Raw genomic sequence first — 223,225 nt, 5'->3', positions numbered from 1 at the left:
TTAACGAGAATTATTTGGTTTTTATATTCTCTTCAATTTCATCTTACGGTATGACTGTATTCTTAACGGTGTTTACCTCTCACAGAGAAGCCTCAGTGCTTCCAGCATTTTCACTCACAGCCAATTTAAATTACATATTCTTGAGATCCACCGCATAAAGTGAATGAAACGCTTCAGCGACTATGTCAACAGAAGCAACAAACGTCACCTATGGGGAAAACACAATGCCGTTATTATTCCACGGCATTTTCCTCGAAAACAGACAATTCCCAGCGTTATACTGACAGTCTGTTCTCCGACGAAGAGAAGAGTTGACTGTATCAAATGCTTGGCACACTTATGAGAAAACAGAAAAGCAAATTCAAAGTAGCATCTCATCAGATACACCATAGAGATGACTTGTTTTATTTTTTTGTATTCCTTTAACAATATAAGTCTTGTTCGGAAATGGTGTGTGTCGCTCTTTTATAACCATCAGGTGGAAGAAAGTCTTTTAGATCTGCGGACAATGCAGCATCTGCTGTGCCGACAGAGACCCTTTCAGGGCGGGTAGACAGTCGGGCCATTGTCGGGCCTTCGCTCCTCGCTCTGTACAATGCTTCTTAATCTCATCTTTGGCAGGGTAGCTATACACAAAATTAGAGTCGACTTCGAAATGCTCGGATCATTTCTAAACCTGCATCTGAAGTTTAACTATGATGTTAGACTCTCCAGACTGTGGTACAACAAGATATATCCTTATAAATCATACCCCTTAATACCGAAAAAATATTATTTGTTTATTGATATTTACGTGTAACGCGCGTTTTGAAGCATACCGCAAATAAAACGGAGTTTGAGAGGTGTCAGAGTTATTGTGCGTCACGTATTCAAGCTTACCTGGATTATGAAAGATTACAGAACTGACATTATACATGAAAAATGTACATCTCATTTGATTACCTAAGGATTAAAACTAACATGTTTTGCATTAATGAGGTAAGAAAAGTTTCAGTTACTTTCATATTCTCGTATTCCGTGTTGTTATTCGATGGCTATCGCCTCATATATCAATGAGTTTAACAACAGTGTATGTTAATTTAATATGCAAAGTATTGTACCATAAATTGTTCCTTGCGTCTTTTTAATATGATATACACATTATGTTATAATCGTGTTTATTGCATCTTAGTTTTTTTTTTTTTTCCCACAGTGCGTTAAATTATTGTAAAGCATAACGTGAGATTTAAAACAGGTCGCAAATGAAGCGTAATTTGAAACGTGTTATCATTGTGCATCACCTATCCAAGCTTAGTTGAATCGTAAAATATTATAAAATTCCTGCTACAAAGACACAGAAAATGTTACAATTTAGCTATCTAAGGAGTTTGTGGTTTTTCTCACATGTAACGTGGACAGGAACCAGTTTCCCTTTAAAAATCTCCACGAAATCATCTCTTCTTAAAGGCAGATAACATTCGAGTTGCTTTGCCATAATCAATTAACCTAACCCACCCTTAACCTTGAAAAGTAAGGAGATAGCTTTTGCAGCGATGTTGACCGTTATGCTATTCTTTCGTCCAGCACTGAGAAATACTTTATTCAATGTTTGCCTTTCGCCAGCCGAGTTACTCACGCAAACAAGTTAGAACTCGACCAACACTTGTTAGCCACTTGCGCTTGTAAATCTCCAAAGTTAAATTACTATTGAATTTTAATCCTCGTTTTATGTTATCTTAAATCCCACAAGCTGCGTTGATCAACTTGTGAATGCAAGTCTTACATTGTTAGTTCAATGTTTTAAATGAAAAGATTACCTTCTTCTGCCCCTTTATTACTATATTTCTGAGTCAACTACAGATACAGAAGTTGCCTCAACAGTCTCAGTACAGACCAAGCAATCAAATAAAAGAGTGGATCTGTAATAATTAGGTCTTTCAGTGGAACCCTGTCTTTATCTGTAATATGAAAATAAAATACATACAAACACAAGATGTGGCTATTCAAAATTAAAAAAACACACAATAAAATAAGCATGACATTACTATTCAAAATGTAGTTAATAAATAAATATGTAAACAAAGAAAAACAGATACATAACAATACTAAAATGCATAAGAAGCAAACTGTAAATAAATAAATGCAAATATATAATTCGCAACACTATTAAAACTGTATTGGATTAAAATTCATTTTATTGAATTGCTTTTTGAATTTTCTTTTAGTGCATTGACTATTATAACGATTCAGTTTGTGTGGCCCCATCAAATATAATTTTTTAAACGAAATTTACATACCTATTTTCCGCGGCTCTTTTAATCCTATCCTTCCCCACTCCCCTCTAAAAAAGGGTAATTTCATTCTGGGTGTTCCATTTCTAAAACGCAGTCTTTAAATTTAATTTACATCCTAATGATGCATACGTTTAACAGATCCAGCTGCTAAAAATATTAATTTTTTTGTTCATGTTTTTAAAATATTTCGGTTTGCAATTTAACGAGCGAGAAGAAATCTCCGCTTCCTTTACCTATAAAAATTTTACGAGGTCTGAAACATTGTATCGCTATTTAGTTCCAGATGTATAGCAGTTATTGTTTTATTTTGACGACTAGGTAGGTCTGAATTGAATTTTTTCAAAACGAACTAGTTAGCTTTATAACACTTTGTGTAATGCTAAGCATCCCCGGAAGCTAAAATTAAACTGACATTTTTCATTTATCTAAAAACGAATTAAATTTATAAATAAGCGGCTGTGCACAAAACATAAAATTTAAAGTAAAAAATAACACATTAATTAATTTCAATTATATGACTCGACAAACCGCCTTGCTTACGTGTATAGACAGATGCTATATCTGTGAATAGTTGGTGGGATCATTGTTGAGTATCCGGGCTGACTATCCATTATCGGTGAGTGAGTGATGGGAGAACGCGGGCAGCATCTTTCTACCGTATAGTTACTAACCTGCCGCGTCCATCTTAAACTTTATTAAACATTATTGTATGAACACATATAGTGATTGAAATATACTGCAGTTGGCATTTGTATACATATAGCTGTTGTATAGTGAAATAGGTAGATACAAGATTGTGCAATGGTATACAATACTGTTAATATTATATACCATTATATACCATTGGTTGTAGTCTAATAAATATTTGATAAAATACTTGCAGTGAGTCTACAATTCGAATTTGAGTGCAACACAGTTGGTATGATATAATTTTCGTACAATACTTTAGAGCTAGTTTATAATGGTAATTTGGTTTAATGTTTGTTACATGTTTGGTAAATACGCACAGTTACATATAAATAGCATAAAATATATGCGGTTTGTCTGCTTTTCACTTTTAATACAGAACATTTGGTTTAATACATTTTATACATAGAATACAGTTGATATAATAAAATACATTTGATACAATATAATTTTGATACAATACTAACAATTTATGGTACAGTATATTTTTGCAGTACAATTTTAGTATAAAACAATTTTGATAGTACTTACAACATAAGAATATTAACCATATATTATTACTAAACATTAATTAATATTAAACTTTTGAGTATAAACTATATATTTATGTATCTATGTATAGTTATTTAGATATTTATGTACAATATCATAGTAATATGACATGTTTGTAACAATTACATTTTGGTTATATATAATAGACATTAATATTTTTTATATAAGTTTCACACAGTCACATAACAATCTCGTGTAAAAGTCACGTAATAGTGAGATACTTATGTCTGTCATATAATGTTATATATGCCTTTTATGTAATCATTTCTTGATTGCAAAATGTCACATGATGTCACAGAATCACATCACAAAATTATTTCGTATCACGAATTGTCACATGGTCACATAACAGTCTTGTGTTTAAATCACGTAATAGTGGCATGGTCGTAATACGTTAATACATTATTATACAAAGGCACATAGGAATTTGTAATTAAATCACATAATGCTGAAATAGTTACGATTCATTCATATATTTCATACACTGTTATGTTTATGTCATAAAAAATGTCACGTAGTCATATAATAGTCTCATGAGTTTTCAATACTGACATACTGATGATATATTCGAAATATTGAAACTTTAATCATTGTCATAGACCTAAGTCAAATAATATGCATATTCATAATACTAGCGATATGTCATAAGTTATAATCAAATTTCTACTGCTTCAAGTAATATCGGAATTGGATGCTGAGCGTCAACAAACATCAGCATAACGACTGTAGAATAATGCTGGCTTTATCAGCTGATGCTTTAGAAGAATGCCCATTCTGAACGCACAGCCAACAGTCCCCAATTAAAGGGGGATGACACGTCACAAAGCTATGCAATTCACCTGGCTTGACAGTTCGGATACTAGACACTTAATGACTATACGTAACTGATCAGATCTGTTACGTATCTCGTTTACAGATCCAGTTACAGATCTTTGTTTCGAGCAGAAGCAAAGATCTGTAAGTGGAGAAAACTCCTAAAATCCATTAACCGCATATTTGAAAAAACACTTTTTTCAGACTACATATGAGCTCTATAATGATCCATAATGGCTCAACATCAGCTCCGTAATGGAACAGAAATTTTTTAACTGGCATTCAATGAGACCATTGGAACATCTGCAAACATCTGAGCCGCATGTGCAAATATTTGATTACATCCTGCATTCATTCTAATGGATGTCCTCTTCTAACAATGTGCAATCAGGAGAGTCTAAAAATGTTTATAATGTATTTTTTCCCTCCTTTCTGCATGCCTTCGTGGTGGAACTGGAAACCCACGAGACGCGTAGTTCCAACGGGTAGTAGACTGTCCGGAGCTCGAATTCCGGGGAGGGCATTCGTGGTGTAACGAGAAGCATGTCCGAAGCGTGCTTAAGAGGTCCGAAGTTCGAATCCCGACGAGGGCAGCTTCCTGACATCGGAAAATTCTATAACAACTCTATAACGGCGCCCGAACTAAACAGGTGAAGGACAGTAATTTGTCACCTCCAGTATTTGGTGATATGGTCCCCTCATATCCAGTCGCCCTTTAAAAGAGGGAGGGTGTAAGGTATTTTCTCCCTCCTTTCCGCATGCCTTCGTCGTGCGACTGGAACCATATTAGACTCGAATTTGGAAAGTCCGGAGTCCTGATGCCGGGAAGAGCATTGCGGATTTCTTCCATTTCGTAAGATCAAAAAAATTCTAATGCCTCTGTAGAGTTATTGATAGTATTAGAGCAACAGTCATCTCCGTTTAGAGTATTGCTATAGTTACTTAACTCCTTAGATCCCAACGTCATCGAACAGCTCTAGAATGCTATGGAATGCGCTCTGGAGTAGAGGAAGTCTACATCACAGAATACAGCCAAATTATGGATAATTGCTCAACATATATAGCGCTTATTGCATACAGAATATTCCCTTACATTTCTGAAATTCATATTTGTTCAGTTCTTTACTCCGTTGAAGGACTTGCCAAGTTGAAGTATAAATTATTTTGGAATTTTGGGTACACTTATTTAATGATTCGAATAAATATTTAAATTACTTTTACAGATAATAAAAGCTATTTCTATACCATACATTATATAGTACTTCTGTACGGAACAATATCTTGCGTGATCTTTTTTTCTTAAGGAAGGTAATCCATCTTGAAAAATTTCAAAATCTTTGATTTCCAAAGCATATAAGATATTTATAAGCGTATAAATATATAAGGTATTTCGTCTTCTGCTGTATTAAATGAAATCAAATTTGTTTAAGTTATGTCAAAATTGTAAATTTAAAATCATACAACGTATAAAAGATATTAAAATATTTCATCGTAATTTACTTCTGCGTTTATTATAGAACATTTGCCCCCCCCGGAAAAAAATTATCTATAACATCATAATACGATATAGACTAAGGTAGACTTCAAATTTCAGTGCAAATATTTAAGATATTTTATTCAAGGAGAGAGTTTTAGATTAGTCTACACATTTAAAATTCATAAAATTTAAACATACGCGTCTTGCTCACAAGTGACCAGGATGTCTAAATGCCAGAATAGAGATAGTCTTTCTCAATGAAAGCAAATTTTATATTGCATTGGCTCATGATCATAATAAAACATTGATAAAACATGCTTTCATGGTATAAAATTAATCTTTCAAATACATGGAAAATGTGTTATTGTTTTCAATTAGCGATAAAACCCGGCCATTAAATATAAAGATGAAAAAATTATTATCTTCAGTATGATAAAGTACGATGTGTTATAAATAAAAAGAATGTTTCAAATAGTATAACATTTATTGCAAAATACTAAAAGTGCAGATGAAATCATTATTCTACTGGTACTTTTTAACAATAAGCGTCATTACTCGTATATAGCGTAAATGGGATCAGTAAGATAACATTACTAATACCTATAATATCTCAATTTCGAACCTCTAATTTTACTTCCTCTGCATACTGTTATGTGCGTCCGTGATAAAATCGAATGGTTATGATGAAATCTTGCAGTAATGTACAGATTTCAGTACTCTTTACACATTTCTTTTCTTTTTACTTCTTTGTACAGAGTAAAGGAAGCTTTTTGCGTCGTTTGATTTTCTGCGTCGGTTCACTTTTCAGACTGTTGTCACTAAATATTATCGCCATGTATTATATATTTAAAGAAACTAAGTAATGAAGAACCTGCATGATTGCATGAATGTTTCTAGCGTTGTAGAAAAACAGCGGTAGCTAGAGCCATCAAATTTTGAATAACATAATTCTCCATTCGAATATCAGCACTTGGGAGCCCGAATTTGGAGTTTATTTTATTATCTATTTCATATTTTGTAAAGTTTTAACGAATTTTTGATTAAAAAACTCAACTATTTCAAAGCGAGCAGTGGCAACACTGTATGTAAAAAAAAAAAAAAAAAAAAATATTTCCAGCGAGCGAGACTGTCTATAGGAAATTCTAAATATAATATTTTGTGATATTACTTTTGAATTGAATTTTATGTAGTTTAAGCGCGAAGAACATGGTGTTTAACCAATAAAGGTAACACGCAATACAAACGCCCCTTCCGGCGTAATATAAAATCTGAAAACTTTCAGATTTTATTTCATTTATTTATTTATTAGCACTAGAACTGCTATTAGTCTAAAACTTCATTTTTTTTTTGTCTATATCACTTTTTAAATGCTGTTATTAAATGGTATCGCCATGTATTGTTAATTAAAAATTAATACAGCGATTATAAAAAAATATTGGACAGCACAAATAAAAGGATATTGCCACCAAATATTATCATCATGTGTTACTTTTAAATAAATAATGAAGGGAATATATAAAAAATTAAAGTAAAAAGTGGGGCTACTTTTAACACTTTATAGAAAATTCTAAAGATTATCCGATATAAAATATTTTTAGCTTTCCCACACCAGTTTGTTGCCATTTAGCAAAGCGTAAGACATTTAATGTTTCTTTTAAAATTAATCTGTCCCCGTTATTGATTAATAAACTAAATTTACGATTTTAAAAGCAATAAATACAGTTCTTTATCTCTTTTATTAATTATTAGCTGGTCTCGTGATATGAGTTAAAAGGACAGAAAACGGTGTGTCAGCAGAAGCGAGCTTGAAAGCAGATAGATAAATTGTGAGCTCAATGAGAGCATAAAATACCTCAACAAACCCTCTGATGCAACATTAAAAACATTAAAATCTGAATACTTCTAGATTTTTTTAAACTTTATTTTTTTAATACGATCTCTGTGTGTGTTTTTTTTTTTTTTTTTTTTTTTTACTTATATTCGGGAAAGTTTTATACTTGTTATGAAAAGATAAAATTATAAAAAATTTACTGAGACAGTTAATTTCAAAATTTGGAAACGAGCGAAATAAATTTTATATCAAATTAATTTATTATCGAAAACGAGGTGCAGAAAAAACTAAGGTTTTTAACAGTGAAATTTATTTCAAACTGAGTTTTAAGTTTCTTGCAACAGTAAAAATATAGCTTATGAGTTCGCAACAATATCTATTACTTTCATTTGCGAAGGGAAGATAAATATTTGAATAGTTTTTTTAAGCTTTTTCAATTAAAAAAACTTTTTAATGGTAAGATCGTTTCTCAGGCATCAGGTTCTAATTAGAAATTTTCAGATTGTAATTCACTTGTTCTTTGTTTTAAAACTTCTTGAAAGGGGATTTTTAAACTTTTAAATTTAATCATCTGTCAAAATTATATGTTAGGTTATATTGTCAAATTTAATAAGTAAAAATTAAATGCTTATAAAAATATTTTTTCAATCGTATCAAGTATACATTTAAAAATAATAACGCATTTAATTGAAACTAAGAAATTTTGCTATATTTATGCTCTAAAATTTGGTAGGGTCTCATAAAGGAATATTTTGATAAATGAAGCTGCAGTATAAGAGAAAGAGTTTACTTATTATACTATATATGCTAATTATGCCGTTTAAATGTACTAAATACTTAGGTAATTTTCTTACATATAAAGTGCATAATTATCCCTAATTATAATAGCCATAGCTATCTTAGAAATTTTAGGTTAGGTATGCATTCTCTTTGGTCATTGTTATGCCTATAAACAAATAGATAACACTGTTAGCGGAGGGTACTGTTAGCGGAGGGAGGGACCCTCCGCTAACAGTGTTATCTATTTCAGTGTTATCTGACCATAATAAGCACTAGCAAAGAAACCACTAGCAAAACACTAGCACTAGCACAAAGAAACCACTAGCAAAGAAACGCACTACAAAACTGAAATTTGCATTAAAAAATAGAACACTATGGAATATGCAAATGACATGCTTAAGATACCTGTAACAGGTCATTTCTACCCCGTGTAAGAAGAGGAAATTCATACCAGCAAATCTCAGAATTCGATTACTGGAAGATCCTAACCTATTGTGACTATGGATTATGATACTGCTTATTTGCTTTTCGCGTTAGTTAAGCTCCAATGATTGTTATGACAATTCAAATCAAATGACTCCAGGAAGACCACACAGAACAATGTGCGAGATGTCAACTGTGCCCGGTCTTTAATTCCTCAGACGACAGATATTTTATCAGCATTGCTGTTAGGAACCGTATAGAGGCATAACATACCTAGGTCAGGAAACTGGATGCGTTGAACAGCACAGTACGGTGTGAGGAAATTTGCAACTTCACCGGATTGTCAGCAAAGCGACCTTTTTTTTCCCCCCTTTGACCCTACAGCCTAGCAATCATCACCTAGAACAGTGGGCTGAATGAAACAGATGGGAGGATTTTTTTTTTTTTTTTTTGTCAGATTTCGCTTTTACAACTGCATGATGGCTATATCTTGTATTGATGGTATAGGGTGCCACTGGGTACATATCCCGTTGACGTTTAGTCCTAATATTCGGCAACTTAATCATTCATTGTTACATTATTTACTGAGGTTTAATGCCCATGACTGTGCCATAATTTCAAGATCTCCCATATTCTTTAACAGGGCAGGGCGAGACCATTTGTTGTGTACGTTGGCTTATGTTTTCCCAATATACAGGGCGTTTGATACCTATCTTAGTCAATGCATTCTCCTCCAACTGAAAACGTCCTGTCAGTGGCTGCAGAAAGATTGACAGAACATCCACCAGCCAATATGATGGATAAACTTCCAGATACAATTGAAGCCACGTGGATTGAAATGGCCGTAACTGCCATTCAAAATCAACTCGAATCCATATTTAGCCGTATATCAACTGCTATTACTGCCAGAAGTGGAAGCCCTGTGTATTGATTTCTACGGATTCTTTGCTTCAAATTTTAATCATTTCATCCTATTGTACATGCTGGCCATTAAAATTGTTAAAAAGAAAAGTAAATAGCATAATCTTATTTATTGTATATACACAGATACTCAAATGATTAAATTAGCAGGTAGTTTGGACTACACAGTGTGCCGGATTCCGTATGCCGAACTGCCATCTCTGGCAGCAGTAATGGCTGTAATCCTGTTGGGAAGCCAGTCCCAATCGAACTGAGCGTAGATTACAGATACCGGCTTCCTTCCATGTGGTTTCAACTTTATGCCTCAGATCATTAATCTATCCACCACTCGCCAGTAGTGACTAAGGACTAAGGACTAAGGACTGACTAAGGAAGTTATAAGGACCACCGCAACTATGATTTGCCGTGCTGGCAGTTCGTCGTTCATCGCACTGCCAATACGGAAATTTGTCGTCCTGCACACAAGCCAAATTCCTGACTCAGGGTGCGTGACGTGGTTGTACGGCATGTCTATCCTCTCAAGTGGACAAGACAACATGTCTATCATCTCAAGCGTTAATGGCCAAGGGGCTGCTGAGACTTTGCATGGCGTTCAGTCATGGCTCTTCTGAACCCATATATTCTATATTCGCCTGACTGTCATGGGATTCCGAGCAACGAGAGCAGTAATGTCGCAAAATAATAAACCGCTGTCTCGATAGGCCATGATTCTGCGTGGTCCACGCAGAATCATGCTCGAAGAAATTTCTCCTTTTTACGAGGCATAGCACAATCTTTACACTAGGGATTTGTATTTATTTTAACTAGTAATTTAAAGTTTTATTTTAAACTTTCCTATAAGCCTTCATTAGCCTAATTGTCAGTGCCAGAATAGTTAATTGTTGTAGTGCGCGTGAACGAATGCAAATTTTCTACTTTGAAAGAAGTAGTTAAAAACCGAGTTTCGGTAGGAGAGAGTTAGGCTTTAGCCGCCGTCTCTGCTGTAGGTACGTTTGCTTATGGCTGGTTCAAGTGGCTTAATTGCATTTATCTGATGCCAATAGCTTCGAAGGGGTTTAAGTTACCGGACCTCCCTGAACCCTGTAGTCTAGGTCTATCGTTTGTTAATATCTTCAAATTTTAGTTTAATTGCGTTATTTTCAGTTACCACCCAAGCAGAGGCGAAGTTTGTTAACGTATAGTTGACGCATTGTAAATTTTCAAAAGATTTAATAAAGGGTATTTTAACCCATCTCTTGTGTAGTTTCCTGCTACTCCAGTTTCAGATAGAAGTTCACCCACCTGGACTCTATAACAAAAACAACCAACGTTCGAATGTGATACGTGGATGAGAAATCCGTTGTGCAATCTTCCCACTATACACAATGTAGATGGTGTTGCTCATATTTGCTTTGCGCACACGTACTAAAATGCTAATTATTTGTATATCCGGGCATGTGGTATCTTTCATGTAAATATATGTTTGCTGCATTCCGCCTTCATGCCATAGCAATTTTAATGACCAGTAGTGTATTTGTAAAATAAAAAATAATTCTGCTAATTGCTCTTGTAATTTTTTTAAAGAAAATTTGGAGTAGAATTGCATTTAAATTTGATGCTTGCATTTCTGATAATTCAGTGGTTTTCAGTTATCGCTTTTTCTTTATAACTATCTGTCAGACTGGAAACTCAAATGTAACATTTTAGCAATTTGAATAACTTGTGTTGTTGTTTTTGCTAATACTCACTTGTCTGACCTAAAGTCAGCCCAAGCCCACGAAATTTCCCAGGGCAAGGAGCGCAAATTTCCGCCTGTCTTTGGCAACAGCCTTGAGCACTATACAAGTGACAGTGTAATTTAGCTTAGTTCCGCCCCCAGTTTTTAATGTAAGGCACCCCGAGGGTCTCCCACCTCTCTTTCCATAACACCAACCTCTCGAGAGAACTTTCGGCTCGCTGCGTATTTAGAGTGCCCCCATGCCGCGCAGTCACTATAACAAACATTTATGCTTTCTCCGGGATTCGAACCGGGCTCATGGAAGTCAATGACGCTAACCACTGTATCGTTGGGGGGGGGCATGGATAACTTGTATTTTTTAGAATGAATTTTGAAGATTTTAATGCTATTTATAATTTTTATTTAAATGCTGTTCATGCATTTTTCTACATTTGAATACAGCATATTATACACCGTCTCCAGAAAAGTCTTTAGCCGGACTTTAGTTTTTTAAACAGATATTTACAGTTACATAAGTGTTTTCAAAGACGCCATATTCATGTTTTAGCAGTTCCAAATTAAATACGATAAATAAATTATTTAATTTAAGACAAAATTTCGAATCTAACATTCTATGGATCCTCCCTATCCTTATACTTATAATTAAGGAAATTTTATGCTCATTATAAAAAATAGGACACATTTTGCAAAACTACAAAAAAAACTTGACGGAGATATTCAATCACAAAATTTTCGATTTTTGGCATCATTTTCAACTTACCTTGCAGAGGGGTCGGTTAATAAATAAAGCAGAGTTAATTACGAAGTTGATTATTTTTTTCTTTAAATACTGCTCATGGATATTCTTTTGTGATTTATTAGTGTGTAGTAAATCATTCCTTAATTTATAATTTTGATCCAAATTACTCTAATAATTTTGTTCTCCCGGTGTCTAATACTTAAAATAATTTTTCCCAAATAACCCAGCTCTTGAGGATCATTCTTGAATTTATAGTTTTGTTTCAAATGGTATGCCGAAAGAAGTTTAGAGAATTAATTTATGAGCTTTCATATGCAAAAAAATACTATTCCATTTTTGTTACTTTACAATCATAATTTCATAATGATAATGAAAAATTCATCAAACTAGGTACTGTTGCGTACATACTGGTTTTTAATGGATTGAATGAACACAGAACCGATGACAGCTTGAGAGAATTTATTTTCCCCAAAGAAACATTTTACAGTTCCGAAACTTTCCACAGAAGCTCTCGTACAGCTCTTCTCTGCATCAATCAATAGTTACACTTCAAACGTCTAAAAACGTTAAACACAATCCAATGCAAAGCGCATCTAAAAGGCGAAGCTCTCACACATATCTCAATACACCGAAGCCAGCTGAACAAACAACTGAGGGCTGATGCTCTGTACGGTCTTCTACAGCTTTACTCCCGGCGGCCGAGAAATCTTTAGTACCTGCCATTTCTCGAAATTACTGGAAGACATACACGGTTAAAGTTACAGATAAGAGCCAGATACGGCGATATGTACATATAGGGATCAATTACAGTTATTCAGTTACAGAACCAATTATAATCATACAAGGACCTGACCAAAATGCCGCCAAATGGTCGCCAAGTCTGGCGACTTTTGAAGACTTCTTGCCAAATTTGCCAACAAAAATTAGTCACGGAGACCATCGCCAGCTTGGTTATGTTTCGCCAATTTAACGAGATAACTCATTTACCTGTATATTAGATAGACTTGTCCTTGTAATCTTATTTTCTCGGCAGAGCTTCGTCTCCTCAGACTTTTCATATTACGTTACACAAAAGATATTACAGTTTCATATGTAATTTTACTAAAATTATTTACATATATACAAAAATCGTAGTAACATATTTTTAAATTATGCAAATAATGTTGCGAGTTAACTACATGCCAATACTAAAGACCGCCAGTCTTTACTAGAACACGAATTTTATAACACTTACTGAACATGATCCTTTTGAGAAATCTTATATTGTTTAATACTCTTCGTGGTAATGAAACTTATTACGAGAAAAAGTCAAAACAAGAATCCTCCTTATTTAGCCTATTAACATCAGAAACAACTTTTTAAACTGATATTTTATTTTAAGATACTTAGTAATGCAAACATTTCGCTCTTCAATTTCTGTACAGCCTGTGAATATGATTTCCAATCTTAAAATGAAATATCTCAGTCAATTTTTATAGTACAGGAATCAGTGTAGATACACGAAGAACGTATACAAATTTTGATTTCGTAACTTTTTTTAATTAAAATTTTTAAATTAAAATTTTTAAATTAAAAAATGCCAAAGCACAAATATTTGGATCACTTAAAGCATTTTTGTAACGGAAAGTAGATCTACGACCAGTAGATGTGAAAATAAAAATCAATTTGGTTCGGTTTACTCAATTTAATTAAAGCAAAACACTCGAAGGCTATCTGCCTAATAGGAGGGATGCCTTCGCGGAGGATTATCTAAGACTAAAGGTCGGTACGGACAATTCTTTTTTTGTTAATGCGCATTTGATCTTGTGAGATAAGTAATTGATAATAAAAACGTAAACAAAGATTATATGCATTGAAAGGTATGTCAACTCAAAAGATTTGTAATGATATTCTTATTTATATTAAGTTCATGAAAAATAAAAATGAAGATTGGACGAGCAGTGATCATTTGCTGGATAAACAAAGTTTTTATGTCTTGTTTCATTACATATGGAAAATAAAATTACGATTTGTATTATTTTGTCTGAAAATATATTTCTACTGGGAGGAATAAAAATTACGCATACATGCAGACGGAGTGAGAAAATAATTCATTATTGTTTTACCATTGCAGTGTCTTGAAAAATCTTCATTTCAAAAGATTAATTTATTAGTAGTAATCTAAATGCGGAGTTTATCCTAAAAATTGCCACTTTTTTATACTTATTGGTGCAAATAGTTGGAGATTTTCTGAATAAAATATACTAGGAATTTTGATATTAGGAACATTTTACGCAGTATCTCAAAATGTTTTAGATCTTTTGGATTTTTTCAGTTACGTTACCATGCTTTCATCTTTGACTCGACTTGGCAGATATTCCAGTTGAGAAATTCACACTTCTAATGTATTTACTTTATTTTCTATGCAGCATCTCAACTAATTATTTCACGAACTGCTTCTGTTCAATTACACACATCTTTAACTCGTCTTTCCAAATTCAATTAGTATGCTATTAATTAACGCTATTGATTATAGAGTGCTTAATTAATAACTAACTAATTACCTGCAATTAATTAGTGCCAATACCGGTTTAAATTATCTAATAATGAATTTTATTAATGTAATTTAAAGCCCATTTATTTTGAAATACATTGAATTTTATTTACTAAATAAATATTTATTTTTTAATATTGGCAACATTACCTCTATTAAGCAAAAATATTTCTGGCTCCACATATTATTCTCTTCCGCAGAGAACTGTTTGGTTTGCTTATTATCTAAATTTTTAAATGGGAAATTGCTTTAAAATTGTGCAAAATGTGCATTGGCAATGTCAATTTCATTTAATAAAGAGTTTTAATTGAAAGACGTCAAATGAGAGAAATTCGGTTATTTTTATTAAAATTTTATTTAAAATATAATTAATTTAAAAAAATAAAATAAAAACTAAGTCTTTAGAATTATCTATCATTTCGGATACTGTAGAGTTTCAAGGCACAAACATCGTTTAATGAAAACTGTCACTGTTTCAGTTTGTCAGTATGTAAACATTTTTCAATCGGGAAGAGCACCCACATCTCCATTCCAAAGATGCGTGCGTTCCTCAGCACGAGAGTGGAATCGCTTCGTACCCTACCGTCCCCATTCCCTCCACCGAACAAGAAAATCGTAACTAATAGTCCGGACTATGAATATTTATAACTGTGCTTGGGTTCCGGGTCCGAAACTTCGCCAAACATTAATGCCGAATTAATGGTGCCCCGACAAAGAGAGGCGTTTGTCGGCGAACGGCGGGGCGCCCGACGCAGAAGTAGCGGCCGGCCTCTGCCGCGGGAGGTAGGGAGGACCTCGGCATGAGGTTGGCCGCCTCCCCCGGCCCAGCAGTAGGCCGATGTCGGACAAGGGCCTCGCAGTCGGTTAAGGTCGGTGATTGCTATTTTTGTGAAGCAAGAGCGTGTTTTAAGAGAAAGAAATGAGAACTTGTTGCTGCATTTTTTTTTTTTTTTTGAATGTGTTCTTGTCTCCAATAAATAAGTAAGTAAAATAATAATAATGACGAAATATTTTATGGCTGTACTTTGCTGTTTCGCTACGAACTTGTTTTTTTAAGCGAACAAAAATGAGTAAGAGATTTAATTATAAAAAAATATGCTAATATTCTGGAATTCCCGATTATGCTTGTATTAATTCAGGAACTTCTAGAAAATATGGGAACTCAAAAATTAGGATTAATGCACTGATACCATAAAAATTAACCTCTACAGAGATTTTATATTAGGGATTATTATTTGAGGAGACGCGTGCTTAGAAGGTTCGAATCCCGGCGAGCGCATTGCGGATTTCTTCAACTTCCTGAAATCAAAAAATTCTAAAACGAGACTACAATGGCGCCCGAACTAAAAAGTTGGATGATAATTTGTCACCTTTAGTGTTTGTCGAAGGGGGAGTATGTAAGGTATTTTCTCCCTCCTTTCAGCATGGCCTCGTTGTGTGAATGCAAGCATACTAGATGCGTATTTGGAAGGTCCGGAGTTAAAAATCTCGGCGAGGGCATTGCCTATTTCTTCTGTTTTATGACATCGAAAAATCCAACGACTCTACAGAGTTATTGATAACGTTAGGGGACCAGTCATATGAGTTTAAAGTATTGCTGTATTTACTTCAACACTTAGATTCCAACGTCATTGAACAGCTCTAGAATCTTTCCAATGCGCTCTAGAGTAGAGAAATCGTCCATCTCATAATACAAAAAAATTGTGGACAACTGCTCAACATGTATAGTGTTTATCGCTTGCAGAATATTTCCTTACATTTCTTGAATTCATACTTGTGCAGTTCTATACTCCGGTAAAGGACTTACCAAGCTGAAGTATCAATCATTTTGGCATTTCAGGGTTCACCTATTTAATGATATGAATCAATATTTACACTAATATTATAGATAATAAAAGACGTTTCTACGCCATACATTATGTACGTCTATAGAGAACAATAGAAATGCGTAAACTCGTCTTCTTAAGGGAGGTAATCCATCTTGAATGTTATTTACAATATAAGATAAAGGTATATCGTCTTCTGCTGTCTTAAATGAAGTCAAATTTATTTCAGTTATTTAAAAAATGTAAATATAAAATCGTACAATGTAGTAAAGTACTTAAGATATTTCATAGTATTTTATTTCTGCGTTTATTATAGAACATCTGACCCCCCCCCCTCAAGAGAAAAAAGAAATTTACCTATAGCATCATAATACCGTATAGACTAAGGTAGACTTCAGATTTCAGTACAAATATTTAAGATATTTTACTCATGGAGAGAGTTTTAGATTAGTCTACACATTCAAAATTCGTGAAATTCAAACATACGCTGTCTTGCTCACAAGTGACCGGATGGGTAAATGGCAGAATAGGAAAAGTTCTTCGTAATGAAAGTAAATTTTATATTACATTGGCTCATGATCATAATAAAACATTTATCAATGTGCTTTCATGGTATAAAATTAATCTTTCGAATATATAGAATATGCGTTATTGTTTTCAATTAGCGATAAAACCTGGCCATTAAATATAAAGATGAAAAAATTATTATCTTCAGTATGATAAAGTACGATGTGTTATAAATAAAAGGAATGTTTCAAATAGTATAAAATAACATTTATTGCAAAATACTAAAAGTGCAGATGAAATCATTATTCTACCTATACTTTTTAAAAATAAGTGTTATTACTCGTATATAAGCTTAAATGGGAACAGTAAGATACATTACTAATACCTATATTATTTCAATTTCGAACCTCTAATTCTACTTCTTGTGCATACTATTCTGTGCAGATTAAAAGGAAGTACTGTAATTGCGAAAAATTTCGAGTGTCATATTTCAACGGAAACATCAATTTTGACTGTCGCGAAGCAGGACTATTAGTCTCAAGACGGCATTCTGCGTCTTTTCACTTTCTGCGTTGGTTCACTTTTAAAATTCTTGCCACCAAATATTATCGTCATGTATTATATATTTAAAAAAATAAATAATAAAGAACCTATAGGAATGCATGAATGTTTCTAGCGTTGTGAAAAAACAACGGTACCTAGAACCATCAAATTTTGAATAAGTCCGAAATTGGAATTTGTTTTATTATCTATTTCATATTTTGTAAAATTTTAACGAATTTTTGATTAAAAAACTCAACTATTTCAAAGCGAGAAGTGGCAACGCTGTATGTAAAAAAATCATTTTTATCTCCAGCGAGCGAGACTGTCTATAGGAAATTCTAAATATAAGCTGTTTTTAAATATTTTGTGATATTACTTTTGAATTGAATTTTATGTAGTTTAAGCGCGAAGAACATGGTGTTTAATCAGTAAAGGTAACACGCAATACAAACGCCCCTTCCGACGTAATATAAAATCTGAAAACTTTCAGATTTTATTTTATTTATTTATTTATTAGCACTAGAAGTGCTATTAGTCTCAAATCTCACTTTTTTTTTGTCCATATCACTTTTTAAATGTTGTTATTAAATGTTATCGCCATGTATTGTTAATTAAAAATTAATGCAGCTATTATAAAAAAATATTTGACAGCACAAATAAAAGGACATTGCCAACAAATATTATCATCATGTGTTTCTTTTAAATAAATAATGAAGGGAATATATAAAAAATTAAAGTAAAAAGTGGGGCTACTTTTAACACTTTATGGAAAATTCTAAAGATTATCCGATATAAAATATTTTTAACTTCTCTACACCAGTTTGTTGCCATTTAGCAAAGAGTAAGACATTTAATGTTTCTTTTAAAATTAATCTGTCTCCGTTATTGATTAATAAACTAAATTTACGATTTTAAAAGCAATAAATGCAGTTCTTTATCTCTTTTATTAATTATTATCTGGTCTCGTGATATGAGTTAAAAGGACAAAAAACGTTGTGTCAGCAGAAGCGAGCTTGAAAGCAGATAGATAAATTGTGAGCTCAATGAGAGCATAAAATACCTCAACAAACCCTCTGATGCGACATTAAAATCTGAATACTTTTAGATTTTTTTAAGCTTTATTTTTTGTATTTATTTACTTATTTCGGAGGGAAAGAGCCTCAGTTTGACCTCAGAAACAAAGAAGTTTTATTAATAACGTTTAACCATACTACTAGAGAGATGGGTAAAAATGATATGTAATGATGATAATTATACGAAATAATAATAATTTTATTTTTTATTTTCTCCTCTTTTCGTTTTGAATAAATAATAGGTAAAACGTTTGCACATACCAAATAAATAAAAGATTTAATAGATCATCAACTGATGAAACCGTCTGTTTATCTCGGACGCGATGTTATCGAAGTTGAAAAGAGTAAGACTTCATCGAGGTATTAATCAAATCATACGAAAAGCATTGAATTAAAATATAACGCTTCTTCCTGTTCTGGGCACCAGAGACTTACATAACAGACTGGGATTTAAACGTGAATGGAATCAAAAAATTGTTACAAACCACGCATAAACCGTACCAGCATAAATGCACCAAAAGAACCGACATATATGAGGGGAGGGTAAAGCGTGAAGAAGAGAAGGAAGAGATTTAATGCAGTATATATATATATTTCTCTAGGCGTTGATGTCTGCTGCTTGCTTAAAAAAAAAAAAAAAAAAAAGAAAGAAAGAAAGAAAGAAAGAATTCAGAAAAGAAGCGAAGAGACGGTTTGAGGAGAACGCCAAAACATGACATAGACTCATGCTGACGGATGGGGTAATTTTTCCCTGCCTCGCGTATAACTTGAAATCTGTTTTTCTTCTGGGGATGAGACGTACCGAAATTTTGACCGCAAAATGGGTGACTGCAAATTGCTTTTAGAAGTTGTTCGAGGGATCAAAGCTCAGCAGTAAATTTTGGCACAGAAAACACAAAAACAGGACAAAAAAGTTATAATTTATCTAGCAGTATGCTCAGAAGATTCTACATACGATCTAAATATTTGGGTAACAAAAACTGAATAGATACTTCTTACTATTGAAACTAAATTAGTAGGAACTAAGTGCGCAATATATGTCTTTATAAAAATCTCTTAAATATTATAGTAATGTTAGAAATATTCATTAAAATATCAGTTGGATGTATTACAAACTGAGGTATTTTAATTTGTATCAAATAGGCATATCACTAAAGAATTAAAAAATAGAGATTTCAGTTATCAAGGAATACGTTTATAGATTATAATATTTCAGTTTGTTAAGTAAGTATAGACTGGTTAAATTCTAAACTGAATTAAAAATCTTATGTTACTCTGAGAACTAACTATGGCCTAAGCCGCTTGACGGTTTAATTAAAGACCTTATTTCTCGAACAGAAGCAGTACTGGTTTGGACGACTGGTGTGCTGGGTAGCTGCATGGTGGATGGCGACTGTAATGCATGGTAGCGCAACGTTATGCATACTCTCTTCATTACGTTTCTAACGTCAAAAACCGGAAAGAAAGCATTATAAACATCACGTATTTCTGATATTCGTATTTATTTTTCAGACCTTTGAGGGTATGGTCATCTTAGAGAAAGGAAATCTAATACCGATATTTGTTATGATCTCAGGAATACTATTCACCTTCAGATGCAGTCGTCTCAGAAAAATGGTCACACGAGAAGGCTCACTATAAAAATTAAACTTCAGTCTCATAACTGAGGGTAAAGACTTCGAGAGGGAGCAACAGTTGTGTTTCAATAAATAAATAAACAAATAAAAAAAAATTAAAAATATAAAATGTCATACAAATACTTTGCTTCCACTAAATAAAAATAACAATTATTGTAGCCAAGAATTGAAACTAAACTTTTAAAACCCTAGACTGATGTTTTTATTCAGAATCACATGACTCTACGCGGATATTACTTTTTTATTCTCTTGCAAAATTAAACTGTGTAGTTTAATTAAGTTATATCAACGCATGAACGGGAAAACTGTGCAATACGCAACGAGCGTGCTTCTAGTTACTCCAGAAAGACATGCAGAATGGAGGGAGAAAATACCTTATACACTTCCCCTTTTAAACAGTGACTGGGGATTCAGGAACCCAACCGCCAAATCCTGATAGTTATCATCTACCACCTTTTCAATTCAAGCGCCAATGCACAGTTTTTTCGAATTTTTGGATGTTAGGAAACTGAAGAAATCGCAGTGTCCTCGCTGTGATTCGAACTACGGATATCCCGAATACACGTCGAGCGTGCTTCCAGTTACACAACGAAGGCATGCTAAGAGAAGAGAGAAAATACCTTATATCTTCATACTGAATTACATTACTTACAATACATTTTAAGAGTAAAGCGAATAAAACAAGGTATGTGTTGTTTTGTGATCCTCTTTTAGCATTGCGATTGTAATAATTCTTCATTTCCTCAGCTAAAAATAAATAAATAAATCTGTCTGAGCAGTTATCTTTTCAGTGTTCAGCATTCCAGAAATCTATTGTACTTGAAGTCCGGCAGTATGAAAGGTTTTGTATGATATCTTATCGATTTCAGGCAGCGCTGTAAGATACACAGCAGCAGCATTGGGTCGATTGTTATTTCGGAGCAAAAAACACTATTTCTTGAGCAAATTCAGACTTCTGTCTCACGGCTTTACGCAAATAGCTTCTCAGAACGATTCATAATTGGCAATGTGTACACACGCAACCGTAGTGAATGACCTGCCAAAACGTGTTTCATTGATCATTCACAAGTTACCATCTTCGACGTGCCTTCAACCATTAAAATACAGATCTAAGATTAAATGCGTATCATTAAGTGCATGCTGTAATAATTCAAGCACTTCATTAGAAATCACATGTCTATAGAATTATTTATAAAAATGTCTTCTTCTTCCACCCCGACAAAACATACAAAGTTCTCACTTTTCTACTCACTGAGAACAAATGTCATGATTGTCTCTACTGAAGAATCAGGCGCTCTGATGTAGAACTTCGTCAAAACCCCGCTACAGGATTGCCAACTTTGAAAACGGCAAAAAAATATACATATATGTAAAATAAAAATTATGTAAATCAAAATTCTAACTTAAATTTGTAACAATCCCTTAACTCTTCATTTTAATTTAGGTATTTGTCCTTTCTCTTCTAAAAGAAGTAATTGTTGTAAAACAATTTTCTGGACTGCATCATTTCGGAGTTAATCCGCATCATTTGACTTTTATATGATGCTCTGACGAAGATAACTTACATAAACATTCAGCCAATACAATTTTGCAGTGTTATTAATTATTATCCAATGAAAATGAAATCGAAGTCGAAACTAATCCACTCTGAGCTAAGATTTTCTCCTAAACACGTCATACTTTGCTTCTGATCCGCGGCCAAGCTAGACTGCTGCTCTCTTCTTACTGCAATGTTCTGGAACAGGCACGATTAGTGTGCCAAGTTTATATGCGCCCCAAAATATTCAACTTTAAAGTAAAAGGAATATTATTTTAATCTACTAAGACTGCTTCTTATTACATCTACATGACTGCGTCTCATTAAACCCGCCACCGCTGCTAAGTTTGTACTTCATTACAGATCTTCTGTGTACGTTTTAACATCTTTCTGGGCCATCGCCGATTTTTCATTTTGTTACACGCACACATACATATACACACACACACACACACATATATATGTAGGATGAGGTTAGGATTAAAATAGAGGAGGGCAGTGACATTTTTAAAGGTATTTAATGATGAAAGAATAAACATGATTATGGTATTATTTACAGTGTGAAAGGAAGTAGGGTAAAAAGTTCTTCATCATGAAACAGAATCACATTGTCAATCAATGTTCTCGAGCGGCATGGTTCAGCTCCATCCAACGCCACATTCTCACATCATCGGAATGCCAGTCAGTCCATTTCCTCACGCAGCTTGAAGAAGTATCTCGCTGCTGTCGCTGTTGCCAGATTTAGGAAAAGGCGGACGAGTTATAGGAACGAATTACCACACATATATATATATGCGTGATGATTTGTCTGTAAATAATTTGATGCTAGAAGATAGCATTAAACTGTTGCGTAGATGGAATATTGGACCTTGCAGACAAACGCGCCAGTTTCGACACATAATATATTCCTGGATATTCATGATACATATCTTCAGTCACACATCATTTACGGATGCGATAAGAACCCGTACAATTTTACACAACTTATCTCATTTTTAAACAATAGACAATACCACGAAGCAAGGAGACACGCGCCAGCAGGCCAAGAGGTAGAAAAAGTAAGTGCGTAAATTCAGCAGCTGGAGTATTTTAAGAGTTGGTCCTCTTTGCTTAAATTTTCAACAGTGATCGGATAACAGCCATCATATCGCATTTGATATAACGCGGATTAATTTTCAGATTAAGCAATTAGTTTTAAGACAGAAGGAAACGTAGCCAAATTAAAAGGACTATTGGTAAATTAAAGTGAATAATTTTCTTTTATCTGTTATGTCTTACACGCACACGCGCACACACACATATATATTTATACAGCTCTTTAGTAATAAACAAAGTTTTAAAAAATTCCCACTTACCTTAAAAAGAATTTCTCTAGCAACTGTTTAATGTTTTCCCCTAAAAATTTAGTTTTGGTTAATCAGCAAGGTGAAGGTAAGTATGACAACTTCGCAATTTTTGCAACTCCCAAATTCTGTTTTTGCAGCAATGGTGATAGTTAAATCTACTCTAAGAACTCATTTTTTAGTCTCTATGCTTCATAAAGGTCCAGTTCACAATTATATAAATTTATCATGAATATCTGATTTTTCTACTACTACATTACCAAGTATTTCATACTTTAAGGAGTTGGTAATCCCTGCTAGTATTGAAGCAATCTCTTTCATCATTTATTATAAGGAAAAAGCGATAAAATCTGAATTTTGTGCGTTAATTTTTTAATCGGATTGAAAAAAATGAGCAGAATCATTTCTGACAAATAGATATTACAGAGTTTGATGTGCAGCCTCTGTATTGAGGTGGTAGCATCTTAGATGTATTGACTAGTGTTTAAGGTAGAACCCATCACATTTGTATCCCTGTGTATACGAGTGCTTTAATATGTATCAATTTTTAATTTGAAGGGAAAGTTACCTTCATAAATGTGCCAGCACACCAGTTTTTAACTTAAAAAAAAGACAGCTTCATTGGAGTTGCTGAACACTTTTATATAGATCAATTCTTAACCTGAAAAAAGCAGCCGTCATAAAGATGCCAAATACGTTTAGTATCAGTTTTAAATTAAACAAAATCAATTTTGGTAGAAATGCCGCCGAACACATTTATCAAGATCGGTTGGTTTTTAGCTTTAAAATTCAACCTTCATGAAAGCACCGAATGGCCTGTACATAAACAGGCTTTTGTTTGCTTTATTTAACTAGAATTTAATTTTCATAGATCTACCGAATAACTTAAAAACATTAAGTTTAAAAAATTTTAAGAGACATCCTTACGAAGAATGTTTTGGTTTTTTCTTATGAAGGTTGTTTTCTTTTGACTATCTTTCTTAAAGTGTTCGGTAACTCTATAAAACTGATTTTCATAAAGATATCGGCACCTTTCGCTAAAATACTGATGTGAAGATATGCCCCGGCGAATAAGATATCGGCTTTTTTACGACAGGTCACCGCTATGAAGGCGTTCGGTTTAGAACATCTTCAGAAATCGGAAAGAAGATAAGCTTTATATCTATGAAGATTTATGCTTCAAATTTCATTCGTTTCAGTAAGAATGATAGTAATAACTTAGATATGAAGCTTTAAATAGGATGATAGCATATACGATCAAATTGTTTTGCCTTTTTCTAGTTTTTTGAATCAGAAATTTTAATGCAGCACTGCTGAGAATATGTTTTGCGTTATTCTTTAGAAATAGAAGCATAAGCGTCCTTTCTTGATGAGATTTAAGATTTTATATTCATGTCATCTGCATGTTCTGCAATACAAAACAACAAGAAATAATGTGACAAGTTACCACAGACTAATTGCTTTTGTCGACGGAAATTAACGACTTGATGAGCCCTTACATCAAGTTTGCGGCACAAGAATTTTTATCTCCAGAATCATGCGCCAAGTGCGTCGAAAGAGACGTGTGCTCAAAATTTATTGTAATACCTTTCTTGAAAGAGACAGAACAGACAGCACAGAAAGGGAAAAAAAAAACAGTGTGCAGAAAGAAGAAACATCCAGCCACTACCACCACAGACGCTGTCGCCCAAGAACATGGAATGGATGATTCTTCCAAACGACAGTCGCATCTTCGCGTTCCAACCGGCGAATCTCTGGAGCGTGAATTCTCCATCCTCGCCGTGGAAGCGTTCTTGCGTCCCCTCAACCACAGCTTAAACGTTCTCAAAAGATACCGCCATGAAAAAAAGAATGCCAGAGTGCGTCCCCTTCGCTTTCGCCAGGACACACAGCGAAGAGCCTTGTTCTTGTAAATACCCGCCTTGTTGCAGGGATTCATTCTAATAAGGGCGAACAGCGAACTTGTTCATCTCCCCAGGCCATTCATCAAGGCGAATCCACGTGACGCGACGGACATCTCATCACACATCTATCTACCTGAGTCCGCGATGACAGCGAGGTTTTCTCTTCTGTTCTCTAGGAAAAGTCCTTGCCTTGCACATTTCCAAAATCATTTAGGCCGAGACCCGCGGCAAAGGGCTAATTATGGGAGTTTCCGGGTTATCCCTTTCAAAAGCAGATCTGTATAAGAATCCGTTCAGTTTTATTATTAGATTTCGACTTCAAACCATAACAGAGTGCCACCCAGAATATTAGCCTCGTTAACAGGATGTCTAGTGCTTCTTCTAAAGAACTGTTTATCAGGAGTGTGGAGAGGGCGACCAGACGATTCTGCACCAGGTACATAACAAATGGACTTCTCAAACACTTTTTATTGAAATTAATAATGATGCAAATGTTCATGAAATTATCACTCGGATACATTAGAAATCAAATGCATTTTTAATTAAAGCAATTAAATATTATTATTATCGTTAAAATTAGTATTATTAAAATAAAATGAAAATGAAGATAACTGTCAAAGCCATCACTAGCAAGTTACGGACTGAAGGTCACCGGTATCTTTTGGAGCAGAAAAATGCTAAAATGTGCGCTAATTATTAAGTTTATATAACAATTACAGACAGACTGAATTTTTTTAAAAAGTAAATTAGAGATCTTATGCTTTGTCAAATGATAAAATTCTTGAAAAGTGACTATTGCAAGATTGGAGGGGGAGGATGTTTCCTGTAATAGTAATAAGCTGCTATGTTTCCCATAGTAGTAACTTTTGCCAAGCCGAGGAGAGGATAATTGTATGATAATGTAACGTAGCATAACATTTGGAAAACTTTAGAAAGCTTCTACTAAGGAAGTTTTTAGCATAAATTTACGCATTATCTATCAGCAGCAGCATACTATCATGTTTTTTTAATCTTTATATATATGAGAAAAAATCTTTATATAAATGAGAACAATAATACCTATTTTAGGCATTAAAATATGGTAAAAAAATCAAAAATAATAATAAAAAAAAAAGTAAAATAAAGTAAAATAAAGAAAAAAATTAGTAAAATAAAGTAAAATAAAGAAAAAAACTAGTAAAATAAAGAGTTTATAAGGTATTTTTCCACCTTCTTAGCACAGCTTCGTGGTGTAGTGGTCAGCACACATATTCGAGAGGTCCGTAGCTCGAGGTCCCGGCGAAGGCACTGCTTATTTTTCCTCTCTCCTATACTTTCAAAAAGTACCTAATGTCTCTACGCTTCATACACTTCGTTAAAGATCAGGTACATTTTCTTTAAATTATCTACTTTTCAGTATTCCAAAAATTGATTTCATTCCCAACATTGATTACATTTTTCCTTCTTTTGTTGAAATTCTGAAAAGTTAAGAATTGAAAAATTCATTAACTCGCTTGTTTATTTAAAAGCTAATTTATAATTAATGTATCCAGTATCATGGAAGTAAAAAGCAAATCCTTCAGTTATCAAATAATTTTTAGATTAGTTTTGTGATAAGAGTAATCTTTATGTACACATGAAATTATTTTAATAGTATTTACTTTTTTTAAATTTATATGAAATTGTCCTACAGTATAATGACTTTTTTTAAAACACTTTCTACATTTTTAACAATAATAATTTAGGTATTTCATCCTTTTTAGATCGAAGAAGAAAGCATGAAAGTTTATTATTTTTTCAGATAAACTTCTAGAAGGACAAATCTTTCCTTATAAGGTATTTCTCCCCCTTACCTAGCTTGCCTTCGTGGTGTAACGGTAGCACGCTGGGCCGGTATTCTAGAGGTCCGTGGTTCGATTCCCGGCGAAAGCGGTTGCATATTTTTCATCTTTTCTGCTTCCAATTAACCTAATGACTCTACATCCTTAAATATTCCTCAAATCTGCATTTTGCATCATGCAGACTGGGGGGGGCGACGAGAGTATTCTAAATTTAACTCTAAATTCAAAACCCGTAGGCGGAATAGAACAATACATATTTTATACATAAAATTAACGGAAATTCAATCTTAGATTAATGCTAATTAATCTTAAATAATGAAAAGCAAACGGGACGATTCTGTACTGAAGTCTTTTATTAATTGCAGGTATGCTACAGACGCTAATAAAAATAACTAGTTTTATGCATCAAATTAAATAAGTTTTAAAATACGACAGCTATGTATTATTAGAAAAAGTAAAATAAATATTTAACTTTTTAAGAAGTGTATTTTCACCTTTTAAATTATTCAGTTAAGTCATTATTAATAGATGGCTTAAATTTTGAAGATAAATTTTTAAAAAGTTTGAAAGCTTTCAGATTTAATATTACGACCAAAGAGGCATTTTTTTTTATTTACATATACGTATACATTTCGAGAGCATTTCGGCTAACGGTATACTTTGGGCGAAAAATATTTAAAAACAGCTATCTTTAGATTTTCCGATAGACAGTTTCGTACGCTGGAGATAAAAATATTTTATTCCGCACAATGTTTTGCTTTGAAATCACTGTGTTTCTTAATAAAAAGTTTGTTAAACTTTGTTAAACTAGAAAATATTAAATATATAATAAAACATATTAGAAATTCAAGATTCGGGCTTCTAGGTCTCCATATTCGGTTGGAAGACCAAGTTATTCAAAATTTGATGGCACTAGGCATCGTTGTTTTTTCACGATGCGAGAAACATACACACGTTTATGCGGATTCTTCATTATTTAATTTTTTAAAAATAATACAGGACGATAATATGTGGTTGCAAAAATTTGAAAAGTGATACAGCCGTTTACAGTGATTCGACGCAAAATGCCGTTTCGAGACCAATACCCCTTCTGGGCTAAAAACTTATGATTTGATAATAGCCATAATTACAACTACTTAATAAAATTACGGAAGTTGCGAAATTGTTTGGATTTTCCCAAGTTCAAATTCAGATCATTTTCTCACTTATCAGTAAGATTTGTTGTTTATTCTTACAGATTTCATCCCCGAATTTAATTTTTGGGGAATTTATAACATATCTTGTTACTCTGGGTTGTCACATATCGGTCGAACTGAGCGAGCATTAAAATTTCATATCAAGGAGCACACACCTTACATACGAAAAAGAGAAACAAAATATAGCTAATCCTGATTGGGCATGATCTGGTTTCACGAATCTAGTTCTGTGAAAATTACCCATAAAACTTCTTTGTTTAGTGATTAAATTTCACTCATTAGGTAAAATTAGGTTATTTTGAATGGTGCAAAGCTACGGAGAGGAGGGATTCTACTTTCGTAAAGGGCTTTCTAAAGGAAAATGGCTCATATTCACATTGCACATGGGGAAATCTACGAAATTAACCATGCAGCCAGATCGTTCGCTTGGGATCGAATCCAAACCCGGGTCGAATTACCAATGTTAAACAGTCTTAACCACTTGGACGCTGGCTGGGTGGATTTCATTAAAGCCTTTCACAGCCACAAAGACGTATCTTCTTCTTGACCTTCTTTCCAATCCAGTTCTTCCGCACTCTTTGAATACTTAAATATCTTATATTTTCCCCTTTCATTACTATTTTCCTCAACAGGTTTTTATCTTCATGCATTTTTTTAAGTATATAATGACTGTTGCTTCTCCCCCTTTTACAAAACATTTTGCTCTTGAAAAAAGCAACCTGTGTTTTAGCTGTCTAGAAATTCGTAGTTTTATACAAAATCTGCTCCAACTTAGTGTTGCTTTTTTTTGTGCCTATTTTTAAGTTATATATTGATATGTTTGTCTTCCATTTTGATAAATTAATGATCTTATGATTATGCACAATCTGGGTGGTTGATTGATGCATGGTAATGTAACGCAACGTAATATAGTGCAGTGATAAACGCTCAATTTGTGAAGTTTACGTCACTTAAATTTTTAGGAACTTTTCATCTTAAGACATAAATCAAGATTCTTGTTTCTTCCACTTTAACATTGCTTTTCGTTTAATGAGGAGCGTAATAGGATGGGAGGGCTTGGAAGGTGAGGCCCATCCACCTTTGCGCAATAGTCCAAAAGTTTAGCTAGATACCTTTTCAAGGTAAAAAAAACAGTATATGATAAAAACAGTACCTTGCTCTAGTTTAAGGAAAATTCGGTCATATCTGTTGCTCGAATGTCTAGTATGTAATATCAGAGGGTGTAAAAAAAAAGAGTTAAAAAAGTATGAAAATTGGCTCTTTATCCGAATTTCAGAAAGCTCGGTTTTCATCATTCTGCACTACTCTATGCATCAATGATAGACGAATCATTAGAGTTTAAACAACAGCAAATTACTTTGTACATAAAAGGATTGCAATATTTGTTTGGATAAAGCGAAATACGCCTTAAACTTCCTATCTTGATTGGGGGCGAATACAGGATGTTAGAGATAAGAATTTTCCAGAAAAACCCTAAAAAATAAACACTTTTTAAACAATCTGAAGCGACGCGGTTGATTAGTTAGTTACACAAATTGCAGATTTTCCGATTCCTTTGATGTAGTCTCGTGCCGACTTAATAGAGGGGCATTCAGGAAGCTGCGTAAATAAAAGATGTTTTGATTCGCGTAGTGGCCATTATTAAAACGGCCGAAAACTGCGTTTTTTTCCCTCTTCCACAGCAGTGGAGTGATAAGCCGTAAGTGTGTCCGATGACAGATATGCTAAGACGAAGGATTTTGCAATACTTCAAAGAGTTTTGGCTTATTTTCTTTTTTGATGTGCTTCCTGTAATTTTGTCACTAGAAACTTTTAAATATTTTTGGCACATGCATCCTGTTAGAGGATAAATACTATTCAAAGGTTGTTTATTAGTTTTGTTTTGCCCTTTGATAAAGCATGGCGAATTTTAAAAAATGTATTTTCATATACTCATTGAAGGTAAACAATCAAAACTCTTCTCTGCTTTCTAATGTTGCAGTAAAAAATTGTAAAAATTAAACAAACAACGCTCCAAGCTAAAATAAAACCAAACAATACAGTACCGTGCATAAGCGTATGCCGACAGAAACATCCGTTACTTATTACAACAGCTGTTCCCAGTCTGTGCTCCGTGGAACTCAAGAGCTCCGCGTACACTTTCTAGAGTGTTCCGCGGTCCCTCAAGGAAATTTAAACATATAAAAATTGATGAAATTAAATAATAAAAAAAGTAGAATCAAAATTTAAGAAAAAATAATTAAAAAAAAAAAAAAAACTGAAAGGTTTTAGATTTTAAATTACGTCCAAAGGAGCGTTTTTTTTTAAAGTTTTGTGTGTTACCTTTATATATTAAAGACCATGTTCCTTGCACTTAAACCATAAAATTCAGTTCAAAAGCAATGTCGCAAAATAATTTTAAAATGAGCATATCTTTAGAATTTTCGATGCACATTTCCGCACGCTGGAGATAAAAAAGAGTTTTCCCTCCCCCCCTCGTATAGTGTTCCTATTTGCTCGCTTTTAAATCACTGAGTTTATTAATAAAAAATTCGTTAACGTTTTACAAAATATGAAATAGATAATAAAACAAATTCCAATTTTTAAATTTGGGCTTTCGGATGCTCGTATTCGCAGTAGGATTACGCCATTCAAAATTGGATGGCTCTAGGTACCGTTGTTTTATCACAATGAGAGAAACATACATACATTTATGCAGATTCTTCATTATTTAATTTCTTCAAATATAATACAGGGCGATAGTATTTGGTAGCAACGATTTAAAAAGTCATACAGCCTTTTAAAGTTTTCAATGCAAAATCGCAAAACGAAAACAACAGTCCTTCAGGGACAAAGCCCCTTTGGACTAAAAGCTCGAGATTAGATTTTGAACGAGAATGTCTTCAGTCTAACAAAAGAAGCAAAGCGCTGCGTTGTGTGCTAGAGCAGACGCGTTACATTTGCGCTGTTTATAATAAAGCATACACATTACCTCTCTTCACGCTTCAAATATTAGAAATGGCCATTCATTGGTGATAGTTGCCAGTTACGCGAGAATTCGCAGGACGATGTTTGATCTGATTTTTCTTTATTTCTCATGGGTAGATGAAGTACAGTTTTGTACTTTTTACTATATATTAAGCATCTTGTAAGTAGTAATAAAATTTGAATTATAGAGGTTAAAATTAACAGTTTTAAAACGTTTCTCATGAATAGAGACACTTCTCCCCCCCAAAGGTAAAAAATATGTCTTTTTAGTTTCCGAGTTAGTTAAGAACTTTTGTCTGCATGATGATGATAAACATTTATCAAAGAGATAGGGCGTTAAAATTTTTTCATCATACTGCTGAACGTTTTATTATTGTACAGTAAAGTATTGAAATTTTACTTAGACAAGAAAAATTAGAAAAATTTTTAATTATAATGGGAGGATATGATCATAATTTATGATCTATTTAGATCATAATTCTTACAAATAAGTATTCCACGGATCTATAGCCAGTGATTCAGCTGTGTATATTTAGATCTATTGTACCCTTTCATTTATTTATGACCCTGACAGCGGTAATTACAATTAGGTAAAAGAGACTGTAGACCTTTAATAACAGAAGTCGATAAAAAATCATAACAAATTCTTTGGAACGGAAAAAAGTAGAGTAGGCAGAAGAATCAAACATCTGCATATCAATATTCTACATTACGACACATCGATTTCTGACAGTTATCATTTAATCTTTTCAGTGATTGAACATAAAGTATGTAGCTCTGTCACTATCTGTATAATTATGCCTTATTTGTGGAGCAAAAATAAGAGTTTACTTCTGTTGACAGAATGGTAAACAAAGATATTACATAGCTGTGTGAAGATGGTTTTCTGATAAGTATTAAAACAAAATACAGAAGCCACTTAAATGCAGAATCAAACATTCGCCTGCAGTTATCATCAATTGAACCTAAAATAAGATAACTATGCTAAAAATTGCAATACACGTATCTCATTAAACGCTTACATGTCATTTTATGTTATGTCTTAATATAGGCTTACTACAGTGTGTTCTAATTAGTAAAATCAAATTTAAATCGTTTCGTGTAATGAATAATAAAAACTTTGAATAATAAACTATGATGGCGTATGCGTTTTAATTGAGTTAAATGTATGGTTATAACTGAAATAGTATACTTTGTATACATCTTTTTGACTGTTCTTACCAATAATATGTTGAACCCAAATGGTTTGATTTATTGACCTTTGGAATAACATTTCTGTATGGCAAAGTTTTGACAGTACCAATAATTTGATTCTACATAACAAATGGTTATTTGTGATAGTTTATAACAAACTGAGATATTATGGTACATTTCAAAGTCTTTTAAAGAATTTCATTGTATGGATATTATGTAATTGTTTAACTAGCTGTTTACATATTCCTATAATTTGTATTGTCTTTTCCTTCCGTAATATTACTCCTAAACACTAATAACTTGTAAGACAGAAAGTAGGGAAAGTAGGCCTACGGGGCTCCGCCATAAAAATTAATTCTAAAAACGGCGTCGCGAATCAAAACGTTTGGGAACCGCTACATTACAGTAAAGCTGAAAATATTCACAAAAATTATCAATTAAACGTGGTTAAATCATCCAATTAACACGATGATAGGGCAACCTGCCGCCATAGTCTTGGTCCTGAATTCAGATCTCAGAGGCATGGATGTCTTTGCGACATGGGGAACTTAGAATACTACTGAGCCGAAATGTCCTCTTGAGAAGTTGTTGTAGGAGAAGAGCAGTAGGAGACCCTCGGATCAGTTTCCCCAGGTGTTCTTCTTCAAAACGTAGGCGGAGCTCACAAAATTATACTGTCGCCCAATGACATCCCCGAGGCCTTTGCCAGTGTCAAGGAAACTCCACAATAAAGCTCGTGGACCTGATCTAGTTGAACTTCAGATCAAGAAGATAAATAAAAACAATAACAACAATGCGCTTTTGTTTAGACGTATTATTAAAAAGAAATGACTTCAATCGATAGGTCGCTGGTGGGGGGGGGTGAAATGAATTGCGATAGGTTTTTTTTTTTTTTAAATATAATTAACTGAAAGTCCGCGATGTTCGTCAATACCCTTGGTCATCGCTGAGAAATGAATTCACAGTCTCCGATTTGAGGCAGTGCGGTTTTTCATGTAGTAGGAAAGCGCGTATAATGATAAATGCGGGAAAATATATGGTAAAGCTTCAAAACATTTTGAAAGACTACGCTAAGGAGGCTTTTAATGTATAGATGGGGGGAAGGATATTTCATTCCTTTAATTCTTACATGAAATTTAATTTTGCGTCTTTACAGCGGAGCGGAGGTTAAATGAAGTGCTTGAACATTTTGATTAATGTGTTTTTGCATTGATACGTGTATAGTATATGTATAGTAGACATGTATTTTTGTATTGATGTGATTCAGTATTCCATAATCGATATAAATTACCCTCAATTAAAGAATTCATTAAAATTTAACGATGTAATTACTTATTTCCAATCTTTGTCAGTCTCTGGAGAATTTTCTACCGACGCCTACGCTTAAATGATCTAATTAAATTTCCTATAGAACACCTTCGACATATATATGAGATTGTGTTATATAGGTCGGTGTTTAAACAGTGAAGTCAAAATGGAAACACTCTTATAAATAAGCTGCTTTTAAGAAACGTTTTGACATTATAACGTCTTTAGAAGAGTGGTTCCTAAATATTATACATTAACTTTACGTTACGCTTTGCTGAGCTATCATAAATTTGCCACCCACACGACTTGGTTTCGATTGCCATTATGAGGAATTTAAAAATTTTAACTATTTCTACGCTACCTCTCTCATAACTAGTGTAAAGTTGTCATTAGATTTTTCATTGATTCTTCTAACTGTAATTACTTATAAAACTGAGCTATTCTGGAAGCAATAAATCCACTTCTTAATAATTTAGATAGTCATTTAATTATGAGTGGTATCATATCAAAAACTACGGATCATCATTACGTTGCATTTTGTTAGCATAGGTTACTAATGCCATTGTAAGAAACATTAAACCTCTATTATGTCTCCTACATAAACTGGAAATGGCCAAGCTGTAAAAATATTTCTGTTGGATGTGACATAAAATGCTAATTTACATTTCAGACTTTGTCTTTTTTAAAAAGAGAGATATTTAAAAAGCAACAAGCGTACTTATGGAGTACAAGCAACAAGCGTACTTAATTCATATGGAGCTTTAATTTTATTTTTATGTTAATACCTGTTTTGGGTGCAATTTAAAATATGTCTAATTTACAGCAAATGCAATTAATAATTTTATGAGCATTTGCAATGTAAATGCAAGTAATAAAACATATTGTAACACTTTACACAGAATCAATTGATTCTTATACATGCATACTGATCATATATCACTCCAGAGGTAGGTTTGGATTAGCTAATTAATAACGGGTAGTCCAGCAGTATTAAAAGCCATATTTTACTGCTGTGTAAACTAAGACACAAGATTAAGGATTTACTTCTTTTGCATTTGTTCTGAATACAGACAGATTTCAATTTTATTATTTCCTTCGCAGTCAATCACATTTTCCTGCTAGTTAAATTAATATGCAAAACTGATAAAGACTTGTTTTTGCCTTAATTGTAAAATGTTTAGTAATACGCTAACGTCCAAACTTACGATGAAAGATGAAGGGCATGTCTAAAGGATAAAAGCTCATCACGCGTCAAAGGCAAGTAAACAAACTGCAGTTCTATGCAAATAGTATAGTTTTGTCAAACACCTAATAAAATATTTGAAAAAATGTGAAAAACCATGACCCATATTTTAAATATGAGAAAATAGCATGATGAAATGTTTCTTTATGTGAAGAAGTGGAGAACAAGAATTTGTGTGAGAATATACGCACAGAAAGACGCACCATTTGTGGAGACTTTCCACACCTTTTGGTGCCTTAAACTACGTTGTAACTTCAGTTATTAAATTAGCTTCGAACTGCTTGTCATCACATCTAAGGGCTGATCTTAAAAGTAATGTGTAAAGACTGGTAGAGTAGTACTACTTCTTAATGACCAGTACACGAGATAAGAAAGTTTAAAAGTAACATAAACATTATCAACGATAATTTGTGGGGTAGTGTAACTAAAAGCAGGAAACAAACTCCATGATTTCTCATCAAATTAAATAACAGATACTCACTGGAATATTAAGTGAATGCATGATTCCAACAGATAAGGAAAGCAACTTTCTAACGCAAACACAAACTAAAAGCAAGCTAACTTTCTAACGCTTACCGAACTCCACCAAAACTTCAGTTTATTTCAGTTTTCTACTTTTATTATTGAAGCCATTTTTCGCGTATATTTCTTACATATCTTTGCTTAAGATTAAACTAAACATTATTTCAGTCTTCAAAGCATCGATAAATCGAAAAATATTTTTCTGATAGAGCTCATTTGTAATGCGGTATAATTTTTCGATTTTTAGAAACATTTTTAAAACATTGCTGACACACAGTCAACGGTTATTGCAAGGCTTCTAAAAATAACAGAGTTTTAAATCAAAATTGTCACAGCTAAATTCATATGAATAGAATGTAATCTTACACCTAAAAAAGCTGACCTAACCGGTTTCGTTGCTATATGGATTAAACAATAATCTTACGCTAAGAGGCAGAGATTATGTACCTTTATTACCTTTCCCCGTGTCTGGACTCAAAAGAATAATAAAAAATACATATTTAAAATGTGTCTAATTATGTGATTCAATTGATCATACTAAAAATTAAAAATGATTTTTTCTAAACCTGTGCCAACACTTTTGGTTACGTATGATTTAAAATAAAAGCATACGGTGCCTGTAAAAGGTATTCATGGGTTCATCAACAGGCGCAAAAGAAGTCAGATTATTAAAATGGCATATTAAGAACTATTAAAATCAATTTACTCAAATTTCTCTTTGATAAGTTTGATTTAAAAGCTGTTATTATTAGCTGTGCAGAGATTTTAATATTACAGATCATGCTAGTCATACACTATTACATTTTCTCGTATCATGCACTTTAGCATTTTCTAATAAAAATGCAACTACTGGCACTTCTATTAATTAAAATTAAGTACAAAATACAAACTTAGGTTGGGATTCATTTGAATGAAAACCTCGTTTTTCCCAAGTTATAAAATTTTTCATTGCCATATTTCTTTTCCAATCTGACTTACATAACTTGTCTAAAACAACATTTTCAAATTCCTTCAAAAATGGTGACAGAAATGCCGAATGTACTTATAAGTTTAAATGTTGTTTAAGAAGTATAATGTTCGACAAATATTATCCATTACCAGTAAATCGCAACTACAGGAAAAGATAGAAGACGTTAAATCAAAGTATTATAATTAAAATTACATCATTAAATTTTTTATATAATTACATTACATATTTTTCACTTTTTAAACACATCGAAGATATATAATGTTCCCACGTTTAGTCGTAGACGTTTAGACGTTTAGTCTAAAGTTTTAAAGACGTTTAGACGTTAAGTCTTCACGTAGACGTTTAGTCTAAATTCATATTCATCTAATATCCTACAAAACGTTTTGCTATTCCACTTGGGTCATGTTTATCGAAGATCTCTACTAATAAAACATTTAAACTTCAACCAGCCCTTTTGGACGATCCTTAAAATATGAAATCTTTCAGACGTTTTTTAAATTAAATTTTTATTTTATTTTTATTTATGGTATATGTATATCTCTGATTGCCTTCTTCATGAGTTAAATAAACGCTGAGCAAGGAAATTCTCAATTAAGTCTAGGACAACAGATCTATTAAGAAACTAGCTTAAATATACATGCTTCTTTCATGAGGGTGGTTTAAGCGGATCATTTTCATCTCAGATATCGTCTCTCTCACAAACGAATTTTTATGGTCCACAATTAACTTCAGAACAAAGACAACCGTCTTCCTCTGATGACGGACAGATGCTATCTTCCTACTGAACCACATCCAGGGACAAATTCGGGGATTTCTTCTTCGTCCAGCCTCGCGGCATCGCAAAAAGCCGTCCGAACAGGCAGAAGCAACATCGAGAGCGTGGAAATTTGTCAGAAGGGTCTTCCATTTCACGGTCCCGATCGCGAGAGCCTTCCTCTCTGCCTCGGTATGAGGAGGGGCCCTTGTCGGTCGGGCCCTTTCATCTCGCGGTCATGCTCAGCTTGGCCTAATCTGCTAATGATCTAAATATAGAGTTACGCATCCTTCCGTATGCATCGTCCATGATGCGCCAAGACAAACAAACGTCTAAAAAATTACTCGAATGTGCACTCATTTCGTGAGAAAAACGATAAAAGGTGGTAGATATTGCTTAAGACAGTTTTTTTTTCTGAAGAACTGACATATATTAGAAGTGTCTTTAGCGCAGAGGCTTCCAAACATTTAGAAACGTTTGTATTGTGTTAGATTATCAGTGCTATCTGATAAGCATTAGCATAGTGCGAAACATAAGATCATTAATCTACCTTTTCCACGATGACCAGATAAAAGTCCACTGCAGGGAAGAGCACACGATCAAAGCCCACAAAAATAACTCCACTGCGATAATTGCCCACGCGACAAACATCCACACAGACGAAAGCATACATAGATAAAAGCCAACATTAATTAAAAGTCCATGTTGATGAAAACCTACATGAATAAAAGGAAACAAATTTTTTATGAATATAAAATGTATTTATGTTTGTTATTAAACAGAATATTTAAGTCTGATTTTTGATGTCTACTTTATTTATTTAGAAAGGAAAACAAGATTTTCTGCTATATGACTAAATGGTTAGTTATAACCTTTCGACGATAAATCTGATTAATTAGACCTTGTTTATGTTTAATATATACATCTAAGAACTTTTCGATGATAATTTATAACCTATTTATAACCTAACTAAATGTTCAATTTTGATCCTAATTTTTAAATTTCCCAAAGAACTCTTCTCTTCTTTTAAAGTAACTCTTTTTTGATTCTAATTTTATGACCATTATATAACTTTATATTTTTTCAGATAAAAATCTTTTTAGAATATTAAACTATTTACAAATTTGTATGAATTCCTTTAAGCACGACTATTTTTCGAAATTTTTTTGAAATTACATATATACTTTGAGTCTTTGAAAATTTGATATAAAAAGTTGTTTTCCAAGCATACTGTTCAGCTAAATATAGTTTCAATTTCTCGAAACACCAGTATGAGACTTGGATAAATTTGGTACATAGTTAGGGCAAGGTTGCTATCCATAAGCCACTTTTACAAAATGATCCTTAAAATCGTCAAATTTAGCAATTTTACAGTTTTGCACACTTTAATGTATCTATTACTTTCCATGCTAAACATATCTAAGGACAGACTTTGTAATTATGAAACGTTTCAGTAAATATTAGAAAAATAAAAATAGATGCCACTGGCCCAATGAAGGAAACCGGCCGCCTTCATTGAGCTGGGAGTTTCTATGAATGGGCCAGTAGCTATTTTTCTTTTAATATACAGTATCATCTTAATACAAATCAATAAAATGTTTAAAACTATTTTGAGCATGATTCGTAAATTTAAAATGCTGGTTAGAAGCTAATACAGGCCACTGAAAATACATTGAAACATACAAATAGCTTCGCATTATTCACAAGGAAACCAGAGTTTAGTTTAGTCTTTATAATCATAAAATAAGCCTAATGCGAAAATCTACGAAATAACATTGAATTTCTTTTATTAGAAACAGTTTAATGAAAATGAGAATTTGAGGGTAATTTGTAGTTAGACTAGTAAAAAAGAACAATAACTATAACTTGAAAACTTTCAAATAGCATAAAATAATTATTAAACCTACTATTAATATTAGGCTATAAATCTTACACAAACTACTGCATCAATTATTCGTTCTTGATGAGTTCAGTTGCATTTTTTGCAATAATACATTTTGATCCCCTTTCTACACCAGCACTTCTCATGAACTCACACTTTACAAGATAGACACTAAATCATGTCTTCCTTGAAGTCATCACGACAGATAACATAGAACCATTAATCCTCGTTGGAACTGATAGGACTATTTACTGAGAGCAATGAAAGTTTAGTCTTTACTGTCTTCTCCGGTCCAGAAGTTTGGGGTCGTCTTTTCACAGCTTTGGCCCCGATTTTATAAGGTTAACATCAAAATCAGAGATGTACGATAAAATAGTACAAAGCTACTATCAGATCTTAGCGTATATCATAAATTCAATGTCTGGCTTCTGTTTGCTAAACTGTTTTAAAGTCTATAACAAGTGTGCATTGTTGATAGTTCTTCCTGAGAACAACAGTAAGAATTACGCTACCCTACCATTGAACTTGTTATTTTTCTGATTTAATTCCTACACTATGCATGCTCCTTACATTATTTATTGTGCAGATACAATTTTAAAACTACAAACAGGTATAAATTACAAAATTAATGAAAATCATTACCATAATTTCAATCAAATATTCATTTTACACAGGAATTAGGGATACACCGGTTCAGATTAAAATTTAATTAATGGCTTTTAATTATTTTTATAACAAAGAAAATGAGATCCTGTGATGTAGCCGTTCCTCAATAGACACAAATGCCGGCTAGCTTTAAAAGGATTTATTAACAGAGCACACAGGAACGGTTACAAACAAAAGAAATATACATAAAAAATGAAACATATACCAAATGGAACATCAAACATTGAGAATAACATAACATAGTAAGCTATCATCATGGCGGCTGGAGGTCGACTTACGTTTTTTCATATCGCCACGAGATGGCGTTTAAATAAAATAGTTCGGTTACAGTTCATGAGTTCATGGCGTGAATAAAATAGTTCAATTACACTTAAATAGGTCTGTTACAATCCTTATCTAATTATAAATTTAATTACTCCTGGGAGTTTTTTTACTGAATCAGATATAGTGACATTTTATTCTTAATCTTGAAAGAGTTACAAAATATTAGCCATAGTTGGGCCACCAGCCCATTCATAACAACGTAGGCTGGCTCACTGAAGGCAACTAGCAGTCGTTATGTTATACGTCCGTGCTTTCGGTTATAACAAAGCAAATAACCGTTTTTAATACAGACAAATAACGCTGACTGAACACAGTTTTAAATATTATGAGTAACAACTAAAACACTATTAATATCTTACTGATACCTATATTTTCTTTACAGAAAGAAGAAAAGTAAAAAAATCTTATTTTCTTCTTAACGCAAACTTGTATGAGCGTGAATCAACTCCCAATCAAGATAACGGTTTTCAAGCTTCATGTACTAGCATATTAAACAATCAATAGGTAGCGCCTGCTATCATTAACTAGAAAATAATGAAGATGGCTCAATGAAGGAACCGACACATCGATAGCAACCTTACCCTAAAAGCGTAATATGAGTTAGGTTATGAGTATTTCATTATACCGTTTATTTTTCTTTTAAAAATTGTTAAAATTAGCAGCAAATTATATATAAACAGATAAGTCAAATATTAAAGAAAATTATATCATGAAAAGCATGCAAGTGTAATTATGATTGAAGTTATAAAGGTTGGGTTCTTTTAATTTGGGCAAAGCGTACGAGAGCTATCTGTCTGAGGAGGCATTCCTTCGTAGGGATTTTCTAAGGGAAACTGGCTCATATTTGCGCTACGCAATGGAAAATCCCTGAAATCCAAGCATACAACCAGCCCGTTCGCCTGGGCTAAAACCCAGGTCGAACTACCGCTATGCAGCGGTTTTAACTATTGGTGAGGCCTAAAATTATAAAGAAATGCTAGTGTATACTTTGAAAACTTCTGGGGCTTACTCTCATTTCAAATTTCATATAATGTTGTCAACAGTTCTAACATTATTTATAAGCGAAAACAAACTGTTACTCATAGATATCTTAAAAGTAACTAGAAATAATAAAATTGTGATTTTCGCGCTTCAAACAAGAGCATACTTATTACTGCTTGGGTACTTGTTATAAATATGAAATTTCTCTACTTGAGTTAGTAATTTAAAAGAAAATACTTATTAAATCTTTGCACATAAGCTTAAAAAGATCTGCCCTTTAATTCATAATTTAATTATTAAAGGGCACAATTACATCTGAATCATTAACAATAACCTTTCAATAATAAACGTTATTAACAAATTAAACATTCATGAAATAAACTGCTACGATTTTGAAAACCTTTATGCATTTTTTACCTCTTGAAGATATTTCCGACAGTCTGCTAGAAATTCCAAAATTATTTCGAATTATTACTCAATAGTTAGTATTGAAAACTGAAAAACTTTCTTTCAATGTACGTTATTCGACAACTTTATTAAGCTACATAATAATATTTTTTTACAGCTAAGAGGAATTCCCATGGACAGTATCTGCTCAACATAGATTTATAATTTATTTCTGTTTACTCAAGAGCATAAATTTCAGCTAAGATCAAAAGGACCAGAATTAAAACTCTTTGCCAATACCTAAGGTACACTCCGAAGGGGAGTGAGACAGTTCTATATCTCTCGTTCTACTGGGCCGATTGACGAAATTCAAATTGTGTTTTTCATGTCCCGAAAGCGCGACTTGGGATATGTATTAGATTTACATATAACATTGTTCTAATATAGGTAATTTGACACAAAATCCGACTTTTTCTGAAATGACATGCCCTTTTTTTTTCCATATTCCGATTCTAGGACTCAAATTATGTCAAATAGCCAAGTTTTGTAAAAATCGCAGGAGTAGTTTTTGAAAAATTAGCTCTTAAAATTTTAGCACCTCAATGTTAATTCAATTTGATATATATATATTTATTAATATTTCTTTTTTTATTAAACTTATTTGATTCTTCCTTTGATATTTCGAAATTTAGGTTCATTCCAAATAAGAATTCACCTGTTTTTCATGATTTATTTTTTAAATAATTTTTCGAAAAACATTTTGAATTATAAATTTTTACAAAATATTTTTCTATAAAATTTTTACCATCATCTTAAAGTAAATGTATTTCTAAGCATACCTGCAAAAAATTACAGTTTTTTATTCAAAATTTCCGAAGATATACGTGAATTTATATATTGGCGTGTTTTGAAATTTGGCATATATGTTGAAAGCGATAATAACATCAAATGTGGTTTAGGCACTTTGTTAAAATTGTGTGAAAGTAGAAACGATGTGACTTTTTTACCGCTCACCCACAATGTAAAAAATCTAGGAACGCTGTGACTTTTTTTCGCTCCTGCACAATGGAAGGAAAAGGAAAATAGATTGCCATATACAGTGTCTCACAAAAGTGATGGGACACTTCTGCTTTACAAAAGGAAACTGTAATAAAATAAATTAAATAAACATGTAAAAATTTTTTGTAGGTGTGTTTCATACTTAAATTTAGTAACAATTATTACAGAACATACATTTTCTCAAAATATTAAAATATTAATTTAATAAAAATACAATTGTTTAGAACGGAGCAAAAAATGGCTCACATAAGTGATGGGACACCATTAGATACTACTACGTACTACAATAAAAATATTTTTGGGGGTTTTTATTTTTACTTAAAAGCAATTGGCAATAATTTATAAAATCGTCTTCAGTATTTCTCTCCAGCTATTTTTGGAATTTTTGTGTTTTTTAGCTCTGTGCAACCATGAATACTAAACGAAAATAAACTTTTATTTTGAAAATTCGAAATTCGAAAATTAGTTATTAATTTGCATACTGAACGTGGAAAATCTATTAGAGAAACTGCTGAAACAGTTAACTTGAGTCATTCAATAGTTTTCAATATCATTAAAGGATATAAAAAGAATCATATGATTCAGGATAAAAGATGACCTGGCCGACCATCGAAGCTACCCAATGGAATAAAGCGAATTATCGTTCGAAATATTAAAAAAAAAAATCCAAGAATGAGTGCTCCTAAAGTTGCTGCTGATTTACAAGCATTATATGGAGTAATTGTTAATCCTGAAACTATTGGAAGAGTAATTCGATCTGCTGAATATCACCATAGAGCAGCCAGGAAAAAATTCTTCGTAAGTGAAAAGAATAGAAAACTCAGACTGGCTTTCGCAAACTCCAACATAAATAAGAATTCTGATTACTGGAATGAAGTTATATTTGCTGATGAGAGTAAATTTAATATATTTGGTTCTGACGGTAGAATCTTGGTGTGGAGAAAACTCAGGGAAGAATTTCGCAAACAGAACTTGGTGTCAACAGTACAACAGTAAAACATGGTGGAGGAGGAGTTGGTATGGGGGTGTATGTCGTCCGCTGGAGTTGGTAATCTTGTTTATATTGACAGTATAATGGATCAGTACAAGTATATTGACATTTTAAATCAAAATTTGAAATCTTCAGCACGAAAATTGAACCTTCATAACGATTTTAAATTCTACCAGAACAATGACCCCAAGCACACTGCTTTGAATGTTGGACTCAGACTGCTGTATAGCTGTCCTGAAATAATAAAAACACCACCACAATCTCCAGACTTAAATCCCATAGAGAATATTTGGCAAGAATTGGAATCAAGAATTCGCAAACACACCATTTCTTCAAAACAACAATTAAAATTGGTGCTTCAAGAAGAATGGGGTAAAATCACTCCAGAAATCACAAAAAAATTAGTCGAATCGATCCCAAGAAGATTAAATCATGTTTTAAAAGTAAAAGGAAATCCAACAAAATATTAAAACCTTTTAAAAAGTAAAATTTTTGGATAAATATTTGATGGAAAAGTAAGTGTCCCATCACTTATGTGAGCCATTTTTTGCTCCGTTCTAAACAATTGTATTTTTATTAAATTAATATTTTAATATTTTGAGAAAATGTATGTTATGTAATAATTGTTACTAAATTTAAGTATGAAACACACCCACAAAACATTTTTACATGTTTTTTAATTTATTTTACTACAGTTTCCTTTTGTAAAGCACAAGTGTTCCATCACTTTTGTGAGACACTGTATTAAGGAGTTCGCCAAGAGAATTATTCTTGGCGCAAACTGAAAAAAAATTCGCCAAGATAAATTTTTTAATTTCTACTTAAATTTCGCACCAGATTTTACAAAATTTAATATTTAAGCATAAATTGAGTCGTAGAATTGAAATATGGAAAAAATCAGTATGTTATTTAAAAAAAAGTCCGATTTTGTGTCAAAATACCTATGTTACAACAATGCTATATATATATATATATATATATATATATATCTTAAGTCGCGCTTTCGAGACATGAAAAACTCAATTTGAATTTCGTCAATCGGCCCAGTAGAACGGGAGATATAGAACTGTTCCTTTCTTTTTTTTCTCGCAATGTGCCTGGTATTATTACCTTCAATAATAATAAGGGGGATAGAGAGACTAAAATGTACCCTAGCATTCTCAAACTTAATTCTACTAATACTAATCAACATGTTATAGACTATCTTGACTTGCAAATTATCGATCATCACACCATTAAAATTTTTCACGAAAAAAGAGAGTTTAAGTTCACTACTATTAAGATAATTTATTGAAACACCAATATTTCCAAAAAAGTAATAGGAGATACCTTTATCTGTCAAATTAAGAGGGATGGAAACATTTGTACAGGCATTCAAGATATTAAGTGAAATCTCTTTACTAATTAGCACACTCAAGGATAACCAAGTTCCTTCCGAATTTGTTAATTTTTATCTAATAAAGGCAATAATTAATTTCAAATTTTAATTTTTTAGTGTAGGGGACATGAAGGCTATATCCGAAGCCTTTAATAAGAGAGTAAAATCGGATGGTTTAGACTTGAATATTTGTACAAATGTAAAATAGTACGATATATAAATATATGATATTCTTTTTCTGGCATCTAAGCTTTAATTAACCAAGAGCCATTTTATTTTCTTAAGTCGCAATTACAGCTCGTTTTGTGTAAAGACTTTTGTCTTTTTCTCTATCTTATTTTCTGTTTCGTGACTTTTAGCTAGAATTTTTAGATATAAATTTACTTGCTTATTTGATTTAATAGATAGTCGCCATGCCCAGCCACTTCCATTTTTCACCTCCCTGATATTACTGTTCTCTTAACATTGGCAACTGAAAACAAATACGTTTGTCCTTGGAACTAAAAGAAAAAAAAAAAAAATTCATTTTTAGTTACCAAGTACGGTTGCTGAGTTGATTATAGCTTTTAAATTTACTCAAGCCTAATTTATTATTTTACATATGACAATTTCATTTAATTGATATAAGGTATATTCCTTTTGTTTACATTTGCATTTTCATGTTTTGTTTACACATTTTTAGATGTTTTGATCTCATTATTGATTTGATACTTCCGTATTTTTCAAAAGAGTTCATAATAACATTTTTTTTCATTTTATATCAATGTTCCAATAATTTCGAAATTGATTTACATCGTAAATCCAACTGCGTGGATGATAGCGTAACGTAATGATCTTTTACGTAATGGTCCAAATTGTAAAGATTTTGATAAAAGCGTTTCTATGATTAATAAAATTATCTAACTTGTTTTAGAATAAATATATATTCGGCATACAGAATACGGCAGTCGGAGATTTAAGAATATTCGGATTGGCTGCAGTTGCAGTTATTCTAGTAATATGTATTTTTTTTTTTTTTTTTTTTCCATTTTGCAAAACTAATGTTTGAAATGCAGGGAATTGGATCAACAGAAACAAATTTTCTAAGCTGCAACTCATAGCTTTGACAGACTGAACGTCTTTCATTCGAAAGAGAGTCGATAAAGATATTTCCGAAATAAATAACGAGGATGAAAGATGAAATGCAAATGGCGGTCATAAAAACAGAGGGACTGATAAAATAAAACACGGGACACAGCCAACTGTATTCTGTCACCGGAAGTTGTCCAACGTCATATCCCTTAAGCAATTAAGCATTTGTTATATGCTTGAAAAGAAAATAATTGGATAGTGTTTTCTTGCCTCCTTTAATGCCTTCCTTATAAAGGACGTCAGAAGGAGGTATATGTGCTTCACTGACGTACTACTGCGATAAAAAAAAAAAAAAAAAAGTATCGGAAATGATTCCACAAAGCACATGATTTCGCTTTCTTTGCCAATATGCGTAAAAGTTTCCGATTGCAGTATAGTCTTTTTTCGTTTTTTATTATTTCAGTATATAATTTGCGTATTTTTTATTTGAGTGCGATTGCAGCGCATTCAATGTCAATATTTTTTTCCTAATAATCGAAATATATTTTTAGATCATTTTCTTGAAATCTGTTCAGTATTTGTGGCGAATTTTCTTTAATTGCATCAGTGGACTCAAAAGGATAATCGTGAAATGGTTATTTAATAATGATATTAATACAAGTAGTTAATGTTGCTAACGCTTATTGTTAATCTAAATTTATATCCTAATTTCATTCAATATTTTAATTGCTTATAGCCAGATATTCAAATTATCTGCTATAAGCTGCTTATAGTTTGGCTCTACAAACTTAAAATACTGAGGTTCCTTGTAAAGTTGGGGAATATGGTACAGGATCGATTTAACATACAGAATCTCTGCTGCGCAGCATCGCATGTGCAACTCAGAAAATGGTTTCCATCGTACTCCCGTGTCAATAATATACAGGTACCCTAAAAGAACAGTAATTTAACCCAATTCTTATTTTCTTGATTGTGCTGGTTATCAGCTTTATTTGCGCTACCGGGTAGCTTCGATTGTAAGCCACTATCGACCCTTCGTAATATCGATCCTATGTTGGTGTCAATTCCATGCAATGTGAGAAGACAGTAAAGCTGACAAATAGGCAAGAATTCTCTTACTCTTTATCACATCAATACCAAAACTTCTTTTTTTTTATCTTGTCGATTGCATGCTGATAATTTGTATCCATCGTATGGACTGACGATCCTGCTCCTCTGTCAATTCAAATCATATTGACGATATGAAGTGTTTGTGGTTTCAATCCTGTGTTGTGTCCATTCTACACATTGTCGATCGTATGAAGGCAATGTCGAGGCGGTTTATTAGAAGAGCATGATTAGTGTAATATCGCTGAAAAAAAAATTAGATTTATCATTAATAGGAAAGTACAGTTATTTAATTAAATTAATTTACAAGATATTGCAGTAGTGAGTGGAAACCCGGAAGACACATTTCCAAAATGAAACTTTAACTATTATATGGAGGAATAAAGAATGGTGGAAAACCCAGAAAAAGGCAGAATCGTGTTTAGTCCAAATCCATCTCTTTCTGGGTCTGCCACTTCGAAGATAAGGCATTAGAACAGATCGCTTCGAAGCTGTAATAATCCAAATGCCTCATTCTGAAGATTATCTGTGAATGGCCTGATAGCGCATACACATCCAAAAGAGTTTCCGAAAGATCTCCGCACCCAATCATCTCTGCTTTTTTTCCGACCGTAAACCGGGAATAATAAAACAATAACCACAGCGGCATCATATCACTGGCAAAGAGAAAAATATCTTCTCGGAAGCGGCGTAATATTTTCACATGGAGTTACTACACCAACACCGGACTTCATCAACGATGGGAAGATGGTCGTAAAAAAATAAAGGGAAAAAAAATTAAAAAGTGGGAGAAAGAAATTCTTCAGCAAATAAACACCTTTTGGCTGCGAGGCCGAGGAAGCAGCCTTCGGCAAACATCAAAGGGTTCCTCCATCCCTTTCAGGGTTGCCCAGGGGGTTCGGAGAGAGGGAACGACGTGATGGAGATGCGCCGACGCGTGGCGCGCAGATGGGATGCTGGAAAGGGATGGGATTGCTTGGGCGGGATGCGGTGCTTTACGCACGGCCGCATCACGTGGTCTGCATGTGTGACTCCTTGTGCGCTTCTCAGAGAAAGATGCTATTACTCAAAATTTTGGTAAATGAATACCGCTTTACAGTTCAAATGTTCCTAAGATTGACATTTTATTAAGTTATTGCATTTAGAATTTTGTATTTGCGCAGGCCTCCACTACTTGTTAGTACTGATGCAAAAAAATAAACTCCTTTGCAACTTAGAAGTTAAACAAAAATATGGCTGAGAAAACAAAAACATGAATCATTAAATCCTTGCCCTTATTGTCTTTAATATCTATAGCTGAAAAGTTTCTTCTAGATCTTACTGTTTACTTTAAAATCGTAGCTTCCGTAAAGAGATATTGTTGCCAGGCGATGATGCATAAAGATCTTGTTTTCATTTTCGTAATACAAAAATACATTGCACAATAAAGGCTTAGTTAATCATATAAAAAGTCAATATAACTGGAATTTTCAGCAATATTTCGCAAGAAGCTTTCTTATCTTCCTAAATTCTCTATGATAAGTATCTTGCAAAATTTCTAACTTTACAACTTCTGCACTGAGTTTCTACAACCAGAATTAAACTGAATGATCATGATAAAATATTTTATCAAAATACAGATTGCAGTTACCTCTATTTATTCCACTTCCAATTAAATAGCGGCAGAAGAACCGGATTACGAATTAAATGGGAGTGTTTTTTAAAATCAATTAATAATATTTTTTAAATAGGAGTGTTTTATTAATTAAGTATTTTTATTGCAAACTGGTGGAAAAACTGCTACCGGTAACCGTCAGCGTAAAACAAAACTATTTACGAAATATGTCCAAAGAAAAAGAGAAATGCCTAAGCAGTACTAGAAGAGGATTGTATACTAAATATTTTTATCCGCAACAGTACGTAATTTACTTATAGAGAAATCGGACAACAAGGAGATCGGACTGTACAGTAAAAAGCGAAAAATTCTAATCGACTTTTTTTAACACAAATTTGAACTCAGTGGCATTGTTTAAATTCTTTTCTAAATATTGTTCTTTAATGACATTTAAAATTTAAATTTATTCGCTTCTAAAGTTAAAATATATTTTTTCGTTCTAAAGCTCAAAATATACTTTTTTCCTTCAAAACAAAGAGAGCACACAAACGTAAATAACTATTCGTTATTTACAGTTGTGAGCTGTTTTTGTTTTGAAGACTGATTTAATTTACGTTAACTAAATGAAATTGTCTTTCAGACTAAACCCCTGGAATATACAGGAGAATGGTTAACAATATTTTTCTGTTACTCATAATTCGAGTTATTCGTTTTGCCTGTATTTTTTAGTGCTGTGTATTAACAGTAATTTAGAACGGGATTAGACTATATTTCTTCTCCTTTTTGCTCAAATATAAATATCTTTCTTTTTATTTTTTATTATTTTACTTCCTTGTTCGAAGTAAAGGAAGTATTGCGAAAAATTTCGGGAATCATATTTCAAGGAAAATATCTATTTTGACCGCTCTCGAATCCATTTGAACGATATTTTTGCATGACATCTGTACGTACGGACGTAATAAAGGACTCTTTTCTCCCATAACGGATTGTAAAATGGATTTAAAATAAATTCAGAAGATAATTTTTTTCGTGACATCTGTACGTATGTATGTATCTCGCATAACTCAAAAATGAGTAGCCATAGAACATTGAAGTTTCGTACATGGGACTGCTAGAACATGTAGTTACGCACTTCCCTTTTTTGTTGCAATCGGCAGCAAACATCTTAATTGTCCTTCATCTTTGCAACTATAACCTCGTCAACAGTCCCTTCTATTTTTCAGAAATTTCATCTAAATCGAAAAGTATCTTCAATCTTTCACATTTTTGGAAAAGTTCATTTCACCTTTAAAATAACATTAACTGAAATAAAAGTCATTATTAGGTGAAAAATCACAGTTCGGTTATCAGTTGTATCACTCCTGGTTAAAACCTCATAATCAGTATTATTTTATTACATCTTCTGCTTGAGTCCATAGTTTTATGTATTCAGTGCATGTAATTGTTTCTGTGGGTCCTTCATGATGTCCTTCTTTTACAACATCATTACATCTTCTTTTACAACATCATTACATCTTCTTTTACAACATCGGGAGTCATTATTCTTTATTTTGACAATCTTAGGCGAGCCGAAATACTTTGATTTTATCTTAAGGTTTGGTCCAAATTGCGTTCTTTCGATTGCTACTAAATCGTTAATTTTATAACATTTTGGAGAACGTCTTCGAAGGTTATATGTGTTATACGTTTTCTTATTTCGTTCTTGCACTTTAAATATTTGTTTCTTCGCGTCTTTTCCAAGTTCTTCTTGTTTTAGCAAATAATCTCTTCTCCATAATTTTTCTCATGCGATCCTTTTCAAAAGGTAGCTTTTCTTGCATTTTCAGTTTAACATGTTGAACTTCTTTTTCTTTCTCAGATAGGATTTTATCTTCGGTTCTCATCTGAAATTTTGCAGCTCCTACCTCATTCTTTGCTTCTGATAGTTGTTTTTGTAACATTTCTACAGTCAGTTCTGATACAGAAAGCTTTCTTTCCAAAGATCTAACTTGTTCTTCAGGAGCATCCAAACCCTTTCTTAAAATAGATTTTTCTTGTTTTAATTGTTCTTTACCTATAATTGGTAAACGTCTGGGTATCAGAAAAATAGGTTGGTCATCTTTTAAAATCCTATGCGTTTCAATATTAGTAGTTTTATCTTTGGCTTGTCTTACTTTGCGTGTTTCAGACATACCAGAATCCAGTTCTTTAGCTGGAAGTTTATCTTGCTGTTTACTCTTTTTTACTGTAAATATTTCTGTTGCAAAAGCGTTATATTCAACTAGTTTCTCAGATTCTGAATTCTTTCTTTTTCTAGAACTTTTTGGTCCTGAAGTGGGTTTTTTGGAATCATTAATTTTTCTATTACTCTCTTTGATTTCCTGAACTTTCTTATGTGGATTTTTCTTCTTCCTTTAGGAATGGAATTCTTCCCTTCCTCTACGTTTTGCAGTTTTCCTTTTCTATATTTAACATCATATTTTTCTTCCTGAGACTCCTCTTCCATTAATTCAACAGCATCTGTTTCCTCTATTGGGTTATCAGTTCTATTAGAAATATGACTTTCAATTGAGCGTTTTAATTCAGAGATATGCGCTTTATTAATATCCGAACAATTGGCTAACTCATTTTTTAATCAACACTTATATACATTAAATTCGATTCAGTTTCATCTTCTATTACTTTCATAGATATCCCGCTGTTGTTTATAATAATTTCCATTTGTGAAAGCAATTCATTTCCAATAACGGCATTTTCTTTCATTGTTCCCTGAGGCACAACATAAATATTTGATTTAATTTCATAATCATCAATTCATATGGAACCTTTAAAATAGCCAATAGGTTTTACTTTATTGTTACCAAAGCCTATTAGAATCAAATCGGAAGAATTAAAATTAGGTGAACCAGTTATTTTATAAATATTTTCCGATACTATATTTATATCACTTCCTGTATCAATCAGAGCTTTTACTTCTACATTATCTATCGATACAGTTTTATGCATATCATTCAACTGTTTCTTTACAAATATATGGTTCACTCTGGCAAGATCATTTATATTCGTCTTATTTTTTTTTTTTACATTTTGCGGCTACCTGTCCAAATAAATTACAACGAAAACATTTTTTTCCTTGCTCTTATTTTTGCAGAAATTCTCCACGTGACCAAGATTTCCGCAGTTATAGCAACGAATATTTGTTTTTGTTTTACTATCAAAATGGTTGCTTCTGGTTTTAGAATTAGGCTTAACGGATTTATTTTTATCATTATCAAATTTAATTTTTTCATATATCTTAAGTTTTTCTTGAAATTCTGCCAAAGTTTTACAACCATAAAGAATAGCTTTATTAAATGTAGAATCATTTATATCATTAATAACATATTCCATTAAAGCAGCGTTTTCAATATTACCTTTAGAACACATATTTTTACCCTGCTAAAAATGCCCCGTAGAAACCCATAAAATTTTTTTACGGGGAATTGGCCTACGGGTAGGCCAAATCCCCGTAAAAACCCACAGACAGAAACCCGTACAACTGTACGGGTACCCGTAGGCCAAATCCCCGTAAAAACCCATAGAAAGAAACCCGTACGGCTGTGCGGGTACCCGTAGGCCAAATCCCCGTAAAAATCCATAGAAAGAAACCCGTACGGTTGTACGGGTACCCGTAGGCCAAATACCCGTAAAAACCCATAAAAAGAAACCTGTACGTTTGTACGGGTACCCATAGGCCGAATACCCGTAAAAACCCATAGGAAAAAACCTGCACGGCTGTATAGGTACCTGTAGGCGAAATACCCGTAAAAAACCTGTAAACGGAAACCCGTACGACTGTACGGTTACGAGTAGGCCAAATCTCTGTAGATCTGTAGGCACTATAAACAAAATCCCAGTAAAAACCCATAGCCAAAAATCAAAACTTTATATGCATATCCATTGGCCAAATTTCCATTAAAAAAATGAATATTCCGTAGGTCTATGCCTTGTAAAAACCAGTAAACAAAAGCATGTACACCTATACAGGCATCCATACGCCAAATCCTATAAAAACCACTACACAAAAATCCACAGACCAATAAAGATACCTTTTGGAAAAATCGCTGCACAAAACCCATAAACAGAACCAATAGCATTATACCATAGTGGAGTATCCATACATAGAATCGTACATAGAATGGGTATCCATATACAGAATCCCTATAAAAAACAATACACAAAAATAGAACTGTAAATCAAATTTCCATAAAAACATAAACCAGCAGAAGTACATAATTAGCACTGATGAAATGTACAAAACTAAATTGCGGAGAAAGCATGTAAAGTAATTTTAAATAAAACTCAATGCGAATAAATAAAAATTTTTAAATATCTAGAAGCCTACGAGCCCGTCTTTCTTAATGCACGTCAATATCTATAAACATATTACAAAATATTTGTATAAATTCTCTTTACAAAATTTTAAACTACCTTTATATAATTCTGAAAATAAAATGAATAGAAAGATAATAACCAAAGTCATGATTCACAACCATCGAATGATATACGTACATATATATATATGTAAGAAAAATAAGGAATATGCAAAAGATTAAATAAGCAGCGTAAAATTAATTTTCCTTCTCTATTCTAAAAACAGTAATCTTTCTGCACTGCATCATTTGGAGATTAATTCATGTCATATGACTCTTACATAATTTGATGTTGTGAAAGAAACTAAAACTCAAACAGCCAATAGTAATTTTACAGCAGTATTAACTATCAAAGACGAGTAAAAATGCATCGAGAACCAAAATTAACTCGGTCTGAATTAAGATTTCACCCTTAACGTAACGCATTTGCTTTTAACGCTTTGTATTAGCTGGATTGCAGTCTGTCTGCTCCTTGTTTCTTACTACACATTTATCAAAAATGTTAATTTTTGGAATAGGCATAAATAATGTGTCAACTTGTTTGTGGCTGCAACATATTTGCTGAAAGAAAAGTTGAATTAAATCTACCTCGACTGCCAAATTTCTTATTCATTGTGGATTGGAGTTTCAACATCTCTAAGCCATCAAAATTCTTGCTGTTCATTACGGATTCAGCTGCTTGTATTCGACTACAGAATCTATTACATATAATTACTATACAAATATATATAATATCATTTCATTTGATTGTTTCGAATCATTACTTTGACTGTATATATATTATTGATTTCATTATAAATATATACATATAGTACTGTACCTCACTGCATATATTTGTATTTCAGTTCTTTAATTGGGAAATTAAACAATTGTATTTAATCACATCAGCTTGTTTAACAATTTGATACCTAATGTGAAATGTATTGCCAAAGGATGGTACTTTCTAGCATCTGCTTAAATTTTAAGTTACCTACAATGCACTAAACCAAATTAAAAAAACAAAACTAGAAGAAACCCAAATTTTCAGGAAGAGAAACATTATTAACAAGCAAGCAAAAAGAATACGGGACTTGCAAATTAGAAACTTAACATAGAGTTCAAATTTAGCATACTTGCTATCCCCTTAAAGATCGCTTACCGATGATAGTAACACCCTGTAGCTTATTATGACATGCATACACATAGATGTTTTGCGTGGAAGAAAGGATGAATCCAAGAATATAATGTAGTGAAGAAATAATAATATACAAACACTGTGTCGACCCCTTATTACAATACTTTGAATGTTACCTGTATCTCTCAAAAGATAAATGAAACATGAAGATAACATATAATAAATTTAATAGTACCCAAAATACAATAAATTATATTGTAACAAAATGAATTTTAAAAAATTTACAAGTTTCAACAAATACCAATTCTCAACGCACAGTTCGGGAATTAAGAAAATATCTCATAGCGTATAATGTTTTATTCCGTATCTCACTTTTAGTGCTATATAATCTTCCACAGATTTTATATAAATAAAATCTATAACATAATGGGTATTTATAGTATATGTAGTTCTTGATGTAAAAAAGATAAACTTTCGTACTCTAAAAATTCCATCTATGTGAACTAGTATGAATATACTCATATACACATAATTAAACTAAATAACTAATTTAATGAAACTAAATTCCTATAGAAAAATGGGGAAAGTGTAGAATCGCCCACTGCTTGGCGTGTTTTTAAGAATTGCACATAATCGGTATCCATGTACACATCGACCTATTTTCACTTAAAAAAAATCTCACTCTTTTAAAAAAATTGCACAAAAATGCCATTGTGCACTCCTTTGACTTTATTCATGTACACATCAACATATTTTCACTTTAAAAGTCAAAAGAAAATTGACAAAAATCCAATTCCTTTTACTTTTGTACAAAGTGCCAAATAAATAAGTGGGCGATTCTGCACTTTACCCGAAAAAATATATAAAAATACTATTTACCTATATATATTAATAATTTATTATTACACAACATTTTTCATATATCATCTCAAGGGAACATAAATTTAATTAAAGCGATGCATTATTGGAATAAATTTGAGTCAGTGTTTTAGGTGCAAGTTATTTAGATTTCTATTGTAGAAAGAATACTTAAAATAATGTATAGAAATATTATTTTGAACCATAAAAATTCTCAATAGTAAAATTTAAAGTACTGAAAAGGTAGCTATTGTTTTTGACAGTAGATTATATAATATAAAAATACCTCATGCTGAGCATTTTCTGAAATTACAATGCCAAATGAAATTGATATAGTGCAGTATTTAGCAATAATAACTTTTTGTAAACAAATGTGGCTATATTCGCTTAATTGTAATGACAGTAATTTTAACTGCATTTGTATAAGGTTGTACAGAAGATTTATTTATATGGGTTTTCATCCGCAGAGAACAACCGGATTCCCTGTGGAAGTGATTCCGAAAATAATGTTTAAATATTACTCTAACTATATTTGAAAGCAATGCTATAACAGTGCCCTTATAAGACTCATGATCCGAAAAGCTTTGGTTTTAAATGTCTCGTAAAAACTTTCAATTACTTCTGCAAAATTCATACCCACGTAAAAATTACTACACCGAAGTCAATTGATTATACAGCAAAACGTTCCTAAAACAATCAACTCCACAATTCGAGATAATGCGAGTTTCCTGTAGCCTGACAAAACTATGAATGATTTTTAAGTCCTGTTATTTAATTATTGTCCTGACAAATGTGCCATTATCAGAGGTTGTCATTTAAGAAAATAACCACTATATGAGGTTTCAACTAAATGTAATTTTTTTCAAATAAATAATTCACTTTTTGTACTTACTCCCAAGACTAGTACATTTAATATTACACGTGCATAGCTTTAGTGGTATATTCATAGTCAGTGCTGGTATTTTATTATTTATTACTAATTTCTAAACAGTAAAACATAGTAAAATTTGTAATATAGTAAATCCTAGTAAATAATATACTGCATTACTACAACTACGAAGAAAATAACACCACCCTCACACAACAATAACTAGAGCGGCGCCATATTGCTTGTTTGGGAAACTTCTGAGAGTGGGGGAGGGAGGGGGAATTTTTTTGTTCACGTCAGCGTTAACAGGGAGAAAAGTTTTGCGATTGTGAATGAACTTGTTCGCGTTAAAGAGATGTTGGTTGATACCGGTGTTTATTTGTAATATCAGAAATGTAAGTGCTTATGTGTGTGTATTCAGAGAACCAACTCGTAGCAAAAACCCTAAGACGACCGCCTCTGAAAGAAACCAGTATTTCTGAAAACATAAGTATACTTTGGTATTGAATATTCCCTCTGTAAGGCGACCATTCACAAAGAAAATTCTGCAAATGTGTCTGGTCGCCTTAGAGAGATTCATTCCGTAGATGCAATCTCCCTAAGAGGACCACATCTAAAAGATAAACGTATCTCTGAGAACGTGAGTATCTATTGGTATTGAGCATCACCTCTCTAAGGCGACCACTTGCAAAGATGAATTTTTATTTGCGGCTGGTCGCCTTGGAGAGACCTCGTTGTGTGTGGTGTATATGATTACTGTTATTGTTTCCGAAAAAAAATTTAAATAAAAAAATAGCATATTTAGTAAAAACCCTCGGCACAGCTTTAGTATAGCCCACCCGGAATTTTAAACAAAAAAAATATCGCCAAGAGCGGCGATAAATGATATGATCTGGTAACCCATACTATTCGCCAAACGCAATGTAAACAAGAGGATGGAATTACGGTTACAGCTAATTTAGTAGTCAGTTACATTTATTCAATTTCAATACAAATTACCGACATATCCGTTTACTCAAAGTTTAATGCACGTGCCCTGTATTCTTACTTTTCCGTTATAGATTTGTCTTAAAATTTGTCTCACGCTGCGTTGCAGGAGGAAATACAACATTTTAAATTAGAATTCTACTAAAATTAATATCTAAATACATAATTCGTAACACTGTTATTGGCGATTGTTTAACGCTCAGGTACCATAAATACTATTTTGTATATATATATATTTTTTTTGGCTACTTGAGGTGATATTTTTGCGTTTAGTTATTGCTTGCTCTAAAACTGCTGTTAGTGATGTTGTAATTAAGTATCAGGAGATTATAAAGGAAAATTTAAGGTGGGAGCTTTCAAACAAGCGTAAAATTTTGGGAACAGATATTTTATGTATGAATTAACAATAGAGTATAAACTTTTTAGAGGATTTTTGATGGATTGTCGATTAATGAAGGATAACATTTTCTGTGAAAAATTAAGATACCATGCTGGTTAGTTAGTCAGAAAAAGTCATCGAAAGGTAGTATTTGCAAGAAATGTACGTCTGAGAAATCAATTTGGCTAGGATCTTGATTCGCCTGTAGTAAGCTCAATTTTTCTAGAAACTTTTTTTTTTTTTTTTCCAACGCGAATTAATGGAGTTGCTTATGCGAGAATTTCTGCAATTCTCCGATTTCTTTTAAGTGAAAGCAGATTTCTTAGTATATGAGCAATGCAGAGTTTATTCAATTTCGGATTTTTAAGTGAAAAGAGATCGCTATATACATGGGCTAAGCCAATGCAGTGCGCAATGCAGAGGATGTGCGCGGTGCCTAGTTTGTGCAATTCCATGATTTTTTTTAAGTGAAAATAGATCGATGTGTACATGGGCAAAGCCATTGTAGTGCGTGGTGCCTAGTTTGTGCAATTCTAGAATGTTTTTTAAGTGAAAATAAATCGATGTGTACATGGGCAAAGCCAATGTAGTGCGCAATGCCGAGGTTGTGCGCGGTGCCTAGTTTGTGAAATTATAGGATTTTTTTAAGTGAAAATAGATCGATGTGTACATGGGCAGAGCCAAGTGCGCAATGCCGAGGTTGTGCAATTCTCTGATATTTTTAAGATGGAAAAAGATGGATGTGTACATGGACACCGAGCTTTGATGTTTTTCGAGTGAATACGGATCGTTGTGTATAAAGGAAAACGAAATAATGTATGATGACGAGCTGTAATGTAACGTATTTTATATGCAATGTTTAACATATCGTTTGCGTATTTTAAATTTGTATTGTTGTTTTAATTGTGAATTATATTTAAGACGTCATTTTTCATTTAAATTTTATTTTTAATTTTTTGGTTTTGATATGTTTATAATGCTTTCCGACTTACGATATATATCGATAGCCCGACGATGTACTCAACAGTAGCAAAACTGTAAACTTTGACCCTATAAGTAACTTTTACCTCATTATTATATTACGGTAGTGTTTGCAATCGTAATCGCACTTGATAATATGAGTTCTTTGATAATACAGTGTCTCGCAAAAGTGATGGGCACTTGTGCTTTACAAAAGGAAACTGTAATAAAATAAATTAAAAAAACATGTAAAAATTTTTTGTGGGTGTGTTTCATACTTCAATTTAGTAACAATTATTACATAACATACATTTTCTCAAAATATTAATTTAATAAAAATACAATTGTTTAGAACGGAGCAAAAAATGGTTCACATAAGTGATGGGACACCATTAGATACTACTACGTACTATGCAACAAAAATCGTCTGAAGTAAGCAATAAAAATATTTTTTGGGGTTTTTATTTTTACTCAAAAGCAATTGGCAATAATTTATAAAATAGTCTGCAGTATTTCTCTCCAGTTTGTTTTGGAATTTTTGTGTTTTTTATCTCTGTGAAGCCATGAATGCTAAACGAAAAGAAACTTTAAATTCGAAAATATAAGTTAGTTATATAGTTATTAATTTGCATATTGAACGTGGAAATTCTATTAGAAAAACTGCTGAAACAGTTAACCTGAGTCATTCAACAGTTTTCAGTATCATTAAACGATATAAAAAGAATCATATGATTCAAGATAAAAGAAGACCTGGTCGACCATCAAAGCTATCCAATGGAATAAAGCGAATTATCGTTCGAAATATTTAAAAAAATCCAAGAATGAGTGCTCCTAAAGTTGCTGCTGATTTACAAGCATTATATGGAGTAATTATTAATCCTGAGACTATTGGAAGAGTAATTCGATCTGCTGGATATCACGGTAGAGCAGCCAGGAAAAAATTCTTCGTGAGTGAAAAGAATAGAAACCTCAGACTGGCTTTCGCAAAATCCAGCATAAATAATAATTCTGATTACTGGAATGAATCCTGATCTGATTACTGGAATTCTGATTAATGTTCCGGTCGAAGGAGCACTAAATTGTCTTGAAACTAGGCTTCGGGAATTTCACTTCACACATACTGAAATTAATGAGTTGGTTTCGCTTACTAAAGTTTCTCTAAGTCAAACCCACTTTGTTTTCCAAAATGCATATTTTCGTCAAGTTGAAGGATTGGCTATGGGTAATCCTCTCAGTCCGGTACTTGCTGACATTTATATGCACTATTTTGAGATGAAATTATTTGATAAATTATCTTTTCGTCTTTGGATTCGGTATGTTGACGACACTTTCGCACTTTTTGACGGTTATAAAGAGGATTTATCCGAGATTCTATCTATTCTGAATTCAATTGATCCAGCCATCCAATTCACTTTTGAAATTGAATCCAACAATTCCCTCCCCTTCCTCGATATTCTTATAATCCGCAATGAAACCGATTTTAGCACCACTGTGTACCGTAAACCTTTTGCAGTTTGTTTACCACCCCATGCCAAGTCATGCCACCCTGTTAAGCAAAAAATGGCTTCTTTTTACTATTATGTTTTCCGCGCGCTAAAAGTTTGTTCCTCTGAATCTTTGCTTACCAATGAACTTAATTATTTGAGAGCAGTTGCGATTGACCGTGGATTTTCTCCCGTGATTATTGATAAAGCCGTCAAAAAATTTTCAGATTTCCATCAAAGAAGATATTCCACTGTTAGAAATAATATTAATGACCTTTACGTGCTTCCATTTTATCCTTCTGTTAGCTATAAAATTGCACGGATTCTCCAGAAATTCAATTTTCAAGCCTGTTTCTCCCCTATTAATAAAATTCACCCTTCGATTCTAAAAGATTGCATTTCTGTCTTGAATTCTTGGGGATATATTGGCCAAACAAAAAGAGCGTTGAAGTTTCGTATCAAGGAACATGAATCTTATGTCAGAAAAGGCGAAATTAACAAGTCTTCAATAGCGTATCATAGTTGGACATTTAACCATAATTTTGACTTTGGGTCTGCAAAAATTATCCAAAAGGCTTCTTCCACAGGTGAATTGGATTTTCTTGAGGTTTTTCACATTCACAAAGATTTAGGGGGTTTAGTTAATGATTTGAAGTCCAATCCAGTCCTTCCTAATGCCTTTAAAATTCTACTATCTTAATTCAATTATTTTTGCCGATAGATGGCGTTACCTTCTCGCACTTGGTACTACCAGAGGGTATAAAAATCCGTTCAGTGGTTGCTTTCCATTATTTGAAGTTCAGATTTTGAGCGTAATGTGCATTTGCCCCTCGCTCCCTATTTTAACTTCGCTAATATTTCTTTATGCTTGATCAGACAGCCTGGCTCAGTAAAAGTAGGCGGCCAGTGCAACTCTGATTAAAAATCTAGTTATAACCACGTGCAGTGCTGATAAGCACCACGTGTTTCTGTGATTTCTATTTTCTTCTTTCTATGTATTTCTTTCTTCTGATGAGGAGGGACCTTTAGCTGCCCTCGAAATCGATTGAGTGTTTCATTATATCTACGCTAAATATAAGGTTGTTTTTTACGATTTTGATTACTGGAATGAAGTTATATTTGCTGATGAGAGTAAATTTAATATATTTGATTCTGACGGTAGAATCTTGATGTGGATAAAACCCAAGGAAGAATTTCGCAAACACACCATTTCTTCAAAACAACAATTAAAATCGGTGCGTCAAGAAGAATGGGGTAAAATCACTCCAGAAATCGCAAAAAAATTAGTCGAATCCATCCCAAGAAGATTAAATCATGTTTTAAAAGTAAAAGGAAATCCAACAAAATATTAAAACCTTTTATAACGTAAAATTTTTGGATAAATATTCGATGGAAAAGTAAAGTGTCCCATCACTTATGTGAGCCATTTTTTGCTCCGTTGTAAACAATTGTATTTTTATTAAATTGATATTCTAATATTTTGAGAAAATGTATGTTATGTAATAATTGTTACTAAATTTAAGTATGAAACACACCCACAAAAAAGTTTTTTAAAAAATTTATTTTACTACAGTTTCCTTTTGTAAAGCACAAGTGTTCCATCACTTTTGTGAGACACTGTATGTGTGTGTGTATGTGAAGCATTGCTTAGTGTTCCTAATTTGTAGTATTTATTTTCTTATAATATTTTCTTTCATTGCGAGAAATTAAATTTTTTATTTATTTATGTGTAGAATTCTAATATGCCTGCTTACAGAGAATATAATGTGATTTGGGAATTTAAGAACCTGTTTTTCATTAATGTACTAGAAAATAATGAAAATTGTCTACTTACTGGTATATAAGGGATTATGTTGTTACGTAGCAAAACGTTAATTTGTAAATATGATAAAAATTGATATGTTCGAGAGTATTAATTAAAAAAAACTTTTTTTATTTGTATAAATGCTAAAGCTTAAAAATATTTGAAAATACTGAAGCTGTATGAGAGACTGCGACGTTCTCTATCGTTGTAATAATTGGTAGAATTCGCTTACTGTATCATGATAATTTTAAATATAAACAATTTATTATACTTATTTTCAGTTACGCCTAAGCTCAGAAATGTAAATTTAAAGAATTTGATGTTAATTTACAATAATAAACAATTCATTATTTTTTTTAAAGAGAATATAGAAATTACGAGTAGCATGGAGAATACATTGTGACGTCACACCAAATTATTTATTAAAGGTGAAATAGCTAAAGGTTTCCGGTATTGTTTTTAAAATTACATCCTTTTAACCTTAATCATTTTTATTAATCATTTCTTAATATTTCTTTCTCTTAAAATCGTGTATAATAGTCGTAAACTTATTTCTATTATCCACGATTTCTGGTGAAATCAAGATGGCCGCCATTTTTTGAAACACGGAGTTTCGTCGAAAATCTGGATGGCAACCATTTTTCAAAACAACGTATTTCATGTGCTTTGGCGCCAACCCAAATTCGCCAAACTTTGAGGGTGGGCTATACTAAAGCTGTTCCAAACCCTCTCTAAAACGACCACCTGCGTTTACAGGTTACTCTGGTGGTCTTAAAGAGATCATATTTTCATTCTGTTAATTTTATTGTTTACAAGAAGTATATTAACGTCAGATAAAAAAATAGCACAAACCCATATAACCAACAGAAGATTTATTATTATATTGATAACAGTAAGAAAACCAGCAAAAGTCAATATAAACCTATACAAACCAGTACAAAGTTCTGCCATTGAATGTTGGTTGTATGGGTGTCAATTGATACCAGTAAGAAAAACACACAGAGATCAATAGAAACCAGTAAAAGTCAATAGAGACCATCAAAAATTCTATAGGTACCAGTAGAAAGTTTTACTGGTTTCTATGGTCATTTTGAAACCAGTAAAAAAAACCCACAGAGACCAACAGAAACCAGTAAAAGTCAATAAAAACCCATAAAAAGTTTTACTGGTTTCTATGGGGCATTTTTAGTAGGGTAATTACCAAAAATATTCATATAGGGATTCTTTTTCCTGCATTTTACGTTTTGATAATAATTCGTGTAACTGAGCAGAGTTATACTGAACACTATATTCATTTACTAATAAAGCCTTCAGTGCATTCCACGAATTAATTTTCGTTTCACTTTCAATAAATAATTTTGCTTTACCAGTTAAAGATCTTTTGGCGAATATCAGTTTCTGTAATTCATTTAGTTTCAACAAATTAGATACATCCTCGAAGTTTTCAATAAATTTGTCAACAGAATTATACGGATTACAATCAAATTTAGAAATCAAGCTTTCAATATCATTAAAATTTATATACATATTTGAAAACTGTGAAAACGGAAATTGAACTGACGACTTACTAATATTTTGTTTTACCTCATGATCTTCATCAATAACAGTAAAAGAAGAGTCGTTGAAAATTCGAGCAGTTGATGCATCGATTTCACTATTAACAGAAGTAGTCCTTTTTTCATCCAATATTGCTTCATATTCCTCTATTTTGTGTTTGTAATTTGACCCCGATTCTGACACCAATTTTGTGGGTTGTTTAGTTTTGAAATCACAATTCATATTCAAACAAAACATATTTAATAAAATATTAATACATCTATAATATAGTTCCTCTATTAATACAATATCTATAACATCTTACATCTATTAATACAATATCTATATCATCTTACATCTATTAATACAATATCTATATCATCTTACATCTATTAATACATCTATATCATCTTACATCTCCTCTCATAAAACAAAGTGGCGAGAGTTCTATCAATTTCACTCGTGCAGTCAACAGCTAAAATTTAGACAGCGCGCGAGGAAAAATATTAAACTTTGGATTTAAAATCCCACACATATATATATTGTTGCGTGCGTACGGGTTCGTTATGAAATGAATGCACAAGTCCGATGAAAAATGAACAAAAATTTATTATTATCACAACAAAAATGCTTAAATTTTCTCAAATTATCATGCAGTATTACAATATCTCACAGTAGTTATCTTTTAACTACTCAAATATCCAATAGAACGTAATTCAAAACAGCTAAAGAACGCTAATCCGCGAATTCGCTACAATCAACAAGAGCAGTTTTCTAAACAACAACAAACTAAGCAAGCAACTAACTACAAACTGAGATGTTTTTCTCCTTTTATAAGATTTTAAAATCACGCGCTAGAATTTTCCAGTACTTTCTCGAAATCAAACAGAGATATTTATTTATTTAATGCACGCGCTCTTGTATTTTCAATTTTCCGGCTTAGCTTTCTTTTAATATTCGTCACGAGCTGCACTGCGCGAGAAATAAAACCATTTAATTTATAATTGAACTAACATTAGCTTTTTAAATACCAAATTCGTAACATTGCCCCCTTTCCAAGGACTGCACGTCCCGGGCAGTACAATCCCTGGACAGGAAGCTAAACTTACAACTGTGGCATAAATGCATTAATAAGCACTACATTACAATAATAAACAACATGAACTATAAATGCAATAAATTAAACAAATCAAATGCTATCAAATACAAATCAAATACTAAATGCAAATCAAATACTAAATACAAATCAAATCAAATACACATTTAAAAATAAAATGGACCATGGTCTTATAATATTTACAATTATTTACATTATGTACTATGGTCATAGTAATGAGCTAACCTGTCGTAATGAACGACTTTAGGTTTAGAGTTCGAAGACTTACGAATCCGAACCACGACGTCATTCAGCCTGTTTAGGACTGTGTACGGGCCATCCCAAGGTGACTGTAATTTCGGACAAAATCCTTTCCGTCGAGTCGGATTCCACAACCACACCTTGTCTCCTTCGTGGAATTGATGCTCAGTAGCTCTTGTGTCGTATCGGGTCTTCATCTTCTCCGTCGCCAAGTTGACTGGCTCTCGTGCAAAGTTGTGCATCACTTCAAACCGGGCCTGGAGATCTTGAATATATTCCTCAGACGAAGAAGGATCATCCGGAGGGCGGCCAAACAGTAGATCACAAGGCAGACGAAGATCACGACCGAAGAGCATCTGTGATGGAGAATAGCCGGTAGTCTCGTGGACAGCACTGCGGTAGCCCATTAAAAAGAGTGGTAATTTCTTGTCCCAGTCCTGTTGGTTTCTGGAAACCACTAATGAGAGGTTATTAAGGATGGTTAGATTGAACCTCTCTACCATGCCGTCCGACTGGGGATGCAACGGAGTCGTTTGAGTTTTGTCAATGCCGAGTAGTTTGCATAGTTCTTTGATTACTGCCGAGGCAAAATTCCTTCCCTGATCAGAATGTAACTGAAGAGACACTCCAAACCTGGAAATCCAGTGCTGTATCATTACCTCAGCTACTGTGACAGCCTCCTGATCAGGAATAGGATAAGCTTCAGGTCACTTGGTGAAGTAATCAATGACAACGAGTATGTATTTGTTGAAATCAGCAGTTCGTGGCAGAGGTCCCAGGATGTCAAAGGCGATACGTTCAAAAGGCGCCCCTATGTTGGAACGTTGCAGCTTGCCTCGGCTGCGTCTCCTCGGTCCTTTCCGACCTACACAGGCATCGCAAGATCGGCACCATTTTTGCACGTCATCCTTTGCATTATTCCAGTAAAAGCGCTCACGAACTCTCTGCAAGGTCTTCATTATTCCAAAGTGACCTCCTGTAGGGCTGCTATGTAATTCTTTAAGGACATCAGGAATTCGGGATCTTGGAAGTATAAGTTGCCATCGGAACGTCTTCCCATCATCCGATTCGAATTTCCGGTATAAGACGCCGTTTCAAATGTGAAGTGAATCCCAGAGTGCCCAGTATTGTTTTGTTGTAGGACTACAGATAGAAATGTCCTGCCAAGTAGGTTTTCTGTTTGATGACTCCATTAAATCAATTATGGGTTTAATGTCGCGGTCTTTCAGCTGGTCTTTCCTGACTTCATCATCACTCCACGGTTCTCGATCAGCCGATGTTGATGTTGTAATTTGTCTTGCGACCGGAGTCAGCTGCTCGTATTTCGCTTCCACCCTGGAACAATATCGGCAGCTTTCTTGGCAAGGTCTTCTAGACAGGGCGTCGGCGTTTCCGTGTGATGATCCCTTACGATGTCGGATAGTGATGTCATATTCTTGGAGTCTCTGTATCCACCTGGCTATTTGACCCTCAGGATTCTTGAAATTTAAAAGCCAGGTCAATGATGCATGATCGGTGCGGAGCAGGAATTTTCTGCCGTATAGATAGTGATGGAACTGTTCTACAGCTTTAACTATGGCGAGCAACTCTTTCCTGGTGACACAATAATTCCTCTCCGGTTTAGACAGGCACTTGCTCCAGTACGCCACTACACGTTCTTGGCCGTCTATTTCTTGGGACAAAACAGCACCAACACTTTCATTGCTCGCGTCGGTGTCGAGAATAAATGGTCGGTCGAGCTGAGGATACGTCAGGATTGGAGCAGATGTTAAAGCCTCCTTTAAGTTGTTAAATGCATCCTCGCATTCTTTTGTCCACAAGAACTTTTGGTTGCTCTCTGTCAGCTTGTGAAGGGGTCTTGCGATGGAAGAAAAGTCCTTCACGAATCTCCTATAGTAGGTGCAAAGCCCTAGGAAGCTTCTCAGCTGATGGACATTTTCGGGACGTTTCCAGGATTTAACCGCTGATACCTTTTCAGGATCCGTGCGCACACCTTCTGCAGAGATGACATGTCCCAGGTAAGTCACTTCCTTTCGGAACAATTTGCATTTAGCGGGACTCAGCTTCAGATTGGCTTCTTTCAGTTTCTGAAGCACCTTCCTAAGATTTTCTAAATGTTCTTCAAAACTCTTTCCGACGATGATGATGTCGTCCAGGTATATCAGGCAGGCTTCGTAGGAAAGGCCTTTTAAAACAGTCTCCATAAGACGTTCGAATGTTGCCGGCGCATTACACAGTCCAAACGGCATCACCTTGAATTGCCAAAGCCCTTGTCCCGTAGTAAATGTCGTCTTTTCTCGGTGTTCAGGGTGTATTTTTACCTGCCAATATCCACTCTTTAAATCAAGTGTTGAGAACCACTTGCTTCTAGAAAGAGTGTCTAGAATGTCGTCAATTCTAGGAAGAGGGTAACTGTCTTTTTTCGTAACCTCATTCAACCGGCGATAGTCGACGCAAAATCTTGTTGAGCCGTCTTTCTTTCTGACTAGGACGATGGGAGATGCCCATGGACTTACTGAAGGCTCGATGACATCGCCTTCTTCCATATCTTTTAACAGTCTTTGCACCTCTTCCTGTTTAGCAAACGGTAGACGTCTTGGATGTTGCTTGATCGGGGAATGATCACCGGTATCTATTCTATGTTGTATCAAACTAGTTCGACCCACGTCAGAAGACGAGCGGGAGAAAACAACTTGAAGATCTTTAACGACGCGATCGGCAACATTCTTCTCTTTATCGTTTAATTGCGCATTCTGAAGTAACTCTGATGTAATGCTTTCTGAAGACACGGATTCTTGGATGTTACTCTTTCTTTCAACGGTGGTTACTGGAGTACATGTTGCAACCACTTCAGCTTTCTTAATAACTCTCGCCTTCTCAGTTACATTGGCGACTCTCACCGGGATAACCGTTCTGGATAGGTCGACAAGTGTTGAGGCTATCAGTACTCCTTTTGGGCTATTAACTGTATACAGTTATCGGGATATTCTATGATACCGTAGCGGAAATTTCTATTTTCGGCTATGGATCCAGGAAGTAAAAACTCGGTTCTCGCGGGTATTGTGATATCATCTTGAGCTATAATTTTGTGGATAGATTTCACTCCATCATTAATTCCGAATAGGGCTATGTCCTCAGATGTAGAACGCAATTCGTTATTTTTAAAGTCCAAGGAAAAATTGTATTTCCTTAGAAAGTCCAATCCGAGTATGCAAGAATCAGTGATCTCTGCTACATATGCCGTGTGATGGTAAGCGGCACTTCCAAACGTGATGTTAACGTTTATTTTTCCATCGATGTCGATCTTCTCACCGGACACAGTCTGGAGGGTAACGCAGGGCGGCGTCCAGATAAGTTTGTTTCCCAGTTGTTGAGCCAAATCTTTTCGGATGATGGTAACGTTGGCTCTTGTATCTATCGTCATATTGCAGGGAACTCCATTAATATGTCCTATTATAAAAAGTCCATTACTGCCGCCTCTCACTGCAGAAATCTGAAACGCTTTAAACTGGGGCTTTTCATTATCTGGGAACCTCCGCCCCGCGAGATGGCCACTAATTAGTTTCCCTGCTGTTTGTTAGGAGCGGTCTTAACATCCGTACCCTGGGGTGTTCTGCAATTTCGTCGTATGTGTCCTTCAGCGCCGCAGTTCCAGCACTTAACGGTTGTTTTTTTTTTCACCAATATTCCGTCTCAAGGCGTTCAGTTGTCTAGTTAAATCGTCTAGACGAGCGGTGACGTGATCCCCTGGCTCCTGGACATGAGCAGCTCTGACTGGGTGGCGGTCTCGACGAGTGGCTTGCTGGGCTGCCTCGAATTTCATGGCGTACACTAAAGCGCTTTTCAGATCTTTAACATCCGCCATTCGCAGTGCTTTCTGTATTTCAGGGTCCTGAATGCCATCGATGAAATATTGCAGCGACAGGATTTCCCTCGTTTCTCTCGGGCACTCCGTAAAGGCGAGGTGGGACAGCCTTTCAACATCCGTGGCGAGCTCCTGAAGTGTTTCGGTGGGCTTCTGTTGACGGGATTTTAGTTGAAGCCTGCTGTTGTCTTTTAAACACTTCTCTCCAAAGCGCAGCTCCAATGCGCCGGATAGAGCTTCAAAGTCTAGTCTCTGGTTTTCGGGAAGAGTCTGCAGGATATCCGCTGCGTCTGCTCTCAAAGAAGCGGCAAGATGACAGGCTTTAGCTTGAGAATTCCATCCATTCGCATCCGCAACTATAGAAAACTGGGTCTTATACACTTTCCAGGATGTCTTCCCATCATATGTGGATAGCTTTAGAGATGGACGAGCAGGCATCGGTAAGAATTTAAAATCATCACTCCTGCTCCCTGCCGTCGCTACGAATTTCTTTAAAGTATCCATTTCTTTGGAAACTGCAGAAACTCTCTCATCAATCTATTGTTCGATTTGCTCTTGGACGGTAGAAACTCTTTCTTCAATTTGCTGCTCCACTGCAGAAACTCTTTCCTGAATTTTTCCAACTTTGCCTTGAACTGTGTCTATTCTGCCTTCCATAGCCTCGAATTTAGTTTCTATTATAAAGGCAATTTCTCTTTTCATTTCGTCTTGACCTGCTTCAATCTTTTCTTGTACAGCTTTTATGTCTTCTTTAAAAGTTACTTGACCAGCTTCCAAATTTTCGTGAACGGATTCCTGTCCCGATTTCATTTCTGCTTTAACGGATCTAATCTCTGCTTTAACAGAGTCTTTCATCTCTTCTTTAAATGATGCTTGGCCAGCTTCCATCTTTTCTTGGAATGCAGCAAAAGCACTAATGAGCTGTATCAATTGTTCTTCCATCGCTCTTGTTATTGGCATTCAAATCCCACTTCTGACACCAAAAATTGTTGCGTGCGTACGGGTTCGTTATGAAATGAATGCACAAGTCCGATGAAAAATGAACAAAAATTTATTATTATCACAACAAAAATGCTTAAATTTTCTCAAATTATCATGCAGTATTACAATATCTCACAGTAGTTATCTTTTAACTACTCAAATATCCAATAGAACGTAATTCAAAACAGCTAAAGAACGCTAATCCGCGAATTCGCTACAATCAACAAGAGCAGTTTTCTAAACAACAACAAACTAAGCAAGCAACTAACTACAAACTCGAAATCGAAATCGAGTCAATGGCTAGGCGGCAATTAGTAGCCAACCGCTACTTTAACCGTCTCTGTTGGTAAATTGCCCTAAGGCGTTGGTACTTAAGTTTTTAATTAAGGCGATTTACGCCGCGCCAACTAGGCGAAACTTGTCAAATTTTGTGAAATGTAGGTGAGTAAGGGAGCCGCGTGACAGGCAGGAGCCTGTCACGCGGGTGGTCACCAGCTTACGCGTACAATGAGAAATATTGGAAATATTAATAATTATCAAGTTTTGAAACAGGTTATCTAGATTGGAATAATTAAACTAATATCACGATCTAAATGAAGACAAATGGCACAACTAAGTGCAACAGATTAGCTAAACAAAATATTCAAATTCATCCTTTCTGTAAAACACGGATTGGACAGTGGTAGTCACGTGGGAGTCACCCTCCCGTGAACTGTCCACAGCCCAATGCATCTTGAAATAGTAGATATCACAATTCAGTGAAGTCTTGGTCTGAGAAATTAAACACTAAAGTTCTTATACAACACTGAGGCACATGAGTTACTGTAACTATACACTATGTACATATAGGGACGGCGGTATTTGAGCGAAGTGGCAAATGGTGAAAAACATTTTACACTAGCAATAAATAATCAGAGCTTTGAAGATCCAGGTACACGGATCATGTCCATAAGTCCACAATATTACAAAGTCTCTGATATAACAATAAGAAGATTACGAAAATGACAAATATAAGATCAGTGCTTTGAAGATCCAGGTACACGGATCATGTCCATAAGTCTATAAAGTTTCAAAGACACTGGTAAAATGACACAATGAAGATAAAATAAAGATAATAGTACTATGTACAATATATACACATTTCACCATTTGCTGTTATGGAAGATGCCTCTTGGGCGCTTTGCTGCAATTTCTATAGTAGGATCATAATTTATCAGATTACGGATATGTTCGTAATGAGAAAGTTCTATTTTAGCATAGAAATTGTGGCTCGTGGTGAGAATTTGATCATCTATGGGTCTTATTTTTAGTTCTTTATGTATCTGCAGGTTACGTACGAACCATGGGGAGTCAACAATTTGTCTGAGTATTTTGTTCTGAAAGACCTGTAGTTTGTGTCTATAAGTCTTGTACACAGTGGCCCAGATAGGCACTGCATAAAGTAGGGTGGGTCTTATTAAGCTGGTATAGATCTTCTTCTTGAGACTGATATTTAATTTAGCATTTCTTCTTATTAAAGGGTAAAGAGACATTTTAGCAGCGGTGGCTTTGCGCAAGGCATACTCCGTGTGTTCTTTGAATAACAGCTGTGAGTCGAAGACCACTCCTAGATACTTGGTACTTGAAACAATTGCTAGGGCTTGATCATTAATTTTTATATTTACATTTACAGGAGTGAACTTCCGATGACGTCTGAAAAGGAGAATTTGGCTCTTTGACGGATTTACTTTTAATTTCCATGAATCATAATAGTGTGCTATGATATTTACTGCGCTTTCAAGTTTATCTACAGCGAGCTGAGGTTTTAGCGACTTGGTTAAAATTGCTGTGTCGTCGGCATATTTCACTACTTTTGCATTCAAAGGAACCGGCATATCATTCGTGTAGATATTAAACAGAAGCGGTCCCAGAACGCTTCCTTGAGCCACTCCGCTTTTAATTCTTTTTCTTGAAGAGAGAGAGTCATTAATTTTTACCTGAAAGGTCCTGTTTTTAAGATAACTTTTCATGAGCTTAATAAAACTGATGGGCAGATGAACAAGGTGCAGCTTGTAGAGGAGACCCTCATGCCACACCTTGTCAAATGCTTTTTCTAGGTCTAGAAAGCAGCTGGCGATTGTGTTCTTTTTTGCGAAGGAGTCTGCAATAAATTCTGTAACGTTCAGTAGTTGGTGCACGGTACTATGACCGGCTCTAAAACCAAACTGCTCTTTACATATAATTTCCTTATCCTCTAGATGTCGAGTTAATCTCTTTTGGAGCACACGCTCAAATACCTTTCCCAAACTGGGGAGAAGGCTGATCGGACGGTAGGAGTTTAAGTTCTTTGGGTTTTTCCCCGGCTTGACAAACGTAATTATCTGCGCGTGCTTCCACTGTTGCGGAAAGTAATTGAGCCTCATACAAGCATTGACTATGTTTGTAATGAGGACTATGTAGGTTCCTGGGAGAGCTTTGAGAACCGTATTGGTGATGCTATCGTAGCCGGGAGCTTTCCTGGACTTTAAGTTGCTAATTATATTACTTATTTCTGCTGGAGAAGTTGGGTTGAAGTGATTATTACAATTTCTGTCAGCTAGGTGGTTAATGAAATTATCAACTTCTTCATCTGTCTCATCATTATTAGAGGCATGATTGGTGAACGTCTTTTCTAGATGCTGCGCAAGGGCTTCAGCCATGTCATGTTCAGAATAAGCAATTCCACTACTGGTGTGGAGAGGACCAATATTTCTGTTATTAGTATTCCTTAAGGAATTTCCAATACGCCAGACTGTATTCGGAGAGAAATCCATGGAGTCTAAGAAATCGTCCCAACAATTTGATCTGTACTCTAGGAGGAGGGTCTTGATGTTCCTAATTTTTCTGTTCAGATTTCTTTTAACAGTGGGATCGCCTGTTCTTCGCCAGATTTTTGCTGTGCGGTTTTTGTCTTTTATTTTCTCAATGATGTGGTCGGGGAGCTTATCTTTCTTATAATCTTTGAATTTGGTGGAATCATCAAGGGCTTTCTTAATTTTACTCTTGATCTTAGTGATATTGTACTCAATGTCTACAATATCGGCAAGAGCCGGGTGTGCAGGTAATTGTTCTAGAGAATTATTAAATTTCTGCCAGTTTATAATTTTCTTTAAAGGCAAGGTCTTCTCAAAGCCATGGAAGTAAATTTAACAGGGAGATGGTCAGAGGTTAATTGATTAATCACCTTTAGGAAAGGGATTTGCTGGATATTTTTTGTAATAACAATGTCGAGAACATCCGAGCTGCCTGTATGATGATACCTGGTAGGTTCCGTTGGTCCAAAAATTCTAAGGTCATTCGTAAGAGCATAGTTGTAAAGTTTGTTGCCATTTGTGTTATTTCTTTGAGAATTCCAGCTATGATGTTTAGAATTCAGGTCCCCTGCTATAATAACAGGGTGAGTGATATTGTTAAAAATTTGCAAGTCATTGTTGGTGAGAATGTTTCTGGGGGGATTATAAGCCGAGATGATGACAATCGGCTCATTTGTCCGCGAATGCACAACGATCGCAGTGGTTTCAATGCTGCTGCTATTGGGAATATTAAACTCGTTGGCGTGCAGATGCCTTTTAATTAATATCATAGTACCGCCGCCCCTGTTATGGTCTCTGTCCGTCCTGAATGCGTTGTAACCATTGATCTTGAACTTATCATTAGGTCTGAGCCAAGTTCCATTCACTAGAAACACATCAATATTATGGTGAGTAAGGAAGTTTGCAACTTCAACGTTCTTGTGGCGAATACCGTTGGCGTTAGTTCTTCCATAATGTCCTCGGGTTTGGTGTGAACAGATAATTTTTTGATTACAACTCTTATCGGTTTATCCTGAGGGAGAGGAAAGGTATGGTAAGGAATTTCCTTTTCGTCTAGGTATCTCGTGACTTCACGATACTCAGTGTCCGATTTAACTTTAATGTGGATATCACCACCTTTCTGTACACATTCCATGGATATGGTAAATTGCTTAATATTATCTCTGAGGGCTTTCCAGTCCGTGACATCTGAAATGATAATCGGCGGAATTCTGTTAGCCTTTTTGTTGGGCGTAATGAAATCACCTTCATTATTAGTACTGTCTTCTTGTGAGTTTAGCGAACTAACATTTGTAGTGTCCATTTTATCATCTATTTTTAATGAAGCGTATTTATTTTTGGTTGACGTCATTGAACCGTTGCTGCTTTCACTAAGTGTGCGTTTGTGGTATTTTTTGGGTGTAATCCATTTTTCATTATAATTATTTATTTTGCTTATTTCCTGAATAACATTTGAAACTGGTTTGGGTTGCTTTGTAGTTTGATTAGATGTCGAATCATTGCTAGTATTAACTAACGGGATGCTACCGCAGATATTTTGCACTGAATCTCCTGCAGCTTGTTTAATCGCTACACACTTCTCAAGCTCTGCATAGGTTTTTTGGAGCCATTGCTCCATTTCTGGGGTGATTTTCCGTAAGCCATTTCTAAGCGTGTTAAACGCTAAGTTAAACTCAGACATAATCTGCCTACAATCCTCAATCGTGCCATGTTTAAGAATATTCTCAACAATATCGCGCTTATTAAGGATTGCTAAATCAATTTATCTCATCCATATTTACTAAGTCAAGCTATCCTATCGATGTACAAGACAATGTCCATAATGAAAGCGTAGAAATCAAAAATATACTCACGAACTTGTCCAGATGAGCTACTCCAAGTACACCTCTCGAAAGAGACCAACGAAAAACACTTACTATTTATAAATAAATTTCCTTCACTTCCTAAATTTTAGAATCACACTCGTAGAGCAAAATAATAATACGAACTCAAACAACATTCGTATCAACTCAAATTCGACTCTAACTACGTAACTACAAACTGAGATGTTTTCCTCCTTTTATAAGATTTTAAAATCACGCGCTAGAATTTTCCAGTACTTTCTCGAAATCAAACAGAGATATTTATTTATTTAATGCACGCGCTCTTGTATTTTCAATTTTCCGGCTTAGCTTTCTTTTAATATTCGTCACGCGCTGCACTGCGTGAGAAATAAAACCATTTAATTTATAATTTAACTAACATTAGCTTTTTAAATACCAAATTCGTAACAATATATATACAAAAAGAAACAATTGTATGTTAAACATTAAAAACAAAATAAAAACTCGCAAATAACTTCAAAAATTAAAATGCGAAAGAGAAAATATACAAATTATAAAAATATAAAAATTAATCTCCTTTTACTGAAACTTCAATTCAAAACTCACCAAGGAATAATAAATTAAAGCTTCATAAAAGTCGATTAATATGTTTCGAAAACATATTTCGTTCTCCTAGTTGATTTGGAATCAAAAACCGTAAAAAGATCAATTAAATTTTCATTCATTTAAGACAATAAAATTCGCATGAAACCGAAAAATCGAATCTCAAATCTACTAGAACTTTCCCTATACGCTTTTGAAGCACTAGGTAAAAAGAATAAAACATAACATTATGCCAAATTGACGCCTCAAAAAAAAAAAAAAAAAAAAAAAAAAAAAAAAAAAAAAACTTTATATTATGCAATTTAATCATTAAAAAAAATTGGTCTAAACCATCATATGCAAATCCGAAATTCAAACGCAATTACAAATAAAGAGCAAACAAATATACTTTAAACCAAATTGTCATTTAAACAACATTCAAAATTTCAAAAATCGATTATGCTAAACTAAACTTTTAATACCAAGAAAACTAAAAACTTTACATAGAGATTTGTTTAAATAATAAAATTAAATCTGAGCCTAATCATTAAAATCTGATAACCTATAGGAAACAACAGAAAAAAAAAAAAAAAAAAAGAAAGAAAAAAGAAAAAAGAAAAAAAAAAAAAAAAAAAAAGGAAAACACTCGCAATATTACTGAAAACTTAGGACGACCTTCTAAGCGAAAATTTACGGAATTCTTCAGGTGAACAAACTGTGTTCCTTGTAGAATTCAAATCTGCTCTGGAGAAACAAAAAAACTGTAGTTCTTGGAAAAAGAATGCGATAAGGTTCAAAGTGTCTAATTGTAGAACTAAGTATTTTAACATGTGTTCAAAATTTCCTATCCTGTTAAACTTTGTGTGCGTGGCTGCCAAGTGTTGGGTGCGGTTTGTAAAAATTATTCCCTGCAAGGCATGTAATCGTCACCTCATAAATAGCGGCGTAAGAAACTTCTAAAAGATGCTGTCCTCTGCAAAATCTTAAAACTCGAACACAAAACTGGCTCAAAGTTGAGGAAAAGGAAAAATATAGGTTATAAAAGATAAAAGTCTTCTCGCAATCGGGGAACAATACGTCTTTGAAACTAACCGCCAAATTTTTACTTCCTTGTACGAAGTAAAAAGGAAGTATTGTAATCGCGAAAAGTTTCAGGCAGCATATTTCAACGAAAATATCCATTTTGACCGCTATCGAATGCAATTTAACGATGTTTTTGCGTGATATCTGTACGTAAGGACAGAATAAAATACTCTTTTCCTTCAAAAAAATTATAAAACTGCTTTAAAATTAATTCTGAAGAGAATTTTTCGTGGCGTCTGTACGAACGTATGTACGTACGTGCATACGTACGTATCTCGCATAACTCAAAAACGAGTAGCCTCAGAACGTTGAAATTTTGTATATAGGACTGCTATAACATGTAGACATGTGCACCTCGTATTTTGGTTGCAATCGGCCGCACCAAACGTATATAAATATATTTATATATATATCCACTCTGTTACCCGGCTCAGTGATTTCAGTTTCTTTATCCTTATATGTTTGTAAATTGTACATTTTTTGCTCTAAAAATGATTGTATTATGTTGATTTTATCTTCCGGTTAAGGTTTTTATGCCTTTAGTAAATCTGTATGCAATATTTTTAGAATTATCAACAATTTTAAAGTTGTTTAAGTGCCGCTAAGCCTTTTTTTTTATGGCGGCCATTGATTGTTTACATTTGAAACAGGAGACTAGTGGATTTGTTGCCAATCTAGAGAAACTTAGCTTCGCAGCAACAAAGATAACGCATTCATTTATTATTGCCAATTAAATCATGCTTAATTCTTTCTGGAATTTTTTCGAAGAAATAAGTGTTTGAGATTTACTTCGTAATTTTTAATATAGATATTTTGAGTTTTTATGTATTTTTGCCTTCTCGCGAAGTGAGAACTGAATTAATTAAATGAGAAATACTCAATCGTCTGTGAAAAACTGTTTCTTTTTTGTTTTGTTTGCTTAATTTCTTTTATACATCATTCTAGTTTATTATAGTATTTGAATAGAACATGTGGCAACGATTAGATAATTCTATTCTTTAAATGATATAAATTTTGTGCATTATGAGTTATAATATGAACGAAATATATAAGTTAACTCTTATATAATTATTGGATTATATAACAGTTAACTTAGTTTCCGTTATATAATTATTATATAAGTTAACTGTTACATAATTATTAATACTGTTAAGTGAATCTAGCGCCGGAGTGTCGCTATGGTAAACAAATACTAGAGTGAATTTTAAAGAATGCATTTATTCTATTGTGGTTTATGCGCTGTCGGCGAAGTAGATTTAATTCAATCCAATAAGTTTAAATGAAATGCAAGAAAAAATGGGTATAATTTAATATTCCGTACAAGGAAGTCATGTGATGTACACATCAGATTTTTTTAGTAGAAGCAAGATGTGCCAGTTATTAAATTTACGAAATAGTAGAAAGATAGTATTAATAGTAATTAAAAGAGAAAACAAATAAGATCTTTGTACATATTTATATTAAATGTCTTATCTTAGTCATCCAACTATTACCTCTGATTAAGGTTTAAGTAATAATTATCATATCACATAATAGTTCAACATAATAAATATAATAGTTTTAGAGTAGGGAAATCAAAATCTCGTCTTTTTGTCGTAAATGTTAATATCTTTAAAACTGACAATTTGCAAATCTAGGAAATTAATATATCTCCTTGTTGAAAGTTAATTTTATTGAATTTCAAACATGAAGGATAAATGTGATCGTATTCTATTTGATTGAAGTTGTTGATTGCAATAATATCATCCATGTATCTGTAAATGTCAGAGTAATATGAACATTGTACTTGAGATAACGGTTGTTGGAAAGGAAATTCCTTGGTGAAAAGATACAAATTTCAAATCTCAGAACTAGTGCACTGTAAAAAAAAAGTTCGCAACTTTACAGGCAAAAGTTTTGTAAAGTTACAGAAATCAAAAAGTTACAGAAGAATTTCCTGTAATGGTAACAGGTTGAAAGCAAACTGTAGCGGTAACAGCAGATTTGCTTGTAATATTACAGATAATGTTTCAGTAGCCGCGCGGAAGAATCACGTGACTGACTGGAAATTAGCCAATCAGGAGAAAAGTGTTTGAAAGCTAGTTGCAGAAAAAAACATGGCTGAATGCATGTTGGTTGTATAGCGCAGGTAAGTAAGAAAATGTTTACAATTACTACTTGAAATATTTTTTGTTCATTTTATGCAGATTATTCTCATGCACTTTGCACTGTTATATGTAGTGAGTAAGTATTTAAACGTTTAAGCTTTGCGATTAATTAATATCAGTGTTCGTAATGTCTAATGAGTTGAAAGAGTGCAAAATATTTATTCCAAATGCAGATCTAATAATAGTATTTTGTCATTGTGCATCCGATAAATTACGCCTTCAACTGCCCTTATTATTATTTAAAACTAATTATTCCAAAATTTAATCACTGTTTGTGGTATATAATTGAAATGGTAATGTGGTTGTTGAAAACAAAACTAATCATTTTAGCGTTCTTTTCCAATCGTCTGACCAAAGAACGTTTGACATCTTTTTCCCGGCAGGCCTTGCGAGAAACGTTTATATAAACATTTAGAATTCTGAATGTAATGTATATATTTTTTTGCTTACTAGGTTTAGTTTATTCTTTTTCTAGGATTATCTAATTAGTTATACCTGGTTTATAATTCAGTCTAATATGTTTATGTACGAGTGTGTTATGAAGTAAAATTACAAAAACTTGAACAACGCGGTCGAGAATCTCGTTTATTCTCGTTATTATCTCGTTTATTATTATTATTAGTGTAATAATATTTTTTTCAGTGGTATTAATTTCTTACGAAAATATTATAATTCCAAAATGAAGTAATTATATTGATTAAAAATATGCCGTATCATACTTTTCGTAATGTTTTGTTTTACTAACTAGATGCAACTTAATTATTCCATATATTTTAATATACCAATATCAACAGGGGAAAAATGGAAATGACCTAAAATATTTTTCTAACAATTCGTTAAACTAATTATAAAACAAAACTAAAATTTTGTGCATTATTTCCAAAAATATCATTTCATTAATATTTTATAAATGACAACATATATTATATTGTATATATAACTACCATTGCATACTTATAAGTTTTTAAACATTTAATGTAGAATTTATGTTGATTTTATTTTGCCCAGTTTTAATACAGTTTTGAAGTATGATAGTCTTGTTACTAGGATAGCATGAATCTGCTAATACAAGTTTAATACATTTCTTGACAAATGTTTCTCTTATTCATGTAATATAATATATAAATCATAAAATAAGTTTTCTTAAAAATAAATTATTATTGTTTATTGGAATTTAAAACAATTCTGTATCTGTATGTTGTATTAAAAATAAAATAATAATGAATTTTTAATGAAGCATTGATTTTAGCATTAACAATATATATATATATATATACATGAATAAATGGAAATGCAAGCTACTTTTCCTTACAAAACCGCCTATGAATATATACTTTCCTTTAGGCTGATAGCCTTTGCATGCTTTGCCATATTCTATCAACCCAAATGATGCAAATATGCAGAAAATTTTACTTTCTTTGAAAGTTAATACCGGAAATAAAATTCAGTGCATTTGTAAACTAAATTAGTTCTCTTATAGCTTGGCATTTAATTGCCCAATGATTTACTAGTCCAAACTAAGGCAGAATTCAGATATCGTTCAAATAAAAGAAAATTAATAAGGTCTGTTTTTTAGACCTATATATGAAGATTTATTTTTTTTAATATTATTTTAAGTCAATAATTATTATTATTGACTTAAAATAATATTATCGTATTGCGTTGCATATTCCACCCCACCCAGCTTTAGAACCAGATTCTGAAAATTAAAAAAAATATTTACATAATTTTCCCCCTTTTAATGCATTCAGAAAATGAATATTCCAAGATTTTAAAATGGATTTATCAACATAATGATTGTTTTCGTCATACTAACAAAGGCAAACTTTTGCACACTTAAGGCCCCGTTGAATCTTTCTCTTCTAACTGTTGAATATTATGTCAGCCTAATACAAACAATGATCTATGATAGTGAAAGCAAATACCAACTGCCATTCACTGTGCAATTTTGCCATATCAGCTGAATGTTCACCCTAGCAAGCATCGGACCACAACCTTCTCTAATTATTTATGTATGATCTGAGGCCTAAGGATTTGCAAGAACAACAATGAGAATGACAGAAGTTCAAATTATAAAGAAGAAATGAGATAACTTATTAGATGTTGCAATTAGGTGTATTCTTATTGAAATAGAGGTTTCTTTTAAATAAATAATATTGTGATAGTAGTAGTTTATCCATGATTACTTTTCATTTGTTATATTCCTACTGTGACTGTGTCCTTTGGAAATTAAATTATTCGTTTAATTTTTCCCTCTTAATTTTCGGAAGATAAAATTAGTAAAAATAAGTGGGAATATGGCATCAAGAGCATTAGATATCCCCATTTTCTTGAAGCTGTTCACTATTATTGTTTCATCAATGATAGGCCATGCATCCAAAATCCACTAGCAAATCAGTTAGTAAGATGAAAATGACCACTATGCGGACAAAACATTTAGGGTAACTTGTTTTGTGAGCGCCTTAAGGAAGACAAACATTACCTAAATCTTTAAAACATATTCAGAATCCTGTGCTAAAAGAAAGCTAGGGGGAAAATGTTGTCCGAGTCCCAGTGATTCCTTTGGACGAATATGTAATATTGTTTTAGAAATTTAAGGTAATAAATATAATATTTTTCGAATGCTAAAACAGTTCGAGAAATTTATTCAAGTTCTGAATTCTGAATATAAGTATACTGCATATTATATTTAATAACTATGGTGGCTTCATTTATGAAAATATTTGAATATTGGCTGTTTTTGTACAATGAACCTTCTCTAAGCTACGTGATTCCTGAAAATTTTGATCTTTAAATGATAGTGGGCATCCTAGCGAAATTATGTTTACTAATTAGTTATTTTATGAGGGATGCTGATTAAATTTAAAAAGTGATTGACTGAGGTAGCTTGTCGTAATGAGACGGTTCACTGTAATCCAATTTTTTAAAGAATTTAAGCTGTTCTTAATTAATTAAGATATTATAAAGAAATATGATTAAAAGTGTTATATAAGCACATGTTTAAAACATCTATTAAAATAATTTTTATAAGCTTTTTAAGAGCATGATTATGATTTTAAAAGAAATGTTTTTTTCTTTATTTAGGAGACATGGTTTACAAAGAGGAGAAAAACCATTCATTTTTTCCAAGCAGTCGAAACGAATTTTTATGAAATGTTTATTAAATTATGTTATTTTTTAATTAATTCTTTTTTTCAGGTTTTATGTAAAGTTTATGAATTAAGTAATAAATTATTTTTACTTCTGTATTTTAATTAGCATATTATTTGCTTCATAGTGTTTCACAATAAAATTATAAATTCAATAAACTTCTTAATTAAGATGCTGTAATACAGAGAGAGCATAAAGTTTGTTTTCTGTTGTCACATGTTTATTTCACAATTTTGTATGCGAATCTCGAAATTTATAATATCTAGGAATACTTTTTTAGTATCACTTTCGAAATGGTAAATATTAAGCTTAGATTTATTACATATTATGTTTGTAAAAAATTATAGGTAAAATTAAAATGCATTAAATTTTAAGCTAAACTGAAGTATTAATTTTAGAAATAAATTTCTTAAAGGCATAATTGTATTAAGAATTTTAAGGGAAACAAAGCTTTAAAAATTAAGGTTAGTTGGCAAAGTTTTATGCTTAGTCAAAAAGCATGACATTAGGTTTTTAATGAAAGGCTTCTATCTGTTAATGCAAAGGAAATTATTTGTAGGTAAGTAAAAAGGTTATGCATTATTTCAAACAATAGCAGACTGTTGACAAACACTGAGTGCAGATAAGAATAAAAAAATTAGTTAGACGTTGTAATTCAAGCGTATGAACAAAATTTGAATTCCTTGTAGTAACAAAATGAAGTTCATTGCTATGTTGAATTCTTTAATTTACTGAAAATGTCATTTTTTAGAAGGAGAGAATATATTTTTGAAATATGAAGAACAGCTGTTCTGAGTTCTTCGTAGAAATATTTCACAAAATGTCTTTTACTGTAATAATAGGATCATATCAACATGCAACACGTTTACTCATATAAGTTAAATCTAAAGCAACATGTGTCTATTTTAGCTAAAATTACTAAAAAGAAAGTTCTAGAACATATCTTATTAACTGACACTAACATGCAAATAAAACATACTATTTTTTTCAGCTATTTTACAGGGCAAATATAAGGAGTAGTATATCAATTTGAACTTTTAAATTAATCGAAATGATAATATGAAAGGCCTTTCAATAATATCAGACATAAGTTTCTCTTCATAAAACAAAAATGCTCTGCAACAGACTAATGTTACTTTTTGAAAAAAGAACATTGCTGTTGAAAGCACATCTTTTAAATTAATGCTATTCTGAGGTCAAACTGACTAATTTAAAAAGCCAAACTATTATGCTTCACTTGCATATATCTGTATAATGATATACACATGAAGATATTGTTTTACTCAAAACATCTTGATTTCAATATATTTTATTATAATAAGCATCCTTTTAGACAAAAAAAATCTACTACTTTTATAAACATATCCTTTAGTATTATCAATGAAAAATATATTCTACACACATAATTACTTAATGGGATATTAGAAGGAAATAATCTGAAACCTTTACAGATACAACCATTGGAATTTTACGTAAGAAAAGTATCTTCTACTCACATAATAACTTGCTATGATAATACAAGTAAATAACCTGTAACGGTTACAGATATATCTGTTGAGATTTTACATGAGAAAAACATGTTCTTTCTACATAATTATTTGCTGTAATATTACACGCAAATAATCTGTAACCATTACAGATATATCGTTTGAGATTTTACATGAGAAAAACATGTTCTTTCTACATAATTATTTGCTGTAATATTACACGCAAATAATCTGTAACCATTACAGATATATCGTTTGGGAATTTACATGAGAAAAATATGTTCTACTTACATAACTATATGCTGTGATATTACAAGAAAAAGATCTGTAACCATTACAGGCAAAACTCTTGTAATGTTACAAAGAAAACACCTGTTTCTGTTACTCAAATAACCCATGGCATCCAAGTTTCCATGAGTTTTCTTAGTAACTTTACAGATTTTTTTTTACAGTGTGCTTTAGTTCCCATCGGGATGCTGTTTATTTGTTTAAAAAAGCATTATTAAATGTAATGTAGTTATTAAAAAGAATACTTTTTAAATAACTGCCATTCTTTGGAAATAACAGTAATAATTTGTGGAAATAAATCTGTTGGCGTTAGAAGACCATCAAAGACTTTTTGTAAAAGAACAGCCTTGTGTAAATTCTCAGAGTCGTAACAGAAAATATTTTCAATCTTTAAAGTGGGAAGTGCTTCTAGTGTCGGTTCATTATTACTTATTATCCAGTTGAAATTGTGGTCTTGCATCTGTGTATCTTTAATAAAGTAGAGAACTTTTTAAACTATTTTAGTAAAACGGTATCTATTTCTTTCATGTAATTTCTGGTCCCGTTAGCTATGAATCGAAATTTGACTTGTGTTTTGTGAAATTTAGGCGATGCATAAAGGTTGGAAAATCTCTTGTAAAATTTATTCGCAGTTATTTTAGTCTTCGATGAATTGCAGTGAAACGTCTTTGCAGGATATTCGCCGTAGTTTTAATTTTATGCTTAGGTAACTGCGCTATGGAGTTCTTTTTTAATCATATTATAGTAGAAAGCCTTTCAAAAAATACTAAAGTTGTTACTGGCTTTGTCTGTTTTCGTAATGGTCAAAAGATGCCTTAAAATTTTAACTTTTTTGTATAAATCTTGCTTATTAAGTGTGCTATTTAGTGCGTGTACTTTAATACGTCTTTTGAAGTCGCTGAGCATTTCTTCTTTCCATTCTAGGTGAGTCGTAGTGGGTAAGTTAGTTTTGTAGCTGGAAAATACTATGAAAGATTCTAGATTGTTTTTCGAATTTTTGGATGCATAATGTTTTTGCTAATTTTGAAAGTGGATCAAAATTTGGTGCTGAGATTCATTAATTGTCTTAAATTTCTATCTAATATTATTTCTAAAATTCCTGTTATAATATGTTGGTGATGTTGATCTTCGTAAAAGCAGTATTCTGGGAGCTTGCAATTTCAAGTATCTGGAGCATCATCGATCTCATGGTGGTTAATTATTAAGCTACCTAGTGTTCTTTCATATCGATAGCTAGGTATTGCCTGTACTTTTTCTGGAAACAGATGTTAGTGTAGTTTAAAGATCCTATTAATTTTTAATCAATCATAAACGGGATGCTTGAAGTGGATAGTACAGAAATGTTTATTTTCAAAAGATTTGTTGCCGTGTAGTTTGTATTTACAAAAGTCTATTATAATGTCTTTTGGTATATAAGTTGTTTCTCCCGCCTTCTTAGCGAGCCTTCATGGTGTAGTGGTCTGCACGCTCAGCGCGTAATTGAGAGGTCCGCGGTTCGATTCCCGGCGAAAGCGTTGCTAATGTTTCATCTGTCCGACCTCAAAATTACCTAATGTCTCTACAAGTAATTGGAGGCCTTCATATTTAAATTGAAAGTGGTATAGCTCTTGCTTAAAGATTTTGTATTTGAAGGTGTGGAGTAAATTGATAATACTTTTGATGAAGAAATGCTGTTGAAAGAAATTTTGTAATCAATTTTTCAAAATCTTAAAGTTAAAAAATGTCTTTTGCTTCTATCTCCTCCTCTTCTTCCTCTTACTGTTTTGGTACAGAATCTTCCAAATTGACTATAAACTGAATTGTCTTTACCTCTTAAATTATTCTGTAAATAAGAATTTACGCCGTAAGGGTAAAATATTTTATTTTGTAATACGTAAATGGATTCCTTAAAAAGTCTTATTTTGGTGTTATATCCAAAACAGAAATACTAATTTGCTCGAAATCGTGCAGCTGAAAATGTGACGAGTTCACTTTTTATTCTTACATGTTGGTAAATAGGGCATATTGTGCTCTAAAAGTTATTGAACTATGTTTGTCTTATGTTGCGGTTAAAGTTTTTATGTCTTTAAGTAATATGCATGCAGTAGTTGTAAGTGAGGCTAAGCCTAAAGAAGACTCCATTTGTTTACATTTGAAACTCTTAGCACAATAGTCACTTAAGTCAGTTGTTGCAATAACTTCAGTGTCTTTTTTTCCAGTGGAACCAAAAGTTTAATTTCAATTTTGTGCACCGAAAAATCTGCCTTCTTGCCCACTGGCTGAATTGCCTTTTTTTTCGTAGAAACTCTAATTTTAATTGTAAAATTTATTTAACCGTTTTTAATTGTATTTGGTGTTTTATGTTTTTATTTATTTATTTATTTATTTTTTATTTATTTAACAATTTTTAATGAAGATTTTTTGAGATTTATGCATTTTTGCCTTGCCGTGAATTGAGAATAGAATTAATTGAATGAGAAATATATCTAATGAAATTCGTGGAAACATGTTTAAATGAAGTGCAGCAACAATGTGTATAATTTAATAGACCTTACAAAGAAGTCTTGTGGAGTCAACGTCAGATCTTTTACGCTTATATGTTCGTAATTTGGGCATTTTTTTGCTTTAAAAGGTATTGAAGTATGTTTCTCTTATGTTCTGGTCAAGGTTTTTATGCCTTTAGTTAATCTGCATGCAATAGTTGTAGAATTATCAACAGTTTAAAAGTTTAAGTGACGCCAGATCTAGCATGCCGACTATTTGTTTATATTTGAAACTGTTAGCAGTATAGTGAATTAAGCCATTAGGTTCATCAATTGAAGTGTCTTTATGCCCAATAAATCTTGGTTTTCCGAAAATTTTGTCTTGGAAGAAAGGAAGAATTGCTTATTTCTACCTAGAAACTCCAATTAGAAAAAAAAAAGTTATTGTTTTAGCTGTATTTGCTGTTTATGGCGAATTTTTTTAAAATTGTTTAAACTGTATTTGGTGTTTTAAGTTATGTTGCATTTTACAATGTTTATGTATTTTTGCCTTGTCGCGAAATGAGAACTGAACTGATGGTGTGAGAAATATATCTCTAATTAAATTTGGGGAAATAAATGAAGTGCAACAAAAAATATGTGTAATTTAAGAAACCGTACGAGAAAGTCATGTGGCGTTCACATCAGATTTTTTTTTTTATTTTGATGTTTTTCTACTCATACCCTATTATATTTAAAAAAAAAAAAAAAAAAAAAAGATAGAAACAAATGCAGCTTTTAAAACTGAAATTCATTTCGAGTTGAATTTGTATTTTATTAAATAATAATGATCCTATTTCATGAACTGGGAATGGTAGACACTATTTTTACACGGAAAAGAAAACAAAATAGTCAGGGTTTTTTTCTTTTTTTTTTTTTTCTTTTTTTCCACGATGTATGTGTCTGTGTATTAAAAATCTGATGTGTACACCACATGACTTCCTTGTACGGAATATTAAATTATACGCATTTTTTCCTGCATTTTATTTAAACTTATTGGATTGAATTAAATCTACTTCGCCGACAGCGCATAAATCACAATAGAATAAATGCATTCTTTAAAATTCACTATATTTGTTTAGCATAGCGACACTGGCGCTAGGTTCGCTTAATATTTCGTTCATATTATAACTCAGAATGCACAAGATTTATATCATTTGAGGAATTGTCTAATTGTTGCCATATGTTATGTTCAAATACTATAATAAAGCTAGAACGATGTATAAAAGAAATTAAGCAAACAAAACAAAAAAGAAACACTTTTTCACAGACGATTCAGTATTTCTCATGCAATTCATTCAGTTCTCACTTCGCGACAAGGCAAAAATACATAAAAACTCAAAATATCTGTATTAAAAATTACAAAGTAAATCTTAAAACACTAACTTCATCGAAAAAATTCCAGAAAGAATTAAGCATGATTTAATTCGCAATAATAAATGAATGCGTTATCTTTGTTGTTGCGTAGCTTAGTCTCTCTAGATTGGCAACAAATCTACTATTCGGCTGTTTCAAATGTAAACAAATATTTCCGCCATGTTATTTAAAACTTAACCGCACTTAAACAGCTTTTAAATTGCTGATAATTGTACAAATATTGCTTCCAGATTTACGAAAGGCATAAAAACCTTAACCGGAAGATAACAACATAGTTCAATCATTTTTAAAGCAATAAATGTACAATTTACAAACATATAAGAGTAAAGAAACTGAGATCACTGAGCCGAAACAGAGTGGATATATATATAAATATATTTATATACGTTTGGTGCGGCCGATTGCAACCAAAATACGAGGTGCACATCTGTATGTTAAAGCAGTCCTATATACAAAATTTCAACGTTCTGAGGCTCCTCGTTTTTGAGTTATGCGAGATACGTACGCACGTACGTACATACGTTCGTACAGCCGCCACGAAAAATTCTCTTCAGAATTTATTTTAAAGCAGTTTTATAATTTTTTTGGAGGAAAAGAGTATTTTATTCTGTCCTTATGTACAGATATCACGCAAAAACATCATTAAATTGCATTCGGTAGAGGTCAAAATGGATATTTTCGTTGAAATATGCTGCCTGAAACTATTCGCGATTACAATACTTCCTTTTTACTTCGTACAAGGAAGTAAAAAGTAACGGTAAAATTTTCTTCGAAGCGTAAGATTGTAACCTGAAGTTTTCAAACTTGCATATCATACTTTCTGTTCCGAAATTAAATGATGTGACCCAATTTTGGAAATATAAAAGTGCTTTATTAAAACATACATATTTATATTTATGACTTTCAACTATTTACAGCTACTTTTATATACAGCGGAATGCACTTAAATACATTACTTATTTGCAGCGAAATGCATTTTCACTTAAAGGTGGCTTTTTATCAAATAGAAGTACTCTGCAGAAAAGCAAGTTTCATACGGAAAAATACAAAAATAGAAGTAATTAAATTTTTTTTACTTATACAGTAAAACGTCTGTAACTGGGTCTCTGTCACCAGAACTCTCTGTTAATCGAAGCGCCAATCAATTTAAAGAAATCGTTTGAAAAATACAGTAAAACTAGAAAGGTAATGCGACATTCAGAAACCGAATTCAGTCAATTTGTCAGTGACTGATCTTTTGGAATTTGCTATCCGTAATGGGTCATTTAACGGATTTCATAATGAGCATTATGATAAAAAATGTGGTTTACATGTGTTAACATTGAAACAATACTAGATGGCAGTTAATTGGTAGACATGTGTCAAAGAATTAAGGGATAACGTTTCGGAATAGATTAATATGAAAAATAGCAAACCAAATTTTCGAGTTTTGACTGACAATGAAATCATTCGCTGCACAATTCCGGAGAAATATAAAATTTGTAGTGATCCTGAAGACGGTGAATACTATAAAAGTTAGATAATACTGGAATCTTAGTTTTGATTTATTTTGGTTATGACAAAGCACAAGGCCAGGTTAAAGAAACTATTCTTTAGGGGTGTATGACTTCGTAGACATTTCAAGAAAAATTGAATCATATATATTGTTGCGTTCTACGGGTTCGTGAATTTGGAGCGATTGGTGACAACACTTTATGAAGAATCAAAACACAATTCTTTCGCCAGTATTACACAGGACAGTTCCAAAGACAGGTTTTTAAGTCGTCAACATCGGTTTAAACTAAGACAAACACGCTGAAACAGTCAGCAACACAGCCTTTACGCTGTGTTGCTGATTGTTAGGTTAAGACAGCATCACGGCAAAGCACTAAAGTACAGCTCCCGACTCGGTTCGGTAGCTCTGGAACTAATTTCTGAGCTCAAGGCACAACTACTGAACTCAACATATTCTTAAGATACTCCTCACCATGTACTACTGCTCAGCGTGCAGGCAGGTATTTATAGCTTTTGATCTGCCTTCGAGAACATTCTCAGAAAAACCGGTAAGAATTCTTTCTAGAATGTTCTCGCTCTGTCAATGGCATATCGTCAATTTTGTCTCCAAATGAACAACCCTGCCTTTCCTTGCCACTTTCTGGCAACACTAACCCCGCTTTGCTGGGAAGCTATTTTACCGCAGGTGGGCATTTCTTAACAATATGTTGCATACTGGAAAAATCATGAAAACTTCAATTCAGCCAGCTCGTCCGACGGGATTTGAACTTGGTTGAACTACCAGTGTTCGGCTCTCTCTGCCACTAATAGGCGCTAAAATATTAAGCTAAGTTCTTTAATATTTAAAGCAATGTCCTGATTACCCATAACTGGCATCATCATGCATAAGTTAGTAGCTGATAGACTTATTAGACGTATACGAGTATCAGAAAAAAATTTAACGTACTTTTCCAGTAAATAAATAAATAAATAACTCATAAAAATTAGTATAAGGAACTTAACTAAACTTCAAAATTTGCATAAATTTTTATGGAGTTTATTCATTTAATTTTTTTCATGAACATTTGTTCCACGAAATGAAATCTTATATGGACAATTTGTTAACTGAAGGTCAGGTCAGGTTCATTGATTAAGACAAAGCAACGCGAGGACTATCTGGCTATGTGGAGGGATACCTTCGTGGAGGACTTTCTAAGGAAAATTGGCTTATATCCACGTTATAAATAAGGACGAATCACAGCTCCTTCGCTGGGATTCGAACGATTAGCGCTCGGCCGTTGATGGGTTTTAATTGAAGGAAATAAATTTTATAATTTTATCTAGCATTAAAAGAGTTGTTAATGTATTAATAATTGTGCTTATACACTTGAGTTTTTGATTGTCCGAGGCAGTTATGATACTAATTACCTCGGATAAACTAGATTTTACAGAAGCTGTTTTCTTCCTTTTCAAATATTAGTTTGGATGTAATAGGATGCAGTCTAATGTTTATCTGTGAGAAATAGAATGCTGTTACTTTTCAGTCCCTTTCGAATTTGGGGTATTAATTTTCACGTCTGATGGAATGGCTTCAACACTGTTTTGAATATCTGTATTTCAAAAAACAATAAAAAATAAACCAAACAAAAAGTCTCTGATAAACTTAGCTATTTAATTAATTCCAAATATATCTGGAACGGAAGTGGCGAGTACTCTATCATAAATTAAACAGGTTTGAAGTTATCTAATATATTAATGAAATGTAAAATAAAATTTTTTTTTAAATATCTTAATATTTTGAAGCATTACTCTACATCACATCTACGTTAAATTACAATAACTTGTATTTATCTTGCCCAAGCTTTGACAAATGCTGCCATTTGGCAATCAGTGAGATTTTTTTTTTCAGATTTAATTAGTCTGTTTGTGCTTAACAAACTGATTCGTTAAAATTAACAAAAGCATTTATTGATAATTAATAGCGTCGTAATACACCGATCACCAACGACCTTAATGGCCAACTTCGGTTTAATTTTTGATAACATTAATTGATATAATTTTTCACATATTTGTTTTATTGTATGTCTGACCGATAACTATTATGAGCATTAATAGCAATTGCAGTGAATAAAGGATGTTTCAGTGATCTAGATATCACGTAGTGCCTAGCACAGATTCGTTAATTTTTGTTTATTCTTATTAATCATATTCTCCCTCTCCCCAGAAAGAAACTAACTTTTTTTTTTTTTTTTTTTTTTTTTTTTTTTTTTTTTTTACGCTGAGAAACTGCTTAGGATGCCAAAATATTTTTTGTACAACCTTGCGAAAAATAATTTCTTATTAGTTTATCAGTTTGGGTTGATGCATTCAGCAATCCATGACTAACGCCATCTGGTGGACACTTCTGTGCCATAAAACGCAAAACACCTGCCTATGTTTACATTTTGAAGTCTCGTGCACCACCACGAAAGCGAGGAATGTCCCATAAAAGAATGAATTATCGTCACACGTGGTACGATAAATCTGCGCTCCTTTTTTATGGACATTTTTCGAAGACTTCTCCTTTCCCCATCGCTGGAGGATGATCCACCCACTACAGCGAAAAGAAAGTTTCAGCGTTTCCTCACTTTTTTCTCGACAGGAAACTTTTTCGTACTTTCTCAACCGATAAAGAAATTTCTGCATATAAATTGTAACAGCAGCCGTTGAAGAGAAGTAGCGGTTATTTGACGTGCAGTGTTGATTTGTAAAGCCAAAATAGCGAACTTGACAGTGCCGTTTTAAGTAGATATTACAATAACTTCGATTTAATTGCGATAAATAAGTTCAGTAACATTTCTGCCTAGTTAAAAAACTGCCAGATTACAGACAGATTTAGAAAAATCTTTAAATTATCAAATGATAGTACTTCATACACCGAAAAGAATTCTAGTTTTAAAATTTCCTGCGTCTGTTTGGATCTCAAGTTACAAAACAAAGGAATATCTAAGTCAAACGCATAGTTCCATTTGAATAAAAGTCAAAATATACTCTATTTACTCGCGTATTTTTACTCTTTAGCGCTTTAATAATTTAATTAATTTTATCGCTTGAACACACGAAGGGGAAAAATGCGAGGTATGTGCGATTTCTGAAGAGACGGCTTAAATAATAAATATAGTCCATTAAAAAGCACACATAAAGACCGCACTAATATTGTCTATTATATCACGTATTTTAAAGAACCTATGAATTTTAATAATACTCTTTTTACTTACTAAAAATAATTTCCTGTTTCTGCATATGTTTTATATTGTTAAGATAAATCAGAAGTTTCCAAACTATATGCTGAAAAAACTAGAGGGAAAAATCCGTCAGAGGAAGAAACATGAGAGTTAAAAGGATATATGCTGTCATTAAACCTGAAACGAAAACAGTCAAAGTTTTTCCTAAAAAGGAGACAGTTTTTCTAACTATAATCAAAAGAAAACAAACTTTACTAAAATATCCTCAGTTGTCTCTCAGTTAATGTAAGATAGCAAATACGTGCATCGTTATAAAATGGTATTAATATTCATCTGAAATATTAAGCTGCTTGTTTCGAACTCGAAAGTTTCAGTCGCTGAAGCTTTTGGAATTTTTTATTGCCATTGGCAGTCACTAACCCTGTGTTTGGGGGTGTTAAATGTTAAAGATTTTCCCTTTCAAATCTATTAGTATAAAAATAATTGTGGCACGACTGGTCACATACTAGAGTTTTTTTTATAACTCCCTAAAAATGAAACAGAATGTTTAAAAAATGGTATGGTTAAAAATAGATTAAAATGCATTATAAAATAATAATGTGCTTAAATTTTGTTGCTTCTAAAAATTCCGTCTTAATTTATCAGGAAAGATGCACTACTTTTGCATTATGTGATCATTATATTAGCATGTTCTAAAAATTGACTATTTCAGTTTTTGCTTGGGGGATAGAAACTAGTCGTTTGTTTCTACATTTTCGTAAGAAAAAATAAAATAATTATACCTTTTGCCTGATTGAATAATTAATTAGAAAGATAGTCAGAGAAATAGCACAATTATATCTTAGCCTAAAATGTGAGAAACTGAAATCCAGCAACTACAGAACAACACCCACACCCACACAGGGTTACATGGAAAAATTGTAGAAGCAATATTTGTAGAAATAAAAGAAAGCTGTAAAATTCGCTAGGTTGCCTGGACTCATGAGGATTAGTAGACCAAGAAGACAAGTTATATCAAAAAGACAAAAATTCTTCAGATGAAACAAAAGTGGGTAATAACATCAAAGGAATATTTCAGCATAATCAAAGAAAAGAGAAGAAAGGAGACGCTTAAGCTAATGTAAAATAGGGCCGAAAAAGCATTATGTAAAATTTAAGAAAAAAATATTTAAGATAAAACTGGCAATTGAATCGGAAGATGCAAAAAGGGACTATGTGACTAAAGACAAATTTTTACAGGAACAACAAAAAATTGTCGCATTTCTCATAAGAATATCAGAACGCGTTTGATAAACGCTAAATTGAATGGATCCTTAGTTACGTCGATCTCATTATATACTGAAGGCTACTGTTCCAAAATGTATTGAAGTTAAAAATAATAAAATTCAGTTGCAGTTACCCCTGAATTACATTGTATCTGAAGCAAACTTTGTAGTTTCTCATAATCAAATTATACTTCTTAACGCCATATTCTTTTTGAATGAGAAAAGTGTGTAACGATAATGTCTCGAGTTTAAGAAAGGTATCTCTTATTTTTAATCACAGTCTCCTAAATATAAGACTCAGTACTTTCCTTATCACATATCAAAATTACTATTTTCAAAATGCTGATTGATGCGCATATTCTAAGAATATCAAATAACACATATTACACTGGAATAGTCCTTCATATACTCAAATTACAACAAGAGATTTGAGAAGTGTCTAACTTTCAGATTCTATGGATTTACACATATAGAATACATTCAACATGATATCATGAAATTTTTCAAACCATCTGTTAAAGGTTTGTTGAAAATCTGTTTTACTTATGAAATAACTTTATAGCATTTGTTGTAAAATAATGTTAAGAATTCTAGAAAAAATTATTTTTAAGAGATTAACTTAGGGGCTACTGAACAATGCCGATTTATTAATGGAAGATCTTACCTTCGGTTGATTGGGAATAATTCCTATTTACATCGGATACATTTTTTATTAAAACTAACATAAACACCCCTACTGGTGGTAAAAAAAAGAAAAAGCAACTATACGTAATTACGTAATTAGTTTTATGGAAACTTGTAGATTATAATAGGTTTTTCGAAGCAGAGCACAAGAAAAATCCGCAACGCTCTCACCGGAATTTGAATTCTGCATTCTTCTAGTTAGCAGCCGGATGGGCTTTAGTCTGTTTTTTAAAACAGGCAATTTAAGGCCGTTTCCATTCTCCCCTATTCGCGATTGTAAATGTGTATCGTCATCACCTTACATCACTTAATTTTCTCCACCTAATTTAAGATTTTTGTTCAAATCAGCCTTCATTCATGGGCTTTTCATGAAACGAAACACACTTAACGGTAGTGTAGTGACGAAAAGAAATAAGGCGATTCGAATCATCTGCTGCAGTTATCGTTCCTAAACTTACCAGGCAAGTTGGGGGCGGCGGAATTTTATTTTGAATTTTCTACTTTTAGTAAAAGGCTATAACAGTTGTACAACGAAAACATGCAGCGGGGAAGACGAAAATTCCTTGCATTTATTTCCCCTTAAAGAGCGACAGGGGAGAGAGGAGATCCAGGTAGCCAAATGCAGATGATGGCAAATTTTCGTCTGCCACATTTTAGACTGATGCCACTTGTGAAATTATTGTTTTTTACAGCCAGTACGCAGCGAAAAATCTGCGATGCTCTCGTGTGGATTCGATTTCTTGATGTGCTGTCACTTCACACCACAAAGGCGTACAACCAGAAAGGCCCAAATCCTCATTAAGTACTAATTTCAATAGAAGAAATAAGAGGTACGGAATATAAGAATTAGATGATTCTGTATATAACTGTTGAGTACATAATGTGCGTCATTAGAAACATCTTTCAGTAACAATAATTCTGTAAATGCTAATGAAAATGAACAGTTGGATAAATAAGATGTGTTTAAAATTGTGTGAGTTGCATTGCCAAAAAAAGCACTGCCAAAAAATATTTAAATTATTATGAAAAGCTTTAACTGCTTTTATTCGTTCAACTGACTACAGTAAAGCACGCGAGGATAATCTACCTATAACAGACAGAATGCCTTCATGATCAGACTGTTACATGGGCGAAAATATTTACTTTTCCAATGGATTGTAATTAACCGTAACTGAGTTCACATAGTAGTGACGTTTTATACAATTAGGGGAGTATTTTTATCGCAATGCGAATTTTAGAGAATTTTCTAAGATTTTGTGAATACCAAATTTTTCCGCAGATGTTGAATTTCAGAGTCTTTATTTTGACTTCTTTTAACTTATATTAGATTTGTTAGGTTTCCTCCCCTCCCCTTAATTTCTATAACTTTTATTCGTCTCCCCTCAAGAGTTTCCACAAAAATGCATTCCAAAGTAAATCCTATTCGAAAATCCCAAACTAGGAAGGTTGAATAATTTTTTACTGGATTTCTAGAATATGAGAAAAAGTCGTTTTTCGACGATATATTGAAATCGCCCTGCGTTGCCTTTCAGTGTCAACAGACTCATTGTACTGAATAATCGTTTTTTCAATACATTCTGTTTATTGAGACCTAGCGTTACGTTCAGTAGGTATAATAAATGAAAACGTCATCCAGTTAAAAGATAATCTTGGTCTAAAATAACGGTACAGTGCCAGTTTATGACTAGTTTATAACTCTAAATTTCAATAAAAAGTGAGCAAAATAATTTTTGTTTCACTGCATACTAGTTAATTGTTTCCTAACAGATATCTCGCCCATCCCCAAAATATTAATATAAACCTTCTGGACTGCCTAGTCTTCACGACCGCCTCGCGAATTTTTCCTAATTTTCTCGAGATGAAATTGTTACTTTTCTCACAATTTAATCTTGATGAAATTTGAACTTCTATCGAAATCAGATTATTACGGTGCTTAGCTGTTGTTAGTCTGCAAGTCAAGGTCAAAGCCATGGCGCCGCCCGCATATCTCTTCCTCAAAAAGCTAAACCGAGATCATCCTCGTCAGGCCCAGTGTTGTCATTCTGTGGCTAGTAAGAAAAAAAAAAAAAAAAAACGGAGTGGAGTTTGTGTCCAAATAAGAGCATGATTTATATGTGTAGCAGATAAAAAGAAGTGCCATCGCGTGGCTAGTCGTAGAATGTTAAGTGGAGTACTGATCTTAAGCACCAGCGCACGATTGTAAGCCCAGAAGAGGATATGCGACACAGAAGACTTACAAGATAAGGAAGAGGAGTGTATCTTGAGGGAATATGCGCAGGATTCGATTGGCTGAGAACCCTGAGATATATTGAAAAACTTATAGAAGGCAATTAATTAATCCATCACATAATGAAAGCCAAATGAAGTCTCATCAAGCGAATTTATTTCATAATAAATATAATTCATCCATCAATCAGGTTTAAATTTGAATGAATTCAATCAATCAATCTTAATTCGAACAGTGCGACCAACTTGCATAAAGGTGCCGGCACCTTTATGCATTATGAAGGAGTTCCGATCTAAAATCTGTCGAACAACACACACTTGCTATAGTGCTTTTAGCATTCCTAGAAGCTTTAGTAAAATGCTTGTTTTGGTATCTGTTATTAGACAAATCATCTAGTCATACTGAACAGCTCGAATTATCTCTCAGTTTTGACCCCTTTACTTACTTAGTTACAGTGAGCTGCGGATTCGGAGAATGAGAAATCTGACAAAAATGAAGATTGTGGCATGAAAAGGATTTGCTTCTGATTGAAGAATTTGAAGTTTTTCTCCTCGAATTATAGAATCATTAGATTTTTAAGAGCCGAAAAACATAAAGAATCAACTTTCAATCTCCCAAACTGTTAGCTTGGCAGGCTTCCTGTTGCACAACGAAGGCACACGGCAACTAAGGAAAACGTTCCTTACATTCTTCCCCATTTAAAGAGTGACCGAGGAGGAAAAGATCCAGCCACCAAATCCAGGTGGTGATGAATTATAGTCCACCTGGATTTGGTTTACATTTTACTTCGGGTGTACACTTATACGATTTTTTGGAGGCAGGAAATAGGAAAAATCAGTGATGCCCTCACCCGAATTCAGACTCCGGACCTCCCAACTTCTAGTCGCACGTTTTTTCCATTTACATTTAGAAAGGAGAAGATTTCTTCCAAAATGCTCTTTGGTCAAAGCATGGAATTTTGCCGAAGGTTCGCAAAATGCTTAATTTCACTTTCACCACAACGAAAACTGCATTGCATCGGACAATAGTCACTTCGTACTTCTATTCTGTTTAGAATACATTAACATCGCCTGACATGAATTATCCCCGAATCTTTAAAATTGATGAGTGTTATAAATTACACTAGAGCAGTGATCGCCAATCTGTCGATCGCGATCGACTAGTAGCTCGCGATCGACGGTTTGGCGATGAGCGAGCTACTGGTAGCTCGCGTGGACATCTTCGTAGATCGAGTTAACTATCTTCGGTAGCATAAACTTGATTCCTCCGCTGAGCTGATGCTGACAAGCAGACACTACTGCAGTGGAATTGGAACTGATTGATTTTCAAAATGATTTATCTGTAAAATTGATTTCTTCAAGCTCTGAAAATATTTGGCCTCTTGTTCCTTGAGAAAAATACCCAGTTTTGGTCCAGTTTATGTCTCAAAGCGAAGGCAATTTCAGCTGTATATATCTGTGTGAGACTTCTTTTTCCAGTAGGAAATTTATTAAAAATAAGCACATAAACAGACTCACTGATGAACACATGGACAACTGTATTCGAATGGCAGCAACTACCTACTCTTCCAACATTAAAAAACTTGTTGATGAGAAAAAAATAAAAAAATGTGTTGATGAGAAAAAGAAAGAGTTCCATCCTCCTCATTAATGTTAATCAGTCTGATAAAAAAAGTCTGTTATTACATTTATTATTTACTATACACTTTAATTTCTTTCTTATTTTCAATTCAATTTCAATTTTTTTGTTATATACAGTTTAATTAAAATTGATTTCAAATTTACAAGAAATGTAAGTTTATAAGCAATAAACAAATACAACATTTTCTAAAAAGAAGTTGGTAGTTCTTTTGGGTAGCTCACCGTAGAATTTAAAAACGGTGTGGTAGCTCAGAAACTTCATAAGCTTGGCGACCACTGCAGTAGAGGATAAGTTCATAAAGTTAATGAAATCAATACATTAAATTTTATTTAATGTCTAACATTTCTTTGAGCTATATTCTTACGAGGGGGGAAATAGCAAGCTATCTGTTCTGTGTAAGATATATAGTATATAAACACATATTTAGAAACATATCTTTGTTAACTACAATAAGTCTGCAAATGCTCATAAAAATCATCATCAGTGTAATGAATTGAGTGTATTTAAAATTATATCGGTTAGGTTGATTATTGAAACAAAATTAAATCACGAGTCAGGATCAAGGGCATTGGTAGCTGGTGTAGGATGACGCAGTAAATTTAACTAAATCCCTTGAAAATAAAATTAAATTGAACATCCCCGGCGACTTTCAAGGCCGGTGTTCATTTGTGTCTCGCAGGCTGACAGTCAGTAGCAAGCAACGTATAAGAAATAAATAACAGGTGTGGAGTAAAGCAGAAAATTTAGCCAAAATTTAAATTTAAATAAAAGAACTAAAAGGAGAAGGACAGTAGCGCCTATCAGCCTAGTTTTTCACTAGTCATCTATTATGCTAAGCTATTAGTGACTGGCGGTGAAGTCATATATCGCGTGCGCGGAATGATGCAGTAAATTTATATTGATTAAAGTAAATTAAAACCGAGGCCGCTCATAGGTTACTTTCAATGCGATTGTTCATGGTAATTCATGGGTGGACAGCCATCGGTTTGGGACAGTGCATGATTTGTTGTAGTAGTAACACTCACCAATCAGCACTTATCATAGTGGTTGATGAGTACTGATTACATTACTGACAACATAATGTAGCATAACCTTAAAGTAAAATTCGAAAAACTTCGGAAAGATTTCGCTGAAAATGTTCTAATTTCAGAAAGCCAATAAGTTCATAAAAAAACTGCTCATCAGCTATGTCTAAGAGAAAATAGACAACAAACGATTCTGTAACTAAGAAGAAGATCATTTTTTTATTAATTGCAGTTAATTTTCCAAGTGTTCACAAAATTATCAATTGTATGTTACTTAATTTAACTGCATTTTAAATTCTATATATTCGATACATTATTAAGAAACTAAACAGTTTTATACCTAGCTGCATTAAACAGTTTTATACCTAGCTGCATAACATATTGATTCAGTAACATCTTTTCTTTTTTTAGAGCAGTATTGTAATGGTTCATACAAGTTAGCAGTTGCTCAATATTTCAATAAACTAAGATAAATTTCTGAAATATAACTATTTAAACTGTTTATGGATTTTTTTAGATTTTTTATTTATTTATTTATTTAACTTTACAGCAAGGTACTCTTTTTTTTTTAAATTACAGAATGACAGTTTTTTTTAATTACATTTGAAAGAAAAACTAAAGACCGATGTATCGAGACTAATTAGAAAATAAATTAAACCATATATATGCCACAACGTTTGGAAATGGCATCGAAAATGTCCGAAAGATTTTGTTAAAGATATTCTTTTCTCACAATCAAAACTTGTGGATATGAGCTGTTGTCCAGATGATAATTTCCTTGATGTTTTGCAGCAAAAAGCAAAATCTTTCTTAGAAGCATTTGAACATTTTTTACGGTCCCTCAGTCGTAAAGGAGAGCGATTTAATCCGTTTTCCCGGAAATATTTCAAGAGTTGCTCCAAGGAAACCACCGAGCGTTGATGGCATTTCATCCAATATCCTCTCTCTGTTAGGAGATTTTTTTCTTTTTTCTTTTTCTTTTTTTTTTTTTTTTCTTTTTTTTTTTTTTTTTTATGATGTTCAGCTGTATTTCATGAGAAAAAAGATCCCGTTCTCTCCCTTCCCGTCTTCAGTGTTTTCATTCGAATATTTTTTAACATTCTGAGACTGAAGTCCAAATGGTGGGGTTTTAGTGTCTATTGCAGGTAAACAAAGTATCATGTATCCTCATGTGTTAGGAAAGTCCTATAGGATGTTTGATTGCATTCTGTGTCTTCGGGAAACGTGTTTCCTTAGACACGAATCATAAACAACTAGCTGCACCCGTGAAAATAATTAAAAAAAAAAAAAAAAACTGCGCATAAGGTGCGTCTAAAAAATTTTAGGACTAATTAGTTTTGAACAATGAGCCTATTAAATGATAAACTGACATCATTTATTGCTATAACACCTCAAATTGCCTTTCTGAAACATCGTCTGCTTACGGACAAAAATTTCTATATTGCTAATCATTTTGCTTTAGTCCAATAATCATCTACTATCGTGAAGTCAATGAGCAATGAGCAGTGATAAAGGTTCATTTGTAAAGCTGGAAAAACGGAACCATCTGAAATATTGTGTCTTAAATATTGTGTCGTAAAAAACTGATTAGGATTTTTAGTTACAAAGAATAAAGCCATGTTTTATTAGAAAATGTTTTAATATTTCTCTAGAGATGGGACATTCAAATATTTGAATTCCGCAAATCCCGGAGAAAAATTCGAGATCGGAAAATTCTAATCTTCTCCCTAATTTTATCATTCCTATCCTAACTTAAAAAGTGTAAAAGTGTAAAGTATGCATATATCCTAGTAATGGTAGTAGGTATGCAGGATTAAATATTAACATGATGCAATATTTTTCATTGCTGCCATCGGGTTTGTGACGGACGCGATGATGATCCAAGTGGACCCAAGAGTAATCGCCTTTCGCTATTTCAAACCAGTGATAATATCGAAGAAGTTAAACAACTATAGTTGAAAAATCGTCATTTATCGCTTCAAACGATTGATGAGTTTAATATCAGTAAAGGCATTACTCATAAAAGTGGTGTTTGAGATCTTCAAAAGAGAAAAATTTGTTCTCGTTTTATCCCTCACGCATTGATTGCAGACAGAAAAAAGATATAAGACCGAATTTCTACACGTCATGATCTCATCCAAATGGTAGATTCATCTGATCTTTTTTAATAAATTACGACTGGAAAAGGAATTGAATGTAATACTGAGACAAAAATGGCAACAACCTTGTTTGATCGGGAAGGTTCGCCATTGTTGCTTCTGATTTCTAATGCGGTTTTAATCTTACTTTTGTTTCATTCTGTTTTCAGTTTCACCAAGTATCCTTGTCATCCATTTTCAGGATGGAGAGTAGTAGTTATGAAAAATATGGCAGCAATATGAAAATGGCGCCTAGTAAGAAATGCAAGAATTTTGGCTTCAACGATTGGAGCTCATTTAGATTTAGACATTTTTATCGGCAATACAAAGACATCATAAATGTTGCACGTTAGAAACCATATTAGTCACCCCCCTAAAAACATATAAGCATGGATTACACTGATATAATATCAATGAACATTTTCAGGGATTTCAGTGTAACCAAGAGGTTTTATGGTTGAAGACAGGCAGACGGTCTTATCAAAAATATTTTGGCATCGAGAAGTGAGCAAAATTTTGTTGATAGGCTGTAACCTATTAAATCAAGTAACGCTGACTCTTTTACGAATGATATGCTTCCAGCCGTCAGCAAAGAGGACAGAAGTACTTAAATCATTCTTTTATATCCTTTAGTTGAAAATTCTCTTAATTAAAAATTGAGTAATATCCAAGGTCCAATTAAGAAAGTCTAAGATCCTAGGCACAACCTTCTCAGGCAGCATGCCTCCGAAATTATTCTTATATCCTTTGGTAAGCAAACGTATACATAGTACGCTTATATGTCTAAAAAATATACTTATATTTCCTGAATCGTGCTGCCTTTGAAAGGCCTTCAACTTTCACCTTCCTTATTTTCATGAGCAAAAAACAGGGTCTTTAAAAATTACAAGATGATTTTAAAACCCCTCAAAATCTAGGATCCTAAATCTGACCTCGTGAGCCTAGGCGTAATTAAGTCTTGTTAATATCTCTTATTTCATGATAGTCATGACTATCCCATATTCATATGAATGGAAGTTAGTCACTCGATTTCTGAGTTACATTGAATTACAGAGTGTTAAATAAAAAGGAGTGACTGAGACTCATATTTTCAACCAGGTTAAATTATCTTCTCAACAAATGCTAAACATCCTTCGTAAACACAAAAAGCGAGAGCAAAATTGGACAGATGATGACGCCCCAGTAATTACGATCGCAATAAATTGCACCTTAATCTGCTTGTCGAATCCTAAAAGGAATGAACGGCGTTAATAGAATGAACAAGAATCCTATTTCAAAACCCGGAGATCGGGGAAAGGGGATTTTTTTTTTTTCCTCTAAAATAAAAGACGGCTTCTTTGTTGATAAATGAATTCTTTGTTTCGACATTCTGTGGAAAGTGTCCAAGCAGGCAAAGTAGAGAAGAAATCCGTCGGCAGAGGGCGCTCGCGCACGAAACCCATCTGTCAACATGGCGTACGCGGAACTGCAATAAATCGTGCACACAACGTTAAGAGTACAAAACCACGACAGAAAATGCTGTTAGATATGCCTGCCTCGAATACAAGATGCACTTTGTGGCGAAGAATCAACAGAGCGTACTTTTGCTTAATGAATTTACGATGACAGATATTTACGAGGCTAACAAAATATTAAGTTAAGAATGCCTTTAAACTGAAAGAAAACGCTTAGCATCGCTTGTTTGAAACCATTCTGAAATGTCTAGGTACACATTTTAAATGGGTAATTTATATTTAATGAAAAGGCAAGAAGCTCCGTGAATTGAATCGTAAAAAACTGATTAGGATTTTTAGTTACAAAGAATAAAGCCATGTTTTATTAGAAAATGTTTTAATATTTCTCTAGAGATGGGACATTCAAATATTTGAATTCCGCAAATCCCGGAGAAAAATTCGAGATCGGAAAATTCTAATCTTCTCCCTAATTTTATCATTCCTATCCTAACTTAAAAAGTGTAAAAGTGTAAAGTATGCATATATCCTAGTAATGGTAGTTTAACTGGCCCACCTTTCGGAAAAGTAGTAGAAATGTATCAAATCATGTGATAAATCTGGTTGGTTAACATGTTTTCAAGTCCGACTGAAGTAATGTAATTTTATGTGAGAATAAATATCTTAAAATGTTCTATGGGAACTGAGATTTTGAAAATATTTTTAGATTTTTGAAGCTGCTTCGTAACATGTAAAGTCTTCAAACTTTTATGACATGTCGTTATTATTCACAAATTTTCATGAAAGGTGAAAAAATATTGGATTTTTTCTTGAAAGTTTTAGTATCATTCAGTAAACACCTGCAGTTAAACTCGCATGGCACTCCCTAATTAATGCGAAATGGTATATATTCTTTGAAAAAGAATTGGAATATATTTTAAGAATCTACGAAATAGTGAAATGTTTGGTATGAAATGATAAAAATCTTACATGAAGTTCAGTATATTTTCGCTCTCATTATTGAATATCTCTTCCTAAATTCTGAAATAGTGATGTTTCTACTGTTATTATTTTCAATGTTTCTTATTTTATAAATTAGATTACTCGGTAAATGTGGCAAATTTAGGAAAACATTAAAATACTTTTCCTCATTGGTTAAAACAATCTGTTGTTGATAAACCTACTAACAGGAATTTGGCTAAAGTTTTGAAAACTATATGGGGTAATGTGATTTTGTATAAACATTTTGGAGTGCTATTTTATTTTGAACAGTGTTTAAAGCTATAAAACGATTCATCTTCGAAATTTTACTTTTGCAATATGTTTACAAGTGTTCCCGAAAACAGGTGACTTGAATAGACACCTGAAATCTCATGAAAGGAGCTACAAATGTAGTAAATGTCCTAAGAAATTTAGTGAACTTGGTCATTTGGAACGTCATGAAGCTTCCCATCTTAAAAGATGTACTGAATTTTTGGAAGTTTTTACAAGTCAGAGGGATTTTAGGAGACATGTAAATTTATAAAGTTACTTTTAAGTGTAAATCCTGCTCAAAGGTATTTGGTGAACTTGATAATTTAAAACAGCATGAAGTTTCCCATCTTAAAAATTGTATTGAATGTTCGGAAGTTTTACAAGCCAAAGGAATTTAAGAAGAGTAGAAATTGCACTCAATGTTCACGAGCTTTTAAAAGAAAAAGCGATCTTTTACATCATGTTCGAGTGGAGCATGGCCTAACGCGAACTTTAGAAAAACGAAGAAATGCTGACCCTGTCAATGCATGTACAGGCGCTAAAATCACAAGTCTCAAGGATATGTTCGTTACTGAGTCGATTTTCTATAATACAGAGAATGATCATGTCTGTCCTAGATGTGTTTCTCGAGTATATCAAATCGCAACTTGTAGAAAAATTGAGTGACGATATAGCAACATATCGGTGTCTGAAATGATATGCAGTTGTTACTGTTAAAATGAGTCGTGAGTGTGAAAATGGGGAAACTGAATACATTTACCCACATTTCCGTAGCAACTGTTTGCAGTTACTTAAAGCGCATGATATAGGAAGAGTAATTACTGAAGCTTTCGAAAAAATTAAAAAGAGCTATGATGAGTTTATTGAAAATGGCTCAGGATGGATTCTGGAAAAAGTTATTAAATGTGAACTAAATATGGTCAGATACGGAGCCTTTTCTTAGAATAGTTAATTATTCACGAGTAGTAACTTGAAAATCAAAAAGTAAAGTAAAATATATGCATGTATCGAATGATGATCTTACATTGGTTAATGTAAATAACTGATGATACATGTATTAAGATAGTGAATGCTGACTTTTATGCAGTCTGAAGCATTACTAAAAATATCAATCATAAATCTTTGAATGAATTTTATGTGATCTACTTGTGAATTTAATAGCATTTAGTAAGTTTTCCAAAGTAAAAGACTAATCCTAAAAGTGTTAGTGTTTAGTTATTTCACTAGATATGTCATACAAATAAGAGCTTTTTTTCTCAAGAGTGTGAAAATGGGAAAACTGAATACATTTACCCACATTTCGTACATACATTTTACATACCCTATGAAAGAAGAAATATTCTTAATTATCTAGCCTAGGAAAGGGTAGTAAGAAAAAAAAAAATACTATATTCAGGGCACATAAAATTAAAAAAATAACGACATGCTTGTATGCAATTAGCAAAATATATTGAACTAAAAGGTATTCCATGTTAAAAATATTGGGAAAGACTTCTGGATAAGGATATGAAATAGTGAATATATCCTAAAATTACACATGAAATTTGGCACTTAATTGCAAAAATTCGGTATCTATCAAGCTAGCTTAAAGATAATTGGGACTCAAAGCTAAACAATGGTTGTATCGAAGAGTTTAAAATCATGCGTTCAAATACGAAGAGTGTTAAAAAGTATATGAAAATATCTGAATATGCAAAACATAATAAAGGTTAGAAATGCTAATGAAATTAAATAAAGTAAAATAGTAGAATCAGTTATGGTAAGACTACTATAAAAAGATAAATTGTAGAACTGGCAAATTAAAATAGTACTATAAAATATAGACTAAATAAGGGTTATTCGACGAATTGGATATGAATAGTTGTTAAAAGTTATAAAACAAAATGCTTGATTAAAAATATCTCGGTTCTACGTATATTTAAGAAGTTTAAACAGGTAAATTTAGTTGAAATGGTAAAATAAATATGTATTATAAACAGAAAATATGATAAAAGCGTAAAAATTAAGGTTACAAGGGAAACAAAAATGCTAAAAATGTTAGAAAATTACATCTAAAATGTAATACAATTCATGCAAATAATGTGAAAATAAAATAAACCTTAGATTACGCTAAAAATTGCGAAGGTTAAAATATATGAAATAAGTTCAAAATTATATTTGAATTCAATAAAGACCCTGTATATGATCAGAAAATATAGGAATTAAGTTAAAATTAGGAGCATATTGCAAATTGCAAAGGTTAAAGTGTGTGAAACAAGTTCGAAATTTTAGTACTTTTAAAATTATGAAGGGTCAAAATGTACGAAACAGGTTAGACATAATATCTAAAATTAAATAAAGCTCATATATATGGTGAGAAAATAGAGGAATTAAGCTAAAATTAAGAATACATTTGAAATTACGAAGGTTAAAACGTATGAAAGTAGTTAAAAATTAAATGAAAGTCATGTATATAGTGTAAAAATATAGCAAATTAGTTAAAATTCAGAGTATGTTGGAAACTAAAAAGCTAAAAAATAGAAAAGAAGTTAAAATTTACATCTAAACATTGAATAATATAATACACAAAAACGCATGATTTAGGAATTATACTCGTAAAATATAACAAATAAGTTAAGAGTATTGGCTAACAAGTATGAAAAAACTTCTGGGTAAATTGAATTTAGTAATAAAAATGAGTCATGTAATTAAGATGTATTATGTAAAGTAAATGTGGTATTATGAAGATAAGATTTAAGAAATAAAGTAAAATTCTGAGTGTATAGGAAATTATAATGTTTAAAATGTATGATAAGCGATAAGCGACGGAGGACGTGGGCACTGTCCCTTTACCATTTGGGTTAATCAGTACAGCACCACGTCCACCTTTATCTTACATTTCATATTACATTATATATTACGATACATGATTTACACATTGCATTATATACTACATATCAAATTAATACCTTATCCTAACATTACATTAACTTCACCTCAACTTATTACATTAAAATTCTTTTCTAATAAACCCTATATTGGTACATTATAAAAGGGTTATTTTGCACAGGATTCGCATTAGACACAGGATACGCATTATATTATCATTATACACTGGGTACACATTACATTATATACGGGGAAATTAATGATACATAGGAACATTATACGCAATAGGGGGTTATAAGCACGATACGGGTTAGATTATTCACATGAAATTAGTTATACACAGGTATTGCATTATACAGGATAACTTATTCACATGATAGGCTTCTCGATACACTGCCTACATCGTTATGCATAATACTATTATAAAGTTTGCATTCACATTTCTTCAGTTGGGCTTTGCATTCTGTGTCATGTTGCTCATTAATCAGTACATACTACATTACATATTACATTGCATAATATGATACATATGGCACTATTACGATTACATTACGTATTACATTATATATTATGATACATATAACACTATTACGACTACATTACATATTACATTATATATTATGATACATATGACAATATTACGATTACATAACATATTACATTATATATTATTATACATATGACACTGTTACGATTACATTACATATTACATTATATATTATGATACATATGACACTATTACGATTACATTACATATTACATTATTTATTATGATACATATGACACTAATACGATTGTATTACATATTACATTATATATTATGATACATATGACACTATTACGATTACATTACATATTACGATACTTGGCTTACGTATTAGATAATGTACTACATATCAAATTAACAGGATAGTTTATCAGTACATACTACACTACATATTTTATATTGCGATACATGGTTTACACATTACATTATATTTTACACATCAGATTGACAAGACAAAATAACGCCTTACCTTAACATTACATTAACTTCCAAATACTTATTACATTAATTTTCTTTCCTAATATACCGTATACTGGTAACAGATACATTATCATCAGATTGTAATAATGTTGTTTTGCACTGGCTGCGCATTCAACACAAGATGCGCATTAAATTATACACAGGGAAATTAGTGATACGTAGGAAAAACATTATGCACAGAAGGGTGTATATACATGATGCGTGTTAAGTTACACGCAGGGAAATTTGTTATGCACTGGTGAAACATTATGCAGGATAAATTATACTGACTAACTTATACGAAAGTGCATATTACATTACTCCTTATAATTAAGCCGGTAAGCTTTACAATGTTATTCTGTACCGAAGTTCTTTACACTTATAATACATTGCTTAATCATTACATTAATATATTTACCATGTACAAAAACATATAATGGATTACATTAGCATTCCTTAATATACATAGATTACTTTGCATTTACAGTTAGCATATTACTGCAGAATTTTGCATCTGTGCATTTCTCCATTACTTACATTTCGCACCTTAGAATAGGTCGCGGTATATGGATGTGATGGTATTAGTACGCGTAGTACATGAACTGTCCTGCATTGCGTAATTTGCCAGTATTGACACGTTGCTGTTCTGTTGAAGGCAGTTATACGCGCTGCAAAGTGCATAGTTATATGCACGATAACTGACCTCAGTGCGTAATGTTCATTACTGACTCAGTTCATTTGCATTATTTACAGTTTTAGTTTGTGAGCTGCTCGTAGCACATCATGCCGATAGTTATATATACAGGGAGTTTGTATGACATGGTTTTTAATTTACACGATACATGGCACATGGTAAATGGCGTTGCACACTCCACCTTGCATTTGCATATCATAGCTTAGCACGTTTGCTTTAGATTAGACATAAGTCTGTGCCCACGTTCATGAGTTTATCAACTATCTTGTTGATTTTTCGGACAGTACGTTTGTCTTTAACCATAAATCTGCAGAAAGCCTGCGTGTTTGTAGTTGGAATTGGCAGGTGCAGATCTGCTGTAAGCGGGCATTGGGTAACATAATGATCTGGGGTGCCCATCTCACCACATATACAATGTGCATTTTGTGCGATCCCGTGTTTTTCATAGTACACGGGAAAAGGACCGTGTCCGGTAATGTATCGGACCATTTGTGCATGCACTATGAGACGGTCTGAGTCTACCGTAGGGACGTGATAGTGAGCACGGCGTCCTGTCTCACCAGTATCCCATTCCTCCTGCCAAACGGATTTTGCCTTGTGTTTCAGACTTTTCTTTAAATATGAAACTGGCCAAGGGATGGTGATATGTTCCGCATTGATGTTTCTTGCAGCCTCCTTTGCAAGTTGATCTGCTTGCTCGTTCCCCCTGTTGCCAACGTGGGCCTTGGTCCATTCTATCCTGGTGTTAAGATGGCTGTGGTCGCGCAGATGTGTCTGAATCTCTGCAATCAGTGGGGAGCTGTGCACAGGGTTCACAATTGCATACAGGGAGGAGAGGCTGTCTGTTATAATGAAGCTGTCTCTTTGCCGCTGTTGGATTATCGTAAGTAGAGCTTGTTTGATGGCCATTACTTCACTCTGGAACACGCTGTTGTTTGTGTCCAGGTGACCTTTCCATTGTGCTATTGTGCTTTGCTGTCTGAGCGCAACATAGGCGCAACCTGTATTTTCATCTAGTTTTGACCCGTCGGTATAATAGACTAGATCATCTTCCTTTACATTGGTGTTTTGCTTGATGCTAATCTTTACTCCCTGTCCCTGCGTTGAGGGGTGATCGGCAAGGCGTATCATCTTTTGTTCAAATTCGGCTGGTGAGTATAGCTCGTCTCTGAAGGTGGTTAGATTGCCAAGTTGAGTGATCTCCTGATAGGCTGCTTCCTTTTCTACGCTCAGATGGAGCGGTAGCAATCCCGCTAGTACGCATAACGCATTTGTAGGGGATGTTCGGAAGGCCTTGGTGACATTCAGGAGAAAAGGCCTTTGTATGCTAAGTAGATGCTTGTCTTTGCGGCCCTGCATAGGCGCTGACCAAACAGCCGCTCCATAAGTTATAACTTTCTCGGCTACTGTTGTGTAAAGCGTTTTCTGGATATAGGGATTGAGACCCCATTTATAGCCCTGCATATATCTTAGTTGTTGGGCTAATCTTGCAGTTTTCTTTTTCAGCTCCAGCACATGGGGGATCCAGTTTAATTTGGTGTCGAAGATAATTCCTAGATATTTCAGCACTGGAGTGATGCGGAGGCGATGTCCGTTTAAAGTTATCCTTGGCTGTCTTGCCAGCGATCCGCCTTTTTTTTGGGACGAGCAAAATTTGAGATTTGGCCTCTGCTATTTGAAGTTTTAGGGCTGTGCATCTTTCCTGAAAACGGGAGCAGGATTCGATTGCATTGGCCTGGAGCTTTTCCCTGGTTCTTCCTTTGACGATTAGGGCTGTATCGTCTGCGTAAGCGATAATCCTTGTATGGTCAGGCCATGGGTTGTTGAGGACTTCGTTGAAGGTTATGTTCCATAGGAACGGTCCGGCGCATGAGCCTTGCGGGCATCCCTGTGTCTGATCTTGTTCTATAATTCCGCTGTTATGTGGAAGGATCAGCCGGCGGTCCGCTAAATAGTTTACGATAGTGTTGTAAATATTGCTTGGGCAGTTAGCGGTTCGTAGAGCTTGTAATATTGCTGGCCACCACAGCGTATCAAAAGCGCTCTTGAGATCTATTGAAATGAACGCTGTGTGGTAGCCAGAGGATCTGTTAGCCAGTATTTGGTTTTTGACTTCCATCAGAGCATGTAGTGTTGATTTACCTGGGCTAAAGCCAAATTGAATTGGACTCAGGAACCGGGTTCTGTGCAGATGGTGTCTTAGCCTTGTCATGAGTATCTTTTCGAAAACCTTACCCAGGGTAGAGAGTAAGCAGATCGGTCTGAATGACTCTGGTCTCGTAGGATCTTTGTTCTTCTTCAGGAACAAGACTACATGACCGATTTTGAAACACCTGGGAAATGTCCCGGTACGAAGAAGCTGATTAAATAGCACTTGGAAGATGTTGACATTTGTTCGCACTATTAATTTTATTATCCGGTTGTCGATGCCATCTGGTCCAGGTGCTTTACGCTGCGGAAGCTGGCTCAGGACCTGGAGTATTTCTGCAGTTGTAATATCAGGGTCATCCATGGTATTTATTTCAAGAGGCTGGTTTCGGACGATGGTATGAAAGGCTGTGTCTTCTGTCGGGTTGTCCTTGGTGAAGACTGTCCTTAGGATCTCTGATAACGTAGCCTCCGTGAGATGGTCATTAGTATTTGGCGTTGGCTGGAGGTAGAGAGTTGCCGGCTTGAAGAGTTTGCCAGCTGCGATTTTGTGGTGGATACCAAAGGTGGTCGTAGTTTCTGTGCAGAATTTTCTCCAGCTGCTTATCTTAGCTTCCAGAATCATTCGCTTATAGAGTGCTCGCTCCCGTTGGTAAATGAGCAGGGTGGAGGTTTCTAGGTTATGTCTGCGCTCTTGCTTTAGGCGTCGCCGTAGAGCACGACACCGTTGTTGTTGACTTCGAAGCGTGCCATTCCACCAATTCAGCGTTGTGATTCTTTTGGCCGTGCGCAGGGGAAGATTTTCATCACATGCCTTCTTGATTGCGGTTAAGATGTCTTGGGTGAGGTTCTGGAGGGCCTCTTTGCTGTTGGCCTGTCTTATTGCGGTTGCAAAAGGTGCCAGACGGGCTCTAATGATGGCTGTGAATGCTCGAACTTTCCGTCCAGGGAGATTGTACCGTTTAAGAATAGAGGTGGCTGTGCTATTTGCTAGATTAAACCGTATATAATTATGGTCGGAGATACTAAGGTTTTCGACGACTGTCCAGTCTTGCAGTATGGGTGCCATCTGTTGGGTGGTGATGGTAAGGTCTGGCCAGCCGCGCGAGTGTAGTCTATTGAATGTAGGCGGTGCATCCGAACGATTGTGAATTACGAGGTTACTGCTGTGAACAAAGTCCTCGAGTATGCGGCCTTTAGGAGCTGTGATTGCATAGCCCCAGGTGGTGCTGTGTGCGTTAAAATCTCCAGCAAATAGTATGTTAGCTATTCGGTGCGATCTCATCAATCGTTGTATGCGTTCTAATGTGGGGTCTGCTTCTTCTGTTGGTGGAGAGTAGATTGAAACCAGAACCACTGTTAGATTTAGTACCTCTAATAGTATTGCTACAAAGTCCCTTTCGGCTGCTATCATTAATGGTGACCATTTGGGGTTGCAGTTTGCTATAAATGCTCTTGGTGGTTGATCGATATCTTCTTTTTGATAAATGCTCCATTGTAAGGGGAAGCCGACTACTTTACCATTCCTGCAGTATGGTTCTTGACCTAAGATTAGGTCTATTCGTTCCTCTGCAGCGTAGAGAGCTGTCTGCGATGTTGCTGCACGTGCATGCTGTAGGTTGATCTGCAGGCACCTGGTTTCTGATTGTCGTTCCGACTGCATTATGTTAAGTGCATCCTTTGTCGTTGATGAATCTTTCATCTGCTTACTGTTTTCACATAACGAGGTCGTGCAAGCTGGTCTGTCATTAATAATCCGTATTGCTGCGGATTGTATCGACTGCCCGCTGGTAGACTGGGCATTCGGTAGCATAAGTAGGGTGAAAGAAGTTGTATCTTGTGCCCCATCTACAGTTTGAGTCCCCACAGTTAATACATGAGGGCTGCTCAGCTGTGCAACATCTGGTTGGATGCGGGCCGGAGCAGAAGCCGCAGAACATCTTCTTTGACCTGCATGCGTCTTGACTGTGCCCGAACTGCTGGCAGCGATAGCATCGCCTGATGCCAATGAATTCAGATATGCCATGGGATTGCCATGCAGTGAAGATGCGTCGGGCTTTGGTTGCGGCGGCAAATCCTTCTGCTGCGCATTCGATAATCCACTTGACTGTCTTTGGTCGCCTTTCTTTAAGTCGGTATAGCGCCTTGTAGAGCTTAGACGATGTTCCCGTTGTTGTACTAAGCTCGGAGATGATCTCCTCCGGCTTGGTGCTCTCAGGAACGTTGTGTATGGCAATCCTCGGTCGTCGTCGTTGGCGTCTCTTGACGTCGACATCTATGTTGGCTTTTTGTATATGCTGTTGCAGTTGGTCAAGTTCCTCTGCTGTCTGGCAGAATACCTCTAATCCTCCTTGTGGCGTAGGTTGTATCTTTTCCACTGTGACTGGGATCTTTGTAAGGGGAACTTTTGCTTGTAGTTCTTTCCTTAGCTCTCCAGTGGGTTTCTTAGTGATGGGCTTGATTATGATGCTAGGTATTCTGGATTTACGCAATACCTCAGCGAACGTCGGAATGGAGGTATTGGACTGCGAAGTCAGAGCTGGTTCGCTATTGAGCTGTTGCACAGGGTGTGTGGAGGCGTGAACTGCTTGACAGCACACAAAGGTAGAAGTATTAGTGCCTGTGTCTTCAGTTACTGGCTTTGGTGCGTATGCTGGTCCTGCAAGTGCTAATTCTTGTAGGACGTCTAAGGACTTTTCCAATTGCTCCCTTAAATCTTGGGTTAATAGGAATTTATTTCTTCGAAACGTTGCAGAGATCTGCCGAATGTTTCCTGCTAGGACGGCTACACGTTCTTCGTGCGATAAGTCCGATGTCAATAAAGCTTCAGGATCTAAAATGCCTTGCGACTGGGTATTCTCTGTGTCGGTCGGTTGAAACGAGGGACGCGACATGTCAGAGCGGATACGTTGATTCTTGAAATGCACTGATTAAAAAGACCCTTGTTATGTTGGACACTAAGGTATGCAAGGTGGGAGAATGCGTGATGTAAGCACTTAATATCACAGTGTGGCACCACCAGTCATATGCTTAATTTGTGATATCACAGGACATTAAAGTAAGTGAATCGGACAGTGAAGATGCGACATCAAGTGGTGAGGATAGCAAAGTTAGTAAATAAGAAAATGCACTTTGAATGTATGCAGGAATGTAATTTCACAAGTATGATAATAGGTAAATGGGTAATTCAATGCAGAATAACAACAGTATTAATCAATTCAATACAGAAAAGCAGCAGTATATATCTTGACATTCCTAGGAGATACGCCAGAGGCTCGGAAATGAGGGTGGTGAGTACTGATGCGCAAGTCCTACGTTAAGATTGGAAAGTGGGGGAGAATCTACGGAATAATTAGTTAATGTGTTTTAGGGTAAGTCAGGAGGGCGCAGGGGTATAAGAGAAAAGCTGGGTTCTGTTGTGTAGTTTTGAGACTGTTACGAGTGCTGATTAGTGGAAATTAGAAGTGAAAATGAGAGACAAGTGGTTAATTAAACTCATTGAAAAATATTAATTAGTATAGATAGGAGGGGATGGTGGTAGAATGAAGGAGGGAGTTTATGTTGGTAAATAGAAGTGGTACAGTGGAGTTACTACTATTAGTTGGGAAGTTGGAAGAGAAATAAAATGCTAATAAGGAGTGATTAAAAATAGGGAGAAAATAAATTTGAAGGGAGGTTCTAAAGTGTAATATTGTTGAAAACCTGAGGCCAAGCTGAGAGAGAGAGACTGAAAGAATTACAAGACTAAGTGTATTAGGAGGGAAGATATAGGAGAAATAAAAAGTAAAAAACGGAAAATAAAAAGGTAAAAAAAATAATAATAATAATAAAATAAAATAAAAAAAATATTAAAAATGAGGGGAGGGCTTGTAATTTTGAAACTATTGAGTGATAGGTTTTCAGAAAGAGGAGGAAGAGAGGATTAAGACATTTTAGGTTTGGTTAGTATCTGGGGGTTAGGGGCTGTGAAATAGGAGAAATTAAGTGAAATTAAACGAAATTAAAGCTAATGAAAAAGTATTTTTTGAGGGGTAACTAATAGGAGAGATTCAATGAAAGTTATTTATTATTGAAAGGGGAAGACTAGGGGGATCTTTTATTAGAGTTTGGTGTGTCTAGTACTATAATTAAAGAAGGGGGCTTAGGTTAAAAAGTTGAGATTTAGGCTTAGGAACCTCTGGTGATAATAATAATAAAAGTTGTCTATTTACTTTGTCCGACTCCGGACTTAGAAATTTTTGTAAATGCTGTTGCACACTATACAATACATGATAGCAGACACAGTATATAAAAGCAAAAATTTCAATGAGAGGTCAATGTTAATAGCAATTAAATACAAGGCAGAAGTTATATCCGAACTACATGGACGGACCCTGCGCAGCTACTGCTGAGAACAAGTTAAAAATTACATCTAAGCTTAAATAAAGTTCACATAGTATATGGTCAGAAAATAGAGAAATTAAGCTAAAATTAAGAGCCTGTTTGAAATTACCAAGGTTAAAACGTATGAAAGTAGCTATAAATTAAGTGAAAGTCATGTACATAGTGTGAAAATATAGTAAACTAGTTAAAATTTAAAGTATGTTAGAAATTATAAACGTCAAAAAATAGAAAAGAAGTTAAAGTTTAGATTTAAAAATAAGTAAAATTCAGGTATATGATCCGAAAATGTAATAAACAAGTTCCAAATTAGAACACTTTAAAAATTACGAAGGCTTGAAATGTAAGAAACTAGTTGATATAGCATCTAAAATTAATGCCTTCTGAATCAATCATTAAATTCGAAAATAAGGGCCGTTAAAGAAATGAGCATTGTATACGTCCTAAAATAGCTGGAACACGAAGAAAAAATACAAAGGCTAAAACATCAATTAACAAAAACCTTGGGAAATTCAAATATAGCTAATCTCTAATCAAAGTGTGATGTCATCTTATCAGTTAAATAAAGAATCCTGAAACACTCTTTCTTATCTGCTGCGCCTCCGCGTACTGGTTCATCCGCAATCTGCATGCGAGCTTGCTCCGCCTGCGAGTTTGAAATCCTGTCGCTGAACCCCCCGTTTCCTACTACTGTATTTGAAATATTAATTTTTAGCCAAAAAGAGATCAAATGATTCTGTTCTATAGCATTAGGAACTTCTTTTATTAATGAAAAAATTCTGCAATTATTTATAAAAGTGATATCAAATGGTTATACATAAAATTAAATGTGCAGTGAACCCTCTCATGGCGACCACCTCTCTGAGACTATCATTTCTAAAAATGAACAAATATTTCTGATAACATATAATATCACCCAAACTAAAGCAGCTATCTGCAAAGAGGAACAGAATCCTTTAACAGCGGGTGATCTTCTTAGAGAAAGCTCACTCTATTTTCTATTTGTAACTTGAGCGCTACCAACCTCAGAGTTATCTTTGTGCTGTCACTGCCACAAGAAAACGATATTGCTTGCATGAGCATTTATGTGAACAAGAAGACGATTTTAGCAAATAGTAATTCGATTACTGTCGAAAAATATAAATTTTTGAGCTTGCAGGGAGCTATTTCAAAGTAGCTGATAAAGCACCTCTTCCGAAAATCACTGAGACCACTTCGGTTTCACCAAAAGACAGCTATGTTACTGAAAAAGCAATTTCTGTTGATAATATCCCAATGTACAAAAGCTCTTTTGACGCACAAACGAAAAGTTCTGACATAAAGGAAGCAATTGTCTCAACAAGGCTCCTCTCTCGGTAGCTTCGAGCAGCTCATTTCCAACCGTCATCGAATCCTTCCAGAAACCGAATTCCATTGTTAAACTTCCGGAAGGGGCTACATGTTTTTCATAGGGAAAGGAAAAGTGCTACCAACAAAATATTCCACGTTTGTTTCCACCAAAAGTAGGTCAACGCGTGCGACCAGGACACTGTCGCCACGAGACATTACTTCCGAAGAAAAACCAAAACCGTATCCGCTACTCGAATGCTCAGTTGCCAGACGGAAACCTGGTGAACTATTACCGTTTTCTCACCTCTGCGTTCTAAAAACGGGCGGTTTTTAGGAGTTTGTAACTAAAGAATAGTGGAATGTTCGAGGTCCTGTCATGTTGCCATCGGAGAAGAGAGGAATTAGTTTATAATAGCGGAGGAAAGGATCGAAAAATATCTTGTACCACGTGCGAGTACGCCGCGGACAACTCCAGTGAGGAAGAGGGGAGGACGCATACCGATCCATCAAATGGAACTGTTTCCAAAAGGCTTAGCTGACACACACACACACACACACAGGAAAAAAAAAAAAAAAAAAAGCGAACTGTATATGTACGCGTTTTATTTGACCATATCGCTGAGAAAACAAAAACAATAGAGGGGTGGAAACAAAATTATGCAATTATTTGGACGAAATTAAACAATTTTGTACCGAGATACGAAATATATGGCATTCGAAAAATCCTTCATTAAATTTCAATAATGCTGCAAATATGCATAAAATTTATCAGTTAGCTAAACGTCTTCAAGGTTATACCAGCTAAAATGCTAAAATAAAATTTAATCAAAGGTGACCATGAAAACAGTTCTTCTGTAAGTGGATGGCCATTGATGTAGTTCGGCGCATTACCAAAAAGCGCATTTATCAGTTTAAAATCGTCTTACGTTTATAAGTATTAAAACAAGTATGAATGAATGTGAATTATTCGTAAAACATGGATAAAATTGGAAAGTGCTTATGTAAAGTTTGGATAAAACTTAAAATGCCCCAAACATTATTTGGTCTGAAACAGAATCAACATTTATCCATCGATATATTACAAATATGTCTTGTGTAAGGTTTATTAATTAATTAATTAAAACTGATTTTATAATGACCAAGATAGAAGTACCACTGGTGAAACATCATTGCTATCTAAGTAGCTAATCTTCATTTATAATCTGGCAAAACTGCAGATGCATTAAGCATGACGGAAAACGTAGCATGAGCAAAAGAGGAAGTTTTTTTTTTTTTTTTTTAATTCTGAAAATATGCTAATGAAGCAGTTGAATTTATAAGACAAGTGTATAACGGTTAATTGGTTCATGCTCAGACATTCGGGTGACATGCCTTGTTCCAATATAGTATCGAAATGATTGAAAATTAAATTAGACCTCGAACTCCAGATTCTGTTTCTCATAAGAAATGCATAGCAAAAGTCAAAGAATGGTTGTAGGCAGATGGTTGATTAATTGTGAGGATGATAACAGATGAGTCTCGGGTTAATCAGGACATTATTTGTCTTTTAGTGGAAAGTTTAAACAAAGAAAAATATCATTATCCCCTTTTGGTGCCATATTTATTGTCTAGTGAACAAAACCAATATAGTGTTTACAATGTAAAATCAGATTTATCACAAAATTTTAAATTTCTTAAAATTCATTGTTTCAGAGAATGAAACATGTAGTTTTCGCTGCGAACCAAAATTAACTGCCAAATTTCTGGATAAAAGTTACCCTCGTCACTTAAAAGGATATTTCATCGTCAAATTTCAAGATAACAGTAGAGTCTTCTGTGAAAGCAAGGGCATTTTCATGATGAATTTGTTCCTGAGGGATAAAGTGTAAATGTAATATTCATTTAAATATTGTAGAATGTCTAAAGAAAAGGACTCTTCAGGTCTCATACGAATATTCAGTACGATACAGTTGGCTCTTTTTTCCCGATAATGCATCCGCTCTACGAAGAGTGATTTCAACAAATTATAAGTGTGATTTGTTAATCACTCGCCCTCCTGTTCGTATTTGTTTTCCTGTAATCATTTTCTTTTCCCCAAACTGAAATTACCATATAATATTTTTTATTAAGTTGTAGAGACATTAGGTTAATTGGAAGCAAGAGACGTGAAAGATGAGCAACGCCTTCACCGGGAATCGAACAACGGACCTATGGTATACGCGCCCAGCATGCAGACCACTACACCACGCAGGCACGCTAAGAAGGTGGGAGAAATACCTTATATACTTCCACTTTTAAAGGGCGACTAGGGTTTTAGTTGACCCAATCGTCAAATTCTGGATGTGGAGAATCATCATCCATCACCCTTTTAGTTCGGGCACCATTGTAGAGCCATTACGTTATTTTTGAAACAGGAAGAAGTGAAAAATGAGCAACGCCTTCGCCGGGAATCGAACCACGGACCTCTGGAATACGCGCCCAGCATGCAGACCACCACACCACGAAGGCACGCTAAGAAGGGGGGGGGAATACCTTACAATGTTTTTATTTTATAATCTCAGTCTCATTTCCTAATTGTCAAGCTGTATATGTACATTCTAAAGCAAAAATTTAAGGAAAAACTTTTTGAAAATAGAAATCTAAATTAAATAATAAACTGAAATCTATTTAAGAGATTTAAAAGACGAAAATGCGTCACATTTAAAATTCTTAAAATGGATAGGACGAAAAATCATTAAAATTGGCCTTTTAATTAAGTAAAAAGTGGCGAATATTTAGCTGGGTGTCATAATGTATGCAAGTCGGTGTATTTTCTATCCATACCAGAGGAAAATGCATGAATCATTGTTTGCTTATTCTTTCATGCAAGAAGATATATCCAGAGCAAGAAGATAGAACCCTCTCTAAGTTGATTGTGGCGATTCACGCTGATTTTGGACTGGTGGAAGTGGAAGTGGTCATTTTCACTGGCGAGTATTTACTTAATATGATAAAGAAACAGTGGTCATTATATGAGATAGTCTCCATGTGAGGGCTCTTTTTGTACCCTTTCTAAGAACTCAAACAAATTTAACAGCACATAAAAATTTGCAAAGAAATCGGCTCATTTAAAACACAATAGCTGCTAAACCACTGCGAAGGCATTTATTTAAATATGACAATGTCTGGAGATATACCAAAATTCCAAAATGCTGTCAAACTTTGTTAGAAAGTTCCTCTTCACAAATGTAAAACTTCACTCATAATATTTTCCTGTATTATACATAGGACTATAGCCACCAAATTTAACTACTGACGCGTTTTTGAATGTTCAGAATCAGATCTATTCCCTCCCTTCCTCCCGTACACCAGACCGTTTTGAAGATCAAGTTATGAATACCTACAGAGACAAGTTAAGAAATAGCAGTTTCTTGAAAACAACGACTAGCTTATATCAGAACTTAACTGAATGCTTTTGCTGGTGATAAGACATTTCCGCAAAATATCTGGGTCATCATTTACTCCCGGAGGGTAGGCAACCAGGGTAAAGGATGGTGACATCCGATTCCAATCAGGCATCCGTCGTTACCTTTTCCCCTTTGTTACGTCATTATGACCGGGGACCGTCTTTAGGACAGACAGCACGCGAATAGCGCATGCTCGCTAAATTTTCCGCAGATAACGGGAAACAATATTTCCTTGTAACATTACAACCCCTTTGTGGGGGTAGGTAGGGATTATGTATAGAATTATCCCCTCCGCAAACAACAAATTTGGCCACAAAGGAACTTCTGTGACTTTGCTTCGCCTCATTAAGGATGAGAACTTTGACTATCTTTGACTACACGAAAAAGAAAGAGAACCATGGAGGAGAAGAACAGTAGGAGCACGAAACAAAGGGTCCGTGAAAAGGACGAAAAAAAAAGTAATTCCATCCACCCCTTCTCAACCTCACCTCTATCGTCTGCCGCAACGAACAAGATTTTGTGTGCCTTGTGTTCTCCTTTCGTTACATTACGGTTCTGATAACGAAGGAATTTCTTTAGAAAGACCAGAGAAAGACACGTAAGACGATATATGTTTTCCAAGCAAAATAACACACTACACAGGGTTTCTATTAGTTCTCTTTTGCTATGAAGTCTATGTACTCAATATTTAGAGCAAATTCATTGAGCTATATTTAAAATGTTAAATAAAAATACTTATCATTAGCTTATTAGCACATAAAAAAGTATTATTGTTTCAGGTGCTCATGAAATCATGATTGTTAAAAAAAACTCGTCATTGCCAGTTGATTATGCAGACGATTTTTTTTTTATTTATTTATTCTACATATTATAAATGATGCCGATTATTTGAAAAGTAATTATATTTTACTTCTTAATTAATATGTTGCAGCGAGTATTACTAAGCTTTGCAAATAAAATATTTAATTCTCTATAATATATCGATCGCGAAATTAAAAACACCTTTATATACTCACCCTTGTGCCTCGTGCGTAAAAAATCAAACCGAGTAATGATGAAGAAATTTTGTAATAACTTTCAGATTGCTAGCTTAATTTTGTTCAAAGGGTAATATAGTTTCTTAACATTATAATATTCTTCTATATTTATACTGTTGTACCTTAAAAAATACAGAAAAGCCAAAGTTTTTAACTCTATTTTTAACTGAGTCTTAATATTATTCAACGGAAAATATAGTTTTATGAATTGGCTATTAGCAAATATTATTTTTATTTTAAAAGAAAAGTGAAATATACGCATGGCTTTTAATATTATATGCATATTTATATACGAAAACTATTCAAAACCTTACTTGCGGAATGCTGCTATAGCGTAATGAAGCAAGCAATTTTGCAATTCTTTTAAACTTTTATAATCGGCAGAGATCAAAAGGAAAAGAACAACTATTTAACTAATGGAAAATATCGTTGCAACATGTCCCACAAATTCTCTGCGAGATTCATGTCCGCAGGCCACAGTAAATGTGAAATGGTTTCACTCTTCAGATAAATTCGCACCACTTAAGCACTATGCGGGCGGTCATTATCGTCCATAAATATCGCTTCGGTACCCATTGTGACGATAAAAGGACCCACAAGACGGTGTAGAACTTCGTCGCGATACCGAAAGGCTGTGATTAAATCACCAGAAACAGTTCGTTGCCATCTCAGCCCATACAGGTAAGCCTTCTCCTCTACAATGGTCTCTTTCGACGATGTTTGGCGCCCTATAGCGAGTCCCTAGTTCTCGCCATATCATTGTTCTTCGGGAATCGTTCTGAATGTTAAATCGAGACTCATCTGTAAAGAGTATGTGCCCCACTGCTCTGGTGTCCAACTCCGATGTTCACAAGTCAAATTCAACTGCGCTCTGACATGCGATGGAGACAAAGAAACACAAACCACAGGTCATCGAGCTTAACAGTCAACTTTCACGCAGTCGATGCAGGGATATGGGCCATCATGCAGCAACAGAGAGATGACACGCCAGCTGCCGTGCTGTTAGTGATCTACAGCGTCTTGCACATAGTAACAGGAAAAGATCGTCTGCTGTTGTGATAATCCTTACGCCTCCAGACCCACGTCATCTACATGGATTTTGGTCCCTTTCATACAATTCCACAACCTACTGAGCACACTACGATGCACATTCAGCTCTCTCGCAACAGCGGATTGTTTTGCACCAATTTGCAACACCCCGACAGCCCTCCAACGTATTCATCGCGCAATTGGTGGCTTCGGCTAATGCTTTCCACTTTAACTATCTCGTATTACATGAAACTATCGCTGCTTGCGAACTGACGCATAGGTCCGTCATACCCCTTTTTAAGGTGTTTTGGTTTTTTTATAGCTTTGGTTTTTTTCATTCACTTAAACGAGCCGGCACTTAGTATCAGGATATATATATATATATACTGTAATAGTACGATTTAATTTCCAATAATAACACAATGTGTAAGATAAAAAATATGAAAGCAAACACCTAAATTTAGTTGGCTGTAACCTCTTTTATTTTTTATTTAATTTGGTAACTTCATCTCTCTATATTAAAAACAGCGCTATAAGTCTAAAATGCGCCATTGAAATTAATCATACAATCCTACGTAACGCATAATGCAGATACCTCTTGCCGAATGAAATAATTGTAAACCAAAACTTTTTAACTTGTAACTGAAACTTTCTGACTCCCTTCTTTCTCTGAATTTCTATGCCCTTTTTCGCTTACGCTTTCCTCCTGGCAAGACTCTCCTCATCCACGCTGCTGCTTATTTCCATAAGATGCCGTCGTACTTTAAAACGCGTGTACATGGAAATTATTGCATTCAACTATGATTGAAATTATCTACAGAAAGATGATCTGATGTGAATTATCTTGCAACAAAATTATGTTTCAAAACGGCCGTATCTGGAAAATTTTTAGTTTATATATTCATCCTTCAAACTACGCAATAAAGTGTCTTCGGGTGGGGCAGAAATTAATGTACCGGATTCCTTCATCTACGCATTAAAACGTGACAAATAATTTTCTTATTTTACACAAACTGGAAGACCCCGCAGCTCTCTTGTAGTACACACATAGCCAGCTATTTGGGCATAACCACTTTAACAAACTTATGTATTAAATTTTCATGAGTGATTAATGGTTGCTTTTGCAGTTACTTATAAAGGCCTCCGTTCTTTGTTTAAAGGTAACTGGCCTTTTGAACTGCATTACAACCTTCCATTATATTAAAACAAATCACATTGCATTACATGAAAAAATAAAAATCCTATATGAAATAAATAAATAAAGTGGGAGCCTTTAAAGTTTGTATTATATGAGGAGGGGAAAGGAACAACTATACAGAGGTAATAACAGCCCTCTGTTTCGGAACCAGTACTCCCTCAACATACTCTATACTTAACATACAGTCACCCATAAATTTTAACATGCATTTACCATAATTTCACATTATTTATCTGTATTAATTTCACTTATTTTCTATATCCACTTCATTTTCAGAGTAATTATAAAATTTTTATTCAAAATTTTCTACACAAATTCAAAAATATAATTATTTATCCTAATAGCCTTCCCTAAAAATAATTTAAAATGTAATAGTTGTGATGTGAATGCTCTAGAAGCAAGAACTTTTTACAGATTTGAACTCAAGTCTTAATAGGACTCTAAAAATGTGCAATTATTTTAAAAGAATATAGTGCTTAAAATTATTATTGAATTCAAAATTTTACGACTTATAATTTTTTAATTGTTCAAAAGCTAATTTTATGTTTTGCATTTTAAAAATTATAGCTCTCATATTTTGCAGCTCTAATGCTTTTTCTCCCAAAAAGGCTTCTCTATCGCTCCGCCTTTTTCTCTTTGAAGTGTGGGGAGGGGGTATGTAAGATTAAAAAAGTATGAAAGCAAACTTCTAAATTTAATTGGCTATAACCTGTTTTATTTTTTATTTAATTTGGGAACTTTATCTCTTTTATAAGTTACAGGTGCAGCATAAGGACTAAAGGAAGGTTTTATGATACCAGCATTTAACAATTGATCTGTTTGTTTCTTAATTTCACTATTATCTCTAGGAAATGCTCGATAGGGTCGAGAAGCTACAGGTAATTCTGAAGTTAAAATTACTCGTGGAGGCTCCATATTGATACAACCCACATCGTATTTGTTTTTAGCAAATATATGATTATAGTTATTTAACAATTTTTGCAACTGATCATCATCAATTTTACTATTTTTAGCATAATTATCAAATTCCTTAGTACTTACGCTATATTTACATACAAAATTATTTCTGAAAAGTTTGTTTAAATGAATACCTTTACTTATGATACGTTTGAAATGATAAACTTCATAATTATTAAAGTTCAATTGCAATTTAAATAAAAAAACACAAGATGGTGATAGTAATAAATAAGCTAAATTAGAATTCACAAATTAAAATACTATAGTATTAGTAATTTTACATAACAACTTAATTATTTTAGTCACAGCAAAACCTCCAGATAACGATGTTAATTTTGTGTTAGGACGATATTTAATAAGTTCAGTTTTTGCATCAATAGAATTTAAATACTTTCAGCTAGCAGAGATTTCTTTTTGATCAATTTGAACTTTTATTTTAATATAATTTCATTTTTAGGAGCACTTTTTTTTTTTTAGAATTTTCACTATTATAATAACTTAAAGAAGGAAATGATCTATACGGATAAACTACTGGCCTTGGCTGGAAATTTCTCCATGCCTGGTTTCAAGGAACACCAGGAAACACCAGGAACCAGGACGAGGAACACCAGAAATATCTAGGAAATGGTCTTGGAGAACTATATCTCGACTGGAAAAATCTTGTTGGAAAACATTTGGTGGTACACTTGGTCCTGGCGTTAAGAATTTTTTGTGTTTAATTAAGTTCTGCCAATGAACTTAAGGTAGACGAACTTGAACAAGGTAACAGTTTCCTAGCTGTTGAAAGCCAGTCTTGGACTGTAGTTTGCATAGTGAGCAACATTTTCTGCTGCTCTTGTAGACCCGTGATTCAACGCTTCGATTATGACTTTGTCATCTAAATTTAGAGTCGTGGCATATTTTAATTTTTGTCGAATATATTTGTCAATGTCATCAAATTTAGAGTAAGTAACCGCAAAAAAACCACTAAAAGTAATAGCTTCCGCGGTGGAGAATCATGTGAGGAATTTATTTTTTAGATCTTTCCAATTTAATTCGACACACTCTCTTAAATAAAATGCTATGGCCTCGCCACGGAGGCATTGTGAAAATATTAAAGATTTATCCCTTTCGCCGATATTCTTATTTTCACACTTTTTTCCGAATAGTCAAATATACTTATCTATGAGAATATCATTATTGGAGCCATCAAAGATGGCATACTGAAATTTATCAATACTAACAGTCGCAATTTCACTTTTCTCTGTAGACATTTTTGTTTTAGATTTTGTTTGCATACCTAATAGTAGAACCCATCGTTGAGATTTCACATCAATTAAAACTGAATAATAATACTTAGAAGCACTTAATCACCTTGCACATATCATAACACTGAAAATTTTCAAAATAATCACTTTTCACTAATTAACACTCTCAAGCACCAATCTTCAATATTCGACGGTACACATTTCACTAATCACTTGGCATGGGAGGCACGCATCATTAGAAAGATTCAGATGTCGTCACTAAACACACAATACGCGCATATATCACTAGAAATTTTCGGAACATAATTTTATTGCAGGATAATTCACATCGGATCATCTTTCTGTAGATAAGATTTTTTCATTCGTAGTTGAATGCAATAATTTCCATGTGCACGGGTTTTAAACTACGATGCCATCTTAGGCAAATAAGCAGCAACGTGGATGAGGAGCGTCTTGCCAGAAGGAAACCGTAAGCGAAAAAGTACTTAGGAATTCAGTGGAAGAAGGGAGGGAGTCAACAAGTTTCAGTTGCGAATTAAAACGTTTTGGCTTAGAATTATTTGATTTGGCAAGAGGTATCTGCATTATGCGTTACGTAGGATTGTATGATTAATTTCAATGGCGCATTTTAGATATATAGTTCTGTTTTTGAAATAGAGAGATGAAGTCCCCAAATTAAATTTTAAAAAATCTGATGTGTACACTACATGACTTCCTTGTACGGAATATTAAATTAAACGCATTTTTTCCTGCATTTCATTTGAACTTATTGAATTGAATTAATTCTACTTCGTCGATAGCGCATAAACCACAATACAATAAATGAGCTTTTTAAAATTCACTATATTTATTTACCATAGCGATACTTTGGCGCTAGGTTCACTTAACAGCGTTACATCTCATTACTTTTATAACTCAGAATGAAAAAAAAATTATATGATCTCAAGAATTATCTAATCGTTGCCAAATGTTCTATTCAAATACTGTAATAAATCTAAAACGATGTATAAAAGAAATTAAACAAATAAAAAATAAACAGTTTTCCACAGATAGTGCTGCTTACCTAATGCGCATGCGTTACTCGTAAACATTCTGCTTTGTCCGAAACAGACTGGCGATAGTATTTTCTGCTAATATAAAATATTTATTTCCTCGAATATCATTAGAAATGTATTTCTCATTCAGTTACCTAATTCATTTCTCACTTAGCGGCAAGGCAAATATAATAAAAACACAAAATATCTTCATTAAAAACTTAAAGACATAGGAAAACATAAAACACCAAAATGTAGTTAAAATTTTTTAAAAAAAATTTAAATTTAAATTACAGTTTATACGCAAAAACAAACAATTTGGCCAGCGGGCAAAAAGACAGATTTTTCGGTTCACAAAACTGAAAATTTACTTTTGGTCTCACTCGGCAAAAAGACACTGAAGGAGTAGAAACCGTTTTAATTTGTTGTGGACGCTACGCTGAGTCAATATATGAGATAATTTAATAACTTAAATGATAATTCCAGAATGCATTAAGCATAACTTAATTTTCAATAATAAAAGAAGACGTTACTTTGTTGTTGCGAAGCTTAGTTTCTCTAGATTGGCAACAAACCCACTATTCTGCAAAGTTTCAAATGTAAATAAACATGGCTGCTACGGTTAAAAAAATAGGCTTAGCCGTACTTAAACAACTTTTAAATTGTTGATAATTATACAACTATATCATGCAGGTTAACTAAAGGCATAAAAACCTTAACCGGGAGATAATAACAACATAATTCATTTTTAAGGCAAAAAATGCGCAATTTACAAACATTAAGAACAAAGAAATTGAGCTCACTGGTGAACATCTGAATGTTATAGCAGTCCCACATACAAAATTTCAACACTCTGTGACTACTCGTTTTTTAGTTATGCAAGATACATACATACGCATGTACATCCAAGAAAAAATCTCTTCTGAATCCCTTTTAAATCAGTTTTATAATTCGTTTGAGGAAAAAAGAGTCCTTTATTTTGTCCTTACGTGCATGTGTCACTCAAAAACATCGTTCAATCGCATTCGATAGAGGTCAAAATGGATATTTTCCTTGAAATATGATATCCGAAATTTTTCGCGGTTACCATACTTCCTTCTTATTTCGTACAAGGAAGTAATAAAAGAGGTTACAGCCAATTAAATTTGGAAGTTTGCTTTTCATATTTTTTATCTTATATATATATATATATATAATATTTTAAAAAGAAAAATCTTTTAAAGTTGTTGCATCTTTAAGATTTTATTAAAATATTACCAGTTTTTGTTGATAACGTCAATAAAATTTCAAAAATTTTTAAAGCTACTAAAAGTGCAAAAATCATACGATTAAAGAAAACATCAAGTTGATCTTGGTATGAAGATTTCAGTTTAACGACTGAAAAAAAAAATTGAGATACGTAGCTACGATAGGCTTAATTATTTAACAATTAATTCCTCAGAATTTAAAAGAATTTCGAATATTAAATCATGCACTTAAAATGAGCTGTTCAAAATGTCAAAACTAAATGGTTAACAATGAAATAACATATGATGTTATTTTATTGTAAATTAACACTCTCGCGCAGACTTGTGCCTTTTTTTCATAAAGAGACGTCTTAATTTTCGAAGGCGTTAACTCTGCGCTTATTTCGTTGACGTATTTGTTCAGGAGGTCTGCAACAAATATTTTCTTCAAGCGAAAATAATTTCTATTTTGGTAGGACATCAAACTCACGAATAATAAAATAACAATAAAATCTCAAAGCACTTCCTTTCAATGTATTGGGGAGGGGAGAGAATATAATATATAAATACCATTTTGCTTTTCAGAAAAGAAAATTTCTTATAAATTTACATCTTTGGACTCTTTATTGAGAAACAATGGCACGATTGAGAACCAAGTTTAAACTTTGATTAAATAGGCCATACAATAACAGAAATCGTCTGCCGACGACAAATTGCACCAAAGGAGGAGCCCAAACTGGGCAATATATTTGAAACAGTTTTTGTCTTTACAGCAAAAATGAAAGTTCGGGCGGATGATAATGATAGACAGCTGCTTAAAACTCGGAGGAAAGGGGGAGTTAGCAATTCTCTTTCTAAAAAAAACGACAAAAAATCTTTTATTAATTAAGATAAGCAACAAATAATAATGAAAATTATCAACTGGACGTACTGCACGAAAAAAAAAAAAAGTATTTTGAACTTAATATATTAAGACATTTTTTAAAACAAAAACGAAAGTGAATCTCAAAGACAATGGTGAAAGGCAATCTATGGTTGCCTGTTGCTTGTGTAAAGGCACTTCAGTTAATTAAGGTTGATTATTCAAATGAAATTAAACTGAAACTCAACGGTGATTATCAACTCCGATGGTCAAAAGTAATTTTCGAAGTCACTGTTCAAGGAAAGTTTTTCTTCCCCACTCCATGCCTTTGTATTGTAAGTGGTAGCACATGCGGCTAGCAGACGAAAGACTGGAGTTCGAATCACTGGTAGAGTATAGTTGACTTCTTCTATATTAAAAAGCCTAACGGACTGCATACTTGACTATAGGTGACTTGTGAGATGCGGTAGAGCAAGGTTTTGTGCATTTGGAAGAATTGTGCTTGCAAGACTAATGAATAATAAGTTGATGGTAGCGTACATTCATTATCACTGTAATTTTATTTTGGTGCAGGACTACGAGGAAAATCAGTTATTCCTTGACGGTGATTTGAACCACGGTTGCCAACAAGACGGGCAAGGACATTCATGTCATCTGGATGTGCCAATTACCACGCGTGCGGAGACCACAACGAGCATGACGAAGTGAAATTAATTCCTTACATTCTCCTCCTTGTTTACCAAATCGAAGTGATGCGAATTATCGTCCATGACAGTTTATTTCAGGTTTCATTGTGAATCAATCAGGTTTTTCCAGCGCAGGAAATATGAATATTCAACAGTGCTGTCATTGTGATTCCGACATAACCATGGACACTTGCTTCTTGGACAAGTTAACTATTTGTAGTATTAAAGTAAGTACGAAAGAATGCAGTATAATGTAAACCTACCTCTATTTTTGAAAGCCTTCGCTAAGGGTTTTTGTAAAATTTCTGAGTATTTGTAACGTGAATACATTCCTCATTACAGAAATATCATTATTGATGTTTCTAACATCATTTCATCTATAATTTTTACTTTCGGTTATGCTCATTCGACTTTTAATAATCGTATGAATCTATGAAGCTCCTTATAAAGTTTTGTCTTTTATTTTTTTATTATAGGGAGAACATGGAAGTTTATGAAGTATTTGCTGTGGAATCCATGATGAAGCCAGTGCAATGTGGAATTATCTTTCATAGCAAGTCATAAAAGAGAAAGGACAGCAAGAGCAAAAACAATTCTTATGTCTATGTATGTGTATTCAAATCTATAAATTGAAAGAATCATTTTATTGAGAACTACTGTTAATATATACTTTTAGTTAGCTCTTATTAAAATATTCCTAGTAAAAGGTTTCTAAAAAAATCGCAAGTATTTAGATGTTACAAGTGTTTAGTACTTATGATAAATCAAAATCTAATCAAACAAGTTTACTACTTTAGGACTTACTTGAATTTGCCCCCCCCCGTTATTCAAAAATGCATGACAAATGAATTTTTACTTAAATGTATAACATATGGTATTGGAACCAACCTTAACTAATCACAGTAAAGCTATAAATGTTCATAAAAATCATTACTTGGGTGTGTTATGAATTAGATTTGTATTTATTGGACATATTTTAAAAGGAAAAAAAAAAAGTTTAACTTCTCAAGAAGTTATTCTTGCTCAGATAGTTAAGAAGTATCTAGAGGCTGATTAAATTTAAAAGCTAATTTAAAAATCTCATGTTCTCCTGAAGGCAACTTTTGTGAACTGACTACATGAGAGGCCGGGAGTAAAATTAATTAAAAGCTTTAATAACTGCAACACTTGCCAGCACAAGTGCATAAGTGTGTGGTAGCACATAACAGTTCAAAATTTTTGCAAAGACTTCGCTAAGGATGTTTATCCCGTCTAGATAAAAACAAAATACCAAATTCCGAAGAAAAGGGACCTATTTCAGTTGTTCTCGAAATGGATAGTTTTATGTAAAATCAATGCTAACAGTTCTTTTTCATTGTACACATATTTGAAACTTTACATTTTACATTGCAATGTTTGTCTTCCATATAAATTCCGCATAAAAGTGTTTTTACATTGAGACACGCAATACATTGCGCTAAATGTTTCATAATCTTTAATGACATACATCAGGGCAGAAAACTTTATACCAGTAGAAACCCCGTGCTAGAATTTGGAAGCATTCAAGAGTCAGATATTTTAAGATCATCAAAAAGGTATTTGGCAGTCTAAAAATATTTTTATCTAAAAATCAGACTTTCCCAACTTTCTTTTATCGAAAAGATATCTGATTCTGTATTAGTTTGAACTAGTAAATCATTAGACAAATAAAGGCCATGCTACAAGTAAACCAATGTAGTTTACAAATGCACTGAATTTTATTTCCTGCATTAATTTTTAAAGAAAATAAAATGTTTTGTGTATTTGTACCGTTTGATTTGGTGGAATATGGTAAAGCATGAAAAGCTATCTCCCTAAAGTGAAGCATATATTTATGGAGGAATTTGTATAGAAAACTGGCTAGTATTCACCTATGTTTACACTGTTAGATCTAAAATCAAAGGCTTATGAAAAATTTACTAATTATTTATTATTATTAGGTTTTTAATACTTACATACACACGCAGAATTGTTTAAAATTCCAACAACATAATCATAATGTGTTTTTCAAAAGAATTTATTTCATAATTTACGCATCATATTACATGATCAAGGTAAAAATTTGTCAAGAGCTGTGTTAAACTTATATTAGCAGATTCATGCTGCTTTAATAGCAAGACTTGACATAATTCAAAATTGTATAAAAATGGGGCAAAATAAAATAAATATAAAATAAATTTTACATTAGATACTTAAAAAATTATAAATATGTCTTAAGTTATAAATATACAATATAATAAAGCAAGTCATTTATAAAATATTAATGGAATAATATTTTTGGAAATAATGTGCAATATTTTTGTTTTTGTTTATAACTAGTTTAACGAATTTTTAGAAAATTATTTTAGGTCATTTCCATTTTTTCCTGTTGAGACCAGTATATTAAAATATATGGAATAATAAAGCTGCGCTTAAATAGTAAAATAAGAGGTACGAAAATTATCATGCAATATATATTTAATTAAATATAATTACTTCATTTTGGAAGTATAACTTTTAGATTTCTTGTGACCAAAAATGTTTCCTGTGTTCAGTTTGTATTTAACGAAAAAAAAGTTAACTCTAGACCAATTTAGGAATATACAGTACTGTTAAAGTTTAACATATATATAATCAATAATGAATAAATATCATCAAGTGAAATTGTTGGTTGATTAGCTGTTATGATAACTAGGGCTAATTTTGAAAAAGAATGCTTTAATGATAGACTTTGCATAAATATCTTTTTTTAATTTCATATTTGAATTACACACGAAGAAAGCTGCGAATCAAGTCTTGCAGTCACCCTCTTCATCAGAAATCACGCCAAGAATGCGGTTCCTAGAATACCGCATTCTGGGTTACTGCGGTAGTTAGCAGTAGCTCACTCAGCTACTGGTAGCATTTTCATAAGAAATTAATACGACATTACTGTTTCAATTAAGTAATACAACTATGGTGGAATAATTAGTTACAAATAATACGGTAAAGCGTAATTTATCGGAGGCACAGAGACAAAATACTATTATTAGATCTAAATTTGGAATGAACATTTTGCACTATTTTCAAAGCTTATAGTGCTTGTATGTGCTGTATACTCTTTCGACTCCAAATCACCCCACGGTCGTTATACATTGATATTTATTAGTAACAAAAGCGAAACGTTCAAATACTTAATCAATATATATAATAGTGTTAGCTGCATAAGAAATAATCTATGTAAAGTGAATAAAATGTATTTCAAACAGTAATTTTAAAAGTTTTGTGCTTACTTCAGGAATGAGACGAACAATAAGTCATCCCATTTTTTTCCCTTTTTTCTTTTAATTTCATCCTGTTGATAAACCAGTACACCTAGAAAGAGATGGAAAACAGACTCTTTACAGAAACATATGGAAAGTATTTTATTACCTTGTAAGGTCCCTCACTTGAAATTCTAAGTTAATGTTGGAAGTGAGGAACCCAGGAACTGATAAGCGAATAATCGCTAGAGTTCGAAGACAGGAAACAACAAGAGAGAAGGGTAAATAACCCTTTATTATTTCTATAAGATTTCACAAAACTCCGCCTGGGAGTGAACAAATAAAGTCCGCACTTTGGACTTGAACTTAAAAGACTAAGAATTAAACTAAAACTAAGATTAACTAACTAAGTATAGCCAACGCTATCAAGGTACAATGAGAGTTGGCCCCTTAACCTATTTTACTACGAAGCTTAGCAAGGGCCTGAGTACGGCCGAGCGTATAACAGCTTTGAGAGAGAGAGAGTGGCCAAAAAGGCAGACGCGCGTAGTTCAGAAACTCTGTTTCTCTCTCTGTCTCGGTAAGTAACTTCGTGGTTTAAATACCGCTCCTTCTCATTAAATATTCAGCAAATTCCAAAACTACGTTCTGGCCAGAAGTAGTAAGTTGAAGTTAAGAATTTGACAGGAAAGGAACTTTAACTGTTAATAAAATTAACATAATCCTTACAACCTGTATATGAAAAAGGGAGATTAGCTTTATGAGAAATATTTCACATCAAGACAACTCATTTCTACAAGGATTTCTGTAGCTCGTTTTAAACTTCTTTAGTTCCTTCTGTAGTTTATCTTACTAAACGGAATTCCGTAGTGCTTGATGCTGTTGTTGTCGTGTCCATATTACATAGAACAGTGTTTGCCAGAGCCTACTCCGAAGAGAGGTTGGACTTCTATTTTCCGCCCCCAGTTTTGAGGAAGAGCATCCCGGGAAGGGATCTCCCACCCCTCTCCTCATCCACCAATTCACACGAGAGGACTTTCGGCTCACCGCATATTTAGAGTACGGCTCTGCCGCACCGACACTATACATTTACAAACATCCATGTCCATGTCTTACCTGGGATTTGAACCCGGGCCCTTGGGTACCGTAGTAGGCTTCCCTAACCCCTATACAGTCCGTAAAATACGAGTGCGCTGCAGCCCTTCTGGTCGATAATAATCGGCCTCATGGTTAATGTAGAACACCCAATACAGATTAAAACAAAAATGCAGTTATAAACATCGAACCGAAATTCCCAATATTGTTCTATTGCCATTTATAAAGTTCACCAAATCCCTTGCAGATTTAAACTCCTTATTGCGGCAGTAGAATTCCTTTATGTTACAATGTTTTTGCCTAACATGTCGCAATAATACGCAATCTTCGACGAAATGTCGCGCATTGCCTTCAGCACTACAAAAACTACAAAGACTATTATTTTGCAAATTATATCTTTTCAGGTACGCCGAGAAGCGCCAGCCTCTCCTGATTGGCTGAAAATATTTTCCCCCTCTTCAATCATTCATGTGATTCATGCGCGCGACAACTGAAACACTTGTAATTGTCTCGGCAAAACGCCTATATTGATTACAATTTACTCTAATGCCTTTTAGATAAGGACTGCAAAAGCAACCCGCAGCATTCCTTCAGTAGGAGGCGATTCAAAACAATTGACGAGCTTTGAATACTTTGAATACTTTGAAACAATGAATACGATGTCTCAGCAAATTGACTTTGCTGAACAGGTAGTCTGGAGGGCGGTAGGTCGTTTAGATGCAGATCAAACGCAATTTGTTTCGCGGAAGCATTAAGGGTTTCTCAAATTGTCATTTGGAGAACATGTAAAGGATTTTTGGAAACTGGAAATGCTCGCCGAAGATCGGGATAAGGTCGTACGCCTGCAACAACGCAAAATAAGGATCCGTACTTAACCCTTTGCGGCACAGTGAGTCCGGTCTGGACACACCTAAAAATTTCCTCCTGTACGCACAGAAAAATTGAATGAAAAAGGATTTATAGGTTACTATAGGTTACTCCGAACCTTCTTTATTTATAGTAGATGGCAGCTCAACACAAACCAGTCCATATATTTTAGTCATGTTTAGTTTTTTAAGACCCTCATTTTTCAAAGAAATCTTCCAGATTTTTTAGGGTATAAGAGGAATTGTTTGAAAAGAAATTTCTATGTTATTTTTTTGGCTGTATGCTAATCGCCGCTCCTTTCAGCACTCTTTTCGAAGCTCTATTCAATCAGTGTGCCCAATTTGGGCACACCCACAAAATTAAAACGGTAAGTGCTATCTTCACAAAATTTTACTTGTGTACTCCTCTAGGCCTAATTAGACTGCCTACCTTTTTTTTTTTTTTTTTTTTAAATCAAAACTCCGACTTTAAAAGGTAGCGTGCTGGAAAGGATTAACTCTAACGGCTAGAAGAAACCATATTTTGAACGCCTCTTTCTTGCAACAGAACCACTTCAAACAGTTCGAAACCGACTCAGCCGTGTGGGTTTGTATGCTCGCAGACATATGGTTTGTGTTTCGTTGACCCAGAACAACCGTGTCAAAGGTGGGAGCATCTCAAAAGGGGATAAGTAGAGCAAAGTGCTCTTCAAGGACGAGTCTCATTTAGTGTATAACCTGACAACAGGCAGATTCTCATCCGAAAAGAACCTGATACAAGGAATATTCCTGCACTTGTGCATGAAAGTGTTCGATTTGAAGGAGGCGGAGTGATAGTCTGGACCGGTATTACTATCAATGGTCGCACAGCTCTGCACATTATCACGAACAGGCGGCTCACTAGCGGCTCGGCGATACAGGGATGAGATACTCAGACCTATTGTGGTTCTTTACGCTGCAGCCATCGGAGGTGAATTCATTCTCATGGATAATAACGCCAGGCCATATCGTGCTAAGCTAGAGGACGTTTTCCTTTTCAACAAAGGAATCCTTCGAATGGATTGGCCCCAAATTTGAACGCAATAGAACATGTTTGGGACATTCTAAGCAGAAGGGTTGTTGGTTTCTTATCTGTCCTAGAAACGATTCAGTAGTTTGATAGCTCTCTTCTACAGGAGTGGGAAAGAATACCCCAGTCCCTCACTGATAGCCTCAGTGATTCCGTATCTCGTAAGTGTGCAACATTGCTTTCGGTCAGAGGAACCTATACACATTATTGAAACTCATTTGTATCAGAAAAATTAAATTTTTAGTTTGTATAATATGTACAAATTGTGCAGTTTTTGTTAACTGACAATATCGTCAAAAAATTTAATTATTGCTTATTCGTTGCTTCGTTTTCATTTCTCATACCTTAACAGCACCTATACATTATATATAAGCTACCAAAACATTCGCTCATACGCAGTTTATATCCCAAATCATAATATTCCTAATTGTTTCGAGCAGGGTAAACTACATGATTTAAAAGCAATAAACGCAATTCTTAACGTTTCTTTCTTCCTTTTTAATCTAATTTTGAAAAAATGCACTTAACACATAATATATTATTTGAAAGCATTCAATAATTTTATGAAATCACATTAGCCAGACTCATTAAAATCATTACATATTTTCCCTTTTCTATAAAACCAGTTTTAGGCGGCTAGCCACACAAACGGCTAGCACTTCAAATTATTAAGAAATGAGTTTATTGTGCTTCAATCTGTCAGTTTGCAAAGAAGTTACAGGTCGATTCACATGGAAAAATACAAATTTCGTGTTTTGTCACATGGCAATATGCACAGATTTTGGCAATTTATGAGATTACATGAAAGGTGAAGAATTTGGTTTCGTGCATGGAACACTGGTCGATGTTGTGAAAACTTAAAAGCCACCAAACTAATCTATTCACACAAAGAAAATAGGAATTGATAAATGAAGAGATAAAAAAATGGAAGTTTATTTTAGTTGTCATTATACAGCAACGAAAGTTTATATACAACTGATACAAGTTCAATTTCTGAAAAATTAGGTCAGAATTTAAGAAATTCTGGAAATAATTTTACTTTGGAAAATATGTCTTATTCAGTTATTATCTTTGTGCAAAGTAAATGTATAGACTTTACATAATAAATGCATTGAGTAATTTATAGCACACACGAGGTGCAGGAAAAAAGCAGTAGTCTTGTTTATACCTGCCGCAATCGACGAAATGAATCGAATTACAAATTTCAGAAATACAAGGTCACTGGCAGCGGAGCCGAATACTCGAGATGTGTTCAAATTACGGTGAATAGACTAGTTGCGTGGGAGTTTTCGTGGTTTTTCCTAAGGTAGTATTGTAGAGATATTAGGTATTTTTTTGGAGCAAACAAGATGAAAAATGAGCAACGCCTTAGTCGGGAATCGAACCACGAACCTCTGGAATACGACACCACGAAGACCACCACACCACGAAGGCATGCTAGGAAGGCGAGAGAAATACCTTATATACTCCCACTTTTAAAGGACGACTGGGGTTTTTAGGGAACCCATTCGCCAAATCCTGGGTGTGGAGAATCATTATCCACCACCCTTTTAGTTCGGGCTCGACTGTAGAGACATTAGGTATTTTTTGGAAGCAGGCAAGATGAAAAATGAGCAACGCCTTTGCCGGAATCGAACCGCGGACCTCTGGAATACGCGCCCAGCGTGCAGACCACCACATCACGAAGGCGGGAGAAATACCTTATACTATGAATACGAACCAGTTTCCCTTAAAACTTTCTCTGTTTCTTTAACATTTGTTTTCCCATCACCACAGACTTCAAGAACTATTTCTCTGATTAATAATGATGCTACTTTCAGTGCGGTTCAACATAATGGGGAAAAAAAGGCAACATTTACACAATTTGATAAAATTTAATACTAGGTAACGTTAATTTTATCACATTTTATAATTTATTATTAACAGGACTCTTAGAAAACCTTTTAGTAATGCGTACAGCGTAATTCATCAAATAAGCGTGAGATTCCTGTATTTCAAAAGCAAGGAAAACTTTAAACAAATTTATGTCAAATGTTTATTTTTCAAGGGTCCACCAGTGGCCGAGAGGTAAAGTCGATGAGCACTTGTATTTCGGTCTGGGTTACGAATCCTGCTAACATCCCGGCTGCATGGGGGTTTTCGTGATTTCCCCGTGTGTAACGTGTATACGAGCCAGTTTCCCTTAGCAACTCTACAACGAAGGCAAATAGAGTGTTCTGCCGTAATCAAATAAACCATACCAGTCATTTTTGGAATTGTGCTAGTATTGCAGAGGAGGAACGATACTGCTCCATAATTTTACTGTTTGTTCTTTAGACCTTCATATTCTTTTGAAATCTAGGAGGCCACAATTTTTTCAGTTTAGTACCCTCTTGCACGAAGTCTATTCACACAAAGAAATTTCAGAAGTCTGTCTGTAATCTTGAAATAACATCTAGGCCACACTGTATTTATACCTCCAAATAATTAAGTCGCTGAATTAGTAATAAATTAGTAATAATTTTTTAGAAATAAAAGTAACTTAATTTCGATATATTCGTTCCAACAACAAAGGTTAGTGAAGAAAATACTATATGTGTGTAATAATTTAGATTGAGAGAGAAGATGAAAATGCTTTAATGATCTTCGATATCTACAGATGGTGGTATCTTGTACACTGACTACCAATAAATATTTGGACACCTGTGATGGAAAAGAAAAACTAACTTTATTCAAAATCAATAGTTGGTAGAGCCTCCACGAGAGGTAATTTACAGCGTGGACCCTCCGGGGTATACTTTCCAGTAGTCTTTGTATGAGAGCTAGTGGTATTTTCTTCCACTCGGCTTGGAGAAGACATAGAAGTTCCTTCACCGATTTTGCACGGGTAGTGCACCCCTGAATTCGGCGATGCAACTCGTCCCAGAGGTCCTCGATAGGGTTCGGGTCTGGACTCTGGGCAGGCCAGTCCATTCGATGAACTCCATTGGCACCATACCAAGCCTTAGTTAACGTCGAAACATGACAACTGGCATTGTCGTCCTGAAAGTAACGGGGGTCCAACCCGTAAAACTGCCACAACGTACGAAGCACATTGTCATCCAAAATAGTGTAGTAGGCATCGGAGTTGAGCTTACCATGAATGGGGACCAAGGGTCCCAGGCCATACCAGGAGAAACACCCCCAGACCATAATTCCACCTCCGCCGAATTTGACTGTTGGCACAATGCATTCTGGCAGGAGACGTTCTTCAGGTAGACGCCAGACCCAGACCCTGCCATCCGTACGGCAAAGGGTTAATCTTGATTCGTCACTGCAAAGAACCCGTTTCCGCTTATCTACGGCTCAATTTCGATGTGCTTTGCACCACATTAACCGAGCAGCACGGTTGCACTTTGTGACCAAAGGAATATGGGCAGCAGCACGACCATGAAAACCAAGCAGAAGTGCTTCCTTACGGATGGTATTCATTGAAACAATACTCCCGGATGCCTGTTGAAACTCCTCGCGAGGGCTATCGGTTGGGTGCGGTTCTTCCGAATTTCTCTGAACAGCACTCGTCGGTCTCTATCCCCCAGTTTCGTTGGTCTGCCGACTCGGGGCACATTCCGACAATCACCGCTCACCTTCCACTTCTTAATCACATAGGCCACTGTCGATATTGGGTACTTCAGATCGCTAGATATGTCCCTTAAGGATCGGCCACATTTGTGATACCCGATAATTATACCTTTCTTGAAATCAGAGAGCTCCGAACTGCGAGGCATCTTGCATGCGACTAAAGCCGATGCTGTTTCCTACACGATATATACCGGCGGAGTCCGTGGCGTACCTTGGGACCGCAGATATCATCATTTGCATAGGTGTCCAAATACTTATTGGTAGTCAGTGTAGAACTCGTAAATATGTAGCCGCAGTTAACCGCAGCCATTGTGAATATTCAACACGTGTTACTTCTAGGCAAAAAATTTCTTAGATGCATATTCTGATTCACACATTATTGTGGGTGCCATCTCCACCTATTTCTCATCACATCTTGAAAACCTTCTACATCTTAAGGATTAATACAATGGATGAAAGTGAGAGGCAAGTAACATCTTAACAAAGCAGGAAAGCAAACAAGGCAGGAAAGTGTCTATCACATTCAGAAAGAAAGGCCTGGGAGAGTGTCATATGATTACAGTTCCCAGTGTTAGTTTCGACTTGTTGGTTGGCATGTTGGTTGGCTAAAGCGTTTACATAAGTAGCAATTAGTAAGCAAGATCATGTTAAGATCGTATGACATGTTTAAATTTGGTTATAAAGCAGTTTAAAGGCATTCATTTTACGCAGTTACTATTTTTATGACAGAAAAGGGAAGTAGGCACACTGAAAATGTAGTGTTAAAGGACTATTGCAAATTACAGTTAGACGTATTTTTTTTAACTTACATATATACAGGATGCTTCTAAACTCAAGGTTATAAGTTAGGGAGGTAGAACACAAATGGGCAAGCACAAATCACCGCACAACTTATAAGGTATTTCTCCCGCTTTCCTAGCGGGCCTTCGTGGTGTGGTGATCTGCACGCTGGGCCGGTATTCCAGAGGTCCGTGATTCAATTCCCGGCGAAGGCGGTTGCTCATTTTTCATCTTTCCTGCTTCCAAATTACCTAATGTCTCTACAAACATAGTCGGAACTTAAGAAGTAAGGCACTAGAGGGTGGGATGTCCTCCGTCGTGAAGTGATGAGAAAGAAGTAGACAGAGACGGAGTGAAAGGACACTGCTGAAGTAAAAAAAGATTTAAAAGAAAGATTTTGTTGAACAAAATGAAACTAAATCTCCAATCACAGCAACTGCTCAAAATGCAACTTGCCAAGAGTAACGCAGGCTTGATATCGTCTTTGGACTAACTGCCATAGATTAGTGAACACTCCAGGCACCTCGCATTTGGTTCCAGCAGCGACAAATATCCGGCCAACAAGTTCCTCATTGGAATCCATGGGATTTCAATCGCAGATGAAACTCTTCATGCGACTCCAGAGGCAAAATTCCAGACATGATAGACATGGGCTGGTATGTGGCGGTTATCAGTTGCCCAGACATAATGGTTATGGATATTCCATTATCTCCTGTCACTGGAATGGGCATTCGTGAGTGAATAATACATATGCTTCAAAATCCGGATCCACGGTTTCTCTTACTAAAACTGCTTGTCAAATGGGACACGTGACGCATAATCCGTATTTGACAGCTTTTGAACCCTCTGTACATGATAAGGGTACATTCATTTGTCTCGAAGTGTTCACCACACGTCTGATGAGACACATTATCAGCATGCGACAATGTCCTACATTGAGGGCGCACTCTCACATGCTGCAAAATGTTTTCCGTTACGGGTGGTGTTTTTACACTCCGTCTATTCCCGATATCCTTCCTCCAAATTGAAAATGACCCTCTTCCGCAGAGTTGCTGGTGCATACTCTGAAAGGTTTTGGTATCTGGAACTCGTCTTGCTTTGGAAAACGCTCTTGGTACAACCTTGCAACTTCACTTGCATTGCCCTCTGCAGCGACATACAAGTAATGCATCTGTGCCTTTTCCTGATTAGTGTACGAATCCATCTCTTCGGTTATTCACAGCACAAAATAAAAGCCACTGTTGTGAACAGCATTTTTATTTGCCTTTGCGAATTACCTTGTAATGGTTACTATGAAAGCGCAGACGAGAATTGTAAGGTAGATCGTATGTGGATTTGTGCTTATCCAGTTGTATTCTATCACCCTGGGTGTATGCACACAGACTTAGTACAATATTATGTCTGTAGGACTCTGGGGAGGGAAGATAATTTTGAGCCTGGCGGTTCCAGAGCCCCGAGGAAAGATCGTTTCATGATGTTGGATCAAGAGGAAGTTGGCGAAGACTCGAACCTGTGAGGATAGAAGCAACTCTGCGTTCCGTAGGCATTTGGCCCGTCAGAGGCTGGGTAGAACCTCTGGTGAGGAGAGAAGTAATAGCTTTATCTAATGTGGTTGGCCCACAGTGGATGGGTTCTAGCTCGCGTAGTACTGGTGAGAGTATTTTGACAACCAGTCAGATCGCCAAGTTTCCTTTTTCCCACCACTGCGGTCTCTGAGCGCCAGGAGTGGTGACCTCGGTTTCCCAGTGTAACAGTGGGTTAGACAGAATTACTTTAAAGTCTGACATTTCGGAATTGGGAGCCCCAGGGTGGTAGCATGAATAGCATACTTCCTACCTCACGTGAGGACTACCTCTCACCGTCTGGTTTGACCCACCTCCAGCCCAATGCGAAGGTTTCTCAGCTGAGCCAAACCAGTGCCTCCTAGATATAAAGCCGTCGGACTGGTCTGTGACGTCACGAGCACTAGGCCGTAGAATATGAAACGGCGGAACTTCCGATAGCGATTTCTCCGTGCATACGAGTATGAATTTGCGTTAAATAATGAACTCTCAGAATAATCCAGAAACTATATTTCCGCAATAAAAAATTTATTTTACTATCGGAATATCTTTGAACATTACAATGCAAGAGCAATAAACTCATTAAAGATGCATTAAAATTTCATATGTAATGTAATAAGATTTGATACTTAGTCCAGCAAAACTTGATCTTGAATATCGAATTTGGCTTTATAAAATGATTAGTAGAAGCTGAATTTTCAAATCATTCAATTAAAAATTAGTTCTGAAAACCAAAACTCCTCAATATCTTAAAAATTTCTGATATGTTGTTTTTATCTCATCTATAGACATAATATCATGTTTTCATAAAATCATATTCCTTGAAAATCAGAATTTAAAATTTCAGCAAGGAAAATTTACATTTATTAGTCTTAAATATACTCTCAAATGTGTGGAAATTATAACATATATATATATATATATATATATGATATAATTAAATAAATACTCTGGCTATGTTAAGAAAGGATTGGTGGACAGACTTCTTGATTTTCAAGTAGAGGATTATAAGGCAATTTTCCATACATTAAATAAGATTGCGGGAATTTTTCAACACAATGAGGTGTATTATTATATTATTCAGTAACTTGAGGTAACAATTTTGTCCATGCACTATTAGCCTGATAAGAATTTAATTTACAGTTTAATTATATTTGTTTGAGTAACTCGTTCAACTTTACCATTAGTTTGAGGCCCGTTAGTAGTTAATAATTGTTTTACATTATGATTTCTTAAAAAGTGCTTAAATTTGGAAGAAGCAGCATTTCTATCACTTAAAATTTTCTTTGGTACTTGAATTTGAAAAATTTGTCTTAAACTATTTATGTAACTATCTGTAGTTGCACTTTTAGAAGCAAAAAATCCATATTTAATGAGTAGCATGATCAATAATTAAGTGAATATACATTTTAATATAATTATAATAGTTTAAACCACCAACAGTATCAATAGATAATAATTCAAAAGGTTCACATTAAACCAAATCTCTTTTGTTTACTTTTCTTATTAAACTGACATACTTCGCAATGTTTACAAAAAATTTTAGCATCTTGGACAGACAATTCCTGACCAATAATATTGACAAGATTAATATGAGCCTTTTAAAGTAATTTAGTACAAAAAGAGATTGCTATTATGATTTTGTATAATCCTTGCTTTTTAATAGTTAACACATCATTAATTTCTTTATACTTAGGATTATATACATTATCTAAATTTTGATGCTCTTTAATTTCTTCTAATGAGAATAAATTAACTTCCAAACTTAAATGTTGACAAATAGGATTTCTAGTTAACATATCAGCTTCAATATTAGTAGAACTATTTGCGTATTTTATATCAAAATCATGCATAGATAATTTTAAATACCATCTAAATAACCTACCTGTAAGATCTTTAATGTTCTTAAGCCAAACTAAAGCAGCGTGATCAGTGTGTACAGTAAAATAATTACTGAGTAAGTATTAATAAAATTTATCTGCATCACCAATACAAAACATTCTAATTCAGTAATTGCATAATTTTGCTCATAAGACCTTAATTTTCTAGAATGAAAACCAATTTGGATGTAGGTTCCCATCCTGGTGCTTCCAACAGCTTCTTCAGATGCATCTACAAACACATAATTACATATGTAAGATATAATAAAATATGATGGCTATGTTAAGAAATAATTGGCGACCTTAAAATTGACTATCCTAAATTTTATTTTCTCCCCCCTCCCCAAGTTCATCTGTTCTCCCAAATTCAAGATCTTTCCAAATTATTCAATTATATTTCCGAATTTCTGGATTTACGCATCCATATTTCTAACCCTGTGATTAAAATATTATGCATGTAAATATATACACATAGTACCTACTACGTTTTCTCATCGTACAAACTTCTAATATATCACATATGTATAATAATATACAAAGATTACTTAAAAGTAACATTCAAGCATACAGTTTATATTTTAAATGAAAAAATATTTTGATGTGAAAAACATTAATATAAATCTAAATTAATTGTTGGTATGTAATGGACAACTATTGCTGTTACCTGTATAAAATAATACAGTACAACAAATGAAGTCTTCAAAATTATTGATTTATATAACATATTTAAATACAATTCCATAATTTTTAATATTTTAATACAGAAACAAGAAATTTAATTACAAAAATAATAAAATTACACATATATTTACTAATGCATGTTTAGAGAGCAATTAAAATTTAAAAAGTGAAATGCACTAAAATTATTTTCAAGCCAAAAAATTATATTGGTACATTTCTAATATATTCTTTGTTAGTTATGCTTACATAGCAAGTGTTTTTAGTTTTCTTTTATCTGAATATTTAGAAAAGCTGTCATTTTTGAATTTATAATAATTGTTTAAAAGAGTATTTGTGCATGAGTATATAAGCAGTTGCATAATTTTACGTGACAAATGGTTTTTACAGGAAATAATTTTAATTTCCTTACACATAAGAATTTCTAATGTCATAGTGGATATTAAATTACGTTGGTTACATACTTGGAAGAAACTATTTTCATATTCAGGACTTATGAGCTTCTGTATGACAATAAAATTATGCAGTATTACATTAATGACATCAGCAGATGGGTACTTTAACCCACCTCTATCACAATTATGAATATGTTTGAAATTGGGAGGAATTATTAGTGGTTTTTCAATAACTAAATTACCTCCACAGTCATCACATTTTAGCCTATTCATAACCGAGTGGCAACAATATCCAGCCAAGTATGCAATTAAAGGTAATTTATCAACCATAGTTTCAAGATCATTATCTGTGACATTAATATGCTTGAAATTATGAAAATATTTTACAATAGATTCATGGAAACTATCATTAATCAAATCAAAAGAGTTAGAAAAATCATCGATAACAATTGTCCCTTTACTTTTCGATATCATAGTTAGATTTAATACAGAACATGCACGTAGTTTGTTTTCTACTTCAAAAACCTGTCGAAGTGATATATGATAATTTGTTCCAGCCATCCTGCGATATAAACTAAAACGATGTTCCAATTCATCTGTCTGAATTTTACCGGGCAAAAAATACGACATGTTGAGTTCACCTGGATAATACCTACACATTTCTATCATACACGTTGTTGTTAATATAAGAGCAGAAAGTGTCTCTTTTGTCAACCTACCCGTATCACTCTTCATTTCTTTCGATTTCATCAACCAGTCAAGAAAATTATTTAAAAATACAAACTTCTTGTCTGATTCATTCCATACTAATGGTTTACAGAAGTCATCACAAGAATGTACCCCCTTGTTTGGTGTTTTAACATTCATTATTGAAAACCACGACGAAAATATTTTAATATATGCAGATGTTTCGTGAAAATTTAACAAATTATGCTTTACTCCTAATTCTTTCAGGCCTTGTGATGTTTGATCGTTGAAAATTTGTAAAGCCAGTTTCACACTTTAACGTTCTAAATTTGTAGGCCACAGAGCTTTGCGAGATATTGTATATCCATATTTTAACAAATTACCACTTTCAGCTTCATACATATTTCTTAAAGTAAGAAATGAAGAGGTACATAGATTATTTGAAGACAAGTCAAAATTTGGAAAATACATAGCTTGTTCAGGGTTTTTCTGGTTTAACCAGTTGTTACGAACACTTTTAATAATACGAACAGAATCAACTGCATAAAACAATGGACGAGTTGCATCAACAGGATGAGGAAATACAAAATTTGATAATGGATTATTAAACAGAGATATACATCTTCTATTAATGGAATTATTGTCACTAACAACAACAATTACTTTGAAACCTATTGCTTCAAGACCAACAATTATTTTTTTCAAAACAGTGAACAAAACTTCAGCTGTCATTTTCTTCGATGGTAATACATGGACAACATCTTTAAAGCAGCACAAAATACTCTGTATCATAAATACATGTGCACTAGAAGCTAAGTTATCAACTTCCTGGCCAATTCCAACAATATCTCCACTTTTGTAGTCAAGAAAAGGTCTGATGTGAATTTCATACATCATTAATGAAAAATATACTCTTTCAGATAGCAAACCTTTTGCTTAGCATATGCCAAAAACAACATATCATCTGTTTCCTTTTGGGGATTTACATTTAATTTAGAACTTATTTTATGTATAGTACTTGGATGAGGCAAAATTAAATTACCAGATTGTCGGACAAATTTATATGCTTGGGGCGATAACAAATAAAACATAGAAGCTAAAATTAAGGTATTGGATGAATATTGACGATTTTGAGGCTTACATTTTACAAGAGAAAGTTGTTCAATCATGAACTCAAATAAAATTTTATCACCTTCATTTGTGAAACTTAAAAGATTTCATCAGGTTGATTATAATTTCAATCGAATTCATTAAGTCTTTAGTTTCTAACATTTCATTATGATCAAGTATTTCATAAATTTCATTAATATTACTTACTTTTATAGGTTACTCATTATACTTACTACTGATATGAGTCAATAACTTATTTTGAAACGATACAGATAATAAAAGATCTGCAGTAATGTGGACTGCATAAAGCAATTTTACACATCCATCAGTGCATTTTAAATTCAAAAACATCAAGATATTGTCTTTGTGCACAACGTTCCAAAATGTAGAAAATGTATATTGCGTACAACAGGTTAAAAGTTCATTAAAGTCTGAAAATGTCCTCGATTTATAATACTCAGCAGCTGATAATTTACTATGAGCAATAGCTTTCATCATGAGGTTTGCTTCTCGTTCCATTTTTTTCTCATTCGGACTTTTTCTCGAACTACCAGCTTGTAAAGATAAATACGATGGACAGCCATCAAATATGCTAGGAAAAGCGCCTTCTTTTAGTTTTGGTCTCTGCAGTGAAGCTTTAATGATTTTCCCATTTTTTTCATCGAAAGCTGATGTTTCTCAGATGAGGTCATCAGGTTGAAAATGTTTATGGCACACCTATTAAGTAAAAGGAAGACATCATGTAACTAACTTCTTAAAACTAAAGCAACTGTAAAGCAAGATCGGATCACTTTCCTTATAAATAAAAACATTCAAGTTTTGGTAATGCTTTGGGCAGGTTAAATTTTAAATGCATATATGCAAATTAAAATTTTCTTTCAAATATTTAAGGATCAGTTAACACTACATATAAAAAATCTGATCATGACAGCATACGACCTCCCGCCTAATCTATGGCTTATACAGCAACGAGCTTCGAAGTATCATTTGCCCTTGATTGTTTGTAAATTAAATGTAATTTGTTGATTCATCAAATAGAAAACTATACACAGAAACCTATTTATACATGTTGGCGGGAGGTAAAAAATTATAGCTTGCAGAAAGTTTCCATAGCAGACTAAGAATATTCTACCAACAATTTATTGAATTTTAATAAATTAATTAGAATTACACCTACCCGAGAATATGGAGTTGCTGAGAAGTCCTTCCTAGGTATATTTCTTAGCCACCTCTCTCTAAGAGCATCATTTTTGGGAAAGGAAAATGTATGCACCTTTTCAGTACCTTTATAATTTCCCCGACAACCAGTTACACAGCATTTAAATGGCATATTTTCTGTAAAAACAATACAAAAATCAGTTATATAAATACTAAATGTTATAACAATTTAAATTTGCATAATTATACATTGAAATTCGATACACCATAAACCAACGGTGGAGAATTTCAAATGTCATTCAAACATTTGAATGAATGAGACTTCAAGAAATTCGTATCTGAAGAACACCTAAGCTTCTATTAAGATATCTATTATTATACTGAAATTATTACTCGCGTCAATGATGATAATTTTGATATTTAAAACATGCTGAAACAGTCAAATGAAAATAATATCAAACTTCAGGTGAATCATGTTTAGAATATTGAACAGGAAAATATATACCTGAAATCTGAAGAAAGACTTTGTTTGGTAAACTAAACACTATTTATGGAATGTTAAGATGAATTTACTGCTTTAATATTTAAATACATTGTATGCAAATACACAGTATAAATTTAGAAACCACATAAAATACATCTTTCAATAGTGATAAGTTAATATATAATTAAACTCACAATAAAACAAACGTTTTTACTAGACTGTTCTTCAAATACTGAACGCTTTGATTACATAACTTTAAAAGTTTGCCATTCTCACTTATACTTACACTCATTATACAATGCACTCACATTTATTCTACACACTCACATATTAGCGTACATACGTTTGTTAACTGATATACGTAATTATTAATTTAACTAGATTTATTGTATAGGTTTACTTTCAATTACATTTTTAAAAACTCTTAAGCTTTATATAAATGATTAGGTTAAAAATTCGTAAAACAGTAATGAAATAATAAAAAACTTTTATAAAAGAAAATACGTAACATTAGATACTGCACACATAAAATTAAAACTTCGGTGATGCACTTAAACAAAATATATTAAGTAAATTCAGAAATAAGATTAATAATAATAATAATGGCTAATTAATACGAAGATAAACATAATAAGTATACGTGTGTTACTAATAATTAAGCAATTAATACTTAATTTAATTCAACATTAGTAATAGCAAGCGTTTATTTCAATAAACAAAATATAAAGTTACATTTACATTTCAATAAATACGAACTTACCAAGTATTTCTTCTCTCCGACAGCACATGCTAATATTCCAGTCTATGTACACCGCAAAGCAATGGCTTCCCAATTGAGAATCCAAACCTCGAGAACATCACGTGGGCCTACTAACTTTGACGTCACACTTGTTTCTACAACCTGTCCATTGGCTTTATAATCTAGGAGGCACTGGCCAAGCCCACGTAGTGCTAAAATAATTGATAGCGGAACTTATAAAGAGTACTTACTTACTTACTATCACCCTCTAACGTACGTACCATGAATTTAGGAACATCTTGTACAGTGCTGTGAAGTTTCAGTACTTTTTAGAATAAATTAATGTTATGAGTTCTTTTCTTAATTCATCTAGATTATTTATAGCAGCTATCTCCACATTTTTTTGATCGCGTTACCGAAAATATTATAAGTTGTACCCGATATATATAATATAATATAACATTATGCAATCTAATGTAATATCATTATAATATAAAGTAATGTAATATGGTATAATATAATGTAAACATAATGTAATATGCATGCGCTATAAAGCCGGCGCAGATATGATATTGAGCTCCCCAGACGTTAGTGAAACCAGACGCAGCGACGAATGAGAGAACTTAGCACTCCCCCTAGTTTCATTTCACGTACCCCCTGCGGCACGTTTACCCTACTTTGAAGACCGATGGTTTATAGCTTAAAATTCTTTTTCTTTAAAACTGATTTCTAACATTCTGTAGCTAATTTGATGCCTCTTCTATTTTTCACTTGACGCAAGTGCCTTTTCTGTCTCATCTTTATCCTGGCTCTGGCAGCACACATATGTAAATAGTGATTATGAATACTATGATATTACAAATCTATGTAATCCTAGATTTTTCAGTACTAACTGCAGTCCATAGGCCATATACTATATCAAATGGGGCCAGTCCCCGAGTGTGCGTTGCAGACATACACACATGCGAATATATATTCTTTCTAACAAAGGATATTTTTAAATAACGATAATCAAACAATGAATTTCAATTCATTGCTTCGTTTCATTGCAGGGCATTAAAAACATCTCTCTTTTAACTTCTCGAAAAATTATTATTAAATTAACTTGGAATAAAAACTGTGAAAACTAAATATTCGAAACAAGGCAGCTCATTAGTGCCTAAAATCTTTTATTTATCTTAATTTGATATTTTGAAAATGCATTTTTCATAAGCATAAAAAATAAATAGAATAAGAATTAAATGAAAAATTAAAAAGTAATTTATAGATGTTCTTTTAAAATATCGTTTGCAATAGGTTTTAATTTGTATGATATTCTATATAATAATAAAATACATTTTAATAATCTACTACAAAATTTCTAACTCTTCTGCTTGCATTCACAATCGTGTATATTAAACTCGAATAGTAATGATGAATTTTTCAGTAACTTACAAAATTCTATATGTATTTTTTTCGTTGAAATTTTACTACACGTAATGTTTAATATTTTGATACTCTTATGCTTATACTGTCTTACACTGTACTTTAATATGCAGAAACAATCGCAGGCTCTTAAAAAATTCTTTCTTAACTGAGTTTTATTATCTTCGCACAATGAATAATTAATTCCATACGTTAATAAGTATAAATGTTTTACAATGAATAATTAATTCCATAAGTTGATAAGGATAAATGTTACTTCTATTCAAAAAGTGAATAGAAATATTTCTTTTATTGTTGATTTTAAAAATATGGAAAAAAGAAGTTGAAAATATTTTTTAGTATTTTAAAAATTTAATTGTTCCAGTCTAACTCTTCTTCAAAGTGTTAGATCGGAATTTGAATTTTAGAAGGGTTTATTTATTTATTTATTTATTTCCCCTTTCCTTTTTTTTTATTGAAATCCTTCTGCTGCGACAGACGAATTTTTCGTTTCGATATCAGCTCGGAAAAACATCCTTCATCAACTCTAACCACCGAATCATTGTCACCATTATCTCTACCCCCGAGAATACAAAGCACTCGAAGATGACACTTAAGTGGTCGGTGACAACTCCAAAGCGACAGGCGAACAGGACAACCCACAGTACCCATTCGTGCCGATCCTTATCAGGTGCTAGAAGACGAGCTGTCATCTCCCCGAAAACTTGGCCTTTCTCTTATTGGGCGCGGATAATGCGCCCCCTTCTGCAGATGATGCAAAACAATAGGGCTTTCATTGTTTGGAGTCGCACAAGAAGTACAACAACTCCGATAGACGACACACGCCGAAGACCACCCTTTCCGACGACCGATTGAAAAGAAAATATAGCCAGCGGACTCAGCATAATTTCAGCCTAGAACTGTTTGAATAATCGTGGAAAGTTGCAATATATATAACGTTAGAGATGATATGTGAGGTTTAGCGTAATTTTTTCCAACTTTCAGAGCCGTTACTTTACGGTGTCATGCCATTTATTATCTATTCATCGAGCTCGCAAGTATTGTTATTGAACTAGACGTAAGACCTTTCACACTCCAAGCATTCTTGCAGATATATTATATACAATACATCTTACAAAATAAATCCATTGCTTAATAAGTGATCGGTTCAAAAGAAACATTCTCACAATTCATTAATTTTAATCTTTATTAACAATTTTAGCAGAATTTTTCTTTATTCTTACAATTCTTGCTTATACGCTAAACAACCCTATCATATATTTATCATCCATGCCGCAGTCGAAAAGTTCCATGGAAGCCTTTATTTCATTTTATTTATTTATTTATTTTCCAAGTGGCCTCGCAAGCAGCCGGTATATTTTACCAAATATCACGACATTTGGCAAAGTATAAAATCTTTAATTTATCTCCTAAATTAAATCACTTTACAACGGCTTAACAAGCATGTGATCGAAAAGTAATAAATGTCCTTCTCATTTATTTTATTCTATGATTTTTCTATTTTTTTTTAATAATGTACCTAAATTTTGAAGAAATAATATATATATATATATATATATATATATAAGGAAATAAATTATTATTAACTAACTTTGCAGCAATTGCGCAAGTAGTAATAACTTGTTTTCGCACTAAATGGATTTAAGATCATACAACATATATATATATATATATATATATATATATATATAAGGAAAAAAATGAATTTAAAGAAGAAAGAAAGTTTGAAACGTAGTAAAAGTCGTTAAAAACATTTGTAGTTCCCTATCAAAATTCCAGAAACACTACGTAATATGAGTGATAAAGTAAATTTTAAATTATTTAATAAAAAAAACCTATCCAAACTACAGAAAAAAGGAAAAACGTGTACAAAAAATTTTTTTTCAAACTTCCTTTCTTCCTTAAATATATATATATATATATAACAAATTTGTGTTATATATATATTATCCAATTGCTAATTTTTATAAATATCTGTAGCATTTTTGTTATATACTTGAATACAGAATTGTTCGTTTAATATGTGAAACTTATGTAAAATAAATTGCTAGAAACAAGTGATTTCCTTTCCGAAAGTTTTTTTCCGCGTTTATAAGCTTTAAATTTATAATTCATATAAATATATCATTTAAAAATACAGAATAAAAGGAAACTACAACATTCTTAAGAAAATGTGTTATTTTCCCTTTACAAACCCTTTTCGGTGGAATGACGAGCAGTTGGAAAATAACCAGTATTCAATTCCCGGCGTCGACATTTTCACTTCTTTTTACAAAGTGAAGGAAATATATATATATCTTTCTTTACCCGGCCTGCCTTTGTTTTCGCAGTCGCTGTTTGTGGACGTATACTTCCAGTTACAGAAGTGTCTTAAATAACAAAAACATTCCTGTTTTAACAATTTCAAATTAAAAAATAATTTTGGACAAATAATGAAATGTAACTTTTAATGCTGTCTCTTGGTTCCTATATATATATTCGGGAAAGCTTTATGCTCGTTAAGAAAAAAATAAAAATACAAGAAGTTTGACTTCCTGATGACAGAAATTGAACGAGATATTTAATTTCAAAATTTACAATTTTTGACGTCATTTTCAACTTGTTTTGAGTGATCGATTAATTAAGTTAGAATCATTCGAAGAAATAAGTTTAAATGAAGTGCATATATATGTATATATGGGGGCGGGCAATTAAATAGGCGTACAAGGAAGTCATGTGATTTCCACATCAAAGATTTTGTTACGTTTCACACTCCGAAAAGAACCGTAAACTCCCCAAAGGTCTGAAATTATGCCTAGTATGAACATTGCACATAATCAGGATAAATTTTCAAAAAATTAACTATTCTACAACAGAAACTGAGAATAATGAAACTAATAACAGATAAATAGAACGAACTGCAGAGAATTAAGGTACTTTACAATGTATGAGCAGGAGCTCCCCAATTAAGCTCAAACTCTATTCTCATCCAAAGAGATAAAAACTACCAACATCAACACCTACCCAAAAAAAAAAAAAAAAAAAAAAAAAAAAAAGTCATTAGTGCAGATTTAAACCGAGAATAGGACAATGGCAAAGACAGATGTGATCACGTTTTTCGTATCGTCGAGCAAATCCGTACAACAGAAAAAGCGAAGAATTCCTTCCATCTTGTTGTTCTAACGGACCAAGAGTTATGTTCCCATCCATGATTCCGCTCTGAGATTAGGTCAGTTCGCGTGGTTGCCAGATTATCGCAGTAAACCGCGAGTTTTTCGCCAAGCAAAGCGAACTCATCGAAAAATTGCATTATCTATTCATTGTCAACTATAGAAACAACGAAAAGGGGGGTAAATGTGCCATATTTTTTCCGAATTAAGACGTTTTCAGTTGTAAATGTTTCAGTTCCCCCCTTAATTTCAGTATCACAAACAAAAGAATTCTAGGAAAATGATTCTAAAGAAAACAAATAAAATTAAATAAATTAACTAAAATAAATAAAATAAAACACCAAACTACATCTAGTAAATATTTTTTTAGTAATTAAATTTTATTTATTAGCAATAATAATATTCTTTTGGAGTGATTAATTCGGAAATTTTTCATGATTTTGAGACGCACATCATTTCTAGTGACTTTTATACGGGGAAAATGTAGTGTTTTCGAATAGAAGAAATACTGAAGTCTGAGAAGAACGTGAAGGAAAAAAAAAAAAAAACATTCAAAATATGGTCTGCTGCCAAAATCTTCGTTAAAAGAAATATGTAATCAGAACAAACTCCAGTTATCCCGACTAACTGGGACTGTGGACTGTCTAGATTTAAACATTTAAACAAGATATTTTTTTACTGCAAACCAAACAATTAGTTATTGCCATGAAAGAATTTTATTTTTGACTTCATCTCTTGCGGAGTTCTCACCGTAAGTTTTTAACTGTTATATCACGTTATATAATTATACATTTAATTGTAAGATCTTTAATTTATTTTGAGCACGGCATCGCAAGTAGCCAGTTTTGAAATGTTATCACTTGCCAAAGTATAAAACCTGATATAGCATAAATCTGAGAGATAAAAATTCATCTATCATTTTTAAGGAATGTCTGATTGTTAAACAATCAAACTCGTATAAAAAATCAATAAATCAATCAAACGCCTTTTTTTTTTTTTTTTTTTTTTTTTTTTTTGATAAATTAGAATGCCTTTTACCCGGCAGCAACGGAACCGCTCCAAGTCTGGATAACTGAATATATATTTACAGAACTTACTTTTTCGTCTTCTCTAATGCCATCTGTAGAAATTGCCGCATGCGAAATACATCTGTCGTGTTTTTTTATCTGCCGGTCACAATTAAATAAATATTGCAGATTGTTTGAAATTAAAGCATATACACATGATTTTATATTCAGAAAAACAAAATTAAACAGCATTTTAAAATCACCATATATCGAATGTTTACCTGCTTATAAATCTATCACAGTAGTTTTGAAAATTCGCTGTGTATGCAATGAAACTTCATAACATATAATGTACTGATATAGATGAACATTTCTCAGCAAATCTTACGAAGGTTTACAATCCTTCGTCAGCTTCTAGTCACGTAACTTTCTTATTCCGCATGTCATCTTTATCATCATCCTCCCCCTCCTTCTCACCAACTTTTCTTTCCCAGTACATATCCGATTACTTTGACGTTATTTTGAGGATAGAATTGAAGGGAATGGAAGGGAATAGAATTGTCTGTATGCATCCAAACCTGCGCTTCCTTTTCATTAACACTAATCTTCTCCGAACATGTAAGTAATTCGAGATGTCGAACACGAACGTCTTTTAAATGCCGGACGTCTTTTAAATCCAAGAGAATATTTCTCACTCGACTCGTAATCCGCGAACATGATCATGAGGCATAATTTACACCAATAGTGACGTAAGTAGCATTCTTAACATCTTTCCAGGCAAGAGCTAAATTAATTATGGCGTCCTTCACTTCGAATTGCTTCCGGAAATTATAGACAGTAGCTTCAAAGCTCACACACCAACGCATAAAAAGGAATCGGTATTTCAGCTTCACATTCTGGATAATTAATTGGTGGAATGAGAGGCAGAAACATAACAAAATTGTTTTCCACATTTAAGTTATAACGTTTTTTATGCTTGGCTGTTATAAAATGTATTCGACATTGAAGGCTGTTTTGTGAATTATCATTAAGTCCTTTCAAAGTACAACAAAGTCAGGAGGACGGTGTAAAGAATCCTTTATTAACTCAAATAAAGTTCACAGTCGTCACCAACTCGTGCTTACAAAAGCCAACAGTTTTGGCTTAACTCAAAAAGATAGGTAATGAGTACCTTAAAAGTAATGAAGTTAAATATAGCCTAACGGCTTGACAGGTTAACTATCGCGCAATCTGGCTCTGAATCGAAAGTCGGCGGTCGGCGTAAACAAGCCTAATGGCAAGAATAGCTGAAAGCTACAGAATTCTAATCGCTAGAGAATAAAAAGTTAAGAAGGTGGCGTTCAAACAGGCAGAACACGTTCTCATTTCATCTTCCAAAGCCTTCCCATAGATACTAACTTCTTGCTACCTCATTTGAATATGGGATTGAATTTTCATTTTGTATTCTTACCTCCACTTGCTGCTGCTATCAGCGCACAGTTGGATTACATTTTGAAGTGATTTTTTTTACTTTATTTATTTCTTATTTCTTGATATATATATATATAGAGAGAGAGATATACATATAGATATTAAATATCTCATAGACCTAATTTATAAAAATTTCGTCAAAAGTGCCGCTATTTTGTTATTACCGGTTACGATGGCTTTATATAGCTTCTATTTAATTTTTCAGATTTTCTGCAATTGGCGCAATTCAAAATGCTTTTAATTTTGGAAAGACTTAACTGAGAGTTTTCATGAACATTATCAACATGATTGATACTAACGAATGATGTTCCTGACGCCATATATCGCGTATACTGGATAAATTATCAATAAAATAAATTTTCACGAGTGGTTGCATTATAATAAAACATAATACACATAAAATGAGCAATAAATCAAAATTCTATCAATCATCTGTTCATAATTCACGATTCATCACTGTGAACTGCATAGTTAGCAACAGAGGGGGGGGGGAGAGAAAGAGTGGAAAACACCTGATCCTATAACAGACAAGATATATAAGGTGCCAGAAACATATTTTATTAACTAAAGTAAGACAGAATGCAATGATAAGAATTACTAGTTAAATATGTTTTGAATTATATGTATTCAAATTGTATGCATTAGATACACTGTGAAAATAAAAATTAAACAAGGTGAAAAGGCTCTTTGATGAGTCGAATTCCCATTAAGGTCGCTTATAACTTTCTGTATAACGGTAATGTAACGAAAAATTTCCATACTTCTGGAAATGCTGATTGCATTTCTAAAATTTTTCAAGAAAAGGAAAATATCTTGATTAAATAAAAATCGTCTGCTTTTGCATTCCATTAGGAATACAACGTACATCGCTAAAGCAGGCGATTTATAGCGAAATGTGGCTTCCTCACCAGAGAAAGCACTACTGCCAGTCGGAAGATATGATTGACAGTGTCATGTGACGCGAGTCAACTGCCTGCCGGAGATAGTGTCACATCCGAGCAGCTGACGAACCTCTGGTGTGGACATACCCCAGAACATGCCTCCTTTTATCTTGCTGTAATTTCCCTTTGTGAACTAACCCCTCTTGAAGATTATGATTTTTCAGAAACCGTTCTTTCCACTTGGAATGAATTCTCTATAGCATTCTGCGATGTGACAAAGATTGAGTGCATCTTGGACTAAATCTTTTGCAATTAACGTCAAGCTGTAAATCACCGTATCAAGGGTGCAAGTTTTGGATGAGTAATGAAAGGAAAAAGGGGAAAGAAAAAACCAACATTTTTAATAAGTTTATAGCAATATACATATGTAAAAAGAAGGCAAGGAATTTTGTATCAAACTTAATATATGACATTAATCTTTTTACTTCCTTATACCAAGTAAAGTAATATTGTAATAGCGATAAATTTTGGGTTTCAGATTGCAAAGGAAATATACATTTTGGCTATTCCTTAACCCATTTTGACAAGTGACGTCTGTACGTACCGGCAGAATAAAGGACTCTTTATTTCAAAACGTGTTGCAAAATGGATTCAGAATGGACTGTTTTGCGACGTCTGTACTTTCGTACATATCTCGCATAACCGAAAACGATTTGCAACAGAATGTTGAAATTTTGTATATGGGAGTGCTATAATATCTAGTTGTTCACCTCGCTTGTTAATTGCAGTCGGCAGTACCAAAAGTATACACCTCCTTCCTCGGCTTTCATATTCCAATTACAAAAGTGTTTTAAGTAATGAAAATATTCCTCTTTTTTCAATTTCAAATTTAAAAAAATTTATTTTGGCCAAATAACGAAGTCTAACTTTTAATGCGGTCTCCCGATTCGTTTACTTATATGTGTGAAAGTTTTATACTTCTTATGAAAAAACAAAATTATAAAATGTTTGACTCAAGAAAAAATTGGTCGGAATATTTAATTTCAAAATTTGCAATTTTTAATGTCATTTTCAACTTGCCTTGAGTGATGGATTAATTAAGTTAGAATAATTCCAGGAAATAAATTTAAATGAAGTGCAGCAAAAAATGAGTATAATTTAATAGGCGTAGAAAGAAGTCATACGTGGTATCCAAGTACGATTTTTTTATAAATTGCAAAAGTGCTTCAAACTTTCACAAGAATAATTTGTTATGCAGTATATATCATAAATTAAATATATTACAAATTATATCAATTGTATATATTATCAAAAAGTGATTTAAAAATTATTTAAATATAATCAAAATATCAAAAAGTGATCAAAAATGAAAAATTAAGATATTAGAAAGAAAATTTTTTGAATATGAATCACTCAGTTTGTTAAACATTTAATGATGGATTAAAATTCAAGCATAAATTATGCTTTGAATGACAATACTCATTGATTTGACTGTTTACAAAGTCGTTATGTTTCATGCAGTTTACACAATTGGCAAACCGCGTCGATATTAATTGAAAGATAGAGCAAACGTAATATAACATTGATGCCCCCAAAATGAAAACTATTACTCTAACACGTTTCTAACTTCAGAATAACGATCTAAATAACTAGAAACAGGAAAGGCGATCTAGAAAATTAAGGTTACTCAGATTTCTGTGATAAACAAATAGATAAAAGTAAATCCAAAAACTGCATCTAATGATAATACAGCAGACAGATGCGTGTCTACATAACATAATATAGTAGAGCTTCGATTATTCGAAATTTGATAATGTGAAATTTTCGCACTTGAGATGAAATGTTTAACCTCTTGCACAGCTAGCTAATGTTTTTTCCCGAATCTTTGGCTTTCTCGAAAATCACGAATTTCGGACTTGATATAGTATTTCTCGATATTTCGGATTCGTTATCGGATACTTTTGAAAATTTGGATCTAAAAAGGGGGAAGAAAAAAAATTGCGTAAGTGTTTAAATTGGAATAACTTGAAAAGTTATAAAATACTGAACATAAAATTCAGAATTTCTAATTCTACTTAACATACACACTCTGTACCAGGAACAAAATATAATCATCGCGATAAGTTTTGTATTAACTTTCATATAAAAATTTCTTTTACTCGAATTTTTTTCCTTACCCCTCGAGAGAAGTGAACTATTTTGAGTAAACGTAAGATTACATCCTACAAAAGTAAAATCAGTATTCAGAGTCCTGTCTTGTAAAGTGATAGATGAAGAACTAGAAACAGCATTTATCATCCAAAGCATTCCATTTGCACGAAACATAACAATTTTATTTTCCCCATGACCAAAAAAATAACCAGTTTGTTGTCATTCAACAAAGCATAAGATTAATTTATCATTCAGATTAAATCTGTCTATTATTGGTTAACAAATTGAATGATTGAGTAGCAACTAATAATTGATATACTAGATTAAATTATATTTAATTTGCAATCTATCCAATTAACAATTTTAACGAACATTTGCAGACTTATAATAAAAGAGTTTCTAAAATCTTGTTTCATGCACGTAGTACAAAAGCTTATTTTTATTCATATTTTTTTATTTTTTCAGAATACTTAATGGCAACTCATCGAATAACTCCTTTGAAGTGTTGTTGCCAGTCTCACTTGTCTGGCAAGGGTTAGCGCCAGCCCACGACATTTATCATGGCAAAGATTCAAATGCGCCTGTTGTTGACAAGAGCCTTAAGCGCCGGATAGGTGACCCCTCGAAGGGCAGAACAGCTCACTTCTACTCCGATTTTAAGAGAGAGCACCCCGGTGGGACCGGTCTGAGGGTATAGATTTCCCACCGCCTCTTCCCTTACCTCCAATCGCTCGAGAGGTTTTTCAGCTCGCCGCATATTTAGAGTGTCCCCATGTCGCACAAACACTATACATTTACACACATCCATGCCTTCATCGGGATTCGGACCCAGGCTCTTCGTACGGCAGTTAGAGTCATTAAGCACTATCGCGGTTGGACAGCTCTTTGAAATGTTACACTGCAGTTAGAATGATTACAATTTTTATTTTAATTTTATTGAGCTTGCAATATACTTATTTAATGTTTTCTATTTATTGCATTTTACGTTCAAAAAGGAGAAAAGTAAAAACAAAAGAGTAAATTTTTAAAAAATTCAAACTCTTTGCGAGTTTAAAGTGAAAAATCTCTGCAAGGTTTTTCTGTTTTGTTCAGCCCTCGAGATCATTTTATGAGTTGTCGCAACAGAATATTACTTTTATTTTTTAAAAATAAAAGTTAAATTTTTTGTAGAATATTTTGATTTCGTTCATTTTATTTTATTTTATTTCATTTTTAGCCTATAATGTACAGTCCTCAATCTAAAAGCAATGTTTAAATCTTCTTTACAGTACTCAAACTCTGTTTTGTTTAAATGCTTTTTTCGGATTTGTTGGGAAATTAGCATTCCTCCTTTGCGGCTGCGTTGAGCGGAAAAGGATAAAGTATGTAATCCCGCGGCAGAATACAAGAAATGTAAATGAAGGCGGTTTGTGTGCCCTCCCGATGGGTGCCTTATCGACGTACCCAACAGTCGTAAATCATTCTAGCGTGGTGTGGCGGTTTCAAGGCATTGAAGCCTGCAGTGGTATATAGCTGTGGAAGACTAAGATTGTAACAGGAATTTTATTTTATGCTAGCGACATTCCCAGGGCTCACGTAGATAGAAATAACTTTCTTGGATGGTATGCGGACGATACGGCATTAGCCGTAAAGTCCGCAAACGCACACCATGCGATCAAAAAGTTACAGAAGCTCCTGCCAGATGTTGAAAAATGGTGCACGAAGTGGCGAATTGCCATAAATGCAAGCAAGTCGCAATTGTTAATAGTAAGAAGGAAGAATATCCATTCGAGAATTAATAGCAAACTTTACTTATTCTCTGAAGAGATTCACACAGTAAGGCGAAGTACTTGGGAGTGATGTTAAATGAAAGATTAACGTGGAGAGACCATGTCACAGAAGTTAGAAGAAAAGTTTTCACAGTTGGTAATAGTCTCACCCCTATTATAGGTAATTATTCCAGTTTAGACCTCAGGAAAAAGGGGTTAGTATATATCACGGCAATTAGGCCTTTAATGACTTACGCGTTGCCGCCCTGGAGCACGGCTAACAAGGAGGATATGAAAAGACTTCAGATAATGCAGAATAAAGTCACTTATCACTCATGTCCACTACTATGTGAGCTTTTTTCACTGTGCAAATCTCAGTTACTGTAGAAAGTGACGAACGCAGTGGACGTGTATGAATTTCGCTTCCGCATATTGCTTCATTGTGCACGGAATATTCAGGCTTACAAGAGTATTTTTGCACCTGCAGCTACAGAAAAGCACTAGGAGTTCAGTCGTGTAAGTTTCTTCATTATTTACTATTTAGTTAATTACTTTTTTAAGTGATAATGTTTTGATTCGAGTTCCTGACCGCCGGACTTTAACGCAATATACAGTCACGCGACCCTCCTTTCTTCTGCCTTTAAGATAAAGGAATTTCAGCATTCTCCCTTCTTCTCAGTCTCGGACAAAGTCGGACAGTGCTTGTAATCGAATACTATCTTATTCCTCCTCCCTCCCAAGTCACTTTTAGTGTCCTTTCCGCTGCAGCGAAATGGAAGAAGAGAATAGCCGCTTTTCCCCCTCAAGCGTTTGAAGAGACTGTAGCATCAGTCTACGATCCCCCAGGCAGTTTGACATCGGTTGCTTCAGACAACGTGTCTGCTTTCCCCTCCCTGCAAGACCCTGAAGGAAATGTGGATCTTCACATAAAGTAAGTCAGCTGTACAATACTTGTATTGATATTGCGAGCACTAGAACCATGGAGGTAGGAAGTAAGAAGGAGTCGCCCTAAACAAGTTTCTCCGTACCCTGCTCTGAAGCACCGGCGATCCCTACGTGGTGACCAAAACATTGGGTCATTTACCATTGAGTTCTATGGGATTTGATGCGTTCGGGTGTAAATATTTTGTAATTACGTTGCAAATATACATATAAATGTATATATTTTCTTTTTCTACAATACTTCAGAGTCCTAAGTATGTGAAAACAACATATTTTTAAACAACATTTCATTCTGAACGGAATTAAATGCTATACTTTTCAAAGGACAGTTTTCTCAGAATGGTTTAATTTGAATGAAATATTTTCACAAGTTTTCGCTAATTACATTAGAAAAAAAAATTACGGTAATTTCATTTTATTCGGTTAAGATACAAAAATTAAGATCAAAGTTTATTGTATCATTAATATAATTTTTTTTTTTTTCCTATTTATAGAGCTTCTTCCTAAAATACTTTCTTAAATATGACATGATTTTTTGGCTTCTTTTAAATCGAAAAATGTAAGTCAATTTATAATTAATGCTCTATTCGGTTCATTTTAAATTAGAGAATTATTAGGAATTAGCAAAATACTTTAAAGAAGTATTTCGCTAATTCCTAATAATTAAATAGTATTTGACTTTCCCTGAACATTTCTGAAAGGGAATAAAATAAGTTTTTTTTTTTTTTTTTTTACCCTTCATTTCAACAAATACATATTCCAAAACTCTTTATTACGTTCTTAAGTGCGCATCTCATAGCATTTGCTTTACAATACCTTTTAACAGATTGCTTTCCAATACGAACAATTCTTGCTTAAATAGTTTTATAACGTACTTGTCAACAGGATTTCAATTTATGTTTACAATTCAATATTAAGGTTATTATATATTTAGATAACATTTATAATCATTATAAATTAGATACATTTAATTATTAGATTTCTTCACAGTACTTTCACAGTTGTTTATAAGTGAATAAATTCTTCATTTCAAATACATTTATAAATAATTTAATGAATATTTAAGTATTTTGTCAAAGGCAGATACATGCTTTTTGCAAGCACACGCATAAATACCCGTACATATTTCCTATTTATCATTTACGGCATGTGCAAATCTTTAATTTCTGTGCATTCACTATATCTTTTGTGTAAAGTAATTTACACTAATTTAGCATACACCCGAAAGTTTTACATAAAAAATATATATGAATATAATTTGAATGAAAATTATAAGTATTATTTTTAATACCCACTCAAAGGTCAGTTTTTCTTTAAAATTCCTCCACGATGGCATCTCTCTTTTTAGGCAGATAGCCCTTGCATGCGTTACTCTATTTAATAAAAACTTAATCTGACCTATGTGCCTAATTACAAATATTTTAACATACATAATTTTATATTTACATTTACCCATCAAGTTTCAAAATTTTCAAATCTTCTAGAAAATAAATTTTGGCAGATCTCTTTTAGCAATTTTCTTAAAATCTATACTTTTGTAGTGCAACAGCTTAGAATTTTATAAAACAAATTCATAATCAAAATCGCTGTTGTTAGTTATCGAAAAATAACCAAGATTTTTGCGTAAATGTCAGTAAACTATACAAACTGCTATTATCCATCACACTATGAATGTTTCTTTCATGCGAGAGTGTCTCTTTTTCGATTTCTATGTAACTGTCGTGTGTCGAAATACTATCAGAATCTTGTCAAAATGACTAGAACCATGGAGGTAGGAAAGGGAGGAGGGGCCATTCCGCGCTAGAAGTGAAGCACTGCTTTGAAGCTTGGGTCACCAGACGGGGTGTTTTTTGTTTACATTCAGAAGCTCGCTTGACAAAATTCTGATAGTATTTCCACACACGACAGTTCCATAGGAATCGAAAAAGGGACATTTTCGCATGAAAGAAACATTCATAGTGTGATGGATAATAGCAATTTGTATAGTTTACTGACATTTACGCAAAAATCACATCTTGGTTATTTTTCGATAACTAACAACAGCGATTTTGATTATGAATTTGTTTTATAAAATTCTAAGCTGTTGCACTACAAAAATGTAGATTTTAAGAAAATTGCTGAAAGAGATCTGCCAAAATTTATTTTCTAGAAGATTTGAAAAGTTTGAAACTTGATGGCTAAATGTAAATATAAAATTATGTATGTTAAAATATTTGTAATTAGTCACATAGGTCAGATTAAGTTTTTATTAAATAGAGTAACGCATGCAAGGGCTATCTGCCTAAAGAGTAAGATGCCATTGTGGGGGAATTTTGAAGAAAAACTGACCTTTGAGTGGGTATTAAAAATAATACTTATAATTTTCATTCAAATTATATTCATATATATTTTTTATGTAAAACTTTCGGGTGTATGCTAAATTAGTGTAAATTACTTTACACAAAAGATATAGTGAATGCACAGAAATTAAAGATTTGCACATGCCGGAAATGATAAATAGGAAATATGTATGGGTATTTATGCATGTGCTTGCAAAAAGCATGTATCTGCCTTTGACAAAATACTTAAATATTCATTAAATTATTTATAAATGTATTTGAAATGAAGAATTTATTCACTTATAAACAACTGTGAAAGTACTGTGAAGAAATCTAATTATTAAATGTATCTAATTTATAATGATTATAAATGTTATCTAACTATATAATAACCTTAATATTGAATTGTAAACATAAATTGAAATCCTGTTGACAAATACGTTATAAAACTATTTAAGCAAAAATTGTTCGTATTGGAAAGCAATCTGTTAAAAGGTAATGTAAAGCAAATGCTATGAGATGCGCACTTAAGAACGTAATAAAGAGTTTTGGAATATGTATTGTTGAAATGAAGAGTAAAAAAAAAAAGTATAATTAAAAGAATTATTCCCTTTACATTTTATAATAACTTAGTTACAAGTTTTAAATAATACTTAAAAAAAAAAAAAAAAAAAAAAATACACTTATTTTATTCCCTTCTAGAAATGTTCAGAGAAAGTCAAATACTATTTTCCTAATAATTCTCTAATTTAAAATGAACCGAATAGAACATTAATTATAAATTGACTTACATTTTTCGATTTAAAAGAAGCCAAAAAATCATGTCATATTTAAGAAAGTATTTTAGGAAGAAGCTCTACAAATAGAAAAGAAATAATGCATAATTTTAATATTAATAATACAATAAACTTTGATCTTAATTTTTGTACCTTAACCGAATAAAATCGAATTACCTTAATTTTTTTTTCTAATGTAATTAACGAAAACTTGTGAAAATATTTCATTCAAATTAAACCATTCTGAGAAAACTGTCCTGTGAAAAGTATAGCATTTAATTCCGTTCAGAATGAAATGTTGTTTAAAAATATGTTGTTTTCACATACTTAGGACTCTGAAGTGTTGTAGAAAAAGAAAATATATACATTTATATGTATATTTGCGACGTAATTACAAAATATTTACACCCGAACGCGTCAAATCCCATAGAACTCAATGTTTTGGTCACCACGTAGGGATCGCCGGTGCTTCAGAGCAGGGTACGGAGAAACTTGTTTAGGGCGACTCCTTACTTCCTACCTCCATGACTAGAACAGGGGGAAGGAGACTTATTTCCCAAAGCCTCTTTACACTGCTTAGAAAACATTTAGACGAATTAAAATTACTTGCCTTGAGAAACGCAAAGGATATCCAAATGACTGTTCCTCTCACAGAAACATCCTCAGTTCCTACCCAAGGTAATCCTCCTCTACATGACATCGCAACATGCAAAGGGAATTACAGTGACGGAAACGCAAACGCAGACGTCTGTTATTGCAATGGAAAAGAAACCTTTGCCGAAATCGTGGCCAAACCATCGAAGGAACGCAACCCGGCTATCCTGATATACCCTAAAAATGATACCATAGGTCTCATTAATGATAAACTCAAGAACTCATCCCCTTAAAAAACATTAAAGCAAAAATAAACAAGATTGGTCTGATTAAAAATGGAGGAATTGCCATCTGTTGTAATTCTGAAGAAGAGCTAAAGAAAGTGTCAGATGCACTGAACGATACAGCGGATGCTAAATCCCTCTTTGACATTAAGACTCCAAATTCAAGATCGCCCAAAGTATCTATTAACAATATTCCTAAAGATACTCCTCCAGAACTCATAATAGAAGAACTCATTGATCAGATCAACATTGAAAAAGAAGGGACCTCCGCTCTCTTCAAAGTAAAAGGAAGACTTCCTAATACTGTAAAATGGATTTTTGAATGTAATTCTTCAACCTTCAAGACATGCACGGAACACAGGAATGTTACTTATAACTGGAATGTTCTTCCTATTGCAGAGTTCTTTGGCGTCAAACGATGCTTCCACTGTCAAGACTTTATGCATTCTCAGTACAAGTGCAAATTTAAATCTTATTGTGCATTCTGTGGAGGCAATCACTCAATAAAAGATTTCAGAGCCGAGATACCTAACTGCATAAACTGCAGATTGTACAACAACGCAAATGGCACAAACATTAATTACAAGCATGCAGCATATGCACCTCAGTGCCCTCTGTACAAAAGAGAAACCGAAAAATTAAAGCTATCACAAATTATCAAATAGTCTAAATTATACTTCATTTCGATTCATCAACGCAATTTAACCTTTGATTTACCCAGTTACTCTTCTCTTTTTTTCATTTTTCATATTGCAAAGTATTTTTATGGATGCCTCATTTTCCACAAATCCTTCAATACTAATCAAAACTTCACAGATTCTCAAGAACCTTAACTGCCTTCAGTGTAATCTTAGGGGATGCAAGGAAGCCACATCTTCACTTGTGCAGTTCGTCTCAGAATCCGATTACGATATCTTACTAATTCAGGAGCCATACAGCGTGAAAGGAGAGATAAGAGGTTTTCCATTATCATGGAATATTTTATATAAAAACTGAAGCAAAGATTTTCCAGTCCAGAAACAAAACCCCAGAGCATGCATTGTCGTAAGGAGCAAACAACTAGACCCTACTGTATGCAAAATTGATAGAGACATTATATCTATCTCAATTAATTCAGGTACAGTACAACTATGCATTTTTTCTTGCTACTGCTCGCCCGCAGAACAAATTGAAAGAAATCTTATACACCTTGACAATATAATTCAGAGAGCTCCGACTCCACATCACTTTATCGGTGGGGATATGAATGCCCACTGCGTGCAAAGGGGATATCCAAAATCAGATTCTAGAGGCGAACAAGTAGAAGATTTCATAGCTGCCAACTCTCTCGTCCTTCACAACGACACCGTACAAGGGCCTACCTTCGAAACATGCTCAGGTAAAGGATGGCCTGACCTGACCCTTTCAAGCACAAATGCCAGCACCTTTCTTAAAAACTGGAAGATACTGGACGAGGAAAATAATTCGGATCATAAGTTCATTCACTTTGAGATTGACCTCACTTTTTCTAGTACCAGCACGAAACGTTTTCACATAACTGAATCTGGCATCAGGAAATTTAAAAACCTCCTTGCTAAAGAAAAAACTTCCATTTTGAACGCCATAAACTACTGCAGGGATCGCAACCAATTAAATGAAATCTCCGGTAACTTTTTCTCAGTCATACAAAGAATATCCCAACAGAGCTTTAAAATTAGAGCTCCAAAAAATAAATTCACTGCAAATTGGTGGACAAAAGAGTTGAGGGCAGAGAGGAACAAATCTAAAGCCTTAAGGAGGAAAATAAAATCTACACTGGACGACAATTCTAGGAATGCTGCATGCGTAAGATACAACGAGCAAAGAAGGATTTACAAAAAGAAAATTATGGAAGCTAAATCAACCTCGAGGAAAAATTTTGTTCTCAAAATAAAGATACGTATGGCAACCTCCATAAATTGGCAACTAGGAAATTCTTCGTTCCCACAAAAATTACGCTTCCCAACAAAGATCACGCAAGCAACAACAAGAGTATTCCTGATTCCCAGATTTTATCGCAAGAAGCAGCAACCAAAATCTTTGACGCTGTCTTCATGGATGACAATTCAGAAGATGACACACCCGAGCAGAGAGAGGTTAGACTTTCCGATTTCTCACAGAATGGCTCAAAAGACTCCCCCTTCACTCTACAAGAAATTAATAATACTATCAAGCACCTCAACAATAAGAAAGCCCCGGGCCCCGACTCTATAAACAACAAAATTATAAAAATTATGCACAATCATGACCCAAGAATCCTTTTTAATTTCTTCAATAAATGCTTAGAATTGTCGACCTTTCCCGATAACATGAAGAAAGGACAAATTATACTTTTCGAGAAGAAGAATAGGAACTCCGAAGATCCTTCTGCATTTCGGCCTATAAATTTGCTGCTCGCCATAGGAAAAGTTCTAGAAAGACTTATTGACGGTCGGTTGAGATATCACTTTATCAAAAATCAAACAATCAGTAAACACCAATACGGATTCAAAGCCAACTCAAGCACTATTCATGCAATTGATAAAATACTGAAGCAAATCCAACATAATAAATCAAAAGGTGAACATAGTGCACTTATTTGTGTTGATTTAAAAAGTGCCTTCGACTTAATATGGTGACCTTCAGTATTACATGCACTTAATAAAGCCAACTGTCCCTCTAATCTTCTCAATATTCTCATTCATTACTTTCATAATAGAGAAAGCATATTCATTCATAACAACATGATAACCAGCAAAAAATTTACTAGAGGATGTCTCCAAGGATCCTGCTTGAGTGCTGATTTCTGGGCCCTCACCTTTAATGACGTCTTAAAATATGAATTTCCCGATCATACGAAGATCTTCGCGTTTGCGGATGACACTGCGTTGGTTGTTAGCGGTAGGACTAGAGACATCCTCGAAAGGAATGTGAACGGTTCTCTCAAACAGCTTAACATAGAATGCCAGAGGTTGAAACTCTGCATTTCGCAAGTGAAGTCCAAGGCAATACTTTTTAACAAGCCAGGCCAAAAGCTCTTAAGAAAGCCCACCTTCAACCTGGACGGAAAGAAAATTAAGATTACTCAAGTCCTGAAGTTTCTGGGTATCCACATTGATAACCAACTTAATTTTATGTACCATCTCACGGAGACTCAGAAAAAGACAAATCAAATCGCTTATAATTTCAGAAAAATGCAAGGTAGTAACTGGGGACTTCGTCCTCATATTCATATTTTTAACAGTAATTTCAAGTATAGTGAATTATGGGGCTGCAATCTGGGCGGAGACTATGACAGAAAGGAAGAAAAGGAAACTTTTCGCCATTCAGAGACCTTTTCTCCTGAGCATTTGCAAAGCCTATAGAACGACAGCTAATTCCTCTCTATGCGTTCTTGCTGGGATTCCTCCTCTTCATTTAATTGCGATGAAGGGTTCAATAAAAGCCAGAGTACTCCAGTTGAAAGAAGATGCTTACCTGAACGGCACCACCTTTTCTGCCTCAAAGTATGAGTCTCCAGCCATACCATTGACCTACCATCTTGCAAAGGATTGTAATTTAATTATCAATACGGACGCTTCAGCAATCAGTAGTAAAGAATGTCCAAGAGCATTTACAGACGGCTCTAAAATTCATGGAGAAGTGGGCGCAGCATCAATAATCTATTCTTCTTCCTCTATTCCAACAGTATGGCAAGGAAAATTATCTCCAGAAAATTCCGTTTATCAAGCCGAGCTGTCAGCAATTCAATCTGCAGTAAATAAAGCTATATCAAATAATTTCAAGACAATAGCTATCTATTCAGACAGTCAATCTGCATTATATGCTCTGAAGGACAGAAACAATAAGAACTGGTTCAGGATATTCAAAATACTATAAGTGCCCACCCAGAAATCCAGTTTATCCTCAATTGGGTGAAAGCCCACAACGGAAACGACGGCAACGAGGCAGCTGACCTCCTTGCAAAGGATGCAACGACTAACATCAACAGTGAGGTAATTCATGTACCGTGGCCCATGTCCCATTTAAAATATACACTGAATGCAATTGTCGACTCAAAGTGGCAAGAAGAGTGGGATTCTGCATTGCAGAAGAGTCCACAAGTTTTTCTCAAAAACTGACAAAGAGGCCCTACACTATGACCATGTTCTGAATCAGTATATCACAGGGCACGGTCCTTTCCCCACCTACTTCCATGACAGAGGCATGTGCCCCACGGATCTCTGCATATGTGGCGAAAGGGGTGACCCTGATCATTACATTTTTGAGTGTAATCTAACAGACGGCAAACACATGATCAAGCCTAACAACAATCTAATACCATTTAAGAAATATGCAATAAAGAACAGACACCTTAGGACCAAAATCAGAGACGTTCTTATACATATCCAAAGACTCGGACTGGATATTTGTCATATCTAAAGCTTATTCATCTCCATATGTTACTGTACCATAGTCTTTTTCATTTTATTTTATTTTATTTATATATTTTTATTTTTTTATTTTTCATTATTTATTTTATTTTATTTTTTATTTATTTTTTTTATTGCATTTCATTTTAATGTTCCAACAGTTTCATTTATCTACGCAATGCTGATGGACGGGAGCTCCAAAGATTTGCTTATTACACCTTTCGCCTTAGAAAAGACATTTTTTCTTACATTTCTGCTTTTGGAAGCATCAGTTGTTGAACTTTTCAAGGACAATCTTTTCTCAATATGATTTGTGTACACTATTAATACCAGAACTCATTTATCTCAGAAAGTCCTCTCAAGTAGTTGATGGTAAAAAAAGAGGGGCGGGAGAACCTCGGACCACCCCCCGGGGTGTTCTCCCTCAAAATTGGGGTGGAAAGTTTAACAGTTAGCTAGGTTCAGCAATACCTCAATTACCTGTGGTGCTACGGAGGTGCTGGCCTAGCTTCTACCTGTACCTGTACTATGTGAGCAATACTACCTTACATTGTGACTTGAAACTGGACTTTCTAGAAGAGCACCTCAGGAAAATAAATAGAAAATTCTTCACAAAAGCGCTGAACTGTGACCATATGAGTAATTTTGACATCTTTACCTATGAAATCTTGGATGAGGACTCCAATTTGCGTCCATTTGCCGCCCACCTTATCAGGGACTTGAACGCTCCCACCTAGTGACCACATTGTAAATAGTGTACATAGTGTGCATATATCTCATATCTTTATTACACTTTACTTCATTTAATTTGTATTTGTATGTATTTTATCCTACTCAATGTTTTTTCTTCACAATTGTCACTCATTTATTATGACTTCCACTTAGTCACGCCTAAACCGGGCCTGTTTACTTATTAAAGAGCTCTTGCGTTGCTGGACTTCCTGTCCTTTATCCTTCCTTGCTCCTCCTTACGGCGGATATTATATGAAGATAGTATTATGTTATTGCACCAATTTGCATAAATTTGATTGAGCCAGATAAACTACTGATCTCAGTGGTACTCTGGCGATAGGTTTATCAGTCAGTCAGTGTAACAGAAATCTAGCACAGTATCCCAGACTATTTACTACGCCACCAAGTACCTGCTTCAATGAACTGTCAAGTCGACTCATGCTGTAGCAGTCAAGTACATTCATCTGTACATCATATGGTTTTAGTAACGTATCATAGTCTCACATGATACGTTCATCTGTTTTATTAAACTTAAGGAAAGCAACCATTTATTCTTATGTTTTCAACTTACAGTGAGTAAATTCACTCCTTTTGTAGGGAACCAAGTTTTACACTATTGTGTATCACTCCCAAGAACCTCAATAATAATAATAATAATAAAGAATTAACTGCTATTCGTGTATCTAAATTTTGGTCCCATATAAGTTGGTTAAACGGGAATCGAATTTATCTGCATTCTCTTTACTGATAAAAATTTCAAATTATTTAGAAACAGTTTATTAAATTTCAGAGTATTAGATATGTTTTATAAAATGACTTTCATTAATGAATGCACCTCGTAAAAAATAAGCATTAGTATAACATTTATCTTAATCTATCAAAAATTTCGCTTAACTTTACCACCTCGATTTTGAACTTATAAAAAAATCTGATGTAGATTAGAAATCTTCGCTAATAGATGGCGTAAGAGCTAATTGCTAACGTATACTTCATTTATGTGTGTTCTTTCTCAGGTGCAAAGTGAAAATCTTACTATTAATATTATATCTTTGTAATTTGAAAATGATGATAATATTTCTCATTATATGTTGGTAAATAGTGAGAAAATGAATGTTGTGTTAAACGTCGGAGTTGAATTTGATTTTCAGAAATGATAGTCAAAGAAAACAAGAGGTAAGAATTTATGTTACTAATAGAATTCTAAGAACTAAAATAATTAAAGAAATAAAGCATTTTAAAAACTTGTTTAATTATTAATTACAGTAATGTTACAAATATTCATAAAAATTCTCAACTGGGTATATTGTAACTGAAAGGCATATAAAATTACAGCGATTGATAAGTCATTAAAAGATAAAATACAAATTTCCCAGAATTACATTTATTTCTTAAATCTCTTATCATTTAATAACTTTATTAAACAATTACAGAAATGTAATTTGGAAGATAAATTGAAGATCTTACATTTTTTTGAATCACAACATTATGAAAACTATGGGATTATTTTGGAGGAAGTAAATTTCAGATCTTAAATTTCCAGTAGGGGTAATATTTTTATCAAATCACATATATGATAAATGCTTTGTAATATATCTTAAATAACAGTCAAAAATTTTCGAAACTGTTTCTAACGCCCAAATAAAACAACTGGATACCAATGACTTTCAAGGTGAATACAGCTAAATACAGGTGCAAGCTGAAATAAGGCCAACACCTGCGCATTCCCATAGGTATTTAGGTATCGTCTGGCTTTGTAAACTGTTCAGCATCTGCCCCGTCTGCCCTGGGAAAGATCGCAGGGTCTCCTATCTCTCTTCCCCTACCACCGGACACCTCTTTTGCGCTTAAAACCGATCATGCCTTCTACGGGATTTGAACCCGGGTCCATTGCTACGGCACCGAGCGTCACTACTATACCAGCTGGGCGGTTCTGGTCAGATATGTACAGTAATTTAAATAGAATACTAAAATAAAATTAAATTGAAGGACATCGGTGAGCAGCAAGACAATTGGTCACCTAGGGGCAGAGCAGCGAATTTAGACAGATTGTTAAAATAAAATTAAACCAAAAAATACCAGTGACATGTGAGTTGACAGTCACTGTTGTGTCCAGAAATGTCACCAATGTTTCGTGTACAATGTTTCGTGACTAGTCAAGTGGATGATAAATGCATTGTACCGTAATGAACTTAACCAAACGTCGACCTAGGTGAACTTCGCAAAACTCAAATCGTATAAATAATCTCTGCCTAAGTTCAACTCTCGGTTATGCGAATACTTTCATTAATTTCATACATAGATGAATTCGATCATTCTTACAATATTAAAAATCGTTCTTACAATATTAACAAACTAGAAGATTTAAAGTTCTTTGAATATATAAATGGAAATGAGTATAAGCAATTAGAATTAGAAAATTTATTTGAGATATTCGATGGCGAAATTCGGAAATTCTTAAGAAATGAAAATTTCATTAAATTTTCGTCTATAACTGGAAATCCAACAAAAATTCTGTATTAAAAAAAAGAGAGAGATGAAAAACGTAGTTTCTTCGAAATGTTTTTTCTTAAATATGCAATATCAATATTTCTTGCCCTTAAGAACAGCAGCACGTGTAACAGTCAAAAAGCCAGCAAGATGAAAAGAGGGAATATATAAAAATCACTTGAATAAATTTAGGTACGGAATTTATATCTATTATTTCCAATCTTGAATTCCATGGTGGGGAGTTCACTTGTGGGATTAAAGGGAACAATCTGTTAGGGCAGAATGCTGCCCTGGAATTCATTTGACATCTCCAAGCCTAACGTAATGTAGCGATCTAAAAATTACGAGAATATTACTCCAAAATCATTTCTAAGTTCAGAAATATGAAAAATACATAGAAATATGTATTTTTCATATTTTTGAATAATTGTACAAACTATTTCTAATTGTACAAACTATTTCTAATTGTACAAACTCATTCTAATTGTACAAACTACTTTTGTGTGTGTGGGGGGGAAGTGAGAAAATTCTCAACAGGAAGTAGTTGCCATCTATGAAAGTTACGGTTATAATAGGAACTATCCTTAGGGAAGCTAAAGGAGGGAAAGGAACTCGGTCTTACTGGCTTTATCTTTGCCTATTAAACGCCGTTCACTTCGCAGATTTTTAAAGTAACTGCAAGCTAAAGTGTTTACGGGGCTTGCCACTGGAAAATAATTAGAATCCTCCCACAGCACTTTGCGAAAGAAAGATCGTAATATCATCGTCAAATTTGCAGTTCATAAAACGGAAAATTACAGGAAAGATACCGTGAGAGACATCGCGAACGCACTAACCCTTGCGGAACCGTCGGCAAGGTCGCCGAAAGGGACCCCCGTTTGAGCGGGCCCCTTTGCTCTCCTGGAGCGTGGCGAAGAAAAAATTCGAAGACAGGCCTTACCAAAATGGCGTCCCAATTAAATACGCAAGGGATCTGGTGAGACTTTTGATGTTGCCGGTGAAAGGTCACTGGAACCGTGACCCGTGGAACATCAGCACTCGCATCAGAATGTCGTCTGCGGAAAACTTAAAGGAGAAGATGGAGAGCAAGGGGAAAAAATGCAAGAAAAAAGTGCGGCTAGAGTTTTCGTCATTTAAGGGGGGGGGGGAAGAATTTTTGTAAGGCATTTCTTTTATGATGAGGAGATGTAACGCCTAATAAGTGTGACGTAAGCATTCCCGTCATACAACACACATAACATTTAACTTCTTAGTGACATCTTCAATCTAAAATTCGGAAAAATTTAAAAACAAGCAATGCCGTTTGCCAAAGATGCATATACGACGTTTGAGACATCTTTTAATCATTGCAACAATTCCTGCAATTGTTCCTGAAAGTTATTAGTTGGACACATTATAAATTGCATGTTTAAGGAATTACTTCGATTAAATATACTATTAAAATTAAATTAAATCCAAAATAACCTTCAAGACCATTGTAACGTTAGGATACCCGTGCCGGGTGAAAGAAAGACAGGTTGTCTTTTAAATTATTTATTTGATAACCTAAAATAGATTTCTTGATTAAAACATAAAAATAAACTGATCATTACAGCCCTAAATCATACAATATCCGCTAACGCAGATTGGACGCAAAAAAGCGTCCTTTTTACTGTAGTTACAGCATAAAAAAAAAAAACTATTGTTCTACAGAAACCATTGGCGTGGTTTAGAACGTAAAAGATGCGTCCTGTCACCTCAAAATCACATGAAGAACTCTTACACAAAGATTTCACTTGTTTTGTTATCTGCGATCCTTGCGTCTGGAAACTCCCAGGGGTTTTGTCCTGCTTTTTGCAGGTATGGTCCATTTCGTCCGCGAACAAAACAGGAAGTTATAATTCAGCACCTGTGCCCGCGGGGGGTGCTAGTAGCTGTAACGTCACACCATTGGCTTGTCAAGAACTGCGTCTGTTGCCTTTTTATATTGCTCAGCTTGTTAAGGAATTACAAATCTATTAAACTTGAAAAATAAGTTAAAGATGTACTTTTTGTACAGTGGCAACACTTTCCAAGCCAAATCGATTATGAATGCTTCGTATAGTAGCTGAATGTCGTAAAGAATCATCTCATTCTGCCTTGCGCACGCCTGTAGTAAACGATTTAACATAACCAATTAGTAACTGGAAGATCCTTGGTTCAGATTCCGGCATGGGTATAATTTTTTATAAACTTTCTTGTTCTAAAAAGGTCTACTGTTCCATTCATGTAACATAACAACGGAAGGAAAACGAAATTTCTAATATTAAAAATTCCCTTCAAAAAAACTGATAATTTATTACTATGAATATTCACTTTTAATACTTGTCTCTATTTTATATTTAATAACAATGTGAAACAAACTATTAACGTCAAAATATAACTGCTACATTTTACACAGACCATTGATGCCAAAATATAACTGCTACATTTTATATGGAACACTGATGTCATTTACATTGATGTCAAAATGTGAGTGATGCGTTTTACATTGAAATACAGCTTTTGTAATAATGAAATGTAACTTTTATTTTTCAAAGTGTTCTAAAAATTAGCTGTGCCATAAGTTATATTCTACAACTTTTCTAAACCCTAAATGTTCAGTTTACTAAGGCATGACAAAAAGCTTAAAAATGTTTTGTTTGTAAAAGCCGACAATTTTTTTAACATTTCGAAGAATGTGCCATTGTTTTCACTTAGAGAAATTTGTGTCTTATTAGGCTATAGCGTTCAACATCTGTCAAACCACAAATTATTTCATTCTTCATTTACAACCAATACTTATTGTAAGCTTCGTGAACAAGCAATGCTATAAAAATAACGCACTGCTACATCTTCAATCAATCATTGAAGATGATGCAGTGCATTCTTCAATGGTTAAGTGCTAATTGTTTATTAAGTGCATGTCTCCAGGTGGTGTTATAAGTTTAGGGTAAATTAACAGCACAGCTCTCCCTCCGTTGTTTGCAGTTGCCTTTTTGAAAAATTTATTTGCAATCAATAGCGGATTTATGATGTAAGCAGGATATTTTTCGATCAAATAATCATAAAACATTTACTTTTTACCTATCCTATAGCAGTACTTTTTATGCTACTTATACTATTTGAACCGTAAGCTGAAATAACACAAGATCGACATTGTCCTGAATAATCCGCACTGTTTTTGCTTGAATACTGTATTTACTCGCGTATTCCTTCATTTTTTTCATTAATTTTACCGTATGAAAATAGGAAGGGAAAATTATAAAAATAATTTAATTCCAAAGGACGCGCTTATGGTAAGAATCTAAGAAATTAAAAGTACACATAGATAAACTACCGGTAAATACAGCAATTTATTTCTTTAAAAGAATCTTTCATTTCAATAAGACTGCATCATAATATCTAACAAGGTATTTACTCCCCTACATATTGAATCTCTTACCAGATCTTATTGTTGTTCATTGCTAGTTCGGCTGCTACAACTTGCAAGTGTCGCCACCGTCACTACTGTCATCATCTGCGTCACTCTTCTGTTTGTTTCCTGACATGCATTGCAGTGATCTTCAGAGCCATCAAAAGCATTAACCTCGTTTTCATAATACTATTCACTATTATTGCTTCAACAGTCAGAGCCTATTCACCTAAAAATCCATCAGCAAGTCATTGAAAGGAGGAAGATGAAAAACCATCACGGATCCATTTTAAAATTTTGGAGAACTGGTTTTTTGACGCTCAAAGAAAGAGAAAATTACGTTAATATTAAAAAAAAAAAAAAAAGATTCAGAGTCTTACGTAAAAACGCTGGGAGGAAAATTACGCGAAGGGAGAAAAATACATCAGTAAATATGGTATAATGTTTACTTCCATTCTTCTTCATAAAAGTCTTTGACAGATTCAAGTCAAAAGCATTTCAAATTCTCAGATCCTACTTGGAATCTCATCGGATTTTCTCATTCTCTGTTATTTGTGTAACTATTAGGTTGCTTCAGCTACAAACTTAGTACGATAATTGTATTCCCTAAAACCCAAAACATAAACTAGAACATATTTTTAAAATTTAAAGGCGAAGAACTCGCATAACCATTGTAACTTTGCAGATCATTAGGTTATAACGTTGCGCGCCTCCAACTTGCACGCAACCAAGAGGTGACTGTGAAAACTTGTATAAAAGATAGAGCCTTGTGAAGGGTTTAAGTCCCTTTTTATTCAACGTAATAAATTACAATTGCGTCCTCTTGACGCTTACAGACTGTGCCAACTTGGCAGTCAAATAAAAATAATAAGCTGAAAAGAAAGTAAAGACAAGATTCTAACTACGAGGCTCTCTAAAATAACTAACCCACCGCGTTTTACAATACCGCTGCTAATTCAGCAGACTTGAAGCTCACTGGAACGATTACCACTACTTCCCGCCACGCACATAGGCCGCAACGCGGGGTTCTTCAATTCTCGCTAACTACCTCCGCGCTCGCTAAGTAAGAATAATATCACACCGAACTCGTTTCCTTCTATTTAAATCAGAATACTTCCGCTGATAATTTGAATGCTTGCGCGTTCTACTCAAATTTACATATTCTGGCATTGGCAGTTCCAGGGGAAAGTAAGGCTTGACAGGAAAGATAGTTTAAACTTAAAATAAATGTTAGTTAAAATAAATATAAACCCTACATTTGCCGCTGCCAGAATTTGGAAAACTTGGAAGCAGGTACTACAAACGACCCGTTGTAAGTTTATCTAATTCTGAACTAACTGGCGAGAACCTCGTTTACACACACACACACAAAAAAAAAAAAAAAAAAAAATCTTATGTAACAATTATACTAAAATTCTGTTGCTCGTTACAAAGCTTTCTTCTTACAGCAACTTTTCCTGGACTTCATCAATCAATCTTGGTCTTTCCTTCCAGCATCTGGAAGGAATAAGTATCAGTATCTTTCTACATACATTATAATTTACACTTTCTTGACACAATAAATTTTTGTTTTTAAACGATTCGTTTTTCTTAGTTATTGCTTACTTCACATTCATTCAATTTTTCAAGCTATAATTTAACTTTACCCTGGCTCTCCACCGTGTGTGGTGTCAAACGGGAATATTCGTGTTTTAGTCTTACAACACTTCCCCTAACCACCATGATTTGTTAGAATTCAACGACCAAATAGACACACCTTACTCGACATTCTACAACTCAATGAGCTACTTTAATATTCTTAAAAATTCAAATGTAGGTGGAGAACCCTACAAAACACATTCATTCTAACTTCCCCCTCATTCATCTTTAAACATGCAGGCTTTCGCTCTAAAGCATGACTTTACAGTTTAATACTTAAATTTTGACTTCATTGCTTTTAAGCATTCACTTTTAGCATCTACAATTTTATGCTTCTAGACTAAATTCTACTTTTACATAACCTTCAAGGATTTACGTACATTTACAAAATTTTAATACATATGCTTTTTACAATTTACCATAAAATGAATAAGAGAAAATAAATTTTTACTTTACTCATTCTTCGCCAAGCTGGCGGCAATGAAAGTAAAATTCTTATTAATACAAGAATACGAAGTTATTTTTATCTTCGGCCAAATTTTGGCTTTAACATAACAGAATTAGTCTTTCGACCAACAGAAAATGCTTGTTTTTAGCTTTTACACTTAAATAATACTTTTGCCTTAGCTAAATAAAGTAAAACAAAACTAAGTCTCAACCGAGACATATTGACTTTCGTCAAAACATAGAACTTCGTACTTATGCATAACATTTCGGAACAAAAGAGAAAAAAATTTATTGAAGGTTTTAACTTATCTTTGAGTTTTCGATGCTTGAAACTCCGTCATCCGTTTTTGGCAAAATTGATCCCAAGTTAGAGGTTTCATGGATGTCAATCTTCTCCTTATTGATCTCCGAGTGTCGTCCACGTTGCTCTTTCTTTTTCGTCCTCTACATGCTGGCCTCTTGACGGAGTAATCGTCTGGTTGTTGGCCTTTGCGTTTCTGCCTGGGACGGCTGGTCTTGACGTCCTCCGGTCTGGAGTCCTTCTTGAATTTCTTCTGTTCGTCGTATTTTTGTGCCTCCTGTTGGCGTTTCAGTTTCCGGAACGGCGGCTTTGCTGGCACCTGACTCTGTGGCCGTGTGCGCGTTCTCCTTGATGTGTAATTTCTCCTGCTATCCTTTGTAGGTGGTGTTTTTCTCTTTACCACGGTTTCTTTACCCGGTTCATCTGTATTTTTGTTTTTCTTAAACGCCGGAGTTTGAAAATCATTTTTTCTTTTTGATACCGACGTCCGGGTTGTAGAAGTGCTAGGTCTCTCTTCAGTTCTCTGTTTCTTGGGTGGTGGAATAGTTGTTGTAGTCTCTGATTCTTCTACTTCGTTTAGACTTGAGTCCTGCAAGAAACTTTTAAGGATTTCAAAATCATTTGGATTATAGTATTTTTTCACCTGGTCGGGACTTGCTTTACAGATTTCCCCTCTGTCGTTCTTAAGATATAAGACTACTCCTTTGATTTCCTGAATTACATAGGGGCCTTCAAACTTTGGAGCTAGCTTTGCTATAAAATTGTCTGGGGCACTTGATAAAGAAAATTTCCGCTTCAATACTTTATCCCCAACTTTAAAATCTGCTTCACGGCGTTTTCTATCATAATAAATTTTCTGTCTATTTCTTGCCGTATCCGAGGTTTTAAGTGCCTGATCAATTAGCTTTCGCACATCTTGTTGTTTAAACTCCTGCTCTCTTTGTTGCACAAAGAATAATTTATCTAAAGGCGTAATTAACTTTCTGCCTAAAAATAATTCTGCTGGAGTTTTTCCCGTAGTATCATGATGTGCCGTTCTTAAAGCATAAGCTAATTCATTTATGTAGCCATCCCAGCGCTTGTGATGTGTGCTCACGTAACTGCGAATTATTTTTACTATGTTTTTATTAACTCTTTCTGCTATGTTAGCCTGTGGTCTATACGGAACCATTTTGATATGGCGTATGCCAAGTCCATTGCATATGTTTTCAAATATTTGACTAATGAATTGTTTTCCGTTATCGCTAATGACTTTTATCGGTGCACCGTATTTTAAAATGTATCTGTGTAAGAATGCATCTGCGACTGTTTTGGCTGACGCGCGTTTAAGTGGAACAATTTCTATCCATTTTGAAAAATGATCTACTATTACTAAAAGAAAACGATTTTTATTTAACTCGCTCTGGGGGAAGGGACCAAGGAGATCTATGCCTAAAATTTCATTCAGCAATGTAGCGCGAATGCTATTTAAGTACCCGGCCGGGCTGTAATTAATATCATTTATTAACTGACATTAATAGCAGGACCTGACATACGCCGTTACTATTTTGTATAATTGCGGAAAATATACCGCCTCGCGTACCCTTGACCCCTAGGTGGCCCGCTGTTTTTTTTTTCGTGCAACTCCTTCAAAATGCTTAATCGAAGCGAGGCTGGGATGACTGGCTTATACTCAAGATTTTCGTTTGTTGTTTTCGTATAGAATAATAAATTATCTATTATTTCATAGTTTTTTGCTCTATTTCTTATCGCATCGATATCTGTATGCTCAAAGCTTTCGGGGTCTTTCAAATAAGTATAGATATTTCCAAATTCAGGATCAGCTTTCAGTTCAGTAATAACCGTATCTCTAGAATCTAAAATTTTTGAAGTCAACACAGCGCATTTAAGTTCATTTCCTTCATCGTCCAGTTTTATACGAGAAAGTGCGTCAGCTACATTGTTTTCCTTACCCGGTTTATATTTTATTGTGATATTATATTCTTGGAGTTTTAAAGCCCATCTTATTAACATGGGCGTTAGGTTTTTTCCCGAGTAAAATCTACCAACAGCCGCATGATCCGAAAAGACTGTTACTGGCGATTTGCCGAAATAAACTCGAAATTTGTGTACAGCCATTAATACAGCTAATGTTTCTCTTTCTGTAGCTGTATAATTCCTTTGTGTCTGATTCAATGTTTTACTAAAAAATGCCAGCGGATGGTTATTTTGCATAAGAACCGCACCCACCGCATAGTCTGACGCATCTGCTGCAATTTCCAGGTTTTCGTCCCCCTCAGGGAATTTTAAAACAGGGGCATTAATAAGCGCTTCTTTTAATCTTTCAAAAGCTGTGTTAGCTTCCGCTGTCCACGTAAATTTACTCTTTTTTCTTTTGATTACTAAGAGTGGTTCAACAATATTAGCGAAATCTTTTATGAAAGATCGATAGTAAGAACATAATCCAAGGAAAGACGAAAGTTTCTTGGCGGTGTTGGGCGGTGGGAAATTCTTAATAGCTTTTATTTTTGAATCTTGCGTTTCTATACCCTTTTGCGAAATTTTATAACCGAGATATTTAAGTTCTTTAGTTGCGAACTTGCATTTTGAGGCGTTAATTGTAAGACCGGCCTCTTTTAATAATTTAAAAACTTGTTCGAGGTCATTAATGTGTTGTTCCAACGTACTACTCGTTATAATTATATCATCTAGATAAATTAAAGTTGATTTTCCTAGGACAGGCTTTAGAACAATGTCCATAGCTCTCTGGAATGTTGATGGGGCCCCACACAACCCAAAGGGCATGCGTAAAAATGCATAAGTGCCCGATTTTGTTATAAACGCGGTTTTGTGTATATCTTCGGGTCTCATAGCTATTTGATAGTAGCCAGACGTTAAGTCCAAAGTAGACATATATCTTGTCGATTTGATCTGTCTAATGATCTCGTCTATAACCGGCAAAGGGTAAACTGGAAATTTAGTAATGCTATTTAGTTTTCTGTAATCAATAGCAAACCTCCAAGCCCTTTTATCCGAAGGAGGAAACTCGTTCTTTTTCCTACATAGTACGACTGGACTCGCGTACTCACTATTTATGGGCGTTATTATTTTATTCTTTAACATCTCCTGAATATGTTCTTCGATGAATAGGTCTTTTTGTTTATCATAACGATACGGTTTAGTCCTACAAGGTTTTTCGGCATTTAATTGAATCTTATGAGTCACGATTTGGCAGTTTCCTGGTTTTTCTGAAAACAAATGAGAAAAATTACTCACCACTTGCTGTATTGCTTTACTTTCCTGGTCATTCAGATGGCTAAGGTCCAATTCAGGTGTCTCCACAGGTTCCACCACCCTCTGGTCCATCTCCAACACCACGGAACTATCTTGAAAATTTAATTTGGCCCTCGCGGCCCTTAAAAAGTCCATACCTAAAATAAGAGAGTGTTGTAGGTCTTTCACCACAAAAATTAATACTTTGAGATTTTCCTCTTTTACCTGTAAGTTTAATGATAATTTCCCGATGCAGTGACATGTTTTTCCTTGCGCCGCTATAATTTCCGTATTTTTGGTTTTAAATAGTCGTGTCCTATAAAAATTCTTTTTGAAGAACTTTTCACTCATAAAATTTCCTTCTGCTCCTGTATCGATGAGGGCTTCTACTGGTACATCGCCAACCAGGACTTGTATAATTGGTAGCTGTGAGTTTTTTACGATGACCGTGTTTAAATATCTATTTGAGGGTTTTTTTTAAAACTTCCGGGGTCTGGACCCCCTCTTTCACAGGCCCCTCTAGTCGTTTAAAGCTTTCCTTTCAATCTGTGTCTTCTGGGTACGCGGATGCTTATTTTCAAATTTTCTTTTTGGGCCTTGACCTTCGAGTTTCGATGCGTTAGCTTGATAGTTCTTTCCCCCATATGAGCGATTTCCATTTCTGGTTTCCTCCTTCCTTCGGGTATGTTGAGAATATGTTTCCCCTCTCGCTTTTTCCGCTATTCTGCGATTTTGAAACTTCACCGCCAATTCGAAAAGTTCCTGCAATGTACTTGGGTTTCTAATTTCAAAGTAGTCTTGGACAGCGGGTAACAATCTTGGTAATATTATTTCAATTATCTCCGCATCGGGTTTCTTTCCATACAGCATATCCGTTAGCTTGATTTTTCGTAGAATAAAGTCCGTCAATTCTGCTGTATCCCGTTGATAGAAACTATATAGCTCGGCTTCCAGCCGTGCGCGATCTTTCACTATGGGGAAGCCCTTTACTAACGATTTTTTGAAATTTTCAAATGTATATGTCGGGCTTCCAAATTCACCTAGTAGAAATTTTCCTATGTTTTTCCACCATAGCGCGGCCTGTCCTCTTAGTGCTGATGTGGCGATGGCAACTTTTTGTCTTTCAGGCACAGGGTAGAGCTGAAAGTGGTTTTCTAGACCTTCGAGAAATACCGCCACCGAATTTTTTCCGTCGAAATAGACGTTTGGCTTGATTGATGCTCTCAAAGTCTGGAATCCTTCTAATTGAGTTGTCATTTCTTGGTGTTGTCCAGCGGCTTCCATCCAATTTTCGGCCATTTCAGTTCGATAAGTGTTCGGGCGCCAATATGACGTTGCGCGCCTCCAACTTGCACGCAACCAAGAGGTGACTGTGAAAACTTGTATAAAAGATAGAGCCTTGTGAAGGGTTTAAGTCCCTTTTTATTCAACGTAATAAATTACAATTGCGTCCTCTTGACGCTTACAGACTGTGCCAACTTGGCAGTCAAATAAAAATAATAACCTGAAAAGAAAGTAAAGACGAGATTCTAACTACGAGGCTCTCTAAAATAACTAACCCACCGCGTTTTACAATACCGCTGCTAATTCAGCAGACTTGAAGCTCACTGGAACGATTACCACTACTTCCCGCCAAGCACATAGGCCGCAACGCGGGGTTCTTCAATTCTCGCTAACTACCTCCGCGCTCGCTAAGTAAGAATAATATCACACCGAACTCGTTTCCTTCTATTTAAATCAGAATACTTCCGCTGATAATTTGAATGCTTGCGCGTTCTACTCAAATTTACATATTCTGGCATTGGCAGTTCCAGGGGAAAGTAAGGCTTGACAGGAAAGATAGTTTAAACTTAAAATAAATGTTAGTTAAAATAAATATAAACCCTACAAGGTTTATCGTAGCAAAAAACATGAAAAGCATGTAATGCCCTTGCCGGGATTCGGAAACGTGGTTCCAATCACTCCGCAAAGGCACGTGGTAAGAAGGGAGACAATAACCTTACAACTCTTAGAACCGGTCGTACGCTGCTGAAAATTTCTCAAAAGTTTTTATTTCTTACCTAGGTCTCATTATCACTGACTGATATTGTAGTCTTCCTCTGAGAAGCATCCTTTTCACCACAAAATTTTCTAAGCAGATCATTGTACTTCTAGCGGAATAAGGTTCTCAGCATAATTCTAATGGGCAAAAGAGCCCGTCGGAGAAGTGGCTAACTTCATTCGCCATCAATCCTTTTGCTTTGTAATTAGAAATAATAACATCTTTTTCCTGGTGGTACTCAATGTAGTACCTGGTTATTTCCTAATGTAATTGTCATTTATTTCAAGTACCTATACATTCTTCCATATTTGCTATTTAGCTGATCTTTCTCAGCATCAAGCAAAACTTCGTTCCAGATACTCACAACAAGATCTTCCGAGGAAAAACTGCTTTAAAAATAAATCTGTATAAAGGCTTGTTTTATCGCCTATTTATTAGTCATTTCATTGGCCTGAATGTCTGTATGCATGACCTGGTACCCAGGTAATCTGTAGTTCTCTATATGTTTCCCTAGCTTTTAGAGTTGTATTGTTGGCATTAAGAACATGGATATGTCACATTTCACATGTTATCAGATTAAAAGTAAAAATACAAGAGCACAGGCCTTTAACATTGAATAAAATTTTATCTCCGTAACTGATATTTAATTTGAATAAATGTAATTGACCACTATGTTAGCTATAACCGTAATTCTACCCACGTATTGCTTTCCAGTAATTTCGAGAAGCAGAAAGTACTAAAAATATCTCGGGGGCCGGTTGAAAACTGTTTAAAGTCGAACAGAGAGCATCTGCTCCCAGTTGCTTAATTATTGTTATTGCGAGTTGTTAGGTCCCAATCACATTATGTTTCGGCTACGCGGGACTTGACGTCGAACTGGATAATTCTCAGAACCCGCACATTTCCAGGAAACACACGTAGCTAGGTTAGCATTTTCTCTTACTACAAAGACTTGAACGCCAAACAGTAATAGATTATCGCTCAGATTGAGATCATGTGACTCTTCAGAAGCAGAACTTTCGTCTGATTGGTTGAGCTCTACCCGGGACAGAGCTCCAGCAGACGCATTTTCGATGAAGTTTAAAAAAATCCCGCGTAGCCGTTACATCGTTTCCGTAGCTAGGCGAGACTTCGCCTATTATGAACCTATCAATGGACCAGTGTGCATTCACTATATTACGAACCCGTACGCACGCCAACAATATATATCTCACGCTTGCAGTGTGCTCACTTACTTTCCCAATTTCCTCTTCTGCTAGCATGCGGGACTTGCTTGTCTATGTCTTCCACTGTCTAAAGATGTGATAATCTATACAAAACTGTGGGGTGCTATAAAATATTGCGGGTGCATGTTTGGCATAATTTTTACGAACTTCGTTATCCCAGATTTTTATGAATAATCATCTATTCTACATATGAAATAATTATGAAAGGAATATTTTAATTCAATTGAAAAATATAATTTTTTTTTTCAATCATCAAATGAAGCCGGAAATACGTGGTCAAGAAAAAAGTATTTTGAGCATGATCTGCGGAATATCCATTTCTTTTTAATGAATAACTAGCTACTGCAAATCCTAGATATCCAGTCAATAAAATCCTTACATTAAAATTCAATAAAATGCTTATGAAAAGCTCTGGAATGCGCAAAATGTCAATTGTTTCCTTGGTCGAAGTAATATACATATATATCAAATATATGAAAGATCATATATATGAAAGATCGCAGTTCAGCGATCTTTCATATGTGTTCCAACTGCAATTTGATTAACAATAATCCTTCCTCACATTTTGTTTTCAGTATAGATTATACTGATAAATGTCTTAAGTTATTTAAGCAAATTATGTTTTTATTGTTATTATATGAATGCATTTTTGAGAAACTGCGCTTTATGAAGAATAATTTTTTATGATTTTCAAATAATAATCGTATAGTTAAAATTCCAAACCATTAAGTATAGGCTATGAAACGTTTATCCCAATTTAAAATTTTATTATAAATTTTATTTTGAAGAATTTATGTGCAAATTACAGCATTTACAAAATGCTATTTTCTTTCGATGATCTTTAAAGAATTTTTGCGCATTCAAGTATTTTCAAATCACTTTGAAATTCGAAGAACTGCATCATGTTTAAACATCATAACTAAATAAACTACATCTTGTTTAAAATGCTATTACTTCTCACCAGCCACATACATAATTAAAGCTAATCTAAAGTTATAATTAAGTTTATAGCATAAATTTACAAAACTGGTTTCGTTGTGACATTTCAAAGAAGAAAGGCATGTACCATAATAATAGAAATGACAGATAATTCTTCTTAAATTAATTTCAATATTAAACAGAAGTGGCCTAAATTAAAACTGATAGTTCTAAGATATGTTAGAAAATAACATCTACATCAGTTATTTCCTAATACATTTTGAAAATTGTGGCATAGTAAAAAATTACACACATTGCAAAACTGTTATATTATAAATATTTATTTCAAAATTGGTTAATAATATATTTGTGAAAGCAAGCTTCGCATTTTTAAGCTGATTCTCTATTGAAATTCTTGGCAGCGACATTTGATATAAAAATTTCATCTGCCCAGTTTTCCCTCTTCCAAAAGTAAAGCTGTACACTGCTAAAAAAAAAAAAAAAAAAAAAAGGGACAATGCTATATTTTCCGTTCTACTGGGCCAATTGACAAAATTCAAATTGCGTTCTTCATGTCTCGAAAGCGCGACATAGGATATATATTAGATTTATATATAGCACTATTCTAACATAGGTATTTTGACAAAAAATCGGACTTTTTCTGAAAAAACATACCAATTTTTTTACATATTTCGATTCTACGACTCAAATTACGTTTAATATGAAATTTTGTAAAATTTGGAACGAAATTTACGGAGAAATTCACAAATTTATGTTGGCACTTTTTGTTCAGTTTGTGCGAAGAATAGTTCACTTGGCGAACTTCTTAATATATGGCAACCTAGTTTCCTTTCCCGTGAGAGAAAAAAAAGTCACCATCTTTTTTTTTTTTTTTTCCAAATAATATTCTTTATATTATATTTTTAATTATAACTGTTACTATTTCAAGTAATATTTTCTTTTTCGAATTTCATTTTAATTGTTTAAGTTGCATGGTTTTTCGAATAACTGTTTTAAAAATTTCTATTTACCTATTCGAACTGCGTAAATAAAGGTGCAGCGTTTATTTTTTTTAATATATATTTTTGTCATACTTATTATTTTAGGTAATTTTAAAATTTTTATACTTTTATTTTAATTGCTTGTGTTGCATTGTCTCTTCAGATAATTGTTTTAAAATTTTCTATTTATTCCTTCGAACTGAGCATTTTAAATATATTTATTAATATAAATTTTCCAGAATTTTATTTTATTTATTTGAATTGCGTTTCTTTCGGAAGAATACTTTGTAACCCAGACTACGATGCGTTTGAAAACTGCATATATTAAAAGAGAAAATACAGTAAAGCACAGTTAACACGCCTTTCAATGTTCCGTTCAGAAAAGATATATATAAATAATAGAGATGTATAACCGACATTTTAACTTAGTATGACTTGCATACACTGCTTTAAACAGTTTTATCATTGTGCCCATTGCTTTACACAATTTTATCTTACATTTGGTTTCTTAAAATGTTATTCATATTTTAGTCAAATATTTTATTTTTGAAATCCCAAGAAACAAATATCATAACATTAAAAGGTTTTAAATTAAAAAAAAAAAAAAAATACAAATACTAAATTTTACGCAAAAATTTATTTTTTCTTCAGGCATTCTACTTTATTCTTGCTCTTTTTCTTTAGGCATTCTGCAAGTATATTAAAAAGCATCCAACTTTTCAAAATATCTTGGTATTTCTGACAATCATTTTAAATAAAGTTATCGCCTTCCATTTCGTAAAGGCCCACAAACGGCCAAGCGGTAACTGGTGGTTCACTCCGGGGTTCGAATCCCAGTAAACGGGCTGGTTGCATGGGCGTTTTCGTGGATTTTCACATGTGTACCGTGTATGCCAGCTGGTTTCCCTTAGAAAGTTCTTCACGAAGTAGTTGGTCAGAGCCTTTATCAGTCTTTAGAGGCTAAACATTTTGAAGGTATGAGATGAAAGGAAAGACTGGTTTCCTTAAGAAGTTTTGGTTTATTTAATTACAACAAAGCACACTAGGGCTATCTGCCTAAGGGGAGGGATGCCTTCGTGGAGGACTTTCTAAGGGCAACTGGCTCGCATAAAGACATGGGTTACACATGGGGAAAACCACGAAAACGCCCATGCAGCCAGCCCGTTCGCGGGATTCGAACCTCGAACCGAACTACCAGTGTTCAGCGACTTTACCGCTCGGCCGCTGTTTCATCAGGAGGAATGAAAAAACATCTTTAGGTAACATCCACATACATCACTGGATAAACTCCTGAATCTTCAAATAATTCGACTGAGAAAATCATGGGATTCTCCATTTATGATACGATATGATGTTCTATAACGTAATTTAAATTTATACAACCATATAGTCTAAAACCAGTCGCTTTTCACTTTAATCTGCAATGATATCGTTTTTGTCTTTTCTGTTAACACAAGCTCAATTGATGGTATTTGCTGGTGTACACGTCCAAGTGTTTTCTCTTTGAACACCTAAATTCTTTGAAGTATCCTGAAAGTAAATTCAAACATCCAACTTTTTGAAACATCTTGGTATGTCTGACAGCCAAATTTCCCTGCAAATTTTTGCTTACTTTTCTCCCTAATTTTCTTCTTTCCTTCTACAGTTATTTTCAGTGCTCACACAAGAAAATTAAGATTTTTCGATTGCTAGACTTCCATAAATTTTGCATTCTTGTCAGTTTTTGAAAAAATTACATGAATTGCGTTTCAGCTGAAGACAGCTTTTCATTTTCTAGTCATTTTAACTATAAATAAAGTTTAAAGCGAAGTCCAAAGGATAAACATTTTAATTAAAAGGATAAACATTAATTTTGCTAAATGACAAAATAAAACAGTCCAACAGGGTTTATTCTGTATCACTGAGTAACCCGATTCTTATATCGGCTGAAACAATCTAAATTATATTAAAGATCATGCTTTTTTATACAATCTATAACGCGAGAGAAAAATTAGCTTCTTAAAGAACATTCTTTTTAAGAGGATTAATGTAAACGATTATATTTATATATATATTTTTTTAAAGCTGGGACTTGAACCAAATTGTATCTTTTAAAGTTTAATTTACATGGTGGTTATAATTAAAGTTCCAATTTGAAATGGTCATAAAAGGAAAACTACCGGACCAAATCTTATCAAACTTGGGAATCGTGTAAAGGAGGTTATAGGAATTTATTTTCCGCGGGAAAGAAAAGAGTTTAAAAACTCACCACCAGGAAAAACATGGCGCTGTATACAATATTGTTAAATGAAATAAGACATGAAAACATCTGTTTGAAATGTGTTTAATAGTTTTCGAAACGTGTTACAAAGCATGTTCAATGTAGCATCCAGCATTTTCCGAAAGAAAGTTAAATCCTGTTACTGCATTCTCAACAGCAGCTCTTAGCATATCAGGAGGAATGTTACGGACATGTCAGTGTATCACATTTTTCATTTCTGCCAAATTGTTTAGATTATCACCATAAACAGTGCTTTTGAGATAACCCCATAGCCAAAAGTCACAGAGGTTGAGGTCTGGTGGGAAGAGGGGAAGTGTCGGCCTATAAGACGTTCATTCGTGAAATGTTGCCTAAGTAACTGTGCGACACACGTGAGGTGGGGCCCAGCCCTGCATAAAAATCGTAGTATTTAAACTGCCACGTTACTACAGTTCATGTATCACGAAACATTTTAACATATATAGAATTTTATATATGTTAAATCATTTATAGAATCGACTCTAAGTGAGCTGCAATCACAGTGGTCCAGCTGTCGACTGCTATTCAGAGAAAAATGGTTCAGTTATAAAACTAGCTGTCATTCAACACCAAACGGTATTGAATGACTGCTATGCGATCGAATGCAATAGGAGAATGCAATGGAACTAGATAGATAACATGAGAGATTTCTTTGGCCGAAATCGATTAAAAGCGTTTTGAATCAGTATCTTCATGTTTTAGGGCCGAATTCAGGCTTCAAAAATTACAAATTAGCGATCTGTAAGAAAATGATTTCCAGATTGTACGCACTTGTGCGAGTGATTTGCGATCTCACATTTTCTAATCGCTAATTCGTGGTTTTCACGGACGAATTTCTCACTTACAGATGCGTAAATTTTTTGCTTTTATGGAAAAATAAACAATCGAAGCAAATATACTTAGGATAATTGACAAAAACTGAAAAAATTTCCCCTCCTTCCGAAAATAAAATACTGAAACTTCGACCTTGAATTTATTGGGTTATCGAAATATTTAATTTGACTTATCTTCTAAGTCCTAGTTCCGACAACAATTCCATCAAAAATTCCGAAAAGATTTAGTAAATATTCACTGTATGTTAATAAAGTAATTAGAGTGTAATAAAAATGGATTATTGAATTTACGCTGATGCAACTTTTTATCTGACTGCACAACATGTAATAGTAGAGAAGGCTTGTAGAGATCTGTTTTTGACATGCCTCTAAAAGTAGATGTCATACTCCTTTAGTTTTGGGGCAAGAAAAAAAATCACAAGAAGACAAATTTGAAGAACATGCAGGACGATTGAGTACACATACTTATTTTCGGAACACAAGCGGTTCTCCGACTGGTTATTGAATAATGAAAAGATGCATTGTCATGCAATACAAAACATTTGGAATACGTTTTCTGACTGAAAACGTAAGATTAAAAGTCATCTGCTTAATTCACAGCCATTTGCAAGTCAACTACTCGGGCAATTGCAGAATCGTTTTGATCCTGAGCTTGTAAGACAAACCTAATATCACTGGATTTAAACACTTCTTTAATCTTCCGAGAACTTTCCTTCTTTAGCTCATATTCCAAGAATATTAAGTGAATACAATTATTGCAAAAGAAATTGAATATGCATTTGCACTACGGCTTGGTAGTTAACTAACGAGTTAAATTCTGCTTTTTGTGTCTAAGACTACAACAATATTTTAAATATTTACAAATAAAATATTAAATTAGAGATTTAATTGGAGCCTCACCAGTTGCCTAGCATTTGCAGATTTTTAAATACTAATTGTTTGTTGCGAAGTCTAACCCAGGCTGCATGCATGTTTGGTTTTCGTAGTTTCTAGGTTCTCTTTACAAAGGTTCTCTATGAATGCATCTTAATCAAATAGCTCCCATGTTCTTTTTATGTTCAAATAACCAACTAACCTAGTTTAAGCGCGATTTACAAGTGAAGTTACAAGCAAAACCCGAAGACTCATTAAAAATCATGTAGCTTGCTAATCGGGAGTAACATGAAAGATACGGCGCCAATAATTGAATTGCTGTTACGGTACGCTGTTTCTAAACTTAGATGGGCATTCCTTAATTAAATATAATTGATTTGTAACTTCTACTAAAACTGACGGTAAGAATTGAAGTGTAAATAAATAATATCGTGTGCAATTTTGATTAATATAAAATTAAAAATATTTGCATAGAAAAATATTTGCATTCAGACAGAAAGTTTTTTGAAATATTTGCAATTACTTTATAAGAAGGATTTATTAATAACCGTAATAATTACTTATTATATTACTGATGATTAGGATTCAGTTCTCGACAATTACATTCTGATATAATGAAAATCCGCTACGCACAAAAATACATTTTAGGATAAAAAATGAGTTGATTTTTTTTATGTTTTAAAACTTCTTAAATTCATTTAATAAACATCATATCCTCGTTGTTAATTGAATCCAGAATGTTGGGTGTCGTTTATATAATTATTCTTACTTGTCCACAGAACCTGCTGACTTATCCAGCCATTAAGTAGCTGCAGATCATTTCTACATAACCATTGAACTTCCATTAATTCAGTCTCTAGACGGTTGTATGTTTATATCATAATTTGAATTTTATAAAAATGATTATTCTAAATCTTATGTTTCTATAAAAATATACTGTGCTTTAAAATTATGGATGATAGTATCAGCCGCTCTTTCAGCCACTTCATAAGCAACAGTTTGTTTAGAAATAAATTATGCAGTTAATGCCATAAAATATTTTCATAAAATTCAAATAAACATCAAACGAACATTCTCAGTTTTAGACAATTCGATTTAAACGAAGTAAAGTAGCAGACGATAAAACGCCGAAGTTAAAAATTTACTTTTACAAAAATTTACTCTTATTTTTTAAAAAAAAGGAAGAAAGAGAGAAATTTAAAAAAATAGTTAAAAATTTGAATAATATCATCTATAATTTAAAAATAGTGTTTCATATAGTATTAATAAATATTTATTACGCATCATTGAGGGGAAAAAATCATATAATTAATTCTCCGTAAAATTTTACTTGAAATTTAAGGTTAAAAATAGCTGTGGCAATTCACTGTAACAAAAATCCACAGACCACATTTGGCGTTATTATCGCCCAAAAAAAAGATGCCAAATTTCAAAACACGAAAATATGTAAATTCGTGTATATCTTAGAAAATTTTGAATAAAAAAGTCTAATTTTTTGCAGTTATGCTTAAAAACACACCTACTTTAAGATGATGATTAAAATTTTATATGTTATAATTCAAATTTTTTTCGAAAAATTTATAAAAATTATTTAAAAATAGAAATTTAAAAAATAAAACACAAAAAATGGGTAAATTTTATTTGCAATGAACCTAAATTTCGAAATGTGAAAGGAAAAATAATAAAAGTTTAATAAAAAAAGAGATATTAATAAATATTTACCAAATTCAATTAACATTGAGGAGCTAAAATTTTGAGAGCTAATATTTTAAAAACTAGTCGTACGATTTTTACAAAACTTGGTATTCTGGCATAATTTGAGTCGTAGAATCGAAATATGGAAAAAAAATTGATATGTTGTGTCAGAAAAAGTCCAATTTTGTGTCAAAATACCTATGTTAGAATAGTGCTATATATAAATCTAATATATATCCTAAGTCGCGCCTTCGAGACATGAAAAACGCAGTTTGAATTTTGTTAATCGGCCCAGTAGAACGGGAGATATAGCACTGTCCCCTTTTTTTTTTTTTTTTTTTTTTTTGAGCAGTGTACATTCAAAACGGCGTATTATATAGGCAATTCGAATCGGATGATGGAAAGGCTTTCCGATGGCAGCTGATACTCCGAAGATCTCGGACGTCCTTAAAGAACTACATAGCAGCCTCTACAGGAGGCAACTTCGGTATAATGAAGACCTCGCAGAGAGTTCGAGAGCGCTTCTACTGGAGTAGCGCAAAGGATGACGTGCAAAAGTGTTGCCGATCTTCCAATGTCTGTTCAGATCGGAAAGGACGAAAGAAATGCAGCAGAGGCAAGCTACAACGTTACAAGGTAAGGGCAGCTTTTGAACGTATGGCCTATGACATCATAGGACCTCTGCCACGAAATGCTGATGGCAACAAATAAATCCTAGTTGTTATAGATTACTTCCCCATGTGGCCTGAAGGGTATCCCATTCCTGATAAAGAGGCTGTCACGGTAGCAAAGGTAATGATACAGCATCGGATTTCCCAGTTCGGAATGCCTCTTCAGTTACATTCCGGTCTAGGTAGAAATTTTAACTCTTAAATTTGAAGAACTCTGCAAGCTACTCGGCATTGACAAAACCCAAATGACACCTTTACATCCCCAGTCGGATGGCATGGTACAGAGGTTTAATGTAACACCACTATGTTAGCTGCAACCGTAATTACATCCTTTTATTGCTTTCCAGAAATCTCGAGAAGCAGAAATTACTAAAATATTAAGCGACCGGTTGAAATTTATGGAAAGCCAGAGAGATATGATCTCAGCTCAGTTGCTTAGTTACTGTTATTGCGAGTTATTTAGTTGGCTGCTGGGGTGGTTGTTACTCTTCGAGGAAGGATTTCCGGAACTGACCGCTGGCGGTAGGAGACCCTGGGTTCGATCTGAGAATGGGTGCAGCTGCCGGGAGAGTGACACGTTACCTTATAGCCTCTCCTCCCCCAGTTCAACATCGGCCTCCTCATGGCGTCTGCCGGTAACCAGGTCGGTTGTGCTGGCCTGGGCGAATGATGTTGGACCACCATCCCTGTGGTCCGACTGGGTGGAATTTCCGGAACTGACCATTTATGGGAGGAAACCCAGGGTTCTTCCACACAACTGGCTGGATGTGTGTCTAGACTGCTTCGGCTTGCAGTGTAAATAATCAGTCTTCACAGGACTAGAGCCATCGTATATTCGGTGGTTGGTTCGGGCTTGACAGGGATCGTACCGATACTGTCTTGTCCAGGACCTTGGTGGTGGGGAAGTTACATGGTTCATGGTTGATTTACAAGGGCTGTCCGGGGGGGAGTCCTCCGGTCAATGCTCGGCGATGGATGATGTCTGACATGTAAAGTCCCCGTGGATTGATCGGTGGGTGGCGCCCCTCCAGACAGCCACCAGAAACTTGGACACAAATATCTATTTTATGGCGGCTCAGAAGTAGCTGCTGGGTGATGGAGTCTTCTCTTTGGCGTTCTGTTGTTATTGTGAGTTCAGCGTGAGATCGAAATAGCTTTCTCTTTGCATTGCGTTGTATTTTAACGTTTTTAGTAGTTTGAAGTATAACTACTGATTATATTGTGTGATATTGTGAACAATTGTACGAATATCTCTGAGGAAAATTCTATCCTTCTGTTATATTTCTTTTGATAAGAATAAATTTTATTAACCTTTTATCGAACTTTTGCATTCAATCTATTAAGAACCCGTACGCATGCGACGATATAAATACGGATTTGCGACTCCTGGAAAAATCCAGCTGCGGCTCTCGAGATTTCACGAAATGTACCATGCGAAAAGTGAAATTTGGCCATGCCTGGCATATATGATTAAAGTTACATCTAAGGGCTGGATATGGCTACAGTTGCAAATAGGAATTAGTTAAAGTTATTTAGTCAAAGTACCAATTATAATTATATATGGACCGGACCAAAAGGTCGCTAGGCTACTTTTGATAATTTCTCGCCAAATTTTATGACAAAAATTACTCATCAGACTGGGGATATCTCGCCAATTTAGCAAGACAGTCATTTACTCAATGCTAAATAGACTTGCCCTATATTCTTACTTTTCCGGCAAAGTTTCGCTTCTTTAGATTTTTCACGTTACATGATATAAAAGAAAATTCTACAATTTAATATAGAATTTCACTAAAATTATTTACATATGTACAAAATTCGTAGCAGTATGCTATTCATGCTGTGCAAAAAAAATCTAATTTCATTGACATAGTCTAACGGTGGCCTAAGTGACTTCTATACTCTTGTTTCTTGTTAATGAACGAGGGAAAAAAAAAACTTTGCATATGTCTTTGACAGCATAATTGCGAAAAAAATGTGACAATTTTTTCCCTCTTCCTTTCTTTCCTCCCCCTCCATTCATTCACATTTTTCCAATGTCAACTGTATTGCTAATGCTCATAAAAATTATCAGATTGATATGTTATTATTTAAATTTATTTAAAGCTATAGAATTTAGATAGATCATTAAAATGAAGTTTAACCAAAACTGATCATTGAACATTAATGAATTTCGGTTGTGGGATGGTTCAATAAATTTTGATCGATAATTAAAGTAAAATAAAACTGAAAGTAAATTCTTTGGTCAGTGAAAATCTACACTTTGAACAACATGGTGTGATGTGGCACAGTAAATAACGAAGAAGTGTGCTTATTGGTTTTTACTGGTTAAGTTTGTAAAATAACTGCAGACTATTAAATTTCCAAAATAAATTAAAGACCTTGAAGGTTGGAAAATACCATGTATGGTTGCGCGATGCAATGGCCAAAAAGTTTCGAAAGACTTTTCTGAAGACACATCCTAATGTCTTTTTTAATTTCAAAATCCATTTTAGCAATTTTAACCATTGCTTTCAAAGAATAATGCATAATGATCCCTTCCTAATTAATAACACAGTTTCATTAATTTATTACATCAACACTCCTTTTCCACAGTTCTGTTGAGGACGTCACCGCAATCGCGATGTTCCATAAAAACGCACACAAATAAGGATTGCCCCAGTGCAATCAGCTCACAAACCAAAAAAAGGACCACCTATGGAGTCACGTGCGAATGCCGTCCATTCCGGAAAATTAATGGACCTGGTATTTGAACGTGGAAACTACAAAACTGCGCACTTGTACCTCCAATTATTTCTGACGTTACAAGACTGCACGAGAGATAGATATACCACGCTCATGGCCAATCTCACGCAGTGAAGCTTTGTCCCGCTACATTTTGTCAGAAGAACGCCAGAGAAAATGCGGAATGGTTTCTAATGATTGCTCACCCGAGTAACAAGACAAAAACCGAATGTACGCAAAAGAACCATACTTCAAAAGAAGCGGAACTGGCCAAAAAGGGAGCTTCCCCCCCCCAACATTTAAGCTTACTTCAAGCTTCATAATTTATAAACGAATTTACAACAAGAAAGGTGGCAACAGGATTTATTGATGTAAAAATGTGTTTCGCGGAGAATTTCTAAAATTCTTTTTTAAGTTGCATTATTTTATGTTATGCCAGCTTGCATTTGTCATCCATATGACTAAGCAATTGTTCACGATATTAGGAAACATTAACATAAAGCCTTTAAATTTTATTGCAAATTATTTACCCATTGACATTTCACTAAAACAAAATACCTTTCTAATTTTTCAAATTTAATCAGTTTCTTAACGTTTAATAAACTGAATGATTCAAAAGCAATAAATGCATTTCTTAGTAATTATGTTTTACTTTCTAAGGCACATTTAATTTAATATTAACTGAGAATTTTTATCAGTATTTTCAGCTTCATTGTCTCACGAATTAAGACGTTTGTAATACGTATGTTAGGTAATCGTTTATTATTTTTATTTCTTAATTTTTTAAAATATTTTTAACGGTAAAAAGCCCTTCTATGTGATATATTGTAATTCAAATTTTGAAATTGAAAATCCTCTCAAAAAAAAAAAATTGTATGTTTTTTTTTTTTTCGAATATATTCAATATCAGACCCTACTGTTCTGCTAGATGAGTCATGTCAAACTCGGCATCTAAAGTAGGCCAAATAATCATCAGCGAATAATAGTGCAGGTCGCAAGAAACAAAAGACCATTTTCATACTTAATAATGTATTGAGTGAAAGAGTGATAAATAGTACATAAAATTTCACCTAATACAGTAGTTCTTTAAAAAAAAAAAAAAAAAAAGGAATATAAAAAATCTAGATTAGATATCTATTGTTTCTTTTCTAATACAAGGCCTCATCAGCGCCGGATCTTGGATTTTTCTGAGGTGGGGCAAAAACTTGAAAACTGCTGTTTTCCCCCATCCTCCTTTAAGTTGTCTAGCAAGATTTAATTTTATTTTAGTAGGGTCTGGCATGTTCTGAGGTGTTGGATCCGTAGCCCCCCCGGTTTGCTGGGTAACGGCCGCGCCGCTCCTCTGGAGGGGTAATAGTGGAGGTTGAACCTCCACGAAGTGCCCAAAGGAGAAGTGGACTCGTAATGTGATTGAGTTCATTAGGCGGGGCAGCCAAAATTACCTTACCATAACTTTGACCATGACATTGTCCAATATCCAAACATTCAAGTGTCAGTTTCTCCACAATCCGTTGAGCAATATATTCTCCTGTCTTTCCACCAACTTCTATGAAATCAATTAAGCTTTCATTTAATTTCACACACATTACCACATTTTTTACGTGTGGAATCACCTGGCTCATTTGTTCTGCATGGGATACATGTGAAGTGCAATCGAACATTATTGTGAATTTTGGGCTTATTTGATATAATTTAAAATGCTATTTAGAACCTTTTTCGCCATTATGCCAATAATTTCATTTTGCATTTTTTTTAAATAAATATGATACCTATTCTTTTTTTAGGTGCTCTAACTAGTACTTACGAGGTGAATCATGTTCGGCGAGCTGAGACATTAAATTCAAAATATTTCCTTGACTAAGCCGTTTCGTCACTGGCCCAGAAAGAAAGAAATTTGAAAGATACAATACAGCATCCATGACTATGTGCAGGATCTTTCTTCAGTTTTCTTTCTTTGTATGAATCAGTCGCTGAGCGTGGTGATCGATGCCCCTAGCACGATTTCATTTGTTGTTCCCGAATTTTCTAGTTAATCATGCCCTCTCTGGGGATTTTAGATGCTCCGTGCTCAGTTAATCTTTCTGAATCTTTTTCCATTCAATAAATCCTATAATACACAATACTGATGTAGCAGTAGGGTTATGTTTCTGGTAAATCTTGCAGAGTGTACAGAAAAATGCACTTTTAATTTTAGAATATATAAGCAAGATCTTTTAAGCTTTTCATTATTTGTCTATGTTCATTATCACATAGAAGGTGTCAAATGGCTGCCATGACGTTCGGTAGACCTAAGGTCTACGTTTACTGAATGTTTTCCAGTTAGTAATACAGCTTAACTGCTTAAGAAACATTGTTGCTGATCGTTCATTTTTTCTGTGACTGGCCAATTGCTTAGGTCCGACAAATCGAAAGTTTTAAAGTCTTCTTCTTTCTGCAGTCCACCTCTACTTTTAAATGAGGAGATTCTTTTTATTCTGGCTTCACGCTCTCCAGCTGTTCGTTTGGTCGATGGAAAAGATTGTTCTCTCAAATTCTAACTTGTAAACTGTTTGGGGATGATACATGAAGATACTTCATCTTTGGCATGCAAATTCCAAGAAATATTAATATCCTACAGAATGTCAGCATCCTCGGAAAAAATTGTGGCAGGGGAAGTTGAAGACGGTTCACTTCTTTTATAAAGCCCTATTTTCCTTAGCTGCAATTTGTTTTCTCTCTTTCAGCTCTGTCTTTTGCTCGTTATCTATATTCCGCTTCCGAGAGTTTTTTCCTAGGCCCGCTCGTGATTGCTTTTACGTGAAATGAAATACATTATGACTTGCCTTAATTAAGAACAATTAAAAACTGACCGTTAGTTACTTTCCACAGTCCTACGGCTGCATTCGAAGACGCGCTCGCTACCTAAATGGTTGCGTCTCGCTAAATACAATGCGGACTACTGAAAGTATGCATATTTAATAAAGGGAACAAAAGAAATCTCAGAACTTTAACATAATAATAATAAATTTATCTTTAACCCTCTGAGCATTACGGGTTTAGCCCTAAAATTTCAAAGTTCCTCAAAATGTCATGAATAAGTGATATTTACTTGATTTTAATTAAAAAATGACTCTTTCATTCTGTAAGTTGATTCCTTTTCTTCCAATATACATCCAAACTGAAATCAGATACATTAAAAGCTAGCAGGAATTTTCATGTATAATGAATGTGGAAGGCAACCTTCTGTACGGAATTTTCCGGCCGTAACGCTGAGAGGGTTAAAAAGACGAAATGCGCGCTACCGTTCCGAATAAGTCAAAAGAGCTGGGCATCATTTTCCTGCGATCAGCTTTTGAATATATGGATGCATGCTGCTTGCACTAAAAGTTTGGGAAACAGAGATTAGATCAATGTCTTTTAACTCGGATATCACCAATTTTGTTCATTTTTCATCAGCGAGAGAAGCTGTTGTTACTACTACATACTTCTGAACACGAAAATCACGTACGACGCAAATTTGAAGTGTTTTGAAAACCTCACAGGCAAGTATTATAAAATTTCAGGATATACAATTCACCGAGTTTTTGTTTTAGAGTAGCACTGAATTTCTGTTAATTCTGTCTGTAAATAGACTAAAACTTTCTCAACATCAGCAACAAGTACTGTTGATAAAAGACCATCTCAAGTGTGCTTTTCAGCAATTGAGGTTGAATATACGCTTTCATATTCGGTGGAATTCCAGTTTCTATTAATATATTCTAATTATATATTTTCTTTATTTCTCAGGTAAATGGAGAGTTGAAAAAAAAAAAAAAAGAGTCAGGTACCGAATCCGGTCCACACAAGTGTAGACTTGCCTCCGCTAGACCGTAATTTTACGACTGCTTCCATGATCATCTAACTTCATGAGGGTCAGACTAAAATGAGCCAAAATTAAAAAGGCCAAAATTAAAATTTAAATAAAATTAAAAAGTTTGGAGGAGGTTAAAAAATAAACTTTATTTTTTACAGAAACATGGGTTTAATACAGTCATAAAAAAGAACAAAGACAATTTATTATTTTCTTCCTGAACCTCTGGCATCTCTTCTCTGCTACTATCTTGTCTTTTTCGGGGGAAATTTTGCTCGCAGTCATTACTTTCGAAACTGACCCAACGTGAGGGTCATTAATTCTTGATCTGATAGACTTAGGTACTTCTTTTTATAATTGTAAACAACTGCTCGCACCGATAAGTACTTCCAAACATTGAAATGATTTCACATGCCAATCTTCGTGTATTAAGCCTGTCAAGTAAATATTTCAAAAACAAAGTCTAACATTGAGAATCAGCATAAATTTTTTTTTTAAATTTTGCAGTACTGAATTTTTAAAAATTTACGCTGATTCTTAATGTTGGACTTTGTTTTTGATTATTGTTCAGCGTGATATTTAAACTAAACTAAGTAAATATTTGTAAATTTGGGGCACTCAAACCTCAGTAATATTTTTTTTTTTTTTTTTTTTTTTTTTTTTTTCAAATTTGAATCACATTGAATCTTAGTTACTCCCATTAGCATATGATTAGGTACTGACTCTATATTTATTGTAAAAAATAGAAATAAAAGTTTTTTTAAAATGAAAATCTGAATGCTTTCAGATTTTACATTACGCCCAAAGTGGCGTTTTTTTAACATTTTGTGTGTTACCTTTACTTATTAAATATCACGTTCTTCGCATTTAAACTATAAAATTCAGTTGAACAGCAATATCGCAAAATAAATTTTAAATGAGCATATCTTTAGAATTTCAGATACACAGTCTTGCGCGCTAGAGATAAAAATGAGTTTTTCCTTTCGTTCAGTGTTGCCATTGCTCGCTTTGAAATCGTTGATTTTGTTAATCAAAAATTCATTTCACAAAGTTTTATAAAATGTAGAATAGATAATAAAACAAATTCTAAATTCCAAATATGGACTTCTAGATGCCCATATTCGGATGGAAACGTACGTTATTCAAAATTTGATGGCTCTAGGTACCGTTGTCTTATCACAATGAGAGAAATATATATACATTTATGCAGATTCTTCATTATTTAATTTCTTAAAATATAATACAGGGCGATAATATTTGGTGGCAACAATTTGGAAATTGAACCAACATTTATTGTGAACCAATGCAAAACACCAAAACAAAATTAATAGTCTTTCTCGGCAAATTGCCGCTTTTTAAAAAAAAAAAAAAAAAAATCTGTAAATCTTGTCTCAAATTTATTTCTAAGAATATTTTCTGAGTATTTTTTATACAATGCAATTTTATCCAAACTTGACTTGTTCATATTGCATGTTGGAAAGCGCTCAAATCCTCATTTTTTTAATTACTTTTTCCAAAAAAACTAGCTTACATTTGAATGTTTTAACTCTGTCACACGTGTTCGCGATCTAATCTTTTCCTTGCAGTGATAAATTCAAATCGTTTTTAGTGTTTTGTGATATCAGCCATGAAAGATAAATCTCGCAGACGTGTTGGATTAGAAAACAAACTTGTGTTTTGAATTTTAGTTATTAAAAACTAACATATTTTTTCTTTTAAATCCCAGAATTGTTTGTGAGCCGGCATAATAGGATAGACCAGAATATTCGCATTCAAATTCACGTAAGAACGTAGAGAATTATCACTGATCTTATAAAATTAACTTCTTTGATATATAACACATGTTTCATATTTATTATTTTAATGCAAAGCATTTCTTAATGCAATGTGTGTGATGAATACGAGATCCACCATAAAGTTCGCTTTGCTTCTTTTGCATTAATGCCATGAAACCGTTGTTTTTTTCCGTTTATTGAGAAGCACCGTCTGCAGCTATGAAAGTTGATTTTGACAGAGGAAAATTATATTTTTTTTATACTTCACACACAATCAAATATATCTTGTCCTGTAGTAGTATCACGCATCGGTACTAGTTCCAATTATTCTTCAAAAACGTTGAAATTTGTGACGCAAACACAAAGAAACACAGTTTAGAGCTACATTCCCAACGTCCGTACTTTTCGCCGAAAAAATCGGCCCGCCTGCCCAGAATTGTTAAATGCAATGTGGATATATACCAATTAGAAACAAATTTGAAAATCTATCTGTTAGCGATAATGTTATGGACACTGACACTAATGCAAATACTGTAAATAATGATGTAAATGTAATTGAAGTGATTGCACCTATAAGTTAAGCCAATCATGGCAAACCCATAATTAAATACCCTGGCGTCTTGAAAAATGCATATAGATAATAAAGAGCTAAATTTTTCGGGCCGGGTTTCCGGGGAATTTTTTTAAATATTCCACAAAAACCAAGGCGTATCATTGTGCCATATCCAGATATCTCGACGAACAAAAAGTTGATCATTATTTAATCACAAACAAATACGATAGACCCATAAAGGTCGTAATCAGAAGACTGAACTCCATGACCAAGACCCTCGTCCTGGAATGCCTTTCGAGGAGCAATCAGAGGACTGGTACACGACGACCGAGACCCTCGGCCCGGGTCTGGGAATTTCACCCAGCATGCCATACGAGGTTTGATGAATCCAGGTCGTAGAAGACCTCTTAGTGACGGCGCAGGCCCCACAGTCTCTGCCCGGCTTTATACCAGGCCCCAGTGGGACAGAGATTCACCGCTCAGACAGGATAAATATTCGCTAGGACACCTTTGCTTCGGGTACTACTCCCTCAGCATAAAACGTTGTTGTAAATCGGTGCACCACCTTGCCATGTCAGTCCCCGCTACGAAGACTGAGGAGGCTGAATCCCCATCAAAAAGGCCCGATTCATCAACTATATACCTCCACCACAGCCGAAGGAACGGACACGACAGTACCAGTACGGTCCCTGCCAAGCCTGAACCTACCTGAGTATAAACTCAGGTTCTAGTCCTGTAAAGATGATTTGTATACCCCCGTGGTTGAGACTGCCTAGGTACAGATCCTAACCAGTACTTCCCAGGAATTCTCCCGAGTCAACCCCCGGGGGGGCAATCAGAGGACTGCCGATTGATTGCCCCGTTGATGAAATTAAAGACGAGACGAGCTTTTCACCTTGGTTTCCATGCTTAAAAACGTTGCTCAGATGCGCAGGCTGAAAATCCGGGCACCCATGCCGTTATTTCAATTGCAACTAGAAAATGTGCCAGGGAATGATAAAATCTACGAACTAAAATATATATATATATTTTTTAATATCTGAATATAAAGTGAGTGGAGATGTTGTGCAGTGTCACAATGCAGTGAGAGAAGAAAGTGTCGAGGAAGAAGATGACCTTAGTGTCGAAGTTGAAGCAGACACGAGACCATCAGCTAGTGGAGCATTTGCCGGCCTTGAAACTGAGCTTGAGTGAATAGACCGTCAGCCCCAGTGTGACCACATGCAACTTCTCATTGTCAAGCGGATGCGCGACTTGGCTGCCCCAAAATGGATGAAGACAGTCAAACAGCTTACTTTGACCAAAATGTTCAGCAAGTAATGACTTTCAGCACTTGTAAATACTGTACAGTACGCTATATAATATGTACTTAAAAGTATTGCCTTTTCATTTTAATTAAAACCTCTCTTTCTTTAAAAATAGTTTTTTTTTCCCTTCCATTTTCAACATACAGTACATACAGTAATTAATTAATGCGCACGTCGACACTTTCGTCGGAAAAATCCCATCCGGCACCCAATTGATTCGGATAATTAGAGTTCTACTGTACTTGAGATTTGGCTGCAAAAATGAAAATTCCTGTTAATGTAGACAAGATGCATGCCATCTTGTTTACCAAAATTATAGACAATAAACTATTCATTTACAAATCCGTATTGTGTCCCATGCTCTGTTATGCCTGCCCAGTATGGGCATATTCTTGCAAATCTGATAGAGAAAGAGGCTCCAAACAGCCCAAAACTGTATATTACATCAAATTTCAAACTCACCCTGGTATATTCGTAATAACCGTATCCATTTTGAACTCAAAACGGACCAACTTCAAACTGTATATTGTAAATTAGCAAGGAATATTTTAGAAAGCCAAAAAAATAACCAAAACCCTGCCATTAAAATATGTAATTACAACATTAATGATCCTGCTAAATTCAAACGCCCTATGGGCATACTTAATGTAAATATTGATTGATTTTTTTTACTGTTACCTGCACTATTACTCAGTACTTGTATTATATATTGTATCCATGCTTATTACATTACGTGCCTATCTCCTCTCATTATATGCACATATTTTGTACCTTGTTATGCGTTTTAACAGTGCCAGTGTCAATTCAATATTGTCAATTTATTATTTCAAATTGCTCAAACATATCCATTATTTACCTGCTCTTTAATTCTCCCCCATTTTTTTATTTTTCACAGAAGGATTTGAACCTACCTCTTGTTTATATTTCCATTTGTTACATGTTTCTCTTTCAGGATATTAGTCACTGGCTCAAAAGACCTTTCACCAGATGCTTACCCATCACTCGACTCTGTTTCACAACATCTTTATATTCTTATTCCGAATCAATTTTGTTTATCTACCCTTTTGAGTAAGTTATCATCATCCTTATTATAAACCCTATCTACCGTATTTTAATAATATAATTTAATTTAGTGCAAAGTTACTTTTGGAAAAACTTATTATTAAATTTGTTTTTATAAGATATTTCTCCCATCTTCTCGGCATGCATTCGTGGTGTGGTGGTCAGCACACTGGGCGCGTATTCCAGAGGTCCGCGGTTCGATTCTCGGAGAAGGCATTGCTGATTTTTCATCTTGCCTGCTTCCAGAAAAAACCTAATGTCTCTACAGTGGAAGGTTGATGGATGATGATTCTCCTCAACCAGGATTTGGCGATTGGATCCCCTAAAACCCCCAGTCGCCCTTTAAAAGAGGGAGTATATAAGGTATTTCTTCCGCCTTCTCGGCATGCCTTCGTGATGTGGTGGTCTGCACATTGGGCGTGTACCCCAGAGGTCCGCGGTTCGATTCCCGGCAAAGGCGTTGCTAATTTTTCTTCTTGCCTGCTTCCAAAAAACTTAATGTCTCTATAGCTTTCTTAACGTAAATTTTCCATCTCTGCAGCTTTAATTAGATATTCCTTGACGAAATCATCTTCAGTGAAAGGTCTCGAGTGTTTAGCTCTGAACTCTGACAAGCCGTAACTTGCATGCACCGCCACTTCATTTTCTTTTGATACCTTACTAAACGCCCACTGCAGTTTTCTCAGTTCTATTTTCAGCTGTTTTAACTTTTCTTGTCTCGTTAATCATTCGCAATGATGATATTTTGATTCATGGATTTCATAATGGCGTTTGAAATGCTATATAACTTGGAAACTTTAACCTCTTCGTCATCCGTAACGCGTCTAGAGCGTTTAAGTAAAACTTCCGCAGAGCGACCGTTACGCGCTTCAAGCATTCTTCTACATTTTAAAACTTTTAAACATTTAAAACGCTTTCTAAATGTTTACTTGTTTGTTCTAATACCTCCTAGAGAGCAGCACTAATCAGGCATTCTATTTCTAATTGAATATGTCCCGGGTTTTATGAATATTCGAGCCATTTTACATAAGATACAAGACAGTGAGAGATGGCTTCAACGTCTACTCCTTTTTAAAAAGCGGCTAGTTCTTCTTCCCAATACTACAAGCTTCATACAGCCCATGTATCAAGCAGAAATAGCTGCATTTAAACGCTATTACATGATGACAATTATGAATTGAGACATCAAGGCTATCGATAAAATTTTTATCGGCTAGAATTTTTATCGATAGACTGGCAGAGCCATATGGGCCTACGTTAAGAAATTTTTGGAAGAATATAATATATGCAACACAAACGATACTGGAGACCTACAAATGATGAATGATTTTATATAAACTTCGGAAAATATTCCAGATGAAATAGCCTAATTAATGAACTAATCTTGAATGTCAAAATGAAGATGTTAACGAGTTCACTAAATTTTTCTCAGTACTTCTGTCAAATGAATACTGTTAACGATGTTTATTTTATGCTCACGCCAAATTAGACGCGGTGCTATTTGGCGTCCATAAGATTCGAAGCTGAGTAAGCGTATGTATAAGCATTCTGTGTTGTGCCGTCGATAAACGTAGTCTTGTGTTAATGTGTGTCTCTGCCGCCTAGTTATTTCCTGGTTCTATATAACATTTTAAGGTGTCAGGAGTGGGATATCAGGGTATTATCGAGGATATGTGTAAAGATTTCGTGGTGAAAATCTGTTGTGAAGGGAGGCATTGAAGAAGGAAAATTTCGGGATGAAGACGGCGGATTGTTTGAAGTGAGCTGGTTAGTTTCGTTTCAATTTGTCAATGTTGAATGATTTATTGGGTGTTGTAGAAATGTTTGGATAGTTAGGGAGATATTAGGATTTGAAGCAGTAATGAAGAGTAGGTGTGTATTTCTTAAAATTGGAGCTAGAATATTTTTGTATGTGTTATGTATTTAAGTTGTTTGTTTAAAGTATATGTCTGTTATATATTAAATTAGAAGCATTATTTTGAATAGAGTAGCATTGTACGTAATAAGTAAACATGGAGGCGTTAGACAGGTAAAAAAAAAAATAATAATAATAAGCCTAAGCCAGTTAGAACTGCTACTACAAAACTATTAAACAGCATTGAAGAAATGTTTAAAGACCCAAGTAGTGCTGATTTAGATACACTGAATGAAAAATTGCAGTTAATTATTGAAAAAGAAATCCCGCTAAATGATTTAAATTTAGTTATTGAAGGCTTTGTTGCCTGTTGCGGAAATTGAAAATGATGTAATTACTTTCAGAAAACTTTCTATTTGGAAAAGTATAGGGTCAGAAATCAGATCGCGAGTTTGAAGGTCCTGAAACGTCTGACACCCCACTTAATAGTAAATGGAAGCAGAACGGTAAAACTTCCTAAACTACATATTAAGCAATTTTATGGGGATCCGTCATCATGGTCAGAATTTTTGGATCTGTTTGAGTCGGCTATCGATAAAAATTCTACTCTTTCTAAAATGGATAAATTTAATTATCTTGTAAGATTCTCACTAGTGTAATTCTCAGTTACTGTAGAAGGTGAGTAACCTTAAGAACTAGTTAGCTAATAATCGCTTAAGTTCGTGTGTAAGAAACAACAAGATGGAAGGGTAACTAACCCTTTATTATTCCAAAGCCGACACTTGGGCTTGAACTTAAGAGACTAAGAAATAAACTAAAACTAAGATTAACTGAAGAGATATAGCCGAAGCTATCAAGATTCTAATCGAGTTGGCCCCTTAACTCTATTTGACTACGAAGCTTATCAAGGGCCTGAGTACGGCCGAGCGTACTAACAGCTTTGAGAGAGTAGCCAGTCTTACGAGTTAAATAGAAAATGGCCGAGTGACTTCACTTTCCAGGACGTACTTACGTTTTTAGAGGGTTAAATTCAGTCTAGGGAAAGACCATATTTATTTCGAACAAAACCTGATTCATCTAAAATTAAAACAGAGACTCATAATAACGAAGCTTGAAATAATTTCAGAAAATCTAATCTTAATAAAAGATACGTTGATCATGTGAGGACAACTGGAAGTTATGCTACAACTACTAAAAAGAATTGCGTACTTTGTAATAGCCCATATCACGAGTTTTGTGAATTTAAAACAGCAGAAGATGGGAAAAATTATTTGAAAGCTAAAATAGGTGCTTTAAATGTTTTTCTAAAAACCATAAGTCGTATATGTATTTAAGTCGTATATGTAGATTAAAATTCGAATGCAAGTAAGTACTGCAAAAGTAAATTCGATAATTATCTATTGTGTAATGAAAATGATCCAAATAAAGCTGAAAAGCAGAGCCCAGTTGACGCAACTGTAAGTGAATCACAAAACTATGCAGTGATTATGCAGTGTAATGCAACAGTATCAAGAACCAGTACATTGTTGTTGACAATGATCAGTTATCGCCAGTTCAGTAAATCAATCAAACATTTCAAAAACTACGCGTATTTTGTTAGAACTATTAAAATCCACATTAGGAAATATGACAAAACTAATCCTGATTCAGTACACATGTTAAATACATCATTATATGTGAATGACTTATATTTTGGAGCAGAAAATGCAAATGAGGCATTTAAATTACTAAATGATGCTGTTTCAATTTTGAAGGCAGGTGGGTTTAACTTGAGGAAATTGAGATCCAACTCTCCGAAAATTGAAAGATATGGGGTTTGAATAATCTTAATGTTGAGAATAGTAGAAGACAGCTGAAAGTGCTGAATGGATTCCTGAGGACGATATCCTTTTCCTTGATGTTAAACCGTTGCTAGATAAATTGAGTTCTGTGAAGAGTAATAAAAGTGGTCTTCTGAAAGTAGCTGCCACGGTTTATGATCCATTTGGTATTTCAGTTCCGTTTGTGGTCAGGATAAAACGTTTGTTGCAAGAGATTTGGGAGAAAGGTACTATAAGTTGGGATTAAAAGTTACCAGATGTTCTCAAAGAAAAATGGTAAACGTGGTGTTAAGAGATAAAAGGGTTAGGGCAAATAAAGTTACAAAGGCATTGTTTGTTGGGGTACCTGACACATCCGTCATTCGAGCGTACGGAGATGGTGAGGTAATATAAGCTGTATGATGGTCAATATGAGTTGCTGTGTGCAATTTTTATTCCTTATTTGTGTAAATAAAGTGTGTTGTCCTAAATCAATGGCTTCTTTACTCTAAATATGGACCTCTGAACAACAAATGGTAGCAGGTCCGTGGTTATATCAAGAAGAATGTGATATAAAATATCAAATAGACACCAAAACTGTCTTAGTGGAAGCCAAATATGGAGAAGTGGCACATTCCCGCATTAAATGATGAGAACTATTTTATCTGGGCATTGAAAATTAAAGCTGCCTTATCATTGAAAAGACTTGACACAGTAATTTCGATTGTAAAACCGGAAAACTTAGACGAGAAAGATGAAAGATTGTGGAATGAGAAAAACGCTGACGCCGTATATAAAACTTTCACTATCGCATCAAGAGGCACTTCAGCTCTCCGTAGAAAAGAATGCAAAAATTCTTTGGGAGAAAATAAAATCAACAATTACGGGACTAGCCGAAGATCGAAAAATAGATGCAAAACAAAGTGCTAATTGGTATGAATAGAAATCGGCGATGGAAAATGAATTAGATTCATTACATAAACACGAAGTGTGGGAAATAGTAGAGAGGCTTGAAAAAACAAAATTAGTAAAAGTAAGTGGGTGTATACTTTGAAGGAAGGGGAAGTAAAATATAAAGTGGGATTAGTAGCGGCTGTGTTTAATCAAATAAAAAATAAGGATTATACCGAATCATATTCACCAGTAGTAACCAGTAGTAACTTGTACTCTCACCTAAATTAAATTTGGCTGTTAAATTTTATGATGTAAAAACAGCATACTTGTACAGTGACTTTAATGAGGATGTATATATGACTCCTCCTCATGGTTATGAAAAACTGATTGGAGAAGGAAAAGTATGAAAATTAAAGAAAAGTATTTATGGGTTGCCTCAATCGGACAGAAATTGGTATATGAAAATAAAAACTGAATTAGAAAAACTTGGACTGGTACAGTTAGCCTCTGATAATTGTATATAATGATACCCAAAAACATTTTTATATCGTGTTTTGTATGTTTATATCGTGTGTTGATTTAGCTGTATTCTGTTATAATAAAGAAATGCTTGAAAATACTGTTTCTAAAATTATTAATGTATTTGAGTTACATGAAAATATTAATTCAAAATTTTTGAGAATGCAAATAGAAAAACTTGAAAATGGTATATGTTTGTCTCAGTTCAGAAAAGAAAAACAGATCCTAAAAGTTGGTTTCATTGCAGGTCTGAAGATAATCCGGCATATGTAGTGACAAGGGGTATATCAGTTGGAGTTATAATCCGGCATATGTAGTGACAAGGGGTATATCAGTTCACTTTTGATTTCGAGTGAAAAGTGGTTTTATTATTGAAGTGGTTTTATTATTATTCGAGTGAAAAGTGGTTTTATTATTATTCGAGTGAAAAGTGGTTTTATTATGAATATCGAATCCTTATTGACTAAACACAATCTAGAAAATTGTAAAGCAGTAAAAACGCCAATCGTTAAAGGGGCAGATAAAGGTTTTTTCATGTACAAATGAAAAGATTGATACAACTTTGTATTAAGAATTAATTGGAGAAACTTTTATGTTTAGCGAATAGAACGCGTCCTGATATATCATTTATAACAACTTATTTGTCACAATTTAATCATGTTCCAGAAAAAAGGCATAATCTTTTGACTAAAAGGGTATTTTTTGTACCTTTTGACTAAAAGGTACAAAAAATAAAAAAAAAAAAATTTTCTATAGCAATGATTTTGGAGTTTTAAATGCATATGCTGATGCTAGCTGTGAAAATGCAGAAAATGGTAAGTCATTTTCTGGTGGTACTATTTCACTAGGTGATTCATTAATTTCTTGGAAATGTCGTAAACAAAGAAGTGTTAGTCTGTGTACTTGTGAAGCAAAATTATTTTCTATTTCTGAAATTTGTAAGGATATTATTTGAACTGTAAATTTGTTATCAGAATTAAAATGTAAACAATTTTTGGATGGTGCAGTGGTTTTGTATACAGACAGTCAAGCAGCTATCCAGTGGATTAACTGCGCCAGATCTACGAAATCAAGACACATGAACTTACGTTTCTATTTTATGAAGGACATAATAAAGGACAATGTCATTAAGTTGGAATATTCACAAACTGATAATATGATTGCAGATTTTCTTACTAAGAGTGTCAGTGAAGAAAAATTAATGTATATATTGAAAATAATTTTCTTAATGCAATGTGTTATGTATTGTTTGTATTTCATTTTTGTATTGAAAAAATGCTGCTCGCTGGAGGGGTGTGTTGGGTAGAGGCGAGCGAACTTTTTCTTATGCGCATGCGTTTTAATTACGGTGGCGCAGCTGTCTCTTCTCCCGACACCATCCGTCATTCGAGCGGACGATGGGGAGATAATGTAAGCTGTGTGATGGTCAATATGATTTGCTGTGTGCACTTTTTATTAATTATTCGTGTAAATAAAGTGTGTTGTCCTAAATCGATGGCTTTTTTACTCTAAATATGGGCCTTTGAACAACATAAAATAAAATTGCTCCTCTGAAGAAAATTACATTGCCTCGTTTAGAATTAATGGCAGTTTTAATCGGTGCTCGAGTTGGAAAGTAAGTATATATTTTCAGTCTTTTTGAAGATTTGATATATAGAACCAGGTATATTGGACTGATTCGAAAATAGCTTTATATTGGGTTAAGGGAAGTGCTAAATGTTGGAAACAGTTTGTAGCTAATCCTGTTTTGGAAGTTCAGGAAAGAAAAACAGATCCTAAAAGTTGGTTTCATTGCAGGTCTGAAGATAATCCGGCAGATGTAGTGACAAGGTTGGAGATTTAATTTCGAGTGAAAAGTGGTTTTATTGGACTTATGGGTTACCCAAAAGTAAAGAATGTTGGTATGTACAGTTGAAGGGACCTCAGTTTGATAATGTTATTGTGGAAAAGGGGATTATAGTTAAGAGAATGGTGGTGAAGTTACACTTAGTTGAAGAATTGTGGAATCGATTGATTAGGGTTGTAGTTTTGGTGTTCGAGGTTTATTGGTAATGCCAGGAAATCTAAAATTTTGACACCCTACCTAGAAGTAAGAGAACTTAATCAGGCTCACAAAATTATAATTAAGGCAGTTCTTATAATTAAGGCAGTTCAGAGCTCTGAATTTCACGATGAAACTGCCAAGTTAGAAAGCCATAGTTGCTTGAATGTCTCAAGTTATATACGTTAAGCCCTTTTTGGGGACTTATGAGAGTTTAGAAAATAAAAAATGCAAATTTGCCAGAAGAAACTAAATATCTTATTATTCTACTAAAAAGCATTCACGCAACGAACTTACTTATAAATCATTATCATTTGAAGTATCTACATTCAGGTTTCCAGTTGACGCATTTTGCCTTTCGTCAAAATTATTCGATTATTGGAGTACAAACAGTAGACCTTCCTGCACCTAAGAGTATATGAAGGGAAAGCATTTTCAATGACCAGGATCGCTTGTGCCATCCCATTTCAGTTCGCCATAAATGTGGCAAAGGAATTACGACCAACAAAGATATATGTATGCGTGTTCGTGTGCTTCATCATGAAAGCTGTTCATCTGGAAGCTGTCAGTGGGTTTATTGGTGCTCTAAAACGGTTTGCTGCATATAAAGGAACACCACAAATAATTTATAGTGACTGTGGATCAAATAATGTTGGTGCACGAAACGAATTGAAAACATGGAGTTTAAAAAACGTTGGGCGTTTCTTAGCAGAAACAATTTGCGTGGAAACAATGCTCTTTCCACCCCTCACTTCGGGGGCCTCTGGTAGGCTGCAGTAAAAACCAATAAATTCCATATGAAAAGATTGGCTCACAGATATCAACGCATCGAGGAATTCAATGCATACCTTGCCGAAATAAAGGCCGTGATGAACTCCTGACCAGTCATTCCAACATTCGATATCTACCCACACTCACCCCAGCACATTTCATCATTGGTACTGAAATAAAACGGACACCTAAAAATAATGTTATAGATGAAAAAATTACCATACGTGAGCAATGGAGGCTGGTGACACAGCTTTCGCAAGCCTTTCGGAAAAAATGGTCTAAGGAATACCTAATGTAGTTGCAATTGAGAATTAACCCCTTCGCGCCGACTGTCACGTATACGTGCCACCAACGAACACACTTATCTACCGGCCGACACGCAGGCGTGCCAGAGCATTGTTGCATTCTCTACCGACTGTCACGTATTTGTGCCAGTACCTTGGAACGTTTTTCAAACTATAATTTCTGCCACAAGATGGCACTGTATGTCCATATGGTTTCAGATACATGTGCATTAGACCTTCTACTTGAAATGAGAGAAGCATGACTCACATACACGTGTTTTTGATTATATAAACAAACGGGGAACTAAATGTTTCCAAATGGCGTAATTTATGACGTCTCTTTAAATCGCACTTTATTCGCACGTGGTAGTTGTTTATTGTAAGTAGAAGTTTTATATGCGCTAAAGCGTTGAGTATTTCTGTTTACAGTTCAGTTTTTAGAAAATAATTAGATCTTGTTAGACGTGAATTCTTTCTGTTTTTACCGTTTCAATGTCGAAGCGTCGAAAATGTTTAACAGAGCATGAAATAGCAGAAATGATGCAAAATATTTCAGATATTGATTCTGAAATTCTGATACTGATTCTGAAAGATTAACTGAAAGACATTTTCCAAAACTTTGTTCAGAAGAGACTGATAAGAAAATGAAACGACGATGCTTCGTTTGTTCACATTCCCGGAAAAATCCTCCAAAACGGCAAATGAGTTATTACGAGTTCAAGGAATGTAACGTAGGACTGTGTGTAGATCCCTGTTTTAAAATTTTTCATACGAAAAGAGAATTTTAAGTAATATATTTAGTTTTCAGATGTATAATGTTAAAAGTCATAAAATGGTGAGTAATTAAAATAAAATGTGTAAAATATGTATTTAAACAAGAAATAAGGTAATTAAAGTATATATATAAAAATATTTATAAAGCATAAGCCGTTTAAATACTCTATAGAGCATTATTAAACAATGCGTTGATACTTCGGAAATTTCATGGATTTAGGCTTAGTAGCAAAAAAGCCCCCGGCCCTGGAGAGACGCTCGCCTCCGCGATAAGCGCGCGTTTTCGCTACCCGGCTCGAAGGGGTTAAATGGAGGAAACCCATGACTAACATGAAAATTTGAGATTTAGTGTTGATTAAGGAGGGCAACCTACCTCCCTTAAAGTGGAGAATGGCTCGAATTATAAAAGTTTCTCCTAACAGTAATGAAAAGATTCGAGTTGTCAAATTAAAAACTGACAGTGGTGAACTAATTAGACTAATACACAAACTGGTACTGCTAATGTCCGAGGACTGAACTATATATATTACTACACTTCTTTACTATGATTTTATTTTTTTATTATATATATATATTTTTTTAAGTTTAGATTATTTTCTACATTACTGATTTATGCGGGAAAACACTCAGACACTTTGCTGACTTTGTATAAGTGTTATATTCGGTGATTTGTAAAACTACATAAGTATGTATTTTTTATTTTATGTAATACTATAATATTTAATATCCTAAAAGACCATTGGGCCCCAGTATGTTAATGTTCATTTTATGCTCACGCCAAATCCGGCGTTATTTGGCGTCCATAAGATTCGAAGCTGAGTAAGATAAGCATATGTATAAGTAATTACAAGTTGTTCATTCTGCGTTGCCGTCAATAAATGTAGTCTTGTGTTAATTAATGCGTGTATTTGCTGCCTAGTTCTTCTCTGGTTCTATATAACAAATACTTAATTCAGTAAACGTTAAATGAAATATACTGTGAAAGAAGTTGATAAAATTGCAGTTTTTGACAATCAAAAGCATAACATTCATGCATTTTGACAACATTTTTCCTATAGAAGAATGCAATCCCAATGGAGAATGCATCAAGTATGTTGGGTGATTGAGAAACGTAGAATATGTGGTAGAACTCAAGGAAGGAAAAAAATCTGATGTGTACACCACATGACTTCCTTGTACGGAATGTTAAACTATACGCATTTTTTCTTGCATTTCATTTAAACGTATTGGATTGAATTAAATCTACTTCATCGACAGCGCATAAATCACAATAGAATAAATGCATTCTTAAAAATTCACTATATTTGTTTAGCATAGCGACACTGGCGCTAGGTTCGCTTAATATTTCGTTCATATTATAACTCAGAGTGCACAAGATTTATATCATTTGAGGAATTGTCTAATTGTTGCCATATGTTATGTTCAAATACTATAATAAAGCTAGAACGATGTATAAAAGAAATTAAGCAAACAAAACAAAAAAGAAACACTTTTTCACAGACGATTCAGTATTTCTCATGCAATTCATTCAGTTCTCACTTCGCGACAAGGCAAAAACACATAAACTCAAAATATATGTATTAAAAATTACAAAGTAAATCTTAAAACACTTACTTCATCGAAAAAATTCCAGAAAGAATTAAGCATGATTTAATTCGCAATAATAAATGAATGCGTTATCTTTGCTGTTGCGTAGCTTAGTCTCTCTAGATTGGCAACAAATCTACTATTCGGCTGTTTCAAATGTAAACAAATATTTCCGCCATGTTATTTAAAACTTAACCGCATTTAAACAGCTTTTAAATTGCTGATAATTGTACAAATATTGCTTTCAGATTTACGAAAGGCATAAAAACCTTAACCGGAAGATAACAACATAGTTCAATCATTTTTAAAGCAATAAATGCACAATTTACAAACATATAAGAGTAAAGAAACTGAGATCACTGAGCCGAAACAGAGTGGATATATATATATCTAAATATATTTATATGCATTTGGTGCGGCCGATTGCAACCAAAATACGAGGTGCATATCTACATGTTATAGCAGTCCTATATACAAAATTTCAACGTTCTGAGGCTACTGGTTTTTGAGTTATGCGAGATATGTACGTACGTACATACATTCGTACAGACGCCATGAAAAATTCTTTTCAGAATTCATTTTCAAGCAGTTCATAATTTTTTTGAAGGAGAAAGAGTATTTTATTGTTTTTACGTACAGATGACACGCAAAAACATCGTTAAATTGCATTCGATAGCCGTCAAAATGGATATTTTCGTTGAAATATGCTGCCTGAAACTTTTCGCGATTACAATACTTCCTTTTTACTTCGTACAAGGAAGTAAAAACCTGAAAACTCTTTAACAGGCCTTATTAACTTACTTTTTTATTGATAAATACTTAAAAAAAAAACACATTTTTTACATCCTTCTACTTTTGAACATTAAACATTCACACATTTCCAGAAACCAATTATGTGTGAAAATTACGGGCCACCAGTAATCAGTTATTTGCATAAATCAGTGTAATATCACTTATATGCACGTGTACGTACATACGCGAAACATTAAAATAACTAATAAATTATGAAATTAGCAGCGGCTCCTTAAATTTCTTCTCTAGATTTTTACGTCCCCCTCCTAGTATCCACAATGCATCAATTTCTATATCAGTCTATACATGACTTAACGCTGATGACAACCAATTCAGAACTTTAACTAAAAATTTCGAGTGCTAAAACTTTTCTTTTGCCGAGTTGCCATACTGGATAACTGCGCACTTTTATATCTCTGTTCTTCCTAATGCAACATCATTTAAAATTTAACTTCTGATGCAGACACGTTTAATGTGCGAAGTGAATTGTGTCAACTGAAATAAAGATTAGTATTTGATCTACCTCGGTCTGCTCTTCATTATGAATCTACGTCATCTATATTGCTCAATCTTTTCATTATATATATATATATAGTAGGTAAAAATATGAAACGTTTAATTGAAAACTTCGAGCAGTGAGGTTGCAGAGGATTAATTTAAATACAATTATTACAATATTTTTTTTTAAAGATTATCCTATCTTATCTTAAAAAACAATTGTACAGGACAGTTACCACCACTTGTTGCTGCAACCAACTGGAGTAAGTTTTGAATTGCTTTACTTGTATTTATTCCTTTATTACTTGATGTATAAGAAAATAAAACACTGCTCAACCAGGACACATTTTTTAATGAATTTAGTTCATTTTTATGTATTCAAGAATATCAAATCTAAAAATTGTTACATGCATACAACTCATAATGGATTGAATGCAGATTCCCACAAGAAACACTTACTTTACTAGTTGTGGAACTTTTTATAAAAATACTCGCACAGCTCTTCCCAGATTTATCAGTAGTTACCACTTCAAACTACTAAGAATGTTAAACACACACAAATAAATAAAAACCTCAAATGGATAAGCTCACACAGTGATCTCTCTCCAAATTCATTCTTAACTGAACAAGTTAAAACATTTTTTTACCACATGACAGAGAAATAAAGCATCTCCCAAACTTTCCTGATCAGAAGGCAATGTTTATTCTATCCCACCGAATCACACAATCCTTATATAGAGTGCAACCTAAACCACAATTTTTTTGACAATTTATAAGACCAACATTTTCCATACAAAATAGCAATTTCTTACATAATCTATAATAGTTCGAGGGGAAAATAGCTACCTAAAACATTCTTTGTAAGACAATTTATATAAAAATTTATAGTTAATATATTTTTACTAAAAACTGGGACATGACCAAACTGTCAAACTCTTAAAGCTAAATTATGTACTGCATGTACAATATTTTTGCTTTTATCAAACAAAGTACAGAACTGTAGTGGCCCAGTTATGGCGTGAGAAATAATTTTTTATTTCATATACGTGTTCGTGTGTTTAATTATTTTATAAAATTAACTTTAATATTTTGTTAATATTCATATTTATATTTCTTTTATGCTGAATGGCAACAAGTAGTTCATATTTAAATTTCTTTATGCTGAGTGGCAACTAGTTCTGAATCATGATTGCTTGGTTTTGATTTCCAAACGTTGCTGTTCTAGTAGAGTCTCATTTCGATAGCTGGAAAATAAAAAGCAATAAACTTAGCTATTTGTTTATAATTCATGCTGTTCCTAATCATAATTTAGTTTTGAACATTAGTAGTCAAGGCCACATCGTGGTGACCCTGATTAATTTTCGAAATGTCAACAAATGACTCTTCTGAAACTGCTATGAAAGATACGATGCAGTCACCGGAGCTTCATAAGGTGAGTGTAAAAATGCCTCCTTTTTGGACTGACGAACCGGAAATATGGTTTTTTAAAGTTGAAGCTCAGTTCAAAATTAGTAATATCGTTTCAGAAGAAACGAAATTTAATTACTTAGTTTCACAGCTTGAACCTAAGTTCGTCGAAAATATTTGGGACATTGTAACGAACGATAGTGCCACAAAATATTCGGATGCTAAAATTAGGTTATTACATTTATTCAAAGAAAGTGAAAATGTATGGATTAAACGTTTGATTACTGGTATCGAACTTGGAGACATGAAACCAAGCCAACTTTTGCAGAAGTTGAGATCAGTTGCTACTACAGATGTGTCTGAAAATCTAATCAAAACCTTATGGCTGGAGAAGCTACCTGACTCAATAAAGCATATATTATTAGTTAGTGATGAAGTGCTAATGGTCCTTCCGTTCCCGCAAATGATTTGTTGCAAAGAATCACCTCTCGTGAACAAAAAAATTGATCACATAACCATTCGCTCAAGTCGTAGGGACTCGGATTTACATAATTCACGTTCACGATCTCGAAGCCTATCTCGTAAACGATATGATCCTACTGGCAAATTTTGTTTCTATCATTTTTGATTTAGAGCAAAATGTATTCCAGAGAAATGCCGACCTCCGTGTGCATGGGTAAAAAACGATTCCAAAAACCAGGAAAACTCGAATCTGCAGTGGGTTCAGCAGCAAATATGAAGGATTGTCGCAAATTTCGTTTATTCGTTCGTGACCGAAAATCAAATTTGCACTTTCTTATTGATAGCGGAGCTGACGTAAGCATAATTCTTGCTACTTCACAGAATAAATGTAAAACTGAATACAAACTGTATGCAGCTAATGGCACACGTATTTCCACTTATGGAATAAAAACGCTAACTCTTGATTTGGGATTACGTCGTGATTTTCAGTTTCCATTCATAATTGCTGATGTCATAAAAGGTATTTTAGGAGCTGACTTTCTTCACAAATATAAATTGCTTATCGATGTAAATAAGAAATAATTGATGGCGTAACACAGCTTTGTGTCCAGTGTGATGTCGCTGCTATTGCCACTGATTACTCAGTAACCACATTAAATAAATCCATAAAAATTTTCGATTTACTGTCGAAGCATCCCGAAATTTCTAAACCTAACCTTTTTCCTACACAAATTAAACATGGTGTTACAGATTTTATTACAACTGATGGTCAACCCGTTTATTCAAAGGCCCGGCAACTCGATCCAAAACGCTTAGCTATAGCTAAAGAGGAATTTTATGCTTGACAATGGAATAATTCGTCCATCAAACTCCCAGTGGTCAAACCCCTTGCACCTTGTTATGAAAAAGGATGGTTCATATCGTCCTTGCGGGGACTACCGACGATTGAAAGCGCAGACGATACCCAATTCCTCGCATTGAAGATTTTCATCATATTTTAAGAGGTACAAATATTTTTTTCTAAAATTGATTTATTCAAAACTTATTTTCAGTTTCCCATTGCAGAAGAAGACAAACGTAAAACGGCTATCATCACTCCTTTCGGTTTATACGTATTTAATGAGTTTCGGTTTAAAAAATGCTCCTGCAACGTTCCAACGATTTATTCATGAAGTCTTTAGAGGATTAGAATTCGTTTTCCCCTATTTATACAATATAATCATTGCCCATGAAGAACACGAAAATCACCTTAAATTAATTTTCGAAAGATTACATACATTTGGGTAAAGAATGTTTCAAAATCTGTATTTGCTGTTCCACAAATCGAGTTTTTAGGCTACCTAATTACACCTAAGGGTTCCCGTCCTTTGCCAGAAACAGTTCAAGCTATTACTAACTACAAACGACCAGAAACAATTCATGAACTTAGAACTTTTCTTGGAATTCTTAACTTTTATCATCGTTATATAAAGGATGCAGCGAAGAATCAAGCATTGTTACATGCGTATCTTAAGGGAGCTAAAAAGAGGGACAAACGTAAAATCGAATGGACTAAAGAAGCTGAAAAACAGTTTGAAAAGTGCAAGAATGACCAGGTGAACACGGCACTGTTGTCTTTTCCCAATTCTGAACTACCTCTGGCGTTATTTACAGATGCTTCAGATACGGCGATTGGCTCAGTGTTGCAACAATACGAAAACTCCTCATGGGAAAAATACCATAGCATTTTTTTCTAAAAAATTAAATGATATTCAGCAAAAATATAGCACCTATGATAGAGAACTATTAAGCATATATATTTCAGTTAGACAGTTTAAGCATTATCTAGAAGGAAAAGTATTTACAATTTATACAGATTACAAGCCCTTAATATTCACCTTTCGTCAAAAACTTGACAAAGCAGCACCTAGACAGGCTAGCACAACGGGTTGACCATCAGTTGTAATAAAATCTGTAACACCATGTTTAATTTGTGTAGGAAAAAGGTTAGGTTTAGAAATTTCGGGATGCTTCGACAGTAAATCGAAAATTTTTATGGATTTATTTAATGTGGTTACTGAGTAATCAGTGGCAATAGCAGCGACATCACACTGGACACAAAGCTGTGTTACGCCATCAATTATTTCTTATTTACATCGATAAGCAAAAAGGCGAAAATAATATTGTGGCGGATATTATCTAGAGTTAATGAAATTTCATTGATAGATTATGATAACATAACTGATAAACAAACTCAAGATGAAGAACTGAAGAGTTTGCAAACCACTACTTTTTTTTTAATTTCGAAATATTTGTGGTGTGATACATCAACTTAACATATTCAGACGTATATTCCTCAGGCTTTCAGAAAACACGTCTTTCAGCGAATTCATGGTTTATCACATCCAGGAATAAAATCGACTATGAAATTAATGACATCAAAATTCATTTGGCTTAACATAAAAAAAGATGTATAGTTGTGAACAAGAACCTGTATTCCTTGCCAAAAAGCTAAAATAAGTCGGCATACCAAAACAAAATTAGGTGAGTTTGAAGTACCAACAGGAAGATTTTCTGTCATCCATATTGATCTCATTAGACCACTTCCCCATCTAAAAGGGAATATTTATTGTCTTACTTGCATAGATAGATTTTCGAAGTGGATGGAAGCAATTAGAAATTCCTTTAGAAAATATTTCCACTAAGAACGTCGCAAGAGCCTTTTATAGCAACTGGATTGAGCGTTTCGGAACGCCAAGTAAACTCATTAGTGATTATGGATCCCAATTTAAAAGTGATACATTACGAGCTTTGTCCAAAATCTGTGGCATCAATTTACAACACACTACTGCCTACCACCCCTCGTGTAATGGTAAAGTTGAGCGCCTTCATCTAACATTAAAAACCCACAACAACCTATCTTGGACGGACACATTACCAACAGCACTTTTGGGTTTGCATACTGCTATTCAAGAAGATACAAATCCTTCTATTGTGCAAGTAGTTTATGGCCAGAGTCTCAGACTTCCTGGAGCGTTTTTAAGCGAACCAAGTATCCAGACAGCATCGGAGACTTTTGCTAATAAACTCCAGAAACAGATGGAAGTTGTTGGACCTAGACCAATTCGTAAAAATTCATCTGAACGGATATTTGTACATAAAGACTTAAAAACTTGTTCTCATGTGTTTCAGCGAATAGATTGGGTAAAACAACCTCTGGAACCTCCTTATGAAGAACCGTTTCCTGTTATTGATCGCAAGGACAAACATTTTACTATTAGCATAAAAGGAAAACATGTTAATGTATCCCCGAATCGCTTGAACCCAGCATATATTTTAGCTGAGGAAAATTCCCAGTTGATACAACCCGACTACAGTAACTTGCAGAGACCGGACTCAAATTCCGATGTGAATAAAAAACATTCTCGCACAGGCAGAACTATAAGTTTACCTGTTAATTCAAGGACTGACTAAATTATTCTGATAGTGGTTAACACTGCAATACTAGTTACTACCCATTTCTCCATCTTCATACGTAACTTTGTTACTGGTGAGGGAGTGGTGTAGTGGCTCAGTTATTGCATGAGAAATAATTATTTTTTATTTCATATATGTGTTCGTGTGTTTGTTTTATAAAATTAACTTTAATATTTTGTTAATATTCATATTTCTTTTATGCTGAATGGCAACTAGTTCTGATTCATGATTGCTTGGTTTTGGTTTCCAAACGTTGCTATTCTAGTAGCATCGCATTTCGATTGCTGGAAAATAAAAAACAATAAACTTAGCTATTTGTTTATAATTCATGCTGTTCCTAATCATAATTTAGTTTTGAACATTAGTAGCCAAGGCCACAGAACCAAAATATAGTTTAATTTCAATGAGCCAAAACTGACGGAAGCATGCAGTAAATCTCATGCTACCTAGCAAAAACAAAACTTTAAAATAGGTTACTACTCATAAAATGAAATTGAGGACAGCTCCCATCATCTTACTGACATTAAGATGTAATCGGACCCCAGCAGATGGACAGCCCAGCAAAATTTTAGAATTTAAAGAATTCAGGTTTGTTTATCCTGTAATTTTTAGCATAAAACCTTGAGTTGGGCCAATGATGTATAATCAAGTGTCTTAGCAATAAAAAATACCTTAAGAGGTTATCTGCTGAATTCAGGAAACATAGACTGCACAAGGCTGCAAATACATAATCATACCTAGACATAACATTATGGAAATTTAGGCTTAAGAACTTAATCATTATTTTAACACAAATATTTCAATAATTTCAGTTAGACAGTGACTCGGCAAAAATTAAAAAGTCACTCCCAGTTAAATTACAAAAACTTTTGATTGCCACATTTTATGCAGACAGTAGTGACTGGTTTAAGTTTTGGAACAGCTTTGAGCCCTCAACCCATAACAACAAATCATTCAACAAAGTAGACTTATTTAATTATCTAAAAGCATACTTAGCAAATACAGCTGCCTTTAAACATTTCCATTATCGCCTCAACATTTCACTTCAAATATCACAAGACTGTTTTGGAAGGACATTTTTCTTTAACTTTGTACATAAATTAATTGATAAACATTTAACTTTGTACATAAATGAATTGATAAACATTTAGGACTTTAAAAATCAGGAGCTGCAGTAATATCTTAAATCTAATTTAATCAAAGTTCATAAAGAAAAAAAAAAGGTACTAGTAGTATCATTAATGGTGATGACGCTCATTCAAACAGCAGTGGCACTTATAATGTGAGAAATGTCCTTAGTAAAACTTTTGCATCATTATGTTACCAAATGTCTTTCGCATTCAGAATGTTATGAACAGTGGCAGATTCGTGCTTAGTTAAACTTACAGTAATCGGGAAAATGTTTCATGTGTTGAGCAATTTTTTTATTTTGAGAGAAATTTATATCAGCTTTACGCTTATATTTTGCAGTATTATTTTGAGAACTGCCAGTTGAATTGCTGAATGGTGCCTATTTTTAACAATGTAAGTAGTAACTACACCTCCATTTACTTTAGGTATTTTATAACTTTCAATAGAGCCTTTTATCTTAACTCTCGAAGCACATACTTCTTTAAAAAATGCAAAAAGGTTCCACTAATTGAGGATTCTAGATAAGCATTTCTTTAAAGACAGCCAACGTGTACACACATATTTCAAAATTTTTCTCATTTCAGTATTATGCAGCTGTTGAAACTTTTTCAATTTTCCCCTCCTTTCAAGATAATAAATATCAACAATGTGTTCATTCACATTCATTGGTAAAAAAGCCAGCTGCTAAATTTAAGAGGTGAGAGGTGCACCTCATAATCTGCAAATCTGAATTTTCCTTTCTTAAGATGCCTGCAACACCAGTCTTCTAAGCCTACCATTACTGGTGCATTATCGGCACCAAGTGCTAAGCAATTATCCAGAGGGACTGCATTTTCTTTTAAAGTTTTAATAATTAGCTGTGCTATATTAAAGCCAGTCTAATGTCCTTCTAAAGAGGGGGCAGAAAGTAAACTGCGCTAAATTTCTGAAGACTCTGGATTAAAAAAAGAAACAATTCGATACAGTTTTGAATCGGTATTATTGCTTTATTCTGTAGAGGCAGAACAGAGCTGTTTTAATGCAATCAATAACTGCAGATTTATTTTTCAAACCCATTTCTTTAACAATTGCACCTGTTTTGGTCCTTGAGTATTTCTTAGTGATTCCACTATTGGGAAACATTTTTCTAAATAAAGCTGCAGTGTGATCCTACGCATTCAGTGGCAGGTTGTGCTCCAGTAAAAAGGCAGAGAACAGATATTCTGCATTAATAACTTTTTGGTCCTTAGCTTTAAGAAAAATTTAATTTTTCGTTTTTTTCAAAACAACTCACGTTGTCCTTGTTTTTTTGTACATACGATTGAGAACATACGCCCTTCCACTATGCGAAATCGAAAAATCGCAACGACAGACGGTACACATCACAAATTTATTACATTTCCTTGAGGAAATAATGGAAGGAAAGTCAACTGTCTGCGATTTTTGAAACATACGGGAATATTTCACCTTTCTCGCAGACATAACAAAAGATGATAATTTCTTAAAACTATTTCCCGAAGGCACGTGTACTCGCACATCTCAGGACAAGATCCAAATAAAGAACATCCAAATAACA

At 33.9% G+C, this 223,225-nt stretch overlaps 2 long non-coding RNA genes across 2 annotated transcripts; both read left to right on the top strand.

The window, feature by feature from the left end:
* Window positions 1–426: 426 nt before the first annotated feature.
* LOC118200571 (uncharacterized) lies at window positions 427–158,448 on the top strand. Its single transcript, XR_015042698.1, has 3 exons — window positions 427–978; window positions 128,347–128,476; window positions 157,740–158,448. It is a non-coding gene; the product is annotated as an uncharacterized LOC118200571 (long non-coding RNA).
* LOC146995928 (uncharacterized) lies at window positions 77,464–80,828 on the top strand. The gene is made up of 2 exons (XR_015042875.1): window positions 77,464–77,561; window positions 80,665–80,828. It is a non-coding gene; the product is annotated as an uncharacterized LOC146995928 (long non-coding RNA).
* Window positions 158,449–223,225: the final 64,777 nt, after the last annotated feature.

This window comes from Stegodyphus dumicola, chromosome 8, assembly GCF_044657685.1.
Source record: "Stegodyphus dumicola isolate Sdum_Otavi_A_Nest chromosome 8, ASM4465768v1".
NCBI lineage: Eukaryota > Metazoa > Arthropoda > Arachnida > Araneae > Eresidae > Stegodyphus > Stegodyphus dumicola.
The sequence above is the reverse complement of the archived record's forward strand: the minus strand, read 5'-3'. Positions and strand labels throughout refer to the sequence as shown.